A 288,358-nucleotide genomic window follows, 5' to 3' on the forward strand; every position below is an offset into this window, starting at 1 on the left:
TCACACTCGCTAGTGTGGAAGGGGCCTTAGGTGTCATCTCCCCAGTGATCTGGTTGCTATGCAACAGGAGAGGCTTTAGATGGAAGTGAGCAATCCGGCAGGAAGATGAGATTGAGTATTGGGGCGTAGAGTAGCCGCAGCTGAGGCTACACGGCATGGCTACACCCCTTCCTAGTAGTCTCCTGCGCTCCGCCTACGCATGCACAGTAGCTCAGGCTTCGGAGCCGAGGACGCACAATCGCCAACCTGCGCTCTGTAAATGCGCAGAACCCGGCGCAGTAGCATCTTGCATTCCGCCTACCAATCCAACTTCAGCACACAGCTACTAGGAGTTGAGTGCACTCGTCCACAAAGCCTCTTTAGTAAATTTGCATATTAGGGGCATTAAAATTTATAAAAAATTTGGACAACTAAAGGATTAGCCCTAAAAATGGATTTATTACTATAGATTAGAGGAACTTGCCACCGTATCTACCTTAATAGGTTGTGTACTGTGCATAGCTCCATGATAAATTACTTTGCCCTAACAATCATTTCATATGGAGGAGCATTCAGGGGACCCCCAAATCTCTACAGACTATTGAAGAATGAGTCATCTGCCCCAAGCTCCTACGGTCTTTGTGACGGCTGAATAGCTTAAAGGGAACCTGTCACCAGGGACCTCATTTTCACTAAAGACAGGTTGCAGAAGCCCTTCACACCAGCAGTGCAAATCTGCCTCTCTGCCTTTCCTAAGCATTTGCATTACAATATAATTGTGTGTTATAACTTACCTTGCTCCCTGACAAAATCCTGGGGTAGTCACAGGGGCTGGACTTTGGTTTGGATGCATTTCAAAAAACAACATGTGGCTTGTCTGTGTTACTCACTCCTCAGAGCTTGGCCCCCACCTTTGTGCTCATGTCTAGCTCCACCTCCTGCTTCTTCTCAGAGGTCACAGCCTGGTTATGTTACATCAGTGGGGGAGGGACAAGCTGTACAGGAGCACAAACATGGAGAAAGCCTGCAGCTCAAACAGGTCACATGTTGAAATGCATGCAAACCAAAGTCCAGCCCCTGTGACTACCCCAGGATTTTGTCAGGATGCAAGATAAGTTATAACACAAACTTATATTGTAATGCAAATGCTTAGAAAAGGCAGAAAGGTATATGTGCACTGCAGGTGTCATGGGCTTTTACAATCTGTCTTTAGTGAAAAATGAGGTCCCTGGTGACAGGTTCCCTTTAACTCTTAATACTGTTAACAACAGCTGAAACAAGATGGCTGCCTCTGTATCTGGTTACACTAATCTGAGAAGGTCAGCTTCAGTTAGGGCTGTAATTTTGCTAATATGACATCGTTTTATCTCTGCATAGCCAAGTTCTCTGTATCTACATCACATCTACTGTTTATCGACACGCTGTTCTTAAACTAGTCATTATTTGCCGATCTGGCCAAGATGGAAATCTTTCCAAATCCTTTAAGAAACCATGGATATCAGCAGGCCGATCCATGAACTCTGGATACTACATGAGCTGTCTTGTCACACAATTATATCTCTTCCCTAAAGTGGGAAATTACTCCTCAACATGATCTAACACTTAACCAGACGGAACAAATCTCCAGACCTGACAATTGACCTAAAGTTCTCCTCACAATGTGAGTAAGGATATGTGATGGACCTCTCGGTTAATGTGTATGTGCTAATGTCCTATATATAAACTGCATGACTTCAGTACTCTGGACATGCTGGTAAGCTCACACTGTCCTTTTGATGGTTTCCAATGTGTCTACAAATTTGGCTCAGATGGACGGGAACAATGTACTGTACTTAATCAAGTTTTTCATTAGCAAAATCCTTATTTCGGTGTACAGTAAAGAGAATATATTTGGCATTGGTGGTCCCCTATAATTACATAGGCTCAGTAGCAGGATTTAGCCATAACCACCTATTTGTGTATGAAACTGATTCATGATTAGCAATGAAATGCTGATAATTGGGACGCACAGCGTTGAAGCACTGATCAGGGCTTCACTAGGACCTTATTGCATACAAGTTATTATTTGTGCTTTAAGTATAAATTGGTAGCAGTCAGTACTCCAGGGAGGTTTCTCTAGGTATCCATAAATATTATGTTATTACTCACCTTAACCCTCGATTCATCGGCACCTGCTAGTTCCAGCGAGTGAAGCTAGTGTATTGCACCCTGGCCTCATTGCGCAAGCATAGGTACGGCTTCACTTCCCACATCATGCGATGAGGCACCGGCGCGGGATCTTTTGATATGAGTCGGATGGATGTGCCTCATTGGACTCACATCTAGGTAATAATAATAATAATGCTTTATTTATATAGCGCACACAGATTACGCAGCGCTGCACAGGCATGTCAAATTGGTCCCTGTCCCCATGGGGCTCACAATCTAAACAACCTAACAGTATGTTTTGGAGTGTGGGAGGAAACCGGAGTACCCGGAGGAAACCCACACAAACACGGAGAGAACATACAAACTCTTTGCAGATGTTGACCTGGGTGGGATTCAAACCCAGGACCCCAGTGCTGCAAGGCAGAAGCGCTACTCACTCAGCCACCGTGCCGCCCTAGTAAGTATTAAAGGTCATTTTTTTTTCATTATTTTACATGTGAAGACTTTAAAAAGGTCGATTTGGGTTAGGGTCCCAAATCGACAAGACAGGTCTTCTTTAAAGGGGTTTTCCTGGCAACAAGGTCATCGGCGGAGGTCGCTAGAATAAAAAAGAGTGACAGGGTGCATGCCGCACCTATTAGTAAGAAAGGGATCCCCCTGATTTCACAGAGGGACCCAGGAGTGGGACCCATTCAGACCACTGTGTTATCCCTACCCTGTGGAAAACTTTTTTGCATATTTCTTACCCATAGAAAAGCATACATAGCCATTTAGAATTTGGCTTTCCAGGGCACCTTTTCAGGCGTACAATTTCACTAAATGCACACAACCGTGCACCGTGCCATGCCATGCAACCAGATCATGGCCGCCATTGTAATCACCCTTCCCCTCTCCTGCCGGCTCACGGCACATGGTCACGCTGCCATAACATATATTTACCTTTGTTGTGCTTCCCTCCCATCTTATTGGGTTGGCTATCTATGATAAAAAACCCCTGCCACTGTACAGGATCAAGCTGTCACACCGACGGCTCAATCCTGCCAATGGTATTGTGTGCTGGAGCACCTACTGCTATCGGGATCGGCAGAGCGCAAACTGAAAATCTGTGCTCCGGTGAAACAGGCCAGAGTATACCTCAAGCAGCATCCATACCTGGGATATAAAGTGGCCTAGGACAGAGTATACCCCCAGCCGCGTCCATACCTGGGATATAAAGTGGCCTAGGACAGAGTATACCCCCAGCCGCGTCCATACCTGGGATATAAAGTGGCCTAGGACAGAGTATACCCCCAGCCGCGTCCATACCTGGGATATAAAGTGGCCTAGGACAGAGTATACCCCCAGCCGCGTCCATACCTGGGATATAAAGTGGCCTAGGACAGAGTATACCCCCAGGCCACAGTGTACCTCCATCAGTAGCATTGCGATATACACAAGAATTACTTAATTTTTCTACATTTTATCTGGGATTCAGCGCATTTAAGTTAAGTGAGAAGCCTAAATGTTTCCAAACCTATAACATCACTGTCAGGCTTTATTCCCACATTGAGGTCTTCTGATCCAGTTTTGTAGCAGGTGCGGATCCTAATGGGTGGGCACATATAATGGAGATGCTGCTCCTCTTATTTTTTCTCGATTTCTGGTTTGGACATCCAAAAATAATGGGGGTCATTTACTAAGGGCTGAATCGCGGTTTACCGTCAGGTTTCCCGAATATTACCGTTTTGCGCTGAATTGCCCCGTGTCTTTGGCGCACGCGATCGGATTGTGGCGCATCGGCGCCGGCATGCACACAACGGAAATTGGGGGCGTGCCACCGGAAAACCCGACAGATTTGGAAAAACAGCTGTATTTTTTTTTAAAAAGTGTCGCTTGACACGCACTTACCTGCAATCGGCATAGCTTCGTGAACTCCAGTGAACTCCGACGGACTTCAGCGCAGCAGCGACACCTGGTGGACATCAGACGCACTACCTTAGTGAATCCCTGCGGGACCCGTATCAGCGTCGGAGAACCCGCCGCTGGATCGCGAATGGACAGGGTAAGTAAATCTGCCCCACTGTCTTTCAATCCTCCCCCATCCCCCCATTATTATCTCGGTATTCACATTTCCACATATAGACATTTCTTCATCATTTTGTCCCCTAGAAACAAGATAGTTGTCATTGGATACAACTGGTGTAAACATTGTGTTCACATTGTGTGTACATAAACACAGTTGAAAACGGTGTAACCTGGTCCTGTTGCGATCCCCGATTTGGACGGTGCGACGAAGATGAAGTCCAGTGCGATTCACGTAGCTTGTGCGCCCGCGTTCCTATATCCGTTGCTTCCCCAGAGTCCGCCAGAGTTCACCTTCTTCTTCCCGTTGTATGTAAGTGCGTGTCTTGCGACACAATTCGAAATGTTAAATCCTGTGCCTATTCCGAATCCGAAAGCCAAAAACCCCTGTTAAATGTGGCGCAAAACGGAAATCGTCGGGAAACCCGATGAAAATGCGCTCTGCGGACCCTTAGTAAATGGGATTTAAATGAAAAGTGTGTAAATAAGGGCTATTATTGCGTTCACATAGCGCTTGGGCCAGTCCTGGGCCAGACTATACCCGGACAGAGGGGTATATTCAGGCTTGGGGGGTATAGTCTGGGTTAGCCCATAGTATACCTGGGTATAATCTGGGATGGGGTTATTCTCTCTTCTACACCGGTAACATAATTTTCTTTTGGGCAGCTCATGGCCCGACAGAGGGAGAGGGAAGAATAATCCTGTACAGATTTATCCATAAAAGAATATTTTTGAGAAGTTAAATTGCCTGTACAAGCATCATAGACTTTGGTACAGGCGTTACTGCGACCTCTGTTTCTACTGTATCTACAGGTAGCAGAACTGGTATAAGGTTCTAGTGCTGTACATTATATACTCATCAGAAATACTAATATGATAGAACTGTAGAAGTGATACATGGCAATGGTAAAACAAGGCAACATACAGTAACGCATGAAACAAAAGCAAATGTTTTCTGATAATAACGTATGGAATATTGTAGGTCATAGTAACTATAAAGCATTCAGTGTGTTTCCAGTGAATGCTCAGTATAATTTTATCATGTACTTATAAGGAACAATTAGGCTAATCTTAGCAAGACTATAAAATCCTTCCACTGACCAACTATGGAGATAAAGTCCAGCCAATATTGTGTTGTTATTAAACAATTGTCTACACTTGTGAGCTTCAGAAGCCGCTCAGGATTTTGGATGGAGTATTATATATAATGAATAATTACATTCCAGATAATGCCACAAACGCTCTTGATTTGCCAAATAACAGTTGAAATAATGGGGTGCGCTGCCCAGTAATACTTAACACTGTAGGATTTTGGCTGACTAAGGGGGATAGAAGCATAAGCCCGGCTGTAATGAATGGATGTATTTGGCTGCATATTCAAATGAGATCCTTTAAATGTTGACGGGTGATTCTACAGAACTATAATTTTCTTTGTTTAACAAACTTAAACTAGATCATAGCAAATTGTGCAGGACTGGACACCGACTCCCGTGGTCTGTATAAAAGTTGTCCCCCCCACTGGTCGATGGTTTGATAGAGACTTACTGCATACATACTATTACTAGAAACACGTTTCTTGGAATGGAGGGATCTGCTTTCAGTTTTGTGGTTTAAGGACCTTTTAAGAACCTTCAAATGCCCTGCAAGTGCTCTTGTATACTTGTGTATCAAGAGTTGCCGCTCTACAGAACCGTTTCAAACTTGGTGGGTAGTTGGTGAGTGACCATGGGCCACCGGCTGCTGCCCATATTATTATTCGCTACTAAAAATGTACACTATACATTTATATAAAAAAGTAAAAATTTTAGAGAGGATGTCCATTATTTACAATCTCTTTTTGTTAGAAGGACCCCCCTAAAAATTAGCTACCGCATTTTTCGGACTATAAGGCGCACCTTATTATAAGGATGAATGGCCAGCAGGTGGCAGACCTGTGCACAGTTCAAGGCAGCTGTTGTCTGTAAGTACGGTTCATATATAAGGCGCACTGGACTATAAGGTGCACCTTTGATTTCTGAGAAAATCAAAGAATTTTTTGTGCGCCTTATAGTTCAAAAAATCCAGTAATAAAATAAAGTAACGTAATAAGAGAACCAAGGGAGAAATTATCAAGAGCTAAGACATCGAGCCCCAGACCTTAATCTTGATCTTAGCACTGTTAGTATATTGTGCGCCCAGATGAATTCTACGCCTGCCTGGTGTAGAAATGTGCTATCACCTGCGCCCCTCCACATCCACTTGGTGTGGAGGTGGCATACGAGGGTAAGGAAGTGGCAATTCATGGCCATGCACTAGAAATTGCTACTGTTCGTGAGAAACACCACCAGATCCCTTTGGGCCTAACTTGCTGATATGTGGGGGTCTCATTGATGAAACACCCACAGATCAAGAGAACGGGGGTCCAATGTATCTCTGTCGGACACTTCTCTGAGATGAGCGGAGCAACGTTTTGGCCATAATTCTATGGATGAGCTGAAACGGTGCACCTTATTTTGCCATGGGTGAATAAAGATCACCTTTATACTTAAAAAAAAATACATTATGCTGCTGGTTTATTTAAATTTTTTTCTACACCTGTTAACTTTCCTTATTTGCTTGCACAGCTACAAGTTCAGAGCTCAGCAACAATATTCATTCTCTTTCCCTTCCATTATTCTGATACTGGCTCACATCCTACATTTGGAAAACATCCATGATAGCTCCTAGCTACAACCCTGGGCATGGAAAATCAAAACCTACTCTGACTACAGCTGCCTCATCAGTGCTAAGGTTAGGCTAGTAAAACACATGGGAAGGATATATCATTTTAGGCCAGTCCTGCACACTGCCCGTCAGTAGTCATTTTTATCAGGAGTATGAAGGAGGTAGAAGGTGAAAGCTGAAATGTCTTCATCGGCCCCAGTTACACATTTTCCGGTTCTTTGTAATTAAGATGGTTGACCGCATTTAATTGATTTCTATGGAAATTTATGTTGCATTACATAAGGCATATATGGAATTATTTATAGCCTGGGTGGTATTTACTTATATATTATCAGATAGCTGCAACTCATGTATATATTAGACTCTTACAAATCCACGTGTCAGGGTTTGGAAAATCTATTTATATATTGTATATCACATTTTACAACTATGAAATTGGTTTACAGTTATAGGGGCACAGTTACTAATAACAGTGCAGTGTGTACTATGTGCAGTTTGCCTGTGTAGTGGGCAGGGGGCGGCAAATTCAGGATTTCTGGTGCACATTCTGCATGAATCTGGTGCTCCCTGCACAGCTCCAACAGAGTGCACCAACTTTTAGTTTGGTGGACCTTTAACATGGCACAATACTGTCGGAGTTTGCATGTTAAATCTGGCACAGGTCCGACCAAACACTGAAACCCCCCCCCCCTGATTTGTGTTACATGAAGAATAGTGCGGCTGCGCCACAAAAAGATTGTGTGCGACACAAAGGTGGCGCTGACACTTCTTAAATACTTGTGCAGACAATTTGCACTAAAAAGAACCTGCAAAGTCAGACAGAAAACTGGCACAAGGCCCTTAGTAAATGTGCACCATATAATTATGTGGGTTTTAAACCTTTGAAGGCAGAAAAACTGTTTTTCCACTTTTGTTCTTAAACTAAACCTACCATCAGAAATCTGCCTATTATGATAGATGTGATGGTAGGTTCCTTGTGACCTTCTAAATCCTAATCACTCTTTACCCAATCCTATGATAGCTTCTAAGCTAAACTACACCGTATCTAGCTAATATGCAAATTATCCGCGGAGGCTACTCGGGCGTGCAGTAGCCTCTCCGGGGAAATGGAACAAAGGCTTCTCCACGCCCCAGTAGCCTCTGCTGATAATTTGCATATTAGCTGGATAAAGTGTATAGCTTAGAAGCTATCATAGGATCAGGTAAAGAGTGATTAGGGTTCAGAAGGTTACAAGGTACCTACTGTCACATATATCTTAATAGGCAGATTTCTGATGGTAGGTTTCCTTTAATGACCACAAGCTGTGCAGGAATCAATAGTAAAAGTGAGAGAAATGTGATTCCTTCCCTACATTAACTTGGCTCCTCTAACGCTCTCTCTGATACTATTAGTATCTCTCTGGGGGTCATTTTTCTTATCTTTGTTTGTTTTGGCTTTTTTTCCATCTACTTCTTTGGTAATTTATCATTCTCACTTTTTTCGTTGTGGTAAATAGTTTTTTTGCTTCAGATCTCTTTTTGCAACATTAGTTACAAATGTCTCAAAAATGTTGCACAAATGTCTCAAGTCACTTCTTTCCATCGCCTTAGTTTTCCTTAAGTATGGTTTTGTCTGGAGCTTCTTGTGCCAAAAAATGTCGCAGATTTTAGACAATTTGAAAAGATAAATGTCATTTGTCATTCAGAACTTCTGGAATAGAAGATAAATGTGTCTTACTGATGAAAAACAAACATCAGCCGGACTTAAGTGCACATTTCAAAAAGTCGCAAAAATTGCAATGCAGCTAAAAAAGTCTCATAAAAGACAGAAAAAATGTAAGAAAAATAAAGATAAATAATCCCCTGTGAATCACAGGCACTTGAACTCCATCAGCTCAGAAAAAAACGCAGTATTTTTTTAAAAAATGTGTTGCTCGACACGCACTTACCTGCACTAGGAATAGGAAGTGAACTCCAAAGGACTTCAGCGCAGCAGTGACACCTGGTGGACATCAGGCGCACTACCTTAGTGAATCCCGGCAGAACCCGAATCCTCCTCTGAGAAGGCGCCGCTGGATCGCGACTGGACCGGGTAAGTAAATCTGCCCCAGTGTCTTATCTGCTCAGCTCTTCCTGCTCTATTACATGCTGTCAGCAAAAGGGATACTATGTACAATCTGCTCATTTCCTCCTGATCTATGACATGCTGTCTGCAGATTGTACATAGTGTCTTATCTGCTCAGCTCTTCCTGCTCTATAACATGCTGCCTGCAGATAGTATCCTATGTACAATCTGCTCATCTCCTCCTGATCTATAACATGCTGTCTGCAGATTGTACATAGTGGGGGTCGTTTACTAAGGGCCCAATACGCATTTTCCCGACGTGTAGCCCGAATATTTCCGATTTGCGACGATTTTCCCTGAATTTCCCACGGGATTTTGGCACACCCGATCGGTTTGTGGCACATCGGCGCTGGCATGCACGCGACGGAAATCGGGGGGCAAGGCCGAACGATAACCCAACAGATTCTGAAAAATCGTCGCATTTAAAAAAAAAATTGGTTACACGGGCCATACTCACATGCACCACGATGAAGACGATGAACTCCAGGGCACCTCGACGGACTTTGGCGCAGCAGCGACACCTGGTGGACATCGGGCACACGACCTTCATGAATCGCCGGAAGACACGAACGCTCGTCGGAGAAGCCGCCGCTGGAACGCGAATGGACCGGGTAAGTAAATGTGCCCCAGTGTCTTATCTGCTCAGCTCTTTCTGCTCTATAACATGCTGTCTGCAGATAGGACACTATGTACAATCTTCTCAGCTCCTTCTGCTCTTTAACATACTGCCCGCAGATAGGACACTATCTAACATCTGCTCAGCTCCTCCTGCTTTATAACATGTAGCATGCAGATAGGAGATTATGAACAATCTTCTCAGCCCCTTCTGCTCTGTAACATACTGACTGCAAATATGACACTATTTAACATATGTTCTGCTTCACCTGCTGTATAACATATGGCCTGCAGATAGGGTACTACGAACAATCTGCTCAGAACCTCCTGATCTATAACATTCTACTTGCTGATAGAACACTGTCTAAAATTTGTTAAATCTACTCTGATTTTCCTGATCTAAAACATTTTAATTTAGGAAATCTACCATTTGTTTTTGTGCACTGTGAACCAAACATACCTTGAGAATGCTGTAGCGACACTGTTGTAGAAACATATCTTGTTTAATTCCAGATCCGAGTGGTTTTGCTCAAAAAAACAATTATTAAATTCAGGACCTTGGGAAAGGTGGGTTGCATGCTGGCTGCCATTTATAAACACATTACACGGAGCTTCCTGAATTGTCCAGACAGGACTAATCAACCAGAGCTGGATGACTCGTACACAGCAGCTCGGGGACGTTCCAGATTGATTGATTACTTCTGCCTGTCAGTGACAACACAATGAATACAGCGTTCTCTGAAGGTTGCACCCATAATTGGGTACATTTTGTCTTACTTTGGCATTTTGGCATAACTGGCTTATCCATAATTGGGGTAAGAGGCAAAGCTGAGCAAGCCACAGCGACAGAGCCTCATTATCATAATTTAATAAGTGTTTTTACAGCAAAACCACTCGGGGCAGGGATTAAACAAGATATGTTTCTGCATCATTGTCGCAACAGCATTATCAAGGTATGTTTGGTTCATAATGCATAAAAACAAATGGTAGATTTCCTTTAAGTGCATTTTCATGATATCAGGTTCTTTTTAAACCCTTTAAACAATTGATGAAGCTCTGTTATCCTCCCAGCTACAGCACATTCATTGTCCATAATCTCACAATAATTCTATATCTATACCCAAAAAGAATGTCACTGATAAGTTTGGTTTTGATGCCGAAAAGTTTACAAGTCCATTAAAAAAGCATCGACGTCAATAGCCCACTTCATTTCTCTTTCCTATGTGTCAAAACAAAGATAATGGTTTCTGCGAAACAAAAGCAACATAACTTGTTGCTAACACAGAATGTCCTCATTATTTTAGAAATCTCACGTAAAATGGATATGTGCATTCCTGACACTGGGCTAACAAGCTAAGACCCGGCTCTAGACAAGCGCTTTTCCAGACCCAGTCAGCCCTGTAACGCACAGTTCAATTAGACTGGAGTTCTCCATCCTGAAGAGGAAACGTCAATGGCTTCTATGTTGTAAAACAAATATGTGCCCAGAAGTTCCTCCCCTGAGTGTTCACTGGCACTTACTCAGATGGACACCGAAACCGAGACAAATTATAGCAACTGTAAACACATTTACACATTCCAGTGCAAATCGCCAAGGTGATTTATTGTGGCGTTAGGCTTTTACAGAATAGTAATAGGTACATGTATTTACTTTACTTTATTGCAGACCCGACATCTGAAGCATGACATAAAGTTATCTGTCCGCCTAACTGATATTTGTGCTAGAACATTTTGTAATATTTCTTTGCTCATTGTGTTAGAGATAAAATGAAAAACTTACGTCAAGAGGCTCAACGGCTGTAAACTCATCTTCTCTATAAGTCTCTCGATAAAACCCACCATGATGGATGGAAGAGTGTCGGGCTCCAGTATCTCTCGATAAAACCCACCATGATGGATGGAAGAGTGTCAGGCTTCAGTATCTCTCGATAAAACCCATCACGATGGATGGAGGATTGTCGGGCTCCAGTATCTCTGGATAAAATAAACCACAATGGATGGAGGAGTGTCAGGCTCCGGTATCTCTAGATAAAACCCACCACGATGGATGGAAGAGTGTCGGGCTCCAGTATCTCTCAATAAAACCCACCACGATGGATGGAGGATTGTCAGGCTCCAGTATCTCTCGATAAAACCCACCACGATGGATGGAAGAGTGTCGGGCTCCAGTATCTCTCAATAAAACCCACCACGATGGATGGAGGAGTGTCGGGCTCCAGTATCTCTGGATAAAGTAAACCACGATGGATGGAAGAGTGTCAGGCTTCAGTATCTCTCGATAAAACCCATCACGATGGATGGAGGATTGTCGGGCTCCAGTATCTCTGGATAAAATAAACCACGATGTATGGAGGAGTTTCGGGCTCCAGTATCTCTCGATAAAACCCACCACGATGGATGGAGGAGTGTTAGGATCCAGTATCTCTCGATAAAATAAACCACGATGGATGTAGGAGTTTCGGACTCCAGTATCTCTCGATAAAACCCACCACGATGGATGGAGGAATGTTAGGCTCCAGTATCTCTGGATAAAGTAAACCACGATGGATGGAGGAGTTTTGGGCTCCAGTATCTCTCAATAAAACCCACCACGATGGATGGAGGAATGTTAGGCTCCAGTATCTCTGGATAAAGTAAACCACGATGGATGGAGGAGTGTCGGGCTCCAGTATCTCTCGATAAAACCCACCACGATGGATGGAGGAGTGTCTGGTTCCAGTATCTCAGGATAAAATAAACCACAAAGGATGGAGGAGTGTCGGGCTCCAGTATCTCTGGATAAAGTAAACCACGATGGATGGAAGAGTGTCAGGCTTCAGTATCTCTCGATAAAACCCATCACGATGGATGGAGGATTGTCGGGCTCCAGTATCTCTGGATAAAATAAACCACGATGTATGGAGGAGTTTCGGGCTCCAGTATCTCTCGCTAAAACCCACCACGATGGATGGAGGAATGTTAGGCTCCAGTATCTCTCGATAAAACCCACCACAATGGGTGGAGGAGTGTTAGGATCCAGTATCTCTGGATAAAATAAACCACGATGGATGGAGGGGTTTCGGGCTCCAGTATCTCTCAAAAAAACCCACCACGATGGATGGAGGAATGTTAGGCTCCAGTATCTCTGGATAAAGTAAACCACGATGGATGGAGGAGTGTCGGGCTCCAGTATCTCTCGATAAAACCCACCACGATGGATGGAGGAGTGTCTGGTTCCAGTATCTCAGGATAAAATAAACCACGATGGATGGAGGAGTGTCGGGCTCCAGTATCTCTGGATAAAGTAAACCACGATGGATAGAGGAGGGTCGGACTCCAGTATCTCTCGATAAAATAAACCAAGATGGATTGAGGAGTGTCGGACTCCAGTATCTCTCGATAAAATAAACCATGATGGATTGAGGAGTGTCGGGCTCCAGTATCTCTCGATAAAATAAACCACGATGGATGGAGGAGTGTCGGGCTCCAGTATCTCTGGATAAAATAAACCTCGATGGATGGAGGAGTGTCGGGCTCCAGTATCTCTCGATAAAATAAACCACGATGGATGGAGGAATGTTGGGCTCCAGTATCTCTCGATAAAATAAACCTCGATGGATGGAGGAGTGTTGGGCTCCAGTATCTCTCGATAAAATAAACCACGATGGATGGAGGAGTGTCGGGCTCCAGTATCTCTGGATAAAATAAACCTCGATGGATAGAGGAGTGTCAGGCTCCAGTATCTCTCGATAAAATAAACCACGATGGATAGAGGAGTGTCGGGCTCCAGTATCTCTCGATAAAATAAACCTCGATGGATGGAGGAGTGTCGGGCTCCAGTATCTCTCAATAAAATAAACCATGATGGATAGAGGAGTGTCGGGCTCCAGTATCTCTCAATAAAATAAACCATGATGGATAGAGGAGTGTCGGGCTCCAGTATCTCTCAATAAAATAAACCATGATGGATAGAGGAGTGTTGGGCTCCAGTAACTTCAAATTCATTGATGTTACTTGAACCTCCTAGAGCCCAGTGCAAGATATGTAGCAGACCCCCTACCATGTGTCTCCAGAAGGGGGCGATTGCAAATTTTTAAAAAAGGCTAAAAATACTATAAGATACTAAAACAAGTTACTCTCTTTAATCCCTTTTCAATTCTGGCCCGATGCTTCTTGTCTACGTTGGCAGATTGGTCACTTCCTGAGAGTTGGCGAGGTGCCTAACCACCTGGATTCAGCGTTTCATTACCACAGGACAGCTGTGGGATTCTGCACTTACTCCTGGACATTTCATATCCATAAACTATTTCTTTCTTTGTGCACTCGCTCCAGCAGTGGAGGTCATATCCAAAGACAACACTCTTGTTTCTAAAGTACAATAGGGCTGCAATTATGGCAAATTATCTTCACACAGGTACATATTTTTTAATAACATCCAATTGAAGAAGCGTATGTATATGACACATTAATTAAATTAAATGTTAATGTCCAGAGGAGAACATCCCTTTAAGCTTTTGTTTACTAAAGTGATGGGGGTTAACCCCTTAAGGAAGCAGGGTATTTTTGCTCATTTCTCGCTCTCCATCTTAAAAAATCCATAACTTTTTTTAATTTTTCCGTGTACAGAGTGTGTGTGAGGGCTTATTTTGTGCGTAACAAACTTTACTTTCCTGTGATGTTAATTATTATTCCCTGCCATGTAGTGGGAAGCCGGAAAAAAATTCCAAATGTGGAAAAATTGAAAAAACGTGTGTGCGTCACATTCTTGTGGGCTCTGTTTTTACGACTTTCACTCTGCGCTCCAAATAACACCTCTACTTTATTCTTTGGTTCGGTGCGATCACGGTGATACCAAATTTATACAGGTTTTATTGCGTTTCAATACATTTTCAAAAATTAAATGAATGTGTACAAAAAAGCTAAACATTTTTTTGTCATCCTCTGATGCTGATACTTTGGGGTACGGAGCTGTGCGATATGTAATTTTTTTGCTAAATGAGACAACGTTTTCATTGCTACCATTTTGAGGACTGTGCAACATTTTGATCACTTTTCATTACATTTTTATGTAAAAAGGTGTAAAAGTCGCGTTTCGGACACTTGGGCGCCATTTCCCGTCTCGGAGGTCACCGCCGGCCATAACCGGTTTTATATTTTGATAGATTGGGCATTTTGGTACGCGGAGATACCTAATGGGGGTCATTTACTAAGGGCCCGAATTTACATCGTTTTTTACGTCGGATTATCCGAATGTTACCGTTTTGAGCCAATTTTCCCTGAATTGCCCTGGGATTTTGGCGCACGTGATCAGATCGTGGCGCATCGGCGCCGGCATGCACGCGACGGAAATCGGTGGTCGTGGCCGTAGGAAAACCCGTCGGATTCTGAGAAACCGCCGTATTTTTTTTTTAAAAATGTGTCACTGGACACACGCTTATCTGCACCCAGGATAGCTTGGTGAACTTCAGTGTACTCTGACGGAATTAAGCGCTGCAGCAACACCTAGTGGATATCGGGGGAACTACCTTAGTGAATCACCGTAAGACCCGAATCCTCCACAGAGAACTTGCCGCTGGATCGCGAATGGACCGGGTAAGTAAATTTGCCCCATAGTGTCTGTGATTTTTACTGTTTATTATGTTTTATATCAGTTCTAGGGAAAGAGGGGTAATTGGAACTTTTAATATTTTATAAAATTTTTACATTTTTTAACCTTTTTCGTTTCTTTTTTTTTTACTATTTCTTAGAACATCTAGGGTACATTGCCACTGGCTCATTGTAATGAGTAGGCAGAAGACATGCAGCCTCGGGTCAAACGAAGACCCGTGGCTACAATGGCAATCGATCGCCGCCCCCTGATGATGTTCGGAGGAAACATGCCGACAGCAAACAACAGGTTAACACCCGTGATCGGTGCAGAAAAGCCCATCTCTGTATGAAGAGGGCTCAGCCCGTAAGCCCTCGGCTTATTTTCGCGGTATATAAAAAAAAAAGTTAGTACTCACCCTCCAATGCTGACCCTTGGTTTCCTCTTCCCCTTCTGACCCCGGTTACCTCCTCTGCCTAACTATGATGCGGCAATGTTGGCGCCTGCTGATGTCATAGTGTCTGTGCCAGCAGATCGCATAGAGGTGCTTCTACTGGCCTGGCCGAAAAAGGACGCTGGGGGTCAGAGTACGAACTTTATTTTTTAAGGGGGAACTCTATTGGACATATCAATGAGGGCACTCTGCTAGGCATTATATCAATGGAGGCACTATGCTGGACATTTTATTAATGGGGGCACTCTTCTGGACATTATATCAATGGGGACACTCTGCTGGACATTTTATTAATAGGGGGCCTCTGCCGAACATTATATCAATGGGGGGAATTTGTTTTATTAATCGGGGCACTCTCGGGGGACATTTTATTAATGGGGGCACTCTGGGGGGACATTATGTCAATGGGGCACTCTGATGGACATTATATTAAGGGGGATATGTGGATATTTCATTCATGAGGAGAGACTACTTAATGGGGCAGTCTGGTGGACATTTAATTAATGGGGGCACTCTGCTGGACATTATTTCAATGGGGCACTCTGCAGAACATTATATCAATGGGGGCACTCTGCTGGACATTATATCAATGTGGCACTCTGCTGGTCATAATATCAATGTAGGCACTCTGTTGGACATTATATCAATGGGGACACTCTGCTGGACATTTTATTAATGGGGGCACTCTAATGGAGAGTTTATTAATGGGGGGCCTCTGCCAAACATTATATCAATGGGGGCACTCTGCTGGAGATTTTATTAATGGGGGAACTCTCGTGGACATTTTATTAATGGGGGCACTCTAATGGAGAGTTTATTAATGGGGGGCCTCTGCCAAACATTATATCAATGGGGGCACTCTGCTGGAGATTTTATTAATGGGGGAACTCTCGTGGACATTTTATTAATGGGGGCACTCTGGTGGACATTATATCAATGGGGACACTCTGCTGGGCATTTTATTAATGGGGGCACTCTGCCGGACATTTTATTAATGGGGGGCCTCTGCCGAACATTATATCAATGGGGGCATTCTGGTGGACATTTTATTAATGGGGGCACTCTACCGGATATTATATTAATGGGGATATGTGGATATTTTATTCATGAGGGGAGACTACTGGACATTTTATTCGTAGGGGTTGTATTTCCCATCCTTGGCTTATACTCCAGTTAATCCGTTTTCCAAGTTTTTTTGTAGTAAAATTAGGTACCTTGGCTTATACTTGGGTCAGCCCACACTCGGGTATATACGGTACTCATATTTCTGATTCAATTTTAGCTACTTTGTGATTATTTTCCTTTAATAAAAATGTGTCAGAAATGAAGTTTTATCCTTTGGTTTTTTTTTTTTTGAAGTTTACAGTAAAATGCATTCTGATTTATTTAGCCTCGCATAACAAGAAACCCAGACCAAGACTATACAAAAAACCCACTAACACCTCATTAACATCCTTGTAGAGAATCATGTTTATGCCATAATCTGGAGCCGGTTCCAGTTTTTGCCATTTCTATATCAAATTACTTAATTAAGGTATTTTTGTCTTCAGCTTTACTATTACATTTCAAGTCTTGGGCCTTGCGCTGGTGAATGTGGGGTTAAACCTTATAATAGAATGTGCTGAGCAGCGATTATAACATGTAAACTTTTTGATGTCTTCTACTCGTTGGCTGTTTACATTGTATAAACCACATTTAACGAACTAAGAAACAATTAGTGATTTCAGTAAACTGTGGATCATATCATTGACAATACTTGTAAACTGACTGAAGTGACTCGAATTTGTGTATGGATGTAAAATCCACATTGTACGTGTCCCCCATGAACTAATACAATGCAATGTTTATGGAACAAAATCTAAAAGGCCGTTTTACTGATAGGAAGAGAGTCCATGTTTAGATTACGTCTGTGCGCCCATTAATCTTCTGCGTACACACTAACATGTTATACAGTGTCATTAAAGGGACCCTGTAAGCTCCCGGTCACATATATATTGGCCTGAATGTAGAGAAATCTGTGTCCAAAATGTTAATTTATTTGGCATAAACCTGGAAAACTTTAGTGGGAATCTGTCCCCACTTTTGACCACACAAAGCTGCAGGCAGGACCGGCACCAGCACTCGGCATACCTGGGCAAGTGCCGAGGCCCGATGCTGCTGGAGGGGCTACGTGGTCTCAACTCAGTCCTGGCAGTCTATGTGGGGGCTTTATATAAAATAGTCCATGAGAGAGCTCTTCGAGTGAATATGTTCAGGAACTGTTTTAGTATCTGAATGTTTAATTCCACCACCTTTGCATTGCAAAGAGGTCCACTGAGGTTCTGCCAACCAGGGGCCTATTGAAACTTGTGGCCGACCCTGGCAACAACCATTCTAAAGTATTGGCCCGGTAGATCAATGTAACCATACTTTGGGTCTGTGGTTAGCAGGACTGTAAAAATACATTTTTATTCCAGGATTGTATTTGCAGGACTGTGATGCACAACTGTGTAAGAACCACACTGATCACAGAACAGACCATGACCTCTGCTATGAGTCACTGATGTAGCAGAAAATTGTTTGAATACTGCAGAAGTTACTCAGGGGGTTGTGGGCCGTGCTGTGTTCAGTGAAGAGCTCTCACATACCACTGCACCACAGTGCTAAAAGTCCAGCTACAGTCCTGGAATATAAATTCATTTTTCGCATTTTAAAAGGGTATTCCGGGAATATGAACATTTTATATGAAAACCCATCATGCTATAAATAAATGAAAATAACAAAACTCAATGTAATCAATCACAAAATGGAGCTTAAATAGTTTGATTTTATGATTCACAAAATGTTATGGGCTTTCTAAAGTAGCCAGAGTAATCACCAAGATGGCCACCACTGGAAACTACAAGTCCCATGATCCTTCAGTTCTCAGTAACTCCTCCTCCCTCTTATGCACTGCAACCAACCAACTGCAGCCTTACTTGTGGTGATCACATGACCTGCCCAGGCAGGTGCAGGACATGTGTTGTGGCCATTCGAATTATTCGTTACAGTGTATGTCAACAGCATTTTTTCTTTTTACTAAGGGGAGCAAAATTTTAAATGACAACTTATTACATATAGGAATACATTTTAATGACCCATTTGTATGTGAATGATTCTTATTTCTGGAATACCCCTTTAACACACACAAAATTATGACTAAAAAGATCCCCAGGGCTGCTAAGCCAAAAATACAAGAGATTTGTCATGAACTAAAGTGTAATTTGTTGATTTTCCACACGAAAGAAGGAAATGTTTTTGGGGTATAAATATGTTACAAAAGGGCTAATTTGCATACTTTTCTGATTAACCAAAGCCTGTAAGGAAGTCTAACTGGTTCCTTTCATATAGAACCACTACTCCTACGGGTCTGTACAAGGAGCATCGCATACACTGCTCTCTATTGATATGGGGCAAGGATACCGAAACCGAAACATGCCTACTGATTTTTTTCAGCTAAAAGAGAAACTAAAATCAAAATCCATCACGATAAACCAGGGACATTACTCATAGATCCAGGCAACAGGACTGTGGTAATCTATTTATATTTGTTATCCGTGGCCTCTCCTTCCTTCTAAAATCAACTTGTTAAATTATGCTGATGACTGGGAGCAGAGAGGGAGGGTGAGACTAAAAAGTTAGGTCACAGAGGGGTTACGGAAGCCCTCAGGCTGATTAGCATCATTTTATAAGTTGATTTTAGAAGGAAGCCATGGATAACAAATATAAGAAGATTACCACAGTCCCGGTGCCTGGATCTATGAGTAAGTGTCCCTGGTTTATCATGATGGATTTTAGTAGTAGATGGTGATGATTTTTCTTAACAAACATACAAGTACCTAGTTTAGCTGATTTGCATACGATTGTCCCATGGGCCATTGTTTGAAAATAAAGGACCTTTCACATCTCTGATATGTCCTCAGTTAATTGCATCAGTTATTGTGAGCTAAAACTAAGTGAGTTGACTACAGAGGTAAGGTATAACGGAAAGATTTGTACCTGTTGTGTGTGTTTGACAACTCCTGGTTTGGCTGACAATAACTGATGCAAATAACTAAAGACTTAACAGAGATGTGAACTGGCCCCAAGTCTCTTTCCAACAAATGGGTCTGTTCAGTAAGAACCAGTACTCACCAATAGGGATGGGTAGACCCGACTAGATGGGTCATTAGATGTCTGCATCGAGCTAAGCCCCCCCAATGATAACAGCTGCCATCGGTCATGGCACCGATAACGCCCACGATCGATCATGGTACCGATAACGATTGCGATCAGTCATGGTGCACATGGCAGGTGTTAACTGTTTAAATGCCGCCAGCAACATTTAAATGAATGTGGCATGTAAGCGCCGACATTTACATGTTGGTGATGCTGTTCTCCCCCATTTTAGGGAGGATCGCTGCTCCCCAATTATGTCATAGGGAGTGCTGATCCTCCCTAGATTGGCGGCGCACTGCTAGCACCACTCGTGGGTGTTACTGGGGCGTGGTCAGGGTTCCATTCCGGAACCCGGCCCGGGGACTTAGGTAAGTGTGCTTATCTCTATGCACCAGGGCTAGGAAGTAGAGAATCGTGTATAAATTTTTTGGTGAATAAAAGTTTGGATCGTAACATCAACAACATACCATACATATTTTTTTGTGTGGATTGAGAGGACAGCTTAGCCATGCAATCATTCTTTAAAGCTCCTGTTTTTTTTTTATTTTACAATTATATCTATTTTAAATGGTGTCTGGTGTCACATGTAACCGTGTTACAAATAATTACACAACAAAATGGAGAACAGGTGTTAGGAAACATGGTAATAAATTAGGATATAATTTACAAAAAATGAAAGCCAAACATTTTAGTAACAGTGTACCAAATTAATACTGAGTACAAAATAAAAAGCAACTAATCACAATAATACATGGGTAATTCCATTCTGTTATGTTAATGATAGCTATACGACGTTCACTCGATTAATAAAGTTGATAATGAAATTGATCATTTTAAGGTGTATGCACCATCAAGAATTATACGTTTGCCAAAACTGGAATGGAAGCCTTAGCACCAAATTTTTTTTTTTTTTTTGCACAATACTTCCAGTTCCTGAATCTATGAACCCCCAAAATTTAAGTTCCAATGTAAAAAATAAAAAATAGCTTTTGTACCATGTTACTTTTCTGTAGCAGCATAACTGTATTCCTTACTCTAAAATATTGTGTAAAGTCCAAATTTAAAGAGTTTTTCTTTAGCCTTTACATTTTCCAAAAATATTTGCAGTCTTTTTACATTTCATTTCAACATTCGGGGCCTTAAACTGTAAAAACAAACTTCGGTGCCCTTGAAATACACAACATTGCTTTCTATTGTTTCAGCACCAAAGATCGAGTAAAATAATATTGGTATAAACAGTTAATATTCCATTCCTTTGAGGTAAAAAAAAATTTGTTTCCCAACTTTAAACAAGTTATTGCCTAAAATACAATAATAATAATAATTATATTAAAATTAAACTCAAACTTGCCGATAAATGCAAACAGGCCCTCAAATCACAAATTATACTCTTTACATCAAAGGCAATCCAGCATCAGAAACCTCTAGACTGGACAGCTCTACAGTATCAAACTGCAACATAAGTCATCTTTTTCAGTCCTATATGAAACATTGTGCCGAGAGGTAGCATCAGAGATATCAGGATTGTCACCAATTGTGTATGTGCATGGAACAATTCTAATTTACTTCCTAAATTTTATTTTTTTCCTACATTATTTTTGCTAATTCACATTAGAAAATACAGATAATGAACACAACACATTTATCTCACTTTCCTGATACATTTATTTCATACAGAGCAAAAATCTGTAACATCAAGATGTGCTGTTGGGGTCTGTACGGGGGCTCCACAATACTACTAAAAAGGCAAAAATCGAACTGTAAAAACCAAATGTCAAAAAAGATTCATCATAAAGGGGGTCCATTTATATAAAGTTTGGTACCGGCGGTCCCCTACTTAAGAACACCCGATTTACAGATGACCCCTAGTTACAAAAGGACCTCTGGATTTTGGTAATTTGCTGTACTTTAGTCCTAGGCTACAATAAACAGCTATAACAGTTATCAGAGGTGTCTGTAATTAAGATTCATTGTTAATCCGGGTTCTTATGACAACCCAACATTTTTAATATCCAATGGTCACAGAGACCAAAAAAAGTTTGACTGGGGTTACAATAATAAAGTATACAGTTCCGATTTACATACAAACTCAACTTAAGAACAAACCTACAGACCCTATCTTGTACGTAACCCTGGGACTGCCTGTATATTGCACAGACATGAAACAATGAGAATCCATTTTAATATCAGAGATCCTTTCGTAACTTTACCGACTTTTTATTTTTTACTGCCTTTGGGGCTACATGATTTATGGATTCTAATACAACCCATACATTTTGAAGAATGAGATAAGACAACGTGATGACGATCTACCATATACGTTGGAGAATTGTGTGGCTTCACCTAAGATTCGTAACACCACTTCAAAAAAATTCAGAAGGTTAAAAATTCAGAAAGTTAACCATAGGGAAGAATCTTTATGATAAGGTTCATAAAAGAATTATATGTATTTATTATTTTTTTTTTTTAACTCTATTTAATTAATTTCTCTATTAAATTTGTAAGGAAATGTTTACAACAAATGCCGGAGGCATCTATTTATTAATTAATAAGTTAGAACCTCAGTGCCCATGTTCAAAATTAGGTTCAAAATTGACTAATATGAGGGGAATTCTTAGTCTTCAAGTGAAAACTTTTTCGTTTCTTTTGAAAGATTTTTAAAATCTTGGAATGATTTGGATTGTGAAAGCCAAAATGTTGAGTTAAAGAAAATCCCAACTTAACTCAAGTTTGTCTCTTCAAAAAGTTCACCTCTACAACTGAATTTTTAGGAAATATTTGGAGCTATAATTTTTTTATTTTAATGATACCCAAGAAAACTTGATATTGGACCTTTGTAAATGGGGCCCCAATGGAGTTGGATCAGTAAAGTAGTTTAAGATATTCTAGTTTAGTGTCTCTTAAGTTTTAGGCTTTGTACATGATGACAAGATTAAGTCCATACTGAAATACTGGTGATTTTCCTCATGTAGAGGAGTCTGTGTTTTTGATACAAACACCGCCTTGACTACAAGAATATGGACCCTTGAGAAAAGGGTCTACACCAGATTTCATCTGAATTTGTTGGAAATTGAATCCAGGATAGTCATCATGGCTCCAATATCAATGGATGCAATCCCTAAAATAATAAAAAAAAAACATACTATAACCTAAGCCTGTGGTGAGAAGTACATACATTTACTCAAGGAGACCCCAATAATCAGCACCCAAGGACACAGAGTGATGTAAACAGAGCACATAGAAAATAAAGTGCTTTAGGTCTTCACTATATGGTGGTCTAATATAGTCAATATTTCTAAGACAAGATCCATAACAAGGATTCCAAATAGTTTTGTCTTACAAATATTACATTTCTATTAGAAAGTGAGGTGCCGGTGTATACGATTACAACATGTCTACTGTAACCTACTTGAGGAACATCATCGTAGAGCTCAGGTTATTCCCACACTGGCCATCTAGGTAAGGCTTTACTATTTGTGACAAATTCAATTTGTAATTCAAAATCGTAATTCAATGTAAAAATTGAAAACACAATTCCTATAAGATTTTATGGAAAAATAATGATGTAATGTTATTAATTTTCTGACTGCTAGAATCAAAGATGGCAGCAACCAGGGTACCTGGCAAAATAGGAGCAGCTATAAAATGTAGTTTGTATTTTTTCCCCTTGAATTACTTATGAAAATGAAAAATAAAGTTCCGTAGAAATCTGTTTTAAATATATTTATATGACCTAATAAGAAGGATAGCACCACTGACAACTGCTCTCTTATATTTTTCACATTAGCAAAATGGTTGTCTGCCGGAAGTGGACTTCAGTTACAAAATGGCCGACATTGCACTAAAGAGGAAGAAACGTCACTAGTACATGTATGGTAGGGAGGATATTTGTCTGCACTTGCCAGGATAAAGGTTTTTTGGAAATACTTCAGCAATAAAAAGTCTATTTGCCAACGTTCATGTAGTCTTGGTGTAAGAACTTTTTTATCCCAAAAAAACAGCACCACTTTTGACAAATTTCTTACGCTATTGCCACTCAATTTGATGTTACAGTTCAATTCTTTACTAGAATGGGTTGAAGTTGCACTAACAGACACAGTTCTGAGCTGTTTTTCTAAAGAAAAAAATGTTGCTTTACCTTATGAAAATCATGTAAAAAGTGTGGCATAGTCATAAAATTTAGATACAGGGAGTCAACTAGTCCTCTTCCCCTTCTGGAGGAAATCCGAGGCCTCCAGTAGTTGTTAAATAAAAAACTAATTAACGTTGACCATACACATTAGTTACATGCTGGCCAAGTTTACCAAACAGTCAATCCATCCGAAGTCCATGGGGACCTCCTCAATCTCACTAGGTGGCAGATGGCAAATAAGAATCAGATTTTTGGATAAGCTGAGAAATTTATATACAGGGCTAGAGGAGAAAACATATCCACTGCCCCATCTGCAGGAAACCTGGGGTGTCCAGGGGTTGTCAAACACAAATACACTAAAGTTGACTATACACATTAGATGCATGCTGCCCGAGTATGCCAATCGGCCAAACAACCGATGTCCACAGAGGGCACATACATGGATGCTCAGCCAAGTCTAGCATGAAAGTTTAAGATTGGAGCCTTGGCCTTCCAAGTATTTTTACTGAATTCTATACTCTGAACTTGTCCGCCTTAATGAGACTTTAAAAGTATGATCCAATTAATTTTTTTCTCCAAAAAAAGTCTAATCTGTGGCAAGTGAACTACTATTAAACAATATACCACCATGTACGTGTAGGCTGTGCTTTTCCATTGCATTCTATACGACAAACAAGATATCCAAAGTGAGGGAGTTATCCCCTTGTAACTGAGGTCCACTGTACACTGTATAATCTAAAAACATTCAAAAATTCTTTCTGAGCCAATTTTTTGTTTTATTCACCCACACTTATAGATTGCTATAAATCTATCCCCGGCATATGATGTGCAGGTTTTTTTCAATGATGCACCTCCGAATACTGACGACTGTATACCATTATAATCTTAATTATATACGTAAAATTGCTTCACAGCAGTATTACAGGAAAAACGCTGAAAAATTCAGGCAGAATAACAAAAAAAAAAAAATACACTTATTTTAGTTTTTGATTTATAATTGCTTCTTAAATAACATTTCAAAGCCCATTCTTATAACTTAAACTGTGGTGCCGTAAAACTGAGATAAAATATTTATAATTAGTTTTTTTTTTTTAGCTATGACGTAAGAAATTTCTCTCTTTTTTTTCAGACCAAGTCATAGACAGCTACATTTGAAAAAAAAAAAAAAAAAGTTTAAATATAAATGGATTCAGTGTCATTTTTGTAAGTCCATAATAAAAATGGTTCAAGGAGGTAAGCTTGGCAAATGTGGTAGTTGTGCGAACACAAACGTTCCATAGTCTGCTCTGTCCAAATGTTTGATATTGTTCCAATTTGGCTTTCCTCCTTGTTGGGGTGTCCAGCACTTTGGATAATAAATTCACTTCACAGAAGTTAAATAATATTGAAATCCTGTCAGTTGGGGCTGACGAGTGGTTATGTTGTACACAGGGTTATCTCGTTTCAAGGACATCCATCTCATTCCTCTCCGTCCTTCTAAGAAGGGGACGCCGGTTTTCACCGTGGATAACAATAGCCTCTCTCTGCCTTGCTGTGGTACGGGTCAATGTCCTTGGCAAGTTTTGCAACACATTTGTCTGAAGTACGCTCGACTGCAGAATTTGAACTTCAGGACCAGCGGGCAATACGCCACTTTGTTCACATCTTTACACTCTGAAATATAAAAAGGAAAATCGGAATCAAAAGATGAAATAAAATTCCCAGTTTTGATTTAAATCATGTTCACTTTACAACCTTCTCCTAAAAAGATGCCCCCAATTTACGTAAAAAAAAAAATAAAATAAAATTTTTTGATACACCTCAAAAACGGAATATGGTCTTTATTAGAGATGAGTGGGAATGCTTTTTGAGTTAGGGTCAAGAGACACCCCTGGCCCATCACAGCCATGACTAGTAGACAGGGGTGTCAACAGGTCCGGGTTTTACGGGTGCACCTGGACCTGAACTTGAAGTTTGGGTTTGCTCATTTAGCAGTGTGAGCTTTGTTGGGAGACCATAATTACTATTATTACCATAATAATACAATCCTTGTCCTTGGATACAATTTTGTACCCAAAAATCTTGATGACAATCAAATTGGGCTGCGTTTTACCTGCAAAATCCATCATGATCATCTAAAGTCAAAGGTTACCGGCATCACACACCATGTGTAATGCTAGAACAGCTAGATCTTATTCGGTAAGCAGTCCTGGGGGGTGGTACTCCACTCCTCATGATACTACCGTATTTTTCGGAATACAAGGCGCACCGGATTATAAGGCGCACCAACAATAAATGACTGCTAAAACGTCTAGGTTCATATATAAGGCGCACCGGATTATAAGGCGCACCTTATTATAAGGATGAATGGCCAGCAGGTGGCAGACCTGTGCACAGTTCAAGGCAACTGTTGTCTGTATGTACGGTTTATATATAAGGCGCACTGGACTATAAGGCGCACCTTTTGTTTTTGAGAAAATCAAAGGAATTTTGGTGTGCCTTATAGTCCGTAAAATATGGTACTTTTCTGGTAAGGACTCTCGATATCTTTAATCTTTATCGGTATAGGTGGATGAATGCACCTTCGTCTGACTTATATTCTATCTATATGGTTTTCCTATGGGGCACCATTTCTGATGATACCTAAAATGGACGAAACATGTCAGGGAGGTGCTGAATTATGTGGGAGCAGGGACAGTCTTGACCGAAATTGTGTAGGACAGGCACTACCAAGGTATACGAATATATATATAAGCCAACGCACCCCAATAGCTATACAATCCAAACAAAACAAGAAAAAGATGGCATGCGTACACAGGGCTAGACAGAAATATAACATAAAAATGTTTATTGGATAAGTAACAACTTTAAACACAATCAAGACGGGACATCAATAAGTATAAAAACACTAAAAAGTACACCAGAGGGGTGTACAAAGCTGCCAAGGGCCAAGTTGCCCTAGAAACCCCCTACTACAGTCTGCCAAGAGTAGAACTACAGTAACCATAAGGACCAGAATATGAATAACCATATAGAGCTAAAGTGCAAAAAAAAATTATGCACGAAAAGTTCAATTTGAACAATGTAACAAAGCTCTGATGCATTGATCCCTACATGCCCAACATATACATATACAATACCTTGTTGTCGTAGAATGAGACAATAAAGCAAGGCAGGCAGGTGTAGGCAGAGACAGAGGGGGGTAGGCAGACCCACGCAGTTAAGAAGATATACTAAAATATTTGAATTGTGGTAGATATCCTTTTTCTTTTCTTCTCTGCAGCTGTCTATTAGGGGGTATTTGGTTGGTTCCAATTGATCCGTACGGTTGTCGTACAGTTGGGCTAGCACTGTGTGATATTATAAGAGTATTCTTTGTTTATTGTCTATTGTAGGTGTACACCCTGTGTGTTGGTCAGTTCTTATACATTGGGGCACATTTACTAAGGGTCCGTGGACCGCATTTTCGTCGGGTTTCCTGACTTTTTCCGTTTTGCGGACGCATTTAATTAATGATGGAGGGGCAGTATGGGAAATAATTAATGTGGGGGGGGGCAGTATGGGAATAATCAATGATGGAGGGGCAGTATGGGAATAATCAATGATGGAGGGTCAGTATGGGAATAATCAATGATGGAAGAGCAGTATGGGAAATAATTAATGATGGAGGAGCAGTATAGGGAATAATCAATGATGGAGGGGCAGTATGGGAATAATCAATGATGGAGGGGCAGTATGGGAATAATCAATGATGGAGGGGCAGTATGGGAATAATCAATGATGGAGGGGCAGTATGGGAATAATCAATGATGGAGGGGCAGTATGGGAATAATCAATGATGGAGGGGCAGTATGGGAATAATCAATGATGGAAGAGCAGTATGGGAATAATCAATGATGGAGGGGCAGTATGGGAATAATCAATGATGGAAGAGCAGTATTGGAAATAATCAATGATGGAGGGGCAGTATGGAAAATAATTAATGGTGGGAGGGCAGTATGGGAAATAATTAATGGTGGGGGGGCAGTATGGGAATAATCAATGATGGAGGGGCAGTATGGGAATAATCAATGATGGAGGGGCAGTATGGGAATAATCAATGATGGAGGGGCACTATGGGAAATAATTAATGGGGGGGGCAGTATGGGAAATAATTAATGATGGAGGGGCAGTATGGGAAATAATTAATGATGGAGGGGCAGCATAGGAAATAATTAATGATGGAGGGGCAGTATGGGAAATAATTAATGATGGAGGAGCAGCATAGGAAATAATTAATGAGGGGAGCAGCATAGGAAATAATTAATGGGGGGAGCAGCATAGAAAATAATTAATGGAGAGGGGTCCCAGTATATTTAATAATTAATAGTTCACAAGGGGGTGCAGTATATTAATTAATTGAGGGTTGTCCCAGTGTATTACGGATGCGGTCACATGTACCGTTATTTATTTTTAAACTTTAGTCCGGCCCTCCAACGGTCTGAGATGGATTGTGAATGGCCCCCTATGTAAAAAGTTTGGGGACCCCTGCATTAGAGGCACCTACCACCGGATCTACTTTCATAGGTAGATCAGTAGTAGTAGGTTTACTTTAATACACATATATTTCTTTTATGGAAATTATTAGGCTGCCGCACTTTGGACTTGTGGGGGATGGGAATGTTTTGGATTTTTTTTTTTAGGTCAGTGGATGTCAGAAGATAGGAAAGGAAGTGTGAGAACCATAATATACAATAACAAGGACCTATTTTAACGCTCAACTGAAGAGTCTAATTCTTAAAGAAAATCACAATTTGATTCTCCCTCTGAACTAAATTGAAATTCTCTCGACTTGAATAGGATGGGAACAAAGTAAGTTATTCCATTGGTGGGTTTGTACAGGACGCCGACACTTCTACATGTCACTTGCATTAGTTAAGGTTTAAACCATCTGTAGCTTTCAGAAAACGAACCTAAAATCCTCTTCAAAGTCCATTGATATTGGTTAAAATTGGACGATAAAAACGTCCTCTACAGAATAAGGAAGGTTTTTGTATCAAGCCGCCGAGCAGAAAAGCATCTGCTACACTTGGGGTGTTATAACTGGCTATAAATTACACAAATGGTGACAAAGCTGATCATGAGATATCCAAAGCCGATTGTTCGGAGCTTAGGAGACGGTCAATATCCTGCATTTTATAGCGAGCTGCATACGACAAAGGAATTACGGAGAGAACCAAAGGAGAATTATAGAGTTCAGAAAGTAATGATCACGACAATGGAGGAAGTATCAGCTCTCTACAGCCGCTACTTCAATGGTTACTTTAATGGAGACTGGAAACTTTCTGGTCTTATGAGGAGTTTTATAGGCAAATTGTTTGATAGCGTCCAAGATTATACTGTATTTTTAACACAATGGACGGAGAGGGAAAGGGTTTTTGGAAGATATGATTTTATGGGTCTGCTAAACTGCAATTCTTTACACCATTGATGCAGGTTAATGTCTTGGAAATTCTAATTTTACAGAGCTGGTGTCATGGAAGAATAGAGAAACCATATGATACTGTATCTATAATGCTACCCTTCTCTTATAAGGACTGGGGAAGATAACCGAAATACCATTCTGCATTAGGATTTGATACAACCTCAGATTTATAGGGTGCGCTGCTGTTTTTGGTCCAAAATGCTCCTTTAACAATAGGACTCTAAATTTCTGACTCGATTCTTGAACTCAATGGGGGACATTTATCACTTCTTTTGTGTTCTTTTTCTTTATTTTTATGCAACTTTTTGCAGTTTTGCAATTTTTTAGATGCAGAATCAAGCAGCGTACCAAGTTAGCTGCCTCCAGGATTTAATGCAGTGTGTCGTAATTATTTTTATAGCTCAGATGTTTGTTCAACTTTTGGACTCTGAAATTGTCCCATTGCGCCTAATAAATCGCCAAACAGAGCATGTTAGACCCAGACTTACTTTTGCAGCTACTATTTGGGGCAAAAAACAAAAAGTCGCAAAAGAGAGACTAAACAGGCAACTCATCACATGTATCACAAAGGGAAAAAACTTAAAAGGAACCGGTCATCAGAAATTTAGCTAACTAATCATTACCAGTATGTTGTAAAGCAGTTGAACACCTTCCAGACCAAGTTTCTTTCTTGGCCCGATGTGGTGGGACATTCAGAAATTCAACTATGAAGTGAGATGTAAATTGGTTGTGTAAAGTCATGGAGGTGGAGTGTTTAACACTGAAGTCAAGCTCTCCTCACCTTAGAATGAAGGATATCTGGTTAATGATGTCTCTGGATGCAGGGCCATTAATCACAGTGAAGAGGGCATTCTGAAGTGAGCTTGACTTAAGTGTTAAACTCTCCACCTCCTTGACGTTATACAACTAACATCTCACTTCAAAGTTGATTTTTTTGGGACGATGCCACCGCGCTGGGCCATGAAATAGACAATGGTCTAGAAGGTTTTCAGCTGCTTACTGCTAGCAGTTTATTAGGTCAATTTCTTCTGACAGGTTCCCTTTAAGATACAATGCAATGATTAAGTAGGCCAACTTCAAGAAACTTGAAAAAGTGGCAGCCGAAAAACTATGATACATGTGCCCCAATGTATTTAATTTTTTTTTTTCTTCCAAATTCTAGATTAATGCTTCTTAAACTCTGACAAGGGGCTTGCGGATAGGCTGCAGAGGAGGGGCACATAAAGGCTTTTGTGGTGGTGCCATGCTTGTATTTCATCTGTGGACAGATATAGAATAGTTGTATACACCTTGCATGTGGCGTCTGTAGGTTAGAGGTGGTATACATCACCACTTGGACATATAGCTCCATGATATGAAGCTGTAATGGTGCATCCACATGATATTGATGTGATCTGTATGTTGCAGCTTTTGTTTGCAAACAGAAACATGCAGTGACCAGAGCGAAGCACCGAAGGGGAGGATAGAGGGAAGTACAGGCCTGTGTTATTTTAGACCAGTTCCTATTGGCTGTCACAAAGTTAATAACCCCCGAAAACTCCTTTTGGGGAAACAAGCCTAAGCAGACTCTCCTCACCATGTCGGTCTCGGAAGGCTCAGGAGGCTATGTATATTGTGGTTTTGGTGGTTATGTATATTTCATAAATGTTTATGGGTAACATAAAAATACTGCGGTGCGCACAGTCTGCACTTCACTTTCAACAAAAATGTAATTGTAAACTCTACAATAAATGTGGCACTACTATTCTTTTTTCTACCGTCTCCGCTGACATAAATAAAGGAGATCTGTGTTACCAGTGTGTGTTGTTAGTAGCGGCAGAACTGGGAAAATCTATTTATATTCCAGGATTGTTGCTGGACTTGGAGCATTATGGGAGTCTACTAAAACTGCACCCCATCTGCTGTAACATTTAACATCTGCAAGAGGCCTAAGACTGATGATTCCCTTTTCCAGCTACAGAATACGGAAGCCATATTTTGCTCATTTTGGAATTGGATAGGAGACTCGAAATCCAGGTCCCAAAACTGGGCGTTCAGACTTTGACATACAATTTGATGCAGAATTAGCAGGGGAAATTCAGTGTCAAATTCTGCCATGTGTGATTACCAGGGAATGTTCACAAGGATGTTTTTGCGCAGAAAAAAAATCCTCTTCAGCATTTATGGAAAGAGATTTTTGGAGCGGATTTTCCTGCTGATATTACTGGGGGATTTTCAACCTTCATTCATCAAAGGGAGTTTCTGCACGAAATCCACTTGAAAATAGGTCACGTAGGTCAACCAATTCATTACAATAAAAGGGTTTTTTTCTGGATTTGGACAATCCTGTGTGTGAATAAAGCCTTTTTATTAGGAAGCATCTGATAATTTGGATGACTGCCATTATTAGAGTTGGAATGGAACTTTTCTCTACTATGGGCCAGTTGGTCTCAGCCTTGCAGACCTAGATCAGAATCAGAGAATCACAGGTTGGACTTGATGGACCTACTCTCCTTATCTACTATGATACTATGAGCAGCCTAAAAATGGGGCTCATTTACTAAGGGACACGCTGCTCACTTTTGAAGGACTTAGCATGTTTTTCGTGGATTTCACATGTTTTTCGATCGTTTTTTGGCACAGCTGCACTGGCCTCCATGCGACACAATTTGGGGGACGATCCGACTTATTCGGACTGAGCACAGGATTTAACTCTCAAATTGTGTCGCAACACCAAGCACTTACATGCACCAGCAAGAAGGTGGTGAACTCCGGCGGACCTGAGCAGGGAAGCGACACATGCAGGATATCGGGCGCACGATCTTAGTGAATCGCAGCCGAATAGACAATGCGCTTTCGTTGAACTCCGCTGACCAGGTAAGTAAATGTGCCCCAAATATGTTGTGTAGGACTACTCCATAAAGAAGAGCTTGTTCTACATTAAAGAGAACCAATCACCCGGTATATAATACTACATGTCTTCCTCATATGCTTATCACTCTCCTCCTGGCTAATTTGATAGGTAGCCAGATGAATTTTATATGTGAATAAGCTCATACAATTTAGGAGTCAATAATCTTAGTATATGATAATTCACATATAAATTTCCGGGGGCCATATCTTCTGATAAAAATTGCAGTGTAAAGATGTGAAGTTTGAGGTTTTGTGCTTACAACCTTCATTGTGTCCTCCATTGTTCTCATCTTCTGCTTGCGGCGGCAGTAATATTTGAAGCATCTTATAAAGAATTACTGCAAGCCATGAAATAGTTTAGTCTACTCCAGGTCCCTCTTGACTCACCGTGTTGAAGGAAATGAAAACCAGTAATGTGCGTGTTATTCGCTGTCTGTTTTGTGAAGTATATGAGTCGCCTCACTTACAGAACCCTCTCTGGAAGAAGCAGCCGTTACAATGGTCTGCTTCTCATATTCAGTGCAGGAGGGTCCAGGCATTGTGCTCTAAAGACAAGACGCAGCTTATACTCACCCTCTGTGTTAGAAATCGGGTTGCTGTCACATTTGCTTTCACACTGCTGCATTGACGGAGGGCGAACCGTTTCTGGACAATCATTCGACGCTTGCCCCGTGTATGAGAGACACTGCACTGTTCTCATCTGCTGGCCCAGACCACAGTGTGCAGAACACTAGAAACACAAAAGGAGAAGGCAAAAAGTCAGTATACACAGTAACACTAAAATCCTAGACATCTCTAGCTACAAACAAATCAATCGCTTAACAAAAAACAGGATTTCGGCTCCGGACTGTGAGTAACTTTGAGCTTTTCCAGCTTCATGATTAGGGGCTACTTTAGATTCTTTTGTTAACCCATAATGTACCGTCTAACCTTTCAGTATAAAATACCTTATATACTCGAGTATAAGCCTAGTTTTTCAGCACAAAAAATGTGCTGAAAAACCCAAACTCGGCTTATACTCGAGTCAAAAAAAATATATATCTAAACTCGCCTTTCCGGCGACCAGTGGCGGCAGGCTATATACACTGGGGCAGGGGCTGGCAGGCTATATACACTGGGGCAGGGGCTGGCTGGCTATATACACTAGGGCAGGGGCTGGCTGGCTATATACACTGGGGCAGGGGCTGGCTGGCTATATACACTGGGGCAGGGGCTGGCTGGCTATATACACTGGGGCAGGGGCTGGCTGGCTATATACTGGGGAGGCTGTGACCAATACATTTCCCATCCTCGGCTTATACTCGAGTCAATAGGTTTTCCCAGTATTTTGTGGTAAAATTAGGGGCCTCGGCTTATACTCGAGTCGGCTTATACTCGAGTATATACGGTAGGCCTAATAAACCACAACCATTAGGCTACATTCACACGGACATATGAAAACGTCTGTATCCGTACCGTTTTTTTACGGATTACATACGGCCACATTCATTTCAATGGACAATACGTCTGACCATTTATATTGCCTTTGTTAACTCCGTTCCGTACCGTACCGTATACTGGCCGTATAAAATTATAGAGCATGTCCTATTTTCTCCCGTATTTCAGTTCCGTATGCCCTAGAAGTCTATGGGGACGTATAAAATACGGGTTACATACATGCTGCATACGGATGAAAAACGTCACGTATATACGGCCCGTAAATACGGGACTGGAGAAATCATACGTCCGTGTGAATGTAGGCTTATGTTGTCAAGAGTCTTGACATCTTCAGCATCATGTTTCTATTATGGCCCATGGTGGTGAAATCATCCAGAAAATCAACAATGAAGTGAGATATAAATTGGATGTATAAAGTCAAGGAGGTAAAGAGTTTAGCGCTGAAGTCAAGCTCTCCCTTTTGAAAGCACCTTCTCTGCTGTGATTGATATCATGCAGCAGGTTGAGGAGAGGTGGTTAGCGATATCCCTGGATGCAGGAGTGTTAATTGTAGCAGAGAGGTAGACAGCATGACTTCAGCACTAAAGTATAACTTTATACAACCATTTATATACATCTAACAGTAAAATGGATGCTGCCAGCACACTGGGCCGTGAACGAAACGAAATCTGGTAGGTGTTTATCTGCTTGAAAATATACTGTAAGCTGTCTAAAAGGTCCATTTCTGTTGCCTTTGAAAACAGCTCCGGACACTAAACCCATCCGAAATCTGCTATAATCTCCTTTTTCTAAAAGTGGCTTCTGCTTTAATGGTCCAAGTTTGCCCAATCACTCCACGCCAAACCACTAAACTTGATGACCAGCAAGTTATCCTACATCCTCAAAAATGTGTGGCCAGAAGTAGATTTTCCAGTGATTATTGGAGAATTACCCTTTTTTTTTTTGGAAGCCCGAGATCGAGCTTTTACATCCACATTCATAATTAAAGGGGTATTCTCGTCTGGGCACTCACATTCAGTTTGATTAATCTTCCATATATAAACATTTCTTCAATTAGATGTAATTAAAAAAAATGTTCCTGTGTGAAGATAATTTCTCATAAATGTAGTCATTTCGTCCCTTAGAAATGAGATAACTTCCTCGGATACGACCACCTCTGCTGGATGGATTTCACAAATAAACAAAAAGTTTTTGTATATGAAATGTCCGTGAGTTACTGCAGGTCCTACAGGCGTCCTGTGGTAATGATTGCTGTATCCAGGAGGTCAAACAGGACTCAATAGCGCTTGTCTGGCCGCCGCTGCCCAAATGTGATGTGGTCGTAACCGAGGAAGCTATCTCGTTTCTAAGGGACAACATGGCTATGTTTATGGGAAATTATCTTCACACAGGAACATTTTTTTTAATAACATCCAATTGAAGAAATGTTTATATATGGAAGATTAGTGAAACTAAATGTGAATGCCCAGACGAGAATACCCCTTTAAGTCAACAAGAAAGTCATCTATCGCAAGCCAGCACTAATAACATAAAAAGATGGGTTCTTCCAGTGAATCGTACTTAATACTGTTTACCAGAAGGCCCTGTAAAAAAAAACTGATCATTGGCTTGCCCTTTGATGAACACTTGCCCGATTTACTTCAGACTTTGACCTGGGCCTCGACTCTAGTGTCCACCAAGCAGCCATCTAGAAGCATCCTCCTCCAAAGAGGTGGTCTAAGTGTGTGAGCAATTTAATAGCCCCACACACCCACAGACAATTCAGGGGTCTACCCAGAAGGGCATTTAATGGTTTAAAGTCCATGCTCAACAAACGCATGGATGAACAAAAGAGTTATTAATTATTAGTTCAAGAAAAAGATTGGTTCTTATTAATGATCCTACTGCTATTGGTCATCCTACTGGCAATGCTCCATGGGAAGAACTATGTAAAGTAGCTCAACTCTTATATTATAAACCAGTTTCTCCACTGCCGCCTATATGTATATATCCTGTTTGTCAGTATACAAACCTATGAAAAGTCTTGAATCATGACTAAGTATATAAGTCATAGTAATGTCTTCTACAAGTTGCTGCTACAGTAGATACCTTCAGGTAATCCTGGGTATCCTCACGCACTAATCAAAGGGGGTTTAATCGCCAAAAAAACTGATCTCCTGTCCATAGGATAAGAAAGTCATTTCTGATGGCTGTTGCTTTGGAAGCTGAGAAAACCAGCAATCACATAAACCCGGATACCCCAAGTGAGCGGAGCAGTAGCCATTCCCACGGGGCACTCAAGGTCCTTATTATTATGACCACTATGGAACCTCAGACCATCAGTGATTAGACATTTATTATTGATGCCATCAATAGGAGTGGCCCATTAAAATTGTTTTTCTGGCATTTTGGCAAACATAAAACCCTCTCTGTACAATATTTGCTTTACCCTATTTTTATATATTTGGCTATTTTTAGCTTATATCAAAGTAAACCTTCTCTTGCTTCAGGCAAACTATCTGATGCTGTCAGGTCTTTCTAGTCAGGACTCAAGTGGTAGACAATGCTCACTGACACATGAAATAGACGGTACAAGGCATAGATTTAGACTATGGAGAAAGAAAAGTACCTGCTTAGGGTTATCCTTAGGGCCAGCCATCTGCAGGGTCACGAATAGGACAATTCAGACTAGGATGAATTCTCCCACACTTTATTAAACCAGCACAGACAAGTCCCTGCCTAGAGGTAACCTACATTTTATGCTGCAGTCATATTATTTATATTCATACAATACTTGTCTTTTCTCAAATTACCTGTCCCCATTCGCCTGTAACCCATCGAGGAGGAGGACATCGTCCCAAACTGCAGCGTATCCGGACCGGGGGTTTACTTTCTTCCGCACAGCTTGTGGATGGAAATGTTTTGGAGAGGTCACTGCTTTTACACTGAACAATTCGATGCTTAAATCCAGGACCACATTTTGGAGTACACTGCAAAAAAACAAAAACACATTTATTGTTCATTGTATTAAATATAAAGTGTACTAATTTTATATGAACAGGACTGTCAAATGACGTGGTAACTAATACAGGTGTGAACAGGTGTTAAATTGGCCCTTTAAATGTGAGCATTGGTCCATTGTGGTCCTCAGTGTATTTCAGTTTGACAGCTTTGCTTCAAATGAAGGAACTAGTAGAACCTGCATCTTCTCTATGTATTTACACTGCATATGTATGAAAATACTCACCTCCGCTCCTTTTCATCTTGATCCTGGCGCTCGTCTTTGGTACGTCTTGACACGACAGGATCACCTAAAAAAAGAGACTTCTAAAAAGCAGCCCGGAGCACAGGGATGAGATGTCCGGCACTCCGGGCTGCTAATTATGCACGCCTCTCCTGTTAAGTCAACCCCCCCTCTACCAGCATGAGAGAGGGAGCTGCGAAGAGGTGTGAATAATTAGCATTCTGGAGCCCCGGACTTTGTTTCCCCGTGCTGATTTTTATACATCTCTTTTTTTAGGTGATCTCGGTTTCTCAAGATAAGCGAAGACAAGCGCCGGTATCAAGATGAAGAGGAGTGTAGCTGAGTAATTTCCATTAATCAAGCAGGATGAACCATAGACACTCCCTCATAGACCTAGATACCATGTTAATATTGCAGTTAGATATTCTCTTAAAATGCCAAGCGAAGAGGCTGCAGACAAGAATGCTGAATCATCCTGCTCAGCCATCTTAAATTTCACAGATTTCACCATTTCAGTAAATGTTCTCTGGAAGGTATTGCACAAGATCAGACGGTGCACCCCCCCCCCCCCCAGTCATCAAAGCATTTTGTTTTCTTATTTAGAAGTAAAGCTTTTTCCTTATAACTTGGGTCCCGATAAACCACTCTAACCATGTGTTTGAGATATTCAAAATCCCATTGAAGCCGCGTTGTACATCTAAATCTCAAATTACTCCCCTAGCTTGCCCCTGCCAAGGATATCAGACGTTCCAAGGTCAATTCCACTCTAATACTAAACATTTAAGAGTCTATCATAGAAGAGGTCCCATAGATGGTGTATCTCATTGCGCATATTACATTACAAATCTAGCCGAACCCTTGACCCGATGCTGTCTCACTGAACCGGTCTTGTGATCTCACCTTTAAATAACACGAAGCATCACTTTCTGGCCAGTGAGATTAGTCATTTCTAGCGAAGGGATCACAGTGTTTCATGCTTGTTAAAATTAAAAGCAGCAATGTGTTTTATGAGGGAGATAACTGCACTCAACGGGACCAGTAATGGAATACAGAGCGATGGTGCTCATTTCTCTTGGCTTCACCAGGGGGTAAGATGAGGGTGACAATATCTCATCCTTATCCGAGAGTGAAGCCAACATTGTAGGAATCAGCAGGGATTAAACAGATACCAAGGCAAAGGTTATATTCAATAACTTATAAGAAAAAAATAATTCAATCTTTCTGAACTATCACAAAATATTTTTAAAGGGAACCTTTAATTTACTGGACCACTCGTACAGTAAAACCAACTATAAACCCTCAGGAACTAGTTATTAATAGTCTAAAATTATCCTTTCCTAATAAAGAAACCCATCAGACTCAACTCTGACACTACTGGTCCCTATGAGGTTTTTCATTAAACCCGAAAGTCACTGGTTTCAATGGGGTTCATTGTTTAAAGGATGAAGGATTGTAAACCAAGCACACTGACAAACTGATGTGTGTCCCTTTTGGCAGGATCTACTCTTCTATTAGATTATTATGCCTTGTTTTTTGGTAAAATAGGCTGTTAAAATGATGCAAATTAACACCTATGGAGGCCGAAACCCACAGGCTCATTTGCATAATTTTAAAAGCCTTTTTTTGTAAACACCAGGGCATAAAAAGCTAAAAGAGCAGATCTTGCCAGGGAGGGCACACACCAGTATGTCTGTATACTTAGTTTGCAATCCCTGATCCTGGTGGTAGATGTCCTTTAAAGGATATCTACCATCAAACTCCATCATAATAAACCAGGGTTTCTTACTCCTATATCCAGGCACCGTGACAGTGGTAATCTTCATATATTCGTTTCCCCATTGCCTCCTTCCTTCTAAAATCAACTTTTAAAATTATGTAAATGAGCTTGAAGGGTACTAGGGTGCATACCAGTGCACAGCTTCAATGTTACAATGTGCAAGGAGCACTTCCCTCTCCCACTGTGTGCTGAAACGTCCTCTGCTGCTGTGAGATTTCAGGGGGAAGGTGCAGGGAGCAGGGGATGAGACAGCATGTGAAGACACAGCATGGATGGGCTCTGGTAACAACCCCAGAACCCTTCTGGCTCATTAGACTGTGTAGCAGTTCGAGGGAGCAGAGTGAGGGCGAGACATGCTTCTGCACAGTGTAACAGCCTGTGAAGCTACAGCACAGAGGGGCTCTGATAAAGCCCCCCATAGCACTTCTGACTCATTAGCATAATCTTAAAAGTTGATTTAAGAAGGAAGGCAGCCATCAATAAGGCATTAGATATAAAAAGATTACCTATGATCTATGAGTAGGTGTCCGTGGTTTATCATGTTGGATTTTGATGGTAGATTTTCTCTATATTATCACATAGCCTATACAAGGGACTGCAATTTTTTTCAAGCATTCTACCAGTTTGTTCTCAAACTATCTTTGAGGACACAGATGGAGAAATACTTCCCGCAAAGTTTTTCAAAAAAGGAAGCTCAAACCTCAACAAACCCAATTTTACCACTGGATCCTCAATTGCCCAAGCACATAAACCCGATTGGTCCTGCCATGTCATCTAGACTACATCCCCATGCTTCAAATGTAACACCGAATAGTGGGGGGAGGTTGGTTTGGTGCAAGGAAGAGAAGAATTTAGGAAGGCATAAGTAAAACTTTAAATGCAAACACTGGTCCAATGGGGTCCTCAGTGCTTTAAATGAGGGAACTGGGAGACTGGTGATACCAACCTACATCTTCTCTATATTTTTAAACTGTATATGCATCCATAGGATGCCAATACATGAAAACAATGGCATAACATGCAGCCATGAACTCACTGCTCTGCCAGCCAGAACCTAGCCAGCTGTGCATTAGGGGCCCTAATTTTGCTTTGGCCCCAGAATAACAAATCCATTATCGGTCATCATCTTTATTAAATCACCAATAAAAGTGATTTAGGCCTACAATAGAGCAAAACCTGTGCAGACCAGCTCAGCCCCTGCCTTTATGCTAATTTCCACCCGATTCCCTGCTTTTATATGGGAATATACAATCAATAAAACTATTAAATGGGGTTAATGTAAACTTATAGATATGTTAAAATCCACACATCACTTTCTGAAAGTTCTACAAACTTTCTATAATTTAATTCCTTAAAGGAAATCTACCATCATAATCCATCGTGATAAACCAGGGACATTACTCATAGATCCAGGCACTGTGACGGTGGGAATCTTTCTATATTTGTTATGCATGGCTTCTTTCCTTCCAAAATTAACTTTTAAAATTATGCTAACGAACCTGAGAGGCTGTTCTCACATCATCTCTGTGCTGCAGATTCATCAGCTGTTACACTGTCTCACATTGCCCCTTGGCCTGGTGTAATCTTGCTGCAGCAGAGGAAGTTTACACTGCACACAGTAGGAGGGGGATGTGCTCCTGTACAGTGTAACAGCCTGTGAAGCTACAGCATGGTGGGGCTTATGGTACTGCACCAGTAGCATTTCAGGGTCTTTAACATCATTTTAAAAGTTGATTTTAGAAGGAAAGAGGCCATGGATAACAAATATAAGAATATTCCCACAATCTATGTGCCTGGATCTATGAGTAAGTGCCCCTGGTTTATCATGATGGATTTTGATGGTTAATTTCCTTGGAATAAGATGTCTTGACAGTCAACCGTCTGCATCTTTAAGAAGCTGGCCATGGTTTTTTGTCCCTTGAGTACAAATGTTCCAGACTAAGAAAAAAAAACCTTATATTTATCTAGTGCTGAAAAACAAATGTGATCCCCCCGTTCTGGTATGCATGGATGTTTTTCCTGTACTGTGCCAATATGCTGGCATTTTCAGAACTGCTTTCATGTGGCACCCACTTACCACATTTTTGAGATAACAATGTTTTATTTAAGTTCTTTTTTTTTTTACAGTTCAATCAGTCTTCGTAGTGTTTTAGTAACCCCAGCACTTCAGAGGGGAAAAGCGAGCGCATGGAGGTTCTTTTATGTGAGCACAAAATGCGGTATTATTATTATTACTATAGAGTGCACATTGTAATCTAATGAATTACTAGTGTGGAATGACAGCTAGGCTTCACAGTGTGCGTGCCGAAAAAGAACAAATCCGATCTGCTCTTTCTCAAAGCCATGGATTTCAGCAAAATGCGGAGTTATCTCCGCTGTATACCACTGTCAAGCTGTTACATTCAGAGCAATCTTTGTTTTCTAAGAAACATAAACCTATCATGGCTTCTAGGAAACACTGCAAGCGCTCTCCTACTGTTTTCATCAACCCCAAAAATACTCCAGACTGAGGATCTGCAGGCCATGCCAGAATGCAACTGGGGATTTTAACCATCTCCTACAGTTTACGGCCCCATCCAATAATTATGGTACATCTGTGCTGGAGAAAATGGAAGAGTTTTATATTTATCGTGAACAGTAAATTATTGGCGTGGAATTATCTGGCTTCGGGGACGTGATCCGTCGAAAACTGATTGGAGATTTTATTACTAAAAGCCGACATGGTAATCTTAGAATTAGTTTTTAACTACTTTCGCTCCTCAATCATCAAGGTGTTTTTTGCTGTCATACTAAAAGCCATCAAAGGGTTCCGTCACACACAGTCAGTATATAAAGGAGAATGAAAATAATCCACGATACATTATCTGGTCAGGAGGAGGAGATTCACGACTAGATCTACCACCAGGATGAAGGATTGTAAACCAAGCACACGTACATGCTGGTGTGTGCCTCCTCTGGCAGGATCCAGGACTCTTTTAGCTTCATATATCGTTGTTTCTACAAAAAAAGAAAGGCTCATTTCCTTTTTTATAGCATTTTATTGTAATAACTAGGGCTTAAGAAGCTAAAAGAAGAGCAGATGCTGCTAGAGGGGGCACACACCAGCACGTAACTGTGCTTGGTTTACAAACCTTGAACCTGGAAGTAGATGTCCTGTCGCTATCTGCAATGCAGCAGTGTTACCCTGCTAGCGTTACCGGAACCCTCCAATAACGCTAGCAAATGGTCGGTGTATCCATGAGGGGGCGGTTCAAGGTGCTGCCTCTCCCCTGGACTGCCCCACCCACTCCATAGGTGATGATTGATGAGCGTAATGCAGCGTCATGCAGCAGTCGACTTGCTTTGCCCTGCCCCCTCATGAATACGCTGGACCGCGCTTAAAGGTTTCCATTGTATTCTGTAGCAGTGTTTGAGAGTTCCGATAACGCTAGCAGTGTAACGATACTACATCGCAGATAGCGCTAGCAGCTTTTTTTTTATGGGTGACAGGTCCTCTTTAAAGGTCAGGCTCAGTTCACTTCTTCACTTGAGGTTTCCATTATTTACTTAGGCTACAAAATGAATGGAACCATATACCAATGGAAGCCCATGCCTATAGCATCAGTTCAGGATGGAAACTTGCGCACAAGTGACTCGAAGAGAACTGATTGTAAACGGAAAGGCTTTTTATTTATCAGTACTTGATATCCGTAACCTTAACTTATCCTTAGTCTAAAATAGAATAAATATTTAAATGGCAATTCTGCTTAATCTACTTCTCCCCAACCAGGGGGTGATGTGCTTGATGCTGGACCATGTGTCAAACGGTTAAAAAAAGAGAGCGTTAAAAACAAATCAGTTCCAGCATCAGAACTTCCTAGAGGCAACTTGATATTTATTCAGTGTAAACAACAATATAAAAGCAGTATAAAATCTAGAAATACAGTATACCCTATTGACAGAGTAGGAAAACAGTCCATAGGGTATGTTATAATTCTAGATTTTTTTTAAATATTGCTTGTACATTGTTCCTTACTCAAAAATCATTAGGTACAACCGGTTAGGAGCCAAAATATTTATTAAAGGGAACCGGTCACTTCCTTTAAACCCCTTAACCACAAAGAGTACCTTATATGGCATGATTAATGCATTCTGGAAGTGTTCTTATAACCGGGCAACACTGCAGCATGCCTTAATAATCTGCATATATTCCAGGTCTCTTCTCCAGTCAGGGAGGTGGGGAGCTGGATGAGCAGACAGCCCGACACGCCTCCTGGAGGCTGTTTGGACATCAAACCCCGCCTTCTGCCATCCCATCTGCTGTCCATGCCCTGCCTCCTTCATTTCCCACTCCACAGTTGGTCTGCGGAGTCCTTGCACATGTGTCCTATCTTCTCTGGTCCTGCACAATCACGATGGGATGGACAGCAATGCATGTGCATGCGTGTGTGCGCAGGGCCAGAGAAGGAAGGACAGGAGGGGTTCGATATTTGCAACAGCAACATATGCAATTTAGGCATGATGACGTAATATAAAAACTATACTCAACTTGGCACCCCAGAAACCAAACGTGTTCATCTTAAGAAAAAAAAAGTTTGAAAATATACTTGGCTCACTGCCAACAAAGAATGTGAGTGGAGATCGTGGAGTCATCTAGTGAATTCTTTCTCTCACCGTCCTTCTAGTCATGAAGAGTATGCTCAGTGCACATACCTTGCGCCAGATTTGAGCAGCACGGCCAACTATGTGACTAGAAAGGAGGTGGAGAGGAGGAAGATGAGAAGAAGAATTTAGAAGAAGACTCTATGACTCTAACACTTTGGGGACCACCACTATGACTCAGGATCCATGGCAAAGAACCAGGTATATATTCAAGCTTTACTCAACAACACAGGGGATTATTTCGAGAAAAACTGTTTTTGTTTGTAGGTGTTTTAAGCTGTCGTCAATTTGATTGGTGAAGCTAGATGACATGTTCCCTTTAAAGTCATATATTTCATATTTTAAAACTCTAGGAGGAGACCTTAGTCTTGAAATCTAGCACCTTTAATTAAGTTGCCCACTAATAATGACATCATATAATGGTTCTAGCACAGAATGCTAATACCAGAGCTCTCTTTTGTCAGAATCTGCTTCTACGCTTTCTATGCTGACCTCCATTCCTTAGACTGAAGGTCTTCATGTCATCGATACCACCTCTAAATCTGAAAACACCACTTATAAAACACTGTGCCGATTTTAAAACAACCTTTACGTTATGCTACAAAAAAAAGCCCCCCCCCTCCATGCCTACAAATTTAGGAGAGGCAATGTTTTTGTTCTCTACTTGAACATTAGCCTTCAGGAGATATACAAGGGAAAAAAATGTAAAAGCATTGGTTAGGATGTGTAAAAACGGATGGTGACTTGTTCCAGTTGTCTCACCAGACTTTCCTAGCCTAGGGCAACCTTGGAGGTTGGTTTCAAGAATGTGTATAACTGTAAGTGAAGTAAGCATTTTTCATTGGAAGTCTCCCTTAGACAAGTGTGAATTGGATATACTGGTCTTTCTACACATCTACTATACTCATGGTATAAGGTATAGATTATTAAAATATGTAAATCTTACTTCAGACCAGTCCAAAGCAACCCACTGAGGAGGACAAGACTGATTATTACAAGCTTCCTTTTCGATGGGCCGATGTGTTAAGCAGCTGATGTCATCCAATGTTTCTTCTTCAGAAGGTCCAATCCTCCGAATGCAAAGCACTGTCCGTGTACGCATTCCCCCATCACATGTCTTACTGCACTCAGTCCAGTCACCGATAAACCACCTGTAATGGCAGATATATATATAGCTCATATCGGATATTTAAGTAAAACAACTCAAACGCGTCCTTAAGAGTGCTTCAATAGCACTTTTAAACGTAGGGTGTAAAACAGTCTCGAGATCCTACCCCTTAGACCAGTGATGGCGAACCTTTTAGCGGTCGAGTGTCCAAAAAGACACCCAAAACCCCCCTTATTTATCGCAAGGTGCCAACTCAAAATTAAAGCAGTAACTTATTGCTCCCTGTTCTTCAACAATCATATTGGCCTCCTGAGGACAGCAACACAGTAGAAAGATGGAAAATTTGCCTCATTTTAGCTTCTTTCCAGTGTCCCTCTGTAGACCTGTAGGGGCCAGCAGAAGGTCCTCCAAAGATAATTCGGCCCTGTCTATTCATTCTCCCTCTTCCTAAAGTCTCAAGTAGCGAAGGAAGTATCAAAATATGTCTGAAAGCAGCATTTTTTAAGTTGCTTGGAACTGCAGGAAGATTCTTTGAGTCCTGTCTGGTATGCTGGGGCAATGGCCAGGGTGCCCACAGAAAGGGCACCGAGTTCCGCCTCTGGCACCCGTGCCATAGGTTTGCCACCACTGCCTAAGAATAAGAGAAGGCTGTGCACAAATAAGTACAAATGCAATTAAAGTTTATGGTGGGCACTACTGTACTCACAATAAACTTTAAGTGCATTTGTACTACGTTGTACACAGTGTCCTTAAGAGTGATAGTCCAAATCAGACATGGGATAACTACTAAAACATTTTGTATACAAATTCTGAAAAATAAAAGTGCTGGGGCTGGGGTATGAACCATTTTCCAGCCTCCCAGTGCTCATCCGCTTTCCTGTTGAGTCGGAGGTGCCAGGAGTGCCAAAGAGCAGATGGTTGTGACACTACTAGAACCAGGATCTAGAGCAGAATCCTACCCCTGCCCCTAAGGGTATTACAGAATCTTTAGAAAACCATTTAAGTTTGGAATCACTCTAGAAAAGATGTTAGTTATAACCATGATTAAAAAAGTTACTACTTGCTACAATATTAAGAGTTCTGGACACTTCTAAAACTCTCCGGAAGACAACTTGAGGGTATTCTTATTCGAAGAAAATCTGAGACACAACTTGCTAATAACATGATAAAACTGTCATGTTTATGCACCACCGGCAGAATATTGAGCTGACAGATAACTTCCGTTATTTATCTACGCCCTGGCATGTTCCGTAACGACAGCAATGTAACATAAAAGCAGTTTAACCTTTTAGCAGGTCTTGGAGTGAAATGGCTTTCTATCAAAATAAAGGAACAAAAGTCTTCCAAAAACATGGAACGACACGCTGCTCCAACCTGGAGGGCCGCCAAAACGTTGACATTTTTGTCATGTGCACGGTTTCACATTGTGTTTTGTTGCCTCTAAGGAGGAGTCATGAAAAATAAGTTACATACGTTTCATTCATCCTACATCAGAGTGTGAAATTCTTTATTATCACATGTTGACAGGTTTGACATTTTCGGTGAGAGGCCAGTTAGATAATACGCTACATGTTAAACTGGTTTGGAGTTATCGGACGGTGCAGGCAACAGTATGGTACAAGGAAAGTAACATAGCCAGGATTCTCTTACAATCCCTTTCGAACCTTATCATAACCATCTGTTGACTTTCATGTAGAGCTCTGAATTTTCAGGAATTACTCCTGTAAGATAACCATTTCAAGAATGAGCCGAGTCTTAAGTTGTATGTAAAGATAAGACGAGACAGCAGTGACCAGAGTAATGGAGGCGCAGCCAATGTTTTCCTCGAGAGATCGCACCGTTGTTAGAGAATGGTGCTCACGGGGGGAAACGTTTCAGACTGCTCAACCTTAGCTCGACAGCCTTTGCCCCACTAAGGTTCAAGGGAGGCTGCTTCGAATAAACCAATACCAAATGTTTGAGACACTTCATCCTTCACATATGCAAAAGGAGAAATACTGTTTAGCTGGATAGATTTATCATGTTCATGGACTGTCAAAATCCTCAGCTGAACAAATGGTAAACAGCCTTCAGCTTCAGACAGAAGCACTCCAGCAGAGACCACAATAAATCCTTAAAATTAACAACAAAACTTTTTCTTGAGACTTAAGTCAATTTCTTCTTGCTACAAAACACATTTTACTCATAGACCCCAGAGATGTCTCTCTGTGCTGTGCACTCTGGACCCTGCCCTGACCGCTATAATCTATCCCCATGGAATTTTTTAATACCCTTTTTTGTTCTTAAGTTACATATATCTATTGTAATTTTTTGGGCAAAACAAACATGAAAATAAAACAGATAAACATCAGGAAACAGCAGGAAGGAAGCCTCAGAAGTCTAGCAGCAGAGCCCCCCCCCCAAAAAAAAAAACGCCCATCAACAGAGACCCCCTATAAAAGTCCAGCAGCAGAGCCCCCCCTGTCCAGCAGCAGTGCCCCCCCTGTCCAGCAGCAGTGCCCCCCCCTGTCCAGCAGCAGTGCCCCCCCCTGTCCAGCAGCAGTGCCCCCCCCTGTCCAGCAGCAGTGCCCCCCCCCTGTCCAGCAGCAGAGCCCCCCCCCTGTCCAGCAGCAGAGCCCTCCCCGTCCAGCAGCAGAGCCCTCCCCGTCCAGCAGCAGAGCCCTCCCCGTCCAGCAGCAGAGCCCTCCCCATCCAGCAGCAGAGCCCTCCCCGTCCAGCAGCAGAGCCCTCCCCGTCCAGCAGCAGAGCCCTCCCCTTCCAGCAGTAGAGCCCTCCCCGTCCAGCAGTAGAGCCCTCCCCGTCCAGCAGCAGAGCCCCCTTAAAAATAATGAACTTAGAACAGACAACCTAATGAGAAAGCTACGCAGTCTAGAAAGTGGGCATTGAGTCACTGCCATGTAAGTACATGTGTGGTAAACTTCTCATTATTTACTTGACAAGTGGCCCCTGGACAACAAGTCCCTATTTGTCAGTGTGATACTTACTCAGGTGGACATAGCTCTGTGTTACACGCCCTCTGGTTCTCTGGTGGCTTACTGTCCAAATCACAGTAATTATTTTGCACAACGGAGTTATCATCCAGTCTCTTACACACGACCTCTTGCCTCTGGATGCCTGCAAAGAAATGATATGCCAAATTAAAACATATCAGAGTGAAAGCATAGAGTGGTTACATATAGTGTAAGGATACACTATCTCTTGAATACTGGAGGAGGTATATAAGGAGCATGCCTGGTAACCAGTAGTGTATTTCTTACATCCAAGCAGTAGTGGTTTATAATATAGGTGGTTTGGTCGGTAGACGAGGGCCCATGACCTCCCAAACCACACACCAAATTTTATACCGAGAAGAACCTTCACCTATAAAAATCCTTGAACATCTTTTGCTGCTCTCAATACACATGTACACAAGAGCCATTACAGGGCCTTTGATGGTTCTACAAATGTCCCGAAACCATAGGTTGAAAGCAGGGATCCTCCATTCCTCAAGAAGCTGATTCTAGTACAATATGTAGGAAGGGATTCCAGACTTGTAGGGGCTATAATATTCATACAGCCCAGAGCCCATTACAGCTCATTAATCTGCCCCTGTATCCAAGTCAGAGGGACCCAAAAACCTACGATGCAATTGTTGACCCTGTGCCATGTTGGAAAAAATACATTACAATTTATTTCCAAAGGATAGTAGCACCAAGATGAAGTAAAAAAACTAAAAATATATCTCTTTTTGAAGAGATATCGTGATTGGTAACACATCATTGTACAGATCCTTCTGAACTATGACTGGAGAAAGGTTCGGATACCATAGAGATTTTGTAAATTCTGTTGACAAGTCTTTAGTGGAGGATTTACAACTTCGATTATATGACATAAAGAATTGAAACCTACATGGAGACTTCTCCTCTAAGCGCCAGCTGGAGAACGGAATACATTTTCTCTTTTGTTAGTTTTTAGCTGCGGGCGATCCGACCTTCTCCTAATTATATGGTTGTAATCAAATTAGGGAAAAGATGCTTCCCGTGTTAAATAAAATATGATCATTCACTGTGGGAAAATGCCACCTCCCAGCAGCAGAAAAGCTTCCCTTACAGTTTTGGTAATCAATCGTTCTAAAGCGCTGTCACTTCTCGTTTCGCACCTCCGATATTGCCCCTACATTCACCACAGCACGCTTGCCAAAATTAGGCCGTTCAACTATAGTGTATAAAAACCCTTCATGACAACATCAAAGTCTCACAAGGACTTCTTCCTTAAAACCGCAAGCTGTGGTTGACACCAAAGGTTGTATTTAAATGGGATTCTTGGTTATTAAACAAATTTTCTGCCCTTATAAAAAAAAAATCAGAATTGATTGATGAAATCTCCATTCAAGAGCTTCCTCTAGTAATGAGGTTAAAATGAAAAAAGGGTCTTGTGCCCATAAAGGGACACAGTCATTAAATGTTACCCCATTATACTACCACCTACAGAAAGTAGGGTACGAAATGCTGCAGTTTAAAGAGGACTTTTTAGAAATCTCTCCAAATTTTTTTTGTCCCCAATGTATCCAAGTAATCTTAATACTTTGTTTAACGCATTGATCCAAAGTCCAATAGGAATACTACAAACATAATTGTAAATTATAAAGAGTTAGGACTTATAATAAGTCTCTCCAAAGACAAAGACCTCAAACATTAGGTGACCATGTCTCGGCAATGGTGTTGTTGGTGTTCCTCAGGATTTAGTTTCCTGATTACAAGTCTATGACTACAAGGCACTTAAATGGGTTTTCCCATAAAACAAGTAAGGCCCTAACCAAAGGAAAGGGCCTAACTTGCTAATCAGGGGTGGTCTCCACAGATCATGAGAATGGGGGATCCGATGGGGTCTGATGCACCTCCGTAAGACCCCTTGTTGCTCCCTGAGATGAGCGGAGCAGCCAGTCACACGTGGCTGGTCTGTCCGGTTTACCTCTATAGAGCTGACAGAGATTGCAGACTACGGCACACGACAATCTCCATCAGCTCCATAGAGATGAATGGGGCAACCCGGCCATGCACAACCAGCTGCTCCGCTCATCTTGGGGACTGACGAAGGGTCCAATGGCGGTCCATTGGACACCAATTTTCATGATCTGTGGTGGAAGGGCGGGGTCTCATCACCAAGACACCCACCGATCAGAAACTTAGGCCCTATCCTGTGGATAGGGTCTAACTTGTTTTGTGGGAAAACCCCTTTAACACTGGAGCAAGTTAACAATACTGAGCAGTCACAAAAAAAATGTTGGCATAAGATTACAATTTGTAAGCAGAACCCTTGAACCTGGTGAATTGTGCACCAATAAACCCATAACAAGCTGGTTAGACCAGACATTCCTTCTGACAGCCTCATCAAATCATGGGATGTTCATCGTTTTGCCAGTACCTTTTGTCTACTCAGTGGAAAAAGCTGCTTTATACTCAAAGGATTCTTTCAAGATACTAAATTATAAACACAATTTTCATTAAATGAGAGTTTACGAGGAGTATAATGTGTCTGAAGTTTTTGGACACCAGTTTTGGCTTTTTTTTTATCCCATTGCCCTTCTTCAGTCTGAATGAACAAAGTTCATTTTGGTGTCTCAAAAATGAAATATTGGGTTAGTAACTACCAGAAGCAGAAAACTGATTCTCAAAGTTATTGTACAACCATAAAAATCCACTCTCACCTTGAAAGGCTCTAGATATTGCTGACCTTTCATCATTGAAAGGTATTTATCAGTGATGATAGGTTCCAAAAGAGCATGTAACACTCAATACAAATCAGATTCTGGTTAGTCCTCAAATCATTTTACTACTTTATAATCCTTTAGTTTATCTTACGTGGCTCCCTGCCAGAATACTGTGATGAGTCCCGGGGGGAGGGAGCTCTTCAAAACTAAATATATGTCTGCAGGAGGAGAGAGAGGATCTGTGAGGGGCTGAGTTGAAAAGGAGTAAGAAGAGATGCTGTGAAGAGGAGGGATGTGATTGAGCAGACCATTTAGAATTTAAAGCTTCCCCTCCCCAGGACTCAGCACAGAATTCTGGCAGGAAGCCAGGTAAGGGTACATGGAGAGGGCCAGGAGGAAGAGATGGGAAGGGTGAGCGATCCTCACCCTCTATAGGGAGATAAGCATCCTGACTTGGTCACACCGCACCATGACTAGAAACTATCGACTTCTATTGCAGTCGTGATCTGGCCCAATTGGTGTGGCCAGGTCACGGGCACAGTTCCGGCTGTCTGAATGTACCCTAAAATAAACTAAAGGATTGTAAAGTAGTAAAATGATTTAAGGATTAACCAAAACAGGATTTATATTGAACATTACATGCCCTTTTGGAACCTGTCATCAACGAAAAATGCTCTTTATTATGACAGGTTCCCTTTGAGTTTGGTCATACCTATCAATCTGATACCCAGAAACCCTACTGGTCCAATGTTGTTGGTAGTCATGGCACAAAGTCAATATGGAATTCCTTCATGGTATTGGCTGTTATACATGTGCACAGAGTTATTCAAAATTTCGGCAGATCAAATTAAGATTGAGTTATTGAACTTCAACGTTCCCAAAGTAGGCGTATCTGGTAGCGGGTATCTGCACTTTATTTCATGAGAACACAGCTTTACTGAGCTGTGCATGCATATATATGGAGCAGATTGAAAGGTATGCACTGTAGGCTTTGGTGTTCATAGAGCTCATCTGCATGAATACTTTAAAGTATACCAGTAGCCACCACTAGGGGGACAGGCTCCAGCTTATCAAAAAATTACCTTGAGTGTGAACCCTAAACTCTTCCTAATACAGGCAGTGCCCGGGTTACATACAGGATAGGTTCTGTAGGTTTGTTCTTAAGTTGAATTTGTATGTAAGTCGGAACTGTATATTTTATCATTGTAATCCCAGCCAGAACTTTTTTGGTCTCTGTGACAATTGGATTTTAAAAATTTTGGGTTGTCATAAGAATCAGGATTAACACTAAAGCTTCATTACAGACACCTGTGATAACTGTTACAGCTGTTTATTGTAGCCTAGGACTAAAGTACAGGAAATTACCAACATCCAGCAGGGCTGTTTGTAACTAGGGGTTGTATGTAAGTTGAGTGTTCTTAAGTAGGGGACCGCCTGTATTGGCAACAGACAGCAAGTATTTTATCATTCATAAGGAACCTGTCACCTTTCTGCTGCCATCACATTATAGAGCAGGCGGAGCTGTGCATATTGTGATATAAAGAATATCTCTGAATACTATCACGATATCTATAAAGCCTACATTTAGTTTGTTGCAGGTAGACTCCAAACACAAGACTTCAACATCTGCTGCGGACATGACAACTTGCTTATTTATGCAATTGTACATAAGTTTCATATGATGAAAGCACATCACACTGGGCCTGTTAAAGCAGAGTACTGTCAGATGGTGTGAATATGCTTCAAGCGGTGATTGCCTGTAGTCACTCTAGCTGGAAGGCATGTTATGTGAGCTGGAGCTGTGGTGTATATTCAATATATATGGCCCCTATATACCTTGTATTAATCCTGAATATGCAGTACTTTGTTTAGATGCACTTATAGCTATGGGAATTGATACTCTGTAGTACAGCATTTAAAGTGAACCTATCACCAGGAATGTCATTTTTAGCTGGTGACAGGTTCCAATAGCCTATGCTATGCGGATTTTAAACATGCCTTTGACGGCATTCTAAAAAACATTTCAGTACCTTATACAAGTTTATTTCACATTACCAGCAGCATGTGGCAAATCTCTGGGTAGGGGGCAGCTGCAGCCTGTGTGTGCCAGTGTCTCCCCATGTATTCTTCCTCTCCTCCACACCATCCACACATGGACATGACAGGAAGTGAGGAGGGATCTACATGAGTGGGGTGTAGTGGAGACAAACAAAGGCACAGGCTGCAGCTGCCCCTCCACATGCTGCTGGCAGGGATACATTTTCACCCTCTCAGATAAAAATTGTTGTTTCCAGAATTCACTCTTTTATGTGATATCTCTCCTGTTAACCCATAAAAAACTCTCCTCCAAGTCATGTTAAAACATGCAGAGAGTCATATTTTGCCAGAGATGAGTCAAGTTGAAAGGCTGCAGGGAGGAGTGTCACTTCAAATGCACAAAGTTACCAATAAATTGCAAAGTTCCCCAAACCACAAAGATACAGTAAAATAAAAGTCATAGAGTAATAGCATTCAATGTGTCCTATTAACAATGAAAGAACAGAGGAGGATTGCAGAAGCCGCTCACCTATTGTTCTGCACCCTTGGGGCCACTGGTGGCTGTCCGAGGGCGACAACATAGACAGTCATAACAAAAGCAGCTTCTATGGCACATAATGTAGGGCCAGGATATTCTGTAATACCCCAAACAGTCGTTTCTTCCTAAGAGAAGCATTATCCTGTCTCGGTATTTTGCCAAAGGTCAAACAAACTAAACAAACAGAGAATTCCAGAGGACCAGTGCACTTTTAGGAAAAAAACGTCACGAATGAGGCAGGGGCTTAAGTGCTAGATCTCATGTCTGTCTGTCACATATTACAATGGATCAAGCAAGACGTGCAGTCATTGTTACCATCTATTAGGTAAGGGCCAATATCAATATATGCCAATTGCTTAAAGGCTTTTATTTATATAAAACTTTTATTTTTAAAGATAGCTGTCACAGCTTATCTCCTCCACCTCCCTGTACAATGACCTCTATATAGATAACACTGACCCATCATTACATCACTACTGACAATAGGTGATGTCACAGCTTATCTCCTCCCCCTCCCTGTACAATGACCTCTATATAGATAACACTGACCCATCATTACATCGCTACTGACAATAGATGATGTCACAGCTTATCTCCTCCCCCTCCCTGTACAATGACCTCTATATAGATAACACTGACCCATCATTGCATCACTACTGACAATAGATGATGTCACAGCTTATCTCCTCCTCCCTGTACAATGACCTCTATATAGATAACACTGACCCATCATTACATCACTACTGACAATAGATGATGTCACAGCTTATCTCCTCCTCCTCCCTGTACAATGACCTCTATATAGATAACACTGACCCATCATTACATCACTACTGACAATAGATGATGTCACAGCTTATCTCCTCCTCCTCCCTGTACAATGACCTCTATATAGATAACACTGACCCATCATTACATCACTACTGACAATAGATGATGTCACAGTTTCATGGACTAAAGAGGAAGCACAGCGCAGTGATTGGTGGTCGTGACACTATGACATCATACCTCCAGCACAGGTGGCCGAACACTCAGACCAGGGGAGGTGATGCCAAGAAAATCCAACTTCATTATCTCCGCTGCCAGTGCGAGTGATGGGGACATTAAATTTATATCGAATTCCCATGTTCTGTTCTTGTAGCAGAATCTGAAAAATAAAAAATTGTACAAATGTGTTTTTAGACATTTTTTTTTTTTTAATGGGTTTGAGTTTAGTAATGTTCACTTAGATACCTGACTATTTCATTACAAGGCAGCCTTCTGTAATAAAATCTACAATAACTTTACAATCAATCAGTTTCTACTCTTATGTATGGGCTTTGGTTCTTCTTAGAAAATCAAATTACTAACTTAAGCATTTCTTAGCAAAGCCAATATACAAGTCAGTGAAATTTCCTGCTTCACTGAAGGAGTAAGAGGAAAGTTTACTGACCATATAAGGCCGCTTGTACAACTGCAAACCTTAGCTTGAACGTATTTGTAGTGTTCACTATGGTAACGAAAGAATCGCAGGGAAGAAGAAGAACTTAGATATTTCTGAGAGTCCTTAATACAGTTTCAAAGACCTGAAGCTAGCCAATCGCTATTGAGACCTGATATATCCCGACCATGAATGATGGCCCACTTTACTAGGTCCATCAAAGGCATACAGTAGTAAGGTTCTCCACTGCATATCTAATTTGTCCCTCTAACATTTTATCTCAAGTGCCTTGTAGGCACCCTCCTGACATTAAAGGAAACCTGTCCCCGCTGTTTGAAAAAAATGAGCATTAGACAGGTTCCCATAGAGTTTTATGGCCTAAGGGCCCCCCTTTTTTTAACTAACTTGATGGATGGTCACAAGTGGAGAAAATGAACTTTGATTCTCTGCCTGGTAACCAGACAGAGTCCAGAGAGTTGGACTGGACATATACTCACGCTTGAGTCTTCAGTCACCTCCTCAGCACGTCATCAGTACCTCCTCATTCAACTTCCCCTTCCCGATATGTCAATTGGCTGTCTTGCCGAACTCTCGCACATGCGCATAAGCCACTTGCCGCTGTCATGCGCAGTGACCGGTCAACGCCCTCCGCCACTACGTATGTAGAAGGGGGAAAGCCGCGCATGTGCAGTGAGGCAGCGGAGGCCGCAGCGGCAAGCGGCTTACATGCATGATGTCAGCGAGACGACCAAGGGACATATCAGAAAGAGGGAGTCTAATAAGGAGGAACTGATGATGTGCTGAGGAGGCGGCTGCTAGACTCAAGCGTTAGTATACGTCCAGTCCGACTCGCTGGATTCTCTACCTAGTTACCAGGCAGAGAATCAAAGTTAATTTTCTCCACTTGTTACCATCGATCAAATTAGTTAAAATAATGGTGTCCTTAGGCCATAAAACTCTATGGGAACTTATCTAATAGTATTTTTTTTCAAACAGCGGTGATAGGTTCCCTTTAAGCATTGAATAATCAGTCATTTAAACTGGCTTGTTACCACCGTCCCAACATAAAGCATTGGATCACCAATCATGAAGGGTGACTTGCTGGCACCCTCCCGACACCTAGCATTGGATCACCAGTCATGCAGACTGGCATGGTGGCCCCCTCTCTATGCCAAGCATTGGAACTCTGGTCATAAAGGCTGGAATTGTTGACATCCTCCTGGCGCTCAAGACGAGGAGAACATGTTCCTCTTCCTCCATTCCAGGCATTCATGGAAGCGTCAATTGAAATATCTTTTTACCATTACTATCAGGCTTTCTGTTGTTGGTCCTAAGGCCTCGAGTGATTCTGGTTCATCAGCTGGGCGTTTGTAGTGAAATGCGGTTCCGGCAACATCAAACTTCCTTGGCCAGTCTATGGTCCATGCACCATTTATAAAATAGTCATCAGAGTCTGATTTCAGTGCTGAGGCAAAGAGAAAAATGTTAGACCACTCCAGACTACTACTACTCTAGAAAAACAGGAAAACCTAAGAAGTGGTGACCATCCAGGGTAATAGTTTTTTGAGCATTTTGGTAAATTTTGTTTGGTATGGAAGATACCAATCACTAATCCCCTATTCACAATATAAGGTATACGTTTTTTATGAGACAATTTCCAGGATAATACACCTGCCCATGAGAACATGATAAAGAGTTCAATGTGTTGACCCAGCCTCCAAATTGCCCAGATCTTAAAAGTTTGTCCGATCTGTCAGTTTTTCCTAGAATAGGTCAAATCAGATTGGCTGGGGTCCAACATCATTGGGTGCACAGTCCCATAAAACTGACAAATACGTCAAAATCAGGATTGGTAGGTACCTATCAACATTATATTCTCAGGGCCCACCCCAGGATATATATATATTCGGGGGTTCTCAACATCTTGGACAAAAAAAGGGGACCATTCAGCAGATTTATTCTGAATGGAAATCGCTCAACTGTTTTCTGGGCAGGTCCTAGCACTAAAAAACGAATTCTACCTGAAGCCCCAGATGGTTTTGTACTCGTGAAACCTACCCAGAAAATAGTTGAGTGACTTCCCTGTAATATGGCTAATACATGAAGCCATACATAAAGTTAACTTGGCTAAACTTACCGATATAGTTCTTTGACATAGCAACTTCTTTAATTTCAATGTGAACAGAACCTCGTGGAATCTGAACGACTTCCATGTAGCCTACAAGGCAAAACTTAGCTTGTCATCACTAGTTCATTCAGATGTTACATTTCTTCGACTATACGGCATGCCGATAAGGCCTCTAGATGTGATTCTTAAGTCCAACATTCACGTGGATGTAACGTAGAGTGGTTGATGCATGAAAGTCGCTTATCTATGTGTGGGCTTACTGGATTTATAGGAAGAACTTAGACTTTCTGTCCACCATTCTCCCGATAACTGGTGGTCCAGCTGGGACCCTCAGTGATCTGACACTAATCCCCTATTCACAATATAAGGTATAAGTTATTTTAAGGGACAATTATGGAATAATTTGCAGGATAATACACCTGCCTTGCAGTAAAACCTGTGTTGACCAAGCCTCCAAATTCCCCAGATCTTTAAAGTTTGACTTTGTCCAATCTGTCAGTTTTTCCTAGAATAGGTCAAATCAGATTGGCTGGGGTCCAACATCATTGGGTGTACAGCCCCATAAAACTGACAAATACATCAAAATCAGGATTGTATGGTAGGTCATAAAAAACTCTGAAATAAGTAACAATCTAAAACAGATGATTGAGAGGCAAATGAGTCTCCTTTATTAATGGCCTCTTGTGGGGTTACAACTATTAACATGTTTCTTTCTTTGCTTCAAGCTCAAGGCCTTGAAAACATTTTGATGGAGATATCCTAATAGCAAATAACTAACGTGTTCTATTAGACTCCCTAATAAATGCCAGGGTATTAAGAAGACATTCGCATGAGTCAGTGCTATACTTCAATAACACTAAGACGTATGTCCTGAAGAAATCTAGACATGTTCCGTGAGCCGTAGCTCTACCACTTACAATCAAACCTGATCAGAGTGTAGGTGTCTAACAAGTGCAGGTTTACCAAGAAAAAAATATATAAATGAGATGCCTACATTTACACCAATATACAATATATCGGTACCACCACATGTCATGAGTACAGGGGTCCTGCTGTGACCCCTATTCAAAAGCAGCAGTTTAGAATGTGCATTTCTCATCCATCCAAACTCTTTGAAGACAACCGAGATATCAGAGTGAAGTATTCTAATACCCTTAGAAGATATGTAGACATTGGATGATATGGAAATGCTTATGATCAACCACCTCTAAATGGGGGACAATGGACTTCTGTTACCATGATTAGGGGAGAGTAATATTCCACCTATCAGACACTATTATCATCTATCCTGTAGATGGTTTTATGCTAAAACTACCACTTTAATAATCATAGTATCTTAGAAACTACAGAAGTTAACGGACAGAAGAAAAACATTGGGGGAAAAAAAAGTCATTCCACTTCATTATCAAATAATAAGCTACGAAAAGCAATACCGAACCCCAAAATGTATTCACTCTAGGGAAATTACAAATCTGGAAATTTGAAGAGATCATTTAACTCATTTTAGGATACTAAATGTTTCTTCCATTTATGTGCTTACCTCCCCGAGGCAAAGATTCATTGAAGAATCCTTCTATTGCTTCACAAGTGCTCCCGTCTCCACCGCATACACGACACCGATCTTCTTTGGCGTCAGAGCCCAAAATGTTGTCACAGCCTACGTGCTATGGAATCGATACATGGAAAGTTCAGTTGGCTAATATCTCAATACACTGATCCCCAATGTACAGTAATTATTACGTTCATTATTAATGCAAGTTAAAAGTCTTTGAAATAAACACCCAAAAATGGTCTTCTCTGAACAGTATGATGGAGATCAGGATTGATTATCTACATTTAATTGCATTCCTCTTGCACTTTTTCATTCCTTTTTAGTCTGAACAAATCTTTATGAATTTCTGTTCACATCATAATTTGTATTTATCAGTTCTAGAAAATAGTCCCTATCAATGGCCCTATGGTGGTATAATGGGTTGCGTTGGGTGGTTATAATGGGTTGAGTCAGGGCAGAGGAGAGGGGATGTGGAGCATTTCTGTTCCAAAAGCGAAGACTATAGTCAGATAGGAGAACAACCCAATGCAATTCCTGAAAAATTAATCCTTTTTTTTTACAATATACATGCAACATAAGCAAGAATAAGTTTTAGCTTTGACATGACTGATACTTTCTGCTCCCTATAAGTTTATGGACAGTTAGTGGATAATTAGCACTTACTCCACCCTTATAATTTTTCAGATTATCACACAATGACAGAAATTGTACAATAACTGTAAAGCGGTTTTTTTTATATATAGGATTTACAATTTATAACTAGTCACCTTGCACTCTCCATTGATGCAGATATCCAGGGAGTCCGCGTTGCAGCGAGTTCCGTCTATAACAGCTGGGGCCCGTTCAGTGTAAAAATTATAGCCTTCAGCCAAACAGTTTAACGCACAAGATTTAACACCACCTATGATTGCAAGAGGGACACAGACGTAAAGATTTTATATGCGGCCTGCCTCGCGTCAAACTGCAGTTATCGTAAGGAGCGGGTAGTAGTGTTTAACACTCTTAAGCTGCCGCTGTAACCCTTTTCACGAAAAAAACCTTTCTTCAAATTAAACAGTAGCACGTCGGACGATTAGTAAGAGCAATTATATAGATGAAATTTTACGCACACTTCATAAGTTATGTCAGTAAAACCTAAGTCCGCCCCTTCCCAGAGGAGTCTATAAAGTAGAAAGTCAGAATTATTAATATGATTTTGATAATAACTCCACCTATGCAGTGAACAGATGTGGCTGCCTTACAAAACGGAAGCAGTAACATTAAACCGGTTTTCCGACTATTAATTTTTTGGGGAGGAGAACACTTAAGGCTGGCTGACACCTGCACATGCTTTTTTTCCATTGTTTTGACCTGTAATAGATCCCATTGACTACACAAAGGTGGGTTCAGATTTTATATGGTGGTCTGTAACTTCCACGGACTAAAATCTCTTGCATTTTGTTTTTGTTCCCCCAATTTATCTCAATCCCTCACTTTACAATGTATACCCTGCTGCCAGCAATTGGCTAGAGTAGTTAGGACGCCATCACTAGAGTGGGAAGCACAATCACCGACAAAGACCCAAAACACTTGAAGACATCGATGGTTAGTTTCTAAGAAAAAAAAAAAAACAGACCACTTTTTTTCCGTTTAAAATGTTTCTTTTTAAGAGGCTTTGGTTTTAATAGTTGTCATCAAGAACAGTCAGTGGTTAGCACTACAGCCTTGCAGCTCTGGGCCCTGGGTTCAAGTCCCATTCAGGTCAACATAATAATAATAATTCCTTTATTTATATAGCGCATACAGATTATGCAGCGCTGCAAAGACTTTGCCAAATCAGTCCCTGTCCCCAATGGGGCTCACAATCTAATCAATCTACCAATATGTTTTGGAAGTGTGGGAAGAAACCAGAGGACCCAGAGGAAACCCACGCAAACACAGAGAACATACAAACTCTTTGCAGATGTTAACCTGGGTGGGACTTTAACCCAGGACCCCAGCGCTGTAAGGCTGTAGTGCTACCCACTCAGCCACTGTCTGCAAACAGTTTGTATGTTCTCTCCATGTTTGCATGGTTTTCTCTGGCTCCTCCGGTTTCCTCCCACACTCTAGAACATAGTAGTAGGTTGATTAGATTATGAGCCCCATGGGGACAGGGACTGATCTGACTCCATACAGAGCTGCAGAATCTGTGTGTGTATATATACAAAGGAATTAAAAGGTTGACCAAACAAATTGAAATGCTCATTGGTTACAAATGAAGAGTTCAGAAAAATTTCTGACTGTTCCAACAGTCTCTTTAGTAATCCTCGATAGCCAGGGATAAATCAGGAGAATTAATTCACATACCCGGATGAGGTGTTATTTCACAAAGCTAGACAGTGCCTTAAAGCCTTATGCATATGGACACCTTTTAACACCATCTAAACACAGTTTATAGGTAGAATTAAGGGTGTTTCCAGGAATCCTGGCCTAAAGGATAAAAAAAAAAAGCTCCAGGTTCTGACCCATTCATCTCCACAAACCGACTGGGAGGTACTTTGAGTGGTCTAAGCACTGTTCTAGATGTCCACTGCTTTCTATGGGGGACGTATGTACAGTCGCAAGCTTGAGGCCGTACATACGTGTGAATGCGATCTTACACTTTTTCCGAATTGGAGTGCTACCTTTTTTTTAAATTGTTTTAGTGACCTAAATGGAGTTCAGATGAAGTACCAATCATGAAACCTGGACCAGGGTTGGTGCCGTTTTTGGAAGAAGTGACTACATATTACTGAAAAGCGTTTCCGTTACTTTATGCATTTACCGTTCATGTACCTTTAAAGAATTGACCTTAAAGAAATGACAAAAATAAGTCTAATTTGGCCATGTATAATCATTATAAGATCATCTAGCTTTTATTGACTTTCCAGCCTAACTTTATTGCATTTTGTAATCTGCTTCTCATCAGTCATGCAGCAACTAAAAAAAATGTAAAACTTTAATCTTGCCATAAAACAAAAAGCAGAATCTTTCCTCAGAAATAGCAGTACACCAGAGCCACTATAAGCTATCAATGTCTACCAGTCTACTGTGAAATATCATGTAACACCAACATCCCAAAAGAGAATGGCTACTTGTGAGACGTCATGGGGTAAATTGAATCTCTTGGGCCCAAAATGTAAAATCTGGGTATACACAAAGCTTAATAATATATGGCAGCGGTCTCCTTATATCGGACACATGGACCCAATAACATTGAAGGACCCATAGGTACTGCTTCTATCTACATAAGAATAATGTAAAATCTTATCCATCTCTCTTAATTACTGATGTACTGGCAGAATAAGGTGGTCTACAATTAAAGGCCCTATACCATCTAGCGGACAATCGAGTAAACCTACCGACTTTGGCAGATATGGCCAACCGACTAATATGTATGGGACCTCCCCTTGCCTATTCTGTTCAGGCAAATGACAGGGGTATAAAGATATGCTCAGGTAGAATTAACTTCCCGTCCTGCTTGTTCTTTGGAGATAAGGCACTATATTAGGCTCCATTCACACAACAGTATTGCAGGCCATGATCTGGCCACACAAATTGCAGCCAGATCACAGATGGGTGACTCGGCTTTTCTTTAGAGGCCGGTGCTGAAGCACTGCTTCAGGAAGGCGAGTCGATTTTTTTCTCATAGTGAGACCGGGGAGGGCCAAGGGCTCCTGGGGGCACTGTGGTTAATGGTAGGGGGGCACTGTGGCTTCTGGGGGACACTTTGGCTGCTGTGGGGGGGCTGCAGCTGCTGTGGGGGGAGAAGCCGTGGGAGAGATGCGGTGGGTGCGTACACTGTGGCTGCTGTGGGTGGGGACACTGTGGTTACTGTGGGTGGGGACACTGTGGTTACTGTGGGTGGGGACACTGTGGTTACTGTGGGTGGGGACACTGTGGTTACTGTGGGTGGGGACACTGTGGTTACTGTGGGTGGGGACACTGTGGCTACTGTGGGTGGGGACACTGTGGCTACTGTGGGTGGGGACACTGTGGCTACTGTGAGTGGGGACACTGTGGCTACTGTGGGTGGGGACACTGTGGCTGCTGGGGGTGGGGACACTGTGGCTGCTGGGGGTGGGGACACTGTGGTTACTGTGGGTGGGGACACTGTGGTTACTGTGGGTGGGGACACTGTGGTTACTGTGGGTGGGGACACTGTGGCTACTGTGAGTGGGGACACTGTGGCTGCTGTGGGTGGGGGTCTCAGCTTTGTTTGTTGCCCTCAAATGGCTAATTGTAATGGTAATTCTGTATAAATGTAACTACTAAACACTTTGAGTGGATACATTTATACAGCAAAATGACATTCGTCCCCTTTAAAGGCAACCATTAGGCTGATGCAGTCCCCCGTAAAAAAAGAGTTTGACATCCATTATACTATATGTAACCTCACAAAAATCTCAAAAAAAAAAAAAAAACAAGCTTCCATAAAGTCAACGGATAACTGAGAAAAAAATATGTTTCTCCGGCTGCAGAGGAACAAAAAAATTGGGGCAAAAATTTCAAAATAAGATGTCAGGGGTATACCTATATGGATATAATACATCCATAATCACACAGAGATTTCTGATTATGAAAAGTATCTTCACAGAAAACCATCTGGAAGAATACTGAGAATTTCTGGTCATAAAATTGTCTCAAGCTTCACTGGGAATTAACCTGTTAAATGAACTGAATCAAACAGAATAATATGTAAGTTATCATAGTGCTGGCTCCTTCTTCCTCATGAGTTACTATATGTGAGCAGATATATTACTGTATATATACTGCAAGTATTTGGCGGGGAATGTAAAGAATCTGGCTGAGCAGATGATCATCAAAGGTAAAATAGACCAAAAAAATAACTAGATGCGTGAGAAAAAAAAATTTAAAAGTAGATTCACTAATGAGTTACTTTAACAGAATTGGCATTGACCTAAATAATTTAACATTTAGATTTATATATAGTTAATTTTTTTGGGGTGGACTGATCTGCAGTTACCTGGTCTGACCACGACACCATAAAAAAAAATTTTTTTTCAATCAAGGCATCTTGTTTAGATGTCCCAGATACCCGACTTCAGTCTTGGTGACACAAGTTCTTCCTCACTACCAAATTCCTAGCCCCACTGTGACCTGATCTGTCCTTTTTTGGACATCTGTTTCACCTCGTGTCACCTCTCTCTCCAGTATGCCAGACACTGTAAGTCAATCAGTGTGTTTTATAAAAGAGAGTATGCGTGACCTCAACCCACCAGACAAAGAATGTCACTTATGTAAACGTTATGGCTATAACATTAATGCTAAAAAAAAATTCCAGCTATCTAAATGCACAGTCCCAGAAGAACAGCCGAACTGTCCAGAAGATAAATATCAAGAAGCTCACATTCAGCTTTATGACACAAATAAAGGTTTTATGAACGCACAGGAGATACCCATGTCTATGTTAACTTTGTTAAGAGGGGAGATCCTGATGGGAAAGCATCAACATGACTTTGGATCCTACAAGTGATCACGGCTTTAATGGATCAAGGATAATTCAGAACCTGGAAGTATAACCCTTCAGATGATGTGATTAACAGTGTCCACAACATCGGAGTGGTTATTTAGAATAAGGGAGTTCCAGCCAATTCTCCCATGATGAAGAACCTGTCACCACATAGAGTCCTAATTTCTACTCCTCCCCATCCGTCTATGGAGACATGCTGTGATTTCATGTAATCAGATACATACATGGGCTATATTTTGTAAATTTTATAGGGTACAAGACCTTAGATTACATCACCCTGGTCAAGAAGTGCTCTATGGTAAGATGGAGCCATGAGACAAGGAGAGGAGTCACTGGACTCAGCCGAGCAGGACAGACCCTCTCCAAATAGCTGTATGTCAGGTAAGGTATAAAGTTCATTTTATGGGGATGTGAAAAGAAGAGTGTCATTTAGTTATTAGGTCTATACGGGAACCTGTCACTAGCTGTGTTTGTGAAAAATATGGTGACAGTCTCCCATTAAGCAAGCAATGAACTGATTCTGAGAAAACCAGAAGATCCTGGAGATTGTTTAAGGTTAATAAGACAGAAGTTTTATGTATTCACAAGCAATATCTATATCCATGGTGACTTTGTTAAGTGGGGAATTGATGATTAAGCATCAACCAGACTTTGAATCCTAAAAAAACCACCAAAGACCACAGCTTTAATGAATCAAAGATCATTTAGAATCTGTAAATTCAATCCTTCAGATTATGTGGTGAAAAGCGTCCCTGACATCTGAGTGGTTGTTTAGAGGAACTCCAAACTCCTGTGATGAATTTGTAGGGTGCAGATCAGGTAATATGGTACCTAAAAACCTTGTGAAGGCTTTTAGGCTTGCCCTTTATTTACTAAAAAAACTCTTTTATATTTAACTGGGAATAAAAAAAATTTGGGGTAAATATTAAAAAAATGCCAAAAAAAATAAATTTCAATAAATACAGTTTTGTCCTATATAACAGAAGTTAGCACGATGTGTGCTTCTTGGTGCCCTTTAATGTGCGTCCTTCAAATGATTAAGTGAATGGAAAAGCACATTAAAAGCATGACCTAATTTTCCTTTATAGAAAGGATCTGGGATGCTGCAAAGTAAAATGTTACACAATTCAGAGCAGTTCAGTTTACAGTTCTTCTTCTCCTCAAGCAGACAGCGCCGTGTCTGTGTAATAGCAAAAGAAAGGATTACGGGTGGAATCTTAAATCATTATCGTCTGCTTGTATGGCAGACATGTGGTTTACAATCCTGCCCTTACTTATGTATGAAACATAAGAATATATTCACCTCGCGTACATCTAGGAAGGTTTTCTCCAGGCCAAATAACAGATCTGGTTAGCATTGCATGCGTATTGACGAGCCAGGTCTGACTATATGACTGCATCGGAATAACTATAGTAATAACATACGGAATCTTTTTAACGTCAATGTATTAATTTTTAGACACATCTGATTAAGAGTTCATTCGCAATGACAAACCCTTGTTCATTACCCTATATGGCCAAACAGATGCTGAAAATGAACAACTTCTAATATGTAGTGGTCATTAACCGCGTGAAAATAAGGGGTGTTGGTAATGGCATTTTCTGCATTCAAGCCCTTGAATACCATCATCTGAAATGGAGAAGGACGATGCTGATTTTCCAGGAATCTAGAAAGCTGCTGGTGGACCATGTAATGGGGTAGAAAAAAAATAAAGAAAACATGCGTAGCCTCCTTGGTTACTCTGGTACTTCTGATTTTCAGATCTATGCCTGGCCCAAAGTTTAGTGGGAGGTTACAGGGCCCGCTTCAGCCAATGACTGGTGGACATCACTTCTGTTGACCATGGTAGGTGAATTTCTTTGGCGTTCAAGGAGGCATGACCCATTGTTGAAAACCGAAAGTACTAGAACAACGTGGGAATCGGGAGCTGGAGCAGAGTAAGTATACTTTCTTTTTTTATTTATTTTTTAATATTACTCCTGTCTTAGCCGGCAAAGGAACTTTCCAGATTACTGAAAAACCCCTTCCAGACGCCATTCTCCTGTTTTCCGATCTCTCTCCTGACTTCGGCTCCATCTATTCCAACCATAGAACAATCCATTGAGAAGACCTCTTTCTATATCAGACCTTACCTCCAGTGTAGGGTTTCCAGTTGTAATATTTCCCTCGGAAAGGCATATTATCAAAGTCGGCACATTGCTTTTCTCTGAAGTCGCGGGACCCTGATGGACAAGGCTAAGGAAAACATGAAAAAACTGAATGTAAGTTTCAGCAATGTTATAACCAAACAGCAATAAAATCTATTGTAATAAACATATATGGTAGCTCATCAGAATAATATGTGACAACACAGCCCAGGTCTAGAAGCAGCAGAGCTCAAGGTCCCGAAACCTTCTTCTGGTGCGGCACGAGAAGAAGCACCCTTAATGACTTCCGCAAAGAGTCGCGATGGCGGTGATTTAGGGGTTAATTAGATTACTTAGACAGTGTGAACGTTTTATTGTTTCCAAGTAAATGGCCCCAGTGTATCTGATAATCACACTATCACAGGAGTAGATTTGATAAACTGAGTCTTGCGTTGAAGAGGGTAATAAACTTATATTCCCAAATCCATCTCTAATTTTGTCACCTAAAATGGCATTATTATTGCCAGGACTATAAAAATAATTGGCCACAGGTATTTTTTTTACTTTTTTTATTGTGTGTAGCGATGAGACCTCATCCGAGCTTTGAGTTTTTGTCCTTTTTTCCAACATAAAGCCCACCACAGGAGATTTTCTGGACACAATCAGGTAGACCACATTAGTAGTGGAACATATTCCTGCTGTGTATTGGGGACCTGTATCCTGTCTGTTGTCAAAATCAGAATACGGATTGAATATTTCATGGTTAGGAGCTCCTGACGATAGGTTTGGAGGTTGTCTGTAGCACAGTCAGGGAGGGTCTGGGAACATTGGCGTCAATGAAGTGGTGGCTTGGCTCTTATTGTAACTTCTATAGATATAAATGGTAAAGGTTGCGTGTCGGGTTGTGGAAAGCAGTCAATAAGACTACGAGACCCCAAATACTCCTACAGGTGGCACATGCCTTTAGAGTAGACTTTTTAACTAGACGTAGACCACGGTTTTACAAATTTGAAAAACTTGTGCCCATCACCTATCCATGGACCACCACCAAGTACATGAATGAGAGTCAGTAATACCTATGTAAATGTAGCAGCCAATCCATTCATCTCTTAGGACTGCCGTGGAGACTCTAAATAGAGTGTTCAGCATTCTCTGGCATATTCTGCTGAACTGAGTGGTAGTGTGTTCAAGCTGATGACATCACCAGGACCCACATTCTCAGGATCTGTTCTGTTTATTGCACTCCCATCAATCAGATCCTCATGAACAATCCATAGGTTGGGCATGTTACACTGTACAACTATACAGTAGTAAAGGTTACGTACAGTTGGCATGCAGACTCATTTGCATCTTGTGTAATGCTGGAGAGGCAGAAATTAATAGAGGTCGTATAAACAGTCTTAAGTGTTACACCAGTTCCTCAACAACTTTAATCTCCGATGTATGTCAAGGATCCCTTAGCAATTAATCCATCAGGTATCTCCTTATAAACACACATAAAAAACAGATGAAGAATCTCCAACATAAACAGAGCTCTGGAGAAGAAGTTAAAGTTCTGCAGCACCAGCTGTTTCAGAATCTGTGCTGAGATGTACCATTAGCCTCCTGCTAGGGGAATTATCGAATATCTGCGCTACATAATGAAGTCCATCAAGCACCAGTATAAATAAATTTATGAGGAATGCAGGAGAAAAGAAAGAGTAAATGTTCACCATGTGCCCTAAACCTCTATACAATGAAAATCTGAAATCAAGAGGAACGTATATGGATTTCACATAAATATCTACTGCTGTCAATGAAATAATAAAGCCTTATGTGGTACGATGGATAATCAATGCAAAAAGAGACTGCCTTGTCTACTCTACTGAATGGTCCAACCATACAGCCCAATGATGGACACAAGTAATGCTTGGTCCACATCTGACTGTGTTCATATTGACATTGTGTTCATTCTGGTTCATAAAGTTGTCTAATCCATACACAATTACTATTGGGTTCTGGATTTTAATGTGGTTTCCCTTAATTTGTTGCACGCTGTACTTTTCTTGCCATCGGATATAATAGTGATACCCAAATAGGCTCTAATAGAAGCGAAAGTTGTTTGACCACCACCGATTTGGAGAACAGGAGTGCTCTGTAGGTGGCCTAAATACTTTGGGCAATTCTTGTAGATTAATTTTTTTGGAAATCCAACATGATACAGCTGACAATAACTGTTTGAATGACACCGTAACCATATCCTTATGCTCATTTTCACGAAAACCCAATAGGTGTCCTCTCCATCGAACTGGTATGTGGTGGCGTGTGCTTCGAAACCTAGCAGGTGACTGCACCCTACTGTCTGCAGGCACATGACATCTCTTTCACACCACATCTCAATAATGGAAAATAAGTATAAAAACATGTACTGTAACAGTCCCATTTGTTTCTATCATGGCCACATTTGTTCAAAGTGTATCCTTCTGGCGCAGATTTGACAAGTCAGGGTATATTTTAAGGTAGTGATTTGATGAACCTAAACACAAAAGTCCTTGCATGTATTTAGTTTGCCTACCCCCACTCCAGTTCAAATATGCTCAAACTGGACAAATTTGGTGGAACCAGAACATTACTTGGATGATCGACATTAAAGTTTCATATAGCCTTCTAGGATGTAGGTAGCGGCATGTGACAATTATGAATGGTCATTGATTGAAAAAACAAATGGCTGCCTACAAAATGAATTTAGTGCCAACTGAAGCCAAGTCAAAAGGCAAGGTCCTTACAGGCGTAGTTTGTGCAAATTGTGCAATAAATATTTAATTCATGAAAGACACTAGATGCCACATAGACTTTCTACATATCATGCCTACAGCAAAAGGTTATCATCATTTTCAGATAGTCATCAACCAAAAGTCTCAGTTACATACATGGAGAAGGTAGGATTGACCGATTAGAGAAGCAAAGGATCCTATAGGAGAGCAAGCTTCCCGACAAAATAATGGGTCACAAAGTTTGGAAGAACATAACCTATTTGAAGATAATTTGGAGACAGTCACTAAAGGTGGCAACACTTTTAATAGCTGCTGACCAAACCGACATTTTCCCCCACAAACATGATTGAAAATGTAACTTTTTTGGATAAAGAAGCTGCTTCTGGGCAACTCCGGTGGTGGCTGACCTCTCCTGAGAGCAGAAGGATCATTTGTTGAATTTAAACATATACAATCCTAACTTTCCATATATATTAGCAGTTGTGAGAAAGTCAGGGGACCCCTATTCCCATTAAATGATCAATGTGATGAGCTGACATCAGTTCAATGTGAACTCTACCTCATAGGGGTTATCCCAAGAAATTAACTCCATTCTGCGCTCCATTATCAGAGGGTCTATAGTCTCTTGTTCTGAAGATCCTGCCTCTATCTAATATTATCAGTTCCAGAGAAACTGGGATAATCATTAGCTGACATGCATCTAAAGTGTACGGCTACCTTAAAGGAAACCTACCATTTCAAATGGTCGGTGTAAGCTGTAAACACCGAGCACCAGCTCAGGGTGAGCTGGTGCCGGTGCTTAGTTTCGTTAGTGTTAGAACCGTGGTATCGCGGTTTTAACACTTTTTAAACTTTATAGCAGAAGCTGCTTCGGCGCTGCGCGCGACCATGCGCGCGCAACGCCTGCGGCATTTCATATGTAGGCGCGCACACGATCGTGCGCACGCAGCGCCGAAGCAGTTTCTGCTATAAAGTTTAAAAAGTGTTAAAACCGCGATACCGCGGTTTTAACACTAACGAAACTAAGCACCGGCACCAGCTCACCCTGAGCTGGTGCTCGGTGTTTACAGCTTACACCTACCATTTGAAATAGGTTTCCTTTAAAGGGACTATCTCACAAAATTCACTCCAATCATAGAAAGCCTCTGGTCTCTTGTTCTGCCAATCGTTGGGGGTCGTGGAATAAACTGTTGATATTACATTTACAGGGTTGGTCCACTAATAGCTTCAAATTATTTATTGATCTATTCACTATTCTGTACACATTGATTGTAGGTCCTACTTGGATACCCAAGCCCCCCCCCCCATTAACTCTTGGGTTATTGCAATAAAATGATGGTTTGGCTTAGGTGAAGGTTGCATGCAGGGTCCATAAGCTACTGTATGTAATTCAAATGTCCTACAATAGCAAATGGATAAGGTTTTTTATTATTAGAGAAACCTGTGCCCCCCCCATAGAAAGTGATATACTGTATGGAAAGTGCTGAAATGTTCTAACACATTAAACTATAACATCTGTTTGTAAGTCAAAGACTATTTATGAAGGCACAAGTACAGAAATGTCCATTCTTTGCTTGCTGGTGGCTAAGCTGTAATGATAGCTTATTGTATCTGTATTACTAGTGCACCGTATAACAAATACAATACCTTCTCAAAAGTCTTGGTAATTACAGCTTATTTTTATTCTGCTTCCTACCACAGCATGTCAAGGCTGTAGGATTTGGAAGCTGAAGCCATTGCACATTTTAGAACTATGCGAATCCTACTTAAATGCCAAGTGAAGTCTGAATATTTGTGAATTACACCACACGACTAGTAAAAACATTGTGTTCCCTGAGCAGTATGATGCTGCCTTGGTATGTGTGACTTAGCGGTAGAGGAAAAATACAGGGCAATGGACAACAACAAGATGTCATGATTCCACTTGGGTACGACTTGGAATGACCCAATCATGACAACATACAGTGTCAGTAATAAACCGGCGCTACTTCACTAAGGAAATAGACCTCATCCGCCGTAATACATTCCAAAAGCAGTCTTCATTTTCCAGTGTTATACCCCCCTTTAAAATGAGAGAATGAATAAAGCCAGTGAAAATAACATTTATATATAGAAAAGAGGTGACGAAAGGTTATTCATCACCACTGGTGGAAACACGAACAAAACCAACGCATCCATGTAGTCAAGACATCGGCATGAACACATACAAATGCCAGACCGGTTAAGGAGCTCAACAATCACCTGTCTTCTAGATGTACTTGCCAAATTGATTGAGAGTTTTTCAGACCTTTATTTGGCAAATTTTAGAGAATAGAGTTGGAAAATTTGTGGATGAAATATATAAATTTGCTTATTGTTATTTTTTTTAAGGTTTAAAAAAAATTCCCATTTATTTTAAATGTTTTTTTATCTGTCGTTTGTTGATCATTAGATTTACTCCCCCCAAAAAAGGAATTACCGTATGTAGGTAATTAGGTTTTTAAAAAAATAAAAAATCAGTTTCCATTGATAAGTGATGAGCAGACCTTAAAGGGGTATTCCAGGAATCAGCATAATTCATATACAAATGGGTCATTAAAATATAAGCTGATATGTAATTAGTTGTTATTTAAAATGTTGCTCCCCTTAGCAGAAAAATGCTGCTGACATACACTGTAATGAAGAATTAAAATGCTACTGGCCCTGTAATCAGTCCGTTAATTTCCTCCGCGTGGAGAAGACACAGGACAGAGGCTCCTGCCCATGGTAACAGAGCAAGAAAACCTGTTAGATCATCACTGGGATGAGAGTACAAGAGGAGTTACGGAGAACTAAAGGATCTTGGCACTTGTAGTTTCCAGTGGCGGCCATCTTGGTGATAACTCCACCTACTTTAGAGAGGCCATAAAATTAAGTGAATCATAAAATCTAACTATTTAAGCTCCATTTTGTGACTAATGACATTGAGCTTTGTTACATTCATTTATTTATGGCATCATGGGTTTTTGTATCAGACGTTTATATTCCCGGAATTCCCCTTTAAGGTATTAGTGTCTATTTCTTTTATTAACATGATAGAAAAATAGATGCGTTGAGGCTCTGTATTGGTGAGCCTTGAAAATGGTAAAGCCAATTGTCTACATAAAAAACCCATCAGCTCAAATGTGACAAACCAGAGGAACGCCATGTCACTGGAATGGTTTGGAGCCATACTCCAAACTGTCCAAAACTAAACAGGCAGATCAGGAGCATAAAGGCAGCCTACGGGTTAAGTACAATATAGGTTCTGTAGATTTGTTCTTAAGTTGAATATGTATGCAAGTCGAAAATGAACAAAAAAACTTAATTGATAGCTCCTTCAACTGATCATTGCATCCTGGAGGCTAAAGTACAGTAAATTACCAGCATTCAGTAACTAGCAGTTGAGTGTAAGTTAGGTTTCCTTAAAGGTAATCTAGCAGCAGGATCCAGGTATCTAAACGGAAGACACTTACCTTCTGGTGTGTGGCTCCTTGCTCTGGATCTGCTCTTCTTTAATATTGTTATGTCCTGTTTTTGCAGAAAAATTACTTATAAAATTATGCAAAAGAGCCTGAGGGCTCTGGGGAGGCTGTCACCAGAGCACCTCCGGGCTCAATCAGCTATTAAATATTTACTTCACTTTTCTGACTAACTGCCTCCTACCTCCCCAGCCAGAGAGAAGCTGAAGTCACCCAGTTCTGGACAATTCCCGATGCATGTATGGTCATCCGTTCAATCAGCAATTGCAACTGACTGCACCCAGCAGAGACGGATAGATGGCCTTGAATAGAATCAAGCATGCACGTTTGTATATCAAGCATGAGCGGCGGGAAGAGGGAAGGCACTCAGTAAGCCTATAAAGTGAAGTGCCTATTCAAATTCATACTTAGGCAAGTGGGGCTTTGGTGACGCCCCCCAGAGACCCTCAGGTTTATTTGCATTGTACGTAATTTTTCTGCAAAAACAGGGCAGAACAAAGTATAAAAAGAGTGAATCCAGACTGAGAGAGCACGCATCAGCAGGTACCGTATTTTTCGGACTATAAGGTGCACCGGATTATAAGGCGCACCATCAATAAATGCCTGCTAAAGCGTCTAGGTTCATATATAAGGCACACTGGATTATAAGGCGCACCTGATTATAAGGATGAATGACCTGCAGGTGGCAGACCAGTGCACAGTTCAAGGCAGGTGTTGTCTTTTGTGCGCCTTATAGTCCGAAAAATACGGTAAGTGTCTTTGGTTTAGAGACCTGGATCCTGCTGGTAGATTTTCTTTAAGTAGGGGATTGACTCTAGTTCTAAAAAATTAAAAGAACAAAGTATCTTTACCCAAACTGCCAAATGATCAGCCACAAACAGCTTCCATATCTCCATATATTTTGCCTGACTAGTTTTTGTCCATCATGGGAATTTATTTGGTGTAACTTTAAATGATGTTTGGCCAAAACAGTGAAAATCAGCCATTTCAGGCCAACTTTACTTCATTTGGATGGGTAGCTTGAGAATTAGTGTCGTGTGCGCATGGTCAATGCAGAGTATATGGACTATGCTGAAACAGAAGAGCAGATACAAGCAGACTACATATAAAGAGGTGCAAGATATGGTAAATGGGGGGAGCCGAGCCGTAACAGCTGCTGGGAACATTTTTCATTTCCTGCCTTTTTACAGTCCGCATTAGGAGTTTTCTAAATTAATAAACATTGTTTTGTACAAGAGAAGATTGGCCTGGAGGAGGAAAGTAATTTTCATGTATGAAGGGTAGTCGGAGAACAGAAAGGAATTAGTTTACCCTGGAGAGGTAGGAGATCTTTCTTACAAAGAGCAGAATCAGCAAAGCATTACGTCTTAAAATTATTAAAGGGATGATGGATGCTGACACTGAGCATAAACGGTCGGAGAGAAACAGCAGGTTTAAGCAACACATTAGTCATGCACAGGACATCGGGTTCTTGTACAGTTAATTCTAGCATACATTAAGAGTGGGGCTCCGAAATCCCAGCAGTCAGGTCTGTCACAGCCCCTGCACGGTTCAATACGAAAACCTTGTTGTATCCTTTCGTTTTTAATGACATAAAGTGACTTCATTATGATGTGTCCCATAAAACCAGGTAAAAAATAAGTGCCCTATTCTCATCTAGGAAAGTGGACGAGGAATAATTTGGATGTGTTCACTCACTTAAAGGAAAAAAACTCCAGGATGAAGTATTCTCGACCAAGCGCACTTGCATGCAGATGTGACAGGATCCGCTCTTCTTTTAGCTTCTTATGCCCCTCCTTTTATGAAACAGAGGCATTAAAAGTTATGCAAATGAGCCTGAGGGGCTCTGGCCTCAATTAACAGCTATGGAGCCCAAAGTCCCTCAGGTTCATTTGCATAATCTTTAATACTTTTTTTTTTAAATGCAAGGACATAAGAAGCTAGAAGAAAAGCAGATCCTGTCAGAGTATGTGTAAATGTGCTTGGTTTACAATGCTAAATCCTGGTGGTAGATTTCCTTTAAATTATATATATATATATATATATATATATATATATATATATATATATATATTTCACACTTACACTGCATTTATTTTGTGTTGCACATTTACAGATCTTTTTCTAGATTGCATTACATTTAGCAAGCGGCTACGGTCATATGGGACATAGTTGAATAGACATGGTTGAACACTGCATTATGTCATCCCTCCTTAACATTTTTTAAACAAGGGGATTAATCCTTATCTCCTTGTATTGATTCTGGCTGATACTGTTGGGGTTTTTCAGGTGTCAAACTCATGGCCATGTTTCCAAAACCCTTCAATTCCGCAGTTTCACAAATGCTCACACCCTCCCGCTCTGCCCTCAGTACTTCCCCCTCCCTCGTGCTGATGGGAAGTGGGAGGACAGTGGGATGGGGGAAGTGCTCCTGCAAACAGCCTGTGAAGCTAAAGCATGGAGGGGTTCTGTTAACACCTACAGGAGCACCTCAGGCTCATTAGCATAATTTGATTTTTGAGGGGAGGAGGCCATGGATAACAAATATAAGAAGATTACCACAGTCCAGGTGCCCGGATCTATGAGCAATGTCCCTGGTTTATCAAGATGGATTTTGATGGTAGATTACATCTAATCCAATCACTGTTGTATCAGTATCTGCAGGCATGTAACCAAATTGTGGCCAGGAGCACTGAATCACATTGTGCAACCTAAATATTCTGTAGTGCATAACAACATTCACGAAAAAAGCATTTCAAGGTTTTACTCAAAAATTATACCCTGTTCATATCCTCCGCCCTATCATACAGATTGAGTATCTGACCACTAAAAGATTGCAGATTGCAGTGCAAAATATTTCTCAACGGGCCCAGATATTTTGGGTGGCGTAATCATAAAAAGCCACTAAACTAAATATGATAAAGGGTAATGATAAATAAGTCAAACACTGGTCTCTGCTCCATGGTCTCTGTGCCAGGGCTTGTCTGTCTTATTTCCAGCAAAGACTTTGCCAAAGTCTGCTTAGACTCGTAGAACAAAAAAAAAAAAGTAATGACATGGTATAGGTTAAGGTTAAAAAACACAAGTAATACACACGTATCGTGTCCAATATTACAATGATGAAATCTTAGACCTTGGTCTGGTTATGCACCAAATGTATCAGAGTGACTCAAACCTTATGGTACATCAAGATAAAAAATAAAAGATAGTATGGGGGAGATCTATCAAGAGTTGTACATCACGGGGGGGAGGGAGGGGGGAGGGAATGCACTGCTCACCCCTCCCCTCTCCATAGTGAGACACGGCGCTAGCTCCAGTAAACACGGATAGAGATAGAGCATGATCTATCTTTTTCCCGTGGGCAGTAGATACCGTGCCACACGTTGTGCTCACTGTACCGCCATCGGGTGTCGTAGACTCCTATGCGGACCGGTATCGATGTGTGAAATGTGCTCAGTCCTATTGGTCTAATAATGTGGCTGAGCTGCAATGTCTAGCGTAGAAAGTCATGAGACCTCTACATTCATTTGAGCATTGCAACCTATTGACTTCACTAAATATAGACTACTTCACCTGAGATCAGGATTACTTACTAAGAAATGGCCAACTTGCTGTCTTATCGCTACAGTGGATTAAAGCATCAATAAGGACTTAACATGTTCAGAGACACCTTTATTTCCGTTGGCCAAATTCTTCTTAACGATGGAGGACGATAACTAAGCGCAACATGCTAAATTACGTGTCCTCCCCCTTCCTATGATCTGGCTTTGTATATGAGTGGCCATGAACTTTGTATGTGAATTAGCCCCTGTGGCGCTGACCTTTTGGGTGGGTCTCTGTGTCCTACATTAAAATGAAAGGTTCCACGTCTCTTAGATAGTATGCAGAAATTTTTATAATGGGCCATATCTTTTGAATGGGCGGACAGATTTAAAAAACAAAAAAAAAAACGGAAGTTTGCTTGGCTATCCCCAGCCAATTCTATAGAACTGACTGTAGTGGAAGAGCATGTGCTCGGCCTGGGGCTCCACCCATTAGTAAGAGTAGGATCCTCATTCTCCTAATTGCTGGGAGTCCAGTACTCATGATTGGTGGGGGTCCATCACAGATTAGGAATTCTGTGGATTGGGGATAACTTTTGAAGTAGAGACAACCCTTTTAAAATCACCTAAGAAACCGTCTTTCCACATATCTTTAAGCATCTACCATATATATATATATATATATATATATATATATATATATATATATATATATATATATATATATATATATATATTTACAATTATTAAATCATTATATACAGTCACTACACCAGACAGGCCAGAGAGAAAAGAGAGGAGGCGTTGAGTTTACTTACATCAGTGTTACAAGATCGGTAGCGCTTCCTTTCTCCCAGGCAATATTTTCCTCCTCCTGATGGTCTGTAAAAAGGCACTGAGCTTTACTTATGTAAGTCATGTATTTTCATTGTGCTGATAAAAACATGGGTATTTCAGTTTTTTTTCTTAGTTTATAAACAGCAATTTTCATAAGTAGCGAAAATTACAATTTGACCTTTCCGTACTAAATCTTTTCATTACAGTCGAGGGAAATCGGATAAGGCTAAAAGATGAAGAGATAGACAAAACAAGTATAGTCGTGACGGTGACCTCATTGCCTCTTGGTGATATCTGGTGTAATACGACTCTAATTTAATAACATCTAGCTTGGCGTATCAGGCTAACTGTGACAGGGGACCAATACTTATTACTTTAATCGTTCTAGGGGAACACAATATTATAATCTTACATGACAGGATGCCCCACTATGTGTATTATAGTTTTTTAAGATTGTTTTACAAAAATATCTTTGTGCGCCAAAGGTTGTCCAGCAAATAATGACTAATATATCTCAATGTCATTACTTTTAATCCAGGTCATTATGGTGTGCAAACATAAAAAGTCATACCCACCAAATAACCATCGATTTTCTGCTGCAGAGACAGTGGGGCAGATTTACTTACCCGGTCCGTTCGCGATCCAGCGGCGCGTTCTCTGCGGTGGATTCGGGTCCGGCCGGGATTCATCAAGGTAGTTCCTCCGCTGTCCACCAGGTGACGCTGCTGTGCTGAAAAGCATCTGAACGCACTTGAATACACCGAGGCTGGCTGAGTGAAGGTAAGGGCGTCCCAAGCCACACTTATTGTTTTAAATGCAGCGGTTTTTCCGAATACGTCGGGGTTTCGTTCGGCCACGCCCCCCGATTTCCGTCGGGTGCATGCCGGCGCCAATGCGCCACAATCCGATCGCGTGCGCCAAAATTCCGGGGCAACACAGGGAAAATCGGCGCAAATTGGAAATATTCGGGTAACACGTCGGGAAAACGCGAATCCGGCCCTTAGTAAATGACCCCCAATGTCCCGATTCAGGAACATGTGACTGTTGTAGCTGTTCCTTATTATGGTCAGCTTTTGGATGTAGTAGTCACATGTTCCCATTTCGGGATTCTATGATTTAAGCAGGAAATGGAGTCCAGTGGGGGATTTGGAATTTTTGTAATTTTTTACACCACTGAGAGTTGCTTGAACAAACAATCATTTTTATTTGTTGAAATATCCCTTTAAAGAAAAGTACTTTAATTCTGCAAGAATTTTTTTTTTTCTTAAAACTCTGCGGATACATTGACAACTGGGTGTAAAAGAGGTGTCTACTGTCCAATCAGTAGCCAAGGTATAAGTAATACCCAGTTATAAAACTTTCCGAGAGAAAAAAAAAAAAACAGAGGAGCAACAGCAGAAGAAGAGTTCAAAAAAAGATGCCAATCGTCTAAAAAGTAACTAAAAATATGAGAAATATAGTGAAGGCTTTTAAGAGTTCTCTTTACAGAGAGTTTCCGATACTGTAGTGGAGAGACCCAACCATGTTGAAACAGTCTAGAGTTGGGAATCTATTCCTTTTGGAATAGATATACTGGTTTGGCTGTAATCCCACATCATGTCATTAGGCTTCATGAAATTCATGCTTAATGGTAAGGGGGCCGTCTTACAAGAGAAAAAGAGGTGTGGTTTTCTTTGTGCCATCTAGGAAAACCAATTTGCATATTTCCCAGAATCCCCTAGTGGAGCATCAAGTCCACTAGGGTAATACTTCACTTAGGTAATAAGTAACCAGGTTAGATATCATTGGTATAACTGACATGAAAGACCTCATGTATCCAAAATATCAGACAGAAAAAGTGGAGGTGTTACCTAGAGCAGCCAATCAGAGTTCAGATTTCATATTACAAATCACACTTGAAAACTGAACCTGATAGGTCCCTATAGGCAACCAGGCCACTTTCTTTTACACAATGTATGTATCTTGACACAAAGTGGGGGACATTTATGTCGCAGCGGGATACATCGAGAGGCGGAAGCAGGATGCTGCGCCGCGTTTATTCTATAAATAATAGAAATAAAGGTGGCCAGCAACTTAAAAGTCGCCGGCGGCCGTAAGTGTGGCGTCGCGGGGACAGTAATGCACCACGCCGGGCCGGGCCCACTGGCATGAAGGTGGTGGAGAGGGCTAAATAGTCGCAAGTGCTAGCAATAGCGCCCCAATATGTCCGATATGCATGATATTGATACATGATATGGATACATGATGTTCAACTGAATTCTGGCTTTTACCTGAACAAATAAACAGGTACATAATAACATGCAAAAATAGTGACATAAAACAGGATACAAATGTTCTTTAGGTTGGCTCAGGCTTACTTTAGTTACTTACGCTGGACTGTCACAGTGTCTTATAGATGACGAGACTCCTCCACCACAGGTCCTGGTGCACTCTCCCCATACTGACCATGGACCCCAGTCTCCATCTATACTTTTCGGCCAGGTTCCAAAAGTTACACATTCACCTTGATAACACCACTGGAAATAAATGAGCAAGGATATGAGAATAAGCATAAAACCAGCATTCAAATTTTATTTTAATTTTTTATTTATTTTCAGACAATGTTCTATTAAAAGGCACAAATATCGACCTATATAATTACACTTTAAAATGAGGTTATAAAATTGCAGAATTGCTATTGGTATTATAAAATTACATATGATCTTTGAATTTTTTTATAAGTAGTAAACATCTTAGAAACATCTGATCATATGATATACGGTACAACGGTGTGATAATAATAAATTAACAGGGTATTCAAAAGAAAAAGTCTCTATTGCTTAAAAGTAAAAGCATCCTTAGACAATGAGCTGATCATATAGGGCCCCTTTGATGGGATCACCAGCAATCAGCTGTAATCTGTGGGATGTAGGTGTTCAATATCTCTGCAGCGCCACCACAAGGGAGAGAAGGCACTACACCATACTCATTCACTTTAAGGGGTTGTCTGTATATTGCAGGACAGGGTAGGTCCTCCAGGGCATGGCATGCTCTTTGTAACGGCTCTCCATAGTGTGGAACTCTTTACCAAAATGTGTCAGACTGTCCCCCACCTTTCAATCCTTCAAATGTGAACCTGAAAACCTATCTGTTTAGGACTGCCTACAACACACAATAACTGCACTGTTATTCTCCCTCGTCTCGTGTCTCCATCAACCCTCCCATATAGATTGTCGTAATGTAATGTATGTGAACCTCTTATTGATTGTGCATCACTATGAAATTAATGGTGCTCTATAAATAAATAGTAATAAATAGTAATAATGTGTTTTCTGAACCACATGGATGCAGTGCTTCTAGACCGAGCACTCCTGCATGCTGGCATGTGCCTTCTTTTTCTTTGCGTCTAATAGCTTAGTTTTTGTGCAAAATGGCTTCCATCTATGTCACAGGAGCCCGTTCCGTTTGGCCACCTCCATTTGGCTTTGCTGCTCAACTCCTCCCTCCAAATGCAAAGGCTGAATGGAGACCTGAATAATAAGCAGATGACGGAGACAAAAGGGGCTCATGTGATCTACACCGAAGCGCCTGAGGCTAATTTGCATATTTTTTTTAATACATTTTTCTCAAAAACTAAGCTACTAGAAGCAAAATTAAGAATGGATCCTGTTTCAAGAGGCACATGCCACAATGCAAGATTGCTTGGTATAGAAGCACAGGATCCCTGTGGTTGATTTTCTTAAAAGCTAATAAGACCAGAGGGTATGAGGGCATATCTGGCACACTGCTTATAGAACTTTTTTGGATTCACTTGAAATATTTCAAATCTCTGCATGTAAAAAAAAAAAAAAAATCTGAATATGACATTAGGGCACTGCAATAGGTGCAGTATTGGGGCCCTACGATGTTTATTGCATATATTAGGTTGTCTGTATCCAATTTTTGGTGGTTTTTCCAGTACAAAAAAAAAAATGACTGTATGCTTATAGTCTCATGCTGACTCTGCATTTCCAGACACGCTTGGTTTTTCTAAACCAATTTTCTTACTGTTGACTCAATTTAATTGGATCTGTTGCAATCTGTCATTCTGGTTTGTTTACTGAAAACTCCTTTTTAGAAAGTAAAACAGAGAGGGCCAAGTGTTGTGCCAATTAATGAAGCAAACCGGTGTTACGAGCAGAGTCAGGTGCTACTAGACATCAACGAGCTGGATCTGCTATACGTAAGCAACAACTGTGCTCCCTAAGGGGGCTCTCACACTTGCTGTTTTGATGTATTGGTTGATGACAATGCAAGGGGTGTCTTAGCTTCTGAAATTGGCTTTAAAAAAACTCCCTCAAAGAGGTCTATGAAGAATAGGAGGTATATAGAGCTGAAAAACTTTTGCTCGTGACACAAAATAAATTTCATATTTTAAACATGGGATATTGCCATCAATTTGTTAGTCAGGCATAAATTACATTAAATATACACAGACAAGATAAATATGTAGTTAAACATTCTGCCCCACAGCTTTGGATACATCTTGTTCACTGCTGGTGCATGAAAGACTCTTTGTAATTCAGCTCACTGCCAAACGAATAACAGCCGCTTGGGTGTTCTAAGAGTTTTTGTGGTTGGATAATGAATGATGAAACGAAAGAGAGCACTTTTCATGTCTTCCCAACAATCAACCCCGTAGGAGAACGCCATCCCTTGAACAGAAAAAAAAAAAGGGGGGATGCTTCCAGGAGGCATGAGACCGCTACGGGGAGATAGAATGGTCTCACCAGGTCACATACAGTAGCAGGCCATCCATGCAATTGGTTATGTGTGAATGAGGTTACGTCAGCCTAGAATGCACAGTGAAGAAATGGAGAGGAAACAAGCGGAGATCGGGGGTGAGAGCCGGTCAATGGGATCATGGCCAGATTCCCAGATGAGGCAGCTAAAAGATGCTAACAAGAGAAAAGCCGCCATTCATAAAACATAGAACAAAGTAAGTATAGCGGCAACATACTCAGCACAGATTCTCAGGAGGGAAATACTCGAGGAAATTTCTGATGAATCACAAGATGGACAATATGGAAAAGTGGTTTTCTCCTTGTCTACTACAGAAGTAATGAGGATTGTCCATTGTATGGTGAGACCTTATTACATCAGATTCATTGGCAGCATCTCAACAGGAAGGCAAAGAGGAAGATGATTTAATAACTTCTGTAGTATCAGAAGTATATTGTTTTATTTTAGACAGTTAGTTTCTCTCAATGTATCTCCATCCGAGATGAACCAAATCCCCTCCATAAGTTTTGTTTTTCATCTTCATGTGATACTTAAAGGAAACCAGTCATCAGAAATTGGCCTACTAAACTATTACCAGCTGAATAGCTTCTCGATCATGTTTCTTACATGGCCCAGCTTGGTGAAAATCAACTTTGAAATCAAGTGTTAACTGGTTTTATAAAGTTAGGGAGGCAGAGAGTTTAACACTGAAGTCAAGCTCTCCCTGCCTCTGAATGCCTCCTCCCCTGTGATTGACATCATGCACCAGATTTCAAGACATCTTCTTAATGATGTGCCTGGAAGTATTAAACTCTCCGCCTTCTTGACTTCATAAAATCAATTTACATCTCACTTCAAAGTTGATGTTCTGGATGATGCCACCGCACCAGACCATGAAAGAAACATCATCTAGAAGCTGCTCAGCTGCTTGATAACATACTGGTAGTGGTTTATTTCGACAATTTCTGATGACAGGTTCTGACGACAAGTGGATGTACTACTGCACCATTCACGTTACTATATGCATTTAGTATCCAGTCTAACTAAAACTATCAAGCACTAATAGACAAGTAATAGGTCCAAGTCAACAAGTGTTATATCAATTCAATAGGATGGAGCTCTTCATAACTAGGTGGTGTTTATTTTGCACACATATGTTCAATATCACACAAAAATAGAGGCGTTGTACAAAACAAAACTAAACGCTTTACTTTTTTTGTTCAGGTAAATCACAGACATCATGGCAGAAACCCTACAAACTATTATGACTGGTGCCTGGCTTTAAATTTTCACTCTATTGAAGTTTTATCCTCTTATTCCTATGATTGAACAGAACTAGATTGAATCAAACTGATGGATGTAGATGAGAACGGAAAATGTCCACGGAGACATGGGGAGGAGTAGAAGACCATGGAGGCATGGGGAGGAGTAGAAGACCATGGAGGCATGGGGAGGAGTAGAAGACCATGGAGGCATGGGGAGGAGTAGAAGACCATGGAGGCATGGGGAGGAGTAGAAGACCATGGAGGCATGGGGAGGAGTAGAAGACCATGGAGGCATGGGGAGGAGTAGAAGACCATGGAGGCATGGGGAGGAGTAGAAGACCATGAAGGCATGGGGAGGAGTAGAAGACCACGGAGGCATGGGGAGGAGTAGAAGACCACGGAGGCATGGGGAGGAGTAGAAGACCACGGAGGCATGGGGAGGAGTAGAAGACCACGGAAGCATAGGGAGGAGTAGAAGACCACGGAGACATGGGGAGGAGTAGAAGACCATGGAGGCATGGAGAGGAGTAGAAGGCCATGAAGGCATGGGGAGGAGTAGAAGACCATGGAGGCATGGGGAGGAGTAGAAGACCATGGAGGCATGGGGAGGAGTAGAAGACCATGAAATCATGGGGAGGAGTAGAAGACCACGGAGGCATGGGGAGGAGTAGAAGACCATGGAGGCATGGGGAGGAGTAGAAGACCATGAAATCATGGGGAGGAGTAGAAGACCACGGAGGCATGGGGAAGAGTAGAAGACCACGGAGGCATGGGGAGGAGAAGACCACAGAGACATGGGGAGGAGTAGAAGACCACGGAGACATGGGGAGGAGTAGAAGACCATGAAGGCATGGGGAGGAGTAGAAGACCACGGAGACATGGGGAGGAGTAGAAGACCACGGAGACATGGGGAGGAGTAGAAGACCATGGAGGCATGCTGTGATTTTATGTGATGAGATACATACAAAGAACATTTGACATCAGCCTGGTCACATGACATGAGGTACTGAATCGGGAAGTGTGAGGAGTAGAAATGAGTGAGAATGGGAGGAGACAGCCCCTCAAGATCTGGCTGTATTCTAGGTAAGATAACAAACTTGATATTAAGGGGATGTGAGGGAAACATTTTTTAGCTAAAAGAAGGAGAAGGGTGGCATTAAGTAATAGGTCTCTATGGGAACATGTCATTAACTGAAATTATAAAAAAATCGGGTGACAGGTTCTCTTTCTATCATCTAAAAGCCACAAGAAACTACCAAATGACCATATTAGATCAGTCATGAAATAGAATTGAACACTGGTGGCTTGGACTGCTGACATGTATTTTGCCAACCGATACTGGGAAAAAAAAGTTACATAACAAATGATTATGCTCAGTGACCCCTTAAATATATTATGAATGTAACATGTATCTTATGAATGTATGAGAGATGTAACGTAAGGATGCTGGGCCCCAATGCAAAATCGGCATCATGCCCACCTCCATAAATGTACTGTTTATGGGAAAAGGCCATCTTATAGGCCCCACAAGTGAGTTCAGTACAATAAACCCGCTATGTGCGCTGGAGGGATTTCGCAGACCGAACCTAGATCCACTGGACTGAAATGACCTGACCTGACCAGTGCAGTCCAGTGGTAGAATGTTCCATCCAGGGAATCCTACCATTGCACGGAGTTGGTTTCTCAGACTAAACTTGCTCGTAGAAAACCAGCATATGGGGCCTATTGTGTGTCCTTTCCACATAAACACTAAATTCAAGGAAGGGGCCTGGTACCGATTTTTGCTCGCGGGCAAACGGCAAGGATCCTGGGTTCTCTTGCCACTGTGAACCTTCCCTTCAATGGTTGTTCTTTCTTGAATATTAGTATGACTCTGCATATGCTGTTCTCCAAATTCAGCTTAGCTCAGCATAAAACGGACAGTGATATATTTATCAATAAAAAATGGAATGACTAAGCAAATATTTGTACGACTGAACAAAACAGCCGTCATTAAACTACAGATAAAAGCCAAGCACCGTACTGCATGACATACAATGCACAATAACAGATATTATTTCTCAGCGCTCGCTACAAATCTCTGAACAAACGTATAAATAAGGATGTTTTATGTCCTCCTTAAAAGGCTTTTGTTACATGTGGTAGGGAGGAACTCGCAAGCTATACTTCTCATTTTTAGGCATGTGAGCTCAAATACATTTCATCACCCAATTCAAGATGTAAGCTGCCAGTGACAAATGCAAAACCGGATTAAACTGTTCCAAATCTGCGAGCCGCTTATGTTAACCTAAACTATAAATGACCCGTAGTCACCAACTGAAACCAAAGACGAAAGAGAAAAAGTTATTCTCCGCGTCCTCTTGATTTATAGAATGTTTGTCATGGATGAAGCAAAGTTCGCCGTCATGTTTCAAATTGACTGAATACAACTCTAATCATGGCCAATTACAGAAATACGTATAACATACAAGCCCAGGAAATAACATGTATACAAAGGTCAATAAATCTAAGAGTGAATTGAATTTTCCATACTTTCAAGGATACAAAAAATGCTAATTCAATGGAGACCCAAAACTTCATTGAAGGCTTGTTATGCAGTTGGCCGGATTGCCTTGGAGTAGAGAAATACTAAAGCAAGAACCTTCAAAGAGCCCCTAGCAATGTCAGGCAAAGGGATCCCATAGCAAAGACTTAAACAGGTCAATGATCAACAGCGCCATGTTTGCCTCATCTAATTTTCATGGTCCTTAAAGGAACCTGTCATCAGGAGCCCCTTTGTCTGGGTTCCCCATGTCCCCATAGAGTATAGTGTGTATATTGCCAAAGTGTTTGTATAATAAAACTGTTTTGTTTAGATGAAAGTTTACCTTTCTCTCATAGAGCAGTGTCCGTGTCCCATGGGAGTGAGCAGTGGTTTACCACCATCCTAGGGAAACAGCTCCGTCAGGCGTCCATTTCAAATAGGAGGGATAAGTGTGTTTTTTTGTAAATGGACACATGATGGACCCACCCTTGGGAAACCGCTTCTCATTGGCGACTACCATGGGACACTGCACACAGGTAAACTTTCATCTAACTTTTCTTTTTATCGGAAAAGGTTTTATAATAAAAACACTATGGCAATGTGCAGACTATTCTCTATGGGGACATGGGAGAGCCAAAAAAAGGGCTCCTAATGACAGGTTCTCTTTAAAGGGGTCATCCATTAATTTTTATTGACTGCTTATACTTATGATAAATCATCAAAATTTGATTGGGGTGGGGCCAACAAATGCAATAATCAGCTGTTCTGGCCCAGACAATACAGTGCACAGAACCAGAAGCTATGTGCATGGTGTATAATAGTGGCAGTGCACCATTGCTGCAGCTCATCTCACATTGACCTCAATGGGAACCGAGCACAAAGAATTGTGCTTGGACGAGACTGCTGATCATACCAAGAGCAGGGGAAGGATGGGGGGGGGGGGGTCAGCCGCCATCCTGTTATCCTATTATACATTCATGTCCTTTCCTGAGGATTGGCCACAATAAAAAAATAAAATCATTGAAAATCCCTTTTAAAGAAATCTAGAAATCCAGAATCGGCCATTGAAAACTAAACACACTTACATATTACAGCCTGGGACTAAAGTTAATTATCCAGGGAGGTCCGTCTGTAACTAGGGGTCATCTGTAAGTCGGTTGTCTTTAAGTTGGGGACCGCTTGTAATGTGAAAATCAGACCAGATATGAGGGTAAAATAATTTACTAGTTACATTAAAGAGTTTGTCCAACATTTGAGTTAATGCTACCACATTTATATATTAGCCCCGATTGGTGAACACATATATTTTTTTAATGCACAAAATAACAGAATGGGGCAGATTTACTTACCCGGCCCATTCGCGATCCAGCGGCGCGTTCTCTGCGGTGGATTCGGGTCTTCCGGCGATTCACTAAGACAGTTGCTTCGACCAGGTGTTGCTGCTGAAGAGCATCGGAACACACTGGAGTTCACCGAGCCATCTTGGGTGAAGGTAAGCGCATGTCCTGCAACACTTTTTTTTTTTTTTAGTGCGGCGGTTTCTCCGAATCCGGCGGGTTATCGTTCTGCCACGCCCCCCGATTTCGGTCCCGTGCATTCCGGTGCCAATGCGCCACAATCCGATCACGTGCGCCAAAAACCCGGGGCAATACAGGGAAAATCAGCGCAAATCGGAAATATTCGGGTAACATGTCGGGAAAACGCGAATCGGGCCATTAGTAAATGACCCCCAATGTCTCAAGCCTACTCATATTGCATATTGCAACTGCATATTACACAAGTTATCAAAACCAGAACTAAGGTACGTAAGTAGCTGAGTGAAGACCATCTGCTTTGTATCCAGGCCAGAAATTTACAAAAAAAAAAATCCCCCTGAAGATAGTAATGCCAGTCTGCAAATCAGAAAAGGAGGAAGAATAGCAAAGATTTTTAATATACAAGATGAAAATAACAATATATTGGAAAGAATAAATATAGAACACACTTGTAATGCACTTACAGGGGAGAAGCGAATCTTCTCAGCAAATCCAAATAGTAAAACTAGTTCTCAGAGTTCTCAATAACGTTGGGTAATGAACGATAAATGAAATGAGCGCGCCTTTCTAACATAAGTGTCCCAAGTCAGCATGGTGAAGACTTTTTAAGTGGAAGCAGGTCAGGCCTTCTGAATGAAACCATCAGCAAGGATTAATAGAGTGTGACAGCTGCTCAAAAGCTTTTTTTCCTCTCTCTTTATTTTAGCAACAGGTTGAAAGTCAAAATGTGGTCTAGGCTTTGTTGTCACTGGTCCAGCTAATATAGTCTGTGCTAAGAATCGATGACAGTCACCATTGTTACTAGCGGGACAATGTGAACATCTGAACAGCTCAGCCATAACACCAGACCCTACGGGGCCATATGAAAGTCCCACAGGGGAAGTTTTATTAATACTATCCAAGATTTAGACGCAGCAAAATTATATCAGCCAGTTTTAAAATACCTCAGATTTATTTCAGGACTATCAACCAGTTAGCTTCACACCACCGATCAGTTGATATTTCCCACAAAAACTCCAATTTTGTAGCACCAAGTCCCATCTCAAACCACACCCTCTTTTCAACTAACAGTCACCTTTTCCTACCGAAAACCAACCAACCCAATAGCTGCTTTTGTAAATGGACCTTTAAAGTGATATTATCACACTCTAAAATAGTATAATTAAAAATGAATATCATTTTTTTTTAAATGTAGGTTTTTGGAAAATTAGCTAAAAAAAACTTCTATGGTTATATTGTGTTTCTACTTCTTAAGGCAAACAATAGTTCTTTCCTAGGATGAGTAGGCACATTGAAAACGCCCTATCCTTCTATAACCGTTCCTCCCTTACTCTTCAGACTGCATTTTCTGGTCTCGCTGGTCACATGATAATGGAAATATATTGCACTTGAGGCAGCACAATGTATGGAGTTCTCTGTTCTTGCCCAAGCACAATACATCCTCAAGATGTGGCAAGAAATAATAAGCTGTATTACATGCTGAAGTTAAGCCAGTTTAACTTCTAAAGAAGTACATTTCAGGTAAAACATAAGGGTACCGAGTAGAGATCTCAGTGGCAAGCACGGTAACATGGAATAAGCAACACAAGAACCATGTTTGCTCATAGATCATGAGAAAACCAAAGGACAACTGGATTGAAAAAGTAGAAGTAGATCATGTAGTAAATATATTTGGATTTTGGTTATTAGTAGTTAGAAAAGTTGTAAGCTTTTTGGGGGACAAAAAGGATACTGGTCACACCCCTTTAGGTCAGAAGAAGATCTCTAGTTTGACTACAATGATTTGTTAATAACTAGTATGGACGTAGACAAGACATGTTGATATAAGCCAAAAAATGCTTTGAGGCTGAGAAGACCAACCCCTCATCGAGAAGACAAAGCCCTCATCGAGAAGACAAACCCCTCATCGAGAAGACAAACCCCTCATCGAGAAGACAAACCCCTCATCGAGAAGACAAACCCATTCTCAACCCCGGCTTCTTTGTTTCAGAGGTTTCATTTTATGCTATGTTCACGTTTCAGTGAGGAGTTTCCATTATTCTGTCCCATTCTGGAGAACAAAAGTTACAAAACTAACGGATAACCTCGGAGACATCAAGCGAGGTCCAAAAACATCATAGGCTACAAATGTGGTCCGTCGGACTTCCACCATAGTGTCTATAGCGCCCAACAAAAATATACATGCGGTTTTACATATAAAAGTGCATGAATAATAGACTTGCCCCTTTCTCGATGCTCCCGGTCTGACATAGCGTCCCCTCAGCGGCAGGAATGCTGTTGGTTACACATCTGTTACTTTTGCTCAGACACCAGAGCTCTCTACACACTTCCTAGGAAAGAAGGCAGAAGCAAGTTGGTCAGAATTATAGATACAAATCAATTATCTCCTGTCCATTGGGTGAATCAACAGGCTAACAATTTACCTTATAAACTTTACTACCTCAGCTGGAATTTTAAAAACCCATGGCTCCTTACGGAATCCATAAAATGGTTACAGCGGGAATTCTCCTGTTCAGGTTTTGACCGAGTGACCTGTGTTTGCCTGTGCATGTAACTGCAGCTTCTGTTTGCTCAAGTCTTAATAACTTATACAAGATACTTTACAAATGTATTCATCTGACCACACATGCAATTCATTTTTTTGTCTTCAAAGGAACAATGGCACTTTCCTCGATCAGTGTAGGTGGTATCACAAGGGGCTGTTCTAATGAAAACGGATCAAGACCCGAACCAGTTGGATAGAGAGCGGTTTAAGGTTACAATGTGGGGTTGGTGGACCTATGGTCAGGCCATAACTGTTCTTCATAATATAATATAATATCATAGTTGATACGGTTGAAAAAAGACACATGTCCATCAAGTTCAACCAAGGAAGGGAAAGGATTGGATGAGGAAGGGATTTAGGGGAAACAATTCAATTAGATAACATACCTTAGCCATCAATGTTATTTAGGTGTAAAAAGGCATCTAGACCCTTCTTAATATAAAAGTGCTTATCGAGTACTCTCCGTAAAAAGATAGCTGGAGCTCCAAAAATACATGACAGTTATATCATTGATATTTTCTTACATTTCAAAGGCCTCCTCAGACAACAGGGATTGTGTGCAAATTATACTTCTGCACTCTCTGTAGCTTAAAGGGGGGGGGGTCACTGAAAAATGTGTCCAGTCACAAGATTTTTTATTGTTAAATAAACCAACAATATAGTAGTATGAGAGAGTAGACTTTAACGTTCTATAAATTTCTCATGATCATGATTTGAGGGAATTCTCCATTATAATGAGCTAGCAGTTCTTTTAGTTATGCTGGTTACTTCAAGTATTGGTAGGAGGTATATGCAATACTAATCAACTATCCCTTTTACCAAGGTTTGAGTGATGGCTGTCTGTACGCTCAGAGCAAAAAAAGACCTAGTGGGCATAACTTGAAACTATAGGATCATCACATTTTTACCAGAATTGACAACAACAGTGACTTCCCATAATGCACTGGATCGGGACTCTAAATATAACTTTAGACATAGCCAAACATACGCAGCAAAGCAGCACTGCTGGAAACTTCAGTGATTTTACTGACCCATGGTACAGGTGTGACATTTCAGCTCCTCAATGGAGTCCTTTTCAAGCATTTGAGATATTCAAAATTATCTCAAATGACAGCTATGCTTTAAAGTGAACCTGTCACCAGGAATGTGATTTTTAGCTGGTGACAGGTTCCTATAGCCTATTTTATGCCAATTTTAAAAATGACTTTGTCTGTATTATTTGTCAGTCGACTCTCCTCCACACTCATGTAGTTCCCTTTCTTTTTGCAACTTCCACAGCAGAGCCCCCTTTAATAAAATGTCTACAGTAGAGCTCCCTTTACATAAATGTCCACAGCAGATGCCCTTCTTCAATAAAATGTCTACTGCAGATGCCCCCTTTTCATAAATGTCCACAGCAGATGCCCCTTTTTCATAAAAGTCCACAGCAGATGCCCCTTAATCATAAAAGTCCACAGCAGATGCCCCTTTTTCATAAAAGTCCACAACAGTTGCCCCTCTTTAATACAATGTCCACAGCAGATGCCCCTCTTTAATAAAAGGTCCACAGCAGATGGCCCTTTACATAAATGTCCACAGCAGATGCTTCCTTTTTATAAATGTCCACAGCAGATGCCCCCTTTACATAAATGTCCAGATCTGATGCCACCTTTACATAAATGTCCAGATCTGATGCCCCCTTTAATAAAATTTCCATAGCAGATGCCCCCTTAAATAAAAAGTCCACATCAGAGCCTCCCATTAATAACATTTCCACAGCAGCTTCTATACTCACCTCCAGCATCTTTTCCCTGTGGCTCTGGCTTCTCAATGGCTTCCTCCATTGACAATGAAGTTAAATATTTGTAAATCTATCCAAAATTTAATATTGATGAAGACCTATCCTCAGGATAGTCCATCAATGTGACTGGTAAAAGCTAACCACAGAAATAATCTGCTGCTCAGGCTCAGCAAAACACGGTGTACAGAGGAGAATGCAAATGGCGCATTCTCAGGTCACATTTACTTTTATGTGTTGTGCCAGACCAGGACCAGTATATGATCAGATATTGATGATCTGTTTGAAAAAATTAATGGACAAACCCTGTACATATTTTAATGCAAGCTGTTATAAGTGTATCTTTTACTACCACATGGTTATAACTCTTGCTGGTGGTCATAAAAAAATGCCTTCCGACAAGTTCCTTTATAGATGTAGGAATTAGACCAATGGTAACAATGACTCTAAAACTTTTCATTTGTTTTACTGTTCGGCAGTTTAATAAAACATGAGAATAATAACAGGCAGTTGACATAAAATATATTATTGCACGGTGTAAATCAAATTGCTTCCTGAAGTTTACGTGATGACTCTTTCAACATCCAGGCGGGAGGCTGAAACAACTTTGAACAAAAAAATGTCTGCCAGGTGTTTAAAAATGCCTTGACAAGACTGACAGCAATTATAGACAAATAACGCACACCCACGGTACAAGCTATCCTGCCTAATTATACCACTAAAAAGGCTACATGCCTAACAAAAATACAGGAAAATCCCAACGTCACGGGAAAGTGGCAGAGACCGTTACCCACCGCAGAACATGGCAGCCCGAACATTGGTCAATTATAAACAAATGAAAAAAAAAAAGAAAGCCTGGAACAAGTTAATTATAATGCCCAGAGATTTTCTGCCCTGGAGGAAATACTCCACTAGTTGTAGCCTTTGTTCTACCAGTGAAGTGTTCTCCGACTGGCTGTATCCTCATTATCCTATCGGTAACATCTTTTAACAGCTGTTATCAATAAAATTGCCTGAAGCTATTGCAGAGAGTCAACCCGCAGAGGTCAACCCAGCAGTAAGTTTTTTAAGACGTGAAATTATCTGGTAGCAATCGGAGAAAACTTGTGTACTGTAGGGGGAAAAAAAAAGGTGCAAATAGTATATGCCGGAAAATTGTGCCAACATTTTAGCAACTCATTTGGTATAAGTCATCAAAGTGTCTAAAAACGGTGTAAACTCTTAATAAAATGTGACCCAAAGCAAATTAAGACAGTTTTGTATTGTAAAGAGCTGAATATTTTCACTCTTATCTTCAGCTTCATCTTAGATCCCTTGTAGCTTTCAACCTGAGTTTTCTAACCAGCTATTCCATGGACCGGAGCTTGCTCAATATATATGGCTGTTTTTACATGATGTGACTATCAATGGACACAACAGTCCTCCACCAGAACAAATATCCTTAGTGTTCACAACCGTACACACGTCACAAGTAGCAGTAGCAGTCCCTAAGATGTCCAGACAGATGTCTGGACCAGCCATGTGTGTAGACCTTCTTTGTGCATATCTCATCATCTGCCTGGACAAGCATTAATGCGGTGTAGATAAACAATCTTCTCTTAAGGCCTGCTCTACAACAAGGGCACTAAATGCAACGTCTACAATACAGCTACCAGACTTCAATGCTCACGTACTCCAGAAAAAAAAAAAAAATCCAAGAACAGAGATAATTTCAAACCAAGTTCATGGTGGCAATCATATGTCTGAAGATAGACCAAGAACAGTAGACAATAAATTTCCTCTCGCAGGAATTTAGGGGAGATAACCAAACCGTGAGCATGCACAGGTATATTATATTATCGCAAAAGACTCTCCTTCACCATTAACCCATGGTACTGTACAATCAGAGATCTGGAACGAGTGGGAGGAGGACCCTTCCTGTGAGGGCTCATAATCTATTTGGAAGGGTAAGGGTGAGGTGAGGGAGCAGAGCAGTTAATGTGTGTTGTAGGTGATCTGTCGATCCTGAACAGGTGGGTTTTCAGTTTATGTTTGAAGGTTTGGAAAGTTGGGGACAGTTTATTAGAGAGTTCCAAAGTTTGGGGGATGCACGGCAAAAGTCCTGGAGACGGTTGTGAAAAAAGCAGATGGTAATAGATTGGATGTGAAGGTGCTGTTAGGAACGGAGAATATGCGTGGGACGATATTGGCTGATGAGTTCACAGATATAAGACATGGACGGCTTCGTAAGTCATTGTTAATAGTTTAAGCTGAATTAATTGTACAATGGGTAACCAGTGGAGAGACTGAGAGGAGAGGCAGAGGGAAAGCAAGGAAATGGATTAGCTAGAGTTAAGGATGGATTGGAAAGGCGTTAGAGAGAGTGGAGCATGATCAATGCAGAAATAAATACAAAAAACACATCTGGCACATGTAGGAGTGTAAACACCCTAGTAGCTTCTTTAATCTCTTCTACCAGGCAGTCTTCAGCATGAAGCTCGCTGTAGCTGCACACTTATACACAAAGCCAGATTTCTGTGCATGCGCAGCAAGCGAGATGAATGGAGCAGCAAGTGAAAACGGAAGCCCCCTTTCTCAGGACTGCTGAGTGTCATGATTGGTGGAAGACCCAGCAGTCAAACCTTCACTGATCAACTTGTTAATCCACTATTCTGTGAATAGGAGATAACATACAAACTTTTTAATACTGTTTAGTAAAACACAGCTAAAAGAACACGTATAGAAGCCTAATATGACGGTATAGTCTCCCAACGCATGACTGTGGCATGAGAGTAATTTTTCTTACATATTTTATATTATACCATAATACAACTTATTTTATATATTCGTAACTCCTGACTTAGTCATAGTTTTTAGATTTTGGATATTTTTTCTTCAGTGCAGAGCTAGTGAAGGTAGAACTTGACCAAAAAAAAGCACAAAATGAGCATTCTCTCACATGTCACTTACAAAAATCTGAGCCTAATCCCTTTATTATTCCAAACCAACCAAAATCATATTACCAATTAAAATAGAAACTTTATCTTAATGAAATAGGGACATCTGGAAACCATAAAAGAAGTGAGAAAGGATGTAGACACAGACACATACCAGGAATACACCATCTGAAGTAGACCTATTGTTCTCCTCTAATTGCTAATGATAACGCTTTTTCCCATAGCAGTGTACTAAAAATTATAACATCAAATTGATATATATTTTGAAAAAACATAAAAATCCCGAATAATTAAAGGTCAACATCAATAATGGATGTAAATGTGGATTTGAACAGTTGACGGAATGCCAGTACTTTAAGTGGATTTTTTTCCATTTGTCAAAAAAACAAAACCAGAATTTCTATAGAACCACTTGACTTAGGTAATTCCAATGTAAAATAAATGCCCCAAATATTGATATGGCTTCACCTAACATAGCCAGACAACATATCTGACCCTTCCTTTCCTCTAATGCTTCTGGTGGTGGTTCTTGAGAACTTACCATACATTGGTAGATAGAGGAAGCAAATATTCAACAGATAGTCATCAGGTTCGGATAATGATTGTCAAAATGTAACATTTACCCTTAAACCCTTCTTTCTGTAAAATAACTAGCCACTATGGCTAAAAGAAGTGGAATCATGGTTGTTGACATCAATCAATAGTGCTAATGGAAATATCCTTTATGCCATCTATTTTTTAGATCATTGGACTTTCAAAGAATTTTAAAGGGGTTTTCCCACAAAACAAGTTAGGCCCTATTCACAGACCACGAGAACAGGGATCCATGTACCCCAGTTGGACCCATAGTTGCTCCTCAAAATGAACGGGCAGCTGGTCGCGCATAGTCGAACTGCCGAGTTTATCTCTATGGAGCTGATGGAGATCTCCATGCTCGACTGGCTGCTCAGGAAGCAACAAGGGGTCCATCTAGGGTACATCAGACCCCCATTTCAGTCATCTGTGGGGGTGCAATGACTGAGACCCCCACCGATCAGCCGATAGGGCTCAACGTATCTTGTGGGGAAACCCCTTTTCTTAAGACAAGTTAAGTTTCAACATGTTACTGAGTTCTAAAGGCTCCAATGTCATTCTAGTATGGGTTATGTGACTAGTCTGAAATCACAGATGATGATTAGAGTTGAGCAGACCCGCTCTTCATGTTTGGCCATGCAACTCGGGCATATTTCCAGATTGGCGGTCAAACAACCAATCCGCAAATTTATGCCCCTAGAAAATACTCATGGCTTTGATAGGCAAAGGAGTTTTGCAAACTAGAAGTAGTGTCACCAGCAACAAGGTGTCAATTTGCCAGAACCAATCGGCCACCAATCAATGTCCAACTGTAGACCATTAAGCTGATAAATAAGGCAAACAATGAGTGTAGAGATGACAATTTCTTACCCCATATTTACATTGACGGGATGTTGCTCCGTACTGGAACCGGCACTGCTCGTCTGCATCGTAAACTTGGCCTGGAGCCACTGCAGGGTATACAAAGTCACGTTTTGGAGGTTCGTTGTCAAGACATGTTCCCCGGCCTGAACTGGTTAACACAGAACAGAATTAGGACTGATAACCTTGAAAAAACATTAATCGTAGTCTACGTAACATGACTAAGCATGGCAAGAGACGTCTGGTTAGTTTTGGTAATACTATATGTGGCCATTGTGAGTACCGGAGCATGCCTTTCACAGGATTTCAGCTTATTATTTAGCGCTTACAGATCTACATGTCAATGTATGTGACGTGATCTTGTTCCCATTACATGTGTTAGTTTATGCTATAATCTATGTTTAGGCGTCTGTGACACAAGAGAAATTTACCAATCAAACCAGGATAAACAGTGATTTTCTCGAGAAATCAGCAACTGTGTAGTGATGGGTAATTCTACCTTGTCGGTAAAGTCCTTAAAAGGGGATTTCATTTTTCATGATTTTCTGATATATTAGGTGTGATCACAACTCATGGTCAAGTCAGGTCTCAAAGTCGGTTAACCAGTTTTTCACTTCCAGAACATAAAAGGTTGTTTTTTGCTTTTAGTCCAATGTCCAAAGGTCTTTCGACCAATAGGTGCATTCCCTTCACAGACAATTAATTGCAGAAATATCTGATAAATGCAGTCCCAGCCATTGTGTAATTGTCATAAAAATTGTTGGAGAGAGCCTCCACACAAGTGTGGCTCCCTATCCACCCATTCTCCACCTAGTTTCAGTAACCAAGTTTTTTAGTGCTTTTAGCATTAATCAGTTTATAAGACATTTACGTGGATATGGTATACATGGGTGATCGAAAAACCATTGTATAAAGCATGTCAGGTTATGTAAGGACTGTATCTATAAGGAAGAGGTTAGTTTGGTTTAAGAGGTTTGTTAGGTTGAGGTGTTCTTCATTAACTACCTCCACTTATTCCAGAGTCTGGGCTATCCTATGTATAGTGCCAGGTTTTTCACTATCTAGCACACAAAGTTTTCCCTAGCCCTCATTGACTAGGGACATATGGAGTGGATCTAGTGGTTTTTTGATAGCAAATGCGTATATCCAGAGATCCTCCCATCTTCAACCAAAAACTCTCCCCCTTTTGAGACATGTGATACAAACTTTGTTGACCTAATAGTAAAATTTTAATCCCATATTCAATAATAACGATACCATTTAGATTTACCTAATAATTTCTGGGCTGGTCTCTTTGCCGGAACTGTTCATTAACCCTTCCCTCTACTCACCAGGGCCAAATTAGATGGTTGGGAAAGCCTCCACCCTCCCTCCTCAATTCTCCCCTACGCATAATCATTCAGCTCATGCGTATTGGCAACCTCAGGACCCCAATACAAATGGGCTCCACGGCACCAGTAAGAAGGTGACCAGAGAAAGAGGGGAAACATGAGATAGAGAGAATCTGGACAATCTCTTCTTGTGATTAGAGGCAGAACACTCAAAGTGCAGAAATAAGATGATGACAGGGGGAGGAACTTGGCCTGATCGCAGTCCACTGAAAAGCATGTGAGTGATAACAGACAGATAAGTTCATGGTTTGCATTGTTTAACTGCAATATGTGAAGGCAGCTTCTGGTTCCATTCACATGTGGCGCCTGAATTGCATTTTGAAATGCAATTCAAACACATCAGGGAGAAGCCCCTCCCAATAGCATATGTGTTTACACCTAAAGTCATGTGATCCAGAACAATGATCAAAAGCGGTCAATCCCAATTGCAAGCACTTCTGTGTCCACGCATATATGTCGCATGTAGAAATGCCCTTAAGAAATTGACTCCCTAACAGTGATTGGTATTTTGGGCTGTTTTATGCCTTAAATAGGTTGTCCAGGATGAATGGGATGCAGCAGTGATGTCAGGTTGATGGCACGTGACTGCTGCCACCTGTTATTGGCCACAATGATGTTGGGCACAGATTTGTCCATCACAGGCAACCAAGGTGCATATTTAAAGTTTCTGCAGCAGCTGAGGTGTGTATTATGAGGTTCTGCAGCAGCTGAAGTGTGTATTATGAGGTTTTGCGGCCGGAAAGTAAGAAGTCTCTTTATGGTGACTGCCAATTAAGGCTGCTGTGAAGGCGTGTGGAGACTTATAGACACTCCACTAGGGGGTTCTCAGAAAATATGCAAATAAATGTTCTAGGATGGCATATGGAAAACCCAATGCCTCTTTTAGCTACCTTGTAAAGCAGCTCGTCAAGCATGACCTACAAGGGGGCTTATGACATGATGCAGGATTAAAACCAAACCAGTATCTCTATTCCAGAAGGAACACACCCAACTGTAGACAGCACTGTTTCAACCCAGTTAGCTCTCTTCAGTACAGTGTAGAGGCTTGTGACTGCTAGTTCTCTACACTCTACACAGGTTGAAACAGTGCTGCCTACATTTGTCTGTTCCTTATGGAATAGAAATAATGGTTTGGTTTTAATCCTGCATCATGTCATAAGGCCTCTTGTAGGTCATGCTTGATGTCAAGGAAGCTGCCTTACAAGGTAGCTAAAAGAGGTGTGGTTTCCCTTCCAGATGTGCTGCGGTAGCAGAGCTGTGTATTATGAGGTTATGCGGCAGCTGATATGTGTATTATGATGTTTTGTAGCAAGTGATAAGTGTATTATGATGTACTGCAGCAGTTTAGATGTTATAAATGGTGGCTAGTATGATGTGTGGCAGTATGAGATGATGACTCGCAGATTGTTTGTATCATGAGATTTTACAGAGAGGGCGATTAACAAAAGTTTACCCTTGGCCCAAAAAATACCATATTTTTGGACTATAAGACTCTTTAGCAAGAAAAAAATCTTGCTCAAAAGTGTCTGCATCTTATAGTGCGAGGGTCAAGAGGATCCAGAACTGCCAGACCCCCCTGTCCGCTGTAGTGGAGATGGGGTGAAGCGCTAGCAAAGCATTTTACCACATCTCTGAGAGAACAGTGTCTCTCCGCCGCTCTCTCCCTCTCCTGACAGTAAAGCAAAAGGACTTTTCCAGATATCATTGGGTCATGTGACAGTCTCAAGTGAAATGACCCAGGAAGCAGGACTTTCATAACATGTTAGGAGATGCCTGTATTCTGTGTCCAGACTTGGTTTGTATATACATTAGTGAGTGAGTGTTTGGGGAGGTGTGTGTTTGTGTGAAGATGTAGCAGAGCTATCTGCGTGCATATTACAGAGCCATTTGCGTAGGAGCCATTGCAGAGATGTCTGTGTGACAACCAGGAAATTTCAATTGGTATGAATTTGGTTGAATTGTTTTTTTTTTTTTTTAAATGTCCAAATACGGGGTGCGTGTTATAGTAAGATGCGACTTATAGTCCAAAAACTATGGTACGTTTTTGAAGGGCCCCACCAAATTTTTAGCCCCTAGGCTTCCACCAGCCTTAACCCATCCCTGGATGGAAATAATGGTCTCTTTGACGAGAGGTGATATGCCAGAGAAGTTACTCAGAACAAGAAAAGAGAGAAGGTGCAGAACTAACTGCAGAGAACCCGCAACACTTTACAATTAGAGTTCAGCAATGGGACATTTTGGATTTTGGCGCAAGGCAGAACAAAACAACTGGTTTCATGGTTTCGTAAAATAAATATGGCACCAACCTTTTCATTTTACATTAACTAACTGTTAGGTACTGAAACAAAAATACCCATTTAAGTCTGGTCTTCAGTCACCTGATTTTCAATGATATATTTGCAGACAAAATTTTCAAAATTTGCAGACTTTCTTTTCTTAAACAACAACTTTACAAAAAAGTTAACTATTTTTTTTACATTGTTTGCTAGTTTGTCTCACCATCAGTCTTTCAAAACATCCAATAATACACCTACATTGGCACAAACTAAATGCCAAGTCAGAAACATTGCTGAAAGGAGTCCAGAAGTTGTGGTATGTTTTCCTGTGCCATGTCTGTTGTTTACTGCCAAAAAGGTGCAAGTAGATACATATGTCTAGACAGGGGAAAAGCAGTCTCAACATGGACTACTAAGTCACTTGCTGGAACTCCACGCCGACTGACGTGCTGCCCAAATATCTGTTTAAAATAATAATTACGACAAAAATCCCTAAACAAGATTTAAAAAGAAAAATCTAGTGAATCACAAAATGTTCATTCCCTTTCTTCAAAAATGTTTCCACATAAACTGGCGTTTTCTTCCTGATACCTCAATGTTTGCCAAAATAAATCTTACAGAACAAGCTAGTTCAACATTTTAGGATCATCAGTCAGAAAATTAATCAGGCTTTATTTACCCTACATTCAACTATATTTTTGGTAAAATAAGAATTTTTGTCAAGACAGGTTCTCCCAGAACCGCATGTGTAGTGTGATCTGTTTTTATCATATGTGGATTTTTTTTTGTAGAACATTTTATAAGGATAAAACCCAATTACAGGCGGTCCCCTACTTAAGAACACTCGACTTACATACGACCCATAGTTACAAACGGACCACTGGATATTAGTAATTTACTGTACTTTAGCCCTAGACTGCAATAATCAGCTGTAACAGTTATCAAATGTGTCTGTAATGAAGCTTTAGTGTTAGTCCTGGTTCTTATGACAAACCAACATTTTTAAAATCCAATTGTCACAGAGACCAAAAATGTTCTGGCTGGGATTACAATGATAAAATATACAGTTCCGACTTACATACAAATTCAACTTAAGAACAAACCTACAGTCCCTATCTTGTATGTAACCCGGGGACTGCCTGTACTGGGATGTAGATTATCCTGGAAGCTGGAACCTCCAGAATGCAGAGCAATTGATTTCATCTGTCATTACATTTTTTCTTGCAATCATATCCGAGAGCCAATTGCTATCATGTACGTTTTTTTTTTTTTGTTTTTTTTAACTTTAATTCACTTTCATCACGATCCTCAAGGATATCATCTTATCTCATGCAACCCCTTTTCCTCGTGACAGAGAAGGGCTTCTAAAAAAAATCAGCTTTTGTCAATTCATTTGATAGTCAGCATCAAATACTACAATTGCCGTGCAGTATCTTCTCCAATCAAAAGAATGTACGGGGCAGTTTTGTCATGGCCGCCAGTTCCGAAAGATTTGGGAAAAGTCCTTTATAGGGCCATTGACGTGATACATGTCAATGTAACACATTGCAGCTTGTAGAACCTTCCTACCAGATAGATGTGTTTGTTACTAATGGTTATTTAGCTTTAGACAGGATAAATACTATCTTTTTTAACCCTTTTATTCTTTTTGCACATTCCTTTCCATCAGTTATTCCATCTTTATACTTTAAGTTTGTCCACAACTCTACGTATCCACTAAGCATATCCATAATAATATATTGCCAGATGACATATAAAGTGACAAATACACTCAGCAGAGGACAACGGGGGACTGATGCAAACCATTGCATCCATTCCAAGCCTCCGCTGACTGTACACTAAGGGAAGTCCCCTAGTGATGTAACTGGAGAAACACCCTGAACGTCCCCCAGCAGCCAATCACTGGCTGCAGACAATGTTCACTCCTCCAACTGCTTTCAGGGGGAGAAGGAACAGGATGAAGTATCCCACTGTATCCCCATGCCCTCCATAGTAAGGGGTATATTGGGAACCCTCCTGAATTATCTTTACAATGGAGGAACTAACCTAGATTTACAGTTACAGTATCTCTGGTTACTTTCTCTTTATTGTCCTCCTACCCTAGAAAATAAAGGTTTTATGTCCTCTACTTACAGTACATAGATGCAAGTCCAAGAGGTAGATATATTATAAACGTCTGAGATGGAACAAACGTGAACAGAGATTAATATTCCACAGAAAACTATTTTATGAGATTCTAAGAAATTGTGATTGATAAGATTAAAAAAAAAATACATAAAGAAAAGCAAACAGTACTCACTCTAGAAAGCTGGTGATGTATTCCCTGCTACATGCCGACCAGGAGAAAGGGTTTGTGTTTGACGTAATGTGAGCTGCCATTAACTTTGCTGCTTCGTGACCTTTGGTCCCACATGAGTTTCCAATTCCATCATGATTCATGCCAAAACTAGAACATATGAGGAAGAAAACATGTGGAGATAAGCTGGTGTACTGTATAAAAAAGTATGACAAGACCATAAAAAAGAACCTCAAACCAGAAGCTGATAGTAATTATTTTCATCCCTCTTAAATTGTAAGTACAGGCGATCCCCTACTTAAGAACACCCGACTTACAGACAACCCCTAGTTACAAACCTCTGGATGTTGGTAATTTACTGTACTTTAGCTCTAGACTACAATAAGCAGCTATAACAGTTATCAAACTTTATTGTAAATCCTGGTTTTTATGACAATCCAACATTTTTAAAATCCAATTGTCATAGAAACCAAAAGAAATTTGGCTGGGGTTACAATTATAAAATGTACAGTTTCAACTCAAATACAAATTCAACTTAAGAACAAACCTACAGAACCTATCTTGTACGTAATCCGGGGACTGCCTGTACTCAGTAACCAGCCTAAAGTGGGGAGTCAGCATTGTGGGAAGTCTCACTAGGCCAGAGACATACGATGTGCCATTCCCGATGTCCAACAAAAGAAGAGAAGATCGTGGCGTAAAAGTGATGTTTCAGTAAAAAGCTTAATTTAAAAAAAAAACAAACCAGGTAGATTCGTAAATTTTGATGTTTCGGCTATGTATGTCCCTGGCTTGTCGGAGGTCCTATAAAATCTAATCAAAGGGTACGAAAGCTTAAAGTGTAACCGTCATTTCAAAAAACTTTTGATGTTGTAGGGCAGGTAATAGGGCAGGTAATTTTAAGCCCTTTTGCAATTGGATTAGTTACCCGAATCTTGCTCCTCCCTCTTGTATCCTGCAGACTTCCCCTAGATGTCAGCAATCTCACATATGTCTGTTACTATGGACATTCCGTCTTCAGAAAGGAAGAGAGACTATGGAGGGAGAGACACGCCCCCATCTCTCTCCCTGCAATCAGCTGATCACCTCATGTCTCACTGCTCCCAGCAGTCATGTGCAGGGAGAAGCCCCACTAATGTAGTGACCAAACACCTACACTTATCTCTCCTCAGCTTTCCCTACACTTGTGTATAAGCAAATAATCCACACAGACAGAAACTGAAGCCCCCCCACTGCCCCCCATCACCTCACACTCCACAGGGAGTGGCAGGAGACACTCTCCAAGTCTTCAAGCTGTGCCCTCATGTGCTGTGCTGGAGTGTTACATAGATAGATAGATAGATAGATAGATATGATATAGATAGGAGATATAATGATATGAGATAGATAGATACCGCGTATACTATGAACACTCATTCATGGAATAATACACTGTTCACTGTATTCCTAGAACCTAGAGTCTTGCTCCTCCCTTCAGGCCCTGCACAAGGTATAATTCAATGATTCAGCTTTGAATGGGGTTAATCCAGGGAATCATTAATGCACAATATTAAAAAAAAAAACTAAAAAAACTTCCTAATATGTGTTCAATTTACCTGCCTGTGGTTTCTTCTTGTGGTCCTTGGATATGTGATACAGGAAGAGTGTCACTAGCTATGACATCATGTCTCCTCATGTAACACATAAGACATGGATGGAGCCGTTTTACTCCTTCCAGTGATAGATAACTACAGACACATTACTGCAGGGGCGGGTTACATGGTAATTGCCCCTTGCCTTCATGTGCCCTGTGTTGTCAGAACCAGATGGATGGAGATATTCAAAATGGTTGTGCTTCGCTTGGCTTCTGACTGCAATAATTTGCCTAGACTGGGATGGGAAGGGACTGATGGTAGAGATGCAGGGAGGACCCGAGATGGAGAGAGCGAGGCGGCCATGTTATGAACAGTCTCTGTTTCGACCCAGAGGTTTGGCAGTGGCAATAGTAAAAGAATTGGGCTCCCTACAAGAGCAGGCATAGCTTGGAAAAGACAGGTTCAACTGGGTTTCAAAAAAAGTTAAAACGTTACTACAAATATGGTTGACATTGGCATTGGTCAAACAGGTACTTCACGTTATGAAGGGTCTGAAGCAAAAATGGTGACAGAATGACGGGTTTAAGTTTTCTTTGCGAACAGGCAACATGCAGAAGATGTAAGAGTAAAATGTCACCTTTTTCACAAGTTATGTCTTAAGTTTAAAAAAAAAAAAATCAATCACCCAGGTTGTGGACAGAACACATTATGATGAACATCCAGAGCTTGATTATTTCTCCGTACCAGACAAAACAGAAAGCTGCAGTCATAACATCCTGTGGCTCTGCCATACCAAGAAGGCAGACAGCTCGAGATATTCAAGACGCAAGACAGATTCTATCTTTGTGCCCACATCAGTAATTCCTCCATCAAACCTATAATTATCAAGGGGTGAACCGCATCTTCTTGTGGGTCCAGACTGTCATGTCACGCTGAACTCTAAATGTTAGTGGAACAGGAACAACTGTATGTCTGTGTGATGTACAGTGTGCGGCCTGCAGCTCAAATGCAGGTGTCACTGAAAAATTCCACAAAAATACCAACATTTGGGTAGACATACTTGGCATGCCTAAAATACACCAGAAAATGAGAACCTTCTAAGAGGAGACTGCTGAAAATAATATAGATGAATATATACCATATATGTGCTAAAAACCCAAACTTGGTCTAATACTCGAGTAAAAAAAATATAGGTTTTATCAGGTTTTTGTGGTTATATTAGGGGCTTCGGCTTTTACTCGAGTATATACGGTATATACATATATATAGATGGCAATTTATCATGTGTCGGTGTATGGTGGAGGCCACTGCCCTGGATACATCAAGAAGCTTAGGCCTTGATAAATGTCCCTAATACAGGCTTTTTGTTCTTTTTATTAGGTTTTTTCACCATAGTATACTAGAGCAGCCAGATTCACTTCCAAGTGTAATGCCAGACACAACAAATAGAAAATAGGGGGCCCTCCTTTAGAACAAAATAAATACAACCCCTTGTTCTAATCTCAGGCAACTCTATTAAAAGAGACTGTCTAGAGCAGTGGTTCTCAACCTGTGGGTCGGGACCCCAGCGGGGGTCGAACGACCAAAACCGGGGGTCGCCTAAAGCCATCGGAGCCGAAATTTTACTGTGTTTTTACTGCGAGTTGCATGGTTTGGGGTCACCACAGCATGAGGAACTGTATTGCGGGGTCACAGCATTAGAAAGGTTGAGAACCACTGGTCTAGAGTGACACATATATAGGTTGCATGACGGAACGTGTTAGTGTGCCCCCAACATCCGATCACCAGTGCCCAGAACGAGGCCCTTTCACATGGCAAAGCTTTCCATATTGAACATTCCCAACACCCTTGTCTCTGCTCTTAGAGACCACTCTAGCATACGATCAGGAGACCACTAGTGAGCGCACTTTCCGCAGCATTTGATATCGTGGTACACCAGCTGCTCCTCTGGATGCTTTTCTCGAAGGACACTGTACTATCTTGGTTTTCTATCTATCTCTCTGATCGTACTTTAAGTGCCTCCTTTTCTGGATCTCTCTCTTCTCCTCTTCCTCTCACTGTCGGGGTTTCTCAGGGCTGAGTCCTAGGTCCTCTTCTCTTTTCAATCTATACAGCCCCCATTGAACAAACCATCAGGAGATTTGGTTTGCGGTATAATCTTTATGCTGATGATACTCAGCTATATACTTTTGCATGTAACTTCACCCCTGCCTTACTTCAGAACACTAGTGACTGTCTAACATCATGTTCTCTCATCTTTAAATGTAATCTTTCCATAATGGAACTTCTTGTCTTTCCACCATCTACCAACTGACCCAACCTTGACATCTCCATCTGTTTCTGTGGGATCATCTTAACCCGAGGCTGCTGTCTTGGGGCTGCACTGGACTTGGACCTTTCCTTAGCACTTTATATTTAATCTCTTGCTCGCTCTTGCTGCATGCATCTCAGAAACATCTCTAGAATCTGCCTATTTCTTACATTGAAAACCTCTAAAATGCTAATGGTCACTCTCATCTAGACTCCTGTAACTTCCTACTAGTCGTTTGTCCACTTACTAAACTCTCTCCTCAACAATCTATTCTTAATGCAGCAGCCAGGCTTGTCTTTCAGAGCAAATGCTAAACGGATTCCTCCAGTCTATGTGAGTCAATGCACTGGCTGCCCGTCTCCTTCCAGATACAGTTTAAAATAATCAGCATCATCCAGAAAGCTCTGCATCATGCTGCATCTCCATACCTCTCCTCTCTCATCTCATTATAATCGCCCAACCCGTGCTCTTCGATCTACTAGTTATCTTAAATTATTCTCTTCCCTTATTTGAACCTTCCACTTACATCTCCAGGACTTCTCCTGAGCTGCACCAATTCTCTGGAATGCCTTTCCCCAGAATAAAACCCATCTCTTTAGGCAGCCTATCACACTTGCCAACTTCATGAAACTTCGACTCTCTCTTTACTAACCGATCCTGTAACCCCCTCCCATCTGTTATTGGGCAAACACCAGTTGCCAAGCTACAGATTTCTCTGTAGCCCCATTGACCTTGGACTTTGTATAAAAGATGATGACTGGTTCAAGCAGCAGCATTTTTATTTATTACATTTTTACTCTGTCCATTTATAAAGAATGGCTGGGTAATTATACAAGCTCTTATACCTCTTGTGTCACCTCTTCACACTCATAGACTGCAAGCTCTTGAAAGCAGGGTCCTCATTTCATTTGCCAATAATCGTAAAATAATAATTTAATAATAAAAAATAATGTCTCATTTTATATGTATATGTTCCCCATAATCTGTAAAGCGCTATGGAATTTGATGGTGCTATTTAAAAGATTAAAGATTATTACAGTATTATTCTATTATTTATCTGGATGTCCTGTCATATCCTAGATTATACAGACCCACTGATTTAAGCAGACACTGTGTATTGCTTTAGGGGGGCTTCTGGCCTCTCTCCAAAACTCCTTAGGTGGCCAGGCAGGGGGAAAATAAAAAAAATAAATATACTCAACCTACCGGCTTCTCTGTTTAAGCATCATTGCCAACATTTCTCTGTCTACCCTACCAGCCAGAGCAGACAGACCAAAGCTCTTGGTCCTGTGACTGTTGAAGCTACCGAAGGGCTGCATTGGTCCTATGATCCCCTGACTACAGGAAAATTAATAAAACAGGCACCAGAATATTGGTTTTGTCCATGTGCTGTTTTCCAATGGACCCATGCACCTTTTGGGCACCTGTGTATAACATAGAAGAAATGGAATGGGTACAGGAAATCAACCAAGATTATTAGGGGACTGGGGGACTACAATACAATGATAGATAATTAACCTTGGGTTTATTCAGCTTAGAAGAAAAAGACGGTTGAGGGGAGACCTCATTGCAATATACAGATATCTGAATGGGCAGTACATGATTTTCTCAAAAGATCTTTTTATACCTAAGCCAGGACAAGGGGGCATTCTCTATGGGTAGAGGAGAGGCAGTTCTAACATCACCATAGACAGGGGGCATCCTCGACGCCAAGAGGAGAGGCGGTACTACCATCACCATAGACAGGGGACATCCTCTACACCTAGAGAAGAGGAGCATCTACCATCACCATAGACAGGGGGCATCCTCTACCTCTACACCTAGAGGAGAGGAGGTTCTACCAACACCATAGGCATGGGGCATCCTCTACACCTAGAGAAGAGGAGCTTCTACCATCACCATAGACAGGGGGCATCCTCTACACCTAGAGAAGAGGAGCTTCTACCATCACCATAGACAGGGGGCATCCTCTACACCTAGAGGAGAGGTGGTTCTACCATCACCATAGACAGGGGGCATCCTCTACACCTAGAGGAGAGGAGGCTCTACCATCACCATAGACAGGGGGCATCCTTTACACCTAGAGGAGAGGAGGCTCTACCATCACCATAGACAGGGGGCATCCTTTACACCTAGAGGAGAGGAGGTTCTACCATCACCATAGACAAGGGGCATCCTCTACACCTAGAGGAAAGGTGGTTCTACCATCACCATAGACAGTGACTCTTTACTGTAAGAGCAGTGAGATTGCGGTACTCTCTGGAGGTCTGGATGCCTTTCTTGAAAACAAAAATATCATGGGCTACGAGGAAAAAAAGCATTTGTTTAATCTTAAAGGTTGAACTTGATGGAACTGTGTCTTTTTCCAACTTTACTTACTATGAAGCTGTTGACATCATTTGACAGCCTTCCATTTTTTAAGGCGGAACAGCAAAAGAAGAGCATACGTTAGTGTGCATGTACCCATACATACACAGTTTTTTTTTTCACAGTTTACAATTGGTTGCTACAATCCCAGCACTTTCTCATCTATTTATTGCCATGACAATCTTTTAAACATATGAATTATTTTGAGCAGACACCCCTTGAAAACAAATGTATTGAAATAGTAATTAAATAAAAAAATTAGGAAAAAAACCCTTTCTCCAATAAAAGCAGCCACATGTCATGTATGTCAGCATCCGGGAATACACGATTCACATCAGATGAGTTACACACTGGAGGCACAACGTGGTTATTACTCTAATTACAATTGTTTGGTTTATTAGTACATAGCTTTATGAACTGAAAAACTCATAAAGAAACAGCCCAGGTCACTGATTTCCCGACAGACAGTAGCAGGAGACATTTCATCCTAAATCCAAGTTATTTATTTTTTTTTTTTTGTAAAATCTTGGAAAATATTTATGTGAATGTGCTCCAGGCCTGACCTAATCCTCCTCCACCTTTGACCCTATTTCAACCACACTCTAACCTCATTTACTTCCAAAGAACAACAATGTATCAGTAAATCTCATCATTTATTTTAACCACACTCTGGTTAGTAGAAGCAACACTAAATGAAAACAAAAAAAAACCCTCTACGTGCAGTCAGAGAACATAGCAGGGCTGATTCTAACAAGGTTATTTGAGATTCTGCTAAAGACCAGAACATGGAGGCCTGAGCTGCACTTAAGGAACGTGTCAGTCCTTTAGGAATTTAGAAGGCATTTTATTGCATCAGGAGTCTTTAAAGCAATATTTCATCTTAGCCAAAATAATTTAGTCTAAGATTAACACTGACGAATTTGTGTATGCATGTGTTTTTTCTCTTCTGGCTTTTCCAGACAAGCCATTCACTCAAGTGACATTTCATAAAAGAATTTCGGCTTACGAAGCACAATGTGTATTGTACAGATGCTTTTTTTTTTTTATCGTTGTAAGAATTACAATTTAACGCAAAGAACAAATGCCAAAGGTTAAAGATGGTGCAGTAGATGCAAGAGACTATGCAGAAGATGCATTATAAAAGAATAATAAATAACAATAATAGTAAAAGGTTCTATATATGATGGCGGCATCAAAGGGGTTGACTCCAAGCAATTTTGCCTGTGGATAAGCAGTCAAGAAAACTTTTGGACAACCCCCAACTTCAATCAATATTGGTTTAAAGAAACGTTTAGGGTATTGGACCCAATATCTATACTCTACTCCATCTTTCATTACCGGGGTTCTTAAAGAAAATCTACTATCAAAATCAGCCTATGAAGGGTAATGCCCCCCAATGCTCTTCTGGTTCATTAGCATAATTTTAAAAGTTGATTTTAGAAAGAAGGAGGCCATAGATAACACATATAAGAAGATTACCATAGACACAAAATGAGCCATGTTTCCAGTCCTCGGAAACACCAGAGGGAGTATTGAATATTGTTGTCATCCAATCACTGAACTGCGACAATTGTTTAAAAAGCATAAAACAGAAGAACAAGTCATGCACAATTTGTAAATTATTCAAGGCCATAAAGTAACAGTGAGACAACGGTCTTACTGCAGAATTCCATGGTCTAACCAATGGCAGTGTAAGGCTTTGTAGTAATTTACTCAAAAATTATTTTGGGTTTTCATCTAAAATACTGTTTCTATTATATAATAGAGCATCTATTGCATTTAGAAGGAACACAATAAAATCGGAACCAGGGAGAACCTTTTATATGAAAGGTGACAGTGTTATAGTAACTGTGCCTCCTACATACGATCAGTTGAAGCCCATGGAAACAGCACACCATATACAGAACAGAAGTATTTCCATTATGCCAAAATCAGGTGCATTTGACCTTAGCGTGTAAAAATCTTTTTATTTTGAGGGCAGATTTCTCCTCTTTTAATGTAAAGGGTGAGAAAAGCACCAACATCTGCCACCAAATCTACATCAAAATCCATGTGCAACATTCATAATCGTGTCATCGCTTATTCACGTAAATTTATTTTTTTCTATTTTCCATCGATCATAATGATCGCATCTCTGGAATCACCATAGCTAAAAAAAAATGAATATAAAAAAAATTCTAAATAGAGAAAATTATGTAAAAAACCCTATTTTACTATTTTACTGATATCTAAATAACATCTCTATGTTTGTGAAACACCAATGAGAAACCAAGCATCTGCCAGAAATATCTGATGCTGACCATGGTCCCACTGAATACCGACTAATCATATATATATATGAAACAGGAAGACCAGATTTAGAGAGCAGTTTCGGGTTCCATAGTGACCCACCTTCTTAAGATAGACCGCCTCGGTGAAGTATTAATAGAACTTTTGGCTGTATAGGGTATTCATTTAGCATCTCAAAAATTCTACCTTGAGAAGTCGACTTCTCATGCGATGCGAAGACACAATTCTCACAATTTAATACAAACTGAACCACATCACAGAAACCAAAACTGTTTTTCTAAGCTTCACATTTATGACATTTCAGCCTACTTAGGCAATAAATCATAATGGCTGAAAACCCAAAGAAGTATTCTGTTCACATTTACAGAAGTAGAATGTTTTTATAACAGAAACAGACACGAGACATAATAATCAAATTCACCGCGTAAGTAGATGGACGGGCAAGTGGTAATTATTCGCACAAGCAAGAAAGTGTACGGCTGGCCGTCTGGAAGGTGAAAAAGGGCAAGTAATACAACATACAGAGATATGTGGATGCTTTTATATTTTTTACTGCACCAATATACAGCCATGAGGGTTGTAACTACCAAGGATCCTAATAATAGCTCACAAAATTCTTCTCTTAATTTTACATTTTATTCTATAACCAGCTTGTTTAATAGAAAAATTTGGGCAAACAGGAAAAAAAAATACTACAGTATCAGGACAGATCAACACTATCTACTTTAAAAACTTACATTCATATTACCTTTTTATGGATAAGTTGCATATACACCAGAAAAGCTCTTGGTATATATGTTGAACATGGAGGCCTCCTTTTTGCCTCAACAAAAGCAAACAAGTTAAGTCATTCCATTGATGTAAACGCTCAGTGGAGGCATTAGAGGCAATGGGAGAAGGATGCAACAGTAATGCATCCATCCCTGGACTCCGCTGCAGTCAATCACTGGCAGCTGCCAATGTTCACTCCTCCTCCTGTTTTCAGGTAGGAGGGGTGGAACAGGAGAACGCCTCCCAATTTATGAGCATACAGAGGGGTTACATCCAAGCCCTCCATTGAAATAAAAAGCTGGTGGGGATCTGTCTAGTGCATACTTCTTCCGGTGACCTGGGTACGAGGCCATAGACAAAGACCATGTTTGCAAAAGTATGGAGACTAAAATGCAATATCTAGTTTTAATAGACTTTTCCATACTAGTTAAGCAAGGGAGCGTGTCTAAGGTGGAAAGGAGGCGTGGCTTAAAATACAACAATGTGCACTAGATCTGTTCCAAAATTGTTAGAGCGAAATTCTGGCAAATCACACATATGTGGTTAGACCAGAAAGTTGGACCATACATCATTAATAATAATGTATAAAACTCTGACCGATTTTTTGAAGAACACAACCATTTGTGACTTTATTGTACAGTTGTGACTTTATTGTACACTATATTAACTATTGTACTATTTTACTGATATCAAAATAACATCTCTATGTTTGTGAAACACCAAAAATATAATAGTTAATGCTTATTATATGTGGGTATATGGTAGAAACGATCAGACCATCTAGGGTTAATGTACCTTTTGGGTACACCTCCGTTCCCTAGAACTGATAAAACATAATAAACAGTAAAAATCACAGACACAATAGGTTACGGCGAGTCCCACGTCCTAAAATGCCCAATCTATCAAAATAGAAAAACGGTTATTCCCGGCGTTGACCCCCATAAGGGAAAATAGCGCACAAATGTCGGAAATGAGACTTTTCACCATTTTACTTCACATAAAAAATGGAGTAAAAAGTGATCAAAATGTCGCACTGTCCTCAAAAAGGTAGCAATGAAAACGTCGGGAAGTCCAATGAAGGTGCGTCTGCCGACCCTTAGTAAATAAGCCCTGTGGATTTTTGAAGGTGGAGAGCAAGAAAAGAGCAAAAAAATCCTGCGTCTTTAAGGGATTAAATACTTGTGCAAGCTGTTTTATCCTAGAAGAATGTGCACAGTTCGAGAAAAGTGCGATGCAAAGCCCTTAGTAAATGTGCCCCAATGAGATTTTCTGGATTTGTTGTCTTATTTTGTCTCATAGTTGATGTCAGTTACACGCCTCTCACATCTTTTCAAGTGGGAAAAAACTTGCACAATCCCCCACCCCTGGTAACGCCCCACAGAGCACGTCTGGCTCATTAGCATAATTATAAAAGTTGATTTTAGAAGGAAGGAGGCCATGGATAAGGAATATAAGAAGATTACCACAGTCACGGTGCCTGGATCTATGTGTAAGTGTCCCTGGTTTATCATGATGGTAGATTTATTTTGTTTTTGATTTCTGTATATGAAGCGGCTTGCAGGCAGCCTCCTGACACTACCTGCACACTGCTTTATCATTAGAATGAATAATATAACTTGTGCACAAGCATCTTCAGCGGTCACGCATGGCAATTAGCATGTCATAGTTTTGCAGTGAAGTAGAAAAATTTTGAATTTTTTTTTTTCTAATATGGTTTTATTTTGTGCTTGTTCTCTTAATATATTATTTGGTGTGAGGGCCCTGCACAATGTATACAAATTTCTCTCTATTTAACAGACATAACCATTAGCTGCCAAGAATAACATTACACCCACAGTGTCTGCATCATGCTCCAGTTTTCACTGGACACCCAGTGGACCCTCTAACATTAACACCTCCCAACTCTGAGCTAACGACTCTCTAATTCCTGTGTGTTGTCTTACTTTGCCATCTGATCTCATTTAGTGATTCTTTGACAGCTTCCTGTGTGGTACTCCTTTCAGTGTCAGACAGGCCCTACAAACCACCGCAAGCTCATTTCCAAATGTACCTTTTTACTAGAACGTCTGCTGCCCTATAATGCGCTTTTTCTCCCGTACAGCCGCGATGACAGTGCTGCAATTGTGTCAGGCGCTTCGGGAGAACAATATCGCAAACCCCTCTAATATGAATGTAAAACAACCCACATGTCACAGCCTGCTCTTCCCCCAGGAATTTTCTTACTCTGCAGGCATATGTTTCAACTGAGCATTAATCAATCTAATGTACTGTAGCAGGACGGAGAACAAGCAAAGTAACAGAACTCAGACTGTTATAGGGGGAAAAAAAAACCCCGGAAAATACTATAAAAAACACAAACCGTAACAAAAAGTTTTTTTTTTAATTAACTGGTAACTAAAAGTCCAGCCAGGGTAAAATTCTGCACATGATGAGGTCCAAATAAAAAAAAATAATAATAAAAAAGAGGAGTTAATGATTTTTCTTTAAGATGTTACAGATTAGAATAAAGATGAAAGACTTATGTTTAACATGAAGACTTTCTTTATCTGTCATTATGGTTTTCGATGGGCAATTAAAATGTTTGGCTGCCTGTGAATTTTTGAAATGTTATCCAGAAAAAAAAATGGACGAGTGTGTGTGTGTTTAGATTAATAGAGGAAATCTATCTATTAAGTTGATACACCAGCATGACTCACATGTCCATCTTAGGACCCCAAATCCTGAACGGTCTATATCTTCTTTATATATGAGCTCTTTCGATCAAAAAACCCCCAAGCTTTAAATTTGTTAATGAGGCACAAGTGCTTCAGGGGGCGTCACCAAAGCTCCTCTGGGCTCCAGTTTCACTGGCTAATATACACCGCCCATTCACTCCTCCTTCCTCATCTGGAACTTCCCTTAGAGCAGTGATGGGAACCTTTCAGAGACCGATTGCCCAAACTTCAACGCAAAAACCATTTATTTGTTGCAAGGTGCCAACATGAAAATCAAAGTCTGAAATCTTCATGCTCCCTGCCCCACAGCTTTCAACGGTCTGAAGGAAGAGAAATTCAGATAGCTATAGGAGCTTCCCTCGAGAGGCCCCATACAGGAAAAATCATGGGGCCCAGATCAGGAGCTCTAATATTACCAATGATAATCTTACCCTTTCAACTTGTTTTCTCTTTTCCTGCAGGTAGGTCCTGGGCTGCAAGAGGATCCCTTAAGATCTGTCTGGCAAACTGAGTGGTCACTTAGAGGGCTTTGAGTGCCACCTCTGACACACGTGCCATAGAGCCAGTGACATCAGCCACTTCTCTTGAAATCTTGGGCATGCGATCTTCATAGCGCAGCCGCCTGCTGCTCAATGAGACTGCACAACCATATAGCGCATACACTGGATTGTAGATGTACATATACATATTTTTCTTAAAATTTAACGATTTGAATGAATAAGCCCATAAATGAAGAAGATAAAGGTAGTTCAAGAATCTCAGTGCTCAGATAGAGCGAATGAGTGATGGATGGTGGTTTATCAAGTCAAAAATGTCATGATATGCTTCCTTATTGCCCGGCCGCTATAGAAACTTTCTCATCCCTTTCCTCATCACATCTTCTAGATACACCTTCCTCATCTCCCTACCCACATGCTGTGTGACGTTTTTATATGGTTATTTACCTTTTCAGCTAAATTCATTTGCTACTACTCTTCAAGATGGCCGCCCTTTCAAAAGACTTCATCTCCCATAATCCCTCTGTTCCGAACAACTACCACGGAGAGGAACGAGCGGTCACAAGAGGGGATATGGAATAAGCTCACCAGGCAGGCATACCGGTCATTACTAGTGGAATCAATAAGTAAGGAAAGCATTTGCTTGAGAACGGACCAGAAATAATAAATAAGGGAAATTTTAGGGAGGAGAAGATAATGAGGCAGATTTACTTACCCGGTCCGTTCGCGATCCAGCGGCGCGTTCTCTGTGCTGGATTCGGGTCCGGCCGGGATTCATCAAGGTAGTTCCTCCGCCGTCCACCATAGGTAGCTGCTGCGCTGAAAAGCATCTGAACGCACTGGAGTTCACCGGGCTGGACCAAGTGAAGGCAAGCGCGTCCCAAGCGACATTTCTTTTTTTAAATGCGGCGGTTTTTCCGAATCCGTCGGGGTTTCGCTCGGCCACGCCCCCCGAATTCCGTTGCGTGCATGCCGGCGCCGATGCGACACAATCCGATCGCGTGCGCCAAAATCCCAGGGCAATACAGGGGAAATCGGCGCAAATCGGAAATATTCGGGCCCTTAGTAAATGACCCCCAATGTATTAGAGCAGCAATCGTTATCACTAGACAAACCCACCTTTTGAGTACCTAACATCTTTTTGTCTTCCCTGAAATTCTGTTTTGTATCATAAAAAAGCAACAAATGTTTTGCAAGTTAACAATGCAGAACACATGGTGCTTGTTACCGATCACAAGCGTTTCAGTGGAAACGCATATGTGATTGGGCCTCCCTCAAAACGCAATTAAAGTGCTGTGTGTGAACATAGCTTTACTGAAGTGGAATTTTGTACTTAACTTTTTCAAAATTTTGCATATAATAATAATGACCAAGCATGGTAGGGGGGATATTTATCATCAAGTTTCTGAGGTAAACCTGTTCTAGCGGCCCATGGAAACCAATCAGAGCTCAGCTTTAATTTTACAAACAGCTGTGAAAATAAAAGCTGAGCTCTGATTGGTTTCCATGGGCATCTAGAACAGTTCTGCTCTAAGAGACTTATGATAAATCTCCCCCGGTAAACACATGCACTTTTCCATCCACTTTTAAAACTGTCAGAATTTTAGAGTAAGAGAGTAGAGTAAGATTTACGTCTCCAATTGTATCTACTTGTTCTTTTGAAGTAGTAGTAATATTTGTATGTGTGATTTACATTCTGGAGCTTTTCCACTCTATGGAAAGTTGTGAAAATTTACACATTTTTAGACAAGAATAATGTGAGTGACACCTCTGACACCCCGGGGTAAACTGCAAAAAGGGAAGCATTTTCTACAGTAAAGTAAATTCTTGAACAAGAGGTCATGAACTTAAAGCTGCAGGGGGCGATATGGGAGAAAAAAGCAAAGCAACCCTACAACGTAGAAACACCAATAGTGCTGGAATGTAGAAGAGAGTCCAAAAGTCAAAGTGGGGAAGTGTCAAATTGTCTGATGATTGGGTCAATTAACGGGTGAAGAATTCGTAAAAAAATCTTGTTCCCGATAAATAACCCCTTTATATGTCCTTGTGATTGTCTGACTAAGGAGCTTGTTTATTGTCTCTAGGTTATGTACGGAATAAAAGGTACAGAGTTCATACAGAGCGACCCTCACCTCTCCGACATCTTTGATAATTTGCAGTGCACTTACAAATTATGAATGAGATGAAGTAACAAGTATTTGCCTTCTAAACACCACAGAATGCATAGTACGTGTAGTATTATCATAGGTGTTTTTGTCAAAGGGATTGTGCAATATTTTGGGCCAGTTTTTTCAGTTTGCAACTGTTTATATTTATGTTCAGAGAAAAAAGGACCGGATCCTGAGTGAGCAGAGGATGAATAGGCGGGGTATTCAATGTGCTCCCTTCTTTCATATAAAATGGCCTGTATTAAAGATGATACTTGTGAAGAAACACTTCTGGAAGGGAGGCATTCTGTACTGGAATGCAAATTTCTTTTGCCATTTCTTAATAATAATAATAATTCTTTATTTATATAGCGCACACAGATTACGCAGCGCTGCACAAGCATGTCAAATTGGTCCCTGTCCCCAATGGGGCTCACAATCTAAACAACCTAACAGTATGCTTTGAAGTGTGGGAGGAAACCGGAGGAGCCGGAGGAAACCCACACAAACATGGAGAGAACATACAAACTCTTTGCAGATGTTGACCTGGGTGGGATTCGAACCCAGGACCCCAGTGCTGCAAGGCAGATGTGCTACTCACGCAGCCACCGTGCCGCCCTAAATCTGAGCTGAAAATTGTGCTCCCTCCTATCTCTGCTCATTAATTACAGGAAGCCAGGAGCTCAGATGCAAGTCAGCTCTGCCCTGTCTACAGTCTGTCTCTCATGTTCGCACACACACAGTCCAGCTCCTCTCCCTGCATAATAAGGAATCCAGTATTCATAGAGTATCATCCACCAGAGATGTATGCTTTGCAGAAGTACATGCACCCTCTGCATCTGAACCTGATGAAATAATGCTGTACATATTAATAACATATTTTGGTAAAAGTTACAACTTATTAAAAAAAAATGTAATTGAAAAAAAATGACAAAAACGCTTATTTTTTGACATTTGTTGTCAATTAAAGCTTTTCCAGAGATAATGTAATTTAGAGAAGTGCACAGCGGAACGTCAAAAATTAAGGCACCAATGACCATCTCACATGTCGTAATTTTTTGCTGTATGTGTCAATAAGTACACAAATCAACCCTAACAATGTATGAGCCCTGACACTGCGGTGTCATACGATGTGGTTATGCTGAAGCAAGGAGCCAAGTGATGTTACAGAGCCCCGAGACTGGAAAACAAATCTTTGCAGCTGTATCAACATTCTTATAAAGAGGAATATTATTTTATCAAATGGCCCGGCTTGTCACTAATAATTAAAAATGAGGAGAGGAAATTGTGAAGAACAGCTTGCCTTTCATAGGCAGGTAGAGCCGGCGCAGCAGTCGATAGGTAGAGGAAATACTTTGGACATTTGTAATCCAGACACTACATGTAAAGAGCAAAAAGTAATAATTAGTCTCCTCGTGATTGATGCCATAAATGTAATGTCCTCTGTTAAAAGAGCCCTCAGACTCCATAGATGAAGTCTCTTTGATTTATAGGAGTTTCTGCAGTAAAGAAGTAACATAATAAATGGGAATTCTATTTAATGTTTTCCTACGTACGTGATTTCTTATTCCAATAAATGACTTGTGCAACTTGGTGAAAATTAAGGGATTGCCCATCAAAAAAACAACATCTGCCACTTGAAAGCCAATGACTCTTAGAACAGTCAGCCCATCAGTTCATGGAAAATGTAAGATAACAGAGAGGCCATGAAATGCTGCTCATATAATATTCAAAAAATAAAATATATTTATTGCAACTGCATAAAATTACAAAATTGCATCTGTATAGTTTTGGCATTGTTACATCAAAAAACCATAAAAAAGCCCTAATTGGTCAAGGAGAACGTCAAAACGGAAGGATTCCTCATGTTCGTAACTACTCAATTATAAGCCAGAATGGGGAGCTGGTTACCCATTGCACAATTAATTCTGTATAAAATATTACCCTTCCTTATAAAGCCACCCACAACATTCACCCCCACATTTCTCTGACCTAATCAGCCAATACTGGCCCACAAGTGATCTCTAATCTTCACAAGGCCTTCTGCTTTGCTCTCCCATTATCCGCTCTTCTGATAACTATGGCCAGGACTTCTGCTGTGCAAACCCCGTTATATAGAACTCTAAGCGAAACCCAAAATATGTCAGTCCTACGGCGACCGGCTCATCTGCCTCCCATCTTCTCCTCGCAGCCCTGTGCTCACCAGGGATGTGGTCCAGGCCAGCACACAGCCATCTAAATGTACCCTTATCCACTACAGAAATACAGGACTGGAGAAATTATAAGTTTATGTGCAAGGGGCTTTACCGTATGTCTGGTGAAGGTGGCACACAACAAAGGGAAGTAGTGTCGGACCGACCCTCCAGAGAACCAGAGCAGCCTCCAGTGGGCCCAGGATCTAACCTAATACAGGACCCTAGAGGTACAGCAGAAGACAACCCAATTTAAAAGCTAGTAGGGTTTATTGCCTAGTGGAAAATGAAGGGTGATCCACCACAAACATTTTATCTATTAGGCCTAAAAAAAACATTCCGACACTGCAGGGATTGTTTCTTTGTTGGTTTTTTTAAACCATGTTATAATAAGGGTGCGTTCACACGTTCAGCTTTTCAGATGCCATTTTTGAAGCCAAGAGCAGGGGTGAATAATAAAGGGTTCTTACATATGATTAAGAGAAGCCGTTTCTCCTCTTTTTTTCCCTCCACTCCTGGTTTGGACATCAAAAACTGCTTCTGAAAAACTGTGTGAAGCACCCTAAGGGAAGAGTCTGAGGTGTCGGTACAAAACCAATGTACGCCGGTACCTTCTGCTGGGATGTTGTACATCATTCAACTCTAGATTATACAGTATGCTGTTCTAAGGCTCTGCTAGTGCAAGACATTAGCTATATTAGTTATAATCTCTTAAATAAATATACATCTTGATAATTCTTTAATAACTTTAGGATTATTCTCATAGTTTGACCACATTGCATTATCCGTTTAATGGTTGAATCGTTGATGACTCTTTCACAGGGCCGGCATTAGGGGGCAGCAAACTGGGCATTTGCCCAGGGCCCCCTGACTAAAAGGAACTCCCTAAATGTGGCATTTTGTGGGCAGAGGATGTATTGCTCCTTAATCTCTATTTCATATCTATATATCTGTCCATTGAACTATTTATCTATGTATTTTATTGTCTATTTATCTATATTTCATCTATCTATTAATCATTCTTCTATCTCTCTTCTACTGTATCTATTTCCTATCATCTATATAGCTATATCTCTTATCTATCTTCTAACATCTATCTATATATTATCTACTTTATTTTTCTACATATAGAAATCAAATCATCTTTCATATAATCTTCCTATCACCGGTCTATCTCCTATAAAATTCTCCTACAGCCCCATATTACAGATACTTACCTGCTACTGTTTGTAAACGACAAAGTGTTATTATTGTGCAGGGGTAAAGGAGCCTCTTACTTAATGTGACTGTTCATAAAATAGTTTGATTTTGGGCCCCACTTTTAGTTTTGCCCGGGGCCCCACTTTGTCTAAAACCGGCCCCGATTCCCCCACCAGAGTTTAAAAACTCAGTATGGAATGGAAATAATTTTAAGAAGCCCAAAATTTTTTTTTAGGAAACTTTCCCTTTAAGAACGGGGTGTATTTAAGTGCACAATTAGTGATCCCGCCAGGAGTGTGGTGGTTGTTACAGATACTACTCTAAGGACACTGACAGTGAAGTGCAGAGCAATGAATACGCTGGAAATGGAAGTCATTCTCTGGAACAATGTAAAACACATTGCATAATAACATATTTTGACTTTTTTTTTTTTAGTTTCCCCCAACTCACTTGTGACCAATCTCATGTGCAATGGTAAATGCAGAACCCAAGCCAATGTCTTCATTAATGCTGCAACTCCGCTCCGGCTCACACATTCCAGCCACCGAGGCCAAGCCTAAATAAACAGAAGGAGACACAAAGGGTCAGGCCAAGGTGTTTCAGTCTTATAAATGCCTGGATTCTTTTTAATAACCTCCACATATAGAAGGAGCAGTTGGCAAAAGGTTAACTTTCGAGCCATTTACAAAATCACTGGGGGGAATTTCACTTTGCAGGCTAGACATTAATATTTTTTGAACTGCAGTCAGTGCTGGAAAATGTCTAGACTAGGGGTTAGATTTATAAATTTTACTTCTGGTAACTTGGGACCACCTAGTAACTTGAGCCAGGAGAGGGAATTCAACAAAGTATTTCTGCTTTAACATTCTTGAGGCAGCAGAAAGAGAAGAAGAAGAAAAAAAGGATCCACACTATTTTTCTAGTTTTTCAGTTTAAGTTTAGAGTATTCAGAAGAAAATTGCAGAATTGTATATACCATAAAAAAACCCACAAAAATAATAAAAATATTGCCTACAGTAAGAAAAAAAAAATCTCACACAGACTCTTATTAGGCTCTGGTGTTTTTTTTTTTGTTTTAAAAATTTGACACAAATTTGAATACAGGCGGTCCCCTACTTAAGAACACTCGACTTACACACGACTCCTAGTTACAATCGGACCTCTGGATATTGGTAATTTATTGTACTTTAGTCCCAGGCTACAATGATCAGCTCTAACAGTTATCACAGGTGTCTGTAATGAAGCTTTAGTGTTAATCCTGGTTCTTATGACAACCCAACATTTTTAAAATCCAATTGTCACAGAGACCAAAAAAATTCTGGCTGGGATTACAATGATAAAATACACAGTTCCGACTTACATACAAACTCAACTTAAGAACAAACCTACAGACCCTATCTTGTATGTAACTGCTTGTATATGTACCAGGGTCCCCTAAACCATCACACGTCACCTCAATGGTTTTGCGTTCTACTATGTTATTGTCCCCTCCATAAAAACTATAATATCGATAAACACAAAATTTTGTAAACAGGAACACGCACCCAACAAATTGATTTTTGTTCAATCAAGTGAGTTGAGTTGATTTATCACGCCTTGTAGGCTACCTTTCAAAAATATTGACTTTTTGGAAATTTACCGTACTTTGTAATATTGTACCAGGAAAAAAGTGCAAAACAGACAAATGATGAATAGATAAGCAAAATTCTAAGGGAATCTGTCAACATAAATTGGCTTCATATGCCACTACCAGTATGTAGGAAAGTAGATGACCATTTTCCAAGTCTTAGTCGTTTCATGATCCAGCATGGTGGCAACATCCAGAAAATCAACTTGAAGTGAAATGTAAATAGGTTTGTCATGGAGGCAGAGAGGGACATCACTAGCTGGCACTCCTAAAGTCTGGTGGGTTATGTCAATCACAAGAAAGTGGTGTTTTGTGCTAAACTATCCACCTCCATGACTTTGAACATTTCCCAGAATCCCATTGTGCAGCATCAATGGCTTCAAGCCTCCACACACCTGCAAGGCAGAATTAATTGGCAAAGTCGATGTAAGTCGCTCCGGGGGCAAAAGCTACACCCCCCCCCCCCCGAATCACTACTGACCCGCCTCTACCCGCCCTGGCCTGTCTCAAGATCATTTGAGCTCTGCCCAAGTGCAGTAGCTTGCTGCCGGTGGTCCACTGGCAGACGAATGAGAGGTACATGCGAAAGTGTTAACATTTGCGTTTACAAAAGCAATGTAAACATGATGTTAACCCATGTGCTAACAACGTGTTTACATCTTGTTAACACTTTTTAGCGTATGTATTAGCATCACATTTACACTGCATTTTGTAAACACAAAACACAGTAATGTACACAGTAATGTAATTAGGCAAACCAACTCTACTCAGCTGTTGTACTGCGTTTCAAAATGCAATGAAAAAGCAACCAAAAAGCATCCTTTATTTATGCAGCAGCTGCATCCCTAAATTAGTGAAAAATGGGATGCAACTGCTGCCCAGGTGGGGAATTGCGCAGAAAGTAGATTGCCCATGGTAGATTTTCTTTAAGAGGGCTGCCTTACAAGTTTTTTTTGTCGGGTTTTCCGAATTTTTCCGATTTGCGCCGAATTGCCCCGGGTTTTTGGCGCATGCGATCGGATTGTGGCGCTTTGGCGTCAGCATGCATGCGACGGAAATCGGGGACGTGGCCTTCGGGAAACCCAACGGATTCGGAAAAATCGCGGTATTTAAAAAAAAAAAAAGTGTCGCTTGACACGCACTTACCTGCACCAAGAAATAGAAGGTGAACTCCAGCGGACCTGAGCGCAGCAGCGACACCTAGTGGATATCGGGGCACGGACCATAGTGCATCCTGGCCGGAACCGATTCAGTGTTGGAGAACCCGCTGCTGGATCGCGACTGGACCGGGTAAGTAAATCTGCCCCAATGTTTTCCTTTTTCCAAAACATATTTGCATATTTTCTGGAATTCCCTAATAGAGCATCGATGGCTATAAGACTCCACATGCCTGCAGAGACGGACTTAAATTGGCAAAGTCTCTGTAAGGAGAACTGTTGCTTCTTGACTCTATACAACCAATTTACATCTCACTTCAAACTTGATCTTTTGGATGATGCCACCATAGAAGAAGCAGGGACTGCAAGGTGTTAAGATGTTCACAGTTTCCCTTCAACAAAGATCATATACAAACTGTCGAAATCTGGAAATGAGGAGACAATGGTTTCCAGTTTTCTTCCAAAAATCAACCCACCCAGTCAACTCTTCCAATTTTATAACAGTCACACTGAAGGCCTGTCCTTCGACCAGTGTCATTGGCCATACATGGACAGGTCGGACCACTGTATCCACCAAAATGGACCAATATGTGTATAGTTGCATCAAAGGTGATTTACACAACAATTCTTTCCTTGTTGGTTTCGTAGCCACGAACGGCTCTTCTATCCGACTCGCATGGTCTATACATCCAAGTTGGTTTTACATAGTACTTTTTCATCCTCCCCTTCCGCAGAATAAGCAGTAATAACAGTAACCAGAACCATGGTAAAACAGAAGCTTCCAAGTTCTTCCGTGGTCCAACGGCCGGTCCCAAACTCTAGTCACCACAATGCCTATTTATGTCTGCACACACCATACATGACTATCTCTATTCAGTATGAGGAAAACTGACAATTAACAGCCTCGTAGGAAATCGATTTCTATGGATTTTCCAAGATATGAATACACTTCTTTCTCCGGATTTCCATGCTGATTTATACAATAAATAGTATAACTGTATTTTACAGGAATTTTTTTTTTTTTAAAGACTAAACATTACCATTTAGTGAGTCTTACTTCTTGGAAAAATACACACTTGGAAGAGAGCATACCCAAAGGAGAAGTGAACTCCTTCATCACAGAATAACTGAATGGACCACTACAGACTATATCCAATGCCATGATTGTTCTAGAGGCAGCAGAAGCTGGTGAGAGGTCAGTGTATGATCTGATTGGCATGTATTACGTTTCCTGTTGAAGGAACCTGTGATTTGTTACAGGCTGGCAGATGAACGCAAGATATTCCTGGGGTTTTGAGACTGGAAAGTCAGAATGTTGTAATGCCTGGCCAAGTGAGTTAACACTCGGCTGAATGAAAGCTCTTCTCATGTTAACCTGATTGTGGTATACCGTGCAGTGCCCGAAATGAAAATTGGAACCAACGCTCTGATTTAATCAATAGTAATAAGATAAACTTCTAATAACATGCTGACCCTGCAGGATACAAATGTCTGTACTTGTATCCGATAGGTCTTTTATGAAAAACAGAACCTGCGTATTGGTATCTACACGCCACGGTATTTGGAAGATTGAGAGGCTGTAATGCACATATTAATAACGCAACAAACTTCCTCTGTGTCCCCTTATACAACAATAAACTAGAATTGCAGTGTAAGAAAGAAGTGATCATACCCACTAGGGTTCAAGTACCCTAGGAGACCTAAAGTGTTCCAAATTTTTTTTTTAAGTTAAAATATAAAATAAAAACCTGAAAGATGAAATTACCACTTTTTCACATTTTTTGGGGGGGGGGAATTTCACCACATTTTTTCCCGCTTTTCAGTACATGGTATGGATTATTAAATACTGTTCCTAGAAAAGTACAATGTGTTACTGTAAACCCTAGGACCCAATTATTTCTGGACAGGAGTAACTTTGGTCCACCAAAAAAATTATTTTGAGGGTCCATCTTCCATCTAAGGAGAACAAATATACGGTCAAATTGTAATCATTGTACACACATATCGGTAACCGGGTCCGTTGGATCATTTATGACCCCAAGGCTTACACTGGATGCAGAATTTAGAAAGCAGCAAAACCCTGATCCTTTTATATTACCATAAACAGACTCAGCCGCGACATGTTAAAATGTTACTGAAATCATTAAAGAAAACATAAACTAAGCTAATGGCATAATAAATCACAAAAATGCATTTTTCATACATAACAGTTACAATTTTCTATAACCAAATTGAGTTATATTTATAACAACCATAAAGGGAGAATTACAGGTTGGCTTTAATGTCTGGGTAAAAGTAGAATGGGCCAAATGTCAACATGAAAAAAAGGTTTTTAAAAGTTCTTATATATTCAGATACATACCCAAAGTGCCACATGGCTTGTTTTTGTAAGTGCAGATATCATACCTGTAGATACACAAAAGCAAGGGGAAAAAATTGATCAGATTTTTAGTGATCATATAAAAAATTGCATACAATTTCAAGCAGAATTCTAAACCTTGGCCAGACACAGTCAATCTATCACTCCTATGCCTGCTAAGCTAGTCCCACAAGCGCAGATGACTTATTCAAGATACCTTAAAAGAAATCGACCAGTCAAAATACCCCCCAAAAAAACACCTCTGTTTCATCTTGATCCCGGCGCTTTTCGTCGCTAGTCTTGACATACCAGGATCACCTAGAAAAGAAACCTATAGTTAACAGCACGGAGCGCAGGAACAAGATGTCCAGCGCTCCGGGGCTCCGCTAATTATGCACGTCATGTCACCTCCCTCTACCTTGCTGGCAAAGGGAGGTGACCTCTCAAATGACATCACATCACTCTCCCTTCTTCCCAGCGTTCTGTGCTGCTAATTATAAGTTTCTTTTCTACTTGATCCCGGTGTCAACACTTGCAACGGACAGTTTCGAGATCAAGATGAAGAGGAGCAGAGGTGAGTATTTGTAGGGTTTTTTTGACTGGTTGATTTCCTTTAAAGAGGACATGCCAGATTGATTTGGGACCTGTGGTTTATGGTCCCAAGGGTGGCTTAAGTCAGGAAAAACAAACAAACATTAATACCGCATTGATTGGGTAACCCTGGACATCTATTCTCATATTCCATGGGGAACCCACCTCTGATATCCCCACCAACCAGCAAGTTATCCAGTGGATGGGGACAACATGTTATTACAAAAATACCCATGTAATGATCCAAATGATCACAAGAAGGTTAATATTAAGTTTGTTTTTACACATGGAGGAGCCATTAAATTTTTGAGAAATTCAACCATCCTAAACACAGGTCATCATGTAACCTCCAGAAAACCATTTTCTACAGCAAAACTTTGATTTTTTTTTTTTGACAACTCCTTTAAGTCTGCCTTGGGTGAGGAGCTCCAGAAATTTCCACAGCAGGACAAAAGACCGGCTTCTTTTCAAGCAGGGGGTTATCTCCATGAGACTAGACTAGTTTTCATAAAAGTAGGAGTATAAAGTTTCCCACTTGGCCGTCCAAGACCAAACTTGAAATGGTCTAGCAAACTTTTATCTGTGCCTCAATGCACAGCGAATAAACATCACCTAAAATGCAGCTGTTTAAGGGGTGTTCATTGACTGCTAGGGTAAATCATAGAAGTATATAAGTCACCCTTGCCTATATGTCAGTATAGGTGAAAGACTGTATACATGATTTATAGCGCTGGAGAAGAACACACGATCCATTACAATTAATCTAGAAAACAGATTTAGGAATGATTTACATTTGTCACATACAAGCAGCTCCAAAAATGATCTTAAAGGGCAGTGACCTAACTGTGCGAAAGCTGGAAGAAATCTTTGCCAAACTGCCCTAAACGCTGGTACACTATAACAGACTTGGAAGGAACTCGCATTATTTTGTTAGCGTGTAGCATATTTGGTCGCAGTTGTGTACTACAGTTCCAATGGTCAAACCACAAATCAGTTTAATTATGTGCCAGCGACTGGAGTGTCGGCGTTTTCAGCAAGCCGGTGTAAACCGCAGGCTACAAAATGCTTACAGTGTTTGGCCCCGTGCCATCTGGACATAGGCCAGTAGGAAAAAAAACACAAAGACTAAGCTGGATCTTTGTGATGACCTGCTGCTTAAAAAGAGAAAGAATCATTCTTTCTGGTTAACTATTACAACCTTTCAGCGCAGTATTTATGGGGCCAAAACTCGAAGCAGATTCATTTCTCCATATATTATTAGAGATGTTTTCCTTATACAGAGCTCCAATTCCATTGTACTGATATTGAGTTAAATGGGTTTTTAAATTCACTGAAAAAACCCCAGGAGGACTAAGGACATTAAAAAAAAAAAGTAAAAAAAATACTCATCCTGCTTTGGCGCCCCATACCACCTTTGGCACCTGCCAGTGTAGGCAATCATATGACCACTGAAGTGGTGACTGAGGGCCAAATCACAAAAAAAGGTATCCATAACAGTTTAAAACAGGCCCCCTCAGGTCCCATTAAAGTGGTAAGAACACTGGTTCCTAATCTCACCGCTACAGTAAACGGACAGGTGGATGCACATGCACAAACTTCTCCAGTCACTTGTAATTCCAATGGAAGTGAATAGAGAGAACTGTGCAAGCATGGCCACCTCTCGGCTTCCTGTATCCACGGCACTCTAGATGACCAAGACCCTGTACACATGAACGTATGCAGGGGCGTGAGCTAGCCACAAAAAGGGCAGCTAACAGCGACGCCGATGGGCACTGCCATCTTGGATGGCCGATTGGCGCCACGTATTATCATTGGAGGTCACGAATCGGTTGCCATCTCAGAGACTCATAGGCCTGCTAAAGATACTGATCTCCGAAAGAAGGCTATTAGAGATCAGCAGTTAAATGACTACATACTGCAATACAATATGAGCAATCAGATTCTGCAGTGCAGTTATGGCAAACCTATCAGAGACAGAGTGCCGAAACCACTTATTTATTGCAAAGTGCCAACACAACATTTTAAGAAGCACATTATTGCTACCTGCTGTGTCACAAATTCCAATCGTATCTGCCTCATGAGAACACCAATATAGTTGAAAGGAGAAGGGCAAATTTGGATAGCACCAATCCCCATGGCTGTGGTTTACATGGCATGTGTGTGACCCAAATGCCCGAGCCACAAAACTCACAACAGCTACTATTCCTCCCTCGGGCAGTTTTTCTATCATCATCAGCACTTGACCAGACTTCACGTGCCGATTACACACAGAGTGGACAATGGACCACGAGTCCGTTGTTTGCGGCTCGAGAATGTTCCGGTTCATGTCGGCTTATGGCTCCTGTGTGTTTTTGTGATTGACTTCACTACTAGAATTCAAGGTCTTCCAGTGTTTCTATAGCATGAAATTTTTTTACTGTATGATTATGAATAGTCTGTATCTTCTACAGCCTCTTATATAAGGTCCCTGGGATTAAGTACAAACCCCCTCCTTTAAAAGAAAAAAAGCTTCAAATATTTAATAAATTGTTAGCGAGAATGTGGCAGCGATTATACACATTACAACCTTCAATTTTAACATGGTTGTATGTTTTACATGGAACACAATCCATACAACAAGAAAGGAAACAAACAATTTCAGTCTGTCTAGAACGCCTCGTCTACTCAAGGGTACAGAAAGTGGTGTGCCACAACAACGCTCCTACACCCCAACAAAAATACTCATCCTACCCTATGTGCCTGGCGTATATATGAAACTCTAAACCAAAAAGGATAGACTCCAGCCAAGCAAAGGAAATGTATAATATAATGTATGTTCTAATGAAAATACCCTTTTCTATTCTTAGCTTTGTCTCAATGTAAAGGCGGCCACAAATATCCCAACGTCTGGACCATGACTAAGCTTTTGTAACAGCGGTTTCTCGGCTGTGGCTCTTGAAATGGATTGGTTTCTTTGAAGAATTTTTTTGAGAAACTGAATTTATAAATATTAATTTTTTTTTGGTATTCTTGATAATGATAAACTCTCGTTCCAGTTAAATACTAATGCTCTATGTATGGACAGCAATGATACATTACTGGGATTGTGGCCAGTATCCAGCTCTCATTCACAATTCTAGGAGATGTCTAAAGTAAATGGGATTATCCATAGGTATAGTACACACTAATGATACCCTATGTTATCCTATGGAGGGTCCACCAAGTTTTAGTCAGGTGCTACACCACATCAAAATAGTTTTTCTCTCCAAAGTTACAGGCATAAAGCTAGTTTTAAAACAATTAAAATACTAGATTCTGTTCACCCATCCTTAATATTCCATATATTTTTTAAATCTACCTCAAAAACTTAAAGGGAACCTACCATGTGGAATCTACCATCAGAAGTAGATGTGATGGTAGATTCCTCCTGCTGCCTTTGCCTTAATCTGCAATTTAATAATCCTGGAATCTAACCTAACTAGTTAAATACTTTATTTTAGTAATATGTAAATTAACTGCTGAGGCTACTCAGGCATTGAGTAACCTGGCCGGGCACTAGGAGCTAAAGCTAGGATTATTATTATTATTATTATTAAATAATAAAGTATATCATACGTTAGGTTAAATTCTAGGATTATTAAATTACAGATTAGGGTAGAGGCAGGAGGAATCTACCATCAGCTGTAGTTCTGATAGTAGAATCCTCATGGTAGGTTTCCTTTAAACTTAGAATAACAAAAGCGGGAATAAGTGGCTATCCATGAAAAGTGTACTTAACTCTTTTCAGCTTCCTGGGTTGCCCTGGTACTTCTGCTCCTCAACAATTGAGCATGGTCGGAAGTGCTGGGGTTCGGCCCATCAGTGGTCACCTCAGCCCATCAGTGGTCACCACAGCACTTACACCAGGTAGAGGTGCTAAAGATTGTTCATACCAGAGCAACATGGGAGCCAGAATACCTGGAAAATCCAATGTAATGTTTTAATAAATCACAGGGATTAATAAAAATACTTCTACATATAACAAACTTGTATGTTCATTATAAACCCTTAATTATAAGGAAAACCAAAAATATCAAAGATCTCCTTTGGATAACTCTGCATATTTCTGTGAACATTCAGCATCATTTTTAAAAGTGAAGTCGATTACCATCTTGGACGGAACAAAATCATATGTCAGACATAAGGCAATATTATTCAATGGCCCCAAAGGAGTACTGCTGATGGGCTTAGAAAAATATTATTTTATTTTTCTCTTGCGAGCATGCAGAGAATGAACTTGTTTGTTGAGTATATTAAGTTATAGTAGAGAAGCCCAATTTATTCTGTTATTCCACTAATTTCTCTATAGGCTAAAAGTCTAACAACAATTCCTCACAGTTACCGGTTATCCGCGAGGGTGGTTTTCTTAGGGGCACTTCACAGATGAGTGACTGAAGGGTTAAATTGAAGTCGGCATTCTGACTAAGAGTCCTGTAGGATGACCATGAGTGAAAAAAGGTCTATTTCATGGAAAATATATATCTAATTCTAGAAAGTGCACAGATAGGTAATGGCATTATTTGACTGGCATCATAATGCTTTGTCCATTTTCTGTTATCGGTTCATTGATAATCCAGTTGTGATAAACCATACAGTTCTCTAATAGGCCAAAGAAAGTGACACATTTCTTAGATTACTCAGCACAAAATGACTTTGCAACTGAATGGGCAAGACGGTGTTAAGGAGTTGTCGTGGACGATCAACTGATTGCCCCGATATATATCTTTTTGGACACCAATGCCAAGCACCCTGAGTGAAGGTGTAACAATAGCTTTAGGGAATATGTGGTACTATATAATATACATAAAGAATACCGGTAATAGTGTAAGTGAGCCAAAACAAAAATGTTTTAGGATAGTGTGTTAGCAGCTTAGCCCCTAGCAAACATCTCGATTTCTTTCTACGGGCTCATGCTCATGACCATCGTCTCCATGGCCCAATGAATGAGCCGACTGGCTGGGCACAAAAGATTGAGCAGTTTGTTTTCCTGCTGGGGAAGTCTTTGTTCTATTGTCTTTGTGGCGTGAGAGGTGCTCACCCACCAATTACAGGCAGGCAGTAAACAAAGGAGCATGGCAAACAAGGCAGTCAGGAGGCGGGGTTGTCTGACTGTTTGGTCGGGCTCCACATCTCCTTCACAGCATCTTAGGAAAGAAGGAAAGTACTTATTTTGAACATGCTGCAACATTAAAAATATATAAAAAAAGACCTCCTGTAGATTTAAAAATGAAGGTACTGTTTGTGGGATTGGGGGGGGGGTTTATGTGGTGACAGGTTCCATTTAATAAGGTGTCAAACTAGTGGGGTTAGAAGATCCCAAGTACAAAACACGTAATAAAGCATTATAGATACCAGAAGAACAATGTGTGGAGATCTGCCAGGGAAATACACATTTGACTAGGAAGAGTTAAAAAAAAAGTGCAAATTCCACATCAGGTTTCAGAAGATAAATATCCATGTTGACTGTTCGACTATTCTACTCGAAAGCTTATCCCATCCCATTCACCTCAACATGCCAAAATATATTTTATGGTATAGTACCACCTAATAAAGATCCGCTCGGTTCTGGCACGGCGCAATAATATTCTAATTGTACGCGTTATATTTGAGCTTCCAAAAAACCCTATGGCGGTGACCTAATTCCGCAGGAATTAATATAATGTATAGTAGCAGAACTTTGGCCCACGGCGAATGCAGACAAAGGGCTTCTGTCTGAGTTCTGTTAAAGGGCTCCGCTAACGACTAATGTCACGCTGATACGGAAAACCCAATATGCAGAAAACTATATGAGTCACGTTGCCACAATAAAGTCCGTCTTCTGATGAAATTCTGTGGAAAGTGTGCTAATGTGAAGTTTAACAGCTCCACATTAACTCCTTTCTATAAACACTCTCTAAACGCCGAGAGGCTATTGTTTTCTGAACGCTCATAAAGAAAAAGAGGGAAAAAAATGTAAAAACATTTAATGACCTCTACCCAAAAGAATCTCATCTGACCTTTCTGTTCTCTCAAATATTCAACCCCACCACTGAGGGTAAGGAGGGCGCAGTAATGAACTCACGCAGGAAAGAGGTAGGAGTAGCGTTGACCTTTCGCTTGTGTTAACACATTCTTAATCTATTGAAAGTGCGGTATTGAAGCTCCGCAGGGAACCATGACGGAGGCTTCTCCAAGAAATTAGTCATATCTTATACATCCTATGCATGTGTGATTAGTGGTCATCTGCCTGAGTAATGTGATCTATCCTCTGGCTGAGCTTACCAGTCATATGATAGATTATGTAGTCATAAAAAACCAAACACTGTGGTGTAACCCATATACATGGTACAGAAAGAAATATCATGACCAGGCAAAAATCGAAGCACTTTTATTGGAAGGGAAATTAAACTATTCGAACGCTTTACTGTGTATTTTTTAGCCAGTTGACTACAGAAGTATGGAATCTTACAGGTACAACCATGAAAGATGGCAGTAAGGATATGTGTCCGACTGATGGGACCCCCAGCAATTATTTAAATTAACCTGCAGAAATCCGGAGAATGGTGGACCTGTTCTCGCTAATAGGTGCAGTGGTAGGCCGAGTGTCCCGTTTGCCCCTCCGTGCTTGCTGCAGTCTCCCTTACCCCTCCGGGTTCCAGCAGTGTCTCCCGCGGCTCTATAAAATTTAAAGGGCCGGTGCGCCATTAACTGGTGCTCGCCAGCCGCTGACGTGTTAAATAGCCAGCCTCTTTCTATGAGCCGTGCCAGATCTTCATGCCTTGTGCCTTAGAGAAAGCTTTTTCCTATGTCCACTGCATTTATAGTAATTTCCCGTTGTGACCTCGATTCCATTCCTGACTTCGCTCCTGTGCTGCCTGTCCGGACCTTCTACCATGTCCACGACTCTGTAACTCACCTTGGTTGCCACCGTGGGCAAAGTCGTGCCTGTGAAGCGACCTGGTGGTACCACACGGACGATGACGTAAGCTGACACCTGGGAGCGAAGTCTTAGTGCCACCTGGTTTTCACCAGAGCCTGCAGCAAAACAGGTTGGACTTGCTGCGTGCTCTGGTGAAAACCGGGTGCCACTTAGACTTCGCTCCCAGGTGTCGGCTTACGTCATCGTCCGTGGTGGTACAGTGGGTCCACTACCCCTGAATCCTGACACTGAGCATGTGTCCTGTGTTATGTGTACTGCGTTTTAAAGCAGTTTACTTACATTTTTCCGTATTGGGTTATATTATACACCTTTTTTTTTACTGATCTGACGTCATTTAAAACAAAATTCTGCATCAAATCTGCTTCATGGTGCAGATTTGTTGCGAATTTGATACCGATTTTCACTCCTCACATAGACCACAATGTAAAAAATGCATTCAAAAAATCTGCAAGGACGCACAAGAGAAGTGACATGACCGTTCTAGTTTCCACATTGAGCAACAATTTCCCCACGGAAAAAAGCATCACCTGCATTACTTTTTCCATATCGCTTTCCCTTTAATGCTAGAGTATTACACTACGGATTTTCCGCAGCGAAATTCGCACATATTCTGCAAAGTGTGAAGAATTCCTAATACTGAAAAATAGCCTGACTGTATCTAATCTGTATACTGTGCACCAGTGATCCCCAATGGCCAGAAGACAGTCCAAAACCGGGCTGTGAAAAACTCCCAGGCCACAATTAGTGGAAAAAAATTTGCCACCTCCCCACCTTCCTCCATAACAGTTTTTGTCACGTCTGTTTGTGGCTCTGAAGCCGACATGCGTGATGATGTCACACCTATCGGCTGCAGCAGAGTAGAGAAGAGGACTGCTGCGGAGTAATGTGCAAAGGGGTTTCTAATGGGTTTTTTTCAAAGCAAAAGATGGCTTAGAACCAAAAAATGGCTATAGAAAATAGGGGCATTGTAGATTGATGATCTACTGGAAGGGGGAAATAAATCTGGAGGCAACTGGGGACAAAGGGGCATGTCAGAGTTAGGGACAAAGTAAGGCGAGACTCAGGAACTAGAAATTTTGATACAGCTCCTCTTCCACCAGTCTCTGTAAAAAATTTTCTTACCTGCAGACGATTCCCGTTTCAAAAACCGTTAGGGAGCACTGTTGTATGGTAAGGTGTTCCCCTCCCTGCACAATGACTTCTGCACAGGTCAGAGAACATCCCTAGGAGACTGTCCCATAGAAATCAACAAAAATTCACTATTACAGTGAAAAGAACTTTTCTAAGTACAGACAGTAGAATAAAAAAAGAATAGAAAATCATATACAAAAGTAACTTGCAGCAGCACAGTGAAAAAGGGATCCATCCCAATATGGGTGCACACCTCAACAGACCTAGCCAAAGCTCAATGCAAATAATCCAACTATACTCTCCGAGTGCAGCAGTGCAATCCTGGATAGATATATATACCTGTTATCGTACACATGGGATTGGCTCTAATCCTTTGATTTTAATACTTTTTTTATGACTCAATAAAAGAACACTTTATCACCAAGATCAATTGTGACCAGTATCTGATTGGTGGGATACCAACACCCAATACCATGTGGCAGCTTGATTAAGGGGCAGACCACCTCAGTTGCTAGAATCATTTGCATATATAGTTATGGGCCAGACCAGTGATTCATATTCCAGGTACGCAAATGACTTTGAAGATCTATTTTAACAACTACTGTATATGAACACATTAAAGCAGTGCATAAACTCATTATAGACGTGGTATGTACCTCTAGGGATACATATACCACACAGACATTGTTGTACAGAGGATATACATATGATCATTGAGAGACAAACCCCCCTGCAATTTTCAGAATAGGGGACCGTAAGTCCCCTGACCTTCCCCATATCAGTATACTATTCCCGATTGACTTCTTGGGGTTTACGAGGCGTGGAGGTCTGAACTGCAAGGTCAGGTCATGGATTAGAGATGAGCAGGACCTGTTCTGCTGATCTCTAATGGTAGCGAAGATCACATCACTCTAATCATACATTTATTAGAGCCCCTTAAACAATAGTAAATGATCCCTTCCACCCATTCTACAACATTTAAAAGACCTCATCCCAATCAGACCACATTAACTCTAGCACAATCAAAGTAAGCGCCAATAACACAATTCGGCACAAGTAGATACACAGCTCTCCTAGTCGTATAATCACTCTACAAATCCCTTCAACCACTTCACTCCGTCTCATTGATTACATTAAGAATGTCCCTTTATTCAAATAATAGGAATACTAAAAATGTCTTGTTAAACTGTTAACATTCTTCATTTCCCAACAAAGTACAAAATGTTGTAATCTTAAGGAAAAAAAAATACCCCAGGGCAACCGGCCAAAAGCGCTAGTGACTTAGTAGCTTTTTTGGCAAGACGCAGCACACGTTCAGTTCTTAAAACATTTACATCTGCCAAAACATGAATGAATAAACAAATTTAAGCGTGCTGGCAACGGGGGCAAAACGCAAATGATACTTCGAGAGACAGACTGCAATTCGAAAACATTCCAAACCTACATACCAGGTTTTCCTTATTTAACGCTTAATAAACAATTGATAATTAGGGTTGGTCGTGACATAATGTTAGGAGTGCCAACATTACAGATTAGGCATGGAACATGTCTATTTTAGTAAATCCCTGCATCCTCCATGCAATAAGGGTGCTTGAGCATCTTCTCATTACATCTAGAGAATTAATCATGGTATAACTGACTCACAGTAATAGGGACAGTTACCCACAGTTATGGATAGGTTCTCATCTCCGTCGAGGTTTCAACCATCTCCACCACTTTGTAACCCTTAGTAGGCTCTTCTTCACAAATTCTGGGGGAGTTGGAAGTTCTTCTCTATCCCCAGGGTGTCAGCTTTATCCAGGACCAATCACTTGATTGTAAAAAGCCTAATTAACATCCTGGGTACCAAACCTAGAAGGACTAATTTCTTGGGAATGGTGGCAGCAAGAGAACAAATCTCTGGAATTAATAGAGCTACGCCAATTCCAAATTCAAAAATGGTGTAGGTGGTGAAAGGAACTCTTTAAAGGGGTAGTCCACTTAACTTCATGTTTTCTTGACATATTAAGGCCCCTAGTTCAGAATTGTCTTTAACATCATCAACAGCGATTCCTGTCCATAAAATGGTAGCAGATGGAGAGTCATGTCATTCTAACCTTCCATGACCAATTTGTACCTTTCAGAACCTTATGACAGTATTCATGAATACAATCTTAAGGTCCTGGAAGGCAAATATGTCATGGACAGTAAGGATGACATGACCTTCCACCTGCTGCCATAACTTATATTAGGCAAAAAGCATTTATCAGGGGTTTTACTTTACATTTCAAGAAAGCAGAGCAGAACCTTTTATAGATATCTATAAATAATGGGGCTCATTTACTTACCTGGTGCAGTCGCGATCCAGAGGCGCGTTCTCCGACGAGGATTCGGTTGTTCTGCCGGCATTCACTAAGATTGTGCGCCCGATTTCCTGCAGGTGTCGCTTCTGTGCCGAGGTCCGCTGGAGTACACCTGCTTCTTCCCGGTGCATGTGAGTGCTTGACCTTGCGACACAAATCGCTTTTTAAATTCCACTTTTTTTCCGAATCCGTCGGGTTGTCCAACGGTGACGCCCCCATCCCCCCCCCATTTCTGTCGCGGGAAAGCCGTCGGCGAAATCCAATCGCGTGCACCAAAATCCCGGAAAAATCTGGGAAACCCGACGGAAATGCGCGATGCGGACCCTTAGAAAATGAGCCCCAATGTCCTGCTCCCCACACATTACAAAAACTTGAAGTAAAAGGGCCAAGGGAGCAAGATAATAAGTGGGAAAATTTTGCGAGGATTCCTCGTTTTTGTTCATTACAAAGTACCACCACTTGCACTCTAACTTTTTCTTTTTTTGGTGCCTATGGGTTTTTATTTGATGGATTACATTGTACTTTAGTGACAAGCTGAGTAAATAATAGAAGAGGGAAGAAACACCACTCATCTTCCCACTTGCCTGAAGACTTATCCTGTTCCTCCCCTCCTCGTTATCTTTCTCTTATTTTGCATACTCTGCAGTCTGATCTTCAGACGCTTCTCATCTTTTTAGTCTGGAATGTTGGGTCTTTTGAAAAAGACATAATTTGAATTCCATACAAATATCTCAAGATGTACGGGGTCAATGTTCTGTCCGACACAAACCCTGGCCTAGTAAACTTACTTAATCATATAACAGCTGTTGTAAATCCCTGGATTCAGATGTATAGGACCAGCCAACTACAGCTTGTTAAAGGGGTACAACCCCAATATCAGTATATAATAAGGACTATTAACTAGATATCTTTACAGTCAAAATTATATATATACATATATGTAGAGAGAGCAATGTTCAAAACAGTTCCAGCCTTCTCTGTTGGCTTTGTCTGGTATCTAAGACAATTGTTTCTGAAGCAGCCTCTAATCCTGACTAATCTTAAGCAAAACATGACTCTTCTCTGCTAATTTTCACATGACATGGAGGATTATTTATAGGTAAAAAGGCGATATTTCACATAAAAGAGGGAATACAGGTGCTCACTGACTTAACAACACCCGACTTACAGACGACCCCTAGTTACAAACGGACCTCTGGATGTTAGTAATTTATTGTACTTTGGTCCGAGGATACAATAACAGTTATCAAAGATGTCTGTAATGAAGCTTTATTGTTCATCCTGGTTCTTATGACAACCCAACATTTTTAAAATCCAATTGTTACAGAGACCAAAAAAATAGTGTCTGGGGTTACAATTATAAAATATACAGTTCCGATTTACATACAAATTCAACTTAAGAACAAACTTACAGAACCCATCTTGTACATAACCCGGGGACTGCCTGTAGTCCTTTAAAGTAATAATGAAAAATCTCATGTAAACTATTTCCAAATAACAAAATGTGAGTAGATGGAACTTCAGCTTTATCTTCATATATACGTCTCATTGTTGTATCACCCTAAAAAGAATAATGCACCTCAATGCAAGACACACAAGCTAACAACCAAGTAGAAACAGAAAGGGAATGAAGACATAACAAATCCTTTAAAGGCAGCGTGCATTGTAAAACGTGTCATTCTGGTTTATTTATCTTATAACCCAATGAATTGCTGAATTATAAGTCAAACAAATTGAGTCAATGGAGTTTATCCAAAAGCGAACTGGACAGAGAATCAGAAAACTTTTCGTAACAAAGACCATTTGTTACTTTATAGAAAATCGACTGTAAAGGAGGCCATTTGTAAGACAATTTGAGGGAGATTTATCAGGAGTGTCTGAGAGCAGAGCTGTTCTAGTTGCAACCAATCAGAGTTCAGCTTTCATTTTCCCACAGCTATTTAGGAAATTAAACCTGAGCTCTGATTGGTTCCCATGGGCAACTAGAACAGTTCTGTTCTCACACACATCGGATAAATCTCTCCTGTAGAAGGGGTTTCTATAAATTAGACATTTACCATATCAATTGGACACATTATAGGAGTCTAAATGGTGGAGGTCACTCTAAAACAGTGAATAGGCCAGCTACATAGTGGAAAATAGTGGGTCAGCTTTATGGTGACAAAAAAAAGTATATTATTTGAAGAAGTTTTCCTACAATGGACATTTATCCAATTATGTTATGTGTGGAGATGCTGAGCGATGACCATGGGAACCCTGATGGTAACTGAAATTTGGTTGTTTGCTTGCACAGGGTGGACCTGGAAGTCCCACAGAAATTACTGGGATGGTAACTGAGCATAGACATCCCGCTCCATATAGATAAAGGCTCTCGTGGTGTCTGGTTCTGGTGATCACTGTGGGTCCTGTGGTTTTAGCCACAGAAAATCCGACACTTTTTTCCTATTATAAATGAGAACTTTTTCGATTCAAGTTTCTCACTTCACATAAGGGCAAAAACCATATTTTCGTCTGGTTTTGCAATTTTTGTTCAGATTTGCCGTGAATTGCCCCGATCGGATTGTGGCGCATCGGTGCCGGCTTGCATGCGACACAAATTGTGGGGTGTGGACGTGGGACAACCTGACTCATTCGGACAAACCACGGAATTTAAAAAGCTAATTGTGTCGCAAGATCAGCGGGAAGACCTCAGTGGGGGAAGTGACACATGCAGGAAATTGGACGCACAATCTTTAGTGTAAACGCGACAGCTCCGAATCCTCGTCGGACATTCCGAATCGGCGCCGTCAACGGGACAGGTAAGTAAATGTGCCCCATAGTGTTTTGTTGTAATTTTTAAAGCCATCATCAGCATGTTCCAAAAAACAAATGTCGAAGTCTGGCTGTTTTTAGTATTTTAGACATCATCCCATTCAGGATTACAATACACACAGCTCACCGTTTCCCCCCTTACACAATGACCTCTACCCAGTTCCCAGAGACTCAAACACACCAATGAGTCACCTCCAGACATCAGTTTCCTATGTCCAATGTGTCTGCTGTAGAGTAAACTTTTGAACTGCTTGAGGTCAGGCAACATGGTTGCTCCAACCAGAGCCTAGAGAAACTAGAATAAAATGAAGTAATCCAACATTACAACAAATTGACTTAACAATTTGAAAAAAATAGGTGATCACATCCTACAAGCTCTGGCCCCAAAAACAAATTCCAAAGTTCCAGTAAAAATCACCTTATGGTAGAGAAGACTACGTAGTATATTGTCCCTAGGGGGTTTTCTTATTAGTTGATAGATAATTTTACCATACAATGTTCTGTCCATGAAATAATAACACACAATAAAAGCACAAAACAGGCTTCTGGTCATAGTGGGTCAAAGGAGCCCCAGTCTGACACAGGTTAAGGCCATGCTCCTTAATCCAGGTTCTCAGCTAGAGGGGCTGTTGGTGCCCCAGGGGTTGGGTGCTGGAGTAATGGACACAGACAAGCCACCTTAACCTTCACTGAGGTATCTAGAAAAGGAATTTAAGGTAACTTTAAAATGACTTGGCCACATATGAGAAAGATTACCAGGTTTAGTACAATACCTTAATAGGGTCGCCCATATTATTCCCACCCTTGTTAACCCCCTTCCTTTTGCCCCTAATTGGCAGAAGCTTCCAGGTCTTCCCTGTGACTTCTGGTGGGTTAGGGGGTACTGTGGTCATTACTTTATGTAACTTATAACTGTATGGTCTTTATGTTGTTGGCACCAGAGACATGGGAGAGATGTTCATGGAGGGGCACATATTTAGTAATTTGTTCAGCCCTGACCCACTGGAAGTCTTCAGGACATGGGATGTTACAGGAAGTCCTGAAAGTAGCTGCCAATGGGTTATGTGACCCAAGATTGACACTAAGAATGGAGGCAAAGGGAGACAGGTCTGCCCATGGTGTATTGCCCATCTGGCTAATAACAGGTGCTGCTCTTATCAAAGGAAATGCCCAGTAATAGTTGTAGTCTGGAAGACCTGATTTAAAGGGAACCTGTCACTAGGGACCTCATTTTCACTAAAGACAGGTTGCAGAAGCACATTACCCCTGCAGTACAAATCTGCCTTTTCTAAGCATTTGCACTACAATATAATTGTGTGTTATAACTTACCTTGCTCCCTGACAGAATCCTCTGTTAGGTCACAGGGGTTGGGTTTTGGTTTGGATGCATTTCAAAAAACAACACTCCTCAGGTCTTGGCCCCCACTTTTGTGCTCCAGTACAGCTCCTACCTTCTCACCAGGGTGTGAGCTCTGGAGAAGCAGGAGGTAGGAGCTGTACGGAAGCACAAAGGTGGGGGCTCAGAGCTGAGGAATCTGCAGCACAGACACGTGTTGCTTTTTTAAATGCATCCAAACCAAAGCCCAACACCTGGGACTACACAGAGGATTCGGTCAGGGTGCAAGGTAACTTATAACACACAATTATATTGTAATGAACATGCTTAGAAAAGGCAGAAAGGCATATTTGCACTTCAGGTGGGTTGGGCTTCTATAACCTGTATTGAAAATTAGGTCCATGGTGACAGGTTCCCTTTAAAGGAAATCATGACTGTAGTAATCTTCGTATATTTTTTATCCATGTCCTGCATCCTTCAAAAATCAACTTTTAATATTATGCTAATGAGTTTGAAGGGCTCTGTGAGTGTTACCAGATCCCCTTCATGCTGTAGCTTCATACACTGTGCAGGAGCACGTCCCACTGTGTGAAATTACAGCAGACAAAGGGAGGTGTAAGTGCTCAGAGAGCACAGAGCACAGCACAGAGTGGTTCTGGTAACACACCCCCAGAGCCCTTCTATCTCATGAGCATAATTTTAAAAGTTTATATGCTGTTTAAGATAGGCCATGGATAACAAATAAAAAAAGATTACCACAGTCACGGTGCCTGGATCTATGAGTAAGTGTCCCTGGTTCATCTTGATGGATTTTGATGGTAGATTTCCTTCAAAGGTTGATGTAACTATTTACAATATTGCTAATATAGTAATGCCAAGATATTCTGAAACTCTTGTTACGAGCTACTTAAAAAACAAAAGAAAAATTCATCCATATACAATTGAAATATTGTATTGATTTGTCTTACTGCTGGCGTAATGAAAAATGAATCCAATTGTAGCCTAGCAGCATTTTATTAAATGTATCCCATGCTGTGCTTCACTAGAAACAAATATGGTTTCTATATTACACAAAGAGATTAAAAGATATTATAATTACGTGTTCCAGGTCTCTCTTTGATCTTTAGAAAAAGCAAACCACTAAAACAATGAATATCAAAATATAGGGGAGGTCATAGTGACCCGGAGTCGGCTCACCAAGGCTTTTTCACTCATTATTAGAGGGATTAATCTGAATGGGAAATCTGTTTGAGTATTTATATGTCCCATGGTGAAAGCACTGAGCAAGCATTACTTCTCTCCAGACGAGGATTGCATTGTGGGGGAAAAAGTTACCCATCGCGAAACACATGATTTAGACATTCATGATTTAGACTCCTTTCCAAATAGACATGAACATCATATGTGTCAGTGACTTTATGCAGGTCAGTATTTGGAAAAATGATATCTTGTGGGGCTCTGTACATACCGTAACCATACATGAGCCCCTTCTACCAGTATATTAAAAAAATTACACCCAATTTTTTCTGTAGAAAGGATGGTTATAACATATGTGGTAATCCAGGGTAGTGAAGGAGGTTATTGGTAATTTGTGATTTGGGTCAGTAAAGAGGTTTAGAGTTATACCCTTTGTGGCAAGGGAGGACATTACACCCAAAACGCGTAGGCCAGTACCCTACTGTATCTACAAGGTGATGCTTTGTCGGATTTTTTGGCTTTTTGTTCTGTAACCTGCTTGACAAATTGTTGAAAACGAAGTAACCAGAAACAGAAAAGTTCCTCAGTGCCGGAGTGAATCTCTCTTTTTTCTACAGGATTTAAAACACCTCTTCCCTGGTTGTCTAGAGCAGGCATGTCAAGAAGATTGCCTGACTTTTCAAGAGACCTGTGAAGACTGAGCATATCCTGGTTTTAAAACCAGCTCCCGCTAAGGTGGGTCCCCTGTGCCTTTCGCCTGGGTGCAGTTGAGTGGAAGACAATCCCACAGCCATCATAGCAAAGACCACTCTTCTGGATATTCTTTTCTACCTAAACGTTTTACTTGACTGTGATGTGTTCTTCACCCCTATGTCGTTCAATCGAGATCTGTGGGGGTATTGGTTGTCGGAAAACTTTCTAATCCAGCACTGATGATCCTCAGGACAGGTCACCACTATCTATGTACCTATTTAATTGTTTTAAGTGTTATGATTACAGATGAGTGGACCCGGACATATTCGGCCACCATTCTGGCAAACTGACGCCCCTAGCAACTAGCCTAGTTAGTTAGGGGTGTCAATTTGCCGGATTGGATGCCCAGCTGCCGATCTGAAAATATGTCCAGGTCGTGCCGCCGAACAAGAACCTCGAACCCAAACATCAGGTCAACTCATCTCTAGTTACGATCTTTTCTCCGGGGTGTAATGTCTTCTTCATTGAACAAAGTAGTCCTCCAGTTGATGGTCCCATGGGGTTACTCTTACTGAACTCTGGAGACAGATGGAATGCAAAGAAGAACAGTCTTGACCATCAAGAACAGAACTATTGGTTGACGTGCTCAGTATTAACAGAAGATAAACACAGAATTTATTGTATCTAATGGGGTTTGATAATAGTTTTTAGAACGTAATTTATTTAATGAAAACAGCCACCGGTGCCACCAATTCTATCTTGGAAATGCCCCTTTAAACAACCCACCCAATAATGAATGAAAAGTGTTAACAAGGCCAAAGAGAAAAACACCAATATACCAGGAAGGTCTGTGTGCCATAATACAATAAGTTAACTATCTTAAAATAAGAATTGGGTCACCAAGGCCAGACAATCAAATAACAACTGGATCAACAAAATGTGGTAATGGACCAAGAGCAGAGGAACTCACAAGAACACCATGCCTAAAATTATTTTATTTTTTAAAATCACCAATACTGGTGAATGAATCCTAATGTACATGAATGTAACAGCAAATTATTATGTAATCAAAAACTTAATTTTGCTGAAAATTAATTACCTGTATATACTCGAGTATAAGCCGACCCAAGTATAAGCCGAGGCCCCTAATTTTACTACAAAAACCTGGTAAAACCTATATATTTTTTTATTCGAGTATAAGCCGAGTTTGAGTTTTCAGCACATTTTTGTGCTGAAAAACTAGGCTTATACTCAGGTATATATAGTAATCTTTTAAAGATGAGCCGAGCAGAAATTTTGAAGAACGCTTCAGATGAAGGGAGGCTACAGGAAAAGGGATGTGTTTTACTGTTACCAAAAAGTTTTGTACACATGTAAACTACCATATATGTTTAGATCTAATTCTTCTCCTACGGGGGGGGTATCCCATGTCAGTGCATTTGTTTGCTATTTTGTTACATTGGATTGGCCCTGTCTTATTTTAACTACTTCCCAGTGAACCTCATAAGCCATATCCTGTGGTTAATGGCCTGTTAAGGTTTTAGAGCTTCTGTAGGTCTACTGTAAATCCCAGATCACTTCTGGAGCATTGAAAAGTCCCAATGAAAATGTTACCCGGATGATGGAACATGAAACCTTACACCTTACCTTTCCAGGCTAATAAACTCAATACAGTGCTCGCACTGAAAACAGATGTCGGAGATTTTCATCAGCTTCAAGCACAAAATAAAGCAGCAATATCCAAAGTGAGAGACTAGGAAAACATGTCTGATTAAAGGAGTCATTTAAAGGGTAGATGGTGGAATCTGAAGACCTCTCAGCTCTTTGACTTGAGTGTTGTCTCGAGATGATAGAGATCAGCACAGACTCAATCTCTAAGAGACATCTTACTTTAAACACTCTGTTCACACCGTATCTTCCCAGTGACACGACAAGTACCTCATGTTGCGCAGACCCAACTCCAAACATCGAAGCAGTGATAGACTAACTAAAATTACACAAAAGACAAGTTTGTCAACTTGCAATGTGGATCTACAGTAGAATGCCAAATTTTTCACTAAGATCGTGCACCCGATATCCTGCATGTGTCGCTTCCCCGCTCAGGTCTGACAGAGTTCACCATCTTTCTAGTGGTGCATGTAAGTGCTCGGGCTTGTGACACAATTTGAAAGTCTAATCCAGCGCTCAGTCTGAATCAGTCGGATCGTCTGACGGTGCGCCCTCCAATTTGTGTCGCATGGATGCCCGCGTAGCTGCGCCAAAAAATGTTCACGCGTGCCAAAATCCCAGCGCATACACTGGTAAATACCTGTCAAAGCCGTGCAATCTCTGAAAAAGGTGCATAGTCCGACAAAAGTGAGCAGCGGGACCCTTCGTAAATGAGCCCCAAAGTGGCTGGATCTATCACCAAGTGCCCCTTTCAAACGAAGCTCTCTGGTTGCTCAGTTTTTTTCTCAAAAGAAGTCTACCGTGCATGGCCATGATACAAGGACCACACACGTGTGTCACCGTACAGTCCATGGGAAAAAGGTAGAGCATGCTCTATCTTTTCCAGTTTGTATGGCCGGACACCATACATATGCCCCGCTATGGAGAGAGGAGGAGTGAACAGCACTCACCCTTCCTCTATGGCCGGACACCATGGCCCGCTATGGAGAGGGGAGGAGTGAACAGCACTCACCCTTCCTCTATACAGCCCAGGTGAGCATACAACTGTGTAAAAAAAGCCTAAGTGTCCCTGGTTTATCATGCAGGATTTGATGGTAGATTTCCATTAAATAAAAATATATGGAAAATATGAAAAAATAACAAGTTATACTATATCTGAATTGCCACAGACTGAAGACTCCCTTATCCTCAAGTTTTTCTTTTAATTGAAAGAAGCCACGCAATTTCCTTTATGATTAGGCCTCCTGCACACAATAATTAATAGGGGAGATTCATCACAAGTTTCTGAGGTAAAACTGTTCTAGTTGCCCATGGAAACCAATCAGAGGTCAGCTTTAGTTTTATAAACAGCAGTGGGAAAATGAAAGCTGAGCTCTGATTGGTAGAACAGTTCTGCTCTAAAAGACTTATGATAAACCTCCCCCATTGTTTTTATATGGTCGTAAAAAAAATGGTGACAACGTATGCCCTTGTGTAGACCGTGAGGGGAATTTGATATGGCTCACGGCCCAAATTCTGAAGTAAACACCTACATTCAGGATCTCCTGCCTCATTTATGATGGCTGTGCACCAAAAATAGTTTTTTATTTTATGGTGCAACTATGGTAATGCCTTGCGCCAAATAGATTACATCTGTGCGTCACAGTAGTCTATTACAAAGTAAAAGCCTGCAATAAAAGCGTGTTATCCGTTTTTGCCTATCTGCAAAAAAAATAACTGAAAGGCTGGCAGATGATGTCAATTGCTTGTCACATGACTGCGGTACGGATCCGCAAATACGGACAACACACAGTTCATACGCTGTGTATTAGCTGTATTTTTTATGGCCCCGAAAACATGGACAAGAATAGGACCTGATCTGAATATTTACTCAGGGGCAGTAGGCTGAGGAATCCTCTGCTGTGTGCATGAGCCGTGACACAGCCACAAAAAAAAATTAAAAATTCTAAAATGTGTAAATAAGACGACAATTTAATTGCATCTGTGGTATTGAAGACATATGGACGTCTACATAATAGGGGGTAACTAAACAATGACATGAAAAAAACAGAGCATGTCTGGTCTATGACACAAACCTAGGAGGATACCCCCCAGACAGAGACGCTTGGGAGTTCTTCAACACAACATTTTAAAGCTATTTTCTACTAAATCCCCACGGGTACAAGGCTGGCAGCGGCTCTAGAGCTTACATCAGTCGAAAATTACTCAGCCATATGACTAGAAGCTAGACTTGGCTAGAAAGTTTTATTTTTTAAGAAAATATTTGCAGATGACATTTAAAACTATTGCACGCACCAGACTCTGTCACTTAACAAACCATTTCAGATGCTCTAAATATACAAATGGGTAGAGGCCAAGACAAGGCAAGTCATTTATAATGTAATGACCCACAGTGATAAGGGGATCGCAAAAAAATACTAGAAAAATGCAGCAGCGTTATAAAAGTGCAGACAGCTGAGAAGATTGTACATAGTGTCTCCTCTTCAGGCAGTATGTTATAGAGCAGGAGGAGCAGAGCACATTGTACATAGTGTCCTATCTGCCGGCAGTATGTTATAGAGCAGGAGGAGGGGAGCAGATTGTACATAGTGTCCTATCTGCCGGCAGTATGTTATAGAGCAGCAGATTGTACATAGTGTCCTATCTGCCGGCAGTATGTTATAGAGCAGGAGGAGGGGAGCAGATTGTACATAGTGTCATATCTGCCGGCAGTATGTTATAGAGCAGGAGGAGGGGAGCAGATTGTACATAGGGTCCTATCTGAAGGCAGTATGTTATAGAGCAGGAAGAGCGGAGCAGGTTGTGCAAAGTGTGCAGTCCACAGGCAAGCATATCATAGAGCAGGAGGAGCCAAAGTGATTAAACATAGTGGCGCACATTTACTAAGGGTCCTGCGGCTTTCCCCGTCGGGTTTCACAAATGTCTCCGTTTTACTCTGAATTGCCCTGGGTTTTTGGCGCACGAGACTGGATTGTGGTGCATCAGCGCCGGCTTGCGTGCGACACAAATCGGGGGGCGTGGACGGCAGACGACCCAACTGATTCAGACAAAACGCGGAATTTAAAAAAGAAATTGTGTCGGCGGCGTCAAGTAACGAGACGGGTAAGTAAATGTGCCCCAGTAAGTAAGAAGTGTGGGGGGGGGGGCATAAGAAAGGTAAGACTACATGTGGTTCTTTGTAGTCTGTTACCATGGAAATATGTAGCTGAAGACCAAAAAAATTATGGAACAGGAATTTTTTGATTGAGGTGACAAAATATTCATATTACCTACAACATAATAAGATGAAGCAAGTATGATAACTTTGAATGGTAAAATAACCCAAAAGCGTGGGGTCACTTGATATGTCTGCCTACATGTTTACAGTTTTAGTAGAGATTCTGCTAATGACTGTGTGGAGCAATGGTGAGAAAATAAAGACTTTTAGCTCTATGAACAAGGTGCAATTCTCCGTATAATCACACAAGTGTTGAGCGGCTTTCGCTGGAGATAAGACTCTTCAGGATCCATAGGAAATGATAAGTCTGGGCCCGTCTGTAACTCACACTACAGCTGCCCCCAACCTCTCATGCCAACAATATCGGACTTGTCTGTTATCTAGACAGAGGTGTACACTCCAGTAAGAAAGCTTTGTTCTACAATAAACTCTGTCTAAATGAGGGGTTTCCCTTTCTCATGCTTTCCCGTTTCAGGCCTGACAATCAATATCACTGCCATTATCATGTTCCTAGACTGTAGGGTGGGGGGGGGGTCGGTAGTACAATATCTATATACATCGAAGCAAAGGACGTGTATTATATTAATGTTTTCTTGTTTAGCCTTTTAAGACCCTATTAACCCTTTAAAGACCATGTATTTTTTTTTTTTCATTCATTTGCGGTTCTGTTTTTTACCGCTCTCCTTCCACAAGCCGTAACTTTTAGATTTTTTGGTTTACAAAGCTTATCCAATTTTTTATTGGAGGCAAAATAGTTAAAACATTTAGGAGCTATTTCCAGTTACGAGGTTCATTATTTATTTTTAATTGTTCTAGGGAAAGGGGGGTGATTAGAATTTCTATTGTTTTTAATTATTTTCCTATTTTTTAAAACATTTTTGTTATTTAAATGTTTTAACTGGTATTTCAGACCCCTAGGGTGCTTGAACCCTAGGGAATCTGATCACGTATATTATATACTGCAATACAACTGTATTGAAGTATATTTTAGATTTACTGCTTCAATATTACTGTTTGTCTAAGACAGACGGCAATATAGAAAGACCAATGACAGCTATAGGAGCCTTTCATAGACTCCAATCGACAGAATCAACAGCGGCAGTTCCTGGCAGGTGTCAGCAAAGTAATACAGTTGACACCCACCGCGTGTGGAGAGGGTTCCGTCCGAGAGTCCTCCCCATACTACCCTTCATGACTGCCTGAAGTATATTTACGATGGGCGGTTGTGAAGGGGTTAAAGGAAATCTAACATCAAAAATCAAGCATGAGAAAACAGGGGAGGCAACTGTGGTAATCTTCTTATAATGCTTATCTATGGCCTTCTTCCTTCTAAAATCTAATTTCAGAATTATGCTAATGAGCCTACAGTGCTTTGGGGGCGCTCCGAGAGCCCCTTCATGCTGCACATTCACGATCTCACCCTCAGCACTTCTCCCTACCTGCCTGCTGTTATCTCACACGGTTGAAGGGGGAAGCTCATTGCACAGTTTAACAGTTTGTCTAAAGCCTTGATGGGCTCTAATAACCCCCACAGAGCCCTTCACGATCATTAGCATAATTGTAAACATTTAGTTTAGAAGGAAAGAGGCCATGGAAAACAAATATAAGACCATTTCCACAGTCACAGTGCCTGGATCTATGAATAACTGTCCCTGGTTTATCATGATGGATTTTGATGGTAGATTTCCTATAAAAGTTGACATAACTATAGACTATCTTGATAACAAAATATTCTGACACTAAATATGACCAATTTAAATCACAAAATAAAAATTCAACCATATACAATTGAATATTAGAGTATTGATTTTAAAAAGGAAGGAGGTAATTGAGAACAAAAATGATAAAATGATTACCACAGTCATGGTTTATCTTATTTTTTTTTATTATTTTTTTTACAGAGGTTCTATAGGATACTGTCAGTATTTTATCGGCACCTTCGACTTCTGGGTCCTCACAGTGTTTTTGTTAGGGTGGTGGTATACTGAGTGGGGGGAGCAGTGAATGCAAGTACTCCTACTACTAATAGATCATTAGTATTAAAAATTAATAAGGGGCCAAACAACCTACCCTGCCAACAAATGTTCCGAAAATCAATAGTCCAGTTTGTGTACATAAAGAACACCACTGTTTTGGGAATTATATGACATATACGGTGATCTTCTTTTTCTTTTTTTTTATACATATAATCTTCTTTTTCGAACAGCTTTCATTGCTGCAGTCTTTGCCTTTGAATTTGCAGTTCACTTTCAGCTACAGAGACAAGACCATGCCCCTGTGGGTAACTGCTTTCCCCTTCCCTCTGCTAAGAGCTTATATGCATCCTAAAATCTGTCAGTTTTTGTCTTGTTACCAACAAGACAATATTCAATAGAAATTAGATTAGAAGGAAGATGGGAGAATGATAAGAGCCAAAGAAGCCCTTTAATTCACCAAGATATATTACATAGTTTCTTCTGTTCTTATAGAATGTTTACTGACAATGGGACAATGGGGCTTATTTACTAAGGGTCCTCAGATGGACTTTCGTCGGATTATCCTATGTTTTCGGGTTTTGCACAGCTGTGACAGATATTTAACAAGGGACTGTGTCCCACGTGATCGGATTTTGGCGCAGCCTCATCGGCTTTCATGCAAAAGAAATCGGAGGGTGTGGCCGTCGGACGATCGGACTGATTCGGACTGAGCGCGGGATTTAACTTTCAAATAGTGTCACAAGATCTAGCACTTACATGCACCAGGAAGAAGAAGGTGAACTCCGGCGGATATGAGTGGGGAAGAGACACATGCAGGATATCGGACGCACGATCTTAGTGAATCACGGCACAGAGCATGATCGTCGGACAATGCACGTTTTGGTGAACTCCTCCGGACGGGTAAGTAAGTGTGCCCCAATATCTGAAATATTACACAGTTTCTTCTGTTCTCTTGTGTGGCACTATTGATTAGTAAAACGTTAGTACCAAATTGAGGGCTATATCTGGCTATCATAAGGGCACAGAGCTTTACATTCACTATATTTACTGAATAATGGAAATTCTTACAGTATATAGTTAGAAATGTAGTTTAAGAAGTCATTTAGGGTTGAATGAAATAATAAATCATGGCTGCTCTTTCAATACACAAAGCCACACTTCTGAGGGGTCACGTCAGGGACCAGAAGTGGGGTCTAAATATAAAACAGGCAAGAGTTGGGGGGAGCTTATGGAATTTGTAGGCCCTATTACAGATACACTTTATAAAAATAAACTGTACACATATAGGAGAAATAGGGTTAGTGGGAAATAAGGGCTATGCATTATTTTTGGGGGGAATGCAATGTTGGGCCATTTGTTTAATCTCTGTACACAAAGAGCTTCAGAAAGGGAAACCGTTGCCTCAGGAAACATCTATATGCTCTTACAAGACATCGTACTCAGAGTAATGGTATGTGGTAGGTACTTAATGTTTCTCATAACAATAGTTTTTCAATGTCTAATAAAGCAATGTATATATATATATATACATTATATATATAAATGTATCTTACATAGCGACTTGTAACCCTGAATAAACAGTCAAAAGTCACTGATGTAGAAATGAAAACCTAACAACTAAAAGTGACGGACAATGCTATCTATATCCTAAACTAAGACCAGCAATTTTACTTAAAGACACCGGATTACGATAGCAGATGACTCGCTTCCCATCACATTCCACTGAAATGTGTGGTTTACCATTGTAATCCCTTTTCTTCTAAACATCGAAGCAGACGTTAACATCCAGGAAGCCGACAGATTACCTCCTGGGTGAACACAGCAAAAGGCATGACCCCCAACTTGGGGGGCATGGGGCCCAACTTGATCAAAACCGACTTTGGCAAAAGTAAAGTAAGAACATGGAAGATGATTCTACTAATTTATTGAGCTGGCGGGGCCTAATCCAGCTGGTATGTGTTCTTCCTTTGAATAATAATAATAATTCTTTATTTATATAGCGCACACAGATTACGCAGCGCTGCACAAAGCATGTCAAATTTGTCCCTGTCCCATGGGGCTCACAATCTAAACAACCTAATAGTATGTTTTGGAGTGTGGGAGGAAACCGGAGTACCCGGAGGGAACCCACGCAAACACGGAGAGAACATACAAACTCTTTGCAGATGTTGACCTGGGTGGGAATCGAACCCAGGACCCCAGTGCTGCAAGGCAGAAGTGCTACTCACCCAGCCACCGTGCCGCCCTATTAACTAACCAGTGTTATTTATAATAATTTATGTTACTCTGAACTTTGCACAAAATGTTGCCTTCAAAATCTTTTATGGAATTTTTCAAATGGCCCGAAAAGATATTGGGCCCTTCAATGCAACCTTTACTAGAATCAGTGAGGGCCAGATGGTCTCTAAGACATTGCACAAAATGCACTGCATTCTTCTACCCAAGTAGTTGAAGCTACTAGTCCCAGAATTGACTACCATCTCATCAATATCAGGATCTCCAGATGTTCTGGCCTTCAAAGTAACAACCTTGACGGGATTCCAAACTTTGTGAAAGTTTTATGTCTACTTACAAGTAATATACTTTGCTTCGACTACCATGGCGATCGTTATTTTTGATGACTTGTTTTATTTTGTTACGCTGCCTTTGTTTCGTGCATGCTACTTACAAAGAGGTGTAACCTCAATAGTCCGTGAAAGGAATTCCATTGTAGTTTTGGCTTTGGCTTATTGAGAAACTGCGGAGAATGACTCCCTGTTTTATAACTGGTCAGTAAATAACATCTTTTCACCAAGACTTTCCTTAGTCATAAAGTTGGAGTCATGAGAGTGAGCTAGCAAATGGAAAGAAGAGGAGTTCTGACAGGATTTACGTTCAGGAGTCAAGGTAATTAAAAGTTATGGCTCCTGTCATATCCTCCATAGGATGAGGCAACAGGGTCTGATAACCGTGTAAGTGCTAGGCTCCGATCTACCCAATGTTTATAGTATTCTTTTTGTTCCAATATTGTGTGCTTATTATTTGTTCCTCAACCTTCTACCACCGAGAAGAGATATAAGCTGTGTGTTATTATAACACTAGGGTGACCAAAATTATTCACATATTCAATGAGTTAGACACATAAAAGTAAAACATTCAGATTTTTACCAAGATATGGTAACCCTTAGAAATGTCCTCATGCTCATGGTCCTGTCCAAAAGTATGAGTACGGGGCTTATTATGGAGTCTGCCACAACTGCTACATGTGTGATCAGTATATAATACAGTAAATTACAACTACTTCAAAGGAAGATTTAACCAATAAGAGTATGGTCAGGATTGTGTGGAGGGTGGCCAAGAGTAGAAGCCCACCAACAGATCAACACAAGTTGTATCTGCTGTCCATGGCTCGGTCCATGGCTGCCATAAGGTAATTGGTGAGTGGGGCTCGTTGGCTCTTATTGGTTATGGGTCTGGTCACATTAGCGATCCCTTTTGCTACACCAATGTATGTGACCTGAACGCTGCTGAACTGGCACAGCTTTCAAGCTCTAGTGCACATTGCTTGATCTCAGTCCTCTGCCTTAGCGGTGAGTTATTTTACACTTCACAGCATTAAAACTTTTACAAGAACATATTTAACACAATCTACCATCAAAATCCATCATGATAAACAGGGGCACGTACTCAGATCCAATCACAGAGACTTTAGAAATCTCTCTATAATAATTGTTATCCATGGTGTCCTTTCTTCTAATATCAACTTTTGCAATTATGCGAATGAGCCAGAAGGCCTCTGGGGTGTGTTACCACAGCCTCCTAATGATGAAGCTTCACATGCTGTTACACTATCTAAACCCTCTGCTCACCTACGCTCTTAACCTTTTCTCTACATGTGGTAATCACAAAGATTGGGAGGGTAAAGTGTTCTGCAGTTACAGCCTGAGAAGTTACATCACGGAAGGGCTCTGGTAATGCCCTTATGGCTCATTATCATACTTTTAAAAGTCGATTTTAGAAGAAAGGAGGCCATGGATAACAAATATAAGAAGATTTACACAGTCATGGTGCCTGGATCTATCCATAAGTGCTCCTGGTTTATCATGATAAATTTTCATGGTAGATTTCAGAACCCAGAGTTCTTTGCCTATGTCCAGGACTGAAGGTCCTTAACATTGCATTACAACATTCCTAATGACCGAGCTATTGTGTCCATTGGCACTATATAAATAAAAAAAAAGCGCTTTTTATTTTCTATCTTTTCAAATGCAGCGCTTTGTCGAGTCTAATCTACATGGGATTTGTCAGATTCCTATTCACAGGCATCTCTGTATACAACAGTAGTTAGAAGAGTGTCATCTCTTTTTAAGGAAGGGTTACATCAGAGCTTAGTTTAAGCCATATAGAAAAGGACAGAGAGAAGCTCTTTGTGTGCTTAAGCATACAAAGTTACACCACTAATGACAGTAAGATGACAACCAACACCACAGCTCTTTTACAAGAGGGGCCGATAAGAGCATCTTCTCTTTGGTGACCTAATTCCAGTCACTTTCTGGATTTAATCCAGCTTTTAAATGGGATAAACATAAGACTTGGGCAACAGGTGCAAAAGTACTAAGTGCTGGTCTATTTCTACTCATCACATGTATTTGTTGTAAAGCTTCCACAGATAGATGGGGTATTAACCTACGAAGACCCACACAGGAAACAAAGAGAATTCATAAACTGTGATACAAAACTCCAAAACAAATACAAAAATGAACAACCTTCCAGTTTTCTCATTGATGCTCTATGGCATTATCTTCACTTTGTGAACTCCTCTGCCCTCTCCCTTCTTTATAAATACTTTATCACCATTTCACTTGTCCCATATACACTGGAGCACCATGTATGATCACTCCCAGAAATAATGTAATCTCCATTGATCACACATGTGATGGATTTTTTTTGTAAAGGATGCACCATGCCACTAGAACAATGTTTTACAAAATAACCATATCAGCATAAAACCTTTATGTTTCAAAAAACATGGATGATCATTATTAGGGAACATGACTGTGGCACAAAGAAAGAGTCTAACAAAAATTTCTGAAGGTTACCCCAGTCACCGGTCATTAGAAGTGTACCGGTCTTTGCTATGCATGATGTCAGTTCATCTGCGGCCACAGGACATCACTAGTCTCTCTGCTCTGCTGATATTCTGCTCTACTCTTCCACAGATGTTGTGGATTTATTGGCCATAACTTTGTCACCAAGGATTTTCCAGAGGTTTTTAATTGGCTTTAGACCAAAACTTTGGGCCATTTCATTGTTTCAAGGTTTTTGTTTCAAGGAACTGCTCTATCCATTTGTTGTGTGACAGGGGCCATTCTCCTGCATGAGGATTGCTGGCTGACTGAGTGAAGAACACATAGAAGTGCTGTTAAAGAAGCTTCTAATACACACTTGCATTCACTATTCCATGTAACTGTATGAGTGGTCCAACTCCTGCTGCAGAAAACATTCCCCAAAGTATGACACTTCCTCCACCACCTTTCACTGACTTCTTTATAAACTTTGGGTTCTCTTTCCCCAGTTTGTCGAAGAATATAAGGCTTCCCATTAGATCCAAAAAAGTAAACTTGAACTGTGGAACACTTGTCCCCGTTCACACAACATGCTCCTCAGCAAAGGCGAGTTCAGCCTTGATTTTTTCTACTAATAAGAGATTTGTTCACTGCAGAGTGGGCTTTCAGTCTAAATGCTCTTAAATGTTGAGACACTGAATGAAAAGAATGAAAAGAGAGATCCTTACACTGTTCAGTGCTGAACTGACGAGCAATTCCAGCTGCAGTGTTGAAACGATTACCCATGGCGATTCTCTGCATTATCCTGTCCTCTCTTACATTTGTCTTTAGAGCGCGACCAGCCTTCTTGCAGGACTTGAATGAGTTTGTGATGTTGTAAAGATGCAATATTCTAGAAATCACAGACTTGGAATGACCAACTTCTCTTGCTATGGCTCATAGGGTCAACACCCTGTCCTTCATCTGGACACTTTGGAACGAAACACCAGTTTCAGTGAAAAGTTAAGGTGTGCTACTTGAGGTTCTTGGATTGCGTTTTTAAACACAATGCAAGCGCCTGGGGGGTAGGCCTTTGCCCGATCGAATATGCATTTCCATGGAAACGCATGCCATTGGTAACCAACACCTGGTGTTTTGCATTGTTTAAATGCACATGTTGGATAAAAACAAAGAGCTTTTGCTTACAGGCCACGTGTCTTCAATGCATAAGGTACATAGAATTGTGGTCAAGAATTGTGGATTAGCACTAGCCACAAAAACAACGCCTAGTACACAACCCCAATACACAGTTGCCTGCATGAGGCCTTAAACTGTCACATTATGGATCCTTCCACTATAAGCAGGTGTAAGAGTAAATGTCATCAGACGAGCTCATAGGGAAACCTTAAAAGGGACGGAAGCGAGAGTATTCAGATATCCACTTATCACAAACCTAAAAGAACGGATGGAAATATAAAGTAATGTGGAAAAGATAAAGAGTGAATGAACCTTTCTATTCAGCACTTAATGAGACAACATGCTGAGTGACCCGCAGGTCTTCTGCAAACAAAGAAACCCGACCTCCTAGATATTTTCTCTCTTCTACACTTTTGTTTCCTGTTTCGCATCCCAAAATTAAATAGAAGGCTGAGCTGGTGTTTTATTTGATTTACAGAGCGTATGAAAATTCTTCAAGACCTGTCCATGTTACCATGAAAGGCAAGAATGCTCGGAATATCTGAGAAGCATTGCAAGTTAAAATTCAACTCGGTTTATAGACTGCCCGGCCCTTCTCCAAAAAAAAAAAAAAAAGAGAGGATTTTGTGTTTGCATGTGTCTGGGAGTGAACATTGCAGGTCTTTGGGAACACAAACCAGTTGTATCAAACTCACACTGTAAGACAAATAGTCGCAATAACCCTGTTTGTGCCCGTATTACGGAATTACTCAACAATAAGAAATATCTTGACACACAACCTTCCGACATTCTGGTTCCAGTTCATGGTAACCAATTAAATATTATTTTTTCATTAGTCTAACTTACATTACACTAACAAAGTTAATATATGATTGGCGGCTGTAAATTGGAAACTCACCAAGCCTTTACCCTGCAGGTTTTTGGCTGAATTCCTGTGATTATTCAGCTGATAACAAGGAATTGCTTGACATTTTGTCAGTGATTTGGAGTATAGAGAGCTTTTCCGTATTTGAGGTAAATAAAACAATCACTGTATAGTAAAAGGAAAAGTTAGGTAAGTTTCTACTATGTGCCTTAATTCCTCAGATTTATATAGGACTCTGCTTGCTGCCAGTGAATCTCACCATTTCTAGAAAATGAAAATAACTAGTCCTGTCCAGAACTGAAGTAGGGTTGGTAAGTGATTTCCGTAAGGAGTATAAGTTATTTAGAATCTGCAGTAAGGAGAAATAAAGTCATGAGATATCTTGATATAAACTTTAACGTATGTCTGAGGAAGGAGGCATGGTCTCCGAAATGTCACACAGTGGGGCACATTTACTAAGGGTCCAAACACCGCATTTCCGTCGGGTTTCCCGACTTTTAACTGCTTTGCCCTGAATTGCCCCGGGTTTTTGGTGCACGCGATCTGATTGTGGCGCGCCGGCTTGCATGTAACACAAATCGGAGGGGGGGGGCGTGGACGTCGGACAACCTGTCTGATTCGGACAAACTGCGGAATTTAAAAACCAAATTCATGCATCGGGAAGAAGAAGGTGAACGCTGGATGCAAGCTCTTAGTGAATCGCGGCAGATCCGAATCCTCGTCGGATGAGATGAGTACTTAAAAGAATCTTATTGTGTCCTATTTGTATCGCAATGTTTTATGACTGAAGATGTCGAAATACATTTTTGCTAAGTGTTATTGGCTAAAAGCACAAGGTCATTGGATTACCTTCTTTACAGAACTGAAGCTTTCCATAACCATGACATCTCTTCCAGTCTTCTCATTCACCGACATGATTGACTTGGCCAAAAGTGCAAGAGTAATTAATAAAGATACCTCTGGCCGGGACTTCTCTCAGAAGAAGAAGAAAAATAGGTTACATCCAACTTGCCCAATCCTAATCTTCTCCAATATCTGAGAGAGTCAGAGGCTACATCCACATGGATGGTAGCCTACTCCTGACTTGAGTATGAGGGCAATAGTATGTGATAAGCGGGAATAAGAAGAGATCCACTGCCAAAATCCTGAAGCGCGTTAGCCCTCCATTCATGACAACCAGTGCCCATGGAGGTGAATTGGACGGCCTTATCTGCATTTGGCTGGTTCCCCTATACATTTCACTTTAAATATAGCATGGCAGCCTGCATTTTTTTATTCTGCTATTAATAACGGATGTATCATGGAAGGTCCATTTATGATATAAGGGATAGAGGACCTTCTGTTCATCATACATTTTTAGTTTCTCCAGCTCTCTGATTGACAAGGGATATGCTTTCGCTTCATCCATCTCATTTTCCCCTCCTTCAGGAATGATCGGACTCATACGGGGTCATTTGCATAGATGGGGAGTCAATATTAGGAACCGACCGTGTAACTCTACAGGCATGGGTAGAAACAATATAGGGATAGTTGTAATGATGAAGAACAACAGTTTTCAAAGATATGTTTAGTAAGTGTGGCTTAGTTTATCTTTAAAGGGAAAGCCCAGAGACAGGTGTGAACTGAGCCTTCATGAACACAGACATGTGCTCTGGACGTGGGCTAGCCACATAAAACGGCAGCTAACGAGACTTCCGGTTCCGGCGCTGATGGGAATGGCGGCGTGCTAAGTAGCTCCCGTGGTCCCCCGCTAAAGCTCAGCTCCTAGACCTGCAATCCAAAGCCATCCAGGCCAGGAAAGAGAGGGAGTTAAACCTGGAACTAGGATCTACTAGTTTATGGAGCGGTATCTGCTCCGGAGCGGGCAGAAGCTTATAAAACACACTCGGCCACGTGTTGCGTCATCGGGCGCTCCTCCTGTCATGGCGCCGGCGGGGAAAGAGCCGGAGGCAGCGGTGATGGTGCCACCGGAATTACAACAACCACCAGCTAATGCCCCCAGAGAGGAGAGTGAAACTACCGTCCACTCCCAGCCAGAGGATTATACCGAGGAGGATCGTCGAGATACCGCATCGCAACATTCCACCTGCTCGGTCGGAGTGGTGAATTATCAGATCCTGGCTAAAGAGGTGGCGAGGTTTTTAGTCCCAGACCTAGTGAGCAACCTGACAGCAACATTGCAGAACTCCCTTGCCGAGGTAAAAGACTCGATTAAGCGCAATGAGGAAAAGATTGCAGCCATGGAAATATCGCTAGGTGATAATACAACGAAGGCGAATGCGCTGCAATCTCAATATGAGGACTTGCACTCCTTATCCACTATTTTGCTAGAGCGGGTGGAGGATCTTGAAAATCGCTCGAGAAGGAGCAATTTGAGAATTGTGGGCCTACCCGAAGTAATTCACAATGGCCAATAAAGAGAAATATATGAGGAGGATTTGCCTAAGGCCTTGGGCCTTAGCAGGAAGAGACAAATTGAGAGAGTGCATAGAGTGGGACCTCCCCGCAGAGGGCCGCAGCAGAACCTGGAGGGACAGTCAATGCAACCGAGGCAAGCTATTGCTAAGTACCTGAACTACTCTGATAAGGAGGACATATTAAGAGCGTACCGCAATTCTCGTTCTCCCCTGTTGGTCCGTGGCCACAAGATCTTGGTCTTTGAGGACTTTTCTCTGGCAGTCACCAGAAAGAGGAAATTATTTTCACCACTGTGTTCTGCACTATCGCAGCGGAATGTGCGATTTCAGCTGGCATATCCCGCAGTACTACGGCTTACTACCACAGATGGAGTACAACATGCCTTCCAAGACCCAGCAGAAGCAGAGGAGTTTTTGGAGACTGTGTCGCAGGACTCTTTACCTAAGAGGGAACGCCGAGGATCTGCACGAATGTCGGAGGAGAGAAGCCGCAGAGACTCCAGCGATAGGTATCCACGAACCCCGAGAGCCAGGGGAGGGAGCCGCGAGGGGCGTCCGCAAGCCCGCAACGACAGAGGAAGAAGGAGCTAGTCTAATGGAGATGACGTTTGAGATGGCGGTATGGGGGGGAGAGAGGTTGCACGTATAGTTTATGATTGTTGGGACAGTCACCTGGCGGGTACTCAATATTATAGTTCTGGTGGGGCGTTTCATGTTATGTGATACTCAACATGTATATTTGTATATTTTATATATCTTGCATTTTATTTCTAGTAAACTAATATATGTTGTAAGTAAGCTGGGATGGGAGGGGGCACTTAAGAGATGAAGATGCTGAGAGGGTGTGTTTTGAGCTATGCTACTGCTACTGAAATATTATGATCGATAGTCATGTGCGGGGGTGGGCAATGTCTATTGTAGCACCTGTACCATTAGAAAAAAGGGAGTCCATAAAGGAGAGAGTAGCTGTTAGTCTTGGTGAAAATTAACGATATTCTGAGCAACACATTCCTTGTGCAATAAGTCAGGGGGGGAAGGGGTTTTTTCTTTGTTTTTTCCTTTTGGTATTGTTCGAAATACTGTTGTGTTCTATTTGGGTTGGGGTCAGGGGGGAGGAGGGGAAGGGAAAAATACTAGTATAATTCAGCTGTTCCAGTAGTGGTGCGATTGCAGACCATCGTCAGAATGAAAATAGTCACCTGGAATGTGAAGGGGTTGCGCTCCCCCCAGAAACGTATTATGGTGCTTCGCCACTTGAAACGTCTCGGGGTGGACATCGCTATTTTGCAGGAAACACATTTGAATGAGGACGATATGGTGAGAATGAAAAGGCTTTGGGTGGGAGAAGTCTATGGATCCCCAGCAGTGGAACGTAAGGCAGGCGTTATTATATTGATCAATCGCACACTACCCCACAAAGTTATTTCGTCAGAGAAAGACACAGAAGGGAGAGTGATTCACATTAAATTGTCCCTTGCAGTAGAGACCGTAAGCATTTACGGGATATATGCCCCTAACTCAGAGCAGAAGCCTTTTTATGAGGACCTACGGACAAGGATCATGACAGATGGGGGACATTTGAAGATCTTGGGAGGAGACTGTAACCTGACAATGGACAATAGGGAAGACAGAAGCAGGAGGGACAGTAGAGGTACAATAGGGAGACAATGGACGTACTCACTAAAAGACTGGGCGACCTCCATGTCGTTAGATGATGCTTGGCGCCTGATGCATCCTCAGGACAGAGAGTATACCCATTTTTCCCATCCACATGACACCTGGTCGAGACTGGATTATTTCCTATTGAGCCCAACACTGATGCCGAGAATTACCCAGATTCAGATAGAAGACATGGTGATTTCAGATCACGCCCCCGTTGTGTTAGAACTGGCTGACAAGACTCCGAAAGGCAGTGACATACTGTGGAGGTTCCCCTCTTTCTTGACTAAAGACGAGGATTTCGTACAATTATTGCGATGGTGGTGGACAGAATATCTAGACGGAAACGGGTGTCATGCCACTGACACCATGTTGTTCTGGGAGTCGGGTAAAGTGGTAGTTAGGGGCCGTATAAGAGACCATATATGGGCGCTAAAAAGGACAACCAGGGAGCAGTTTAGGAGGGCAAGTGAGGAGGTACGTAAAGCTTACTCAGACTTTTTAGAGCATCCATCAGACACCACAAAAGAAGCATGGGGGAAAGCCAAGGAGGACTTTAATATATGGGCAGAGAGGAAGGAAGATTTCGTTAGATCTAAATTCGAATTGGAACTTCACAAATTCGGGGACAAATCCAGTAGGTTGCTGGCAAATTTGGCAAAGGGGCGCCGCCCTGTGACCCACCTTTTGAGAATGAAACGCCCAGATGATACAGTGGCAGTATCCCCGAAGGAGATAAATGACATACTGGGGAAGTATTTTGAAAATCTATATAAAGAATCTCCCATAGAAGGAGACTCCGGGCAATCTTTTCTGCGCGACCTGGAGTTGCCCCGTTTGTCACAGACCCAGGTGCAGACTCTTAATGCCCCAATTGCAGCGGAGGAGATACAAAGGACGATAAAGGCCCTTCCCACCGGCAAGGCACCTGGGCCTGATGGCTACACGGGGGAATTCTATAAGGCGGTGCACGAGCAAGTCACCCCTACTCTGGCTAGCTTGTTCTCCAAATTAATGGAGGGCTCCCCTATGTCTACCCATATGAATACGGCGTACATTAAATTGCTCCTCAAAGAGGGGAAAGACCCGGAGTGTCCTAGCTCTTATAGGCCCATCTCATTGATGGACGTCGACGTTAAAATCCTCTCTAAAATTCTGGCGAACCGCTTGGCGTCAATAATGCCGTCTCTAATCTCCCCACTCCAAGTAGGTTTCACCGTGGGTCGGTCAGCTGTGACAAATGTGAGGCGAGTTTTGTTGGCAATGGATGCTAGCTCTCGCCTATCCCCGGGGGGTGTGGCCCCTGCCTTGGTCACCCTGGATGCCGAAAAGGCCTTCGATAATGTACGTTGGGGGTGGCTCAGGCAGGTGATGCAACACATGGGATTTGAAGGTCCTTTTTGCAACTATTTGACATCTCTCTATGGGAACCCCAGTGCCAGAGTTAGCACTCCGGGCTTTATCTCGCAACGGTTTCCATTGCAGAAGGGCACGCGGCAGGGCTGCCCCCTCTCCCCTCTGTTGTTCAATCTAGCATTGGAACCCCTGTCGCGTGTCCTGGCGACAACAGAAATGTTTGAGGGGATAAAGGTGGGAGATAAATATCTGCGCCTCGCTTTATTCGCGGACGACATAATTTTATTTATGAAAGACCCTGTCTGTCATCTACCGGCGGTAATGGAGTTACTGGATAAATTCGGAGAGTTCTCGGGATTTCGGGTGAACAAAACAAAATGTGAAATATTATTTTTGGGGACTGGACGACAAGATAGCCCTGCCATTATGCATATTTGTAATATTCCGGTGGCCCAGTCGTGGATACGATACCTGGGAATCAGAATTGGTAGAACTACGGCATCCCTTTACCGCCTTAACTATACCCCTTTGTTTCAGAAGATTGCCAAGGAATTGCAGCAATGGCATGATCTTCCTCTCTCCCTGCTGGGACGAAATCAGCTTATCAAAATGATGAGCATTTCAAAATTAATGTATCCAATGCAGACCCTGCCGATCCTTCTGAAACATGGAGACTTGAACTCGCTCAACAAGGCGATATCACACTTTTTATGGAAAGGGAGGAGACCCCGGATCAGGGCACAAAAGCTGATGGCAGGGAAAGATGAAGGAGGGATGAACCTACCTGACGTACGGAACTATAATTTAGCGTGTATATTCAGACATGTGGCCGATTGGATTAAAGGATCTAGTCATTTTTCAGATTTTGAACTGGAATCGGCCTTCTGTTCCCCATGGGATCTACGAACATTACTACATGTACCACAGGGGAAGCAACCGGTGGAAATGAAGGGATCAAGTGTCCTCAAGGATACCATAGCTGCATGGAAAATAATCCGTAGGGGATACAAATTGTCATGGAGGGTCTCCAAACATCTTCCCCTGTGGAACCACCCAGGGTTCTCGCAGGGTCGTCAGAGCAGATTGTTCCTAGAATGGAGGGAGAAGGGGATAATGAAAGTAGGCGACCTGCTTCACCATCAGGAGCACAGGTGGTTAACTAGGGAAGAGGTTAACTTAAAATATGGTCTAAGAGGGGAACAACACTTTCAATATATCCAGGTGAAGAAGTTCTATATGGAGGATCTCATTGATGTGACGAGGGAAGCATCCCAAACTACAATTGACGAGCTCTTGATGGTCCCCCTTCAGAGACGGGGTATCTCGATAGCGTATCGTGTGCTTAGGAAAACACTAGGACAGAAAGGGCCCTCCTTTGCAGGGTGGGCAACACAATTAGATGACCCAAATATAGCCGAAAAAATTCTAAAGGGCTGGAAATTGGTTAGAGATAATGTCTTGAACGAGGTATGGAGAGACACACAATTTAGGATACAGCATAGAGCCATTTACGCATTTAATCTCCCACCCTCTCCAAGATTCCCAGACCGGTTAACGGCCTGTCCTAATTGCCAGACAACAGCGACTGATCTTTTCCATGGCCTATGGGAATGTACGTACGCGCAGTCCTTTTGGGGTAAGGTGGAACAAATGGGGACAGAGATATGGGGTCGTCCAATTCAAAGGGATCCGGTGACATATTTATTTCATTATGACCAAACACAGGAGGACGAAACACTTCCACAAGGGGGAGGGTTGCCAAGACTTTTTCACACGGTCAGTTTGGTCGCAAAAAGGTGTTTGCTTCAAAAATGGCTTGTGCCACAAATGCCATCAAGAAACGATATTGTGACACAGATGAAGAAATTATTCCAGCTGGAGAGATTGGAAGCGGAAAGGGGAAAATCGAAACTGACAGCTAAACTGTTTAAAAAGTGGAGAGGGTTCATACTGAAATTCTATACTGCTGCTGAAAGGGAATACATTTTTCGTCCTTTCACTTTGACACGATGGTATCTACTGGAACAGCTGAAAGGGACATTAGGGAGGTGGGGAATTGGTTAGACTAAAGGAGGTGGTTTATTCTTTTATTCAACCCTTGTTACATATTTTCTGCAAGCAACACTTTGATAGGCTTCTGGAATGCGAAAGTTCTTACTTTAAGACATAAGAAATTTTACGATGTATCTTTCTTTTTCTTTAATGTGGTCTTAATGGGCCTGCGAGCCCGATATTTGTTGTATTGTAATGTTTTTTGAAAAAATCCAAATAAAAAATATTTATAAAAAAAAAACGGCAGCTAACTCTTGGTCCTATTATTTTCTATTGGGCTCCATCATGGCATGGTGAATGCACTGTCTATTGTCGTGTCGGGAATGTGAAAACTGCCCACAATCCACAGTGAGGCCTAAAATAGTGTTAGTAAAATCGCCTAACTCCCTTTAAGGTAAATGTTTAGAATATATATACTATATAGTAAAATGTTTCCAATGTATAGGCCAAAAGAGTCCCTTGGCCTACTATGTAACTATGTTAAAAAGTAAGTCACAGAAAACTGGGCAAAGAGTAGGGCCAGAATCGTACAAACTTAGCTGAAAATTGATAGTTTTAAAATTTTATTAAACTATTATATTAAAATAAATAACTTTCTTAATAATCCCTGTGCCACCATCCATCAATATAATAATCTACCAAAATACAGTTTGGTATACCTAATAGCACAGATCTACAGAGATCAACTTTTTCCATTTTTTCTATGTCAGAGAAGTTCCCAGATAGTAAATTTATGTCCTATAGCTTTACATATGGTTTATTCACTTTGCCAGAAATGTAAAGCCAAGAACATTTTCCACTACATTTGGTTTGTTACCGTTATATTAGCGGTTTATTTTTGAGGATACTTTGATAGGACATGTTTTTTGTTCATCAATATGTTCTTTAAATGACCCGTTCACTTTTTCCACTGTACATGTGCTGGGGCCATTAGACCATGGAGTGCACTTTGTTGGGGAATGAAGGTGGGCTAAGGTATAGATGACAATGAAGAAAATCTTGCAGGTCCTTGGTGAGTGGTATTGTCATTAGCCTGGGGATGGGAGGACTTGTGTACTTGCCTGTAATTCTAGTTGTTAGGCGGGAGGATAAATTATCACTTGCTGATGGAATATACAACAAAGTGAACAGGATGTAGAACTTCAGGGAGCCATGGTCTCATATCAGGGCTATTAATCTGCAAGATTATACAGAGTAGTTTACACAAATGTTATCAGAGAAACATAAGTTCTCTCTTAACTATGAATATAAGCTTGTTATACCTTCATTCAAAAGAAAAATTAACCCCAAAGCTTCTTTTCACCTCAAAAATGCAAGATACCCGTTACATACTTGAGCATAAGCCCAGTTTTTTAACACAAACAATGTGCTGAAAAATTCAAACTCAGATTACAATTATTATTTTACTTGAGTAAAAAAAAAAGTCACTTTTCCGACCCACCACCCCTGCAGGTCATCTTCTTGCTTCCTCATCTTACTTCAGAGAGAGGCAGGTCCGCGCACGCTGGCAGAGCACACACTTTGACGCCAACCACTGCTGACTTTATAACGTGTGTGCGGCCAGCGCAGGACCTATCGCCGCCTGCGCACACACTATGATGTACGCAAGCAGCTGACGTCATAGTCACGCATAGTCACGCACAGACCCGCCGCTTCCGGAAGTAAGAATAGATGAAGCAAGAAGATGACCTGCGGTGGGCATTGGAAAAGTGAGCATTGACTATTTTTTTTAAGGGCTGGAAATAATTGGGGATGGCTGTCTGGCTATCTACTGGGGGATGGCTGGCTATATACTGGGGGGCAGTAGGTCTGGCTAGCTATATACTGGGGGGGGGGAAGCTGGCAGCTATATATTGGGGGTCATGAGCTGACCGGCTATATACTGGGGGCAGTAGGGCTGGCTAGGTATATATTGGGGATCATGAGCTGACAGGCTATATACTGGGGGATGGCTGGCTATATACTGGGGGGCAGTAGGGCCGGCTAGCTATATACGGGGGGGGAGGAAGCCGGCTAGCTATACATTGGGGGTCATGAGCCGACTGGCTATATACTGGGGAGCATGGGCTGGCAACAATGCATTTCCTAGTCTAAGCTTATACTCGAAGCAATAGGTTATCCCAGTATATAGGGTAGATATGTTACTCAATTGTGCATGCATATATATATATATATATATATATATATATATATTTATTCGGGGAAACTGGGGTAATGCCGACCCATATTTGTGTATGACTTCAGCATGCCCCTGCTGAACAGAACTGTGTCTCAGGAGGATTCCAAGTCGATTGTGATACAAAATGACACAAAGTTTACCTTTACAATCATTTACAATCATTGCTGTAGTATGGGAACGAACAAATGGTTTTCGAAGCGCAATTTGCGCTGCATAATATATACTTTAGTCAGCAGCTCCTACTGCTGAATTTTTGGGTGGCAGGTCCTCTTTAAGCTACCTACCCCCTTAGATTCTCTGCACACAGACATTGAGAAGATAGTCTCAGAGCAGAACTGTTCTAGTGGTTGAGTCAATGGATAGCAAACGAACAAATTAATTTCTATGGGCTCCTACACACTCCTATGGTTTCCATGGCTCTGTGCTGAAAAACTCAGAGCTGATCCTATTCCTGCCTGAGTTTTTCCAAAATCATTGGAGTGAGTGGACCTATGACACGGGCCAAAAATAACAGACCCCAGAACCTTTGTTAGCAGCCTGATAAAGTGTGTGTGACGGATGGGTTACTCTTGTTGCTTTCCAGCAGTTATACCGCTATAGGATAGGGGATAGATCACAATGGTGGGACAACCCCTTTAAATGTATGGAAGTAATTTCACAAAAGGCTAATCATTACAACAGACCCAATAAACTCTGCCAACAATGTGCAAATAAGTAACAAGTATGTGCCAGGGATCACACATTAACAGTTCTGGGTTGAAAGTAATTTTAATAAAGCCACATATTCATATATCAAGTCATATCTATCCATGGAACATAGCAAACACGTAAGATGTCAATGGTAAGAGACCAGGACCATACCACAATTCAAAAAGGGAGCGTATAGGGTGACGTATAAATCCCACCATCACACAATTTGTAGCCATTACCCCTAACCCCATGTTAAGAAAAAAGCATCTATGTGAGTCATGCAATGACTTTATAAAACAGCGGATTCTGAGTAAGCAGCTGTAGTCTTACTCACCCAATAAACATTTTTGTAGGCATTTTACTAATGGACAGAGGCCAGAATCTTGATATTTGCACATAAGGAGAACCAATGATCTGTTCTCTTGTTACTTAAAATGTCAACCTTCTACACTATGGAAAAGTCATTTTGTTAGGAACATAAAATAGAATAAAAACATAACTTGCAGCAAGAGAGCTCAAAAAGCCCAATTTTTTTTTATTTTAATAAAATTGTCATGACAATAAACATCAACTTCTAAGGTCATCTCCGCTATAAACCAGAAGCCCTTACTTGCCAGCAAAGACACCCGTCTACTGGACAGGGAGGGCGCTCCTGGATCAAGTAACAAGGGGCCCAAAGTCTCCGTGCATGACCGGCCACCTACCCATTTCTTTGGGTTTGACGGAGATCTATTCAATCATTTACATACACAGAGACCTTTGAGCCCTCCTTTTCCTGTTTGATGGGTAATCCTGTGGATAGGTAAAGGAATGACTTTGCTTTGATCCAAAAATCCAAAAGTTCTTAACACATATAAGAAAAACAAAAACCACTGTAGACAAATAAAAAAACTAAAATACCGGTACAAATATCTAAAACACATGGTATAAGTCACACAGTTAGTACTACAAAAAAAGAAAAGTGAACATCAAATTTAGGAGAATTTGTTAAATGGAGTTTTACAGGATAAGCCATCAATAAAAAAAAAGAGGGCAATGATATCCACCTCCTTGACCCATCAGATATTCGGTAGGCCTAAACAGATGGTTTGTATAGAGTTTAGGCGTTGGCCTCAAAAGATCAGACATTGGGGGGGGGGGGGGATTGTATCATTGCAGTTACTATCCTTCCCTTTCTTCATAATGTCTCTGCCAATTTGTGCCAAATTTGCAACTTTTTGCCAACCCCCTCCACTTCTTATTTCAGACAACTTCCTCCAAATTTATCATATGACTCCAGATGTGGTAGACATATTTATGAAGAGTGACTTTTCTATCAGTTGCAAATTTAGGTACAAATCCACTACAGTCCCCCAGTGGGTAGGAAAAACCTAAGAACTCCATGAGCCACTTTTCGGCTAATTTTTCTATTAGAAATTTGCATATCCACTGCAGGCATTAACACATGCACTAGATGTATCCAGCAGTCTAAGCCCCGATGACAAAGCTGACGTGCAAAAGACATCTAAATAGTTCCAAAGACATTCCAAAAATCTCTGATAAATTTTACCAATTGATTGCTTATCCAAAAATAGCCCATCATCGGTAATTCCGGTACAACCCCTTAAACCTAGGAAAACAGTCGTCTATATTGATTTTCCGTCCCATAGGTGCAGAATACAATCCTTATACTTATGTCCGCGCTATAGATCAAAAGAAGGGATGCTCACAAAGTCTCTTTCTCATCAAAAGCGTTTTGTTTTCCCCCTACTTGGGTTGGAAAATTAGCCAAATTTTCCACCAACAATCTCAACTACAAAGTAGTTGTTCATTTGGTGGATTTGGTTTAGATCCTTATTATATATCCAATCTTAGGACCCTACTACACAATATCAGCCCTCTCAACAGCTAGCCCAAACCAAATTAAATCCCACCTAAACTTAAATCGCAAAATAAATCCCACCACAGCCAAGTTCCTCAAACTTGAAAACTAGCCAATGACCTCACATGCTCACCGTAAAATAGCATTACCAGATGTCATTTACTCTACCATCAGACTAATACCTCAAAAAGTAAAAAAAAAATGGGTCTGCACAATTCATTTTTCGGACAATGACTTTCACAATATTTGGTTGTAGTGTCATGTGACACACCATGTATATATGTATCATATAGATGTATTGTACACCTATATTATGCTACCATAATATTTAGAATATGTATGATAATTTTTTTGTTCCGTTTCTTGAATGGATGGAAATATCTTATTGTCGTGTTGCCTAGACCTCGATGTCTTCCAAAAGTTATTTTCACCACTAAAACATATAAAACGGTGGTGGCGAAACCTTTTCTATTATAAATTCACTTAGAATTATAGCAAAAGCACTTACCACAAAGTATTAATCCATAACCCAGCTTTCGATTTCACCTGAAAATTATTTAGCTTACGCATGTTCTGCTCCTATAAAAATCTCAATAAAAAATAGCAAGCATTTTTTCATAGGCAAAAAAATGCAGACTACTCAACTGACCGCTCGGCACGTTTTTTGGGAAAGAAATTAGTGAACGCTCTAACAGACATCCTCTATTGGTGCCACAAAACACATTTCCTCAGTGAAATCTTTTGAATGTTATGATTTTTATGACTCACGGTGAGATATAGTTTGTAGGAAGATGAGTGACAAAAATTCTGCAGACGTATTATTCATTCATATTCTCCCCCACGTAAGTCATCACGCTGAGGCTCAATGAAAAGATGGCAAAACAATTCCACATCGCTGAATAATACCAGAAGAGAATAACACTAGCTCACTTGTGCAGAGAATATTCTCACGTTAATGGTATTTTATGGTATTATTTATTGGGAACAGTTTATTGTATTACTCATAAAATATTATTGCTAATTTCCAAATTTTGGAATAGTTGAAAAGTTTTGTTAGGAATTTTTGTCCAGCCGCAAAAAGTTAGCCCCCTATCCACAGGAAAGGGGCTAACTTGCTGAGCAGTGGGGTGTCTCAGTGATTGGACAACCACGGTCAAACGAATGGAGCGGCAGGTTGGACATGCCTGATGCTGCTCCATTCATTGTCTGTGGAACTGATGGAGATAGTCAAGTGCCGTAGTCGTCTGGCTTGTCAGTTTCATGGACAATGAATGGAGCAGCAGCACACAGTTAGCCATAGAGAAGAATAGAGCAGCAGGGCCCATGTCTGGGCTGCTCTGTTCATTTGGGGAACAATGGACCCCTGTTTCCGTGATCCATGGGAGTCCCACAATCCAGTGGATAGAGGTTAACTTGTAGTGACTGAACAACCCTTTGAAAAGGAAGTAGCCATCAAAATCAAGCCTGAGAAACCAAGAGACACCAACTCATAGATCCAGGCATTGTGACTGCGATAATCTTCTTATTTTTCTTATCCGTTGTCTCCTTCCTTCTAAAATCAACCTTTACAATTATGCTAATGAGTCTGGGGGGCTACCCTAGCTTCCTCTGTGATCTAGCTTTACAGAGCAGCTCCCCATTCCCCATGCTCCCTCACTCAGATTACAGCAGGAAGTGCTTACTTAACAAGTGCTGAGGGAGCAGGGGGTGGGTGAGATAGTGTAACAGCCTGTTAAGCCAGCCTGTAGACTAATGACCTCAGGGTCATTAGCATAATTTTTAAAGTTGATTTTAGAAGGAAGGAGGTCAAGCATAACAAATATAAGATTACCACAGTCATGGTGGCTGGATCTATGAGTAAGTGCCCCTGGTTTATCATGATGGTGCATTTCCTTTAAAGAGGATCTGTCACCAAGTACAAAATGCTAAATCTAATTGTTAACCTCTGCAGCACCCTGATCAAGTTGGAGATTTTTTAAATTTTTCTTAATGGCTCCTTGACGCTAATTTATGTAAATTCCTATGGCCAAATAAGGCGGTCAAAGAAAAGGTATATATAGTTGGGCATTTTCAGAAAACTAGTGAATAAGGCAAGTAAAAAGTACAATTTTCGACAGTTTCGTTGGCTAAAAACCCCCACCAGGTTTGATCAGTTTAGACCAGGTCGAACCTGGTGTAGTGGAGTGCGCCTTCGGATTTACTTTTAGTCTTAATAAATTCCCCCCCATTGGTGAAGTAATCAACCAAAAACACATAAAGCATAGTACCAAAGTAGTACCCCCACCGATAACACATCAGGATATAAGTTGTAACCTAAATATACTTGAAAGTATATGTAACCGATTTACCCAACTGAGAAAATCACAGTGTACACAACCAAGTAAAGAACAGGTAGATGATAACAACTCCTACTACCACAAGGTAAACAAGGGCTTACTGTGAGAAAGTGATCCCTATAGTACTATACAACTCACAGAGACAAGCTATACACAATTCCAGTGACCCTCAACAAATAAAAGCAACAAAATCCCCAAAGTATAATCTTGCCTCACATAACTAACCAAAAATAACATGATTAAAATAAGACCGTAAACTAGTAATGGCACACCACACCTTAAACCGCCATAGAAAGATGGACTTGAATATCTGTGTTTGTGTGTTCTTTCTGTGTTTGTGTGGGTTTCCTCCGGGTCCTCCGGTTTCCTCCCACAGTCCAGAACATACTGGTAGGTTGATTAGATAGTGAGCCCCATTGGGGACAGGGACTGATTTGGCAAGCTCTGTGTGCACTATATAAATAAAGGAATTATTATTATTAGCTGTCCACCGGCTGTCATTTTATTGGAACTTTTTACCTGTCCTAATTCTCTCCTCCCCTTGTGGATAGTAGACTTCTACACAGATTTTAAAGTTAACCAACCAAGACTTGGACCTATATATTCAGGAGTCCAAATGGCAGCCTCACGCCTCACGGATTGCCTCCTTTAAAAAAAAATCACCAGTGACTAAACAGCCAAGTTTCTCCCATTTGTCGATTTTGTTGGCAAGACATGGCATTTGCCCTCTAGTGACCATGACATTGAGTTTGCCCTCTAGTGCCCGCTGCCGGAGAAATTTAGCATTACATGATGTCACATGATACATGTCATTTAGATTAGTATCTGTCCTTGTCATAATACACCTCAAGTCCAGCTAAAAACTCTCAATTCTTGCTCATAAAGGTGTATACAATAATAAAACCCTGTCTATGATGTCCACAAGTTGTAATAGGTCAATTAATAGGAGGCTAGTCTTCAGGAAACAAACCTTTATAGGTTGGGTACTTATGAACAGTTTGAACCAAAAACAAAGAAAAAAACAAACTAAACAAATAACAAAAACAATAAAATAATATCAAAAGAAAAATTGTCATTATTGCTAATCCTAACAGTTTCGACTTCTGGCCAAATTAAGGTCACAAAATGACCTCTATAAACAGTCAAACAAACCTACTGCATGCAGATAACATCCATCGTTCTAATGCAGTAAATACACAAATACAAGAATTTCTTTGTAAAATTATCTCCGGCATAAAATATTTAACAAAACGTAAAAATTTACGGGAATAACTTTGCCAGACAATTGAAGTTCTAGAACTAAGAACTGAGAGTCTTTCTACCTGGTGATGAGCACGGCATTGTCGTGGTGAGCGATGCCATTCTCCGGAATGGTGTTCCCGTCACTCTGGTGCGAGAGGATGGATTTCTGCCACTTACAGAAGCTGTCGAGGGACTTGTCCGCATGGTGGTTTATCTCCAAGTTTGGCTGCAATACAAGACGCATACCAGGAATGTTCCAAGCAAATTACTAAGGTCAGTTGTTAAGCCTTTTGAAGACTAAAATGGGACTATAATTAGATGCAGTGGTTTCTAGGAATAATCTCTCCTTGCCAATATTTATCTCTATAAAATCTGACCCAGAGTTCAGCCAGCGTATTACCGAGCAGACGTATTGTGCGTTCCAAAAGTACTGGTGATTATGTCAATGTAACAATTTCACATGATCAACGGGCGGATGTGTAACATGTCGATAGATTTGCGGCTCCGCTTGTGTCAGACTCTCTTAAGTAGCAAATTAGAGATAGAATGACATTTCCATAACTGCAGCAGATTCCTAATATTCAGATTTTATTAGGAGAATATTAAAAGCTCACATACTGTACTAGGTTTCCTACAAGCAAAGCCAGTGGTTAAAAGTCCCCCTACATAGAAGTAACTGTTCCCATCTATCCCAATACCATCCTGCTCTATAAAATGTTGCCTGCAGATAGGATACTATAGAATCGGCTCAGCTCCACCTGCTCTATAATATGCTGCCTTCAGATTGGACACTATGTATAATCTTCTCAGCTCCTCCTAGTCTAGAACATGCATCCTGCAGATAGGACACAATGTACAATCTGCTCAGCTCCTCCTGCTCTATAGCATGTTGCCTGCAGACAGGACACAATGTACAATCTGCTCAGCTCCTCCTGCTGTATAACATGTTGCCTGCAGATAGGACACTATGTACAATCTGCTCAGGTCCTCCTGCTCTATAACATGTTGCCTGCAGATAGGACACTATGTACAATCTGCTCAGGTCCTCCTGCTGTATAACATGTTGCCTGCAGATAGGACACTATGTACAATCTGCTCAGGTCCTCCTGCTCTATAACATGTTACCTGCAGATAGGGCACCCTGTGCAAACTCCTCAGCTCCTTCCACTCTCTAAAATACTGGCACTTCATGGGACACTATGTACAATCTATTCAGCTCCCTCTGCTCTATAACAAGCTGCCTGCAAACAGAACACTACGTACAATCCACACATCTCTTCCTGCTCTATAACATGATGTCTGCCGATTCTACTACATATCGAATGTTATAGCAGGATTTACCACCTAGAACTGAACCTACTTATAGTATTACATGCAAACCATCAGTTGTAGTGATTTAACCCGTCCAAGTTGTGGTTAAGTTGTGGTTTTCAGGCAAGAAAATGTATAATTTACCTTTATACAAAATTAGTAAAATAATTAGCGAGATTATTGATAATATTGTTAATAGTCAATTGCTAAAAATAAACAAGTGTAACAGTTATGACCTCCTACCTGATCTTCTGTGAGGACTATGAGTCGGGTCACTATGATATTCACAACGTTTCCTAGGCTGGAATCACGGTAAAGTTTGGCAACCTGACCTCCAGAAAAGAAGAAAAGACACAAAGTCAGACAGTGCAACAACAAGATGGAAGAGCGATTCCATTATCATTCAGGAATAGACCTAATACACACAAGTGACGCGCTTCTTCATGTCACAAGTAGAAAGTCAGCAGGGAATTGAGAGAAGCGATAGAACCAGGCAGAAATAGATTCAGAGACAGAAATTGGACCTCTTCATTGCCTTCGACAACTCCAACACTTTGTATCGTTTTATGGGTGCGGACAAACTCAGCGCCAGCGTACGGGGGCGGGCCTCTGCCGGATCGCATATGCCGCTCTATGGAAACTCACGAGATCGGTAAGCACAACCCGATGTCTTGCATTAAAACAATGCAAAACACCTGGTTCTGCTTACCAATCGCTTGCATTACTCTAGAAATCGAATGTGATTGGGCAGAGGCCTGATCCCATACGCTACCTCTGAGTTTGTAAACGCAGTGCTAGTGGTGCATGTGATCACACCCCATTGTTCCACCAATTCTGGTGCAGTTGAATTTTTTTTTCTAGCCCCCACCGTTCGTGAGCAATCACTGATATAAGTTTCAACATCCAACAAGCCAATTGGGCCCTCTACAGTCTGAAGGGCAGACCTGCTAAGGAGCTGGCTCCTCCCCCCTGACAAAAGAAACAAAATTAAAGTCACTGATTGCTCAGGAATGGTGAGGGCTGGAGAAAAAAATTCCAACTGCTCTGGAATGAATGGAGCAGCAGCAACATAGTAACACCAATCTGAATCAAACATATTCATAATTCATATGGATGCTAATTATTGACCAGTGCGGGAAGCTTTTAGATAGTGATGCCATGTATAGGGGGTTTTACCATGACAGTATAAAATAAACTATATAATGAAAAAAACATAGTAATAGCCATCATTCCTGCACAGAAAACACACCATAGAGATCTAAGAAACCACAAAGGAGTCATTTCCTCATCATCTCGTTTCCTTTCATCACTAGGTGCCGCGGAGTACACCTACACAAGGTACAAGACGTCGTCCAAGCGTTGGCAGTGAGTGAGCGTTATAAATTACCGGATGACATCAGCGTTCCTCCAACCGCTAAACCAGCACAATAAAGAAAGGATTCAGCAGATAAAAGGAAAGCAACAGGTAGTGTAACCGACACTTGGAAGACAGAGGTGTCCGTGTAGCGCTCACAATGAGCTGCTGCTTATTAGACCTGGCAGACACAAGATGTTACAAGCCACAAAGCCGAGTCACAGATAATGTCAGCTACTTAACTGGAATCGCTCCAAGACTTTTCTCCATCCACTCGAAAACATGATAATTACACCATAAATACACTACAGTTACAGGACACAATAGGCAAATGGATGTACATGATGACATGGTTGAAGGTTTTTTTAGGGTAAAGTATTGATAACATAGGTGATCAATATCATATTAGGGGGGAACCAATAAAGCAGCTTACATACAGAGTATGAAACAGGAAGCAGACAGCTCTGTTCCCTTTGTAGTGGTCAGACCAGGTTGCTGCCATTTAACTCGTTCATTTAAGGTTGCAGTGACCCAGTTCAGCCACTACACAGAGAATGGAGCAGTCTGCTTCCTGTCCCATTCTTTAACAGCTGATCTGTGAAGAAGTTGGGTTCTTCTGACTCTCATCCCCCTTTTCAGATTATTCTGATATTGGGATGATAATCCATACTTTAAGCCTGGGAAAACCCCTGTTAAATACAAAATCTGTCAACAGACTATGGTTTTTGTTTCCCTTATATCCCCATAAATCAACTTTATGTTATCCCACCTGGCACCAGAAGGGGGGTGTCATGCTCAGCCAGCCCATCCCATCTACCCCTCCCCATGTCCTATGCCTCTTCTCAGCAAATCATGTGACCAGGGTGAGGTCATAAGAAGTCCTTTACAAAGTAAGATCTGCAAAGCATACCCCATGTATGTATCTGATCACATTTAAAGGGGTATTCTCATCTGGGCATTCACATTCAGTTTCATTAATCTGCAATATATATACATTTCTTCAATTAGATGTTATTAAAAAAAAATGTTCCTGTGTGAAGATAATTTCCCATAAATGTAGTCTTATGATCCCTTAGAAACATCCACCACTGCTGGAGGGATTGCACAAAGAAACAAAAGGTTTTTGTATATGAAATATCCCGGATTTACTGCATATACTACAGCCGTCCTGTGGTAATGAACGCTGAAGCCAGGTGGTCAGGCAGGACTCAATAGCGCATGTCTGGCCACCGCTGGCAAAATGTGAGGTGGTCGTATCTCGTTTCTAAGGGTCAACATAACTACATTTATGAGAAATTATCTTCACACAGGAACATTTTTTTTAATAACATCCAATTGAAGAAATGTTTAAATGTGAATGCCCAGATGGGAATACCCCTTTAATCACAGCATGCCACCATGGACTTCTATTCCTCCCCATCCTCCATGGACACATGCTGTTATTTCATGTGATCAGATACATACATGGGACAGACATTGCAAATCTTACCGGGTAAAGGACCTTAGGTCACATGACATAAACTAGTCAATAATGAAACAGAGCTCCCTCTCTCAATGTTCCATACAGCAGCATGTCCTAGCAGTGATAACTGTCCATCAGGAACAAGGAGGAAGGGCAATGCAAGTAAAATGTAAACATTGCAGCCATTGAAAAGAACCATTTAAGGTTAAGGGCAATGTCTTTTAATCATAGTTTTTCATTACGTATTTATTTTGGGTGAGTTAATTTAAATGGCATGTTCACTTTCATTTTCCACAACAGGCACAACCGTTCATACAGCACCTCCGGAGTACATTTGTGGTACTACATTCCCAAAACTAACTTTTGTAAAGTTGTCTTTTTACATTTTTAAACAATTGTACAGATGAAGGGATCAAACTTACAATATTCATTACGCTGAGTATGTAGTGTTCTATGTCCTTGCGTCCGTGATACCCAACCATCATCTTGTCGGCTACTACTAGTGTCTCCACAAATCGCTCAATGCTGATGGATCTCCTCTGCCGGCGAGGGCCATTTTCTGTGTCATTATCTGAGGGTGTCGTAGGAGTGGACAAGGTATAGTTTAACCACCAAGGCTTGTGATTCCCTGTGACATCATCTAGGAAATAAAGCATCTGTATGAGATGTAACATATTATTGCTCTGCTGGAAATTTATGACCCAAATTGTTCATATATACACTGTGTATTAGCAGAATTATGATAATCAAGTTACTGCAACTTTTACTAAGAACACTCATCACATAATCGGTTTCTATTATTTATATAATTCTGACCATTGTGGAGGCGCTTAGAGGACAGGAGGGCTGTTTAATCATACGGCTCCGCCCCTCTACTCTAAGTGAAAGTTTGAGCAGGTTTCAGTCAAAGGCTCAGTTGCTTGATCAATGCACATGTAAAAGGAGCATTATATAGGTTACTTAATTAGCTTTTTAGATAAATCTTTCCTGTTTCGCAGCGACAAATACAATTTTTATTATTATGCAAATTAACTTCTTTGTGCACTAAGGTAGGGGCCACAGGTGCACCTACTTTTTTTGTATCGAGACCTCTTGTCTGCAGGTGGCCCTCTCTTGTGAAAAGGGCCAGTGCTAAGTGCTACTGGACAGCATAGAATGAACAAAACAAGTGCAATAGCAGTCCTGTCTCCGCCTCTGGTGCACAAAGGAGTTAATTTGCATAAAGATAAAAATTAAATTTCCACTAAAATAATTGATTTTGGGAAACAGGAAAGGTATGTGTTGAATAGTGATTAGAGATGTGCAGACCAGAATTTTAGGTTCACCCTAACCTGGACACATTACTTGATGGGCTGTAGAGCAGCCAATCAGGCAGCTTTACGCCCCTAACACCTAGTTATTGCTTCAATTGGCCAAGAGGACACCTGATAGACATATTTGGCCAATTACAGACATGTCTAGTTGCTAGGGGCTCTGCAGCCCATCAAGAAGCATGTCCACGTTAGGCGGAGCTGCCAAACGAAGGACGCGGACCTTATTTTTGGGTGCGCTCATCTCTAATAATCAAAGTGTGATCTACACGGCATTAATTTTAAAATTGTGGGTTTATTTGGGAGAAAACACAGAACAGCAGTGTGAAGACAGTTGACTAATATCAACTAGTCAACTGGTTGTCTGTATTACTCCAGGTCAGGTCTTCCACAAAATCATCACCATCATGACAGGTTTCCACTGAGGCAGATCGTTAACAAAAATTACTACTTTTCTTAATAGATATAAAACAAAAAACAAAGTATATAAAAATGTTATACTGGGCAGCCCCTGTCGTTACCAGCCCTTAAAGGGGTTGATCACCGAGTCAACCTACAAAAAATCAGCAGCCTATTTATCCATGATCTAGTACAGAATCTCAGATCAATGCAATACAAGCTTTCACCCATAGACATAGGACAATTTTTTAAGTAACTTTTTGTACATATCTTACCTTTCACGCCACAGTGTCCCTGGCTGCTCGTGTGTCGCTGATGGATGGCGGACTTTCTGTAAATAACATGAGGGTGGCCCCTTTCGGAGTTAAAGTGATTGGAGTTTTCAGTTATGTTGTCTAAAGGCTCAATAAAATACTCTTCATCTTCAGTAGCGATTACGCCATGCTTGGATGGAAAAGAATAGGAAAAGGATTTAGACAAACTGGAGAGACTTGTGCTATTTGCATTAAGGCCGATGACGTCTGGGAAATGTAACGTAAATGTGAAGATTTAAAAAAAATAATAAAAATTCTACATTGCAGAACAATTGCATTAATCACTCAGCTGTGTATGGAGCAGGCAGTCTGCTCTCCAATTAACTTTTCATCCCCCGTCCCCGTCATTGTACAGATATTGCCAAAGCATCACATTTCATTCCAGAGCAGAGCTGAAGGCTCGTGATCAAGTAGTACGACACATTTCCTGATGAACGTGCACTTATACACAAGGAAAACTAGCACTTTTTCCCGACTTCTAGGAATTAATAAATAAAAATGAGGCAGAGGGATCTTGTATATCACTTAAAGGGGAAATTTCACCATCACACTGACTCCAGTTCTTTGAGGATATTTATATGCGTCGTTTCACCGATTCGAGCGCTGTTGGAATTTTTTTCTATAGCTCACACTGTTCTTGAGAAACCAGGGGCTTGGTTTCAGCAACCTAAATCCCAAAGAGGTTCTCTAACGTCAGGTAACCACTGGTTGAGCTTAGGACTGTCCTCTTAATATACAGATCCGAATTAGCACATTGGGTGCTGAAACGGACACCATTGATTGTATACTATGGAGGCTACACTTTTATAAAATAAAATTTCAGCTGAATAGGTGGAGCAGAAAAAATAGTTAGTCAGGGGTCATTTTTTATATTTGCCATTATCTCTACGTGGTGATAAAACCAAAAAGAACATATGCTTCGCTCAGTCCTCACCTCCGATACAGTTTTACATCAATGCTCTACTGGTAGATTTCACATCGACAGAACGCATTGTTGATGCACCACAACCACTGAGCTGTAAACTGTGCCAAAAGACGCCGGCAGTGACTTGTGGGGCTGCGTTGGACTAGAGATAAGGACCAAGTTCTTTATTGGGGCCAACAGTGAACAGTTGTTGTAACTGGTGGATATGGTGAAAAGACCTCTTCAAATGGATTTCCCATATATACAAAGGTCTAACAGATTTGGATCCTACAATTCAAATGTAGGGGTGGCCGAGTTTGTGTGGCTTTCTCCATTTACTGCTATAGGAGTTCCATAAACAGTCAAGAGTGATAGGGGTCAACACTACCCTTACTGGTGAGACAGACTCCATATCTGATGGATGTAAAACCACAGCTGTTGAGCATTTATAGCACATGGATATTAGAAACTAGAACAGCTCTTTACTCATTGTGGAGTCCAACCTCTAGATCAACTAACCCTGAGAATGATTGGAACACAGTGCTGATGTAGGTCTACTGCCCATTGTAATACTTACTGACCACACAGCTGTGTACAGGACTGCAGCTGTCCATATTGGACAATGTATTCCCGTCTATTCCTGGGTGGCCTGTAGCTTCTGCACAGGGTAAAAACATTGGCAGGATCGGTGGGATGCCAAAAGTAGGACGATCACTGATTATTGAGTTACATGCCACCTTTTTATGATATGGGAAAACCATAAAGTTTAAAGGGGTTGGCCCCTTTTCAATAAATCTGTTTCATCAAAAAATGTCACTGCACGCATATGTACCTTTACCTCCTTTTGAGAGCTTCCGTCTTTCCCTGCTCTCACCCCTGCTGTAACTGGACACATAGGGGTTTTTTTGTCCAATACACACAGAATGGGCCATATTTTTCATATAAATTCTCTGGATTTGGTCCAGCTGCAGAAAAAGCTGCAAAAAGATGATTGGTATGGATTCTAGATGTCCTACTTCAATCTTAAACTGTCATACAGGTCATGAATAATAACCTGTAAAATCCCTTGAGCTTGCTCAATATGATACACAGAATCTCTCTGAATTCATAGAATCCTAACACCCAGTTGGATCACTAAGTAATGTTTCCAAAAAAAAACAATAAATCTATATCACAATGCAACTCCATAACATAGCGTGTACCGGCAGAGGGGCGTCCATTCGTAGTAAAGTGATGATTACGAAGCATATAAAGTGCTATAGAAAAGTTGGACGCTATATAAAATTTCTTTTATTCACCAGTGAATCCAATAAATCTCAGATTTTATCATACCAAGACCACTAATTAGCTTTCAGATTTATTAACTCTATAAACCTCCCAAAGGGCATTTAATAATTTAAACATTTTAATCTGAAAAGAAGAAAAATCTATAGAGGGGAGTGGGGGGAGTCATCCATGAAAGAGAAAGGAAGCAAAAATACATGCTAAATAGGATTAGGAACGCACCACTTAGCAATTTTAATGCATTGCCCCTTCATTAAGGAAACTGGAGTATACTTTCAACACATGACAATTTTAGCATGACTTCCAGTCCCCAGAATAGCATGCCGCCTACTCCAAAAGGTGCCGCTGTTTGAGAGGATTATGGCACACAGTATGCCATGTTAACCTCATCAGCCGGGGGAACTCAGGAATTGCTTCTTAGGACTTGATTTCTTTATTCCATGCACACTGCGCTCCTAAGCCAAATATCCTGTTCTAGAACAAGCCGTATACACAGAATGAGCTGTGGGGTTACGGTCAGTCAATCACTCTACAAGCTGCGCTCCTCCAGCGGATTAGGCTCACCAACTTGTCTACACGTGAATAACGGTGCGATCGTCAATATCACAGATAGATTACTACCTTACTTTCTTCATTATCAAGTTCTTCATTACCTTAAAGGTAATCTGTCAGCAGTTGTAACCATACAAACAATTTGACATGCTTTGTACAGCGCTGCGTAATCTGTAGGTGCTATATAAATAAAGAATTATTATTATTATTGAAGTTGCAGACAGTGTTGGGTATTGGCCCTGGAAAGCTGTGTAACCATCCCTTTGTGTATATTGTTAGTAGCAGCAGGACTGTGATGAATGTTATTATATTTCTGGGTTATGGTTGGATTTCGAGTACTGTGGTGCACTAGTATGGGAAATCTATTCACTGTACTGTGGCACAGCCACTCCCATGATTGCCTGGTGTATTACTGAAACAGAAACCTGCGACAACAGAAGCTCCTAGGTGGAGGAAGGGCTTTGCTCTGTTTAGTGCACCAGGGTTCTTCAAGTCCAGCTACAGTCCTGGAATATAAATACATTTTTCACAATCCTGCTGCTACTGATAACACACAAAGATATGATGAGTGTCTTGTTCTCATGGCGACCGTGCTTATCTCATCATTTCTCATCTCTTATATGGGCAATCCATTTCTGACCAAGGTCATGTGACTTGGCCGAAACGTTAACTCTGGATTACATACTGAAAGTCTTAATGTACATATTATTTTCTTGAATTAAACGATATTGCATCACTTTTGAGTGCCAAGTACCTTCTTAATATGAACAAAGATAAGATGAAACAGATCTCCTGGGCCAATAACTGTCTGCCGGCAACATATGGTTAAAACTGCTGATAGTTTTCCTTTAAACTCCCTAAGGCTACATTCAGATGAACGTAGCAGGGCAGGCACAGGTAAGCACACAGGAGAGGAGGAGGGGGTGAGCGCTCCTTCTCCATAGAGTTATATGGTGCACCGAGTCATAATACGGGAAAAGATAGGACATGTCCCATCTTTTCCCGGGTATGGAATGGTACGGTAAAGCACTGTACTGCGCCGTGCGCCCATTGCGGCTTATGAGGGAGGTACATACGGCGGCCGTATATATGACCCCCAACGGTCGTCTGAATGTAGCCTTAAGTGTACTTTATTTTTTCACCAGTGATACAGATAAAGCAGAAGTCCTGCTCTCTCCTATCAAGCAAATGCCACGTGACCATGGCAGAACAGTACCTACATTTTCAGTTTCCCTGGTTAAAGTCCTCAAAGTCATTACTGATTGGCAGCAGCGCCCAAAAAAATAAAATTTTGCTGCTATATACGCCAACAAATAAGTAATATTAAATAGATAGTCTATGCTTCAGATCCTACATCTTAAGCCCCTATGATAAATTGGGCGTGTATTTAGACTGCCTAATCTCATGCTGCCTAACTATAAGTTACTGAGACATCAAGTCATCTACTAAAAGGCAAAACTCAAGGATCTTGTGGAAAAAAAAATAATAGTTTTCTGCTAAAAATATCATCAAAAGTGACTCTTGTCCACAGATTGGACTAGTCCTTCAGGCCATCCTCATTCCAAAAGGGCACAGCAGAGGTAGCGCATTATAATCTACACTGGTTTACCTAAAGAGCCCATCAACCCACTGAATTGACAGATCAACCTTTATTTAAAGAAAAGAAAAAAGTTTAACACATCCTTCATAAATCAAGCTTTTCAGTAGATGGACACCAACCCAAAGGTTACCAAATGTGGCCTTCAGTTAGAGCAGTGATGGCAAACCTTTTAGAGACCGAGTGCCCAAACTACAACCAAGACCCAATTTTTTTATCGCATTGTGCCAACACAAATTTAATTTGTGATTTATACTCCGTTCTCTGTCACAGCTTTCATTGATACCAGCCCCTGCGGACACCAATAAAGCAGAAAATATAAGAAAGTTGGATGATCATTGTAGCTTCCCTCCAGGGTCCCATAAACAGGAAGAATTGTCAGAGCCGGAGCAGGAGCTACAATGATAATCCAGATCTGTCCACACCTTCCCACTCCTCCAGTAGTCCCAGGTAGCACGGTCACTTTAAAATAGCTCTGTGCACAGCAAGTCCTGAGCTGTCTGGGACTGCAGGAAGATACCTGGAGTCATCTCTGGTGATGGCCTGAGTGCCCATAGAAAGGGCTCAGAGTGCCACCTCTGGCACCTGTGCCATAGGTTCGCCACCACTGAGTTAGAGTCTAAAACCATCAACCCCCAACTCTACAAATAAGAAAACCCTACCTTGAGGGAAAGATCAAAAAAATAACATGTTAAATCTGTGTTATTTACTTTTTAATTAGTGTTTATTTTGCACTAAAGTCTTGGCTTCTACAATCATTTCAAGTTCAAAGCGCAACAATTATCTAAATGAGCCCTAAACATTTAAAGTGATGTCATGTAATTCTGTACTTTCCCCTCTAGTGCAAATTATAGTAAATCTCCAGCTCAACTGCTACACATGAAAGAAGAGTTCAGAAACTCAACCCTGGCAAATAAAAAGTACTGTAACGTCACACTCGCCATCCAAACCCAACATACTGCCTACACAGGTATGACGTATTACTCGACTACTCGACTAGCTGTCTTACAACTACAGAATCCAATACCAGGTGGCTTCAAAACCAAAACCAGAAACTTAACTGAACGTGGTAAAGATTCACTATAGCTATACTATAGTTTCACCATCTTGAGGAGGACAAGTTATTTTTACTTGGCCACTATAGACCACCGGCCCAGGTCCTGCATTTTTTTTGTTTTTCATCATTAGTACTTGACCCCAAGATTTGAACAATATCAAAACTTAAAAAGGTAGGGATATTAGTACTAGCAATGCCCCTGTTCCAAATATTTCCCATCTTCATCGTGACAATTAATGAACGTGTTTCCCACGGTATGGAATTTACAATATATTCCATAGATCTCCGACAATTAGGCACTTTTTACATGGCTAAAACATAGTATCATAGAAAAGGTAGACTTTGGTCCATCATCAATGCCAGTTGGTCCAAAATAGGGAAGGATTCCATCCCGACTTCATGGTAGAGCCACCTCTCCTTTAGATGTAGAAAGTGCCCCCTGTCTATGGGGACAGTAGAACCTCCTCTCCTCTAGGTGTAGAGTAATCCCCTGTACAGTAGATGGTAGAACCTCCTCTCCTCTAGTCGTAGAGGATGCCCCCTGTATATGGCGACAGTAAAGCCACCTCTCCTCTAGACGTAGAAGATAGCCCTCTGTCTATGGAAATGATAGAGCAGCCTCTCCTGTAAAAGTAAAGGATGTCCCATCTGGGGCGATGGTAGAACCGCTTCTCCTCTTGGTGTAGAGGATGCCCCTTGTCTATGGCAATAGTAGAGCTTCTCTCCTCTAGATGTGGAGGATGCCCCCCGACTATGGTAATAGTAGAACCACGTCTCCTCTAGATGTAGAGGGTGGCCCCTTGTTTTAGCCACAGGCTTAGGTTAAAAAAAATTGAAAGATCCCTGTACAGGCGGTCCCCTACTTAAGGACACTCGACTTACAGACAACCCATAGTTACAGACAGATCCCTCTGACCTCTGGTGGAGCTTTCTGAATGCTTTACTATAGTCCCAGGCTGCAATGATCAGCTGTAAAGTGTCTATAATAAAGCTTTATTGATAATCCTTGGTCCCATTACAGCAAAAAAATGTTTAAACTTCAAATGTCACTGGGTCCAAAATTTTTTTTGTCTGGGTCTACAATTATAAAATATACAGTTTCGACTTACATACAAATTCAACTTAAGAACAAACCTCCAGACCCTATCTTGTACGTAACCCGGGGACTGCCTGTACTGTCCACAACAGGTATGTATAAAATGTAATGAGGTCACCCGTTAACTGTCTAAACTGAATAACCCCAAGCTTGTCTGTCACAGGTTGAACCCCATTTATCATACAGTAAGTTTGTCATAAACACCGTGGAACATCTCCTCTAGAAGGGTTCTTCCTCAGAAAGACAGTTTACTATGGTGGTCATCTTCTCCCAAAGCATGCAAGAACTTCAAAACATTGTATACCTGAAACCTATTTATCAATGTAACAGTAAACCCAAAACAATAAAATGCAGGAAAGATTTGGGCCTGTGACATGCCAAGTTCAGTTCAGTAAATCTCACACATGAAGAGAGCTAATATGTCAGAGCAAGTTTGCATTTGGGCAACGGGCTTTGGCCTTCACTTTTAGTCAAGAATATGGACAACACATAAATATCCTATTACAAGACTCTGCAATACCCTAGCTACATGGGTAAAATGAACTAGGGGTAGACTTTCTTGCCCCTCTGTAGCATCCCACCGAAGGTGTTAAGGATAATGTGTAAAGTTCTTTGGCCTACTGGTCATTCACTTTGTAGGTAGTTTATAAAAATGAGAGGGAATAGATGAGAACCTTAATTCAGTGACTATACACAGGTCCCAATATTTAAAACGTGTTCTTTTTCACCACTATAAACACTTAATATTACAACCTGGGGAGTGTTGGAGAGGTATTTCATCTGCTAATGACCCAAGACAGGGGAGTCCTCGAGCATCACTGAGCATCACAGTCCTTTTTGCAAACATTTAAAAATAACCTGGCTAAAATAGGTTTTAGAAAAGCAACAAAATAACCTACATGACCACCATTAAAAAGGACCCATCATCACACTCCAAGTGTATAACCCAAGTGTATAACCCATAAAAGAATTCTAGACCTTTCTTTTTTATTAATCCACATTGTGCAGTTAATCCTTTAAGGATTTTATGGATAAATCCATAACTTGGAGTCACCCTGGTACTTGTCAAAAGGGCACAGTGTAGCACCGTTATCACTGATTGGACAATTCCAGACTATGTAGAGACACAACCACAACAACAGCCAGTTGTATATTTATATTCACATTTCTTGGAAAAATAGCAGAGGAACACACCGTTCTAAGAAAAAATGCTCCAGAATATTCATTAGTATTAAACTTATTTACCAATATGGTAGGAGACTATTTAAAGGGAACCTGTCACCACATTTCACATATACAGCGAGTGACACGTTCCCATAGAGCCCTATTAACTAACAGCCAATCTTCTTTTAGAAAAAAATGGTTTCCCTTACATCCCCATGAATAAACTTTATCTTATATTACCTGGCATTAGAGGGGGCGTGTACTGCTCGGACAGCCCCTCCTATCTACTACTCCACATGTCCTATGCCTCTCAGCATGTCATGTGACCAGGGTGATGTCATCTAAGGTCCTGTTACATTTACAACATCTAGCTCATGTATGTACCTGATCACAGCATGTCTCCATGGACTTCTACTCGGCCCCATCCTCCACGCACTTCTACTCGGCCCCATCCTCCACGCACTTCTACTCGGCCCCATCCTCCACGCACTTCTACTCGGCCCCATCCTCCACGCACTTCTACTCGGCCCCATCCTCCACGCACTTCTACTCGGCCCCATCCTCCACGCACTTCTACTCGGCCCCATCCTCCACGCACTTCTACTCGGCCCCATCCTCCACGCACTTCTACTCGGCCCCATCCTCCACGCACTTCTACTCGGCCCCATCCTCCACGCACTTCTACTCGGCCCCATCCTCCACGCACTTCTACTCGGCCCCATCCTCCACGCACTTCTACTCGGCCCCATCCTCCACGCACTTCTACTCGGCCCAATCCTCCACGCACTTCTACTCGGCCCAATCCTCCACGCACTTCTACTTGTCACCCTCCTCCATGAAGTTATGTGATTTCATGTGATCAGATACATACATGGGGTAGACATTGTAAATTTAACAGGACCTTAGATGACATCACCCTGGTCACATGACATGAACTGGTCAATAATGTAACAGAGCTCTCTAGCACTTAGTTAATCAGGAACAAGGAGGCAGGGCAATGCAAGTAAATTTTAATGTGCGTGACTCACTTGAGGTGCGTTGCATACAAGTTTACAAACTGATATTTATGACATTGCAGCCATGGAAAGGATCCATTTAGAGATAAAAGCAATGCTTTTTAATCATAGTTTTTAATGAAGTCTTTATTTTGGGTGGGTTAATTTGCATGGCAAGTTCTCTTTAAAGGGAGAATAACAGGTCCCAAATCATGATTATAGCTATAAAATAACAAAATTTGGAGAATATTACCAAGACATTTCTAGTAAATTGTGATTCTGATATTCTCTTTTCTATTCTTCTTTCAAAGTGGTTTCTCTGGAAATCTGGAGACCACACTGGGGGCAGGGGTGGCAAAAATCCTAGGTCATTGCTGTAACAAACTTTGGTACCCACGCCCGGACATATTACAGAACCTACCCTGGCCAATCGCTGGTCTCCTTGGATTAAGGGATGTTGCTTCCTATGATATCAGGAGTGGTGCTCCATGGTCAAAGATAACAAATTGACCAAAGCAGGTACAGTGACCCACCCCCTGCCACTTTCGGAGGGGCCACAGGTGCCAAACAAAGAAGGTACTGAAAACTGCGGCGGAAAAAGATAAGTACATCTTGGCTTTTTTTAACCCCTGCCCCGGTCCCCAGGGGGTTTTACATAAGTCAAGAAAACCCCTTTAAAAAGTATTGTCATAATAAACAGAAGTTTAAATCGTAACCAATTTTAATACTTTTCTCATCATAAAAGACATTTATACACATAGAAAATGCAGCATCTACTCACCAAGCCATTGCAGTTACTTAGAGCCACTTTTGTTGTGGTATTTTGGTCCTGTAAATATCCCGTATAGTGACAGTTGTCTATAAAATCATGTTTAAACTCGGGTCCATTCTTGCCCCAGTACTCTACGGTAAAGTGTTTTGAGACCAGTTCTGTATTTAAAGTCAGGTTTAAGTGAAAGTGCTTGCCATATGCAGAAATTTTAAAAAATAATTTAGAAGCTTCCTGCTCTTGATCTTTAGGGTCCGTACTCCTCCGTTTCCGAGAGTGTTTGTCATTCTTCACAGTATAACTGACGAAGGCCCCATTGTTATCAATCCTTAAAGGAACCGTCAGTTGATAGTGTTCAAGGTAAGACAGGAATTCCCCTTTGTGATCGCAAACCAGGCCAATCCATAAAGGGAGCATGCAAAGGAAAAGGAAAGTAACAGGGAGTAGCAAATAACAAAGTATTTTAGCAATTCTTTTTATACAGTTACATACTACACAAAATTATAGGGTGGAACAAAGACTAGAATACTGCTCAAACAATGAACGCTTTTGGGGTCTTCATGAGACATTTTATCAACGGGCCTAAGTTATAAAACTACTCAAACACAGATTTATTATCTATCAAACATAAACAGCTGTATAAAGTTATCATCTATTACAAAAAACCCTACCTTGAGAACTAAAGGAGAGTCTGCTGTCCCTGTGAGATTCCGATGAAACCATGACAAGGCCCAATATCCAGGTCAACGTCTTCCACAAAAGTTCCATAATTTAGAAGGACAAGTCAGGCAATCTCTTTTCCTTTGTTTCTTAGGTCTCCCTTTTTGGTTTCAGACTACCTCTGTCCAACAGTATTCAGTACTCCAGAACGGCACCATAACAAGTCCATGTACTCCTCCGTTCTTCCGGTCCACCACCTTGACCAGTGGCTCCTCTGAGAACTCTGAAGGGAAGACTACTCTTTAACACAAGCTCTTCTCCGGAGCTTTATCCCTTCTTGCTTGTCCATGTTCATTTTCTCAATCCAGTTCAAAAGATCGAAATACAAAAGCAAAAAGTTGGAACTTTTGGAAGCGCACATAAAACAATCCTTCGTGTAGCGTGTCAAGTATCAAATGGAGAATTTAATTCACTTGGGCCATTTCTGTACCTGCAAAGAAAAGGGAAAATTATAAGTCATAGCATCTGTTGCATCTTCAGCTCCAGCTGGGGGAAAGGTACGCCAACTCTAAAGACCTGTGTGTCAGAATGATCAAGTCTCAGTGGTCATAGTTTATGTTACAAAATAAGGGCTAATTCAATTAAAGCAGTGTTGTTTTTCATAGCCTAAATAAACATCTCAAAGACTAAACATAATAGGCTAACCTAAATAACGTGTCGAGGCCAGACGGCTCATTTTTCATTAGCTACAAAAGGAAAATTATATAATTCATTTTTCCTTTTTTTTCCATAAAAAAGGAAAGGAGATCAGATTACAGAACATGATAAAAACTGAAACGGGATCTGGCCCGGACAAAAGGAAGAAGTATGATTTTCAAATCTTTCTATTATTTTTAATGATGTAGATTCCCAAGTAGGGCTACAGTTGTTTTTGTGCTTTTGTTAAACCTAAATGCAGACTATCACGAACTGTGAAGCACAAATCTTTTACATTACACATGGACCGTGTACTGTCAGCGAATAAATCACATTCACTGTGTACAGGACCAGAGATTGAATGTAGCAGTACTTCTGGACGGACCTGAAAAAAGATCAAGCCTGGGTTAGGTCCAAAGAAAAAAATCACCAGTAGAGGAAGAAATACTGTGTTGTTAAATGCCAAAAAGAGTAATTTTTATAAAGAAGATTTAGGTCAGATTCAACATTACAGAATTTGATAATCTAGTATGAAGAGAACAGTAGTATAGTAGTCTAGGAAATCAGAAAATAGTAATAACTATATTGATCACTCCATGCACTAGGCCAGTGGTGACGAACCTATGGCACGGATGCTAGAGGTGGCACTCAGAGCCCTTTCTGTGGGCACTAAGACCTTTAAACCAACGTAGAGTTTGCCTGATACAACTCAAAGCTTTCTCCTGTGATCCAATACAAGCGAAGTCCTAGGCTGCCAGGACCACAGGAGGAGACAGAAGATGCAGATAGAGATGGATTGGCATTGGAGCTCCTGCTCTGGGTCCCCTGATTCTGCCTCTTCAGGGGATCCTGGAGGGAAGCTACAATCCAAACTTCTCCATCATCTTTCTATTGTATTGGTGAACTCAGGACACCAGTAATAAGATAATACTTAAACTGTTATGTTGGCACTTTGCGACATATAAATGGGTTTTGGTTGTAGCTCGGGCACTCTGTCTCCAAAAGGTTCGCCATCACTGCACTAGGCAAATACCCCCCAAAAAAGTCAGCCAACATTTCACACTCATTCTTCCTTTGACACTAAATGGGCCACCACAGTGTTTGACCGATGACCTGGCTTCTTCTTTTCTCCCATTGGTTGAGCAACATTTAATATAACTACACAAGATGACAGTAGCCTGTTTACAAGCAAGTACAACCCTCATCTAGGTCTTGAAGTGCCTCCAGATTCCAATTAACTTCTTTCCTTTCTTCTCTAATACATGTGCTCATTCCTAGAAGTTCCTCCTGATTATACAAAGTCTGTTTCATAACCGTAATCCTAAGCCCTTGACATGATTGACATGGTATCCGAGATCAGTTTGATATGCTTAGCAGTGCTGGAGTCTTAGAATCCTTGCACCCAGCTACGGAGGAAGTGAATGAGGTCTTAAGAGTTCTCCTGTTGGGACAGGTTTTGGATTGCGTCATCAATCCTTTAATTTCAACATGGGAAAACAAAACTATTTTCATATGTACGAGGAGCAGACACCTCGGTGGGCTTATTGAGATACAATGAGCAGGAAATTCGGGCCAAATTTCATGGTTACACACATATTATAACTTTGGAATCCTTTGGGTGAAATCCATGATGTGTATCCTATACTGCAATATTTTGACTCTCTATCAGGACAAACAACAAGAGCATGACTTCCAAAGCACAATGAGACAATCGCAACGTTTCCAAAACACTGCCTATACGAGATGACAAATCAAAAAAGAAGCACAATATATAGGGGTATGTTAGCTAACAATCTCTTTATAGGCCATTGACACAATGGATACTTCAAAGGAATCTGTCATGATACACATGCAGTCCAAGGAGCGAGACACATGCCAGGGAGGAGGAGGAGATGAGAAAGTTGATGTAAAAAAAATCCTAAAGGTGCATTTTTTAATTGACATTTACAAAGAAAATTGCACCACTGATAACTTATTTCCTTAAACTTGTGCTCCCTTCAGTAAAGAAGTCCAGTGGGCAGATGTAATCAATAACTGCAGGCGGTCCCCTATTTAAGAACACCCGACTTACAGATGACCCCTAGTTACAAACTGACCTCTGGATGTTGGTAATTTACTGTACTTTATCCTATATATAGTATATATCCTATATACTATATTTACTGTATTTTTCGGACTTATAAGGCGCACCGGAGTATAAGGCGCACCATCAATATATGCCTGCTAAAATGTCTAGGTTCATATATAAGGCGCACCGGATTATAAGGCGCATCTGATTATAAGGATGAATGACCAGCAGGTGGCAGACCTGTGCACAGCTCATGGCAGCTGTTGTCTGTTCATATATAAGGCGCACTGGACTATAAGGCGCACCTTTGATTTCTGAAAAAATCAAAGGATTTTTTGTGCGCCTTATAGTCCGAAAAATACGGTATTGTAATTTATTGTACTATAATCCTAATAGTAGGTGTCTGTAATGAAGCTTTATTATTAATCCTGGTTCTTAAAATAATCCAACATTTTTAAAATCCAATTGTCACAAAGACCAAAAAAATTCTGTCTGGGGTTACAATGATAAAATATACAATTCAGACTTACATGCAAACTCTTTTGCATCATTAAACGGAATAAGTGGGTTAGAATGACATATGACTGCAGAAAATAATTTTGAAAAACATGAAAATATAAAATACCCCCAATACCCTCCCTTTGTGTTAATTCAAAGGTCATTGGGGGGGGGGGGACTTTATTTTTTGCGTCCAGACCACTTTTCTGCTGTAGGACCAGGAAATTCAGCGTTGTATCCTCCAACAAGTAAGGGTCAGGAGCGGCATTAGTTGTCTTAGGCATTTGCTATAACCTGCGCCAGGATCTTGGTAAAGGCTATAGCAAGAATTATACACCAGGCGGGGCTGGGGGGGGGGGGGGGGGAGTGGATTCCACGCCAGTGCACTGTAATTTTACGTTAACAGGTTTTCTTCATAAATATTATTGCTAATAGACAATATTAATAAGCAAATAAAAGAAATGCTAATAAAAAAATTAGGTGTAGCCATAGATTTTAAGTATTTTACCATATTTCGGTCCCTTTAGCTTATAAATAAATAAGAAAGGCTAAGTCCTAGACCTGTAAATGTTAAGTTTAAGGGAAAAAGAATCATATCTGGCAAAACGCTATATCGAAATATTTCTGGAGACAAAATCAGGTTCAGAGAGTTCAGAGATGTTGGTTTAGCCCAATGTCAGGACTAAGGATAAGAAGTGGAACTTGTTTAGGACCAAAAGGTAATTTACATTTATGTATATAAAATACATCAACTATTAAAATGATACGGATGAGGACCCCCTCCCTCCCCCCCCCCAAAAAAAAACAACAGTGGGGCAGATTTACTTACCCGGTCCGTTCGCGATCCAGCGGCGCGTTCTCTGCGGTGGATTCGGGTCCGGCCGGGATTCATCAAGGTAGTTCCTCCGCCGTCCACCAGGTGGCGCTGCTGCGCTAAAAAGCATCTGAACGCACTGGAGTTCACCGGGCCGGACCAAGTGAAGGTAAGCGCGTCCCAAGCGACACATTTCTTTTTTTAAATGCGGCGGTTTTTCCGAATCCGTCGGGTTTTTGCTCGGCCACACCCCCAATTTCCGTTGCGTTCATGCCGGCGCCGATGCGCCACAATCCGATCGCGTGCGCCAAAATCCCGGGGCAATTCAGGGGAAATCGGCGCAAATCAGAAATATTCGGGTAACACGTTGGGAAAACGCGAATCGGGCCCTTAGTAAATGACCCCCATTGTGTTACAAGGTGTGATCTCATGGTACCCATGACCTCTGCATATGTGCACCAAAGGACCATTTCTAATCTAAGGTCAAAGGCAAAGGGAGGACCAAATACAGTATTTCTGTCTGGGGAAGTGTTCCAAAACCACCTGCTTTATATCATTGCTGCCTGTAGATAGGACATTATGTATAATCTGCTCAGACCCTCCTGCTCTATAACATGCTGCCTGTAGATAGGACACCAAGTACAACCTGATCAGCCCCTCCTGCTCTATAACATGCTGCCTGTAGATAGGACATTATGTATAAGCTGCTCAGACCCTTCTGCTCTATAACATGCTGCCTGTAGATAGGACACCAAGTACAACCTGATCAGCCCCTCCTGCTCTATAACATGCTGCCTGCAGATAGGACACTATGTACTATCTGTTCAGCTGCTCCTGCTCTATAACATACAGCCTGCAGATAGGACACTATGTACAATCTGTTCAGCTGCTCCTGCTCTATAACATACAGCCTGCAGATAGGATCGCATTAGCTGCCATTACAGTAATCTGCATAGCCTGATCAAAAATTTCTAAACATGAAGCATTGCCGAAAAATAAAAAAAAAGGCTATAACATACAAATATAATCATTTCCCTTTATTATTGATATAAAAATAAATATCCCATGTGGTACTAGTATTTGTGCCATGCCTCAGTATTTCGAGACGAGATATAATTCGGCTTCTCTTTGCTTGCCATGTCTTGATTTTACCATAAGATAACCAGAACTCAGATTTCCGCTTTAGAATTTACTTTTCTAACACAATAAAAAAAAACAAAAAAAAACAGAGCTACTGCCAAAGGCGCTGTACACCGCTCTTACACTGCAGCCTGATTATCCGAGCCCGGGATGAAAAAGCCGTGTCAGCTCGCATTTTCTGTGATGTGCCTAACTAAAGTAATTAGTGGTCTACTGAGAGAGACAGAGCACCATGAAATGTAATTTGTCAGGGGTGTGAGCAGAAGCTTCTTTTGTTTGTAAGGTGATCGGCTAATTTAAGATTCTGGGGCATCTGCGAGAGAACCGAGGCACAAAATTGGAACTTTCAAAATGTGAAAAAACTGAATGCGAAAAGAGGGAACCGGTCGCCAGATTTTACCACACTCAACTACCAGACTCCTCAGGAAGGGTATGAGATGTCCTTACTAGAACTCCCTCTTTTATGTCAAATCTCATATTTTTAACTATGAAAAATCTCCTCAAAAGTCATCTGAGCAGAAAAAGAGTCATATCATGCCCAAGACGAGTCAAGTTTAGAGGCTGCAGGGCTAATGTCACTTCAGTTGCCCCTATCTTCGGTTCTATAGTACATAGAAACAAGCTACGAGAATCTCATCTTTCGTATCGCATAGGATTTTGGTTCTGTCTTCTACAGAAATGAAGATATAACCGGTTAAAGACATTTATCGTGATGTATAAGCCCTAAAATAATCACAATTCCTTTAGAACAGCCAGGAATTGCGATTATTTCCCATTTTACGCCAGCTCCACGCCAAGGGTGGAGAGGTTTGAAAGGCTGTGCCCCTGGAGGTGGTGTGGGTTATTGTTGGGCGCTCCTGCCCTGCGCCGCTGCTCTCGGTATAGCTTGTGACAGTTCAGGCCTGGCGTAGCATCGTATGCCAGTGTATATATGAATAGGTCGGAGCCTCCTGATGTATCTGGCACAGCAGAGGAGCAGGGCTTACATCATCTCACAATGCCCCGGTGTATGAAACATGTCCCCTATAGATGGAAATGTGAACACATAAAGATCCAGCTGCCGCCTATTTTTTCCATCTTTACCTTCCATTCAGAGAAACAAAACCAAGACGAGATACTTATCTTTGATATGACATCAAAACCACATTAGGGCGCCACAATGGCTGAGTGGGTAGCACTTCTGCCTTGCAGCGCTGGGGTCCTGGGTCTGAATCCCACCCAGGTCAACATCTGCAAATAGTTTGTATATTCTCTCCGTGTTTGCGTGGGTTTCCTCCGAGTCCTCCGGTTTCCTCCCACACTCCAAAACATACTGTTAGGTTGCTTAGATTGTGAGCCCCATGGGGACAGGGACCAATTTGGCATGTTCTGTGCAGCGCTGTATAATCTGTAGGCGCTGTATAAATAAAGAATTATTATTTCTAATTACTATAGATCTGAAGATCTTAAATGACCCTCCCTTCTCCAACCTATAAACCTGACTCATCTCGGGCAAAATATGACTCTTCTCTACTCATTTTCACATTACTTTGGAGGAGATTTCTTTTTTCATAGTTTCATAGTTTCTACGGTTGAAAAAAGACACTTGTCCATCAAGTTCAACCAAGGAAGGGAAGGGATTGGATTAATAGGTAAACGGGTGAAATTTCACATAAAAGAAGGAATTCCAGAAAGGACATTTCATCTCCTACCTGAGGGGGCTAGTAGTTTAATGAGGCAAAATCAGGTGACAGGTTTCCTTTAACATTTTTTTTTTTTCGGAACTGCCCAAAAAGTTTTCCAAAATTTCACAAGTTCCATCTAAAATTGTCACCCAAGACAGATGAGAGCTTGAAAGGGGGGAGTCCCAGGCCAATGCTCAATGTGAGAAGGGGTTAATGAGCACCAATGATTTACTGCCAAGACATTCTCTCCAGGTATTTATCTCTGTTGACAACCAAGTGGAATACACTAAGGGTGAACAAGGGTCATGTTTGAGTCTCCCAAAAAAAAAAAAAGGATTACCTTTGAAAAGGAATGTAAGAAAGACACCACCTGTTCTCATAAAGGTTGCTGTCCACATCTGTATGCATTTAGCATTCTGCCTCCAAGGTAAATATGGCTTAATATGCCCCGCTGTATGGATACTGTAAACCCTCCTTTTTGAAAACTTTTTTGGGGCTAAATTTGCATATTCATACAGCGCTGTCCTCATTCTCTAGACATACGTCTGCCGCAGAGGCTTCTGTTTTCATTATAAAAAAAAAAAAATTCTGAACTGAACACACATTTTTTCTCTTCTCTCTTGCATAGTAAATATTGGAAACAGATTCGTTGACCAAGCTCCCCCCTTCTGTAACTACTGCCAAAAGGAAGTCTGGGGAAGCACTCAACTGAGAATGGATATTTAGGAGAGGAACACTGTTCTGGAAAAGAACAGGAGCAGAAGGGATCGAGCAAAAAAAAAAAAGAAAAATTCAGATTCATAAGGTAAATATGAACGTCTGCTCATATACAATGTTATTACTGTTATGTGTAGGTGCTGTGTATATAGATCTTGTATATAGTATGGGGACGTAGCTTCAAGGGAGTCGGTAATGAGCTCGACAGGAGAGCGCCAACTAGTGGTCAGTTTATGAATAGACTGCAATACTTTACAGGAACAGAGGTTCTTGATTTTGAAAATCAGCAAAAATCTGTGAACTCATGGTGATATGCGTTGGGCTACCTGTGCTGCTCTCAGGCTCCGTTTTTTGCAGTCCATGTGTAATCCATTAGTCGAAACTATCTGCGTTTCATCCACATGTTGTCCGTTTTTGCAGTCCGTTTCTCATCTTTGTGTAATGGGTTGCCAAGCCATATCTCGCCAGAAAAAGATCCGTGTCACTTGCATTTCATCCGTTTTTGCAGAAAAGGCTGCCAAATTATGCCAGTTGCTTTTCCCATCTTGTTGAAGGGATAAGCGATTGCGTTATCCAGCAAGTGACCTGCAAACACGGACATTGAATACAATGGGACAGAGTGCAATGCGAGTTCTGAGCGTCAAATGCACGCGCAGAACTCGCGCGTGAAAAACGCCAGTGGAGAAGGGGCCTAAGGGCGAATGACAACAGCGTAGCATCAGTATTTTACACGTTCCCAAGCATGGGTAGTAATAGGACCTGCTCTGAGGATTTTTATAAAACACATTCATGTACATGGGTCCCTTGAAATAAATGGGGCACATTTACTTACTCGGTCCGCGGAGTTCACCAAAAGTGCATTGTCCAACGACAACGCAATGTGCCGTGATTCACTAAGATCGCGCGCCCGATATCCTGCATGTGTCGCTTCCCCGCTCAGGTCCGCCGGAGTTCACCTTCTTCTTCCCAATGCATGTAAGTGCTTTGTCTTGAGACACAATTTGAAAGTTAAATCTCGCGCTCAATCCGAATCAGTCGGATCGTCCGACGGCACATCCCCCAATTTCTGCTGCATGAAAGCCGGCGAAGCTGCGTCAAAAACCGCTAAAAATAGCTTCCCCATTGGAGCGTATAAAGGCAGTGGTCAAGGTTTGTGGTCACCATTTGACTTATGATACCCTCAGTGCCTTGAGCCAATATAAAGGAGCATAGTGGAGTCAGTACAGGTCCCTACATATGGCGCAGCTTTATATACTATGTTAAGTCATATGACTTGTTACATCGGAAACTTTGCAGTCTATGCTTAGAGGAAAAATAAAACTAAATGAGACTTTATGCACTACATCAATGCAATTGATTTTACAGAAATCTACCAAAATCCAGCAGGATAAGCCATGGACACTTACTCATAGAACCAGGCACTGTGACCCAGGCTGCCTTCTATCTTAAATCAACTATGTGCTGAAACTCCCTGTGCTGCAGTGATTTAACAGCAGGAAGAGAGGGGGGGGGAGTGGTGAAAAAGCATGGGAAGGGAGAGACCGTGTAACAGCCAGTGAAGCTACATCATGTATGGGCTCTGGAAACACCCCCAGAGCCCTTCTGGCTCATTAGCATAAATTTAAAGGTTGATTTTAGAAAGAAGGAGGCCATGGATAACAAATATAAGAAGATTACCACAGTCACAGTGCCTGGACCTAGGAGTAATAGCCCCTGGTTTATCATGATGGATTTAGATAGGAGATTTTCTTTAATACCCCTCCTATAGAATCCTATGGGCCCATATTGTAGATCTGTGTCACTGTAAATTCATTTATGATATGTAGCTTTATTGCATATTGTTAAATAAAAAATTTTAAGGAATCAAGGAGATCTATGTAACAGTTCTTTAAATTTAAAGTTGTAAATATTTTTTTTTAGTTGCACAATATAGTGCCCCCCCCCCTTCCACAAGAAGAAAAAATAATTGTGTTCCTACAAATGGACCCCCCCTTTTTTGTCATATTTTGAAGGCCCCTTTTACCTGTAATGAGCAGAGACCTCTACTGGTCAGTTGCAGCACTGCAGTATCATAAGCAAGAAATCATCTAAATCAAAAAAATTGCAATTTTAAGGAATATATTTCAGATTTAAATGTAAAAAACATTTTAAAAATCTAAAATACAAAATACCCCCAAAAATAAATGTTTACTCGATTTATTACATTTTTTATTTTACCCAGCAAAATACTTACCTCCACTCAAAACCTTGAGTTCTTTATTGTCTTAATGTTTGTAACATCCGTATATCCATAAGCTAAAATGTTACTGTAATTATTAACTATTTGTTTATGCATTCACCAAATTGATATAAAAAGTCCTTCTACGAGTCCCCCATTCAGGCAATACCTTCCTTCATTATTGTCACGGTGGCTTTAGAAAAAGAGTCTCAGCCTGAAAGAGGACAAAAGGGAGGAATACAAAGCTGCTGGGCACAGCTAAACCTATGTGGTAGAGAGGATAACGTCACCCATACAAAAAGCAAGAGGAGCAAAGAGGATAAGAGAGGGTCCTGCAGCGCAACAAAAAAGCCATTGGTTTCATGCCAGAGCCGGGAGACAGAACCTGCGCAGATCATATACATTATTTAAGGAACGATGAGAAACCCAATATCAACTTTTCTAGTGGGAACATTAAACCCAGTTATGATTGCTTTCAATTATGTAGGGAATAGGATTTATTTGAAGTAACAGTCACAAACACTAGCTAGAAATCTGCCCCAGTGAAATGCCTTTAAATGACAATGTAAGATGAGCCCTGACATCTTTATATAGATTTTTTTATAAAAATGTTTTATATTGTCCTTCTCACTCCTCCGAATAAAATACAGGCACAGTGAATGTGGTAATCTTCTTATATTTGTTATCCATGGCCTCCTTCCTACTAAAAATCAACTTTCATTATTATGCTAATGAGCCTGTGGGGCTATGGGGGAGTTTCCAGAGCCCCTCAGTGATGTCTTTTCACTGGTTGTTACAATGAGTAGAGCAGGTCTCCCATTCTCTGCTCATCACTGTGGGATCCAAAACAGCCAGTGCAGGGCAAATGTGACATTACAAGGCATCCATGAAACCGAGTCATAAATTGATGATATCTCCCGATTGAGAACTTTCTATTTGTAATGTTTTTTTAAAGAGATAGGTCCAAACCAAGAGACTAGGATCTCTTCCCTTACAGGGGTGAAAATTAAGAAAAGCTGGTCAAGATGAAAGCCTCAGGAATCTGGGCAGGTTCCAATACTGGACTACTGTCAAATGGTCAGTCCTCTCCTTGTTGCTTGCTGGAACTTAGGCCCTCCCCATAACATGTTTTTTGTTAAGTGCACAACCAGTGACATAGTCTCCAGTCCTTGTACTACACTGCATACTAAGATATGCAAAGGAAGGAGGAAAAATTCAAGAGCTGGAACACATTCCTCGTCGTCGAAACCAACCCCATAGCACCAGGTACTCAAATGTGGCTGGATGTTAGTAATTTTCACTTCTAGGAGAACCTCTAACACGGGACTCCCATCTTAAAACATTTATGAAATATCCAAAGGTTTAATAGATGCAGATCCTATAACTGGGACCAAGCCCTATGTATAGGACAATGTTCTACCATCATAACTGGTGGGACATCCTTTGGTCAATCATTCAAGGAAAGAACAGGGAAGGAGCTTACTGGACTGATGTACAACCTAAAGAAGCAAATGGAATATGAACATGCCAAAAGGAAATAAATGGTCCAAAATATATCGAAGACTCCTTCCGACATGTTGTTTTTTAACACATGATGGGTTCGTAGGCTTCATCCATTGAGGTGGCTCCTGTAGAACATCTTGATCTTATGTCAAAACATACATGGTTCCCTTTTCAGGTCCTTGGAAAGTCCTTAGTGGTAAAAGACAGCCGTGTTTAATGCATTGTTTTCCAGGTCAACAATTGAGAGTCTGTGAGATGAAAACTAACATGCTCTTCACAATTCTCATCCATTTCCAGCTGATTTTCTACTGCAAATGGACCAAGTGATGTATATAGACTTTACAAGAAATTTCCTACCACATTTTTAAGATTTGCTCAGGGAAGGCGTTTACCCATCATGTTGAAACTGTAAATCCAATGAACCCTCAAGACTAAAGTAACGATCCCCAATCCGAAAGTTTTGTCCAGTGTATCTGACTAACTTGTGAATATTTTGAAAGCCCTCAGACAATTCATAATCCGTTTAACAAGAGGAAATCATCACATACAGTCTCGAAGGGGCCAAGAATTTTGGGGTTACTGGTGGTTGGATGGCTGCTAATATACAAGTTATTTCTCTTTTTTGGCTGACATGATGGGAAATAGACATGTATGGTATATAGCTTTAGCTAGGGGACGGGAATGGATGTGTCGACAGACTATGTATTGATTCATTTAGCCCTACCCTTTACATAAAGGGCAAGTAAACAGAAGCCACTAGCCGGAGGGACATCCATATATCAAGAATGTCTAAAAAAAAACCTGCAAAAATACTAAAAATTGTAATTTTAATCAAAGAAAAAAAAATGCTTTACCATTCAATAAAATGTAGGAAAAACTTCCCGTAGGGTTTCGAATAACCTTCTTTCCGAATGGTAGAAAGCAGTGAAGGATCTTTATAGCTACATTGCCTAGAGGGCCTGAACACACATTTAATGCCACTGCACCTTTAAAAGACATTACAAGCCCTTTATCTTTTTAGCACATGCATTTCTGTCTGCTACAGGTTACAATAAAACTTGAAATGCTTGCAGCTAATGTGTCAACTGTGCAAACGATCCAGAAGCAGAAGCGGGCTTCTCCTGCACAGCTGTTTTACTAAGTCATTTTATCTAGCCTGCGCAAATCGGCCCATTTATCTTTCCTCACGTCACCGGGGTGGACGACACAAGGCTGAAGCGGTTAAATAGTAACATAACTGACAACGGGGTGGTGGCAAAAGTGGACCAGAAAGAAAACAATTGTCAGTGATTAAGGGTTAAACCTCAAATACTTAAAAAGTAGAGTCAGTTTGACCAGTAGAGGTTTTATGCAGCATAAAATCAAATTACCCCAAAATTAGTTACTATTCAAAAACATAACTAGTTCCCAAATAAAAAAAAAAAATCACATGAATGGGAACTACCCAATGCTTTGCTCTACTGGTACCTGTTCTAAAGCGTATCAGCCCACTCCAACAGCTGATTGGTAGTTTGGTGGAACTTGGTGCCCACTAATTTAAAGGAAATCTATCAGCAGGATCAAGGGTTGTAAACCAAGGACACCTACATGCTGGTATATGCTCCCTCTAGGAGGGTCCGTTCTTCTTTTAGCCTCTTATGCTTTCTTCTTTTTTACCAAAAAAAAAATCTATAAAAATTATGCAAATTAGTCTAAGGGGCTCCACTCTCTGTTAATTGAGCCCAAAGCCACTCAGGTTCATCTGCATGTAAGTGTGCTTGGTTTACAATCCTTGATCCTGGTGGTAGATGTTCTTTAATACCCAAATGAGTGTGAAAGTTATCTGGCACAGCTACCAACATTTCCCTTTGTATGATCATGGCATCCCATCATCAAAGATCGCCAACCAGACTATTCTCCATTGGGTGGGATTTGTATAAGCTCTACCTTTTTGCTGCATTATGGGACAAGCTTTCAATTTGGAAAAATCCAATTTAAGAATTCTGTATTGTATGTATGAAAGTAAGTAGCATGGAAAATCCAACCTAAGATATCTTCTGACTTGCTACCTTTAGTCCTGCATGGTATAACAAAACTCAGGATGCAGACAGTTCTCCCAAACAGCTTGGGGAAACTAAGGAGAAGCGGGATGTGAACCCACATCCTCCCTGTATTCTTTAAGGATACAAAGAATCCTCAGGATGCCAATTTAGTTTGGGAGAGAATTGGGGAACAGACTCCTTGGTTTCTTAAAACTTGGCTTGGGGGTCCGAGAAATACAAAATCTAACCCTGCGTCCACATGAGATAAGAGTTTATAAGAATGATGATATGTGATGGTCAACAGAAGACTACCATTTACCAAAAATGTGATCTACATTGAGTTTTTGATATATATGGTGGGAATGGCTGTGTATGGATTTAGAAAGGGACCCACCACACTGCCCCAACCCCCCATTATAAGCCCAACCTTGACACAGCATAACAAGACATTATACTTCTGTATGTAATACCGCCCCACAGTAAAGGTTGAGTAGCAACTTCATGAAAATACTAGGAGCAACTGTTTCAGTGATCGTGTAGAAGTCATAGTCTTCAAGGAACTGTAGGCCAGTTTGACTTGATACTTTCAGCCATGTTGGGTTCCTCGCTGCCTAATCCAACACAATCCTAAATGAAGGCACTCTACATGGCATTCTCAGTCTCATTGAAGCCGTAGTGAACATGCAAATGGGGGGCACAGAACCCCTAATCCATGTGATCGGTAAGACCCCCTACATTTATCTTCTATCCTAATGTAAAAAGATGATGAAGATCCTGGTGGTAACTTAGCTTTACCGCGCCTCCATGATTTAACTTTGTTAAGCCCCTCACTTTATAATTTGCAAAAGTACATTAAAAAAAAACTACAAAAATAACTAAAAAATTCTAACAGCGTACAACCGAACAGTATGCTCCGTCTCGCTCATTTATTCCAGAGCAGACAGTTCAGCTACTTTCTGCCTGAATTTGTCATACATGATGTAACACTATCACTAAAAGACCATTTCCTTCTTAATTCTTCATGAACTTTTACTATTTTCATAAAGTGGAGAAAATTACAACCACATACAAGGGGGGGCGGGGGTTGAGGCAGGAGTCTAGCCTAGCTCCAGCTGATCTTCCCTTTACCATCCATCAGCAGTGCTAAATCTATTTGGATAAAACGCGTGTGACCCAGACAGCTGGCACCATCCCAAACTGCCTTACACACCGGCAGCTCAGATAATAACAATCCTTCTCTATGCTCCTCACCATCTACAGCGCGAGACTGGAAGAAATTAGCCGAGCACAAGAAACACATTACATACAGGTAAATGGGGCTCCGTGCGGGATATAGACAAGTACACGGTGCAGTAGACTACAACTACTAACATCCAGCCTGGGAGTAGTAGTAATAAAGGAGCATCTTGACTGTCAGGCACACAATGCATTGGCACTATGGCACCTATAAAGCTACAGCTGCAAGAAGAGAGAAGTAAAAACCACTAATAACCCCATAAATTATTCTTTACAGTCACAGCAGGACTGGCTTGCCTTGTGGGTCCCGTAGACCTTTGGCACCCAAAGAGTATGTCTAGTGAAATTCAACTTGAAAGAGGGGGGGAGAGTGCGGAGGGGGGGGGGGGGTCAACCTCACATAACCCCTCTATATACATTCTCCTCCAATTCATCCCTCCGCAGCCAAAATCCGCACTCCCTACGATGGCTGCAGCATAAATACACACACACAGATCGGAGACGCTGCCGTGTTAAAAGTCTTGTAGATCCCAAGTGGCCAGATGAAAATGAAAACCACACTCTTCCATCTCTTTGATTAGTCTATTAAGAGCTTAACATATCCTAGAGCATCAGACGCAGCGAACACATTAATGCTGCCCCGTCTGAGGCCAGACACAAACTATGCACTTGTCTGACTGACTTCTTAAGTAGAGGTTTTTTTTTCTCTCTCTCTCTAATACATGAAGCAGAAAAGTTGGCTACGTTTCCACCGCTTAAGTACTGAACTTTTTCTCCTCCACTGCCACTTTAGACTGCAAGCTCCCTGACACTTTCTTCTTACTATGTAACAGGATTTAGCATCTCTGTGCCCATCTACACTGCTGACCTAATCAAAATAGAGTGTAAGCTCTTCGGCACCCGCTTCTTACCTTTAAATAGGATTTAAGATCTCAAGTTTTTTTTGTACACTACAAAGACCCTAGAAATAGACTGAACACTCTCTTAACTTTTAACAAGATCTCAGTCTAGGGATGCACTGCTGACCTGATCAAGATAGAGTGTAAGCTCTTCGGCACTCACTTCTTACCTTTAAACACAATTTAAGATCTCATGGTTTTTGTACACTACAAAGACCCTAGATTGCAAGCTCCTGAACACTTTCTTTCTAGGATCTCAATCCAGAGATGCACTGCTGCAGATCAAGATAGAGTGTAAGCTCTCCGGCACTTGCTTCTTACCTTTATACAGATTTTTAGAATCACAATGCATTTCTTCACTACAGACCCTATATAACTAGACTGCAACCTTGTGAACACCGTCTTAACATGTACCAGTGCAGTTATACACTGCGGACCTCTTCAAGATAGATTGTAAGCTCTCTGACACTTGCTTCTTAACTTCAAAGAGGATTTAGGATCTCAATACACATCTACACACATAAGTCATAGAATTAAACTGAAAGCTTCTCGACACTTAACTTTTAACAGTAATGAGCATCAAAATGCAGATCTAAGCTTATGACATCATCAGCCAACGGATTGCAAGCTCTCCGGCTCTCACTTCTTATCTTTTAGACATGCTTAGCTTTTACTTTCTACATCTACACTGCTGAGCTCGTGAATTGAGGATTACAAGCTCCTAGGCAAAAGACTTAGCATATACAATATTTCACATTGGTTTTGATGACCTCATCATGACAGATTGTCAGACATTCGCTTTTTAACTTTTACACACTTCATTTAGCTTTTCTTTCCAAACCTATAGAATTAGATTGCAAGCTTCCGGACACCAACATAGGATATATATTGCAGGTCTACACGGATGACCTCATCAGGTTACATTATAAACCCTCTGACACTTGCATCTTACCTTAAACACATTACTCAGCCTTTCTTTCCATATCTATAGTACAGACCCAATACAATTAGATTGCAAGCTCCCTGACACTAACTTAGGGTATACATTGCATATCAACACTGTCTGACATTCATGTCGTACTCTTTACACCTTTCTTTTGAAGATCTACAGTGTTGGCCCCCATTGAAATCAGATTGCAAGTAGCTTCACTTCTCTACATGGCTGATCCCGCATTAGACTGCAAACTCTGTGACACATTTAAAAAAAAAATTCAGCCTTTAATTCTGACTACAGAATAACGATTGCAAGCTCCTTGACCCAAATTCACACAATGATTTTTTTTCCCCCTACAACACAAATTCAGACAATCATTTCTTTTCTATGCAGAAGAACCTGCATTAGATTGCAAGCTCCGAGACAACTTTTTAAAAGATCATTCAGCCTAGACATCTAGTCAGTCGCTGAGTGTGTATAATTAGATTGCAAGCTCTGAAACCTAGTTCTCGTTTGGTAGCATTATGAGACATCTCATTTCATTATGTACATTACCGTATGTAACTAGACTGCAAGCTCCTGGGCACTTGCATCTTGCCTTTTCACCATCTAATTTCTGATGCCATCTCATCATTAGAGTGCAAGCTCTTTGACACTACAACCCTGACATCCTATGGATACAGTGACACCTCAGGAATACAATGTCACATTGATACAATATATCAGACAGAAGAAGATGACTACTGCCATGTCCCCGGGTGTGAGTGGCAGCATGCCCTCCTGGCAGCGGCTGGTGTATAGGATGAATGGTTTCTTACCTCTTTCATGGTCTATTAGTGGCAATAAGACAGACACTGCCCATTCCCTGTGCAGACACCAGACATGTCCTCCTCCAGCAGCAGCAGCAGCCCTGTCCCGGTGCCACTACCATCCTCTGGCACTTATACAGGGGTATGACAGGGGGGTGGCAGTGCTGGCAGCATGCTGCACCTCTTATTACTAGGATTATGGCTTTGTGTGTGTTGTGCTGCTTTTTCTTCAGTGCAAGTGCATGTGTGTGTGGAGAGAGTGCAGAGAGCCCTGTGCAGGAGCTCGGAGCGGACACTCATAGCTCTCTATCGGCAGACAACTTTAGAGCTCATCAGGTTTTTTGGCAGCTCAGCAAAGTGGGAGGGGAGAGTGACGTCACCGCGCCGCCTAGTGCGCATGCCCGGGGGCGGGGGCGGGGGAGGGGATGGAGGGGTGCAGGCAGGGGACGGGCCGGCTGCTGCTGCTGCTGTGTCGGTGGGGGTGCCGGTACAGTGTGCAGGGAGGACCCGGGCGGCTCGTCCTGTAGGGACGGATCATGTGGAGCTCTGTATAGACTGACCTGTGCACAGAGGACAAAGGACCGGCGTTTATAGGGTGCTCACTACTGGGGTGCAGAGAGGAACAACTACTACCCTCATAGTGGTGTCACCCCGAGAGAGAGAGTGCCCTCTTATCACTAGTAATAAGACCCCCCATTACTAGTGTCACCCAGAGATAGAGTGCCCCCTTATTACTAGCTATAAGACCCCCATAAATAATTTCACCCAGAGAGAGCCCCGATTATGCTAGTAAGGAGAACCCCATCAATGGTATCACCCAGAGAGAGAGAGCCCCCTTAATACTACCAATAAGACCCTTATCAATAATGTCTGCCCAGAGAGAGGGTGTACTAGAAATAAGACCCCCATCAATACGCTCACCCAGAGAGAGAGTGCCCCCTAATATAATGAATAATACCCCCATTAATAAGCTCACCCAGGGAGTCCCCCATTTAATACTAGCAAGTAGACCCCCATCAATAATGACATCCAGAGATAGTGCCCCCTTATTATTAGCAATAAGACCCCCATCAATAATGCCACCCTAAGAGAGTGTGTGCCCCCTTAATACTATCAAGTAGACCTCCTATAAATAATGACACCCAGAGAGAGAGAGTGCCCCTCTTAATACTAGCAACTAGACCCCTATCATTAATGACACCCAGAAAGATTGTCCCCTTATTACTAGCAAGTAGACCCCCATGGACACGCAGGTGCACATCTCGTTAGTATTACACGGCACATTTTACTTTCTGTTACACTAATGGCTTGTGCACCTGGAAGTAAACATAGAAGTTTTCTATAGCAGGACAGCAAGCAGAGATCTAGAAAACCGAGAAGAATTGATACAGAAAGTATATTGGAAATTCTATAAATTTCATTTCTAAAGTGGACAACCCCTTTAATAGTAGCAATAAGATTCTTATCAACAATGTTACCCAGAGAGAGAGTTCCCCCTTGATACTACCAAATAGCCCCCCCTTAATACTACCAGATAGTCTTCCCCCTTAATAGTGTTACCCAAGGAGAGTGGTCCCAGAACAATAGCAATTACACCCCTTTAACAGTGCCAGCCAGACACTAGCAGCTATTCCCTTCATGTATAGTGTCAACCAGAGAGAGAGTGTCCTCTTAAAGGGGTTCTCCAGTGATAGCAAGTTTTGCTCTATCCACAGGACAGGGGACAATTTACTAATTAGTGGGGGTCTCCATGATCACTGATCACAAGAATGGTGATACTTTGTATCCAGCCACCCCCTCCCGGCCCCTGGGCATGCGCCACCTGCTCTATTCATCTTTTGACTGGGATATACAAGTGCCAGCCAGAGACTGTTCTCTTAATTCTACCACCTAGTCCCCCCCTGACAATAGTGCCATCCAGAGAAAGGGTACCCCCTTACTGTTAGATCTATAATGGCAGCCAAAGAGTTCCCTCTTTATATTACACAAGCTAGAGACCATCACATAATCACTAACAGCTAGAAAGTGACCTCTTTTTATAGCCACTAGAGGGCCCTAAAGGGCATATAAAGGGCACAACACAATAATACTAGTAAGTAGATGTTGCTACAATAGCTGATAGACAGGTGCCACGTTAACCAAAGCAACTAGACCTGTCACCCTGAAAAAGTAGGCAGCTCCTAGTGCTAAAACAAACGCAGAAGTGTTACAATGCTAGCGTTATCAGAACACTGGAAACGCATTCATAAGGGGGCGCTGCCTCTCCATAGGCCAGAGGTGACTGTTGCGCGTCATGCGGCATTCACCGCCCCTAATCTCGCCCCCTCATGAATACCCAGACAGTTTAGAGAGCGGTCCGGCGCTTCTAGTGTACAGCGCAGCACTGTTTGTTAGCATTATCAGAGGTTTTTGATAACGCTAGCAGTGTAACACTGCTAGGACTGTTTTAGCACTTGGCACTGCTTTCTTTAGTAAGCAGCTCCTAGTGCCATTTCTCAGGGTGACAGGTCCTCTTTAAAGGACTTTTCCAGGATATTGATATTGATTACTCTTCCATTCTCAGTGTCGATTCCAGTGCCAATGTTAGGGGGATCCCAAGGCATTGACCCTTTCTGATATTGATGACGGATCCGATAGATTGGCCAGTTATATCATTAACCTAGATCTCCTAGAACAGTGATGGCGAACCTTTTAGAGACCGAGTGCCCAAACTTCAACCAAAACCTACTTGTTTACCATCAAGCGCCAACTTGACAATTTAAACAGCTCTCTTTTGTTCCACAGCATTCAATCGTATCAGCCCCCTGAGGACACCAATACAGTTGAAAGCAGGAAGGCAAATTCAGACATCATTGTAGCTTCTCTCCAGTTTCTCTCTGTGCAGGAAGAATCGTGGGGCCAGTAGTAGGACCTCCAAAATTATTCTGGTCCTGTTCACACTTTCTTACTCCTCTTGCAGTTCCAATCAGTCAAAGATATGTCACCTTAAAAGAGTGCCGAGAGCTGCTTTACAATTGTCTAGGTCTGCAGGAAGATTTAAATTCTGTCTGGTGAACTTTGTCTTGGGGGGACAGCCTGGGTGCAGACAGAAAGGTCCCTGAGTGCCACCTCTGGCACCCGTGCCATAGGTTCGCCATCACTGTCCTAGAAGTAGAATATGACCACATCATATCATACTGAAGATTAGTGGGGGTCTCATCTCTCAATTCATCTCTGTTCAAAAGGCCATTTAAATAGACATTGGCATTTATCTCTGTTAAAGAAAAGTCCTCTTCCCCTCTATATCAGGCCCCTTTCCTCACCCTCCCACCTCCTCTATTAAGTATTCTCATCTCATCACGGTGCAGCTATACTTCTCATTTCTCCTCTCCCACATCCTCACTGTCCAGATCTGACCAATAAAATTACAAGAAATATTAGAAAACAGAGCATTTAGAAATTCTCTACTTCCCTACCTATCAGGTGTATTAATCGGAAAATGAGTCAGGGTTATACAGTTCCTAATGGTTTCCCTGTTAGAAACTTGTTGGCAGGCTCCACCTGTGGAAATAAAATAAAAGTGATCAAAAGGTTGTACAGTTCTTAAAATACACTACGTTTGATAAACGCTTGATTTTCTAGTTCAATTAGATTTGATATTGAAAAAGTCCTCCTTATCATAGTGTTAACATTTGGACATCATGAGACCAAGGTGACACCTAACAAGTGATCAACCGTACCTCAACATTGTGAGGCTTCAAGCAGGATGTTCTCAGACAAGTGGCCACTGAGCCTTGAGGGTCACAGAGACTCATTAACAGAGATAAAGACTGGAAGGTATAGAAGTGGACGTTCACATCCTACACTGATGATCACTTAGTTGTGTACGATGTCTTTTGTAATTGGATGATGAATGCAACACAGGTCCAGGAACATTTAAGGGAGGTGAGAGGAACCCAAGTGTTACATCAGACCATTCCATCAGTGTGGTTCAGGGTGGTAGATGATCTTCAAGGGTACCTGACAACGCCACCAAGCACAGACATCATTGTCTTGTGAGGGAAAGGGAGCATCTACCCTGGAGGAGAGGCCGGTAGCCTTAAAGGGGTATTCTCATCTGGGAATTTAATTTAATTCATCTTCCATATGTAAACTTTTCTTCAATTGGATGTTATTAAAAAAATGTTCCTATGTGAAGATAATTTTTCATAAATGTAACCATGTTGTCCCTTAGAAACAAGATCAGCTTCCTCGGACACAACCACCTCACATTTTGGCAGCAATGGCCAGACATGCACTATTGTGCCCTGCCTGACTACGTGGCTTCAGCGCTCATTACCACAGGACGGCTGTGGAACATACAGTAAATCCCGGACATTTCATATACAAAAACTTTTTGTTTCTTTGTGCAATCCCTCCAGCAGAGGTGGCCGTATCCAAGGACACAGTCTTGTTTCTAAGGGACCATATCACTACATTTATGAGAAATTATCTTTAAACAGGTAAATTTTTTTTAATGACATCTAATTGAAGAAATGTTTATATATGACGAGAATACCCCTTTAAGTGCTGTTTGCTAATGAAAATTGATTCACGCCGAGCAGGAATGATGGCTGCCAATGAGGAAGGAGATATCTAGTAGAGCACTATGCACCAGCAACTGTTGTCGCCATCACATCCATTTTTGGATGTGATGACTTCTATCCCATGACTATTTGCTTCCAAAACCTGTTACACACTTGACCATAGGTTGTATATTGAATAGAATCTGGCAAAATTGAAGGGCTCTTCTGCAATACACAACCTTGGGACAGTTTTGGATAAGAAGAAAGGGCATGCTGGAAGTCAATATGCTCTATCCTTGTTTCCTCTAGGATATACGCTCTGTCAGAGTTGTTTGACAATAAATATTTCCCTGTGAATAGCAATTCGTCTAAAGATTTTATTGGTATAAGCAAGGCCGGCGCTAGCACTGGGCTTACCTGGGCAAGTGCTGGGGTCCAGAGCTGCTGGGGGGAGGGGGCCCACATAAGGCTGTACATAAGGAATCCATGGGGGGGGGCTGTATCTAATGAATCCATGGGGTGCGAGGGGGCTGTAAATAAAATAACCAATAGGTGGCTGCTTGGGAGGATAAACTAGGGAATATTTTAGGGAGCAGGAGACTGTTTTAGCTTCTAAATTTTTGATGCCGAGATCACTGCAAAGGGCCCCACTGAGGCTCTGTCGCCCAGGGGCCTCTTAAAACCTGGAGCCGACCCTGGGTATAGGTATCTGAAAGGGGTATTCCTAGATTTGTATAAGATGTCCGCAGGGGACACCTAAGGGAACTATTTTCAGGTTTCACATTTAATCAATTTATATACCAGAAAATTGGAACATATGAAGGTAGGGAACCCTTGTGTCCGTACAGAGAGAATACATTTAGTAGTAGCTACGTGGTACAATCTGTCATACTCTATCGTTGATGGGCACACACTGTGGGCAATACACACTTAGTCACGTACAAGGGTCACTTTGTATGGCCGCATTATTGACAAAAGTGACGGATCCTCTGGTTGCCAAGTGTCACCACCACTGTGCAATGTCCTGGTGACCCTGGAACCGGAGGGGTTAAATAGTAATTGAATTCCTCTTGAATGCTGGTATGAAGGTTGACCCCTTTAATTGCAGGCCACCCTGTGGTAACAACACTGGTGCACTGTCATCTCAGAGCCTTTTTGTTTTTGTTTTTTTCTGTATTTACTCTGGATAAACAGAGGATTCGCTAGAATGACTCCGGCATCTGAAGAAGAGCCCCTATTCCTTATTGTTCAGGCAAGAGATGATGGGGGAGGTCAGACAGAGCTGTCCAGAGACTCTTTTCATTCCAACAGATAGCTGGAGATTTTAGATATGCAGCTTTTGTGCTAAAAAGGCTTAAAATATCTCTGACTGCCAACAACAGCCCAAATTAGAAGACTGATACAGACGTGTTTACAAAGAAGAGATCACTTACTCCCTCAGTGTCCACTGACAGAGAACAAACAAAGAATTTTAACAGGGGGTTAGGTCTGTAGGAAGTCATCGGATTTGGTACTGGTAATTGAGTTGTAATAGTGTGGATAGACAGTCAAGTGCACTATTGGGACCCCTCAAAAAACACAAAAATAGTAATAGATGAATGTCCATATGGGTGGGGTAATGTTTTCATTAATCTAAATTAATAAGGTAATCCACAGGATAGGGGATATCTAGCTGATCAGAGAGGGTCCTACTGCTGGAACCCCCAGGAATCCAGAGAACGTAGATCCCATTCTCACTAATGGGTGGAGCACCAGGACGAGGACATGTCTTGCTGCAACATTCAATAGTTTGAGAAAGTTAGACATTGCCAGCACAACGCTCTACTTTTCCGCCACTCCCATTCACTGACTTTGAGAGTGCCAGAGATAGCAGAGCAAGGTGTGCCGAACCAAGTATAAGCCGATTACCGACCCAAGTATAAGCCGAGGTACCTAATTTTCACACAAAAAATTGGGAAAACCTATTGACTCGAGTATAAGGGTGGCATTGGTCACAGCCTCCAGTCAGTATATATTTAGCCAGCCCATATCTCCCAGTATATAGCCAGCCCCTGTCTCCTAGTCTATAGCCAGCAACCCATGCCCCCTAGTATATAGCCAGCCCCCTGACCGCTAATATATAGCTAGCAGCCCCCAAGTATTTAGCCAGCCGTCCCCTGCCCCCTAGTATATTGCCAGCAGCCCACTTCCCCCTAGTATATAGCCTGCCTCCAAGTATATAGCCAGCAGCCCTTTGCCCCTAGTATACAGCCAGTGCCTGGCCCCCTTGTAAATAGCTGGCAGACACCTAGTATATAACCAGTGCCTACCCCCTTGTATATAGCCAGCAGCCCCCTATGCCCAGCCTATTTAAAAAAAACCCTTCAATATTCACCTTTCTGACACCCCCACATGTCCTTTTCTGTCTCAAATATATACTCAAGTATGTACGGTACCAAAATGATTAATATTTGTCAAAAGCCCAAAGAATGAGAATACATTTTTAAGGCATGTTTTTGGCTTTCTGCAAAGCAAAAAGTTTACATACACCAAGATTTCTATGCCTTTCACGATTTGGGAAAGCCCATATGATGATGTCATGTCTTTGGAAGCTTCTGATTTATTGGCAACATCTGAGTTATTTAGAGACATACCTGTGGATATGTTTGATGGCACATCTGAAACACACTGCTTCTTTGTGTAACATTATGGAAACGTTGAACAAAATCAGCCAGGGTATGAGGAAAATATGAACTTATGTCTGGTTCATCCTTGGGTGAAATTTCCAGAAACCTGAAGGGTGTATAGAAAATGACCTTGAAGGGGCTGTTTGGTTTGATAAACTAGGGACAGGTTAAGAGAACAGGGAACTGCTTTAGTTTTTGAATTTTTAATACCCCCCATGTGAGTTCACTGCAAAGGAGGCCCACTGAGGCTGTGTCGTCCAGGGGCCTACTGATACCTGGAGCCAACCCTGCATGATGTGTCTTTTTATGTAGTGTATATTAACTTGAGCTGTATGAGTGTTTTTATTATTAATGCAGCCATAAACAGAGGTGATAAAGGGGGATTTCGGACGCTAATCCACAGGTCCATAAGGACCTATGGGTGGTTTGGTGTCCTGAATTACCATGACAGGTTCCCTTTAAACAGTATCCCTGTGTGAAAGAAACCTTCTAAAGTGGGAATTGTAACCAGAAACCACAAAGTGACAAAACTTTAGTCCATAAGTGGCATAACCAAAAAATCCTAAAATGAGTATCACATAACCAGGACAGATGTTTCTGTTAGTCGAATATAAAGCCTTAACCCTAATGTTACGGGAGAACAATAGTAACTTCTGTGCCTTTGGTGTTATATACGGTAGTTTAAAAGTTCTTTTCACATTTACACTGAAGGAACCATTCATTGTCCAAAATAATTCCCACGAAAACTACGACATCCGGCAGATCCTATTGTATGTTAATGGGGCTTGTCTGGCACCAGTACTATCAGCTGTATGACAGATCCGACATTGGATTGTGACTTCTACTATAATAAAATTCCATCATGAAGGTGTAAACATAGTCTTAGTCATTGACTCATCCGATAAGTTTTTGTCATATCGGTTGGGATATTGTATATCTACCAGTTACAATACAGGCAGTCCCCGGGTTACGTACAAGATAGGGTCTGTAGGTGTGTTCTTAAGTTGAATTTGTATGTAAATTGGAACTGTATATTTTATAATTGTAGCCCCAGCCAGAATTTTTTTGGTCTCTGTGACAATTGGATTTTAAAAATGTTGGGTGGTCATAAGAACCAGGATTAACAATAAAGCTTCATTACAGACACCTTTAATTACTGTTATAGATGTTTATTGTAGCCTGGGGCTAAAGTACAGTAAATTACTAATATCCAGAGGTCCGTTTGTAACTAGGGGTCGTCTGTAAGTCGGGTGTTCTGAAGTAGGGGACCGCCTGTACTCACAATGAGAATTCATCCTAATGATAATTTCACGGGTGAACATGTTACATCCATGACTCACATTCCTTCCTTCTGGTTGAGTAGTCGGTCTGCAGCCTCACCATGTATTTTGCTTAGTCAATGAATAGTGTCTGTCAGCATTTTACGGACAAACAGAGGGAAGTGGGTGACGTGAAAAAAGAAAAAGTATAAACCGACTGCTACTTTCTAGTATGAGGAAACGGCCATGTCACCTGTAATCCTATATCCTGCAGACAGCATTGTTGATAATTGGCAGACCGGAACAGTGAGAAAGAGACAACTATACAGGCGGTCCCCTACTTAAGAACACTCGACTTACATACGACCCCTAGTTACAAACGGACCTCTGGATATTGGTAATTTATTGTACTTTAGTCCTAGGCTACAATGATCAGCTATAACAGTTATCAAAGGTGTCTGTAATGAAGCTTTAGTGTTAATATTGATTCTTATGACAACCCAACATTTTTAAAATCCAATTGTCACAGAGACCAAAAAAGTTCTGTCTGGGATAACAATAATAAAATATACAATTCCGACTTACATACAAACTCAACTTAAGAACAAACCTATAGACCCTGTCTTGTATGTAACCCGGGGACTGCCTGTATATTGGTTACTTAAAAAAAAATAATTTAATTTGTTTAGTAACAAAATGCATTTTTAATGGAATTTGGGATTTTGCCCTATTGGCCAGTGACTGACGAAAAATAATAATATATTAATAATATTCCTATACATAAGCATAAAAATACAAAGTGCAGCAATTAGTGCAGTGTAATGCAACCCTTTACCAGCAGAGGCACTGCAGGAAAGTGGAATACTTCACAGATTACCTAGAAGTGATCACTGGGGTCCTGGAAATAGGACAGTCTGCAAAGGGAACCTACCACCACATATCTACTTATAAAGGTAGATCGAATGGTCGGTACATCTATAGTTTCTGAGGATAGCCCTTATAAGGGCTAATCCTCACGTCCCCACAATCTTTTGCTAACTTTTATTTCGCTAATGTATACATTTTGTAAAGAGGCTACTGGGGCATGGAGTAGCCAAAGCTGAGGCTACACGGTGTGGCTACTCCACACCCCAGTAGCCTCTTTGTTCCTCCTACCAGAAATCTTTGGTGCGCAGCTCCTCGTAGCTGCGCGCCCTTGTCCGCGAAGACTGCCGTCTGCGCATGCACAGTGGCTCCGGCTGTAGCCGAAGTAACTGTGTACCGAAGATTTCTGGTAGGAGGAAAAAAAGAGGCTACTGGGGCGTGGAGTAGTCGCGCCATGTAGCCTCAGCTCCTTCTACACCACCACCAAGTAGCCTCTTTACAAAATTTACATATTAGCGAAATAAAAGTTAACAAAAGATACAGGGGACTAGGACTAGCCATTAAAAGGGCTATCCTCACATTCTATAGATGTACCTACCACCCAATCTACCTTTATAGGTAGATATGTGGTGGTAGGTTCCCTTTAAGTGTATTATGAGCAGGAACAGATGCAACAGGATCTAATGGGTGAAGGTCCTTCTCAGTATAAAATCTGGTGGGTGGTTTGGGTGGCCATGGGTTCCCTAGAAGGCTTGGGCCTTGGCTACCGAACCAAACTAGTATATTATTATCCACTAGTGACAGCCTGTGGTCATCTTATGGTTCTACAAACAAGCCCTATAACATGTGTTATGGGATCATATAGTTGGCCGTGGAACAGTTAAATAAACAATTTTTAAAAATTTTGTATGAACTACTTTTTTGTTTTCTAAAGATTCCCACCATTTACTGAATTAAATGTTTTGACATGATTTACAGATGTACAGAAGTCTTCAGAAGGGGCATAACTCTCTCAGGAAGAAGAAGTCTTCAGAAGGGGCTCAACTCTCTCAGGAAGATGTTGGTTGACTTGGCTGAAGAGAATCCCTGAGAGAGGGGGGATGAGGGAGATGTTGGCTGTGTATGATTAGATGAAGAGAATTACTGAGGAAAGGGGAAATAAGGAAGCTGCAGAAGATGTTGGCTGAATCATACAGTAACTTGGCCAAATAGGAGCCTGAAGGCCTTCTGAGGGTGTTACTAGAGCTGTAGCTTCACATTGTGAAAGCAGCACCTCTACCCGCCAATGTGTGCCGAAACCTTCTCTGCTGCTGTGAGATTACATCATGCATAGGGCGTCCCCCCTCCCTATGTAATTCCCCCATTGCTGAGGGAGCAGAGGGGGAGGGAGAGACAGTCTAACACAGGGGCGTAACTTGAGCGGGTACAGAGGTTGCGATCGCACCCGGGCCCAAGAGGTTTAGGGGGCCCTTATGATGTCACTTTCGAATATGAGAAGACTATTACTATAAACCATACATTATAGTCGGGGGCCTGACACAGACTTCTAGTCGTCTCCTAGTCTCTAGTCGTTCATGTCGTCTCCTGTCTTATTTATGTAAATGGGAAAGTTTAGCCAAAATTACTGAATGCCATCCCATATTTTCTGTGGCCAAGCATATATTTCAACCCAAATTGCGGTATATGTATTTGCTTAAAAAGATAATGCCCCTTTAAGTATGTTAAAGGGGTATTTCCATCTCAGCATATACAGTAACTGATAGATGCCGCTCCTATGTCTTGCACCCATATCTCAATAACGTGGACCCTGGCCCCTTTTAACAGCCAGACAGGACAGAAAGGTGACCATTCAAAAAATTGATTGTTTGTAGTGCAGTGATGGAAATAAGTGAACCCTCAGGTATTTATGTCTTATGACGGCCAGAATTGTATTGTACAGTAAACAACACTATCACATGAGTGCTGTACTTGCTCAAAAGTGTTTTTGCCATTTTCCACAAAAAAACATAGAAAAATTCCTTTTCTAATGTCCTTTTTTCTCTGTTTCTGTAGAATTTTTCAGTCTTTCTGCTGGACCAACATTGGGTGGTGACGATGAGAGAATATGCCTCTAGCAAGCAGCCAGTAATCGTCCATACATTCACCCTGAGACTTACTCAGCACACCATGTACCTCGCTGTGGCTGGTCGGACCTAGTATAAACACAGTCTGGTACTAGGGGTTTACTTCCTTGAACTTAAACCATTCTCTGCCATCATTGTCTGAGATGGATTCCTTTTAGGTTAACCCCATCATGTCCTGTTCACTTTGCCTCGTCTGGATTACGAATGGCTTTACATTGCTAATCCTCAGTTTGTGTAACCTATATGATAAGTAATGTTCATTAATTGTATGTGGCTATATCATAAGACATAGGAAAAGAAGGCGCCGTGTATACTTGGGTTTTTCATATTGTATGTAAATTCACTATAGATCTCTCAGGATCAGGGGTAGTGGACCCACTTAACCCCCGCGAGCGATGGCGTAAGCCTACACCTGGGAGCACCCATTTTTCACCATAGCCCACTGCAAAGCGGGATGCCACCAGGTCGCTCCATAGGCATGACTTTGCTTGCGGTATCAGCCAAGGCGAGTTACAGAATCGTGAGACGGAGGCGGAGTCATGGACAGGCTGGAGGTCAGGACGGGCGGCACAGGATCGGAGTCATGTACAAGGCAAAAGGTCAGGGTTTGGGGCAGAGGAGCAAAGTCAGAAACGGCATTGGGGTCACAGCGAGAAATCACTATAAATGCACAGGACATAGGGAACAAAAGGCACAAAGATCCGAAGGGGACGGGAATTTAACAGGGAAGGCGGCTGGCCAGCAGCAATTATAGGCAGGCAGGGAGCACCGCTGGAACGAGGGAAGGTGAGTGCTGCCGGGGGGCTCCAACAAATACTCACCTTTGCATGTTCCCCCATAGCCGTCATGTTTCTGTCTCTGCCATGTGTAGCTCTAAACCCGCCAATGACATCATCACATCATGCCTCCGACGGCTTCCTGCATCATCATTGCATCCAACTGTATTAGAGGAGAAACAGTTGAAGCTTAGGACTATGGAAAGAGCAAAAATTTAAAGGGTAACTTAATTTATAAGTGACTTTCCATGTGTGTACTTCTTACATGTATTTTCTTCATTTAGAGGGTGCAGGAGAACGGAGGGGGTCAACTCGTCTCACCCCCTCCTTAATCCATAGAAAGCCAAGCTGCTATCGTCCTGATATGGCAAAATATATTACATGTCCTATATTTTGCACGGAGGCTTATCACCGGCCCTCATGCGTCCATGTGAATGGAGCCTTACTTTGTAAAGAAACCGGCTGCAGTGTGCCCCTAAGTTACCATGTTAGGGCTCATTCACACGGCCGTCTGCGGGGACGTACATGCGGCCGCATGTACGTCCCCATAGACGACAATAGCGGCGCAGATACGGTGCCACACATGTGTGGCACCGATCCGGGCCACACACCGCAAAAAGATAGAGCATGCTCTATCTTTTGGCATGTGTGTGCGGCCGTGCGCTGCTATTCTCTATGGAGGGAGGAGGGGCCACCTCCTCCTCCTCTCCAGCACGCGGGCATACCGCGTGTGAGTGGACCCTTACTTATACATTGCTGTGATTTGATTGAAGGCGGGTCTCTCTCCTCTCCTGTTTGTTACACAGCTGTGAGTGTTAACCCTTTCTGCTCTTTCCCTGAATGCAGTATGCTATGAGCAGTATTTTCAAAGATAAAGTTGAAAATTAAGGGGTTAATCCTCCCATCTCAGAGCTGCTTAACCAAACACAGGGAGATTAGATGTGAGCTCATGCTGCCTCCATAAACACACACTTTAGAGGCTGTAATACAGATCTCCATAAGAAGGGAGGAGCTAGATATTTTGCAAACAAAGCAGAATTTGCTAATAGAATAATACTAGAAAAATGTTCACCACATCTGCCTGCACAATATTAGCAAGTATCTCAAATGAGGGTAATGCTTTAAACTTCAATGTGAAATTGCAGTTTTCTCAGGGCTGCGGGGTTAAGACTACTGCCTGCTATAATTACAATATATCTACATTTTCCCCCTCCCCTCTCCATATAGTTGAATAGTTGAGTGCATGGATCTGCTTAGCTCCTATTATTAGTTTAGTGGACCAAACATTATATATTTCCATGTATTTTTGACAAATCTTTTAACTCTGCTCAAATGCTTACCAAGTATGACTGGCTCTCAGTTGATATAAGCATGGTCCTATTTACACACTTTCTAGCCATATTTATGATCCTACCATCAAACGTTAAAATAAGCCTGTCGTTCTTGTTGACCCACCTATGTCTTTGGTATGCAATATCAATTGCTCCAGAACCAGTGTTACTAAGCCTACTAAATTATGAGTCAAATACTAGAATCCGACTTATGTACTGGAAGCATAGGATAAGAAATAAAAGGCATGAATTCAAAGTCACATTCTAAAGATACTTATAGAACCATTAGAGGATAACTTTATCAGATGACTTAGGGCTATGCTTCTGACAGAAAGGCCAGATTTACAGTCAATGATTCAATCAGAAGATCAATAGAGATGAGAGGAATTACATTGCATTTACCGAATAAATTTGTTGCCTTTGATGTTGAAAGTCTTCTGTTTATGGTATTATTTGAAAAGAGTCATTTTCTGGGGCTATTGTAGTATATAGCTAAAACTTACCTAATATTGTATGTAGAAAGAATGAAGTACAGATATAAAGTTTACTTATAGAAGTGTATACATCCTCAACTAAATCTATTTACTAACTTCTAATTTGGATAAAAACAGGGCCTTTATATTTCTCATCCTGGAACATCCCTCAACCTACCCAGAACATGCACTATGGATGGGATGTGCACAAACCCAGCTTAGTTTCGGACCAGGACTAGCCAAATTTTACTATATCTTCCTTAAGCAACCCCTTCTGCACCCCTCCTCCTCCATAGACTTCCATGGGTAGCTGTAATCTGATCCCTCATTTTACAAAATGGATTTAGCTGTGAATTCACAGTTAACAGTTTAGTAACCATAGTCGGGACGCCTAAATAGTGAATAGATGGATTAATACTAGATTGATAAATACATTATAAAGTGACAATCTTGTTAAAATAACAGGACCTATATAAGGTAGAAATCGACTTCCATATTGACAAACAATCATAAAAAAGTAAGTGTACATAAAGATTACAGTTATTAAATGTTGACATATTTCTTTGCAAAAAAGCCCAATTCCTTTAAATGATTTGATGACTCCTTAATTAGAATTAGAATTACCAACATTATAAAAAGCTAATCCATACAATGGGTGCAACTCCATATACTATAAGTTCAACATATGTAGATTATTTGTGTCCTTCTACAGTAATTTTTTCAGACATTTAGGTATGGAAAACTATTCAGTTGCGTAATATTTTAGGAAGACACCTAGTCTAGCAGAGAGTTCTTTTAAAGTTATAAATTCAAACTCTTTTATCTTCTAGACCAGTGTTCCCCAGCGACAGGCCATGGCCTAAGACCTAGTCACGGGCGACAGCCAAAAAACTTTGTCGAAAGAAAAATTCATACTCAACTTTCCCTGCTTCCTTGAGGTAGCAGGAATCTTCTCCAAGCAACTCTTCTTCTCCCCATGCGTATCCACCACACTCCCTGCCTGCGCACAGAGTGCGAAGATGTCCCTTTTGGCTCTGCCGAGGAGAAGAGGGGCTGCGGGGAGAAGAGGAAGTCGGAGGTAAGCACATAGTTTATTATTTTTAAGTGGGCTGTCGTGGACATTTCATTAATGAAGGGAGGCTGCTGTGAACATTTCATTAATGAAGGGAGGCTGCTGTGAACATTTCATTAATGAAGGGAGGCTGCTGTGGACATTTCATTAGTGAGGGGAGGCTGCTGTGAACATTTCATTAGTGAGGGGAGACTGCTGTCGACATTTCATTAGTGAGGGAAGGCTGCTGTTGACATTTCATTAATGAAGGGAGGCTGCTGTGAACATTTCATTAATGAAGGGAGGCTGCTGTGAACATTTCATTAATGAAGGGAGGCTGCTGTGGACATTTCATTAGTGAGGGGAGGCTGCTGTGAACATTTCATTAGTGAGGGGAGACTGCTGTCGACATTTCATTAGTGAGGGAAGGCTGCTGTTGACATTTCATTAATGAGGGGAGGCTGCTGGACATTTTATTAAAGAGTAGTTGCTGCAATGTCACACAGTGGGAGGGGAGAATTGCTCCTGGCACACTACAACAGCCTGGGAAGCTTCAGCATAGAATGTTAACGCCCAGCCCCCCCCCCCTCCCCTCCAAGAGCCTTGCAGGTTTATTATCAAATAACAAATATAAGAAGCTTAGTACAGTCATAGTACCTGGATCTATGTGTAAGTGTCCCTGGTTAATCATGATGGATTTTGATGGTGGATTTCTTTTAAAGCTTAGGCAATTTTACTATAGATACACTGAATCTTTAAACTTACTGTGGCGGCACGTACCTACATCATTGGAAGTGCATTTTAACATTTTCACTTTTAATTTAGCATTGTAAATGTTCTACTATTACTATGACTTAAAGCTTAGACTCCTTAGGCACCTTTATTGTAGACTTACTGAACCTTCAATCTTTCCATATGGTGGCGCTGCAGCAGAACTAACTGATCGCAGGGATCAGTATGTTGTCAAGGGATTGACTGAAGGAGAGAGCCTCTGTAAAGACTAAATCTATGCAAAAAGCGTAACATTTAGCTTTTGACTAGACTTATGACACTATAGTTACTATTACTCACAGCTGTAGACTTACTGGAGCAATGCTGAATACTACAACTCCTACTACCAGTGACCACAAATCATTAGGGACATTTAGCATTATTAAAGTCCTGCTGAATTTTTCACCAGCATGTCACTTTACTGTAGTCTGCACTAAACTCCTCAAACATGGGCTATGCCTACTTAGAAATATTCCACAGACTCTTGAACTTGCGCTCAGCCATGTACCTTTCTGTATGGCATTTATGTAGAGTCAGGGCCAGATTAAGGGTCCCAGTGGTATGGAGCACTTCATTTAGGATGGGGCCTCCCTGGCTCAGCAGCTAATGCGAAGCCCACAACAGTAAATGTAAAATATTTTTTACTGTTCTGCCTTAGCTTTAAACTGAACAAGTGCACTGAGGACCCCAATATTTAAAAGAAGAAGGGGAAATTTGGATTTTCATTGTAGCATCCATCCAGGATGAGAGGGAGAATTGAGGGGCTGTCCATACCTCCTCACTCATCTTTCAGTCTCAGGCAACCAAAATTGTCCAGGAGTGCAGAAGGATCCCATGAGTGCTGTATTGTCCACTCTGTGCTGTGGCAATGGCCTGGGTGTTCACAGAGAGGGCTCTGAGTGCCGGCTCTGGCCTCCGTGCCATAGGTTCAGCTATATACTGTTTCAAATATCAGCCCAAGTGCCAGAGATTTTGGAAACAAAAGTAACTTCAGTTTTAGATTGGTTCACTCAACCAATTTCTGGCCCATGACCGGTCCAAATAATACTACCATACCGTGACCACATAATACTACCATAAGACCAATATTCCAAACAATAGTGCTACAATATCGAAATGATAGCTCCAAACTGTGACCACAACATAGTACCACATATAGTAGTAGATACCAGTCCTGCACAGAGGCTGCAGTGTAATCCAATGACGTGCCTGATGTTGTCTCTTCCCTTCGGTCTGATTTTCCAGGTGTCTTCTTCCAGCCACAATTCATCTCTGTGGGTTATAAAACAGACCTGGTTGGCATCATCCTATGTTCCCCTGACATCTGACCCTCACATATACCATATATACCCCTCACACCTTTGGCTATTACAACTGATTTCTACAACTGTCCTTTTATGTAAATTCTAATTTTTTGCTTCAAATTAATTGCCACCCAGATCTGGAAAATCTGCCTCGGCTATATCCTCACAATAGCTGTAAAACCCAACATAATAGAGAAAGTTAGTATAAAATTAGCAGGACTCTTAAAACAAGAAATGGTTATCAAATAATAACAATGTGAAATAGAATGTAATAATATTAAAAAATGATAAAATGTGATTATTTTGTATAATAATTTCAAATAAAGAAATGGTTGGCTACGATAAGAGCATTTGTGGCATTTGGTTTTGCTACTAAAGTTTTGTCACTTTGTGGTTTCTGATTACAATTCCCACTTTGGAATGTCTCACAGGGATACTGTTTAAAAGGAACCTCTCATGGTAATTTGGGACACCAAACCACCAATAGGTCCTTATGGCCCTGTGGATAATTCGCCAAAATCCCTCTTTATCACTTCTGTTTGTGTGTGCATTAAAGAAAATCTACCATTTGTTTTCATGTATTATGAACCAAACATACCTTGAGAATGCTGTAGTGACACTGATGCAGAAACATATCTTGTTTAATCACTGATCCAAGTGGTTTTGCTCAAAAAACTATTATAAAATACAGGACCTTGGGAAAGCTGGGTTGCATGCTGGCTGCCGTTCATAAACATATTACACTGAGCTTCCTGAACTGTCCAGACAGGACCAGACGTTTCCATACACTTTGTAAAAAGGCACATATACATGTTTTTCTCACTATTTGACTAACAATCAGAATAAAGGTTAATTAGGTTTTCCAAAATTATTTATATTTGCCAAATGCCAGAATAATGAGAGAAAAAGAATCTTTAAGGCATTTTTATTTCAAAGGTTTAAATACATGTCATTAGTACCATTGCCCATAAACTGTGTGGCTTGGGTCCTTACGAACTTTTCACAATAGTTGGTAGGAATTTGGGCCCATTCGCCCTGAAAGAACTGGTGTAACTGAGCCATGTGTGTAGCCAGCTTGCTGGCACCTGCCTTTTCAGCTTAGCCCATAAATTTTAAATAGGACTGAGATCAGGGCTTTATGAAGGCGGCGCGTTCTCCAATCGCTGATTCAGGTTCTGCTGGGATTCACTAAGGTCCGTGCGCCCGATATCCAGCAGGTGTCGCTGCTGCGGCGAGGTCCACCGGAGTTCACCTTCATCTTCCCGGTGCATGTAAGTGCATGATCTTGCGACACAAATTCTTTTTTAAATTCCACGGTTTTTCCGAATCCGTCGGGTTGTCCGATGGCCACACCCCCCCCCATTTCTGTCGTGTGGAAGCCGGCGCCGATGCGTCACAATCCGATCGCGTGTGCCAAAGTCCCGAGGCAATTCGGCGCAAAACGAAAATCGTCGGGAAACCCGACGGAAGTATGGTTAGTAAATGAGCCCCATTGACTTTGTTATCCTGAAGCCAGCTTGAAACGAGTATGACAGGAGCTTCATTGTCCATTTGGAAGACCCACTTGCACTCAAGCTTTAACTTTCTGTCTGATGTCTTGAGTTTCGGTATAACCACATAGGGGCACATTTACTAAGGGTCCGAATGCCGCATTTTCGCCAGGTTTCGCAATTTTTTTCAGTTTTGTCCTGAATTGCGCGGGGTTTTTGGCGCACGCAATCGGATTGTGTCGCATCGGTGCCGGCTTACATGCAACGCAAATTGGGGGGCGTGGACGTCGGACAACTCGACTGATTCGGACAATCTGCGGAATTTAAAAAGCAAATTGTGTCGGACCTCAGCGGGGAAAGCAACAGATGCAGGAAATTGGACGCACGATCTTAGTGAATCGCGACAGACCCGAATCCTCGCCGGACAACGCACTGGGGGATAAATGTAAATGTTCTTTCATGATGCATCTATCTTGGGAAGTGCACCAGTCCCCCCACAACATGATGCTGCCCCCTGCGTGTCACAGTTGGGATGGCGTTCTTAGGCTTGCACGCTTTTCCCTTCTTTCCTCCAAATGTAACAATGGTCATTATGGCCCTACAGTTCAAATTTTATTTTGCAGACCACAGGACTTGTCTCCAAAAATTAAGGCCTTTGTTCCTGTGTGCATTTTCAACCATTACTCTGTCTTTTTTACTTTTTTTCTTTTTGGAGTAATGGCTTCTTCCTGGCAGAGAGGCCTTTCAGCCCAGGACACCTTTCGCTTTGGGTAGTGACACACTACTTACCAGCTTCAGCAGCATCTTCACAAGGTCTCCTGCTGTTGATCTTGAGTTGATATGCACATTTCAGACTGAAGCTCGTACATCTCTGAGACACAGACCCCGTCTCCTTCCTGAGTGGTATGAAGGCTGGACATTCCCATCTTGTTTGTACTTGCGTATAATTGTTTATACAGATGAACAAGGCACCTTCAGGTATCTGGAAAAGATGAACCAGACTTCACTGGTCCACAATTCTCTTCCTAATATCTTGCCTGATTTCTTTAGACTTTCCCATGATATTACATAAAGAAGCAGCGTGTTTCAGGGATGCCTTAAAAAACTTCCACAGGCGTGTCTCTAATTGACTCATATTAGCCAATATATGAGAAACATTCAAATAGAGAGTAGAGGGATGAAGCGGCACTGTGAATCCGGATTAAATCCAAGGGTAGGGTGCAGGCTTGTGGAGGTCCGACTCAGGGATCCCAAGAATCCATTAGGCAAAAAATGGAAAAGCAGCACTCCGTGACAAATGGGTGTTTATTTCACCACTGTGCTGCTTTTCCATTTTTTGGCTATGAGAAACATTCAGAGATATGGTATCATCTTATGGGCTGTCCCAAATTTTTTAAAGGCATAGTAATCTTAGTGTCTGTAACTATACATTGTTAGGTTGTAACCAAGAGTTGATCCAGGAAGCAAGCTCCCTGCAGTGCCCCCGCAGGGGATATGAAGCATTACATGTTATTTAATGTATGGATGTGTCTGGTCTTTCATATGGAGATGATATTTTATTTACCGTACACCCTGGTTTATTGTTAATGTATAAATGAAAGACCCTTCTGTAAAGGAAAGAATATGTTTGCACCAAGTTGAGATCTATCTATCTAAAAAAAAAGTAGAAGATCCAGAGCAGCACAGCTAGCGGTGGGTGCAGAAGCTGGTGATCCCTTGGCCAGGGTCTCCAATATAGGTTCAGGGAAGAGGCAGCACTCCTTGTAGTGGTGAAAGGGGTGAAGCTTTATTCCATAAAAAGCGACGTTTCGGTGTACTGTTACACCTTTATCAAGCATATCTATCTATCTATCTATCTGTCTGTCTATCTGTCTACACTTTCTGTCTGCCTCTCTATTAATAGCTGTGATGACTGTGATGCTTCAGTATTAGAACTACGTTTTTATTATGTAATATGATATTATGATATCGCTCGGCTCGCCGTCATGTACGATGGCTGTGTATATTCTAAGCACAGAAAACTTTTCCCCTTGCATAGTTTCTCCAGACTGACCGCTGAGCCATACAACATGAATGAATGACACTCCAAACGCTGACTCTGCTAGACTCCCTTAATCTCTATGTAAGGAAATGGATCACTACTCTATGCAGGCGGCATAAATTGTTCCTCTAGCGCCACCTTGAGTTAAAATTTTCCAGTTTTAGGAAATCTAGATAGGTCTTGTAGATTTTGTGATAGATTACACACTCTTGCATACTATAATAATTTTAGAAATGGATAGGGTGATTTAAGATGTTGGTTGAATAGAACTGTAGCTACACATAGATTAGCCTCATTGCAGTCACCGCATAAAATAATAAAGTTCTTTATAATGGGTTAACTTGGTCTGCCACTATTACCCAATGAATAGGGCCACTAATCTCAGAAATCAGCAATCTGTATCTGCAGATCGGCGCCAGCACTGGGCATACCCGGACAAGTGCCGGGGCCCAGGGCTGCTGGGGGGGACTACATAAGGCTGTACATAAAGAATCCATGGGCTGAAATGAATCATATATTTTATGTTAAATACCTACGAGAGAATATTTTAGGGAACAGGAGACTGTTTTGGTTTCTGAATTTGTACTGCCGTTGTATAAGTTTTATAATGTTTTCCTACATTTACAAAAATTAAAAACCTCCTGTACAGAAAAAAAAATCTTTTGCCATCTTTTGGCGCTAATAACTTTTTCATACTTTGGATGGTTTTAATGCTACCATTTTGAGGACTGTATGGTCATTTAATCACTTTTTATTACATTTTTAACATTTTTTGCAAATGGCAAATAAGTGGCATGTGCAACATCCCCCCACCGGGGCCTAGCCTTTTCCTGGGGCCTGGAGGCAGCCGGGGTCCAGAATACCGGAGTGGCTGGCGGTTGCGTCCTAGGCACGCTGATGTCACGGGGCTTGGTATTGAGACCCGAGGGCTGTCTGACGGCCTTTCCCCCCAATTTGTGTTGCATGAAAGCCAGCGCTGATGCACCAGAATCCGATCGCGTGTGACACAAACCCCTTTTAAATGCGTCGGAAATCGACGGAATACCCGACAAAGTGTGGTCGGTGGACCCTTATTAAATAAGCCCCAATGTGTTGATCAATCCTATATTGTGTTGTTTGTATGTGTTTTATGCTTCCTTCTTTTTACAAGTTCCTTTAAATGGGTTACACATCAAGTGCCAACTGATGGGATAATTTGCTTATTGGTGGGGGGCCCAGTGGTAGGCACCCTGTGGATCACTACAATGTGGGTCCATTGTACCCCAAAATGAACCGATCAGCTGATTGAACATGTTCCCCGATGCTCCATATATATTGTTGCTGAAGAAGATACTTTGAGCACAGTACATAGACAATGAATGGAGCACTAGTGAATATGCTCTACTGGTGGCTCCATTCATTTGGGGACCAACGTTCTCATGATCCATAGGACCCTCAGCCAATTTAACGAGTTATATCCTATTCTATTTCCACTATAGGGGAAAACTTGATGTGGCACTTGAATTGGCTGGACAACTCTTTTATCATAGTGTTCAGTTTTTAGTTATCCTTCCATTTCTAGATGCCCCATAGAAGAATCTTATACTACTGTATATGTGCTCCATTCCATATTCGTATTCCATTGCCCCAACCATCTCCAAAACAAAGAACTTAGAATCCATGTGTGTAACCATAGACATGACGCAGAGGCATAACCTCCACTGGAGACCAGAGGGGATCTATAAATTTACCTCTCTGATACTTGGAAGATTGATTGTGTTTAACTATATCCATGTTTCCCTATACAGTCCCACATTGCTTCCTTCTGGGTGGCCCATTTAAAGGTCCCATTAATGTGTTTTTGAAATGTGAAAAATACAAAAGGGAAAAACCGTGAAAACACAAGACATGTACTGTAGAATTTTATATTCCAGTTTAAAGAAAAACACATTATGGCATTGTTATTTGCATTCTCATGGGATAGTAGCATTGTTCTTCCTTTACGTGTGGTGACTACACAAGAAATGGATGTTCTCTCTACGTGTGAGACAAGACACATAATTCCTGCAGATCTCTCCTGCGTTGCTCATCAAAGGCCAACAGTAAATGTTTCAAGAAGTAGCAGATGAACACAACCTTTTTGTATGGAGTGAGACAGATAAGATTGATATTTTACTGGATTGTATCACACATCACAAGAGGAATATGTAACAGGATGCTACTAAGCTGTACGCAGTTATTGTGGCTACTGTGGTGCTGCTTGTCTATTAGGGCCCAGTGGTTACCCTAGATAAGAGGAGGTTTGACCCCTGAAATATAGAATAGAGTATAGTTGTCCAGCGCCATATAAGGGACTGTGTCATGGGCAGGGCCGGCAATTGGGGACGAGAAAATGGGCATTTCTCCTAAAGGGGCCCTCTGCATTTGGACTTTTGTGGGCAGAGAATGTATTCCTCCTTTAGTACCACTTGGTTAAAGGGGATGCTTATTATCTCCTGTCTATATATCTATCATCTATCTGTCTAGTTATCTATCTCCTATAATTTCCTATCTTTTTATCTGTCTAACCATTTATCTCTATAGCTTTTTGTCTATCTATTTATCTATATATCTTCTATCTACCTATCTATCAACCAACTATGTATTATATATCTACCACCTGTCTATTATCTATCAATCAATCGATCTTCTATTTCTCTTCTACTGTATCTATCTATCTTCTATCATCTATCTTCTGTCTATCTCCTATAACATTCTCCTACAGCCCCATATTACACATTGTCTTACCCTACTACTGCTTGTAAACTACAAAGTGTTATTATTGTGCAGGGCTAAAGGAGCCTCTTACTGACTGTGACTGCTCATAAAATTGTTTTATTTCTGGGCCCCACTTTTAGTTTTGCCCTTTTGGGAAGCAATATGCATGTGTATGAGGGGGCATGGGGGAGCAGTCTGTGTGAGATTGCAGTATAGGGAGAAGTCTGCATATAAGAAAACAGCATGTGGCAATAGCAGGGTCTGCTCCAGGTTTCGGTAGGCCCCTGGGCCTTTTTGCAGTGAACTCTTGTGGCAGCATTAAAAATTCAGAAGTAAAAACAGTCTCCGGTTCCCTGGTTTAACATACCAAACGTCCACACCATGTGTATTTTATATAAGCCCCCCTCACACCCTATGGAATCATTGGATACAGTCCTCCCTCACCCCCATGTATTCCTTATGTACAGGCTTATGTTTGCCCCCCCCCCCCCCCAAGCAGCACAGGGCCTCGGCACTTGCCCAAGTATGCCCAGTGCTGGCGCAGGCCCTGGGTAATGTACTGGAAGAAAGAGGGGACATGGAAGAGTAGATGGTCAGATGAAGACAGACAGTAAGCAACAAAGAAAGTTATGCGAATCAGTCTGTGTGGGAAGGGTCAGGGGTAGTGGACTCAGTGAACCACCACGAGCGATGACATAAGCTGCAACACCTATGAGCGGAGTCTAAGTGGCATCTGATTTTCACCAGAATGCGCCGCAGAACGGGTTGGACTTGCTGTGGCGGGATACCATCAGGTCGCTCCACAGGCACAAATTTGCCAGCGGTGGTGGCCAAAGGGGGGTACAGAATCAGCAGACAGAATCATAGTTGAGGTCAGGCAGGTGGTCAAGACAGGCGGCACAGGATCTGAGTCAGGGATGAAACTGAAGTTCAAGACAGGCGGCACAGGATCGGAGTCAGTGACGAAGCTGAAGGTCAAGACAGGCGGCAGGGAATCAAGGTCAGAATTGGAAGCAGAGGTCACAACAGATAATCACAGGAGTCACAATAAACGCTTTCTCTAGCCCTATGAGGCACAAAGAACCAGCAGGAGTCACAGGAAGAGGCCGGCTATTTTAACAGGTCAGCTGGTGACTAGTGCCAATTAGCGGTGTGCTGGCCCTGTAAATCTAGCGCATGCCCTAGAAGGCGGGGATGCACACTCCGCACCACAGGAAAGAGTCATGGGGTGCCTGCGACCACAGACGTGGTTCGCAGAGGCACCCGTGAAACCCTCCATTTTAGTCTCATCCTATAAGGCCTGGCTGTAGACCACATACTTGACACTTAGTGACTGTGGTCACCAGTGGGACACTGCTACAGAGTCCATGGGCAGTCACGAAAGGAAGGCAATGATGGACTCTTTGTATTAACAAGGATGAGTAATTGTAAGCAATCATAAATTATAAGCAATATTAAAATGTTAATATTGGACAACACATGAGCACTTTGTTGGGATATAAATGTCTCTTCTACTTATATTTTTTGGAGCCATACTACTTCTGCCATACAATGTCATCTGTGAGTCACTGGATTTATTAGTTTATTTTCCCTTTGACTTCTTTTAGTGAAATTTTATTTGGCTCATCTTATAATTACGACTGCTCAGAAATGAGTAGATTAAGATAAGTGATGAATGTAATGGAGCATTTAATGGAGGATTTTATGGCCTTGTGCCTAGGGCAGTATGAGCTTTAAATACAGCCCTGAGGCTCGCTATGTACTTTAGACCCTCTGCATGTTAATTCAGCCAACAACTATTCCTGTCAATGTCACATGCACATTTGGTTCGTAATGAGTAACCTGCTACAAGGACACTTCAGATGCTAGATTTATTCTCTTTTAATAATCACAATACGTCACAATACACATAATTTTCTTATTTGTGTATGGGAGGGTTCCATGGGTCGGAGCAATATTCTAGGCCAGCAGTTTCTGTGGTTCCAACTGTTTCTAGCAAACGTGTTAATTTGTCATTTTCAGACTACAAGGCATTGCTGCTATGTATACAATCCTGGGCATATGCAGGATTTTTAACAGCTATAGCCAACCCCTACATAAAAAAAATGGATGTGCAAGTATTTTAAGGAGCAGACTAGGAACAGAGTGATGGCCCTGAAACTCAGCCCTCCAGACTTTTCCTACCTACTTACTCTAACCACCTTAAGCAGTGGCTGGGAGACTGTCCCTGTTTTAAGGGAAGTTATCAGCAGAAATTGACCTAGAAAACCATATATAAATTGTTTGTAGAAAGTGAAGGAGGTGGAGATTTCTGAAGTCAAGCTTTCCTTACCTTTACAGAGGTCACAGAGGCGTGAGTTGACATCAGTGGGGGGAGGGAGGAGCTGTACAAAAGCACAAAGGTGGGGACTGAGAGCTGAGGAGTCTGCAGCACAGACTAGTCACATTGTTGGTTTTTGAAATGCACTTAAACCAAAGCTCAACTTCTGGGACTACACAGATGATTCTGTCAGGGTACAAGGTAAGTTATAACACACAATTATATTGTAATGCAAATGCTTAGAGAAAGCAGAAAGACGTATTTGCAATGCAGGTGTGATGGGCTTCTGTAACCTGTCTATAGTTAAAATGAGGTCCCTGGTGACAGGTTCCCTTTGATTTAAAGAGTAGTTGATGCATTGTAAAAGTAAGTTGGAAAGGTCATCATATTGGCGGGGGCCAAACCATGTTGACAAGCTGATTCTGGGATACACATAACTTGCTCAGGAGTCAGGATCCATTTTTGGTGTACTGTAGGGACCATCACAGAGAGCTCCAGCTATGATACTTTATTCTTGAATAAGTGCTCCATTGCAGTGGCCAGTGATGGCCACTAGTCACAGAAGGGAGCCTAACATCCATCTCCCTTCTTGGTTGTAGGGTCGGCTTATCAATATTATTGATCCTAGGATAGTTCCTCCTTCAGGCATGTCTTTTAACAATGAGGAATGAGAAGAGGAGGTATCTTGGGAAAAGGGATGGTCACCAGGTAACTGATCAGCATAAGTAAATAGGGCTGACTGTGAAGTTGTTGGCAAAAAAGTCTAAAGAAACCCCATTCCCCCATAAAATCTGTTTTGGATTGCAGGCACAGCCTGACAGTCTGCATGTTTCTTAGTTGATTTTTAGTTGATTTGTACCCTTCTTCAGCCATATGCCCTTCCTTCCTGACACTGTCCTCCCGTAGGACACTCATAGTATCCCACACTGCACACTAAGCATCTAATGTTTTCATAACATTGGTCAGAGGAGCAGAATATCACATACTTGTTGTCCAAAGTGGACATCAAATTTAGTTCATATTGGGGCATATTTACTGACCTGTCCAAGTCGCGATCCCTGTGGTGCGTTCCCCGACGATCCTGCACTGTGGCACGATCCACGTAGATCCTGCGCCCGATATCCCGCTTAGGTCCACCTGAGTTCACCTTCTTCTTACCGGTGCATGTAAGTGCTTGGCTTGCGACACAAATTTGAATGTCAAATCCCAGGCTTAGTCCGAATCCGTCGGATCGTGGGACGGCCCGCCCCTGATGCACCAAAATCTGATCGTGTGCGCCAAAAAACTCTTCTAAATGCGGCGCACATGGGAAATTGCTGGATATTCAGACGATAGTTTGGTCAGCGAACCCTTAGTAAATGAGCCCCATTGTCTCTCACTTTCCTTGGATTGTTTATGGTACGTACAATGTCTATTTTTTCTAAAAAACGTTGGAGCTCACTTGTATGTACAATAAAGAAGAAGTGTATATTTTGTGTGGGAATGTACTACTTAGTAAAATAATGTCTCAGGGTGTAAGGATGATGGGGAGTTTTCCAGTAAGTTTTATTCAGACCATGAAAACCACCTCAAGCATTCTGTAAAATAGTTGTTTCCACTAAATCTGTAAAACCAGGTGCATCAGGAATCTGTGCCGCACATAATACACATTCCAAGATAAAGATTTACAATAGGGAAAAAGACAATGTCAGGGGGAAAGTCTGACAAATTGGAATTTTACACAAAATACGTTGGAGGACACATAGTTGTGCTAAACTCTCTACATAAAATGCAAAATATCTTACAGATCCTTATCATGTTACTATATTATACCATGGCTATTACATATCTCTATCATGTTACTATATTATACTATGGCAATTACAGATCCTTATCATGTTACTATATTATACTATGGCAATTACAGATCCTTATAATGTTACTATATTATACTATGGCTATTACAGATCCCTATCATGTTACTATATTATACTATGGCTATTACAGACCCTTATCATGTTACTATATTATACTATGGCTATTACAGATCCCTATCGTGTTACTATATTATACTATGGCTATTACAGATCCCTATCATGTTACAATATTATACTATGGCAATTACAGACCCTTATAATGTTACTATATTATACTATGGCTATTACAGATCCCTATCATGGTACTATATTATACTATGGCTATTACAGACCTTTATCATGTTACTATATTGTACTATGGCAATTACAGATCCTTATCATGTTACTATATTATACTATGGCAATTACAGATCCTTATAATGTTACTATATTATACTATGGCTATTACAGATCCCTATCATGTTACTATATTATACTATGGCTATTACAGACCCTTATCATGTTACTATATTATACCATGGCTATTACAGATCCTTATCATGTTACTATATTATACTATGGCTATTACAGATCCCTATCATGTTACTATATTATACTATGGCTATTACAGACCCTTATCATGTTACTATATTATACCATGGCTATTACAGATACTTATCACGTTACTATATTATACTATGGCTATTAAACTTGGAACTACTATAAGTATAGTATACTTAGTATACTTTAGAATGTGTCTACTGCATATAATGACACGTAACTAGCTATAACGAAAAAGTTTTACCATATGAACCAATAAATGTGCAATAGAAGCATAAAAGCCATATAACTGTGTAACTGAAATTTAAAGGGGTTTTCCAGCAAATGGATATTAACTATTTAATGGCACATACCTTTTCACTTATCACCCCCCCCCCCCCCCCATCCAAAAGCCATGACTTTTTTTATTTTTCCATTTATACACCCATATTAGGTCTCGTTGTCTTCAGGGCAAATTGAACTTCCCAGTACTTCAGTATTTAATATTCTGGAAGCCGAAAATGAATTCCAAATGCAGTACAAGTGACATTTTCTTATGGTCTTAGTATTAACAACTTTCATGGTGCAGTCCAAATGATGCCTCCCCATTATTATTTGGGGCAGTACAATCATAGAGATACTAGATTTATGTAGGTATTCTTATGTTTTAACACAGAGTAGTATGTAAAAGAGGGATATGTATCTTAACTTTGATTTGTTTTTCTTTTGATTTCTGAATTTTTCCCACCTTTTTGCATTTTTGATTTTTTTCACCATTTTTGGCCCTTTTTGCCCACGGCAAGGTGTTAGGAAGTTTGTCAGTGTACGTGTCTGTTGCAGTGTTCATAATGTATCTTTGTGAGACAGATTTTTTTAAAATCTTTTTTTTTTTTTATTTTTTTTAGGCGCAAATAGAAGTACAACTGACCCATACATGCGCCTAAAAAGTCTAAAAAGAGTGCATACACACATCACCAAAAACACATGGGGAACATGTATCTTTATTTTAAAGGGAACCCGTCACCAGGGACCTAATTTTCACCAAAGACAGGTTGCAGAAGCCCATCACACCTACAGTGCAAATCTGCATTTCTGCCTTTTCTAAGCATTTGTATAACAATATAATTGTGTGTTATAATTGTCTCAAGGGTTGGGCTTTGATTTGAATTAATTTAAGAAAAAAAGGTGACCTGTCTGTGCTTCTCACTCCTCAGCTCTCAGCCCCCACCTTTGTGTTTCTGTACAGCTCCTCCCTCCTGCTCCTTCACAGAGCTCACAGCCTGGTGAGCGGAAACCAGGGGGGGCTCTACAGGAGCATAAAGGTGGGGACTGGTAGCTGAGGAGTCTGCAGCACAGACAAGTCATATGTTGTTTTTTGAAATGCTTTCAAACCAAAGCCCAACCCCTGGGACTACACATAAGATTTTGTCAGGGTGCAAGGTAAGTAATAACACTATTGAACACTAAAGAAAATGCTTAGGGAAAGCAGAAAGGAATATATTCAATCCAGGTTTCTTTTAACATTTTTTTCTTTTTTGCACATTTTTTTGATTTTTTTGTGCCTTTTTGGGAGTATTAAGAAGTTTGCTGGTGTGTTTGTTTCTAATGTATCTTTGCTAGACAGATGTTTTCTTTGATTTGAACCTTCTTCACTGGCCCATATTGACCCATACTTACATCCAATGAGGCGTGATACACTGAGAGCCTGGGGCTGGGGAGAAGAGATAAAGCCATTAGACATGAGTCAGGAAAGCTAATTTGCATATAAGAAAAACGCCTGTAATTGAGGTGGAGAGAGGAGAAGTGTCTGCTATAGCTGTGCTGAGTGAAAACCCAACACAACACGTTCACATATCTAAATTTAACCAGCTATATTAAGAATTATGGCTGTCCTTTACTCGATCAACCCCAATTTTAAAAGACTGAACCAAGTTGCTTTAGAGCAACAATCACAAACTATACTTTACTATACTTACATCCATACATGTTTATGTTTAAAAATGTGACTAAAAAGTCTCAAAAAAAAATAATTTGCAAACTCACACCTTCAAAAAAAAGAAAAGATGGCAGACAAATTTGCGGCACAAGTATCACTGTATTTGCTGCTTCTTTTTAAAGTGTCAATAAGGATGTATGAAGAGGGCTCTCTAGCTGAGCCCTCTTCATACATACCAGGTGTTTGGTGCATAAAGCTGCAAACACACAACACCAGCAATCAGTGCTAGCAACAATTGTGGGTGTTAACCATTTAACTGCATGATGCCTTCACAGCTAGTAATGATGGCAGACTGTTACAGATCACTAGCAAAATGACCATGTACTGCAGTGCAGTAGTATTGCAGTATATGGTAGCAATGTTCAAAGTAGAGTAGGGGCTCTAAAAATGCAGTAAAAAAAGTTAATAAAAAAATTTCATAAAAACCTAAAAGTTTAAATCTCTCCCTTTCCATACAACTGATACGAAAGTAAATAAACAAATAAAAGCATAAACATGTGAGGTCTCACCATGACCCAAAATACTCAGTCTCTCAACAAATAACCACATAACAGAAAATAGCGTCCAAATGTCTGAATCACCAATTTTTTTTTAGCTATTTACAACCCAGAAAATTTGAATAAAAAGTGATCAAAAGGTCCTACAGTCCCCAAAATGGTAGCAATGAAAACTTAAAGGGGTATTCTCATCCGGGCATTTACATTCAATTTAATTACTCTGTCATTTATAAACATTTCTTCAATTAGATATTATTAAAAATATTTTACCTGGGTGAAGATAATTTCTCATAAATGTAGTCATTTGGTCCCTTAGAAACAAGACTGTGTCCTTGGATACGACCACCTCTGCTGGAGAGATTGCACAAAGAAACAAAAAGCTTTTGTAAATGAAATGTCTGGGAGTTACTGCATGTCCCGCAGCCGTCCTGTAGTAATGATTGCTGAAGCCAGGTGGTCAGGCAGGTCTCAATAGCGCATGTCTGGTCACTGCTGCCTAAATGTGAGGTGGTCGTATCCGAGGAAGCAATCTCGTTTCTAAGGGACAACATAGCTACATTTATGAGAAATTATCTTCACACAGGAACATTTTTTTAACAACATCCAATTGAAGTAATGTTTACATATGGAAAATGAATTAAATGAAATGTGAATGCCCAGATGGGAATACCCCTTTAAGCTCTTCCCGCAAAAACTTAAACCTGTACACGGAAGTAGGAAAAGGTTATCAATGGCAGATTATCATTTTAAAATAAATCTACGGTATTTATATGAATGTACTAAAGGCTGTAGAAATTTGTTTTCCGTGTGATCATACTGACCCAGAGTATTAAGGGGATGTGTCATTTGAAAGGGAGAAAAAAACAGATCGCACAAGAAAATGGGAATGGGGCACATTTACTTACCGGGTCCTGTCCTGTCGTGATCCAGCAGCGCATTCTCCGTCGAGGATTCGGGTCTTCCAAGGATTCACTAAGGTAGTGCGCCTGATGTCTGCCGGAGTTTGCTGGAGTTCACCAAGCTATCCTGGGTGCAGGTAAAGCGACATATTTTTTTAAAAAATTCAGCGGGTTTTTCGAATCCATCGGGTTTTCCGATGCCCCCCCCCCGATTTCCGTTGCATACATGCCGACACCGATGCGCCACAATCCGATCGCGTGTGCCAAAAACCTGGGGCAATTTGCCGCAAACCGGTAATTTTCGGGAAACTCAACGAAAAAGAGCGATTCGGGCCCTTAGTAAATGACCCCCAATGTGTTTATTTGTCAATTTCACCACATTGGGATTTTTTCCAGCTACTCCGTAAACATCATGGAATATTAAATATTGTCGCTAGGAAATACAATTGGTAACACAGAATACAAGCCCCTACACAGCTCCATACAAGGAAAAATAAAAAAAATTTGGTGATTGAAAAAACGGAAAAAGGCAATATAGAAAAGGTGCGTAGGTAAAAGGTTATAAATACGGTAAGTTAGACATAAAAATAAGATATCCTTTGAAAAAAATAAATTATCCATGTGCCCATATTCATACCCCAATAACATTTTCATACTATGGTGAACAGACCGGTGTAAGTTTTCTTTGGGACTAGTTGGTATTTTCATTGATACCATTTGGGGGAATCATTTTTATTCAACTTTTATTCCAAAGTGAGGCAAAATGGTGAAAAATTGGTAATTTGGATTTATTTTTCCATTACAGGGGTCACTGCATGGTAAAATAATTTTTATATTTTGTTTGATATTTGTTTGATATTTTCATGCATTTTTATTTCTGTTCCATGACATACAGTTATGTTATGCTGTGGGAAGGGGTTAATGACCTTTCATTTCAATTGGACAATAATATCAGATGGGTTTTCAACACCTGGAATCTTTGTTTAAAGAGAACCCGTCATGCAAAATAACCCCCCTAAACTAAATATATTTTCATAAACTGCCATTAGAGAGCATTGCCTCTATCCCTTCATTGTCCCTCTACATGCCTGTAAACCTAAGCAATGAGGTCCTAAAGCTGTATGCAAATGACCTGTGAAATGTCCAATGAAGCATTAACATATTCAAGCTGTCCACCTTATTCATGAGTGGGAGGCACAGCCACACCCCCAGTGCATGACTGACAGCCTGTATAATGGAGTGAGGCTGTATAATGATGTGCTTCCTGGTGCTGGTGGCCACGCCCCCTGCAGCCTGTGTGTGCATGTGTGTGTGTATAGGAGAGATACAGCAGCTCCAGGAGGCAGCCATGTTACAGCAGAACATGTCAGGTACTTGTGTAGCTGATGTCTGTGTCTCTCACCTGTGTATTAGGAGGATGCAGCATGTCAGCAGATGCAGCACACACACTAGCCATGCTTTACTATACATTACACACAGACATGAGCAGGGGGAGGAGAGGGGAGGGGTAACAGGGGTGACATCACTGCCTCTGACCATGTGGCCAGCCTCATTTACATGATAAAAAAGAGATGATTTTACAACGAATAATGTATGAAATAACTAGATAAAGGCTGGGATGGGATCCTTGTGAGCTGCTCCAACATGTAGTAGTGACAAGACTAGTGACACAGACCTGATGACAGGTGTCCTTTAAAGAGACGGCAATATTTTAGAAGAGCACTGCAATCTATCTACTGCTCACCAATTGCGATGAACGGACCCAAACTTTTGGGTTCGGAAGCTCCACCTAACCCGGGCATGTTGCTTGATGGGTTGCAGAGAAGCCACTTAGGCAGCTTTACACCCCTAGCAACTAGCATGGTTGGTGGACACCCCTGACCAATCACAGCCATTCCTAGCTGCGTTGGTGGTGTTAAGTTGCCTGATTGGCTGCTCTGCACCCATTCAAGCAACATTCCAGGTTATGTACAGCTGCTAAATGGAGGACACCAAACCTAAAGTGGGGGTCCACTCAATTCTACTCACTCCCACACTGCACATTTTATAGTGGCTGTGGTTGGTATTATAGCTCATCTACATTCATTTGATTGGCATAACTAACAACATAGGTTGTGATATCGCAGGGCCAGAAAATTCAAGTAAAGTTCCAAGCCCCATTTATGCTTCAAGCAGTTGATCGGCAATGGGTGCCAGATGTTGAACCCCCTCCAATCTAATATAAATGAGGATTGGTTATTTCTAGGTCATTCATATTTTAACTCTGGAAAAACCCTTTAAAGCTATTGAAACGAGGAACTTTAATAAGTTTGGTGATTCTTCTGACTTCAGAACCTTCTGTTTAGACAGTGTAGTTTGTAAGTCCAGGTGTCCTGTTTGGCATCTTTGTAACATTTAATAATATTCCATTAGATAATGTTCACTAATATCCTCATAGACTGATCATAAGGCAGGTGTTTACAATGTGATTGAACCTTTAGAATATTTTCCTCTTGTAAAATGTGGACAACATGGTAGCAAAGTGCTTGAGTGTTCAATATCCCAAGTTCAACATCGGCACAGAGTTTACTTCCAAATATGGGATACTCGGGCTTCATGCCAACAACTGAAACATAGTGATTTGTAATTTGGATTGGAGACATCTAAGAATATGAGTGATAACAATCTCTGCCGAGTGGAATAAATGAAAGAAATTAAATAAATTAGACTTAAAGGGTTTGTCCTAAAGGTTGACAGCTGGATGAATGGGGTTCTTGTTCTCATTAATGGATAGAGCGACAGGACGAACTTGCATCCTAACTGTCCATTTAATTCTATGGAAGTTCCGGAGAAACACCCACACAACTGAATGGATGTTCTCATGATCTGTGATTGTCCCACTGGTCAGACCTCCACCGATCACCTTGTTATATCCATGATTCCACGACAGCTCTTCACATTTTATCACACACAGGGGGTCATTTACTAAGGGCCCGATTCGCGTTTTCCCGACGTGTTACCCGAATATTTCCGATTTGCGACGATTATTCCTGAATTGCCCCGGGTTTTTGGCGCACGCGATCGGATTGTGGCGCCGGCATGAAAGCCCCCGGGGCGGGGGGTTGGGGGCGTGGCCGAACAAAAACCCGACGGATTCTGAGAAACCGCCACATTTAATAAAAAAGAAAGTGTCACTGGTCACGCGCTTACCTTCACCAGGAACAGGATCGTGAACTCCGGTGGACCTCGGCGGACTTCAGCGCAGCAGCGACACCTGGTGGACGTCGGAGGAACTGCCTTAGTGAATCGCCTTGAAGACCCGTATCCACCGCAGAGAAAGCGCCGCTGGATCGCGAATGGACCGGGTAAGTAAATCTTTCCCGTTGTTTAGTTGGTTGCTCCATCAACCGCATTGTGGCCATCAAGCAAGAAAGGCTAAAAAATCTGTGTTACATACACTGAGAGACAACATAAATGTATCTGAGTGTATAATAACCATTACAAATATTTTGCTGACACATCTGTTTATAAGCTTTTATGTTATATAGAAATGCAGAAATACTGAGAACTTAGCCTCACTGGCTCCTTGGTGGCAAATAAACTCGCTGAAGTGTGTACTTATAAAACTAATACATGGTGTCAGCATTTTATAGAAATAAAATACCACAGCATGGTTTCCTGCATATTCTATGTGGCCGTACAAACCCTCAAAATGAGCCCAAGTGGCAAGTAAATTGGTAATAAGATCAATTTAGCGTTTGTTACAGTGAATAATACGGTATAGATTTGAATATATATATATATATATATATATATATATATATATACCATATATATTAGATAAAATTATTATTACAATTATTTTTCAATGTACAACTAATATTTTTTTGCTTTTCTTATTCTTTTAATTACGTGATTAATAATCTTGAAATACAGCAAATTATGTGAACGGCGTAAGGCCTCTTGCACACTAGCGTTGCGTTTCACGTCAGGGTGCAATGCGTGAAAAACTGACGTTTTTGCTGCGTTTTTGTTTAATTTTTGTTCGCGTTTTTTTGCGTTTTTGGTGCGTTTTTCACGCGCGTTTTTTTAAGTCCATTGGACTTTTTCAAAGGGACCAAGGTTCGGGAATAAAATGTTTTATTTAATTGAAAAATAATGTCTTCTGATCAGTTGCAAACATCTGCGATCTATTCTTCACTGTTCCGCGCGCGTATATTATCTCCCGACAAGTTAGCAGATGTGAAGAACAGTGAAGAATAGAATAAAACCAGTGAACACAGTGAAAACAGTGACCACAGGATCATTTAAGATAAAAACACAGTGCAGAACACAGTGCAGAATAGATTACAGATGTTCGGCACATCTGCTTACTTGTCGGGAGATACGCGCGGAGCGCTGCGAACAAAATAGCATGTGAAGAACAATATATATGTGTGAAGAAGACATTGCAGATGTATGGAAACATCTGCAATGTGTTCTTTACACACATATATATTGTTCTTCACATGCTATTTTGTTCGCAGCGCTCCGCGCGTATCTCACGACAAGTAAGCAGATGTGCCGAACATCTGTAATCTATTCTGCACTGTGTTCTGCACTGTGTTTTTATCTTAAATGATCCTGTGGTCACTGTTTTCACTGTGTTCACTGGTTTTATTCTATTCTTCACTGTTCTTCATTGTGTTTTTTTAATTAAATGATCGTTCGCGAGCAGGGGAAATACTGTTATACTGGTCACCTAGCAACCCTTACGTTTAAAACGCATTGCACTCGCATTGCACTTGCAATGATTGCGAGTGCAATGCGTTCTTGATGCATCTCCATAGACTTGAATGGGGCGTGAAAATTGCGCGTGACTCGCAAAAATAGAGCATGCTGCGATTTTGACGCGCGTGCAAACGAACGCAAGCACGCGCGTTGAAAACCACGCAAATGGAGAAAGACCCATTGAATACAATGGGACAGAGTGCAATGCGAGTTCTGAGCGTCAAATGCACGCGCAGAACTCGCGCGTGAAAAACGCCAGTGGAGAAGGGGCCTAAGACCATATTCTGAATAGTGCTCCTATTTATGTAATAGGTTTGTAGTTCTATGATTTCCATTATGAAATATTTTATTATATTATGTATTTTGTCAAACTTCTTTGATGAGAACACCCCTAGAAGATCATTTTTCCCAAAAAATTTAGTTACCAGTCTTAAAGACGTGTGTTATATGTTGACCTCCATGAGTACATGTCTTCTTATCTGTGTGTTCTGAAAAAGGATGAGCAGAGTCAACTCATTGGGGCACATTTACTTACCCGTCCCGCCGCGATCCCCGAGGTGCGTTGTCCGACGAGTATTCGGAGCGGCCGCGATTCATTAAGATCGTGCGTCCAATCTCCTGCATGTGTCCGGCGGAGTTCACCATCTTCTTCCCGGTGCATGTAAGTGCATGGCCTGCGACACAATTTTGAATGTTAAATCCCGCGCTTAGTCCGAATCAGTTGGGTTGTCTGATGGCCACGCCCCCCGTTTTGTGTCTCATGAAAGTCGGCGCAATTGAGCAAAAATCCGACTGCGTGCGGCAAAAACCCCAGTTAAATGTGGCGCAAAATGGAAAAAGTCCGGAAACCCGACGAAAAAGCGGTCCGCGGACCCTTAGCAAATGTGCCCCATTATCATGTATATGAGGAGCTCCAGTATATTTATCAAATTGATGAATCTGACGTAGAAAAAGACCACTGTTGTTAGGCTCTGCACTGTCGGAGCTAACGACACATTAATGAATTCCCATTATTTTTCTTACATAAACTTAGGATTAATGTAATTTTAATAAAATAACATCTCTTTCCCTGGCCATGCTTCAGCGGGTTTTTTTTCTGCCCATAAAGTACTGCAGAAGATGCACTACAAATGTGATTATGTACTTAGTTTAAATTCTGTCTTGCACTAGTCTGAACACTGCCTTATTACACTTCTGACTGCCTTTCACCATACCTGTCTGCCTCCTATTGACTTTATTCTTGACTGCAGATGGTTATCTCCATCTGATTACTTCCCTATAATAGTTATAAGTCTACTTTAAAGCCATATAGCATGTTCTGAACTTATTTTTTTGATATTTTGACCCTTGCTTGTTTTCTGACCATCCTTTTGTCTCCTGATTCTGTACTCTTTGTTTTTGACCCATATTTGTACATATATTTTTCTATATTTATCGATAAGTTGTCAGCTACTGTCTACACAAGGAAAGGCAAGTGGGCAGGAATGGCTCACTGTCCATGTCTGTTCTATCATTTCCCATCAAAGTCTGATCAGGGTGCGATCAGGGTTTTGTCAGTGAAAAACTGACATTTTTCATCAGAGTTCAATCAGTTCAGAGTCAATCAGATCACAGTCAGAGTTTGTTCAGTGTCTCATTTTTTCATGCTCATTCTTTTGGTGTTTCCAATGCATATTCAATGCGTTTTTCAGGCGCAGATAATGCACGTGAAAAGGACTCAGGACTAAGTTCTATCTTTTCTTTGGCAATTGATGCATGAAAAACGCATCGCACTTCCATTGGACTTGCATGTGCCTCAGAGTGCAACGCGTTTTTTGATGCGTCTCCAGAGACTTGTATGGACTTATAAATGCTGAGATTTAAACACACGTTGAAAAACAAAATGTGCATGTGTGCTTGAAAAAAAAGTAAGTCTGAAATAAACCATTGATTACAAGTTCTGCACGTCAAAAGCGTGCGCAGAACACGCGTGTAAAGGGGGCTTACAGCAGCATTACAATTCCCTTTCAAATTTTCCATTTTCATTAGTCTTTTTCCAAGAAGCTTCTGTGAGGTCTAGAAACCAAAAGTCTACAAATCGGGGTAGAATAAAAAGGTGTTTAATTGTCCCATTGCCTGACCAGGCAGTTGTTTAATTTGTCAACTGAGAGCTAATAAGATGGATACACCTGTGGACAAATAGTTGTGTACATCTGGCTGTATCTATACCATTAACCAGAGGTTCCTGCACATGTAGTTGACCCAATGGGACTCATATGGAATCACTTTCATGTCTACTCTACTTTAAAACCTTATATAAGTATTAAAACCCTAATTCCTTGGTTTTGTGAGTCAGTGAGATTTTATAGCACCTTCTTTTTAATGCTTTTACTGTGTTTGGTAACTTTGACCACTGTATAGTCTTCAGTGTGACAGCATCATTGTGTCCTCATTATCATCGGGATGTTACAGAAGATTTAAACACAAAAATACAAACCATAAAAGCAGCTAGAAGAACCACTTTGACACATCTAGTGTGGTACAAAATTTTGGTGTTTAAGGAATCCTGCAATTTAATATTGTTAAAGGACATTTACCATCAGCGTAGCAAGTTCTCCACGCTCCATTTCCCATAACTATGTATGCCTGCATTTTGGAGAAAAATTATTTTGTACCATATGCAAACTAGCAGCCAGCTCTCTTTTCAAATTTTGCGCTGACACATTTGATGCGCTACCGGCTTGCTGCCCAGCATGAGATTAGGAGAGCAAGACGGTGATGTCAGAGCAGTCTCGGGGCCGTACGACCCGCCAACGGCCCTGCTTAAATTATATCTCAGCGTATCCTGGTGGTGCCCTGCAGAGGACCACAGGCTAGATTGCATATAAAAAAATTATTAAAAAAAAAAAAAATTCTCCAAAATGCGGGCATAGAGAGTTGTGGGAAATGGAGCATGGATAACACAGGGGCGGGACATGGAGGTGAGTAATTATCATCTACCATCCTTTAAAGGATTTTGCGTCTTCCCAGAATTTCCAGGGGGCATGGGACCTTTTACATACAATGAGTGGCTTCCTGTGCTCAGAGAAATGGCGTCAGCGAAAATCATATTTTTATGGTTTGTGGAGACTATTCATTGGAGTTGCCCCCAAATAATTTTTCCAAGGCGCAGGGCGGAAAATTGAAAGCACCAGATTAACGCAGGAACTGAGAGACAGAGCAAGGCAAGTACGAATTCTGATCACCAGAAACAGTACTGCTAAATACCGTATTTTTCGGACTATAAGGCACACAGGATTATAAGGCGCACCATCAATAAATGCCTGCTAAAACGTCTAGGTTCATATATAAGGCACATCGGATTATAAGGCGCACCTGATTATAAGGATGAATGACCTGCAGGTGGCAGACCTGTGCACAGTTCCAGGCAGCTGTTGTCTGTAAGTACAGTTCATATATAAGGCGCACTGGACTATAAGGCGCACCTTTGATTTCTGAGAAAATCAAAGGATTTTTTGTGCACCTTATAGTCCGAAAAAAATGGTATATGAGGCTGGTATGCAGTACTAACTTAAAGGTTGGAATAGTAAAAATTTAGCACTGTAAATAAAGTCTCTATCCATCAAAATTACCAGTCATAATGTGAGACTATAAAAGCCATAAGGAGCCATAATTCTCAGTGTAAATAAAATAGGCCAAAGGAGCTGGTAGCAAAAAGAATCAGAACTATACATGTCATGGAATGGTTATGGCAGGTAGCAGAAAATCAGAGACTGTTACAGGAGACAAGTAGCTGGTGGATAGACAAAAATGATGGAAAAAATGGATAATCATTAGTATTAGGGAGTCTATCACCTCCCCCAGGCGTTATAATCTGATGGCAGCATATTGTAGAGAGATGCACTGAGATTCCAAACGTTCTTTTATTATTGATGTCTGTTATACAGATGGGGCAGTTGGTGTACTCGGGAATGCATTTAGATCCCTGAGCACTGCTAATCCCACCTGGACCACTACCCTCTGAGTCTGATAATCAGATCTTTCTAAGGGCTGCACTGGTAGAAGAGGGAAATGGTTCAGGTAGGTATAGCAGTGCTCCGAGTGTTGGAAGTGTGTCGAGTGCTCCAACTGCAGATGTTTTGGGAATCAGTGTTAATTTCTCTACTACATGCTGCCAGCCGATTAGGAGTAGGTAATAGACTTTGATAAAAAATCAGTGATGATTACTGGTTCTACCGAAATAGAATTTTATTTGGCCATGGAGTTTGTATAACATTATGCACATGGAGGCCGTATGTAAGAAATAAACACAAAATATAATTCTGCTGCTTTATGTACATTAGTTGCTGGACAGCTCCAATATCAAGTACCGTATCTTCCCAATTTCCTTCATAGGTTGAATTAAAGTGAGTGAGATTTTTTAAGTGACAATGTATAGTTGAAAAATCTATTGCAGTCAACTGTTATATTCTACAGTGTTGATCCAGAGGAAGGCAAAGTCTTGAAAATGGTGAATAGTCTTTTTCCTTGTAAAACTAGACATGAGATTTATTTAATTGCCTTAGATACCATATCGGGGCACATTTACTAAGGGCTTTGCACCAATTTTCTCCACACTTTAGTCGGACTGTACAAGTTCTTCATGGCTAAAACGGCTTGCACAGGTATTTAAAGGAAACCTACCACTTTCCAATAGTACTTCTAAGCAGCAAATACCGTGCACCAGCTCAGGGTGAGTTGGTGCCGGAGTATATATTCGTTATATTCAAAAACCGCTGCAATGGTTTTAAACACTTTAGTAGTCTTTATATCGGAAGCAGGTTCGGCGCACGGCGGTATACGCAGTCACACCCTCTTGGTCAAACTCACCATAAAAATATTAATTAAGCTCTTTGTATGGGTGACTTTCTAAGCAGATCAGCATAAACACAGCATGGGTAAACGGGTCAGATAAACAGTACACGTGGTTTTGGACAGACTCTACCTTACCAGTATCTTAGGAGTGTGGGAGGACCTGGAGGAAACCCACGCAAACACGCAGAGAACATACAAATTACACTGGGTTGAAAACAGATTCAGAATACAGAGGATTCTGATTTAGGCTAGTGGTACACAGGTATCTAGGTCTGGCTGGGGGTACACAGATTTAGATACAGGCCCCAGTTCACACTGGGTTTCAGGGTTGCCAGCTCTGAAAGGATTCAGGGTTCCAGCTCTGGCAGGTTCAAGGTTCCAGCTCAGGCAGGATTGAAGGTTCCAGCTCTGGCAGCATTCAGAGTTCCAGCTTTGGCAGGATTTAAGGTTCCAGCACTGGCAGGAATAATTATTCCAGCACTTGCAGGATTGAAGGTTCCAACTCTGGCAGGTTTCAAGGTTCAAGCTCTGGCAGGATTCAGAGTTCCAGCACTGGCAGGATTCAAGGTCCCAGCACTGGCAGGATTCAGAGTTCCAGCACTGGCAGGATTCAAGGTCCCAGCACTGGCAGCATTCAAGGTACCAGCTCTGGCAGGATTCAAGGTCCTTGCACTGGCAGGATTCAGAGTTCCAGCACTGGCAGGATTCAAGGTCCCAGCACTGGCAGGATTCAAGGTACCAGCTCTGGCAGGATTCAAGATCCCAGCACTGGCAAGATTCAAGGTACCAGCTCTGGCAGGATTCAAGGTACCAGCTCTGGCAGGATTCAAGGTACCACCTCTGGCAGGATTCAAGGTCCCAGCACTGGCAGGATTCAAGGTACCAGCTCTGGCAGGATTCAAGGTCCCAGCACTGGCAGGATTCAAGGTACCACCTCTGGCAGGATTCAAGGTACCAGCTCTGGCAGGATTCAAGGTCCCAGCACTGGCAGGATTCAGAGTTCCAGCACTGGCAGGATTCAAGGTCCCAGCACTGGCAGGATTCAAGGTACCAGCTCTGTCAGGATTCAAGGTCCCAGCACTGGCAGGATTCAAGGTCCCAGCACTGGCAGGATTCAGAGTTCCAGCACTGGCAGGATACAGACGTTAAATGCTGGTAGTTTTAGGGTTCCAAAGCTGGCAGGAGAACCAAAGGTCACAGCAGAAATAGATCAGGCTGAGGCTCACAAATGAAATATAATTTCCCCTGAGTGAGCTGAGCCCTGGGAATTTATCCATTCCATGGAGCCGCCCCCAGCTGCTGACTTGCCAGCCCCTGCGTCATAAACCCACAGCTGAACGCAGAGATCCAGAATGAAACCACCTAACTTTCCAGGGAGCAGAATAAATCACAATAAACATCTTCACCAGTGTTCCAATTGTAGTCGGCCTAACTCTGTGTTCCCATGCATCAAGCTGCCAAGATCCCACATCTCCCAAAAAACTTTTAATAAATCAGACTACAAAAAAAGACAGTTTATTTTGTAAAAAGTCACATTATTCTAGTAATATAGGAAAAGTGAAAAACTTCAGCACCGACTAATACACAACACCAATAAAAAAAAGTGATAAAATGATGGTGCCTTAGAAGGGACATTTTACAACATATTATAAATAATGTTCAACTTCCAAGTGTTGGAATAGACTGCATTGTGGTGAGGCCCTTCCAGGGGTAACATCCATCAGGTTCTAACTAAATTCTAATTTAGTTTTTTTTATTTAAACACACAAACGACAAGGACACTATTGCACTATTGCAAAATTTTCATAGAAGAGTTTTTGAAAGTATAATCTGAGCTTTACTTTATTACTGCACCTGTATTGTATCCCAAATGATCTGGCAACCAGAATAACATTTATAAGAAATCCTATTGAGCGCTCTTCACTCTCTTCCCAGATATCGCTGATGAAGTTTCCAAGGTTTTGGGGGGTTAGCCAAGAGAGGAAAATGGTAAAGGAGGACTGCGTTGGATATTCCAGACATCACTCTTAGAATAAACTGCACAGGTGTGATGAGTCATTTGTAAGAGTGCTTGGGGACCACACAGTGTGTTTCTCCAAATTTCTCGTCTAAAAACAGACATTTTGTACGTCTATTTGTGGTCACTGAGTGTATGAATTTTCCAAATGGAAGGAAAAAGGTGAATAGAAACTTAAACAGAATTTGCGATGTAAAATGAGGTCTCGGATTATTCTATGGTGGGATAATGTACCGAGTGTTGGAGTGCTTGACTGTTATACAACAGTGTCTGGAATGACTTGTTTCCAAAGAATATGTCTCTCCAGTGGTTCGTAGTCTGGCCCATGATGGCTAAGAGAAGCCAGATTTCAGATGTCTGACACATTTACTAAAAGAATATATACAATAACAATAGACATACTTTAAGGTGGTTGTATATAGATGGATCTAGGGAGTAACGTTTACTATAAACTATTACTATAAACTATTATAAGATGTGCGCATACGCACATAACGATAATGGTCGACTGCTCTTTATCTTTTATTCCTCCTCCCGACTCCTCGTTTGTTAGAAAGGGAATCCCCTTTTAGAGACTGCAGCTTAAAGAGAACCTGTCACAATGAATGTAATTTTTAGCTGCTGACAGGTTCCAATTTCCTGTGCTATGCCAATTTTTAAAAATGTCAGCATTCTGAAAACTGCCACTTCTTTATAAAACTTTATTCCACATTACCTAGCTCTCTTCCAGTGGTGTGTGGTGAGTCCTGGGTGGGGAGGAGAAGGGGGGCCGGGGGTAGCTGCAGCAGCCTGTGTGTGCCTGTGTTTCAGTTTTCTCATGCATTCTTCCTCTCATCCACACCATCCCCCTCCTTCCCCTGCCTGCTCAATGGACATGACAGGAAGAGGGGATGGTGTTGGGTGAGTGTGGAGGAGAGGAGACTGAGGCACAGGGACAAAGGCTGCAGCTGCCCCCCCTTTCCGGGACTCACCACACACTGCTGGCAAGGAGCCAGGTAAAGTAAAATAAAGTTATATAAAGAACTGAAATAATTCTGAATTCTGGCAAAGGCATTTTTAAAATAAATTGTTTAGGGTGCAGAATCCCATTTTGGGAATGGGAAAACCCCACGGACAAATGCCTCTAGTAGAAGGTTATCTATCCTGAAAACAAAAGATTTAGGGGGAAATTTGTAAAGCACTGGTGCATTGTGCAGTAACTGGGCTATGGGCTATGGCTGATAAGCTGGCATGGGGTTTTCCCCGTTTGCATTCAAGTGACCCAAATCCGCCAGTACAAGCCTTAATAATTCCCCCCTTGGTGTTAAATATCCATACCTAACCCTACATTACCATTTGCCAGAGAAAGACCAAATATACAAGATAGTCAGACAGTACCGAATTTGGCATTTTTTCCCCCTATTTTACAGTAGAAATTTGGGTGTCTCGCACCTGCAGCTGAAACATCCATTGGTAAGTTGGTATAAATTAATATCTTATTTTATATTGTTTTTAAATTTGTGTCTGGATTGAATCGTATCGCTGTATGTTCAACTGTTGTTGTTGGATTGGCAATGGAAATCGGCACCAGGGAAATGTTCTGGTCTGTGAATGGACCGGAGATCTTCCAGTGTGTCATGACCTATCTCCAATAGATATACCGACCAGCTTTTCTAGATGTACAACACAGAGCGTAAACCAGAAGCATGTGGCTCTATGCTGTGTATTGGCCATGTGTCGTAGCTATAGGCTCGCCTTCCGTTAAGTTGGATTGGGGCAAAACCTGCAGTTACAGCACATGGCCACTATACAGGGAATGGAGCTAACTGCTATCTCCTGGCTCCATGCTTCTACAGCTGATGGTGTATTTTCCAATAGTCGTGCCCCATCCAATCAGATATAGTTGTCCCCATATATTTGGAATATGTGATGTAAAAGATGACATGCAAATTCCTTCCAACATTCGATATATGACTCAAAATAGTATCCGACATATGTGTAGCCCATAAACTTTTTATTGCAGGTAAAGGTCATGAGGTGAAATCTTTTAGATAATTTGATATAATATCTATGGAAGAAAAAGTTTTATGTGACTTTCTTTAACACAGCAAGGACACAAAGAGAACAGCGCTGAACTAAGGCTCCCAAATCAGATTGTAGTAGATGTATAAGCAACGCTGCCGACCATAAAATGAACACATTGCTTTTTTCTCCAGTGTTGCTGATTTTATAGAAATGTCAATGGAACGCTGCCATACTGCAGAAAACCTATAAAAGACGGAGAAAAAAGCATGTCTACGGTCTAGACATGTTTATTAGGCACATGTAGGCTTTATGTATAGATGTCAGATACATTTTATTTCAGTAACGAAAAAAAAAAATCTTCTGGTACATTAGGGCTTAGTGGAGATGAGAGTATCATCTAAACCAATGGCGGCGGGGGGAGGAGGGGGTTAGCTAATGAAAAACAATACAAGTCATTTATTGGGACTTAGTTATGGTTACAAGTCATTGAGACAAAACTGGGACTGAGATCTTCAGGGCCCACCAGCAATTCCTAATATAATGTTACTGAAAGATCAGTTTGGTCTTCAGCGCCATCCTCTGTCTGTAAAGTATGGTTGAGGATGCCCTTAATAGTGGGATTGTCTCGGATACCCCCACAATCCATGTCTTGGATCGCGGACACATCCGTGTCCTCTGATGTGGCAACATCCCCACGCCATCTCCTCTCCTGGCTCTGGATTCCGCTGCGGTCCCGTCCATGTCACAGGCCTGCTTTCTGGCTCTCCAGGAATTTAAAGGGCCATCCTCCTCCTCATTGGCGCTGGCTACTTCCAGGCTCCTATATAGCTTGGCGGCTGCCAGCATCCCATGCCGGATCTTCAAGTCCTTCCACTGAACTGAAAGCCTCCTGAGCGATTCCAGACACCTCCGTGTTTCCTGTGTGTTTCCAGACGCCCCCGTGTTTCCCGTGGTCCTGCGTTCCTGTGGCGGTCCGGTATCCCAGTGGTCTTCCTGAGGTTCTGCCATCCAGCCGAAGTCCTGGCATCCAGCCGAGGTCCAGCCGAGGTCCTGCCTACCCGAGGTCCTGCCGAGGTCCTGCCTACCCGAGGTCCTGCTGAGGTCCTGCCTACCCGAGGTCCTGCCAAGGTTCTGCCTACCCGAGGTCCTGCCGACATCCTGCCAACCTGCCGTGGCACTGCCTTCCCGAGGTCCTGCCAACCCGCAGTGGTCCTGCCTTCCCGATGTCCATTCCTACTCCGGTGATCCGTCCCTGTGGTTCCTGTTCCCTACTTCTCTACCTTGGCTGCCACCGGGGGCCTAGACGCACCCGTGAAATGACCTGGTGGCTCCCCGCAGCAGCAAGACCATCCTGCTTTGCGGCGGACTATGGCGAATACCAGGGGTTCACTTAGATTCCAGTCCCGGATTGCGGCTAGTACTATCATCTCCCGTTGTGGTCCAGGGAGTCCACAAACCCTAGCCCTAAGAGACTCTCCCACACCCAGTGACAGTGATTTTGTTCTTTGGTTACATTTTGTCCTTACCAGTCGGAACACTGCTTTATTCCATTGCTGGCTGAATTAATTATTTCCACCACATCCGTCTGTTACTTGTTGATTTTGCTCTGGATTGCAAACAGTTAAAGGACATCTACAATCAGAATTTGTGATGGTAGATTGGCCAGGATCAGGTTTTCTAATCTCCAGCAACTGCAGGCTGAACCTGAAAAAGAACATATAAAAATATGCTAATCAGCAAGAGGCACTATGGCTTACATCCCCGGAGCTACTTTTGGCTCCAAAGACTAATTTTAAATATGCACGTCATCCCCAGTCTCTGATTTTGAACCTGTTCCTAATACTACAAAAGGTTTACAATTAGAAATTCTGGATGTCCTTTAAGTTAGCTGAGACAAATTCTTCCTCCACTCATACTTCTCCCTTGCTGGTCTGCTTTGTCTGAATGCCAAGGATTTCTTTCAATAACATTCTGGACCAGGACTCTGACTTCTCAATAATGGTTTGCCTGCTATTTCCTCCTTGCTTGATTTTTATTTAGAGCTAGCTGGCATTTATCTTGACCATTTACCTGTTTTTTGACTATACTTCTTGCATCATTTCTGTACTGCAATGTCCTCTTGGTTGTGACCCATGTCTATTGACTACTCGTCTATGTTTGTGTTTTCCAGTCCTTCAGTTGATGTTTGTCATATGAAGGGAACGTTGACTAGTTGTCACCTAGTGCTTAGGGTAGGCTGGGTATTTAGGTAGAGACAGATAGTAAGTGGGTTTAGTCTTACGGCTCACTGGGGCACATTTACTTACCCGGCCCATTCGCGATCCAGCGGCGCGTTCTCTGCACAGGATTCGGGTCCGGCTGGGATTTAAGATGGTAGTTCCTCCGCCGTCCACCAGGTGGCGCTGCAGCGCCGAAAATAATCTTAACGCCCCGGAATGCACCATCCCATAGAAGGTGAAGGTGAGCGCTCCCCAAGCGACACATTTTCGGCATTTAAATGCGGCGGTTTTTCCGAATACGTCGGATTTTCGTTCGGCCACGCCCCCCCCCGATTTCTGTCGCGCGCATGCCAGCCCCGATGCGCCACAATCCGATCGCGTGCGCCACAAACCCGGGGCAATTCATGTACAAGCGGCGCAAATCGGAAATATTCGGGTAACACGACGGGAAAACGCGAATCGGGCCCTTAGTAAATGACCCCCACTGTCTTTGTATGTCCTTCCATCCATTCTAGCCGTTCCCTCACTACATAATAGTCACCTAGTACAGCACACACTAGTCTGTTCGTACTCCGCAGTGGCTTCTCCGTGATGTACTGCCACTAAATGGTCATATTTTGCACTTAGGTTCCATTACCTAAAGGCCCCTTTTCCACAGCTGAGGACACGTGGTGGGGCCCCTGGGCGCAAACAGGGGGGGGGAGGGGGGGCTTCCAACAATGTTTTTGGAGGTATATAGCCTGCCAGCCCCCTGTAGTATATAGCTTGCCCGCCCCCTGGAGCCCCAGGAGCCCCTCTTTTAATCCGGCCCTACACGTGGTATAGTTGGCACATAGTGTAGCATGTAGGTAGCTATTATTACAGCTTCTTCCAAATAAAAATAGTGAATGCATGTATGGTCATAAATATCTGTAGTATCTATCTTCTTGGTCTTTTCATTTGTTAATTAAAGTTAATCTCAAAGCAGACATCTGTAGTCCAGTGTGTGTATATGAGGAATAACACTGTTTCTGGGAATGATGTGCTTTATAACCTTCAGTTTCTAGCAGCTGCTTTCTCTGCTGTCTACAAATTTGTAATACACTCTGTAGGTTGACTCTGTAGGAGACCCAGCTGCTGTGACTCGCTTCAATCCTTCCCTCCGCATAGAGCTTATATGTAATCCTTAATGACACTTTAGTGAGTTCCTGTCTGTCCGTATTAAGTAAGAAAAAATTCTGCAGATATTTCAGCATGAAGGAGGGAGGATAATAAGAGCCAATGTAATTTAAGATTCAAGGACATTGCTCTGATCAGATAATTTATTAAATATTTTTGGGAAGGTTTATCAAAATGTTGCAAAATAGCCCAGTGTGGAGTTACACTTATTCAGCGCAAATTTATCTTGGTGGATGATAAATCTGATGTAATATAAGAATGGAAATGTATTTTAGACCAATTATTACTGGGTCCAGTTTAGACTTAATTTTTTTAATGAATTTTTTTTGCAAATTGACTTTATTTTTTTACTTTTCCCCATGAAGCCATGCCCCCTTTCTAGGGGGTCACGCTCCTTTTCTTAGATAGAGAAGTCACTTCAGTTATTTTTGCACAATTTATTTCAGAATTACTCCTGCTTGATTAATCTCCCTCATTGTGTTCACTTGTAATATTGATTCATGAAAATAGTTTTTTGTGAAAAAGTTAGTGAAACCAGATGCATAATACACATATTCCATTTGGAAACTGCATATATTATAAATAGAGATGAGCGAACATACTCGTCCGAGCTTGATGCTCGTTCGAGCATTAGCGTACTCGAAACTGCTCGTTGTTCGGACGAATACTTCGCCCGCTCGAGAAAAGTGCGAACAGGTGATGTCGTGGATTGCCGACAATGCTTCGAGCAATTTGTCCACCAGTCAGTCTTCCACGCAGTCCACCCATGTCACCGAAATCGGCACTCCTCCACCTCAGCCTCCTCCCCCCCAGTCTGCCCCCTCCCAGGAAAATTTGGCATTTGAACCGGCATACTCTGAGGAACTGTTTTCTGGACCCTTCCCACAGTCACAAACCACTTGTCCGGTTGCTGCTGAGCAATTTTCCTATGCCCAGGTTTTCCACCAGTCGCAGTCTGTGGGTGATGATGACCTTCTTGACGTAGTGGAAGAAGTGTGTAAAGAGGTGTCCGACGATGAGGAGACACGGTTGTCAGACAGTGGTGAAGTTGTTGTCAGGGCAGGAAGTCCGAGGGGGGAGCAGACTGAGGGATCGGAGGATGATGAGGTGACAGACCCAAGCTGGGTTGAGAGGCCGGGTGAACACAGTGCTTCTGAGACGGAGGAGAGTCCTCGACCAGAACAGGTTGGAAGAGGCAGTGGTGGGGCCAGATGGAGAGGCAGGGCCAGAGCAGGTGCATCAGCGCCAAATGTGTCACGTAGTGAAGCTCCCGTGGCGAGGGCTCCCGCGGCGAGGGCTAGATTTTCAGAAGTCTGGAGGTTCTTTAAGGAAACACCGGATGACCGACGGACTGTGGTGTGCAACCTTTGCCAAACCAGGATCAGCAGGGGTTCCACCACTACTAGCTTAACTACCACCAGTATGCGCAGGCATATGAATGCTAAACACCCCACTCAGTGGCACCAAGCCCGTTCACCTCCGGCCGTGCACACCACTGCTCCTTCCCCTGTGTCAGCTGATAGTCAGCCCCCTGCCCAGGACCCTGGCACAAAAACCCCATCGTCGCCTCCACGATCCTCCACAGCATCCACCAGCGTTCAGCTCTCCATACCCCAGATGCTGGAGCGGAAACGGAAATATAGTGCAACCCACCCGCACGCCCAAGCCCTTAATGTCCACATCTCCAGATTGCTTAGCCTGGAGATGCTGCCCTATAGGGTAGTAGAGACCGAGGCCTTTCGCAACCTCATGGCGGCGGCCGTCCCTCGGTATTCGGTCCCCAGCCGCCACTACTTTTCCCGATGTGCCGTCCCAGCCCTGCACCAGCACGTGTCAGACAACATCATCCGTGCCCTGACCAACGCCGTGTCTGACAAGGTCCACCTGACCACGGACACGTGGACGAGTGCTGCCGGGCAGGGCCACTATATATCGCTGACGGCACATTGGGTTAACTTGGTGGAGGCTGGGACCGAGTCTGACCCTGCGGCTGGTCATATACTGCCAACGCCGAGGATTGCGGGGCCTACCTCGGTCCAGGTCTTTCAGGCCTACTATGCCTCCTCCTCCTCCCACCCCTCCTCCACCTCCTCCTCCGAACTACCATCCGTGGGCATGGCGCCATCAGTCGCTAGCTCTAGGAACAGCAGCAGTACCGTCACTAAGCGACAGCAGGCGGTGCTCAAACTGCTGAGCCTAGGCTATAAAAGGCACACCGCCCAAGAACTATTACAGGGCATCACGGCGCAGACTGATCTGTGGCTGGCACCGCTGAACCTGAAGCCAGGCATGGTTGTGTGTGACAACGGCCGTAACCTGGTGGCGGCTCTGCAACTCGGCAGACTGACACATGTGCCATGCCTGGCCCATGTGTTAAATCTGATAGTTCAGCGTTTCCTCAAGACATACCCCAATCTGTCTGATTTGCTCACGAAGGTGCGCCGCATCTGTGCGCATTTCAGGAAGTCCAGCACAGATGCTGCCACTCTCAGGGCAGCGCAGCGCCGCCTCCAACTGCCCGCTCACCGACTGTTGTGCGACGTGCCCACGAGGTGGAATTCAACATTAACCATGTTATCCAGAGTTTACCAGCAGCGCAGAGCGATTGTAGACTGCCAGATGTCAACTTCCACCAGAACTGGTAGTCAGGTCAGTCAGCTTCCTCAAGTCTACAATGAGGAGTGGACGTGGATGTCTGATATCTGTCAGGTGCTGAGTAACTTCGAGGAGTCAACACAGATGGTCAGTGGCGATGCCGCCATCATCAGCCTCACCATCCCGCTGCTTGGCCTGTTGAAAAACTCTCTGATCAGCATGAAGTCAGAAGCTTTGCGCTCGTCACAAGAGACGGGGGAAGAAGATTCCCTTGATAGCCAAAGCACCCTTAGGTCTGTTTCTCAGCGCATATCGGAGGAGGTGGAGGTGGAGGAGGATGAGGAGGAAGAGGAGGAGAATGTTGGCGAGACACAAGAGGGGACCATTGTTCAGTCCTTCACTGTTCAGCGTGTATGGGCAGAAGAAGAGGAGTTGGAGGAGGAGGAAATGGACAGTCAGGCCAGTGAGGGGAGTGAATTCTTGCGCGTTGGTACTCTGGCGCATATGGCAGATTTCATGCTAGGCTGCCTATCCCGTGACCCTCGCGTTCAAAGAATTTATTCCAGCACCGATTACTGGGTATTCACTCTCCTGGACCCACGGTACAAGCAAAATCTTTCCACTCTCATCCCTGGAGAGGAAAGGAGTGTGAGAATGCATGAATACCAGCAGGCCCTGGTGCACAAGCTGAAACAGTATTTCCCTTCTGACAGCGCTAGCGGCAGAGTGCGTAGTTCTGCGGGACAAGTAGCGAGGGAGAGTAGGCGAGCAGGCAGCTTGTCCAGCACTGGCAAGGGTACGCTTTACAAGGCTTTTGCCAGCTTTATGTCACCCCAGCAAGACACTGTCACCTGTCCCCAGTCTCGGCAGAGTAGGGCTGATCTTTACAGAAAGATGGTGAGGGAGTACGTAGCTGACCATACCATCGTCCTAAATGATCACACAGCTCCCTACAACTACTGGGTTTCAAAGCTGGACATGTGGCACGAACTGGCGCTGTACGCCTTGGAGGTTCTTGCCTGCCCTGCCGCTAGCGTGTTGTCCGAGCGGGTTTTCAGTGCAGCTGGTGGCATCATCACCGATAAGCGTACACGCCTGTCGACTGACAGCGCTGACAGGCTGACGCTTATTAAGATGAATAAAGCCTGGATTTCTCATAATTTCCAATCTCTACCAGGTGAAGGAAGCTCAACCTGAATAATTTATGCACTCCTACTCCTCATTTTCCTCCTTCTCCTCCTCTTTGTACACTAAAGCAGAGGAAACTAGCTATTTTTTGACAGGGCCCACTGGCTCTAGCTATAGTACTTTATGCATTTATTTTTTCTGGAGGGCCACCTACCCGGTCCTCTGTTTTAAACAATTTTTTGGACTGCCACATACAGGCACTCAATCTATTCAATTTTTCTGGAGGGCCACCTACCTGCTCCTCTGGTTTGAAAACTTTTTTGGACTGCCACATACAGGCACTCAATCTATTTCATTTTTCTGGAGGGCCACCTACCTGCTCCTTTGGTTTGAAAACTTTTTTGGACTGCCACATACAGGCACTCAATCTTTTTCATTTTTCTGGAGGGCCACCTACCTGCTCCTCTGGTTTGAAAACTTTTTTGGACTGCCACATACAGGCACTATCCAAATTAAATTGTCTCCATAGCAGCCTCCACACGTTGTCTCCATTGCTACCTCCAAAAGTCGTCCATATAGCTGCCTCCATACATCGTCCCCTTATCAAACGAGGTGTGTCAGGCAGAAATTTGGGTTGTTTTCATGGATTCCACATCAAAGTTGTTAACTTTGTCGCCACCCTGCTGTGTAATCCACAAAATATACTGGCAAACTTTTACCATTTACGGATATTATTTCAGCGCTTCTTGCGCATCTGTTTACATTCCCCTCACCCGCCATATCCCAAACTTATAAGAACGCTACTACACTTGATCTTATACAAAAGGTTCTTAGAAGTGCTGTTTGGGGAGTAGCCTAGAGACAGGGGCTTGGATTGGCGAAAGCTCGCCTGGAAGCGGAGCGCCAGCTCCATCCCAAGATCCAACTAACATAGTTTTAACTGCAGCACCTTTAATCTACTACTAGTTCACTGCCTCCATAATAATAATAATAATAATCTTTATTTATATAGCGCCATCATATTCCGTAGCGCTTTACAAATCATAGGAAACAAATACAAATGTAATGTAACAGAGCACAACATTTGTATGGAACAACAGGAGTGAGGTCCCTGCTTGCCAGAGCTTACGGTTTATGAAGATGATGGGGTAACACGAGGTAAAAGAATATTTAATGGTCAAGCCATTCTTCTTAGGGAATAGAACAAAATATAATAAATGGAATTGCTGTCGCTTGAACCACTCAGCCGTCATCTTATATACCAGGTCCAGGGTGAATGGGACTGCAGAGAAGTCTGGTTCCTGTTTTTTGCTGGATAACAGATGGGAGGACGACACAGGACGGGTTAGTAGAAGAGTTAAAACTTCATGCAGTCAATGAGTGTTATAGGCTTGCCTAAAGAAATGGGGTTTAAGAGCACGTTTGAAACTTTGGAGGTTAGGTATTAGTCTGATAGTCCGGGGCAGAGCATTCCATAGAATTGGTGCAGCTCTAGAGAAGTCTTGGAGATGCGAGTGGGAGGTCCGCACTAGGGTAGAGGTTAATCTAAGATCACTGGTGGATCTAAGAGCATGTATTACTGAGTCAGCTAAGTGCGGGCAGTGCCCAAACATACGAAGCGCTCACCAACACACAGATTGGGATTAATAAAACAGTAATACTTTATTATTGAAAATTACATAAAACCATATAATTATATCCTTATCACATAATTCTTATAATCATGAGAAGCAAACATCAATATATTTACCGGATATTGTAGCATCACTTCCCTATCGGGGGACCTCGACAGAGGAAGGCAGTTTCCCGGCTTGCATCACAGACAGACGTGCGTCCACTTGTCCCGTCTGGAAAGTCCCTGCCCCCTGTCAGGATCCCCTTGCTTTTATAACATTTCATAAACAAAGGCATTATCTATATTAGATACTGCCGCATCATCATTTTGTATCATATATGAACATGAAATGAACAAAGGCATTATTCCGTACTAGATACTGTCACATCATCATTTTGTAACATATGTATCAATGATCACGCGCTGGTATGTGCAGAAGACTTGTTATTGTCCTGTGCAGCGCGTGATTCTCGCTTTTAACACTGCGTGATCACATCATGGATGAGACAAAGGACAAGGTTTTACTCCATTTTGTATAGTCCTTATTAGAAACTTAATAGGCCACATTGTCACATTCTAATTGATGTAATTATCATTCACACTCCAAATGCTTCACATTTGTATCACAATCGGTCCTTGACAATGTAGACTATTTGATGTTTCTCTAGTTGACCATGACAACTCGTGGTCTGGTAAACAATTTATAAGTCATATAGCAATTCCAGATAGATAATGTAATTACAATAATAGCAATTACAAGCACAGGATGTATCAACCAATTTAACATCCTCTCTGCAGATGGAGAATATCCCATGAAAATGTCCCACCAGTGATGTGATGTAGCTTCTTGGATGGAAGAACCCATCTTAACTATTTTATCAGCTACTATAGTTGTTGTGACAGTATGGTATTGCACACTCTTATTCAATTGTTGAATCAATTGTTGTCCAAACTCTGAATGTTGGATTAGTTGTTTTAACTTAGTCAAATTCAAATCCCATGACTGCACTTCTAGAGTAAGTGGAGTCCATTTTATATCTTTGGATATGATGTGATAATGAATTAACAAGAAAGTTTCATTATTCCAAACTAACACAGATACATTTTTCATGCATCCTACAAAGGGCGTTTCCATTCTTGGAATAACAGCAACATTAGTGACCACACATATTTTTTGAGGGGCTACTTCAACTAATAACTGATAGGTTAATGGCAATATAGTAAATTTACATACATTAATAGAACCCTGTAACAAGCATGATTCATAAGTCTTGGATTGTAATCTACAAATCTTTCCCTCTAATGTGTCATTGCAAAAAGATAAATCATGAGTATAATTCTGTGAATCTATGTAGGTCCCCTGGAACTCTTGCATCCAATAGTGCTGAGATCCTGGGGGCCCCAACAGTATAAACATTACTACAAATTTACACATAGTTTTTACCTTGGTTACATTGTATACATTGATTATACCATATATATATGTATCATTTTTGGAGCATCAATCTTGAGCCAGGATTGACTCGGTATGGCAGTTTTAAACACTTCTCGCCACACTGCTTCATTCCCAGTCATCAACTTAGTTTGTATAGCATCATGCTGTTGTATATAGTATACTACTTGCATAGTACATAGAGTGAAATTCAAAACTGTGCCAGTATTAACCTCTAAACCCTCTAAAATATTATCAGTTCTATTAACAGTCCTTGATAGAAAAGTGTCCACATCAATGGCTTATCGCCAAGGGTGCCATATGGTAGGCATCCATTGTCCTTGTAGAGTCAATGCATCCTGAATTCCTTTTCCAGCTTGGCTTAGCTTGTTGGCTATAGTCTCAATATCAAATCCATTGAGAGTACCAGTTACTGCACCGTATCCTCCCAGTAAAATATCATACCAAGCTCTTCTTTTACTTTTCTTGTTACATTCAGGTAGAGGAAGAAATGTCACTGTAGTCATTATAACAGTTTTTTTTTTTTCCCACTTTGGCACAAGTAGAGGGTATTCTTTTAATATGTCCTGGATCTACTTTTGTTATTAGGACTAGGCACATGGCACATGGGTAATTTGCTAGCTGTTTACAACATTTTAATTGTACTTTAGAATCAATGATTGTATTCAAATTGTCCTGGTACATCAAATACCAAGGCCTAAATAGGTTGCTGGAGGATTCCGGTGGTCCTCTCCAACCTTGTCCTTGTTCAAAAGATATATCAGCAACCAAACATGTTTTCTTTGCAAAACAGGTGAAATTATCCTAGGTTCGATTAGTAGGATTTCCTTTCCAACTCCATCCTAGTGTGGTGATGTTAGTCTTTTCCAATAAGGCACCAGGCGTTCAGGTTTTACTTCCGGCCAAATACCCGCCTCCAAGGATTCCAATAGTTAGGTACGTCTAAGGGAAAGAAACACAAACATTATATTTCCTCATTCTCTTAAGTAACATTTTTCCTGTGGAACATATTCCCATTTTTCTACTCCAGGTCTCATGATCAACAAGGTTCTAGCTTTCCCCACTGCTATCACTTCTGTGGGAGAGGGCGGTCCTTGGTTATGTAGAACCCATATTTTAGCTCCAAAATTGGTAGCATCAGAAGAGCCAAAACTTTTATCTCCCCTTATGTTAACTTCTAATGGGACAGACCCTTCTTTTGGAGTAGCATTATTGATGGGAATAAGAAATAACTGGGCAATTGTTTGGTTTTTCTCTGTACCCAAGTTGATCATCTCACCCTGATAATCTTCATCAATTACGCCTCCCAACACTACACATCCTTTCAGAGCTAAACTAGATCTTGTGACTATTTGCTCATAGTGAACTTTTGTAATTTTACATCCTAAACAAGTGGCTATTTCCTGAACCTTACCTGAGGAGATAAGATTTACCTCCATTGAGCTGAGATCCAAACCTGCCGACAGTGGTGTAGCTCGAATGGGTGTAACTCCATTTCCTGAATTTTCTTATACAGCAGTGAATCTACTATATTATTAACTTTTACAGTGATATTAGGGGTCAACATCCTCATTAAAGGAGTCATTGAATCAGTAATGGGCCTATTATTTAAAATCTGTAGATCCTCACTAAGGTGATCCTTCCATTGCCCATATGCACTGTCTGACGGGTTTAGCTTCTTTAGGGTGCTTTTAAGCAACCCATTCATCCTTTCCACTAACACTGCTGCTTGAGGATAGTAAGGCATATGATATACCCCGTGGATGTTGTTGTTTTGTGCATACTTTTTATCCTGTTTTCCAGTAAAATGTGACCCATTGTCTGATTGCATCTGCAACGGGACTCCATAATACTGGGTAACAGTTTCCAAAGTTCTCAGTGTACTCCATTGAGTGGCAGATTTACAAGGAAATCCTACCCTCAATCCTGAGTATTTATCCACTGCCGTACACAAATACCTGCATCCCCTTCTTTCTGGCAGAGGGCCAATGAAATCAATTTGCCAAATTGGAGCTGGTAGTTGTCCTCGACCTATGTGTCCCATTACTGTGTGGGGAACTTCTCTTTTCTGGCTATGTTGACATATTGGGCAATTCTGGATGGTATCTTTAATTATGTCAAGGGTTAGAGGAATTCCTCTCTCTTGGGCCCACCTGTAAGTAGCTTTTTCTCCCAAGTGCCCACTTTTGTTGTGTACCCTGAAGCCATGATTGCTTTTCTTTTTGGAAGAAGTGTCTGCTGTTCTGATCGCTGCTTGTTTATCTGCTTTGGAATTAAGCAAACGTTCAAGTGAATCAGTTGGTACATGAGCATCAACATGAAAAACAGTAGTAGGGGTGTATTCAACAATTTATTTGTATCCCCCGGGAATTTGATACTGTTTCAAGGCAACTGGTTTAGAAGCCGGGAGAATATGTATTGGGGGCATTTATACCTTCCCTACCAATACCAGACATGCTTAATTTTCTGTTTTTCTTACCAAAAATGCAAATTTTCCTTCTTTCAAATGTAGTGTTATCCCTTTAAGAATATCAATGTCAATAATGTATTCTGGTATCGGGACCACCAAAACGGGGTAGTTTCTAATGGGCAAGTTACCTATTTTAAGGGCCACTTTGGTTTGTACCCCTGTAATCACCTTACCACCTAATCCTGCTATTTGTACTTTAGGACCTTTAAATTTGTAGGGATTTCCACATATTAAAGTAGCCTCCGTCCCCGTACGAATCAAAGATGGGACTCTTTGAACATTACCCCCATTCCAGTGGATGCTAAGATTAACATAGGGGTGATCATCTCTTTTTATAAACACAGGGGTTTGGCTGGCTACTCATGCTGTTTTATTATGTGATCCTAAATCAGTGATTAATGACTTTTTCTTCATTTCTTGTGTTACCTTGGTTGCAACCGCGGCCGCCAGTTCCTCCCAAGGATACACAGCTTGATAATCTGTCCAAGAAATTTCCTATGGTTTAAGAACATCCTTCTTTTAGGGCTCTCCTGTGCTAGCCTTTTTTACTGATAATACTTTTTGTTTATACATTCTCTATAATTCCTGAGTTTCCTTCCCATCGATATGTTCCTTTTTCACCCCAGCTTTCAGCAGAGCTTGGAACATATCTTTCCTCAAGACCCTACTAGAATCCCCTTCTTGTTTTTTCCTCCAATCTGAGTTATTAGGTTTACTGTTCCCCGAGTGTTTGGGGGCTGCAGGCTCTTTCGAATCTCTCATATCTTGCAACTTTCTCATTCTAGCCAACACTGTGCTAATAGCTTCTCCAGTCATTGCTACCGTAAGGGTTAAAATGACTGCTTTATATGCTGGAGGTGTGACTATTTCTTATGCTGGCTGTGAGAGGGTAGTTCAGAAAATCATCTTCCATCCCTAATACAGATAAGGCGCTACGCATTGCCTCCTCTTTTAGTCTCTCAAGACCATCCCTTATAGTATACCAGGGTTTCTCATTCAACGGCAAATGTAACTCTGCCGGATACCTGTTCTGGAAACAGTGAGCCAGAATTAAAAGTAAATTCTGCACCCTTATTCCGGTATCCACAAAGTAGGTCTTAAAAGAACACTGTGTAATAGGGTCTTTGGATAGAGTGATAAACTTTCCCACATCTCCCTCATCCAGCATTACTCCCGTTCCTCCATATTCACTTACTCTGACCAACCTCTGCATCTCACTTTCTCCTGTTCTCTCTAATCTTTTTCTGATAGGTTTGGCTAACACACTCGGGGGGGGGGGGGGGTTCTATTACAGGGTCTGGGGGGTCCTCCCATTCTGAATTAGAGGAAGAATCCCACACATCCCCATCCCACTTATCTGGATTGCATTGAGGCTTCTGCAATAATTTTGTGCACCTTGTTTTTGTTAACTTTGCCCTTTCTTTTCCTGTATTTATTCTGGGCTATTTTTACAGCAGTATTTTCTGCAATGCTCTTATAATGCTGTAGTTTATCATTCAGAAGGCGGGTATTACACTCCAACACCACCTTCTTCCCTCCCAACTCAGTTTCTGCTCTAACTGAGACTCTTTCCTATGAAGTTGTTGATTGCACTCATGCATACGTCTGTAGGCACTTGCCAATATCCAACAATGTCTGTCTAAAGCAACTGCATCACCTGACTTAACAGGGACCTCCTCTAGTATGTGTACTAGATGAAGGGCTTACTACATCACCTGTCCTAAGAGGGACCTCCTCTAGTATGTGTACTAGATGAAGGGGTTACTGCATCACCTGTCCTAACAGGGACCTCCTATAGTATGTGTACTAGATGAAGGGGTTACTGCATCACCTGTCCTAACAGGGACCTCCTCTAGTATGTGTACTAGATCGAGGGGTTACTGCATCACCTGTCCTAACAGGGACCTCCTCTAGTATGTGTACTAGATGAAGGGGTTACTGCATCACCTGTCCTAACAGGGACCTCCTCTAGTATGTGTACTAGATCGAGGGCTTACTGCATCACCTGTCCTAACAGGGACCTCCTCTAGTATGTGTACTAGATCGAGGGGTTCTGACCCTTTTAATTTTGCTTCCCATGGTTCCAACAATCCTGAACTACACAATTCCTGCACCACATTATCATACAGAGCCTGGGACCAGCCCGGGACGTGTACATGTGGCGTGGTTTTGGTATCTTTCTTTTTCCGGAACATCTTGGCACCGTGCCAATTGTCAAAAATTTGCACTAATGTACGGTGTCCAATATGCTTCCACCCTATGTAGTTAGGTTTAGGATATCCCCTATGGTTCTTTAGATATCGCTTCCGATATCCTGCCGACTACGCCAATTTATGTATTACTGAGTCAGCTAAGTGCGGGCAGTGCCCAAACATACGAAGCGCTCACCAACACACAGATTGGGATTAATAAAACAGTAATACTTTATTATTGAAAATTACATAAAACCATATAATTATATCCTTATCACATAATTCTTATAATCATGAGAAGCAAACATCAATATATTTACCGGATATTGTAGCATCACTTCCCTATCGGGGGACCTCGACAGAGGAAGGCAGTTTCCCGGCTTGCATCACAGACAGACGTGCGTCCACTTGTCCCGTCTGGAAAGTCCCTGCCCCCTGTCAGGATCCCCTTGCTTTTATAACATTTCATAAACAAAGGCATTATCTATATTAGATACTGCCGCATCATCATTTTGTATCATATATGAACATGAAATGAACAAAGGCATTATTCCGTACTAGATACTGTCACATCATCATTTTGTAACATATGTATCAATGATCCTCGCTTTTAACACTGCGTGATCACATCATGGATGAGACAAAGGACAAGGTTTTACTCCATTTTGTATAGTCCTTATTAGAAACTTAATAGGCCACATTGTCACATTCTAATTGATGTAATTATCATTCACACTCCAAATGCTTCACATTTGTATCACAGAGCACGGGTTGGGCGATAGACTGAGATAAGAGAGGAGAGGTAGGGGGGTGCAGCATTATACAGAGCTTTATGGATGAGGGTTATTATTTTAAACTGTATTCGAAAGGAGACTGGCAGCCAGTGCAGCGACTGGCATGAACTGTAGGCATACATGGTCCCCTTATCAAACGAGCTGTGTCAGGCAGAATTTTGGGTTGTTTTCATGGCTTCCACAACAAACTTGTTAACTTTGTCGCCACCCTGCTGTGTAATCCACAAAATATACTGGCAAACTTTTATCATTTACCGATATTATTTCAGCGCTTCTTGCACATCTGTTTACATTCCCCTCACCCGCCATATCCTAAACTTATAAGAACGCTACTACACTTGATCTTATACAAAAGGTTCTTAGAAGTGCTGTTTGGGGAGTAGCCTAGAGACAGGGGCTTGGATTGGCGAAAGCTCGCCTGGCAGCGGAGCGCCAGCTCCATGCCAAGATCCAACTAACATAGTTTTAACTGCAGCACCTTTAATCTACTACTAGTTCACTGCCTCCATACATGGTCCCCTTATCAAACGAGCTGTGTCAGGCAGAATTTTGGATTGTTTTCATGGCTTCCATGTTAACTTTGTCGCCACCCTGCTGTGTAATCCACAAAATATACTGGCAAACTTTTATCATGTACCGATATTATTTGAGCGCTTCTTGCTCACCTCCTTTGGTTCCTCTCTGCCACCCATTGGTTTGAAGCCTGAGTCCATTTAGGCTATGTCGCCATGCCACTCTCTAGCCTGCCGCTGCTGCCGCTGCCTCTGCATGCCGTCCCCTATAGTGTCAGGGTCAATTATTGGATGTTTTAGATGCTATCTAGCTTCATTCTGTCACTCTGTCATGGCCATGCTGTTGCCCATATTTTTGGCATAATGGTGCGTTTAAGCAGCCTGAGAGGCATCCATGCATGCTGCCCCTGCTGTTTCCTGTCCATTTCCGTGGTGTTTCCATCCTTTTCTGAGGTTTCCAGGTGTTTGGCCAAGCTTCCCTGTGCATAGCCTTGGTCCCCTTGAAAAATGCTCGAGTCTCCCATTGACTTCAATGGGGCTCGTTATTCGAGACGAGCACTCGAGCATCGGGAAAAGTTAGTCTCGAATAACGAGTACCCGAGCATTTTAGTGCTCGCTCATCTCTAATTATAAATAAACTTATTAGGAATGGGATGTTGTATTGTGAGATCAGTATAGTCCTTGCTTTTTTTTTATCCAAGAGGACCAGATACAAGCTGGTCCTTCTCTATAAATATATCATCCCAGGGCTTAACTAGGGGCGTACTGTGGAAGATGTGCACTGTCATATACCCATTATACTGTACAATGTGCAGCATTATATGTATACATTGGTGCACATCCTATATTCTTTAGTGTGTCAGGTCAGATGCTGGGGCCCCCTGACACTGCTGTCCCATAGCAGCTGCTATGGCTGTTACCCCTGTTGTTACCCCCTGATATCCTTTTAAAGAGCCTCGATACACATGTGCTATAACCCCATAGAAAGCAATAAAGTGTTTTAAATTCCCAAATTCTAGAAATGATCAAAACAAAATGATCTTTGTATTTGGAAAAAAACATATTGCATTAGGAAAATTAGTGGAGTTGTGACTTTGGTTGTCTTGAAAGCCTAGACAATGGGGGGCATTTAATATGGAGTTTCAGGCATTTTTGTGGCTCTTCTACTGCCTGTTCATCTTTCCGTCCCATTTATTAGGGGCCGGAACCAGAAACACTTACTCCAACTCCGCTCCAAAAGAAGGCATGGTTTGCCATTATCAGAAACAGTGACACAACTACTAAAATAATCTGACATTTTTCCGGCGCTCTAATGTGGTGGTGGTTAGATATATAGAAAAATGGACTAGGTCAACTACTTGCTCACTGCATGGAAACTCTGGTGCACCTGGAAAAATGGACCAAGCACCAGAAATATTATTAACAGAGCGTCACAAACTTTTATCTGCATATTATTGCCAACAGCTAGTCGCAAAAAGGACTCACAGGGAGAGCATCATTTTCAATACATGTCCTCCAATGACTAGAATCAGTGAAAAGCTTCACCTAAACTTCTTGTTATTGCTTCTGGTAAAAGAGGATGTCACATTCCCCCAAGATCCTGATGTAGAGGAGTGTGATGTGCACGTCCCGATAGTGAGATGAGTGTTGGTGGACACACATGCTCAGTCAGTCTCCCCACATCCAGGTCCTTGAATAGGGATGCTTTGGTCATTCTAGAGCAGCCAACAGCAATTGCTCTTTGCCCTGCTAGTCAGGGAAGGAGCAGAGACTTAGCACATAAGAAGGCTTCTTCTGTTGGAGGATGTAAGAAGGGGCTACATTATCTGCTTTCAGAATGCAAAGGAGACTTGTCATCAGTTGGGTCATCAGTTTTGTAAAGGAAATTTGGAATAGTGCAAGGCCGAAAAAAATCCATGTTTTCCACCATCTGTCTACTGTACATTACAAGCAAAACTATTGTATCAATTCTCACCATCTGCCTTACTGTACTGGTCAGAGTGCATACTACGCACGTGCTCGGGGCAGCAGTAAATTTTACAAATATTTTCAACATCCTGGACCCTGTAGACCTACAAGAATGTAAATACATCTTCATGTTCTCCACCTGGGGATTTGAGAAATATAAAACGCATTGTCTTACTTCCTCCCATGGTGCTCGATAATTATTAGAATGTAGATGACATTGGAATAACTTCATTCTTAACTACACAGGTGGGCAATGAAATCCCTAGAAAAAGGCAAAGCCTTCTCCGAGGGGCGTCTGCTCTAGCTGGAACGTTAGGGCTATAAAGGGGGTCTCAAATCTGCATTTCAAAGGATAAAAAGTTGCCTGATGACAGAAGAGTCAATCAGTGTAACTCAGCAGTTGTTCTCCACGGGGAAAATGTGTCAAAGCACAGCTATGGAGTTGCATACATAATCATGATTTAGTAGAAATATTTGCAAAAAAAACCTTATTTTATAAATCCATGCAGGATGTATTTAGCATCCCCTTGAAAAAGCTATACGCGAAGCGTGCATCGGGGTCCCGGGACTTAGCAGTGCAATCATGGGTAAGTGATGTGGTGAGGGTGCGGGCGCATGAGACAATTTGTGTGTTATTCTGTGACTATGTTTACTATAAGGTGAACACACTCCATAGTGCACACACCTGCTCCTCTCCGTGGTGGCGCCCCATCCCAGGCTCACTTACTTCTTCACGTTCCTGCTCCTGTCCCGGCTAGCCAGCGCCCGTGTGCTGGCACTTGCAAATTTGCCGCTGATTGGCTCAGGCCACTTCCCCGGGTTTCCATAAGGACCGCCTACTCCCAGCATTCCCCGCCGGAACTTTGAGTTACATGCCATCGAGAAAGCTTCCCTCTGTGATTGTTTCCAGTATGTTGACCTCCTGTTGTGACCCCAGACCTGTTCCTGACTCTGCTCCTTCGTTCCCAGCCCTGACCTCTTGCTCCTTCCCTGACCTGGAACCGTTGCCGTGTGCATTGACCAACTGCTTGTCCCCGACCACGAGATTGCCTGCCAATTGTGTACCTCAACCTTGACTGCCACCACAGACAAGTCACGCCTGTGGAGCGACCTGGTGGCACCATGCTGCAGCCAGACCATCCTGCTTTGCGACGGGCTCTGGTATAGACCAGGTGCCACTTAGATTCCGGTCCAGGTGTCGGCTTATGTCATCATCCGCGGTGCTCCAGGGGGTTCACTACCTGAAACCTGACAGTGGTAATAAGCAGGCTGTTTAATTACATTGATAAATATTTCAACCCTTTGCCATTTTGCACATGTTTAGGTTCCCCTTTGTATTTTGAAATCCCTCTTTTGTTTACAGTATATAATTTTAATTAAGAATAATAAAATGAATTTGTGATTTTTTTACAATGTGGCTAGCTCCTTTCATTTGTGTCTTGCATCTTCTGTGTTGGGAGTTCACATCTTTCTACTTTTGTGGGGGCCCAAAAATTTGTGGACCCAGCCAATAATTTCTGTGCTATAGGATGATTTTTGTATTAAAGTTGGAAGGATGTATTTATCAATGCAGCAGAAGCCATGATGGCACTTTGTTCAATTGTTAGGGATAAAAGGAATATCTGCCTATATTATAATTTAATTCCATTCAATAAGGGGATCACATACAGTAGTGGACTGCAAATAGGTGGTTTGGGGGTGGTAGTCCAGGGACCATAGCCATACAGACCACCCACCAAATTTTATACTCAGAAGGACCTGCGCCCATTAAATCCTTGCATATCTGTTCCTGCTTCAAATACACATGAAGGTTCTCCAAAGGTCCTGAAACCACAGATTGAAAGCAGGTAGAAGGGAGGCATTCTCCATTCCCCAAGAAGCTGATTCTAGTACATATGTAGGCAGTGATTTCCAGACTTGTAGGGGCAATAATATTCATACAGCCCAGGGTACATGGCAGTCATAATCCGTCCCCGTACATATACATTATATTAAGACAAGAACAAATGGAAGTACAAAAGAAACAGGGCTACAGTGATCTGGAACAAGTAGAAGGAGGACTCCGCCACGAGGGCTCACAATTCAATTCAATTCAATTCAAGTTACAAGCAATTCAAGTTACAAGTTTTGGAAGGTGGGGGACAGTCTGACACATTTTGGTAGATTATGGAGCATACGTGGGAGAAGTTCTGGAAATGGTTAAGAAACAAGTTGAGATATCTGTTACACATCAGTTAACCCATTGCACCATCAGGTTTGGCTGAATGTTTATGGACATTTCCCATTCATTTCAGAGCAAAAGAATTCTCTTATCTCATAAATGAAGGCGAATCACTCATCAACTGCTCCCATGAAATGTTTTTTATTATAGGGGTTCCCATCTGGGCAGTCACATTTAATTAAATTCATCCGCCATATACATACATTACTTCAATTGGATGTTATAAAAAACCTGTGTGAAGAGAATTTCCCATGATTGTAGGCATGTTGTTCTTTAGAAATGAGAGCTGTCCTTGGATACCATCACCTCCTGAACCATAACTGTGGTGACCACACATACACTATTGTGTTCTAAAATATGAAAAAAGGAGGAAAAAGTCAGTTCACTCACATAGGTTGCATATATCCTGATTGTCCATGGAGGAGGGTGCATGGATAGAAGACGCTGTGTCGATCAGCAAATAGATTCCACAAGATAATGGAAAGAAGTTGTATCCAGCACTCTAAATCAAGCATTAAAACTTCACATTTATTTCGTCACAGTTAAAAATTGTTCTTGGGACACCGTCCCAATTGGTCTGCATTAGGACTATGTCCCAAGTACAATTTCTAACTATGACAAAATAAATGTGAAGTTTTAATGCATGCTTTGTAGTGCTGGATACAACTTCTTTCAACTATTGAGTTCTGCCTGATTCAGCATTCATAACCACATACCGGCTGTGGGACAAGCAGCAACTCATGTAGACATTTCATTTGCAAAAACTATTTGTTTTTTTGTGCAATCACTCCAGCAGCGCTGGTTGTATCCAAGGACAACTATCTCACTTCTAAGAGACAACATGGCTAAATGTATGAGAAATTATCTTCACACAGGTATTTTTTTTTAAATAGCATACATTTGAAGAAGTGTATGTATATGAGAGATGAATTAAATTCATTGTCTATGCCCAGATGGGGACATCCCTTTAATATTCCTAAGCAAGTAGTGGAGAGACCTCCTGCTTGACACTTCTGACACCCATAAATACCCATGTTAGGAGGGTGGCAAGGGGGCGCAGGATGACAGACAGGACAGTGAGCCCTAAACTGAGCCCCCCAAAGCTGTCATCTAACCACTTACCTCACGTGCCCTAAAAGTGGCATGGGACAACCATAAGGACAATTCCTCCTTAAGCCACTGTGCACACACAGAACAAGACAAACATACAAATAACACAGAAGAATCACAAGTAGTCCAGGTCACAACAAGATAGTAGGTACAGCACAGAATTAGAGTCTAGAAGGGGATAGTCGGGGGTAGAATAGCCAAGATCGATAACCAGAATACACGATAGATAAGCAATAGCACGCGGAGCGATACGAAGCTGAGGTATAACCTATTACCAGCAAGGTCTAAAAGGAGTGGGCAGGTACAGGGCCGCCATCAGGGGTGGTATAGTGTGACTGTGTTCAGGGGACCCCAAGTCACAGAAAACCCTCCTCCCTTTCCAGGTGCAGGAAACTCACTGTGTACACAGGGGTGGATGATCATTCTGTGGGGGACCCACAAAATTTGCCAGTGCCGCTCCTGGGCAGGTATATAAGGGAACTCATGGACACACCTACCGGAGCAGAGAGGAGGAGCTGTCCATCACACCAGTAACCCTTAACTAGACAGGACTAAGCTACAGGAAGCCGTGTGTGGCTGGATAAACAAAAGGCTAGACCACAGTTCACACACGGGAAACACAAAAGGGCGTTAACGTCTTCTTAGCTGTATTCGGTGGACAGACGATAATGCCGGCATGGATATTACACATAGCGTATAAGAACAAGACATGGTTGGCACCATCCAACCGGTAAATTAAGGGCCTACTGCAGATAAGATGCTGAAGGTTTTATGTAAACCTCTTTTATGACTGCACTGCTCACATGGAGGGTGTCATTAATTATGGGTGTACTCGCCTTCGATAAACTGGAGGAGATTTTATGTGCCTGATATATTACTTTAGCACAATAGCCATACATTTCTCCCATTAACAGCCCATCTGGTAGCATGCAGGTTTCCCACCAATCTCCTGTGGCCCCTCCATTTAACAAATCATGTCTCCTGCATGACAGCTGCTCTCTAGATGTATCTTGGATGATTCTCAATGGATTCTTAGCCACCATGAGTTAGGAAGCGGTTGTGATCCGAAACGTGTTGGCTTCTCTGTACTATATGAAATGCTTGAATTATGAATTGTCTTCTCTGGTGCTAAATTTATATTGTTTGTCTGATGATTTGTACATAAATAATTGAAATTAATTATATATGCTTCCTACTTTTACATTCTTCAGTACTTGTTTTAACTATTGCCAATTCTCTTGTAACTTTGAGAAGTTTCCCAAAGAAAGAGGAGACCTCTTGAAATGAGAAGTGACGTCCTGTGGTCCGATGAGGCCATTGATTGGCCAAGGCATGACCCTTGGCACACATGGCTGGTGTGACACGGGAAACTAGAAGAAGGAAAAATTACAATTTTCTTTTTTTTTTGGTCTCCTGTCCTCATAAAGAGTTTTCTAGGATTACTGGAATCACTGACATAGATAATCAAAAATGAATAATCAGTTTATCTTGGACAGTCCCGTAGGGATGAAATCAGTGGTAATGCACTGTATGATTTATAACGTGGAAACACAGGATACGTGTTCATACCAGACTGATGAAACGTCGCCATGTAACATTTCGGATAGCGCAAGGCCACATTCAGTTAAATGGGTAGTACGCCCATCTTTTTGAATGACTGTATTACCCAGTGAACCATACTGCTGGCAGAAAAAAGCGTACATTATTGTCCACCTTTTGTACAGCCCGGCTGCAAGATTCCCTGTGGAGAGGGGAAGGGGAAGGAGCACTCCTCCTCCCCTTCTCCAGTCAGTGTTATGCTACACCCTGCTACCGGCCCGGGCATATCATACATTCATCTGAAAGTTATAGTTATATAATGGACATGATGTCCAGACTTTGAGCTTTAATTTGAGGGGATCTACATTAATATTTGAGAGTTTAGGAGTTTCACATGTTGCACCCTGTTTCTAAACGGACCAAATGTAATTGGATGATTGACTCATAGGTTGTTTCATGGGTAGGTGTAGGCAATTCCTTCATTATGTAATTTTCAATGAAGTAGATGAAAAGTCTGGAGCAGATTTCAAGTGTGGAGCTTGCAATTGGAAGATTTTGATTTGAAGAGAACATGTAGTCAAAGGAGCTCTCCATTTAGGTGAAACAAGCCATCCTTGGGGGGTGGTCACACGTTGAGTTTAAAGCATGCGTTTAAAAACGCATTGCAACAGCTGAAGAGAGATTTGCCTAATTAACCCCTTAACGCTCTGCGCCGTAGCTCTACGCCGCAGAGGTATAGGGAATGTATGCAGAGGGCTCACGGTATATGCTAGGAGCGATCTGACCATCTAGGGTTAATGTACCCTAGGTCAGTGGTGGCGAACCTATGGCACGGGTGCCAGAGGCGGCACTCGGAGGCCTTACTGTGGGCACCCAGGCCATCACCCCAGACAGGACTCAAAGAATCTTCCTCCAGTTTCAAGCAACTTAAAAGATGCTGCTTTCAGACATATTTTGATACTTATTTTGCTACTTGGGACTGTAGGAAGAGGGAGAATGAGTAGACATGGCCAAATTATCTATGGAGGACCTCCTGTTGGCCCCTACAGGTCTACAGAGGGACACTGGAAATAAGCTAAAATGATGAAAATTTTCCATCTTTCTACTGTGTTGGTGTCGTCAGGAGGCAAAGTTCTTGAACAGGGAGCAATAAGTTACTGCTTTAATTTTTGGTTGGCACCTCATGATAAATAAGGGGGGTTTTGGGTTCAGTTTGGGCACTCGGCCGCTAAAAGGTTTGCCATCACTGCCCTAGGTGGTCTAAGATATAGTGAAAAAAAAAGTTTAAAAAATTTAAAAAATTAATAAAATATTAAAAATTCAAATCACCCCCCTTTCGCTAGAACTGATATAAAACATAATAAACAGTAAAAATCACAGACACATTAGGCATCGCCGCGTCCCAAAATGCCTGATCTATCAAAATATAAAAACGGTTACGGCCGGCGGTGACCTCCGAGACGGGAAATGTCCGAAATGCGACTTTTACACCTTTTTACATCACATAAAAAATGGAATAAAAAATGATCAAAATGTCGCACAGACTTCAAAATGGTAGCAATGCAAACGATGGCTTATTTCGCAAAAAAATGACACCTCACACAACTCCGTGCGCCAAAGTATTTTTTTCTTTTTTGTACAAATTTTTTTTCTTTTTTGTACACATTCGTTTAATTTTTGAAAATGTATTAAAACACAATAAAACCTATAAAAAATTTGGTATCACCGCGATCGCACCGAACCAAAGAATAAAGCTGAGGTGTTATTTGGAGCGCACAGTCAAAGTCGTAAAAACTGAGCCCACAATTTCCACATTTGGAATGTTTTTTCAGCTTCGCAGTACACGGCATGTTAAAATAAATAACATTACGGGAAAGTAAAATTTGTTACGCACAAAATAAGCCCTCACACAGGTCTGTACACGTAAAAATGAAAAAGTTATGGATTTTTGAAGGTGGAGAGCGAGAAATGAGCGAAAAAACCCTGCGTCCTTAAGGGGTTAAACAGCTGTTAACACTTGTGTTTACAAAACGCAACAGTTAACACATTGTTAACGCATGCGTTAATGCAAGCGTTAACATTTGCGGAGGTAGTGTGATGGCTTGGCCGTGCATGGCTGCCAGTGTCATTGGGTCACTAGTGTTTACTGATGGTGTGCAATTGCATCTGAATAGTTTTGTTTAAACTTCATTGTGGTAATGAACCAATCAAAATTATATATATATATATATATATATATATATATATATATATATATATATATATAGTCAAAATATATAATATTGGATCCATGAATATCAGATTAGATCTTTAATGATAAAGGTAATAAACGTACAGCCGGAGTCATAGATACCAGGCATGGCCATTATAAAAGCTCTTATACCTTCTGTGTCACCCCCAGACTGTAAACTCTTGTGTCACCCCCTCATCATCATAGACTGTAAGCTCTTGTGTCACCCCCTCATCCTTATAGACTGTAAGCTCTTGTGTCACCCCCTCATCCTCATAGACTGTAAGCTCTTGTGTCACCCCCTCATCCTCATAGACTGTAAGCTCTTGTGTCACCCCCTCGTCCTCATAGACTGTAAGCTCTTGTGTCACCGCTCATCCTCATAGACTGTAAGCTCTTGTGTCACCCCCTCATCCTCATAGACTGTAAGCTCTTGTGTCATCCCTCATCCTCATAGACTGTAAGCTCTTGTGTCACCCCCCTCATCCTCATAGACTGTAAGCTCTTGTGTCACCCCCTCATCCTCATGGACTGTAAGCTCTTGTGTCACCCCCTCATCCTCATAGACTGTAAGATCTTGTGTCGTCCCCCTCATCCTCATAGACTGTAAGCTCTTGTGTCACCCCCTCATCCTCATAGACTGTAAGTTCTTGTGTCACCCCCTCATCCTCATAGACTGTAAGTTCTTGTGTCCCCCCTCATCCTCATAGACTGTAAGCTCTTGTGTCACCCCTCATCCTCATAGACTGTAAGCTCTTGTGTCACCCCCTCATCCTCATAGACTGTAAGCTCTTGTGTCACCCCTTCATCCTCATAGACTGTAAGCTCTTGTGTCACCCCTCATCCTCATAGACTGTAAGTTCTTGTGTCCCCCCTCATCCTCATAGACTGTAAGCTCTTGTGTCACCCCTCATCCTCATAGACTGTAAGCTCTTGTGTCACCCCCTCATCCTCATAGACTGTAAGCTCTTGTGTCACCCCTCATCCTCATAGACTGTGAGCTCTTGTGTCCCCCCTCATCCTCATAGACTGTAAGCTCTTGTGTCACCCCCTCATCCTCATAGACTGTAAGCTCTAGCGAATAGGGGTCTTACTCCTTCATATATTACTCTGTAATTTTGTATTTTATTTGTATGTTCCCCAGAATCTGTAAAGCGCTGCAGAATTTGATGGCGTTATATAAAAAAAGATTATTATTATCCATAGGATAGAGTTTCTTAGAATGGAATTCCCCCTTCACCTATTTAGCATCTTGGCTTCTGTAGGCTCTTATGAAGGATTGCCTTCTCCCAAACCTGTTCCTAAATGTTTAAATGTTGTCAGGTTCAAGAAGTTGTGATGTGAACGAAGCCAACTAAAACCTTCTTACCCCCATTTCTTCTTTTTTTTTTTTTTAATTAAAACATTTTTATTCAAGTTTTTTAAACATATTTTTCTCATTGCTACGAGTAGCAAAACAAGAAACAACATTTGTACATTACAGTACAGTACCCCATTCCTACACTTCACTGAACCCCCTTCCTCAACACAGACAGACGGTAGTCCATAAAATTAGTCCTTTTATGAAGACCATTTCATATAACCGTAGGAATCGAACCTAGAATGCAAGGGTCGTGTTATAATACAGAGAACAGGGTGTATATATGGAACGTACCTGCTATTAGCTATTCACCATCAGATGGTAACGAAGGCTTCCACACCGATCCATAAGGGCCCTACTTGGGAGCCCTGTCATGTCCAACCACCTCCCCTGCAACTTTTCAAATTTTAGGGGGCATTTTCATTTTATTTACCCCCTTAATTGTAATCTGATAATATTATTAACTTTCATAAAGGGAACCTTCATTAGCATCTGCTGTGTGACTAGAAAGTTGCCAATTGGGAGGGGCTGGGAAGGAGCAGTTCTCCCCCACCTTTGGGAAACATGTGACCTTTTCAAATATATGAATAACTCCCCACACTCGGGATTGGCTGTAGAGAAGCAGGGGGCGTCGCTAAGCCAAGTGATGGGTGTTTTCATATATTTGAAAATGTCACATGGAGGAGCAGTTTCCCAAGGGTGGGGGGAACTGCTCCTTTCCTGCCACTCCCAGGGGACGAGTGCTAGTCACATAGCAGATGCTAATGAAAGGTACAATATAACATATCTTTTTTCTGTAAAACCAATTTTTTATACAAAATCACTTTGGCAGTGTATGTACTATGCTCTGTGGGGACTGGGGAGTGCTAAAAATGGGTCTCCTGGTGACAGGTTCCCTTTAACAAACTCCTGCACAGTGGGTGCCGAGCTCTGGATCCCTCGGGCTGCAATAGTCTTGCGTATCAAGTAAAGTAGCTTTAGTACACACAACAAAGTAACCCAATCTATTGCATCCACTTCTACATACCCAGTAGGAAGACCTTCGGGTCTGGTTCAAGGTCCACCAAAAGTACAGTACATGTCAAGTGCAGTACATGTGTCCAAAACTCTCCTCCCCGTTTCTTTTTTAAAAAATTAGGATTTTCGGCTTAGGACACCAATGCTCCCCAATTTCATGACCTTCATAGGAACCTGTAGATTGTAAACATTGGAAACATTTATTCTAATACCTAAAAACCATTTATTCTGCAGAATGTTGACAATAGCGCTAATGTATTACACGGATCTGCATCCTCGCTTGGTGGTAGACGACAGCCAGCTGTGGCAATGCGACTAGCACAGCAGTTTTGGACTTAAAAATGAAAGATCTCCTAAAACCACTCCGGAGTAATAAAACGTTAAAAAAAAATGTGAAAGTTGTTTTGTCTCCAAGAACTAAAACAAAACCTGGTGTTGTAAGAACTGAACAGTGGGGAGCAACATGTGGAAATCCTGTCCCTGGAAAGGAAAACCCAAAGGTTTTATTGTATTTTTTTCACCTTGAGCATCATGGGACTTCAAATATGTGATTGAATAAAGAACACTCCAGCCCCGTCTTGGTGTCCAGCTGCAGAACAATTAGGCTGGAATGCTGATTGTATTCGAGCACATATGACAGCTAACCACTGACTTGCAAAATGCAAGATGTAGGCCAAAGTCTGGTCTCGATTAGGTGACTTGAAGACTGCAACAGTTACGCTTTGCTTAATGCAGAACACTCCTGGCCTGACAATCCCAGACAAAACAGAACTTTGATTCTCAGGACCAGCTTGAGGAGAGCTGAAATGTTAGCCACGTGCAGGAGGATTTTTTTCGGTATGTTTTAAAAATCAACAGAGGGTTTAGATATTCACCAGATTTATATCAATCCGTCCCACTGAAGTCTGCAATATGTTATACCCATTAATAGAGGCGCTTTGTACAGACCCCATAAAACTGATACCCCCATAGAAGAAATCAACTTCAAGTTGGATCAATCTTGAGCTGTTGCCAAGAGCAAATATTAAAAAAAAGTTCTGGATTATTTTATATATTATTTTCGTATTAAAGAATTGCTATCGTGTGCACAAATTATTGACTATTCTCCACATTACACACTAAGGGAAGTTACTGAGCCATTCAGTGACTGATTGGCTAAATAGCCCCCCCTAGTGTTTCCTCTTATGGCAGGAGTCTAGTGCAGTGTCACACGTGGTGCCCCTCACCTGTGCCCTGCTCTCCCCGCCAGTGTGTTGCACGCGTTACTCACAGGTCCCGGCTCCTGCTCCGTCCTCTTTGGCCGTGCGCTTGCGTTCCCGACTCCTAGGGTGCGTGTCGGCTTCAGGAGATTTAAAGGGCCAGCGCGCCACTAATTGGCGCTGGCCAGTTTCAGGTATTCTATTTAACCCTGCCTCTTCCTGCAAACCCTGCCGGATCTTTGTGCCTCACAGCCTTAAAGAAAGTTCCCTAGCGATATTCCTGCGTTCCTGTGTCTCCTGCGACCCCGTGTCTCCAGCGTTTCTGTGTCTCCTGTGTTCCTGTGTGTTCCCATGTATTCTGCGTTCCTGCTCCTGCGTGTTCCTGCTCCTGAGATCCTGTGTCCTGCATTCCAGTGTGCCTGTGTTCCTGTTCCCATCTGTTTGGACCTCCCGTTGCTGACCCCGGATTGGACTTGACATTTCTGCCGCCTGCCCTGACCCCATGCCTGGACCTGACCACGAGACTGTCTTCCACTAAGGTACCTCGGCTGCCACCGCGGGCTAGTCGCACTTGTGGAACGACCTGGTGGTATCCTGCTGCAGCGAGACCATCCCGCTTTGCGGCGGGCTCTGGAGAAGACCAGGTGCCATTGAGAGCTGAAAGAAGGAGATACAAGTCAAGTTCACAAGATATGATCTTGTGAACTTGACTTGTATCTCCTTCTCTCAGATCACCATCACTTTTTCTAAGTACCTGTCAAGACAGGAAAAAAGTGCTAACCCTGTACTTCCTACAACCCCTACCCCTGTTTAATTGCCAAGTAGGTGCCACTAAGACTCCAGTTCCAGGTGTCGGCTAGTACCACCTCCTGCGGTGCTCCAGAGGATCCACTGATCCTGACAAGCAGCCCTATGGGAGAAGCTAAGCAAATTTTTTATCTTATACTTTAAAATGAAGAATACATGGCTGCAATCTAATCATGGCCATTCTGGTGGTCCTTGACCATAGACAACTGTGTTGCTGTTTTCATGTGACCCTTTTTTTAACCAAAGCCACCAGAAAGGTACCTAAGTACTAGACCTATCTACTCCAGGGTAGGGACTATAGCCCAGTTGTCACCTGCAGTTCAGAACAGGGTTGGCAAGTAAACAGGGACTAGGTTGTAGGAAGTACAGGGTTCTCACTTTTTTCCTGTGTTGACAGGTACTTAAAAAAAGTGATGGTCAGCTGAGAGAAGGAGATGCAAGTTCACAAGATATGTTTTAAAAATTGTAAAAAGATCTTGTGAACTTGACTTGTATCTCCTTCTCTCAGATGGCCATCACTTTTTCGAAGTACCTGTGAAGACAGGAAAAAAGTGCTAACCCTGTACTTCTTACAACCACTGCCCCTGTTTACTTGCCAACGCTGTGCTCAACTGCAGGTGACAACTGGGCGACAGTCCCTAACCTGGAGAAGTGCAAATTACAGAAAGACAAATAAACAGACACAATACACAAGGTGAAGTCACACAAATCGGGTCAAAATGGCGAGGTACAAATGAATGGTGAAGGTTCAAGCAATTAGTTGATATCACAGTAAAATACAGACTACACAGAATCTCCAGGAGTTCCTTATACAGTTAGTCTTATCCAGGGTTAGAAGAATTAGGCCACTAGTAGTGTTACACCTCTATAGATTGTGCCTGATATTGCATATTCACATCGACACCAAAACTGCTTCTATTCCAGACACAACCCGTAAACCGTGGTGGTCTCAAAAGTGGTTACCAAGTATTTTTTTGAGCTTCTATATTTAGATAACTGTTAATGCCAACTCTCCACTGCTCTGCTCCTAATATATTACTAAAAATAAAAAAAATTCTAAAGTTACAAAAAAAGAAGTACATAATGAAGGAGTATCCTGCCCATGTGGGCTAACAATCTATTGTGTAGGGTAGATGGAGACGCATGGTAAGGGAGCATAGTCATTGGGGGACACTTATCATTTGTGGTCTGCATGGTCATGAATTGTGATTATTTTGCTACCTTCATGCCAAGTGGGTGTGAAGATTGTATGTGACGGGGGGTGGAGTGGGCCTGCACAGGGTGTTCCTGCACCACACATGTGCCCTAGCTATAGTCTGACCCATTCTGGTGCAGGTTATAGCACTATTCTATACCAGGTCCTGCCCTCACTTGCTCCCTGATTTATCAGGGTGCCAGAGCCCACCGGGTTAAGTTCCCCTTAAATCCACCAGTAGGCCCTGGTTCTATTCCGTTACTAGATTCCGAAGGTCCAACAAAAGAAGACCCAATTTGGAGGCTACATAAAAGCCCACGAAAGAAAATTCTCAAATTTCAATCCACTAGTGATGTTTAGACAATAAAGATCATTTTAACCCCTTATTTTTCAATGCTACTCAGTTTTATTGCTGTTTTAGCTCCTATCAGTCAGTGATGGTCAGTGTAAGATTCCAGAGTGTGGGTCGGGACTCTAAGCAGACACTTCATGATCCATCTAGTGCTATGAGATGCTGTGTGCGGACAATGTGCTTAGAGTATAAGGGTACAGGTTTATATACACTTTCATCTACTTTCTGAACACTGTACTAGTATCTTACACATAGAAAGAGAGATGAGACGGATCAGAGATGAGATGATGAGATCTATGAGATACATATTACACACGATAGCACTGCTATATCTCTGCTCTATCACACTATCAGATCTGATGTGCCGCCCTCCCCCTTCCCCGGAATAAGAACTTATCTGTCTGTAGCTGTCCTCTGGCGGCTGCAGCTGCTGTTTGCCAGCAGGAAGTGAATGTGTATCAGTGTGAGCTCCTCCTGAAATGCAGGGGGGAGGGGCCGCTGCAGAGAGCAGAGAAGAGATCAGCTCCACAGCGTCAGATAAGATTGCTGCCGATCTTAGAGTCAGGAAATACAGGTTCGGAAACCAGGGGCAACCAAAATTGTGTACACCAAGACTGACCAAGATAGGTTGGAAATATATCTGAGAAATGCAGTACAGGCGGTCCCCTACTGACTTACAGACGACCCCTAGTAACAGGCGGACCCCTCTGCCCGCTGTGACCTTTGGTGAAGCTCTCTGAATGCTTTACATTAGTCCCAGACTGCAATGATCAGCTGTAAGGTGTCTGTAATTAAGCTTTATTGATAACCATTGGTCTCAGTACAGCAAAAAATTTCAAAACTCCAATAGTCACTGGGTCAAAAAAATTTTTTTGTCTGGATCTACAATTATAAACTATACAGTTACATACAAATTCAACTTAGGAACTAACCAATGGAACCTATCTTATAAGTAGCCCAGGGACTGCCTGTATTTCTGTTAATAATATTGAATTAGAGAATGTGTTATTTTGTTATCCTGAGTAGATTTAAGAAACTTGTCTTGTCTGGGAATACCCCTCTAAGGTCTTACTTAGCGGTTGATGGAGGGTAGGCTCCCAGAACAATTTTATCTGATGAAGCTGAATGTCCTGTGAGGATCGGAGATGACATGTGGGGTGGTATTGGTTGTGGATGGATTTATAAGTCATAGTTAATATGTAATCGCAAAACGTGTAAGTAGAGAAGGTGGTTTCTATAGAAGGTGTCATAGAAGGGGATCTGTATTTATTTTATGTAAAAATAAGAATTGTCTTAGAAATGATTATTCTGTGTGATGGGACGAGGCCTCATTGAGATAAACAGACACTGCTTGGCCGCCAGTCGTATGAAGCAGCTGAATGCTGATGCTACAGCTTGATCTCCATATGACCCCAGAATGTCTGTACAGGAAGAGTATAATACTTGTAAAAGTCTACGTAGAACAACTTTTTCTTTCTTTTTTTTTCCGCACAAGGTCCTCAGTTGAAACACGTTTCCTCTTTTACCCTCTTCCAGCCAGCGAGAGAGCGGAGTAATTTTTTTGGTTCCAAATCCCTCGAGTAAAATTCATGTGATTAAGGCACTAAAGCATCAGTTTATTGCGTACCTCCGAAAAGCACTAATATGATGAGTCGTCCCAAATTGTTTCCAGGTTACACAATGAATATTTCAAAGGTTCTTTAAAAATGTACAGAGTCCCATAATTATGATCATTCCTATGGACAAAAAAGATCTTTGTTCTTTAATAAAAAAAAAAAAAATTAAATATTCTGAATTTAACAGGATGGATTCTGTGAAAAGTAACCCGATCCTGGCTCCTTCTTGGCACGTCATTCTCCGTGCAGGTGCTGTAAATTTGGCATATGTTGCAGCCCGGAGAAAACTAAATTTCTTTTATGAGGTTGTCTTTGTAGATCTTTCCTTGGATTGTACGTAAACAGTAACATTACAGCGTAAAATCTAGGTGTAAAACACCAGATGTTCCTGTAGATCCTTAGTGGTTCCATACACATTTGGCTCTGTTACCGTCTTGTGAAATCTTCACCATATAAATGAGTAGTGTCATTGCGTCTGAATAAGTGCGAGGGTCTTACCTGAATGATAAAATGATGGAATATGACACGGCCTGTGGCCACCTACACGACTACAGCAACTGTAAAGATCAGTTCTACCATTACCTGTAACCGTGCCGTTTATGGAGGCAAGTCAAGTCAATGGAAGTATTTTGTAGTCATTGGATATTATCCATGATACTTAGTAGGACTCAAAGGGTTGATCTATAGGTTGGCACATGTGGATACAATGTCCAATTACAGGTTCTTAGGAACCAGTGGTTTAGTGTCCCAAATCGCCCTATAAAACTTTGGATCGTTGTCACTATAAAAAATACTTGAAACGTGGAAGGTGCCTCAAATTCATCTACCAGCGCCTGCCAATTAAGCCAGCATCATACACCCCCGACTTTTTAACACATGCGCCATACCTATAGCACAGGCTAGGGCCGGTACCAGCACTGGGCATAACTGGGCAAGTACCGGGGCCCAGAGCTGCTGGGGGGAGGCGCACATAAGGCTGTATACAAGGAATCTGTAAGGGTCAGGGGGCTGTATCTAATTAAGTCATAGGGGATGAGGTGGGCTTTATATAAAATTACCATGAGGGGCTGTTTGGGATGATTAACTAGGGAATATTTTAGGGAACAGGAGACTGTTTTAGTCTCTGAATTTTTAATGCCACCATGTGAGTTCAGTGCAATAGGACCTACTGAGGCTCTGTCGCCCAGGGGCCTACTAAAACCTAGAGCCGACCCTAGCACAGGTGCAGTGAAACCGTGGCTTACTAATCCAACTTCACTGCAAGTAGAGCTCCATAACGAGTAACGTATAATGAGTTTTTTTATATTGCTGGCCCATAAAGAAATAATATAGGGTGACTTGTGACGCTAAACCCCCAGTGCATATGGACCTAGAAGTGGTTCAGTGTCCCAAATCACCATAACTTGTTCCCTAGTGTATTTTTCTCAATGAACAAAATGCAAAATGAATGAACAAAAGAAAAATCTAAAGAAATCAAGGACATTTGTTGTGTTCAAAGCAGCTTTTATTCCTTTAGGTACACTTGCACAGAAATATTTTAAAGGAACTCCACAGGGAGGTTGTTCCAAATATCTTATACAGGAGAGAACCATTTCCTGTAGATGTAGTTTTACTCAATAGTTTTTGATTACCTATATTGCGGTCACGGATGCCCCTGCGACCCATATCCCGGGTCCCAGGCTCCCCCGTGTACCTCCGCGTGCCCCAGCGTGTAATTCCCCTGTCCCGGCTCCAGCGTCGGTCCCCACGATCCCTGCACTCTGACGCGCGCATTCCCGAGTCACAGGACGCGCGCTTGCCGGCTCTGTAAAATTTAAAGGGTCAGCGTGCCGATAATTAGCGCTGGCCTGCTGCCTGCCATGATAAGTTCCAGCCCCTTCATGTGTCCCCCGCCGGATCTTTGTGCTTGCATGCCTGAGAGAAAGCTGTATTTCAAGCCCTCTTCGATTATCCTGATTTCCCATATTGTGACCTCGATTCTGTTCCTGATTCCGTTCCAGATTCTGTTCCCGTGCTGCCTGTCCTGATCTAGCGATATGCCCCCGACTCTGATCCTGTGCTGCCAGTCTCGACCTCCTCAACCACGAGTTTGCCTCACATTTTTGTACTACACATTGGCTGCAACGGCGGACAAAGTCGCGCCTCTGGTACGACCTGGTGGTACCACGCCGCAGCAAGTCCAACCTGCTTTGCGGTGGGCTCTGGTGAAAACCGGGTGCCACTTAGACTCTGGTCCCAGGTGTCGGCTTACGTCATCGTCCGCAGTGGTCCAGAGCATCCACTACCACCGATCCTGACATATTGTAAGCTTTGGCCTTGTAGACTGCAAGCTCTTGTGAGCAGGACCCTCACTCCTATTGTTTCATATGATTGTTTGTTCTCAATTATGTAATATTATATTTGTATATGTCCCCTATGATTTGTAAAGTGCTACAGAATGTAATTGCGCTATATAAATCAAGATTTTTATTATATTCTATGTGGGCGTCAAGTATATTTCTATTTTTGAAATCATCTTACTGTAAGTCAGTACCAATATGTGCTTCTTATCTCAGTGTTTGCTACTTGGTTTTCTTTTTTCAGTTCAGTTATGTTAAACTAGAGCGGTGACTACAGCTTAGGCTTCATTTCCACAGCCGTGTGCTTGCCCGGGATGAGTGCAGGGCCAGGAGAAGGGGTGAGTAGTCTTCATCTGTATCAAGGTTTCTCCAGCTCACCTATATCTGCGGTCTATGGTAAAACCACCTTTATTGGTCGTTACATAGCATCAAACAGCAATAAACAGGTAAACAGGACAGCGTCAACACATTTCTAGCACTAAACCGTGCTCTTACTCATGACTGAGGGTTGCGGGAAAGTTGCAGTAATTTATGCACCTGTGGTCTAAACCTGAAACTGACCCTCAGTCATGAGTAAGAGCACGGTTTAGTGCTAGAAACACGTTGATGCTGTCCTGTGTACCTGTTTATTGCTGTTTGATGCCATGTAAAGACCAATAAAGGTGGTTTTATCACTTCAAGAGCTGGATCCATGGATTTTTTCGTGGGTGAAGGCCCTTCATCCCTCCTCCCCCCCATAGGCAGACGAATGGCCGCTCCACAAAGTTGTCAAGTATAGCACATCTAAAATACTTTGCGGCGCAGCCGTCCCACTTGGTAAGGGTGTGGTGATGTAGCATGTGCTCACCGACACCGGAAGCCGTAGAGATTTTGGACGTGTTTCAACAGCTAGGACCGGATTGTGGTTTCCAAGGCTTGAGGCACGAGCAAAACTAAGAGGAGATCCTAGTCCTGTCCATGTTTGCATATTGGACAGCCTTTTCTCCTGTCATCAGCGTACGAGCAGGTCCATTGTTTTCATCCCAGTATTACATGGATGATTATTTCTATTATACCAAGGATAAAATACTGATGGGCCCCGATAGCATGAAGAATTACTGTATAAGTGTGAGAGTGCTATGGAAAGGCACTTTACAGCAGACTCATATAATATCTGTTCAAACACAAGGAATAAAAAAAAATGCTAGCAGTACATGCTTTCCTGTGCAGAGGTAGGTAGTAAGCACGTTATAATGGTTGTGGGTTAACCAGTCTGGATAACACCCTTACTATTATAGGGGTATTCCCATGAAAACAAGTTTCCTATATGTACTCAGGATGACAAAATAACACATTCTCTAATTCACTGTTATTAACAAAAATGCAGCTTTTCACAGATAAAAGTAAAACTATCATAAATCTCTATTAGATCTGCTGTACACAATTTCAGTTGCCCCTAGACACGAACCTGTAACTTCTGACTTAAGGTCGGGCAGCCATCTTGCATTCGTATGTGAAAGCGTGGAGCTAAGACTTCTGTCTCTCTCCGCTCTGAGCCTGTAGCCCCGCCCCCTGCATGGAGCTCAGAGACACTCACTGATCACATGCTGCCAGTAGATCGTGAGCAGAGAGAGGATCTGCAACAGGGGCGTAACTTTAGGGGGTGCAGAGGTTGCGATCGCACCTGGGCCCAAGAGGTTTAGGGGGCCCTTATGGTGTTACTTTCCCATATGAGAAGACTATTACTATAAACCATACATTAAAGTCGGGGGCCTGGCATAGACTTTGCACTAGGGGCCATCAGCTTCTAGTTATGCCACTGATCTGCAAGCTACAAACTACAAGGAGATAAGTGATCCGGGGGCAGGGGGGAGGCAGGCACATATCTGTGAGATGTAGCAGAGCTCAAAGTGTACCAGTGTAAAAGTCTGTCAGCCTCTGTTTGTTAGCCTATGTGTAATAGGCATCTCATCATCTCTGATCTGCCTCATCTCTCTTTCTATGCGTCAGTGTATTAGTACAATGTCAGAAGCCAGATGAAAGTGTATATGCACCTGTACCCTGATAATGTAACCACATTGTTACCCCACAGAACTAGATTAATCATAATGTGTCTGCTTAGAGAGGTCCCACCCACACCCTGGGATTTTGCACTGAGCAGCCTAGGGAGTGATAGGAGTTAAAACAGCAATTAAAATGAGTAAAATTGTATAGTAAGGGGTTAAAATGATCTTTATTGTGTTAACATCATTAGGGGATCAAATGTGATAATTTTCTTTTCTGGGAAAACCCCTTCAAGCCTGATGCCCATGAGCGGGTTCTATCTGAGAAACTTGCAAAATTTCCTGGACCAAATCAAACTGTATCACTGAGCCGAACTCAGAATGTCCTTTTAGTCCAGTAATTAGAGGTTCCACCTGCAAAATTTCATGCACATAGGAAGTTTCTTAGACAGAATACATAACTGGCTTTAGGCACCATGACCAGATTTGGAGGGCTCCAAGGGAGCGCACCCCAGGGCCCCTACCAGCTATGTCCAACAGTCAGCTCACAGTTATCTCTGGGAGTGATGTGTAGCAGCTGTGCCTCGGCCTTCTTGTCTCCTGCCGGTAATCTCATTCTGCCTGCAGGTTGCTTTTCATGCATGAGTGACATCTGATATCCCCACTTTCTTGGTACCCAACACTGGTTGGCTGAACTGGTTGCCAGCCAAGTCCTATCCATTCAGTGTTAGGTTTAGTTCCTCACAGCTCACTCGACCCGATCCATGAGTGGAGGAGAGAGAACTCTCAGGGAATTTGGGACTGGCATGGAGACTGGGACTAGAGGTCAATGCTACTGCCACTGCCATTGTGTCAGCTAGGCTAAACCCCTGCGTCATCAGTTAGGCCATGTACTTAGTTTATTGTAAATATTAAAGGGGTTTTCCCATGAACTAAAGTCAGGCCCTATCCACGGGATAGGGCCTAACTTGGTGATCAGTGCTCAGTCTCAGTGCTCGGCTCCATAGAGATTAATGGATCAGAGTGGTCATATGCGGTCGTCTGCTCCATTAGTCTGACGGAGCAAAGAGGGGTCCCTCGTTTTCATGTTCTGTGGGGTCTCAGTACTGAGAACCCCACTGATCAGCAACTTTAGTCTGTGGGAAACAGAAGATGTTTTTCCAAATACATTCTGTGTATTTGCTGGATGACAAAAAGCTCTGTAATGCTGTAGGTATGTCCAATCCATACCGGGTGACCTGTGTGACCAGATAGGTAGCAGATGAACTTCAATGTCGATATCTGTAACTCTCTAAAGTCACTCATCTACTATAAGGCACTGGTCTGATTGTGTCTCGGGCGTGCAGTCCAGTTTTGGGCTCTGCTCCATAAAAAACATATGAGAGAGCTGGAAAAAGTTCAAACAAGGGCAACCAAATTAAAATGAGCTATGGAAGATCTCAGTTATAAGGACAGGCTGTCAAAACGAAATGTATTTGCTATAAAGAAGAGAATGCTAAGGGGGATATGATATCTTTATATAAATATGTAAATTGTCTTCATAAAATCCAATGTAATAAATTATCCGTTTTGCAGACCCCACAGTGAATACGGGGTCACTGCCTATAAGAGCATTACGTTATAGCCGGAGTCATAATAGGACAAGCTACTACAGATTTTGGTCATGGCTGAAAGAGTGGATAGAGTTAAGAAAGGGTTAGATAATCTTCCATGTCAATCAATATCCACAGGACTGCTGGTAGGAGTGTAAAATGTAGATCTGTCCGGTTGCTGGTGGGGTCTGGGAGTAAAAATCCCATTGTTTATGGATTATTCATTTCAGATTGAGAAACTCAGTCTTGGGTAGTGATTCCCTGGAAAACAGTAACCTTTGTAGCGAGTTTGAGAAAGGAATCTGTAAAATGTGCGTTGGGGTTCTCTAGCCGCTTTACAACAGACTACCAATGATGGGTAAGGTTAAAAAATAT

General features: G+C 41.6%; 1 protein-coding gene and 1 long non-coding RNA gene across 3 annotated transcripts; both read right to left on the reverse strand.

Annotated features, from left to right (window-relative positions):
- Window positions 1-22,379: 22,379 nt before the first annotated feature.
- On the reverse strand, window positions 22,380-204,522 carry ADAMTS6 (ADAM metallopeptidase with thrombospondin type 1 motif 6). 2 transcript variants are annotated; one of them, XM_072137179.1, is made up of 25 exons: window positions 204,211-204,522; window positions 186,996-187,474; window positions 186,337-186,701; window positions 176,868-177,036; window positions 175,306-175,523; window positions 172,311-172,394; window positions 170,837-170,982; window positions 123,983-124,026; window positions 119,287-119,392; window positions 100,778-100,924; window positions 94,821-94,962; window positions 88,342-88,449; window positions 78,426-78,571; window positions 76,037-76,100; window positions 65,451-65,553; window positions 58,591-58,724; window positions 57,812-57,935; window positions 56,281-56,361; window positions 55,445-55,608; window positions 53,732-53,870; window positions 47,444-47,573; window positions 44,298-44,502; window positions 36,503-36,679; window positions 32,847-33,003; window positions 22,380-25,591 (listed from the first exon to the last, which is right to left on the reverse strand). In XM_072137179.1, exons 2-25 carry the CDS (start codon window positions 187,090-187,092, stop codon window positions 25,482-25,484), a joined length of 3,360 nt encoding a protein of 1,119 aa, XP_071993280.1. In that variant the 5' UTR covers window positions 187,093-187,474; window positions 204,211-204,522; the 3' UTR covers window positions 22,380-25,481. The 2 variants fall into 2 exon arrangements, with proteins under 2 accessions (XP_071993280.1, XP_071993290.1); XM_072137189.1 differs by lacking the exon at window positions 88,342-88,449.
- Window positions 204,523-258,101: 53,579 nt separating this feature from the next.
- LOC140118835 (uncharacterized) lies at window positions 258,102-264,736 on the reverse strand. Its single transcript, XR_011853266.1, has 3 exons — window positions 264,471-264,736; window positions 261,642-261,753; window positions 258,102-260,430 (listed from the first exon to the last, which is right to left on the reverse strand). It is a non-coding gene; the product is annotated as an uncharacterized lncRNA (long non-coding RNA).
- Between the last annotated feature and the right edge of the window lie 23,622 nt (window positions 264,737-288,358).

The sequence above is a fragment of the Engystomops pustulosus genome, chromosome 1, assembly GCF_040894005.1.
Source record: "Engystomops pustulosus chromosome 1, aEngPut4.maternal, whole genome shotgun sequence".
In the NCBI taxonomy this organism is placed as follows: domain Eukaryota; kingdom Metazoa; phylum Chordata; class Amphibia; order Anura; family Leptodactylidae; genus Engystomops; species Engystomops pustulosus.

Bases quoted from the DNA above. Each gene is read 5' to 3' on its own strand.
- ADAMTS6 (XM_072137179.1), bottom strand. From the start codon at position 187,092: ATGGAACTTTTGTGGAAGACGTTGACCTGGATATTGGGCCTTGTCATG. The intron at 47,574-53,731 runs GTATGATGTCAT...ATTTCTTTGCAG, and splicing joins TTCGGCCACCTGTGCTGGAG to GCATCCAGAGGCAAGAGGTC. The intron at 25,592-32,846 runs GTGAGTATAAGC...TTTATATTTCAG, and splicing joins CCCGATTTCTAACACAGAGG to AGTGTAAAGATGTGAACAAA.